General features: G+C 41.0%; 13 protein-coding genes across 17 annotated transcripts in view; 7 read left to right on the forward strand and 6 right to left on the reverse strand.

The window, feature by feature from the left end:
• Positions 1-5,973: 5,973 nt before the first annotated feature.
• On the reverse strand, positions 5,974-98,936 carry smyd3 (SET and MYND domain containing 3). The gene is made up of 12 exons (XM_069660966.1): positions 98,764-98,936; positions 75,734-75,797; positions 75,128-75,235; positions 74,666-74,723; positions 74,383-74,537; positions 28,357-28,424; positions 22,112-22,214; positions 21,354-21,464; positions 18,784-18,871; positions 16,930-17,104; positions 6,762-6,870; positions 5,974-6,688 (listed from the first exon to the last, which is right to left on the reverse strand). The coding sequence occupies exons 1-12, from the start codon at positions 98,922-98,924 to the stop codon at positions 6,572-6,574; spliced, it is 1,317 nt and encodes a 438-aa protein (XP_069517067.1). The 5' UTR covers positions 98,925-98,936; the 3' UTR covers positions 5,974-6,571.
• Positions 98,937-99,821: 885 nt separating this feature from the next.
• Positions 99,822-120,351, reverse strand: cnsta (consortin, connexin sorting protein a). Its single transcript, XM_069664690.1, has 13 exons — positions 120,265-120,351; positions 117,162-117,246; positions 116,487-116,864; positions 114,839-115,443; positions 112,044-112,074; positions 110,809-110,895; positions 110,298-110,379; positions 109,363-109,384; positions 109,004-109,070; positions 106,613-107,136; positions 105,906-106,064; positions 103,037-103,190; positions 99,822-102,892 (listed from the first exon to the last, which is right to left on the reverse strand). Exons 2-13 carry the CDS (start codon positions 117,172-117,174, stop codon positions 102,684-102,686), a joined length of 2,331 nt encoding a protein of 776 aa, XP_069520791.1. The 5' UTR covers positions 117,175-117,246; positions 120,265-120,351; the 3' UTR covers positions 99,822-102,683.
• A 674-nt stretch (positions 120,352-121,025) lies between these two features.
• On the reverse strand, positions 121,026-125,798 carry tfb2m (transcription factor B2, mitochondrial). Its single transcript, XM_069659603.1, has 10 exons — positions 125,660-125,798; positions 124,728-125,103; positions 123,988-124,171; positions 123,732-123,823; positions 123,421-123,574; positions 123,137-123,285; positions 122,908-122,997; positions 122,675-122,734; positions 122,441-122,589; positions 121,026-122,281 (listed from the first exon to the last, which is right to left on the reverse strand). Exons 2-10 carry the CDS (start codon positions 125,013-125,015, stop codon positions 122,092-122,094), a joined length of 1,356 nt encoding a protein of 451 aa, XP_069515704.1. The 5' UTR covers positions 125,016-125,103; positions 125,660-125,798; the 3' UTR covers positions 121,026-122,091.
• A 295-nt stretch (positions 125,799-126,093) lies between these two features.
• Positions 126,094-134,476, forward strand: LOC138593326 (saccharopine dehydrogenase-like oxidoreductase). The gene is made up of 12 exons (XM_069664300.1): positions 126,094-126,378; positions 127,935-128,047; positions 128,857-128,937; positions 129,181-129,310; positions 129,468-129,517; positions 129,783-129,913; positions 130,645-130,762; positions 131,637-131,756; positions 131,913-131,969; positions 132,114-132,225; positions 132,558-132,639; positions 132,951-134,476. Exons 1-12 carry the CDS (start codon positions 126,180-126,182, stop codon positions 133,039-133,041), a joined length of 1,284 nt encoding a protein of 427 aa, XP_069520401.1. The 5' UTR covers positions 126,094-126,179; the 3' UTR covers positions 133,042-134,476.
• Positions 134,477-157,576: 23,100 nt separating this feature from the next.
• Positions 157,577-167,926, reverse strand: gcfc2 (GC-rich sequence DNA-binding factor 2). 2 transcript variants are annotated; one of them, XM_069663779.1, is made up of 18 exons: positions 167,581-167,926; positions 166,903-167,004; positions 166,269-166,472; positions 165,374-165,619; positions 164,679-164,779; positions 164,352-164,503; positions 164,042-164,225; positions 162,695-162,818; positions 162,524-162,575; positions 162,279-162,376; positions 161,843-162,042; positions 161,608-161,752; positions 161,269-161,390; positions 160,977-161,053; positions 160,095-160,161; positions 159,864-160,010; positions 159,612-159,748; positions 157,577-157,844 (listed from the first exon to the last, which is right to left on the reverse strand). In XM_069663779.1, exons 1-18 carry the CDS (start codon positions 167,900-167,902, stop codon positions 157,724-157,726), a joined length of 2,601 nt encoding a protein of 866 aa, XP_069519880.1. In that variant the 5' UTR covers positions 167,903-167,926; the 3' UTR covers positions 157,577-157,723. The 2 variants fall into 2 exon arrangements, with proteins under 2 accessions (XP_069519880.1, XP_069519872.1); XM_069663771.1 differs by having other exon boundaries at positions 165,374-165,622.
• Positions 167,927-168,514: 588 nt separating this feature from the next.
• Positions 168,515-206,514, forward strand: itsn2b (intersectin 2b). The gene is made up of 40 exons (XM_069663317.1): positions 168,515-168,729; positions 176,823-176,896; positions 177,698-177,790; positions 178,018-178,081; positions 178,203-178,375; positions 178,491-178,742; positions 179,297-179,402; positions 179,560-179,693; positions 180,569-180,632; positions 181,131-181,268; positions 181,426-181,514; positions 182,155-182,417; positions 182,512-182,661; positions 182,816-182,956; positions 183,082-183,169; positions 183,285-183,424; positions 184,696-184,877; positions 185,005-185,819; positions 185,960-186,081; positions 186,201-186,476; positions 186,580-186,776; positions 188,641-188,696; positions 188,862-189,028; positions 189,170-189,200; positions 189,340-189,461; positions 191,168-191,264; positions 191,377-191,571; positions 194,838-194,959; positions 195,190-195,296; positions 195,380-195,563; positions 201,476-201,574; positions 201,728-201,811; positions 201,940-202,023; positions 202,128-202,190; positions 202,574-202,723; positions 202,831-202,949; positions 203,039-203,121; positions 203,203-203,286; positions 204,084-204,257; positions 204,452-206,514. The coding sequence occupies exons 2-40, from the start codon at positions 176,890-176,892 to the stop codon at positions 204,598-204,600; spliced, it is 5,664 nt and encodes a 1,887-aa protein (XP_069519418.1). The 5' UTR covers positions 168,515-168,729; positions 176,823-176,889; the 3' UTR covers positions 204,601-206,514.
• A 10,910-nt stretch (positions 206,515-217,424) lies between these two features.
• On the forward strand, positions 217,425-226,740 carry eva1a (eva-1 homolog A (C. elegans)). Of its 3 annotated transcripts, none has more exons than XM_069663672.1 (4): positions 217,425-217,483; positions 223,467-223,640; positions 225,221-225,577; positions 226,122-226,740. In XM_069663672.1, the coding sequence occupies exons 2-4, from the start codon at positions 223,538-223,540 to the stop codon at positions 226,232-226,234; spliced, it is 573 nt and encodes a 190-aa protein (XP_069519773.1). In that variant the 5' UTR covers positions 217,425-217,483; positions 223,467-223,537; the 3' UTR covers positions 226,235-226,740. The 3 variants fall into 3 exon arrangements, with proteins under 3 accessions (XP_069519773.1, XP_069519788.1, XP_069519781.1); XM_069663687.1 differs by lacking the exon at positions 217,425-217,483 and having other exon boundaries at positions 223,563-223,640; positions 225,221-225,352; positions 225,455-225,577; XM_069663680.1 differs by lacking the exon at positions 217,425-217,483 and having other exon boundaries at positions 223,563-223,640; positions 225,221-225,337; positions 225,428-225,577.
• Positions 226,741-231,450: 4,710 nt separating this feature from the next.
• On the forward strand, positions 231,451-239,784 carry xkr5b (XK related 5b). Its single transcript, XM_069663371.1, has 13 exons — positions 231,451-231,559; positions 233,007-233,096; positions 233,188-233,293; positions 234,466-234,632; positions 235,090-235,223; positions 235,378-235,456; positions 235,671-235,840; positions 236,091-236,202; positions 236,680-236,847; positions 236,979-237,169; positions 237,348-237,440; positions 237,576-237,759; positions 238,631-239,784. The coding sequence occupies exons 1-13, from the start codon at positions 231,451-231,453 to the stop codon at positions 239,323-239,325; spliced, it is 2,298 nt and encodes a 765-aa protein (XP_069519472.1). The 3' UTR covers positions 239,326-239,784.
• A 5,316-nt stretch (positions 239,785-245,100) lies between these two features.
• ctsba (cathepsin Ba) lies at positions 245,101-252,511 on the forward strand. 2 transcript variants are annotated; one of them, XM_069659116.1, is made up of 11 exons: positions 245,101-245,293; positions 248,112-248,238; positions 248,339-248,424; positions 248,669-248,783; positions 249,685-249,800; positions 250,036-250,121; positions 250,205-250,351; positions 250,509-250,625; positions 250,812-250,940; positions 251,440-251,521; positions 251,804-252,511. In XM_069659116.1, exons 2-10 carry the CDS (start codon positions 248,116-248,118, stop codon positions 251,511-251,513), a joined length of 993 nt encoding a protein of 330 aa, XP_069515217.1. In that variant the 5' UTR covers positions 245,101-245,293; positions 248,112-248,115; the 3' UTR covers positions 251,514-251,521; positions 251,804-252,511. The 2 variants fall into 2 exon arrangements, with proteins under 2 accessions (XP_069515217.1, XP_069515209.1); XM_069659108.1 differs by having other exon boundaries at positions 248,115-248,238.
• A 775-nt stretch (positions 252,512-253,286) lies between these two features.
• On the forward strand, positions 253,287-262,513 carry adpgk2 (ADP-dependent glucokinase 2). The gene is made up of 7 exons (XM_069658592.1): positions 253,287-253,508; positions 255,621-255,780; positions 258,381-258,571; positions 258,674-258,770; positions 258,913-259,049; positions 259,266-259,402; positions 259,804-262,513. Exons 1-7 carry the CDS (start codon positions 253,313-253,315, stop codon positions 260,353-260,355), a joined length of 1,470 nt encoding a protein of 489 aa, XP_069514693.1. The 5' UTR covers positions 253,287-253,312; the 3' UTR covers positions 260,356-262,513.
• Positions 262,514-263,597: 1,084 nt separating this feature from the next.
• On the reverse strand, positions 263,598-265,991 carry efcab2 (EF-hand calcium binding domain 2). Its single transcript, XM_069657971.1, has 7 exons — positions 265,957-265,991; positions 265,656-265,740; positions 265,480-265,552; positions 264,949-265,025; positions 264,333-264,375; positions 264,152-264,218; positions 263,598-264,039 (listed from the first exon to the last, which is right to left on the reverse strand). Exons 1-7 carry the CDS (start codon positions 265,979-265,981, stop codon positions 263,921-263,923), a joined length of 489 nt encoding a protein of 162 aa, XP_069514072.1. The 5' UTR covers positions 265,982-265,991; the 3' UTR covers positions 263,598-263,920.
• A 502-nt stretch (positions 265,992-266,493) lies between these two features.
• On the reverse strand, positions 266,494-271,259 carry cgref1 (cell growth regulator with EF-hand domain 1). The gene is made up of 7 exons (XM_069657969.1): positions 271,153-271,259; positions 270,370-270,460; positions 269,942-270,016; positions 269,249-269,322; positions 268,897-269,021; positions 268,686-268,787; positions 266,494-267,686 (listed from the first exon to the last, which is right to left on the reverse strand). The coding sequence occupies exons 1-7, from the start codon at positions 271,160-271,162 to the stop codon at positions 267,456-267,458; spliced, it is 708 nt and encodes a 235-aa protein (XP_069514070.1). The 5' UTR covers positions 271,163-271,259; the 3' UTR covers positions 266,494-267,455.
• A 12,325-nt stretch (positions 271,260-283,584) lies between these two features.
• Positions 283,585-288,358, forward strand: part of kcnk2a (potassium channel, subfamily K, member 2a) — an 11,214-nt gene continuing 6,440 nt past the window's right edge. Inside the window, exons 1-6 of the mRNA XM_069660142.1 lie at positions 283,585-283,605; positions 284,155-284,344; positions 285,818-285,999; positions 286,140-286,252; positions 287,355-287,445; positions 287,950-288,067. Of these exons, the coding sequence (XP_069516243.1) occupies positions 283,585-283,605; positions 284,155-284,344; positions 285,818-285,999; positions 286,140-286,252; positions 287,355-287,445; positions 287,950-288,067 (715 nt within the window). The remainder of the gene's footprint in view (positions 283,606-284,154; positions 284,345-285,817; positions 286,000-286,139; positions 286,253-287,354; positions 287,446-287,949; positions 288,068-288,358) is intronic.

The following is a 288,358-nucleotide window of genomic DNA, read 5'->3' on the forward strand; positions in this document are numbered from 1 at the left end:
TATGAATCAATTTCACCTGCTGTTGTGCAAATGGAACATACAACAGGTGGAAATGAGAGGCAATTAGCAAGACAACCCCTATAAAGGAATGGTTCTGCAGGTGGTGTCCTCATACTTTCTGGCTGATTTTTGTTTACTTTTGCATTTAGCCAGTGCTCTCACCACTAGAGGTAGCATGAGGTGGTGTCTGCAACCCAGTGAAGTTGCTCAGGTAGTGCAACTCATCCAGGATGGCACATCAATGCACGCTGTGGCAAGAAGGTTTGCTGTGTCTGCCAGCACAGTGTCAAGAGCATGGAGATGATACCAGGAGACAGGCCAGTACACAAGGAGACGTGGAAGGGCCGAAGGAGGACAACAACCCAGCAGCAGGACCGCTATCTGCTCCTTTGTGCAAGGAGGAACAGGAGGAGCACTGCCAGAGCCCTACAAAATGACCTCCAGCAGGCCACTAATGTGCATGTTTCTGCTCAAACTGTCAGAAACAGACTCCATGAGGGTGGAGTGGGGCCGAAGTCCACAAGTGGGGTCTGTGCTCACAGCCCAGCATCGTGCAGCCCGATTGGCATTTGCCAGAGAACACCAGGATTGGCAGATTCGCACTTGGTGCCCTGTGCTTTTCCTGGTTGAGAGCAGGTTCTCACTGAGCACATGTGACAGACGTGACAGTCTGGAGACGCCATGGAGAACGTTCTGCTGCCTGCAACATCCTTCAACATGACCGGTTTGGCGGTGGGTCAGTGATGGTCTGGGGAGGCATATCCTTGGAGGGCCACACAGATCTCCATGTGCTAGCCAGAGGTACCCTGACTGCCATTAGGTACCAGGATGAGATCCTCAGACCCATTGTCAGACCATATGCTGGTGCAGTGGGCCCTGGGTTCCTTCTGATGCATGACAATGCTTGGCCTCATGTGGCTGGAGTGTGTCAGCAGTTCCTGCATGACGAGGGCATTGATGCTATGGACTGGCCTGCCCGTTTCCCAGACCTGAATCCAATCGAGCACCTCTGGGACAGCATGTCTCGTTCCATCCACCGACGCCACGTCGCACCACAGACTGTCCAGGAGTTGACTGATGCCCTGATCCAGGTCTGGGAGGAGATCCCTCAGGAGAACATCCGTCGTCTCATCAGGAGCATGCCCAGACGTTGTAGGGAGTGCATACAGGCACGTGGAGGCCTCACAAACTACTGAGCCTCATTTTGAATTGTCTTGAGGAATTTCCACAGAAGTTGGATCAGCCTGTGATCTGATTTTTCCACTTTTATTTTGAGTATGATTCTGAATCCAGACCTCCATGGGTTAATGATTTTGATTTCCATTGATCATTCTTATGTTATTTTGTTCTCAACGCATTCCACTATGTCATGAATAAAGATTGTCAACTGGAATATTTCATTCATCGAGATCTAGGATGTGTTGTTTACGTGGTCCCTTTATTTTTTTGAGCAGTGTACTTCAACATTGTAAAGCTTGAAGCCAGAGGAAAGGCCTCATTGTCAGCTAAATAACTCAACATATCATATTCTTATTTACTATTGAATTAAAGTAGCTTTAATAAATGAGAAATTTAGATGAGCATTTGGATGAATAATTGATTGTTGCAAGGATCAGGATATAGGATATACGTATATATGTGCCGTTTCAAAGTCAAGGACTTTTTACATGATGTGCCCCAAGGAAAAGTAAGAGAATTTAAAATTATGGGCCTGTTTTGTACTAGTTAGCACTTGCTATTGTGAGTGTGCGTGTGAGAGAGCGAGTATGTTGCTCTTCTAGCCTGTAGGCAGCTTTCTAGGTGACACATTGTCCTGTTGAGCCTGCTTTGATCACCCTTGCGCAGCAGGGAACAGGAAGGAAGGAGAGGTAGAGAATTGATTCGAGCAGAGAGGAGAATAAAGGGAGCAAAAGTGCTGAGGAGGTGCAGGAGGAATAAGATGATGGAGGTAAGGGAGAACAAAATAAAGGTACGAGTGGATTCAGGTAATAAAAAAGGAGAGCGTTTTAATGGGTCATTTTTGACAAATAATATGTAATCATCTCTCACTAAATGGGCTATCTGCTGAAATCATTTACCTCAGGCTAAAGAGAGAGTTTAAAGGGATAGCTCAGATTTTTTAAAGTGGGGTTGTAAAATGAACTTATCGGTAGCACTCATCATGATGGTCAGCATGGCTGCTGTTCGGAAAAACCTGCAGTGGTACCCACATGAGAGCTAAAGATTTGTAGCAGTGTGGTCTGTTAGGTCGGAAAAATTTTAAAAATGTACCCCCTTGAGCACTGTGTTAACACATCTGTAATTATGCCCACAAAGCCTACAGAATGAAGTGACCTGTTGAACAATGAGATGGGGTTTAAGCCAGGTTACTCAGATGGATCATACTAAAGAGCACAAATATTCATAAATGTTCTTAGGCCTCCGTTTAGAGTGTGAGAAACTGCTGAATGAGATTCACCAAGATAAGTTCAAGGTTGCGAGGTGAAAAACAAACTCCATATAAGGAGTTCCTGTATCTCCCAGAAAGTTACAGATAAGGCCGCATCCCTGCAGCACCCTAAGAGTGGGAGGCAGAGTAGGTGAGAGCAGGGAGGATCTTTATTACAGGGTGTTGACCCCGCTGATTGGGTAGCTGTGGACATGGACTTGTTCCTCCACCAACGACGAGGGAGCGGAAGTCTAAACCGTTGCCTCCATCAGTTTTAACCAATGATTGAAGCTTAGTTGCTAAGGTTAATTTGCATCACATGCATCACACATAGAGTATATAAATTACAAATGTATTAGGAAAGGTTATCCTTTTTTGGGCGGCTGAGTTCAGCTAACTGCTTGCAGACTGCAGTGAGCCAAACAGAAGAGGTCCTTGAGCATTAAAAGTAACACATTAAAAGTGCTGGCTCTTCCAAACAGGGGCTGCTGACCTCAATCTACTGTAGCAAATACACTCTAAATTCATAAGTATAGAGCACTTCTTTGAATTCAAACTATACCTTTAACTATCTTTAATAATTTACTCTAATTTCTGTGCTAGTTTTCTTAGTTGTTTCATGAGATTTGTAGCTAACTTGATAATTGTTCTGAACTCTTAACCTTTCAAAAACAGCCATTTGTAATCAGGTTCCCCTTTAACTTGTGCTGCTGGTGTCTTCTCATGTGCAACTTTAACTACAGCTCATGTGATTATAGTTCATGGCAGAATTACATTTAGTTTTTGTTCCTCATCTAACTACATTATATTTATAATCATGACCTTTGAATAGTTAAAAAAAAAAAGGTAGGATAAAACTCTTCATCTCACCATTGTAGTTGTGCATTACATTACTAATATTATTGACCTTGTCAATACCTTGAGCTTGCATGAACGGAGCCTGGGTCTGTTGTAGTTGGCAACGCTGCTTAGGTTGTGGTGACCACTAAGGGTCATGTGATATGTTTATTATGAGTATTGGAATGAGGGCACAAGGGGAGGTTCTGGTTTCTGTTTGAACTACGCTTGTAGTCCGAGTAATACTGACCAATCATGTATCAGCAGGCTGCAGCGTATGCAGGAAAAACAGTCTGTGCGGAGAGCAAAAGCAGGCGGAACGTAATCTGCTGTAATGACATCCCGGCTCCTATCAGCAGCTATCTGACCAGGATTTAGCTTCTTATTAATCTCTATAAACAGACATCTGCATGCTAACAGCTAAAAATCTGTTCTAGATCTAAAATTCAACTTGAGATAAATTCCCTGACGCTGTGTCACGAAAGCCGTTCAGCGCTGAGATTTCCCGACTTCCTCGAATGCATCAGAAATGATCGATCCGACCTCCATTCAACAAACGAGCATTTTAAAAGTAGTTTTCTTCTCCTCCTGAGGACAGACCTGACAAAGCTTCATTTGTACTTTTTACAAATCTGCATCATGATGTTGAAATTTCAGCAAAGGCAAGAACCGTTAATTGAAGTTAATCACAAGAAAACCTTTTTCTGTAATGCAAGTCTGTAAGTCATGACTGCTTGACTGGAAGTCATTTATCGCTAACCGCCGGCTACACGCCCGGCATGTTCACGGTTGTCCCCAGAGGCTATATCGTCGTCAGACTATAGCCGATGGGATCCGAGATTGGGGTTACCTCCTACCCTAAACTTAACCCCCAATCTTCCTTGCTTTCCTCTCTTCCCTCATGAAAATGAGGGAGTAGGGGGAGGTAGAGCGGGGGTGAGTGCTGGCCCCAGACCGGGCACCTCCGGCTCTGCCTTCCCCGTCTTCTCTCTAACACACCTCTCTCTACAAACTCTTCTCTCTTTATTTTCTCTTATGTGTTTAATTCAAACTAACATTTGTTATCAGCACTAAAACCAAAGAACAGGTGAGGCCAAAAGTTTTGCAAATATTAAGTTATTAACCTGAGTACTGGTTTATAAATGTAGATATATTTCTCAGTAAAAATGTAAACTTTAACCTGCATGTAAGGCTGGATGATGTACCAATGTATGGAAATCTATACGGCCTAAAGAGAAGTGCTTGATGGAATGACAGACCAATATGACACGTCAAAAGTGGCTATAGATCCCTAAAGGAGAAAAAAAAGCTATTTAAAGTTGAACAGCAGCTAGTAAAGTATAAACGTGTGCACGTAGCTGCGATAGAAGCATTAATATTCAGCTCAACAGTCCTTTGTGCTTTAAATCTGAAGAAGCCCCATCAATGTAGAAAGAAAGATGTAGGCGTAGTATGACAAGATCAGATGGGAGGTTAGCTTACAGATATAGCTCTGTGTCTCTCTCTCACTCTGAGGTGAGATTACTCATGAATGAATATATGGTAATATCCATCAACTCCTTATCACAGAACCCTGAAACTCAGGGAGATAAACGAGGAATGATACATGTGATAAAATCTACCGCCTGTGGCTGTTATTACACCTTGAACAGCAGAGTCTCTGTGTCTGAGTAACAAGCAGGTGACAGAAGAGAGGGAGGAAAAACAGGTGATTTTGACCCCAATCAAAGGCTTCATTTGTAATTTTATGAAGTGGTATATTCACAATTTGACATGCAGATTAAAAATACCTCACTGATATCACCCTGAACATGATTAGAAGTCGTAGATCTGGGTGTAATCACTTTAAATCCTGTTTTTAATGAGACCTGACAGTCAGTTTGGGAGAGAGAGAGAGGGAGAAGGAGAGAGAGACAGAGAGAGGGAGAGAGAGGGAGAGGAAGAGATGATGTCTGCGAGAGAGCAAAGCCAGCGTAAAGGTGAGGTGCTGGAGGGGGGAGACGCACAGAGAGAGGGGAGTGTCTCCCCGAAATGAGAGTGAAAATTGAAAATGTGGGAGTAAATGGCAGGAGGGGGAGTGAGTGAAGATGCTTTAAAAACCACTCAGTGTCCTTTTTGTGAGTGAATCAGGCTGCCTGCAGAGAAACGCAGCGAAGGAGAGAGAGAGAGGCGCCGACAAAAAGTGAAATTAATTTGAAAGCCTTTAGGAGGTGGGAGAGACAGAAAAGGGGGAGAGAGACAGTGAGTGAGACAGGGGGTTATAGCTAAGCAATAGTAAATCTAATTGGATGGCTGTTGAGAGAAAGAAATGAGAAAGGAGGAGAGAAAGAGACTCAGAGCCAATGAGGGGAGTAATGGAGGTAGGAACAGGAGTAATGTACAGCAGGACAGACTCTAACACAGACCATTCACTGCTGTCGTGACCGCTTCAATCGTCACATTAAATCTCCTTAAAATACAGTTCACCAAAGCCTGCTCTCTTTTCTTTACAAATATAAGGGAAAATAATAAAAATAACCAGATTTTGCTCAACAATTGTCAAAAAATGCTGTTTGATATGACAATTTTACTGTTGTATAAAGAGAGAATAATTATCTAACTTATCCAGGATGGATGAAGGATTTGGGGTACCTGACATGTCGGGTATTCCAGTACTGAGGGAGCAAGAAGTGTCACAAAAGCAAAACCTTTTATTCATGACCTTAAAGGAAACATGTTATCACTCTAATCCTTTCACACACACAGAGAGAGAGAGAGAGAGAGAGAGAGAGAGAGAGAGAAAAAAAAAAAAAATCCCTCAGAGGAAATGCTGTCATCAGTTTGCAAATGGTAGAATTTTGGGATTAACATGGCAAGCATGTGTGTGTGTGCGTGTGTATGAGAGAGAGAGAGAGAGAGAGAGAGAGAGAAAAACACGTCCCATCACACACACTCCGGGCTTAACTTGGAAGTCACACACTGACAGAGAAACACACAAAAACATGGATTAACATTGGAAGTGTGTGTGATGGATATGTGTGGAGGCAAACTGGATGTTTTGATAACCTGACTTTACTAAGAAAACAGACACACACACACACACACTACTCATCTAGATGGTATGTGCAGATTACACACAGGAGATAGAGGCCTCTCTCCCTCTTTGTCTTACACACACACACAGAGATACAAACACACACACGATGGAGCTCTTAATTTGTATGTCAACAGAGCAGACAGAGAAAGGGAGACAATGCTTTACAGACTGTGTATTAAAAAAAAACAGACAGTACTGATGTAAATTGATGAAGTAATCAAACGTGTGTCTCAGTGACTGCTGTGTGACTGTTGGTCCATCTCAGCGCGACATTCCTCCATCTTCATCAGCAGGTCTGAGGTCATGGTGTGATCGTCCCCGTGTGTGATCTTTATGATGTGATAGGCCTGGGGAAACAAAAATAAACATGAGTGTCTTTATGGTAGTGAGTTGTGTGTGTCAGTATTTCAGCCCTCACACCTGTTTGAACGTGTCCAACGCATCCTCAAGACGTTCCAGGTGATGCTGCAGCTTCCCCACTCTCATCAGCTGGACTCCGTGCACCGGGTGGGGATCAGGGAAGTAATGTCTTAGAGAGGAAGAAGAAGGGAGACATGAGTGAAATCATAAACTTTTGCTTGTTTAAGATTGACTTCATAACTTGCTTAGTTTGGTGCATAGTCTGTCCGTCACTACATTTAGTTTACACCACTTCTCTTCTCTTTTTTTCCAGCTCCTTGTTGAAGATCCGTCATAACTCACGGCTAAAAATGGCGAAACATCTCTTCTCTCCTCCACATTATTCCACCTGAATCTGAGGTTCAACATAAGTCCTCAAGCTCCTTCCTGAACCTCGGCATAAGATTTCCTGGGGAAGCTTAACGGTGTGATGCCGTGATTATTGGAGTGCACTCCTCTGCTCTCATTTGAGTAACATGGGAACCACCACAGGCTCTGTCCTTGAACTCCACACGACATGAAAATGAAGAGGAAAGACTCTGGACTGAAGTTGGCTTTACAGCTCTGATTTTTATTCCGTGCAGCCTACACCTGTGTGGGACAAGGTGATATATTTAAATGTGACTAGTCAGCCATGAAAAGCAAATAATGCACAACATGATGAAGTTCAAACTGAAAAAGAAGCACTCGACCCTTTGCTATTACTTCTCAGTTTGGTCTCAGAGGCAACAAGACGGATGATTTCATGGACAAGACTAATACAATTTTCCTTGCTTTCACTGTGTGTCTGCAGGTGTGGTGGAAGGGGGGATGCATTCATAAGTGGGAGTGGGTAAGTGAATAAAATGTCCTAAAATCGACAAGAAATTTAATTTATTATATAATTTTTTTTACACTTATTCTTAGTATTGTGCAAACTTGCATTATTCATGTCGCTATTTTTGTATTCTGAATGTACCTGCATGAACATGTGTGTTTGGCTACATGTGTGTGTTTTGCATGTTTGTGTTCGAGTTCCCACTTCCTTCATGGTTCCAGCCCTTTGATTCAAGTCATTTCTATTCCAGTTTCACTGCTTTAACAGACAAGCAGACGCGCTCAACCAACGCTGCACAGCTATTCCCATGATAACTGCACAAGACGAACACGTAGAGAGACAGTCACACATCTATATATGCTGGTACCATTTGCATGTGCTGTACTACTTGCACACACGTGCTCAGACAAGCACATACAAAGTGTATATGTGCAGTTGATATTTATACATGAAAATACTGGGTTTTTTTGAGCACACTGTCGCCTCAGAATAATTTAAAAAAACCAGAAAAAATGGAGTGTTGCCCGACATCTCAAGTTGTGATTATTTCTGAGCTATCTCAGGATCTGCCCTCCACTGGTTCATGTCCTACCTCTCAGGGAGATCTTTTAGAGTATCTTGGACAGGAAAAGTGTCCAAACCGCACGGCTTATCCAGAGGGGTGCCTCAGGGCTCAGTGCTCGGCCCCCTTCTCTTTTCAATATAAACCATCTCACTTTGTGCAATAATCTGCTCCCATGGTTTCTCATACCATTGCTATGCAGACGATACCCAGCTCTTACTGTCATTACCACCAGACGTATCTCGTCATGCCTTGCCGATATATATCTAAATGGATGAAAGAACGCCACCTACAGCTCAACCTATCCAAGACTGAGCTCCTTGTCATCCCAGCCAGTCCCTCCATGCAACCACAGATCAATATCCAGCTTGGACAAACGGAACTCATTCACACAAAGTCAGCCCGGAACCTGGGCGTCATGATGACAACCAGCTAACCTTTAAGGTTCACGTGGCCTCGATTGCTCGGTCATGTCGATTTGCCCTGTACAACATCAAGAAGATCAGACCCTACCTTTCAGAGCATGCAACACAACTGCTGGTACAGGCCCTCGTAATATTACGCATTGACTACTGCAACTCCCTACTGGCAGGCCTTCCTGCATGCACATTCAATTATCACATCATATATTATCACATTCGCCAGTGTGACTGGTCTTCAATCAACCCAAAACGGCACATGTCACTCCACTGTTCATATCCCTCCACTGGCTCCCAGTCGCTGCTCGCTTAAAATTCAAACCCTGTTGCTCACTTACAAAACACCTGCCTACCTGAACGCCCTCATCCAGGTCTACACTACGCTCTGCAAATGAAAGGCACCTGGTACTCCCATAACAACAGGGCCCTAAGTCGCTAACTAGACTCTTCTCCTCAGTCGTCCCCCGGTGGTGGAACGAGCTACCAAACTCCATTCGATCAGCAGAGGCCCTTTCACCTTTAAGAAGAAGCTAAAGAAACAGCTCTTTATGAACACCTCTGACCTTAATGATAAAGATGCTATTGATGATGACGACATTGAGGATGTTGAGTATGATAAAATAAATATATACTATATTTCTTACTTTCTATAAACCCTGTGCGTTGTGTACTGCACGTCGCTTTGGACAAATCAAATTGTAACATTCCTAATATCCAAGGTGACATAGACAGAGTTCTGATCAACCTGATCAATAATTTTGACAATAAAATCCCACTGTCTTCCTAGAACACACAGGGGGACACACACACACGCTAACAGTGGAACAAATCAGATCTATTTGTCTTTAATTCATTTTGCCACGTCTTCATCTGAAACACAAATAATGATTCGATAACTGAGTTTGTATCCATTTGTGTGCACACACGCATGCAAAAGAAGACACATGAATCCTTAGTGATACACACTGAAGCTTAATGACCTTTGTGCACACACAGCACATCTCATATAAATGTAAAAACATTCATGCCTCTAAAAACAGCCCACAAACACAAAGAGCTGGGTCTCTCTTGTTCTGTAAAGATGAGTAAACATCAGAGACTTTTAGAAGCAGCCTAAGCAGCAGTAAGTTCTCTAAACACTCATTTACCTGACATGCCATTTATCCTCTTTTCTCCTCCATCCCTCTCCTCTAAATCTCTCCTTCTTTTTTCCTATTTCACCTCTCCTTCACTCGCTCCTTCCTGTTTGTGTTTGTGCTGTTTGCTCTGCTAGCTGCAGGGATTAAAGTTTCTTCTCTCCTCTGCTGCACTCCATTGATTCCTCTCCTCCTCTCTTCCTCTGCGGCGCTCTGAAGTCTTCCCTCAATTTGCTGTTCCCTATCTGTGTGTTTTCATACACATTTTAATGTTTTTTATTTTATATAACTGCAGTAAGACGCCATTTAAATGCTCGCAAACAAAGCACACTGAGGCATTGCTGGCTCATTGTCTCTTTGTCGCTCTCTCACACTCACACTAACACAAAGAGCTGTGAGTAAACACAGACGCATGAACACACACACAAGGTTCATTCGAACCCAGTTCACCCTGCATAACCTTTGACGTGTATTCTACCTCTAAACAAAGGGATGTGATATGCCCTCATTTAATCACGAGAGCAGAAACTGCACTGAATCTGATATTTACAGAGCGTTGAACTTTCTACGCTTAAATTAACTCTTTGGTTCAAAAGGAAATCAAAGTTCATTAACTTGTAGTGACCACAGCCCGACTTATTCCAAACTCTTGATCCTCTCTGATAATTCTCCGGCAGTTTTCCTCACAAAGCTAATAGCCCATTTGTTCATGCCTTCAAGCGTAGCTGAACTGGCTAGCCTCCCAATTACAGAGGTGGTCTGCAATCCTGAATCATTAAACAGGAAGTTCAAAGACTAAACCAACAACATTAGTCCTCCATGAATAACAAGTTACAATATTGATTTAATTACCGAGCCAGTGATTCAAGCTGCCACGACATGCAAACACACTCATCAACACCAAACTCCAATTATATTTCCTCTTTGCATATAGAAGCACACAGCAATTAAAATCATTCCATTAGCCTGCTGTCTCATGAACGCAGCCCTGGTGTTTGTCCCAGCGAGAGTAAATTGAAGAGGAATACGGTCAGTGCGTGTGCAGCTAGTTAGAAAGCCATCGCTCCCGGCTACGAGTAAGAGACGGTGCAGGATGGAGAAATTAATAGTTGTGGAAAAGTGAAGCATTTCCAGGCAAACGCACTGGAACTAATGAGGCTCTTGTTTGGGAAAAAGATCCACAGCCGGCTGTTAGTGAGCGGGAGACGTGGATTATCGTACTAAGTAGAGGAACGAAGATAAGCTGGGAGTATTCTGCTTAATTGTATTGTGTTTCTGTCCAATGCAACAGTGATTTAAGCTCTGTATTTACACTGTTTGGCAAATTAAGCACAGCCATGCATCTGTTACGCAGACAGAGAACATTTAGATTAGCTTCAAATCACAGTTTAAATATTTAGATGACACTTCTGTCCAGAGAAATTCTATCAAATGAACTCCTGCTGAAATCCAGATTACATTGTTTACATTAGGAGAGAGGTAAAAATAGGCGACCAGACCACAGAAATCTACAACAGGAGCTCCTAACATTCATAGCATGTTAACATATGAGCAGCTCCTGCTCTTGACTCTTGAGGTTGTTTGCGAGGCTTCCTCCCTTCCTGCTCACACTGGTTTATTCGAGTGATTGAGTCGTAAATCTGCAGAGTTTTTCACAAGGAAAATGCAGATTTGAGTTCTGCAACTTAATGTTGTAGTCCAGACCACCTGAGCCCAGAGCAGAGCTTATCAAGACTTAGAGGGATTGGGAACAAGATAAGACCAAATCAGGGTGAAACCTAGACGGACTGCTGTCCCTGGCCTTGAGACTGTATAATAGTATGTGCAAGTCATGAGTCAATCGTTTGAAACGAATGACTCTTTTTACTGACTCAGGAGTCACAAGTCCTCATCTCCACTAACTCCTTCCCTGACTCACCCCTCCTACCCGCTACTAGCCACTGCAAACTGTGAATCTGAGGCGAGACCACTGTATAAGCCCCACCCTGTGAGAAAAACAACTCAGTACTCGCTTCCACAGTCCGGAGCTCGCTCCATTCCCTGAGCTGAAGGTCTGACTCGAGCTACTCACTCATTCACTTAGTACCCGCTCTCCCAAGATGGCAGGGCAGAAAAAGGATTCGCTTTATAATCATAAATTGACCAATTAGGTCCACTATCAGAAGGTCTAGAAAAGCTCTGATTAAATGTAATCACCATTAATGTTAGCGGAGTGCTAAACCGGAAGTCACACGATCGGGCGATGCAAGTCTCTCGTGCGCATGCTTTATTAGCGCTTGGGCCAATGGGGTTTAAAGTCTGTGTAACTGACTCAAGTGAATTGAAAACCTCAATCTCTTTAGTGAGTGACTCATACAAACTCGAGTTCGTAATAAGAGTCGAACCCCGCGTCTCTACTGTATCACTTCTCTTGGTGAAGCCAAGGGGTTAATAGACCACAAACAACCTGGCGAGGGACTTACTCCTGGACTGAGAGCATTTTGACACTTTAACATTCAATTATATGGTTATTAAATCCTTATGCACATTTGCACCGAACTGTTTGCACTGTAGTGTTTGCACTACTCTGCTTATCATGTTATAATTTGCTCTACCTCATTACAGCCACTGCTCAATGTTGCAGTGTATATTTGTATTTTTAATTGCATATGTCTCTTAATTTATGTGTCTTCATTTTCTTCTCTTGGGTTTAACATGGGGGGGCAGCAGGTGTAGTTATATGTGACAGATTTGCCATGCCATGTGTCTTTTAAGCTACTGGATGTAGCTTAACGTATCTTTCTATGTAGTCACAACCAAGATAGAAGTGTTGCCAGTCTGTGAATAAAATATGGAACATGAAAACATAGGCAGGCCTTAAATTGGTCTGAAACATCAATATTCCCCAAAAAACACCCGAAGAAAACCAATTTAAATTCCTCTGTAATTTGTTGATATCCTGATACTTGTTTCTATGAGACAAGACCAAGTAAAGTCGACGCCAAGACAAGACTGAGACTGCCAAAAAGTGGTCTTTTTTTAGATTATTATTTTGGCCATTTTGCCATTATTGATAGGACAGCTGAAGAGAGATGGGAAATATGGGGGGAAGAGAGAGAGGAATAACAGGCAGCAAAGGGCCGAGGACGGCAGTCAAACCTGTGGCCGCTGCGTCGACGACTATAGCCTCTGTATGTGGGGCACCTGCTAAATAGATGGCCCCCAAAAAGTGGTCTTGAGGCAGCTCTCTAACAGTGAGCGATCTCGAGTACGACAACACAACTGCAACCAGACTCCGGATTTCACACTACAAACACTGTTTGTCAGTTTGTGGTTGTCAAAGCAGTGCCTTCTTTTCCTCGACTCTTCTGCTCCTAGTTCGCTCACTGATCTGCCCAAACACTTTCTTCTTCAGCAGAGATGGTGTTTGTTTTAAAACATTTTGCGTTTCATTTGCTGCCACAAACAAATCAATGAAGTCTGACACGTGGGAGCACTCGACGAGGCCACTGCTGATTTGTCTCTAAAAACTGCTGAATGTTTGTGCAAAAGGGTGCATCTAAAGACAGAAGTCCTTGCTCGTTTATTCAGAGTAAATTAATTAAGCTGTGAAAAAGTTTTAAAGCTAAATATAAAAAAACCCCATCTTTGTTTGTTTTGTTACAGACAGAAATAAGGGTAAAAAGCAGCACAAAGACAAAAAGCATCCAGAGAGATACATGAAAATAGCTGTTTTTTTTCACGGTTAGAGAACACTTGTTGAAAGGCAGACACCTCTGTGAGGATGTTTTCAGGGATACATGGATGTGCGTGCGTTCACATATTCATGAATGTGTGTCTGTGGCAGTAAAACATGTGCGGCATGGAGACGTTCAATAAAGCTGCCGTGCGCAGCCTGCAGCCGAGGTGCATTATTCGCACACGGGCGCTGGGAGAAACCCCCGCTTTGCATCCCAAACGGAAGAGATAAATCGAAAGAAGACGAGCAGAGAGAGAGAGAGAGAGAGAGAGAGGGAGGAAGAAGAAAGGAATGGAGAATGAGGGGAAGGAGAGGAGAAAGAGAATGAGAGCTCCTGCAGCTATCTTTCTGCTCTGCCATCTGAAGAGCCCAGAGGAAGATAGGAGATGAATATGGAAGATCCTCCTCCCACTCTCTCTTTCATTCCTCTACTTTCATCCTCGTCTCCCCTCTTTGCACCTTCTTCTTCTTTTTTGTCCATTTTCTTTATTTTATACCTCGTTTAATTCTGTTTCTCTACTTTACACCGCTGCCACTCTCTGCAGCACTCCTCTGGCCTTCTCCCATTGTTCCCCTGCCATCCTGGCCTCACCCCTCTCTCCGCTCTCTCTCCCCTCAACCCCCGCAATCATCCCTCACACGGTTCCTCCTCTGCTTCCTTGAGACACACTTATTATTTTCAGCTGACACCCATCTCTCCATCCCCATCCCTCTCTTTCTGCTGCTCTGTGTCTGCTTATTTATTGATAGGCTGCATTACTGGTTCTCTCCTGTGGATATGATGTTCTCTGTGTGTGTGTGTGAGAGAGAAAAAGAGAGAGTATGGGCAAGTCTCTAGAGCTCTGCCCTTCACACAAGATCGATTAGTCTTACACGCACACATACACACACACAAAAGTGAACAGGAAAAAGTTGAGTTTGAGAGACTCTGCAGAAACAAAGGTAAGTATGTGTGAGGGCTGGAGATCCTCGTCCTGATTTAAAATGTTGATGTCATTTACTGTGCGCTGATATGTGCATAAAACTGAAACTTTTAAACTATTTAGAAGTCAAAATAATTGACCCCTTTATTAGCAGAGTTTATTTCTATCTACTAATTATACTGTTTGTGCTCTTGTGGTTTCTACTCCTGTTCCTGTCATGAGTTTCTAGTTTAGTGCTGGTTTTGGTTTTGTCTTGTATTTCGGTGTTCAGTTATTATTTCTTGTTTTACCTTGTCACTTTGTCTATTGTCATGAGTTCTCATCGTTTAGTTTTGCATTTAGTTTATTCTGTGTTCTTGTCAGTATTTAGTCTTGTTTAGTTAAGTATTTCACTTGTGTCTCTTTGGTTCAATCATGTCCTGTTTTACTTTGTCACCTTGTCTCTCGTGTTGGTCCACTTCCTGCCTTTGTGTTTCCCGCTTGTTTGATTATGTGCCCTGCCTTGATTGTTTTCACCTGCCCCTTGATTGCCTCACCTGTGTCTGATTAGCCTCACCTCCTAAGTTTATTTAATCTCTGTGCTCCCTTGTCTCTGTGCTGGTTCATTGTCTTTGTCTGTGAAAACCCTAGGTATGTCTTCCTGTGTTTGCCTCTGTATCATTTTGGATTTTGGATTACCCGGTTCCTTGTGTTTTCGCCTGTTTTTGTTGGATCTTCAGTTGGATTTTTGTTTTATTAAATCATTTAAGTCTGCATCTGCATCCTCACCTTTTTGGGAACAACAAACTGTGACAGTTCCTACACATTTTCCTGTCATCTTTTTTATTGTACTTCTTTACTAAATAAAACATACTTTACTCTTTGATTTTCATTTATATATATTTTTTACATATTTTTGGGGCTTTTATTGATAGGACAGCTGAACAGAGACAAGAAATATTGAGACAAGAGAGTGGGGGATGACATGCAGCAAATGGCCGAGGGTGGGGGTTGAATCTGGGTTGGCTGTGTCAGGGACTGTAGCCTGGGCCGTGCACACACATTTTAGGAGGCAGGGGCTCAAGCAAAAAATCATTTGGGAGGGGGTAGGGTGGGGAATGTGTAGTACTTCCCAACTAATAAGGATTATTTTTCGTGAATACTTCTTTACATTTCCGTCTGTATACCCTTGGGTCCTATCTATGCACGTGCCTGACTGTAGCCTCTGCATATGGGGTTCCCGCTCTACCAACTGAGCTAAACCAGTGCTTTTTTTCTGTATAACTAGTTACTGGATGTCCTAACTCCAACTAATTTAAGGCAAAAACATATCTTGTTTCATGTGATATCTTGCAAGCTTAGATATCACACTGCCTTTAAAGGTTTGAAGACATTAAAAAAAAACATAATTAAAGATAAAGTCTTTTAAATACCAATCTACAACCTTCATCATTGTGTCCTCTTAGCAGGGAGGGGCTGGGGGCTATTAAGTTGTTGGAGCAGAGGTCAAATAGCTCGGCAGTGAAGGACTATCTTGAATGTTAATTTAATTGTATTAATTTTGCTGTGCTCATCAGTATGCATGTGTGCCAAGAGTTAAATTAAATCATGTCAGAGAAATGCTACATCATGATGTTTGTTAAACTGACCCTCTGCTTACATCAGAGGTTGTACATTCCACTGAGGGGAAGCTGAGGAGGTTTGTGCTGGAGGTTGCAGCCATCTTTATTTTAATGTTCACCCTGCCTGTCAACCACCTTCTCTAACATCCCTGACTGAACTTCAACACTTTGTAGTGTCACTCACTGTTTCCATTATGTCTTTTAAGACCTGCAGAGTTATAGCTGCTGGAGTCTCCTGTATATTCAGTGCATTTTTAAGCCACAGCTGTGTTGCCAAAGTTGTTAATTTGCTTTTTTGCTTATATTTGATGAGTTTTCCTTGCGTGCTTGTGTTTTGCACAGTTCCCTGTAAGTTCTACAGTTGCAATGCACTGAGCTCTCAAACACTGCTGAATAGAAAGATGAACCCAGATATTTCTTTCAGACTTTTCCTCTCTGTCATGTAACTTTTTAAACAAACACGAGCTGTATTTCCGCTCCACAGGCATAAGGGAAGAAATCTCCTTGTCTCAGGTCAAAAAGTGAAATCCAGTGCAGAGAGAGGCTTCCTCCGAGCTCACTCTCAGAAAAAAGTTATCTCTCCTGATCACTTTGATATACCAAGTTTCCCATTGCATCCTACCCTCGCTATGCCCTGCTGTGTCTCTGCAGGTAATCTGTGTGAGACTCTCCAGCTCGCTCACAGAGCTTTAAAAAACGATGGATTCTCGTCCAAAATAACAAAATATACTGTTTATAAGCGTGTTGACGATGATAAAGGCTTCAGCATTGAGTAGCAGCCAAAATCTCTGAAGTAATAACTTTGAAGTGAAAATCCACATTGGCAAAGAAAGTTAAGCAAGTCTGCTTTAAGTAAGGAAGCTGCACTTTCGATGCACTCAGGAGGAGTTAGTGTCCTTTCCCTCACATCGCTGTCCAAACCAGAAGCAGGGAGGAGAGAGTCGCTATGTCTGAGGGGGATCCACAGGAAGTGTTTAAATCTAAACTTTTAATGTTGTCTTAAACACACGCACCTGTATGCTGGAAGTGTTCTCTCCCCGTATCTCAGAGCCTCCTCCCAGAGTCCCAGCTGAATAGAGGCGTCTAAAGCCATGTCTGTCATCCTGAGCTTATACAGATTTTCATCAGGCACGTCACCTCCAGCTGTCGATAAGACATGACTGCAGCTCTCGAGGACTGCTTCCCAATCTGGAGGTTCACTTAAGGAAAAGACTGGATGACAAAACAAATGTGCAGATACACATCTCCACATGTCAAGTCAAGTCCTCATGTCGAAAACTTTGTATGAATTTGTTGATAAAGTTTTGTAGAAAGACTTTAAAGCATTAAACTTTGAGGATTATGTTTTGAGTACATATATTTAATGTCTGTCACTTTCCCTTCATTTTGTCAACTTTCAGATTTATTTACATGAGCGTACAGCACACATTTTCACTGCACCTCATTTAATTTGAGTCTTTTTTACTTAATAAATCAGGTCTTATGTCTCAACTGCCATCTGATGTCTGAGCCTCTGAGTGGAGACACTTCTAGACACTTTCACACATGCACTCCTAGTGCTTTCCTGAAACTTTCAGGACTGTCTGCCCTTTCACACATGTTCCTCACAGCGGTAGATTTTCCCTGTCGGACGAGGAGGGGGCAGGAGGGACGGCGGGGCAAGTATGTATGCTGACTGATTCTATCATGTTTCTTTTTTTATCCATCAAAAAGATTGGCATCTATCGATAACCTTACTGGACACTCTCCCCTTGCGCTCTGTAAGGGGTAAGACGGGGGCAAAAATTCGGCCATTTGCGTTCACACATGCAGCCCACCCGGTGATGTCAGGAAATGTTCAGGAGTGCAGTGCATGTGTGAAACACTGTGGAGAGCGATTTCCTTAAAGGGGTCTGCAGTGTCTGTCCAACAGACCTTTCACACTGAACCACTTATGATTTGTGTGTTTGCATCCTAATGTATTGATTCACTGGTTCTACTTTGGCTGTAACTTGATTTATACATACAGTACCACTTCACTAAAACCACCTCCCTGATGCTGGTGACTCATGCATCGGTGTGTTTAGGTTGCTGCGTTCAATCAGGCAGTTAAACTTTCTACAAGGATAAAAGTATGTCGGCCATCAAGACCTGAGTATCTGAGATGTGAAACATTTCTTACAGTCTCAACAGTCTTTATGAAATGTCGGCAGTGGAGAGACCCTGACTTATTCAACAATCACTGCACAATACAGCACCTGATGGATAAAGCTCAGTGTTCAGCGGCTCTTACGGCCAGTTCAGATCAATGATTCGCAACGAGACTGGATGCAGCTGCCAAAAGAATCCCCCGACATCTGATCGTAGACGTTCTAAAACTGGGCTGTTCACATCAATGCAACGCAGCTGACCGTCTCCATAGCAACGACACACTGACATACCCCACTACTTCTGCGTTAATACTATAACATTAGTATTAGGCAGGTTACAGAATTAACTAGCTGGATTTCTGTTATCGTTAGAAAAAAAAATGGATGACAATGACATGCTCGCAATGTTAGCTGTAACTTTGATTAATAAAGTTGAAGACAGAGAGTTTGGAAAGAGACAATCTGGAGCCGTCTTTGGCTACTGCAGCGGCAGAGACAGGGTGCCTACGCCAACTTATGCCGTTTCCTGATTGGCTGAAGTGAAAGAGCTACATTATTCAGTTTTAAAACTGCATTTGGAGCATTGACAAGTCAAATCTTCTGCAACTCCATGCAACGGCTTCAGATGCTCTGCAGCTAATCAGTTCACACCGCTGCAATTTTCTCTGCAACATTCCAAAACTGTTTTGTCGCGTTGTGAATCATTGACCTGAACTGGGCTTTAGAGGAAAAGGATACTCGATGCTCCTTTCAGTCCTTCTAGTTTGGGGAGAGACTCCTTCAGCAGGCGCCATGTTGGTTCTTCTCCTGACAGCATGAGTCCGTCCTGGAGAAGAGAGGAGACAGACCTGAACCTCAACATCCACATTGCATCCATACATACTACACACACACACAGGGCCATATATATGCATCAAAACAGAAAAGAGTAAGTCTATTTTAACTCTACTATGAATAATAGAGTGTTTAAAGTCTCCTCCCAGCTGACTGACATAACAAAAACACAGGCTCATACTCAGACACAGAGAAACAACAAATATATCATCTCCTGGGTTTGATGTCAACAGTCATCTGTCTCCATGACAACTTTGGGTCACAACCCAGCAGCCTGCCATCATCAACTGAAGATTAAAGTGACAGAGAGGAAACGACAGAAAGAGTATGTGTGCGTGTGCGTGTGTGTGTGTGTGTGTGTGTTCAGAACAAAGGTGGGCTGAATAAAATGAAGCCGTTGTCCCGAAGAAACAAGTGAGTGCTCTCTCTTACCTTATCGCAAACAGACATACACACACACACGCTCGAGTGCTGCTGTGATGTGTTTGAGTGAGACCAAAGTGTCACATGAAGCATACGAAGAACAAAGCTAGAGGCAGAAGTGAAGGCTGCGAGAAAACAGGAGACAAGAGAGGGAGAGGCTTACAGTAAGGGGGGGGGGGATTAAGATGGATGGAAAAGAAAAGTGCAGCTGAAAGACAAGATAATATTTCTCATTTTTCACTCGGTGGTCAGAGACGGAGACGAGAGAGAGAGAGGGAGGTGTGAAGAGGTGGAGCGTGACAGAGTGACGGAGAGGAAGAGGAGGACAACAGGAGATAAGACGGAGTGAAGAGGAGGAAAGAGGAGGAGGAGAGGACAGGAAAGGGAACGCTGTGACACGTTACGCACAGATGCACTGTCTGAGCCAACAGCAGCACGGAACGGAAGAAGTGTGTGTGAGAGAGACAGGGAGAGACAGAGGGAGTGCATGCACGTGTGTCCAAACGTCTGGTCCTTTTACACGGTGGAAGTTTACACGAGTTAGAATAGTAAATAAATATTAGAGTTATGTTTAGATTAGGGAAGAACTTTGTACAGACAGACGTACATGAGTGTTTGTGTGTGTAACTTCAGAGTGGCCTTAAAAGTGAAAGGATTTGATTTTCTTTTTATTATTTACGCTGATTTAATTAATACTGTTGCCACTGGAATGTAAAAAACAATGTGGAAAAACATAATCATGGTTTCTAACAGCACCTTCAAGTGGCTTTTGTCTAACAGTCATAAATCCAAAGACTCTTTATTTACTATCATAAAGGATGAAAAAAGCAGCAAATCCTCACATTTAAGAACTTTGACCACTTTTATTAGCTACTAAACTGTGTTACCTCTTTAGGTTATCAATGAAGTTCCTGTCTGTGCTATAAGTGGTGCTAACTGAAATTTACCAAGTCATGCTTGTACTTCTGGTAAGATATCTTTGTACACTGTTCAGGAGACAGTGAAAACAATATCTCAAGGCAGTTTAAAGTGTACATGAAAGTGAATATCAGAGCAGGAAGAAGAGCGAAAGGTCACTTTTTATACCCAAAGACAAACAAAAAACATGTTTGATACTGTAATATAATTTAGAGAGTTGTCTCTGTGGCTGTCTCTTTCTATTACTTTCATATGACAACAAATAATGGCACAACCTCTTTATGTAACAATCTCGAATATTTACATTTTCATGCTCTTGAGTGCCTCCCACTGGCTATAGTTGGTAATTACAAGAGGACTCTTCCCAATTTAACCAGACGTCTACGTCTGGCTCCCTTTGTCACGGTTTAACTCTTGATGTTCCTCGCTTTTCTTTTTAGATTGTTTGCTTCATCTGAGCGTCGAGTTTGTTTCTTTTTCTTTGGATTTTCACTTCTTTTTGAAGTTGTATCTGTAGTTATCAATCTTTTCTTTGTTTGTTCAGCCATAGTAGATTACTGTTTACTCGCAACACTTGCAGAGACTGGAAAAGCAGCCGCTTAGCTCCGCCTACCCTCTCTGGCAGACCAACCACTGCTGGCTGATGGAAAACGCGTCACTATCTGGGCAACGCTTGTGATTTTTTCTGCAAATGTAGCCACAGACACCCAGTCTGTAATAAACATATATACTGCAAGTGCAAAGGCTTTCATCAGTGGGCCATAAGCTCAATCACCATTGTCTTACCTCATTCGGTGATAGATAGAGACTTAACAGACATTTATTTACATGAAAAAGTTTGAGATTATTACTTTAAGTCGAGTTCAGTACTGTTCTCTACTAGTGTTCGTAATTTGTCTCTGACACAACATTCAGCCACCGCAAGACTGATGTACAGACAAACATCAGCCACTGCCATCAGTAAATGTCTTCAACCGATACATTGGTGCATCCCTTGCTTTTATTAAATACATCTTATATGGATTATTGTGTGGATTGAATTTAATCATGACATTAAGTAGTTTGTATGATCATGTTTTGAAACCCTGGACAATCCACAGTGACTGTGATGATGTGTCTTGTGTGTGTCTTACTTTGTCTTTAGAGTCGCAGCGCTGGCAGTGGCAGGTGAAATGGTACTGCTCCTCCAGCTGTCTCTGTCGATCTTCAGTCAACAACAACGTCTCGATGTAACTTATAGTTAGCTGAAAACACAGACAAGTTTAGTTTGACATTCAAATAGATGTTTGGATTTTAGTTTGCTTTATTAGTTTGATTTATATGCTAAACTACAAATTCTGGTTAAATGCTTTTCAGTGAAGGAAGAGAAATCATTTGAAATTACAATTTTGCACATTCTGAGTATGGTGAAAAAATAAGCAGAATGTGTGTATATTTTCTGTGTGTGTAAATCTTCCAGATGGCGTTGTTGCATCTCATTACATATTGTCAGGAGAGACGGTGAAGTATGGAAAATGAGCGAATAAGCTGCCAAGTCAGAAGGTGTCATCCTTCATGTGTCGCGGTGATGATTCACTTGGCTACAAAATATAATGACGACTTTAATAACATTTAGTTTATTGTGCCTCCATTAACATTTATTACTTACACAATAAAATCCAGATATTATGTCTAATGTGGTTATTCGTTTCACATAATGTAATGCTCAAACAGCCTCAGGCCTTGGCTCCTCCATCAATAACAAACAGCGAGTAAAAGACCTTTAATAAATATCGTTCATGAAGAACATGCACATAAAAGCAGAGGCAACAACACAGTCGATAAACCCACACTGGTATTCCATTCTGTTAATGTTGTGAAGAAGCACTGAGGGTATTTCTCCTGCTCATACCTCCTCTTCAGGGCTGATATCCCGGACAGCTCTGAGCCGCAGTCTTGTTCCCTCAAACACCATCACGCAGTTTGGCCTACAGTCGTGGTTTAGCAGAGATAAGCTGGGAGAGAGCAAACAGGATGATGAGGAGCAGGTGGAGAGAGGAGGAGGAGGTAGAAGATAAAGAGAGGAGAGGAGGGGAGATGAATGAGAGTAGAGAGAGAGAAATGGAGATGAGGGAAGAGGGAGAAATTTATCTGTGATTCAATGTTTAACTTTCAAACCCTCTCTCGCAAATCTGATGTGTGCGCATGTGGATGCTAGTATGTGTGTAAGTCTACCTAAACGATGCCGACTAGCAGCTCTTCTTCTTCAACAAAAAAATAAGAGTTGCCCCTAGAAGTCTGTGACTTGAAATCATCCATCGAGGCCTGTGAATTGACTCAATTTAGACTTTGGAATATCTGCACTTTTGTCTTTATGCTGTATCATTGTACACAGAGCAGCACAAGAGCAACAGCATGGCAGGCTGTAAAACTGTTTATACACAGAGTCTCAAAATGACACTTTATCGTTAAACGTCCACAAGGTTTTTACTAGAAGCAGAATTATCCACAGAGGTCTCCTAATCCCAAAACAAATGGATCATAAAACGGGTAAAAATATTAAATGAAGCTGTTTGAAAAATCAGTGTCTCTCCACAGCTCTTTCAGCATAGGCTGTCAGGAGGAGCTACTGCTAGCTTGTTTACGGTTGCTCAGCTTCTTTTAGCTTAGGATTCTGTCATTGTTCAGCACTTTCAAGGTTTCTACCAGTAACTGAATGGCCTGACCTGGTAATTAAAACTGGGAAAAACAGGAAATAAAGCAGTTTCACATTAAAAATATGTGTTTCTCTGAAGTTCTTCAGTGTAGCTTTAGCTTTAGGGGCTACAAGCGGCGCTGTCGCTAACGTTAGCTAACTAGCTGAAGAAACATCTGATGGAATAATAAGTGACGTGACGTAAAACACTTAGAAAGCAGTCGGCTGGAAATATGTTGACATCAGCAGACAATTATGGAAAACTCTGACAAACGTGCATCTTATAGGGAAACATGAGACTTATTTACACAGAAGCTTAATGTGGAGCTAAAATTTAAAAAGTATAGGCGTCATATTGAAGAGCCAAATCTGATTCCAGTGACAAAATAATGAGTCAGTCAAATAAATACATCAGCACGTCTCATGTTTTAAAGTGTTATTTTCTCTATCATAAAACATCTGCGGCCACATGTGAAGACGACAGAGAGCAGATAAAGAAGTCTCGTCTTGCTGAGCCACAAACTGACACACGTCAAACTGTTTCCCAAATGACTCAGATTCATGCTGACTGAAATGGAGATTTGTGCCAACATAAACCCTGGTGAAAAAAGTAAATGTAGACTGACACATCTCCCTCAGGACGAACATCCATCTATCAGCCGGATTACTGTGACAGCAGTGGGAACCAAAGGAGCTGTTAGGAAGTTAATTTTCATCTGCTACATGACTTTGCATATTCTGAATCATGCATGTATAAATTAAGACTGAGAGCTCAAATTAAAAAAAAATCACTGTGACAGAAAGTAACACACACGGAAACACAGATATTCCCTGCACAGTGTGACTGAATGAGAGTCTGCGTCTGTCATAACAAATGTCACTCTCTCAAAGACACACAAAAATAAAACAGGAAACAGACGGGTACTCCACTTCTGTCACAACAAAGAGTTTTGACTAATCTCCACAAATTTATAATACACACACACACACACACTGCGTGAATGTGTCAGCATCAAAAAACCTGACACTAAATATGAATATTTATTTTTACTTGAAGGGATTTACACCTAAGATTCATATTAGCAGTATTACCTTCTTGGGTTTTACTTTACTAAAATATCTGTCTTTGCGATGTGTTTCAACGATCATAGGGACATAAGACAAATGTTGGGACAGGATTTATCTCTATTAACTTACTTGCTCCTCTTCATCCCCTATGGGACATAAGGTTTCAATGAGCTCTCTCCATTGCACTCGATGCTTGGCAGCATGTTGGGCCTCTCCCCATGATATTTTTCCTAGCTCCTGTGTCACATTTCTGTGCCAGGTGGATTTGGGCCATCCAGGTTTTCTTTTGCCTGGGGGTGTTCATCTTAAGGCAACTCTCGGGATCCGGTCCTGCTCAATTCTCAGCACATGGCCTAGCCATCTCAGCCATTAGCAGTGTTACCTTCTTGGGTTTTACTTATATAATGATGAAGCAGCTTTATAAAATATCTGTCTTTGGGATGTGTTTCAACGATCATAGGGGCATAACACAAATGTTGGGACAGGATTTATCTCTATTTACGGATTCTACATAAAAATGTAGGCTCTGGACCAGATTTTAGTACGGGGAGTGTGTTTTAGTTTCTGTTTACAGCACTTTGTAGTCCGGGTAGTATTGACTGAGTAGTATCGCTTATCAGCAGGCTTTGGTGTGTGCAGGAAAAAGAGTCCAAAAGGGGCAGGACGCAATACACCGTGATGACATCCAGAGAGAGAGACAGAGATTGCACCAGAAGACATAGCCCCCATAACTTGACATTATTTCTGTTTTTAACATCATGTATTTAAGACCGACGTGAGACTTATGACTATGTTTTTTTCTTAAAGAAAATCAAGCAGGAACCGCAGTAAGAAGCCTTGCAAGTGACTTGATCTGTCAAACAACTGCCCAGGAAAAACATCAAAATAAAAGCATTGTGTACAAACGAGGGGAGTCGCTTCACAGAAATGCTAGATCAGGCTTTTAATTTGAAAATCATAACAGAAGCGTTAACATACTTCATATTTCATACCTGTAACATATTTTATAATAGTGCTAATATGATGTCAGTACGACTCTCTACATATCATATTCAGAGACTTCTCTGGCTGAAGAACGCGAGCAGCCGGCAGTAAAAATAGGTGATTCTTGGCGCTACAGCAGGGTGTGAGGGGCAGGATGACGGCTCTCACCTGTTCGACACGCGATCGACAAGCAGTCTAAGTATACATCATATCTCAACTCCAGCTCCATCCTCACTTCTCAAGTTGGTAGAGATTATACACCTGCTAATGCAACAGCACCACAAACCACAGCCTGAAAATGATGACACAGTTGAATCAACACCTCTATGAAATAATTTCAACATAAACAGATAAGAACATCCATGAAGGTGAGACTATTCAAAGACTGTTGTATTAGACAGCATTTGTGTTAGCTCAGTGAACCCTTACAAACAGGCAGGTTGAAAGACTGAAAAACTAGAGGCATCCTTTACTGAATGGTGCCACATTTCAAAGGTGGTTTAACTAGATGATAAAGCCTGTACCTCGTGTTCATCTTTCTCGACACTGTAATTGTTGTTTAAAAATGTTTCAGATCTCTGCAACCTGTAAAATGACTGCACACATGGCTGGACACAGAGACTGAAGAGGTTTGTCTGTTTTTATGATGCCCTCCATTACTGCTGCTCTCATTTTATATTCAAGGAGCAAAACAATGCATGACGGAGATAAAGACTGTGTTAGTGTGTGTGTATGTTAGTGTGTGTTTGTGTGTTGAGCGTGTGTAAAACCATCAGTAACCCTCTGGCTTTGTTCTACAGTGCACAAGTTGCGGGTTGAATATCAACTAGAAATGAAGCCCTCTGAACGATGCTTTTATCTGCTGAGAGGAGCTCATTAGCATACTAATTAGATTAATTAACTAAACACATCACACATTAACAGTGTCAGCTCAGGCTGAAACTAACTGTTGCTGCACATAGCAGGACAGAGAGCAACATATCACAAGGGTGTGAGAGTAGAGACAGTGCAGGACCATTAGTTTATATACTCAGAGAAAGGGTAAAATATTTGTAACTGTCAGCTGCTTCTCTCTCTGTTAACAGTGTGTGTGTGTGTGTGTGTGTGCGTGCGCGTGTGTGTGTGTGTTAGGTGTTTGCTGTGCAGGGATGGTTCACATACATACATATTTGATTCATGTGTGCAATCAAGAGTTGAATACATCTGATACTGAAGTGGTTTTGCTGTCTATCTCGATCACATCTGCTTTGACTCAGTGAAGTAAAACAAGATAACCTTTCTTGACCTAACAGAAGATTAACTTAACTTGAAATTAAGTATGTGCTATCATGGTCCAAGGTCCACCCATTTTCTTTACTGCTAATCCTGTTCAGGGTCGCGTGGGGCTGGAGCCGATCCCATTGGACACATAGAAACAGACAACCTTCTACACTCACACCCACAAGCAATTTAGAGTCCCCAATGAACCTAACGAGCATGTCTTTGGACTGTGGGAGGAAGGCGGAGTAACCCAGAGGGAACCCACACATGCACGGGGAGAACATGCAAACTCCACACAGAAAGGCCCACATTGTCAGAACCGGGATTTGAACTAGGAACATTCTAGCTGTGAGGTGACAGCGCTTACACTGCACCACCGTGCAGCCTGTGAAGATTAGACAGCATACATTTGTTATGGAAATCCTGTAAAAATGCATTTTAAAAATGGGAGAAATGGACCGACTTTGTTGCAGAGGAACAGGATGCTACCTTTTGTGACTCTTTTTGGACAATAGTGGACTTTTGACATGATATACAGTATATATATTTTTCTCAAGCAAAGGTGACCCCCAAAGTTTTTTTCTCTTTGTTTGTCTATTGTATTTTATTTTATTTATTTATTTTGCCTTTCTTGATAGAAAAGTAAAGAGCAACAGGAAATATGGGTTAGAGAAAGTGGGGATGATATGCATCAAAGGGCTGCGAGTTGGAGTCGATCCTGCGACTGATGCAACGAGGACCCTGCCTCTATAAATGCCCGCTTGACCGACCAAACCAGCGCCCCTGTTTGTCTATTCATTCTGTCTTTATATACATATAAAAATGAACTGAATTAAAAGTATAAAAAAAGAACCTCTATTTAAACCAGATACCTTGGTGCTGAAACCAATAAAACTCATTAAAGTTGATATGTATTAAATCTCCTCCACAGCTTGTTCAAGCGGTTTGTAACTTATCTGTCAGGTCTTTTGTCATAACATCATCTCTTTATGACACACAAGAGGGTTGTGGCAGCAGCTCCATATGGGTTTCATTACTCTGAGTTAATACGAAGTTTAACATTTGGATAGAGTACAACATGTGAACAAAGGTCTGAACAGTCAATCCAGCTTTAAATCATTTTGTTCCTGAGAGCCCAGAGGACGGGATTTAATATCATATCATCTATAGGCCAATTAGCAAAGGCTGAGAGAGACGGAGACAGACAGCGAGGAAGAAGAGCTCAGCAGAGACACAGAGAGAATCAGAGTCAGCAAACGAGAGCAGAAACATGAACACAGAGCAATGGGGTGAACAGAGGTGTAGCCTCAACAGAGTAATCCCCTCTCTTCGGCAAACCCTGCGGTTGCTAGGCAACCCAAAATATGAATAGGCAAGGGAGCATCCTGTGAACATCATTTATGGATGAGTTACGACATGAATCGTACACACACACTGAGACACACACACATGCGGTTTGGCTGAGCTTTGGTAAAGCCACTGTGACCATCTGACATCTCTACAGCAGCCAGATAAACTGGCTGAGATACCTGCAGTGTGTGTGTGAGTGTGTGTGCGTGTGAGTGTGTGCGTGCTTGTGTAGCAACTCTAACAACATGTTCAACGACAGGCCAAATCCCACCCTATTCACCCCGGACTCAATGCCAGGATTACAGCGCATACCGCCGCGCTCTGTGTGTGTGTGTGTGTGTGTGTGTGTGTGTGTGTGTGTGTGCGTGTGTTTCACTCCCACATACCAGACCGGAATCACAAATCAGTTGGAGTCGAACCCCGTATTTCTCCACACTTTTTCGCCTCTCTCTTTTCCCCCAGCTCTTTCCCCAAACAGTGTTATAAAATTCTGTCAACATTCATTTTCAAGTTTTCGCTTCACAACAACAAATTCTCTTATTCTCTTCCTCCCTTCTTCCTCATACTTCAAAGAGCTGTCAGGAAACGTAACGAGGGGGGTGAGGAGGGGTTTTGAAAGTGTGCGGGGAAAAGATGGGTGGGGCTGGTTGGTGGTTCGGCAGGTAACTCAAAAGCTACATTTAAATTTTGTGGCATTTTTATTGTTCAAGTGAAATTATGAGCTTAATTGAATTTAATGATGCTTTCAGGATGTGTGTGCTTGACATATTGGCCTTTGTGTGTGCGTGTGTGTTTCTTACCTCGGATACAGCCCAACTCCAATCTCCTGCAGCTCTCCGTCACTGATGGTGAAACAATTACATGTCACCTAAAGGAGAGAAAGAGGATAAAAGAGTGGAGACAGGAGAGAGGGAGTATTTGTTAAATTGCTTCAGGGAACCAAAAACACTTTCATCGTATGTTCTGAACATTTCTACATATCTGCTGCACCTGCTAAACCCCTCCTAAACCCCTCCTGGCACCGCCACTGAAACATGACATGCAAGGTTTTTGCTTTTAGATTGAGGGGATTTGATTGTGTAAAATTACCACCTGCTTGTTTTTGAGGACGGAGAATTCTGTCTTTAAAAGGAAAATAAAAGCTTTTTGATATAACAGACATGTCTGTAATGTTTTTCATCAGCTGAGAGCAAAATGTTATATCAGTGATCATGTAGATTGATTTTAAATAGAGAAAGAGAAGTGTTTTTTTGTTTGCCTAAGGCCTGTGAAAATGAAAGAATTTGAGAGTAAAGACATGTGGAGGAACATAACACTTACAAAACAGCCAGTAATAACTTTTAAATGGGGCTGATAGCGAAGTAATTTTCCACCTTAAACATGATTGATGTATGAAAGCTGAATGACAGGAGGAAAAGAATTGCAGAGGAGAGAGGAGAAGATGAAATCAGACAGACTTTTTCTCTTTGGTAAAGCTAAACACTAAAAATATCACCCTAATGGCATAAAAAAAAAACCTGATAGAGAAATGGAGGCACCATTTAAATGCGCCACTGCGGACTGTTAAGCTAAGGGTTGTTAAGATAAGCCAGTGAAAGGTATAAACATTATATTAACGTTATGATAATGCTCATAAATTGTCTGTGGGCAACATTAAAGGCTGTCTACAAACTGCTAATGTAACAAAGACTGTTCACCAAACTGGTGACATCACCACCAGCCTCAGCTGTATGTTAGATGCTAATTAGAAAATGTTTGCATGCTGAAATGCTTTGTTAAGAAGGTAGACATTAGACATGCTAAAGAACATTAGCACGATCACTGTGAGCGTGTTAGCTTAGTTTTTTCATGCTAACATGCTGTATATGGAGGGTAAACATTTTCCCTGCTAAACATCATAAGCATTATCACTGTAACCATGTTAGCTTAATGTTTGCATACTACATGCTATGTTAAGAAGGTAAGCATTATAACTGCTAAAGAACATTAGCATGGTCACTGTGAGCGTGTTAGCTTAGTGATTTTCTGCTAACATACTATATATAGAAGGTAAATATTATACCTGCTAAACAACATTAGCATGATCACTTTAACCATGTTAGCCCAGTGATTGTATGCTAACATGCTATGTTAAGAAGGTGAACATTATACCTGCTAAACATCAGCATGTTAACGTTATCACTGTGCACATGCTAGCCTACTATGATTAGCATTTAGCACCACTGTCCTTACAGTACATAAACCTTAACAGAGCAGCTGACGGTTAAAGACTCTTAGACCTGTCATTCTTGGCCTCTATAAACCTTTCCATGTAAAATTACAGGATATTGAATAACGATTATACTTTCAGGAGTATTTTATTTGAAACAAATTGCTTACATATATCTGAATCCTTAAACCATGTTAAACACACACAACGAAAGCCCGCCACATGCTTGTTTAGAAAATTAAACCAAATCACACAATCAGATTTAATCTCATTATACTAATATAATCAAGAGTGAGACAATAATCTTTCCTCCTGAATCTACAAGGCACGAATAACACTCAAATTAGTCTCATCAGAAATCTAAATATTTGATGTGCTTCAACAGTTGTGCGTACAAACCTCCCACAATGCACCAGGGTGGTCTGCGGGATTCAAAGGACACATTTCAGGAACCAGTTAATGAGAGACGCAGACTTCCAGGAGACAGAGGAGAGATTTCAAACGAGGGACAGAGAAGGTTTGTTTCTTTCAACTAACAGAGCTCAGGCAGAGAGGGTTTGAATAATGTTGTTTAAAGGAGAGAGAGGATGAAGGGACGACAGGAATAAACAGTGAAACATAAAAAAAAAGTTAACAAAGAAGCGAAAGTAAAAAAAAGAATAGAAAAAAAGTCTTTGAAGTGTCCATTACGGAGCTCGTGCTGGGAAACAACGCGATTTGTGGTGTGTTTGTATGCATGCCCCGGCCCACGCTGAGCCGAACAAATAATTGTACCTCTGCTTACATTAGTATTCAGACTGTCAGATGAAGATGCAGACAGAGACAGCAGATAGGGAGGGTGAGATTTAAATGATGCTGCTTACAGATGCTGCCGTCCTGCTGATTTTCACTCCAGAATCAGAACTCTGCAAAATGATTCGATTTGAATCTGCAGTGTTATTAAACACCATGAGAGTGAGGCCTCATGGGAAATGAGGGTTTTTACTTAACTTTTTCATTATAAAGCAGACAGGAGGAAACGTGATTAGATAGAAAAACACTGAGACACACACACACACACACACACACACACACACACACATGCACGCACACACGCACAAAGAAGTGTATATGCACAATCTTTTACACAAGGCTTCCTTACACACACACACACACACACACACACACACACACACACACACACACACACACACACACACACACACACACACACACACACACACACACACACACACTTCATTGTTATTCAGCTGCTCTCACAGACATCCATCATCTCTGCCATAAAGCATACATTAAAAAGGGGAGACAGATCCATCTTACAATGCAGCAATATGTTGTATAATAATTACAGCACATCAAGATAGAATAACAATTAAGTGCTTTTATGTTCTTTAATGAAGTAGCTGTCACGCAGCAGTGACAGATGGATGGTTAAGATGAGTGCAAGCCCAACATTTCTTTTTTTTTTTTACAGATTTAGCCCAAATAATTACTTAATAAGTAAAGCTGATTACTTTTCTGTCATCAGAGATTGAATTCATTATTGATCCATTAAGAAGATGTTTTAATTAAAAAAACAAAAACAATGAAACATTTATTTAATTAGCTGCTTCTTTGTCTTGTGTGTGAGTAAACTTATTATCTTTGGGTTGTGGGTTGTTGGTCACACTAAAGTAGCGCTTTGATTCACCTTGGGTTAAAGGAAATTGTAAGGGGCATTTATTACTATATTCTAGATTTTATTAGACTAAACGATCAATGGAGACAAATAACTGATGATCAAAGTAACTGTAGGTTATATTGCTACATAAAATGACATTTGATTAAAATATACGATTAATAAAGTTGTAATATCTATCACTCATTTATCATATTACGGGGCGGCTGTCGCTCAGTGGTAGAGTCGGTCGTCTCTCAATTCGATCTCAGTTCGATCCTGCTACAGTCACATGTCGAAGTGTCCTTGGGCAAGACACTGAACCCCAAATTCCGCCCAGTGGCAAAGCTATCAGGAATGAATGCATAGATCCTGATTGGAGATTGGTACTTAGGCCTTTGCCATCAGTGTGTGAATGGGTGCATGTGACATGTATTGTCGCAAGACTAGAAAAGCGCTATATATGTCTAGAGCATTTACCATTTACATCACTGTAGCCACTGTATTCTTGGATTTATGTTGTGTTGCATGTATGTGCAATGCCATTCCCAATATGCCAAATAAAGACACACACAGCTACTACAGCTGCAACAGATGGTTAGGTTATGATCCTAATCAATCACTTGGTTGATGAAGTAAAAAGAGAAATGAAGAAAAATTACTATCCCAATTCCAAAGAGTCGAAGCTGACTCCTTGAAATACTTGTTTTTCCAACCAATACTGTGAAACCCAAAAATATCCAATTTATAAATGAGAGAAAAGCAGCAAACTCTCATCTCTTGTCATCTGATCAAATCTGATCCATTCAGAGGCTGCTGTCACGGCTTCATCTGTTGGCTCCACCATTCAGAGACACTGCAGTCTGCAAGCTGCAGTCAACACATTCTCACTGAGCACATCAACTAAGCAAAGACAACTGTAACTGTTATTGTTTATTACTTTTATTTTCCCTCATCATACGCTCCTCTCCTGTATAAAGGGTTTTTGACTCCCCTGTGGTTTTCTCTTATTAGGACCAGGCGGTGTTGGATGGTGACAGCGGGGATGAAGGTGCGGCCGTGCAGAGAGGAACGAAAGGATGGTTTTGAGAAGAAGGAGGGGGGTGATGAAGTGCAGAGTAAACTTAAACAAACAGTGGTAGGGCGCTCAGCTGGGTATAGATCTCTCTCTGACACACGCAGACACACACGCATATAAACTCTCTCCCTCTCTCAGGGGAAGGGAATCAATCTAGCTGAACATCCACATCTGCAGGGCCGGCTGCTGGACGCCATTTGCATCCCAAATACAAACAAACACATACACATGTATATATGCAGGTCTCCCTGCTTTACACAAGAGCACAAGAATCTCATGAATGACTTCCTGTATAATACTTCCTGGCTCCCACAGCTTCTACTCCCTGATTCCCTGCCTCTTTCCCGTATATAGAAATAATCAATCTTGTCGCTGATGGTCTGGTTTGTTTTTGTGGGTCATACAGAGTAATGAGTTTTTTATAACCAGAGAAAAACTCTTCACAGGAGCTTTAAATAGAAGTGTTAAATCATTATCTATCACCATAAGAGTTAACAGAATGGTGATGTAGCCTATGGCCCACTAATTAAAGCCCTTGCATTTGCTGAAACATCATAGTAACACTGAGCAAGCGGCGCACAGTTAGTGACTCATATTTCATCACCAAGCAGTGGTTAGTCTGCCAGAGGGTAAGCAGAGCTAATCAACAAACACGCCCTCCAACTCACTTGAATGTCAAGCTGCATTTAGATTTTTTTTTATATATAATCTATGACAGCTTTGCAAATTTCCGAAGAACAAACAAAATATAGAAGATGTGACCAACAACTGTCTGAGGTCACACAAGGAACACTGTTTGGATTTCTGCAAAATGAGGTCCAGAGGGGTCTAAAAGCACTGCTGACATGTGATTGTCATAGGTGCTGCCAAAGAGCAGCAAGTGGAAATACTTTAAACTTCTCTCTTATCCAAACAGAGACTACTTACCTGCTTGTTAACAACTGACATTGAATTAGGTTTAAGTGTGACCAACATGATTCAATTCAATCGAATAAGACAACAAATCCAATAATTGTGCTCTGGGAAATAATTTTTTGTGTTGGTGAAAAATTAGACAATTTTCAGGGAAAATATGGGTAGACCAATAGAAAATGAGAACAATCTTTGGTTGCAGCCTTTATAGATATTACAAAATGCGAACCCTACACCTACCTGAGCTGTATGTAATCTGTTACATCTATGCTTCAGAGAAATGAAATAACCTGCTGTCTGCTGTAGAGATGACGTGCATTCACTGAGAAACAGCAGATAATTATATCGTCCATCAGTAACCGTGGGGACGGCTGTTTTTTTCTCATTGTGAGAGATAATAAGAGCTTCCTACAGTTTACCTGTTTATTCATAATATCCCCATTAATAAAGAGAGCCCTCCACAGCTGTGAGTGAGAGTTCATGTGAGGGGACGCTCTGCTGGAGCGGCAGAGGGGACTGAGTTTGTCCGCAAGAGAGAAGACGACAGTCTCTCCATCCTGAGAGAATACATTTATTCCACAAAAATGAAATCAAAGAAGCTTTACGGCAAATAAACCAGCAGAAAGTCCTAACAGCGGGTTCTCCATGTGGATTACAGGCCTGATACGATTCACCTGCTGCCTCATCCACTGTGGAGAATTACACGATTACTGCAGCAACAAAAGACAGCAAAGCCCGCTTTCAGTCTGGGAGGCTTTTCTTCAACATGTCCGTCCACACAGCCGTTCATTTGTTTGCTCATTTATTCTCCTGCCTGTCACACACAATATTCCTGCTGATTGGATTTGGAGGAAACTTGTAGAAATGATGAATGTGAGATAGGAAACAGCGGCAGAGACAGGCGCAGAGTGAAGGGTGTGGTGAGCAGCCTGTGATGTGGAAAATGGAAAATAAGATCAAAAACAGCCCGACTCCAAAATGTCATCCTCTGAGGGGAACGCAACACAAAAAACTGCACTTTTTAATGCTGATGATACATTTTGGACTTCATACTGTCAGTTCTGAACGCAATGCAAGAAAGGATCAGGAAAATAAACAGATATAAATAATTAAATTCAAAACTCCAATATTACTACATAGATTAAATATTTAAAAACAAATAAAGAATTAAATAGTCAATGTGAGGTTGTTTGTGTGCTAGTTTATCTCTTTTTTTCTGCACTTTAAACTTGCAATTTACTGAAATTTACTGCATGAATTATGAACTTAACTCTAAAAGTCTGATTTAAAACTCTGAGAAAACTGCGAGTTTGTCTTGGCACAAGAAATGCCTTTTTTTCTGGCTAAAAGAATAAAGTCAATTTTGTTATGTAACTGCTCACTCCATAACTTCAACATGAACCCCACAAAGCCAATCTAACTCAAAATATTCAAACTTTTGTCTGTTTGGACAGAAAAATGTGTTTAATCTGTCAGTCTGAACATTATGAGGCCTGTAAAGGAGGGAGGAGGTCAGATGGCTCAATAAGCCTTAGATATTCACTTTTAATACTAACCATTGTCTTTACCTAAACCTGACCAAACGTTAACCATAGCTGTCACATCATTAAACACATGTATTTGTACACAATGACTTGAAACTCTAAGAGGCCCAGAGAAATGATGTTGTCCTGCTAATAATGGCGTCAGATGAGAAAAGGTTTTTGATCGTCTCATGTAATGTTGCACATTTGTAGCTCTTCTGTGTTTTTGTTTAATTTTATTATTATTATGATTGTTATTATTATGGTATTATTTTGTGAAGCACTTTGTGACTTTGCCCTTTGCAAGGTGCTATACCAAACTTACTTCCGACAGACCGACTGACGGACCGACCTACCTACTTACAATGGACAGATGCAAAAAACTTCAGCAAGAATGTAGTGAGCTCTACTAGTCCGTCAGTCACTTTTCTTTATCGTCCCATCACCACATCCTGAAGTGCTGCAGACTTCATAAAGAAACTGTCACTCTCACTTATTCTCTGGGTGTGAGTCTTTGTCACTCACAATGAAAACTTGGAAATGGTGGATATGGGAAGGATCTCAGAAATGCCCCCTGCATTAGATTTATTTCTGAGATGAAATGAGGATGTGATCAAATCAAAAACCAAAGTGGTCCATCCATCACCGCTGAGAGACTGGAAGAGGAAACACTGAGACGGTTGAACTAACCTGTGTGCTCACAGTAAACCCTGCTGCACAGGACGGCACTGTGGTATCTGTGCTGACATTAAATATTCAGGGAGGGAGGGGCGGATCAAAATGAATCCAGTGACACTTTAGAAACACATATACGGGTGGCACATCTCTAAGTGGAAGGATGGGAGTTTGGGACTGCGGGGAGCGGGAGGTCCTGTCATCTCGTATCAGAGGCTCTGGATTGGTTTGCTTTGTCTTGTCATGGTGGTTCAAAAAACTTGTGACTGGATGGTTTATGTCTTTAATGTTGCTGGAATTGGTTCAATTACTGTCAATCTGGGAGAAACTACAAAGGCCATCAGACACAATCAAAGGCCGCTTGTGCATTTGTGTGCGCCATGTGCGCACTGAGCTTTGATAAAGTATTTATGACCTAATCATGGTCTTTCATCTCTCTATAGACAGGCACACAAACATAGAAATATTGTGGAACATATGAATCATATCCTCACACATGTACACTGTAGCATACACACACACACACACACACACACACACACACACACACACCAAACAGCCTTTGTAGCTTCAATATTCATCATTTTTTCTCTCTATTGCTAAATGGGCCATATTTCAGTAATGTCACATGATCACATTTGATCCTAAAAACGCTGTAAACTGTATTTTTTATATCTACAAAAGAACACATGATGACTTGGATGTGAAGGGAGTGGACTGTAGTGTTGAACACACACAGAATTATCATTTCCCTCAGCTCAGAGAATTTTAGCACCTGCCAGCTCATTGTTTTGGTTTTCCGGCCCCTTAACTTTGATCAGAGCACTACGTTTTTTTAACTGTAGCAGGCAGCTGTTATCATTATAAAAGTTTTAGAAACACAGTGTACACAACCTGTCCTAAATCAAGCAATAGATGGACAGAGTTAGCAGCATAGCCGAGCAGTCAGCAGATAAAGTGCCAGATATTTCCCTAAGGAGTTGGGGGAGACCAAAACTGAGCTAAAAGAAGAGTGAATATTGGACCTACACTCATAAAGCATCATAGCAAGAAACACAACTTCATATGAATGCAAATATTGCTGCACTTTTGTTGGATGTGTAAATTTGTTTGTCATATCAATATTAAACGGAACGATTGTGTCTTCTGCAGGTCCAAGTGGCGGGAAAAGAAATGACTGCAGGAATAAAGGATATATTGATTAGATTTCCCAAAGATCTTAGTGTCTGTCTTTAATTCTTAATAGAATAGTTTGAAGCAATGTATGCATATAGGTATGTGTATATGTATAAGGGCCAGAACACAGTGAGGACTACAGAAATATTTAATCTACATGCAGAGTCACTTCATAGTGAAAATGAATGTCTGTTAAAAAACTTTGTTCACCCATAAACTAAATCAATAACTAGTAGGAACTCCTGAGCTGCTCGTGGCATGAAACACCAAACATCCCGCTATGTAAATACATTGAAGCTATGTCTTCAGAACACTCTCTGTTTATATACCTACACTCATTACACCTGTAATATAAATAAACCTCTCCTAAATGTGGTCAGCAGCGACTCCTGACCTGTTGGTGTTGTGAAGCAGCAGTGTGGATGGGTGTGTCTCTGAACCTGCTGCTGGACACACTGAGTTCAGTGTTAGTTACCCTCTCCACCTTTACCTGAACAGAGGCTGACTCACTGCAGTGCAGACTCCAGGTGACAGAGGTTGTGTCCTGATGGAACGAGCCCTCAGGAACAGTCTGCTTACTGTCCCGTGTGCACCAGCTGCGACAGAGAGCAGCGTGTGTGTGTGTGTGTGTGTGTGTGCGTGTGTTGAAAGGCTTTAGGATGTGAGAGCTCCCGTCTCCACAACAGTATTTTATAGCCTGAGGTCTGAGTTTGAACCACAGCACCATTTGAAGGACACGCTCCAACTAAATCAGGGTCAAACAGCTGACAGAGCAGTCTACCTTATTAATGTGCCACACCAGTGACCTGCGCTACACCTGTGACTACATGCAGGCATCAATTATAGACTATGTGTATGGTTTATTTTTATCCTCTATTTTTACAAGCACACACACACACACACACACACACACACTGACACACCCGAGAGTCTGTCTCTGCTCAAACAACTGTGAAACAGCCAAACAGCTCAGGAGGGGAGAGGAGGGAGAGTGTGAGAGAAAGACAGGATGAGTAAAGAATAGGTGGAGGAGAGGCAGAGATAAGACGGGACAGACAGGTGGAGGGACTCAGTTAAGAAGCAGCCGGGGGTTTATGAGATAAAGGGATGGAGGGAGGTGGGACAGGGGAAAAGACAGAGGAGTGAAGAGGAGGAGGCTCGAGCAGAAATGTGCTCAAACTCGTTACTGAAGTTGCTGAGCGTGAACGAGAGCAGGCAGGCTGAATTAGAGAGGTGCATCCTGGGAAAACATCGAGCAGAATATTGAGTGGAAGGGCACAGAAGCTCAAACAGCCAATAGACAACAACTTTGAGAAGTGATACACAGCAGCAAAGAGGGTTTAAACCCGACTCTTTTAGAAATACATCAGAGTTTGGAAAATGATGATGGTCAACAAGCCCAATAAGTGACGGTAGCAGACTGATCCCTTGAAGGCTCCATTGTTAGTCTTATTACTTCTGTTTGTCCATCACATACTATATAAGTCAGTACTCAGCACAATGCATTGAATTACTAGGACTCCACAGCAAATAATATAACAGCTAAAATCCCTTCTTAGACGTCGTATGTCAACACTAACAAACTGTAAACACTGCCACAGCTGGCTACACCAGATGTGCTGACAAGTTGACTGTCGCTATATCATCGTCAGACTATAGCTGATGGGTTCCGAAACGGTCTATAGTAAGTCTATAGTAATATACACCAATTAGCCATAACATTATGACCACCTGCCTAATATTGTGTAGGTCCCCCTTTTGCCGCCAAAACAGCCCTGACCCGTCGAGGCATGGACTCCACTGGACCTCTGAAGGTGTGCTGAGGTATCTGGCACCAAGACGTTAGCAGCAGATCCTTTAAGGCCTGTAAGTTGCGAGGTGGGGCCTCCATGGATCGGACTTGTTTGTCCAGCACATCCCACAGATGCTCGATTGGATTGAGATCTGAGGAATTTGGAGGCCAATTCAACACCTTGAACTCGTTGTCGTGTTCCTCAAACCATTCCTGAACCATGTCTGCAGTGTGGCAGGGAGCTTTATCCTACTGAAAGAGGCCACTGCCATGAGGGAAAACTGTTTCCATAAAGGGGTGTACTTGGTCTGCAACAATGTTTAGGTAGGTGGTACGTGTCAAAGTAATATCCACATGAATGGCAGGACTCAAGGTTTCCCAGCAGAACATTGCCCAAAGCATCACACTGCCTCCGCTGGCTTGCCTTCTTCCCATAATGCATCCTGGTGCCATCCCTTCCCCAGACAAGCAACGTACACGCACCCAGCTATCCACATGATGTACAAGAAAACTTGATACGTCAGACCAGGCTGCCTTCTTCCATTGCTCTGTGGACAGGGGTCAGCACGGGCACCCTGACCGGTCTGCGGATACGCAGCCCCATACACAACAAACTGTGATGCTCTGTGTTCTGTCACCTTTCTATCAGAACCAGCATTAACTTTTTCAGCTGTTTGAGCTACAGTAGCTCTTCTGTTGAATCGGACCACACAGGCCAGCCTTCACCCCCAAATGGTACAAATGGCACCATATTCAGCTCTGCATAAACAGCTCTATTGAATCTACATATGTTGTCAAGTCCGAAGCCTACCAGCCGACACACACACAGATGTGTGCACAGTTAGAAAATGAAGAGGGGAGAACACTACTTCACTACTTGTGACAAGTAAATTCAGCTTTCATAAAGGCTATTCAGTCTACGCTACACATGGTGATAAGCATGTATACACCTGTGTGTGCTGGAATGGTAGGTTATGGAATGGTACTTAACACAATCATAAAGACTCACACAAACAGTGCACTGCCTATGTGTGCACACAATGACAAGCAAATATTATGTGGTGCCTGCACACAGATTTCATTTCACATCTTCATACACATACACACACACACACACCCACACACACACACACACACACACAAGCATTGCCCCAGGCGGTGTGTAATCGAACACGAGATTGCCTCTCGCTCTCTAATGACTCATTCCCAGGCTGATACCTCATCATCTCTGAGAGAATAAGAAAAGAAAGTCGACATGTGTTTTTGTCAACTTGACACTTTTTCAGCTGATGAGCTACTAAGCTGCTGCACCCATGTGTTCATAAACACAGACACCCACACACACACTAATGCACAATGTATTCCACCCACACACACACTGTACATCCAGACCACAAGCCTGCATATATAGAGGCAGATTTATGGAACATACTGTATATCACCCGTAAAACATTACAGCTAGTGGACACACTATACATGTGTGTGTGTGTGTGTGTGTGTGCTTGCAAATTCCTACCAGCCTCTAAAAAAGTAACACTAATCTGGTGCTGCCACTTTTATTCCCTCGGCTGTTTTCAGACTGTTTCTCCTGCTACTCATCAGGAAGTCTCTTGTAAACACATTCATGCAGTAACTTAGCTTCAGCAAAGGTCGACCGTTGAATATCAACTAACGCAGCTCTTGATCAGGGAGTGGGAAAGGTTAAAACTCAACACTGATTTTCAACACAACACGCATGCTAAACAGGCTCACACACAAGCAGAGATAGATCTGTTTATACAGTGAATCAGTAGCTAGTTTCCGTTTCCAATACAAACCAGTTGTCTCACTGCTGGTGCTCTGCATTGCAACAAGAAAGAAATGAGAAGGACAAAAAATCAAGACAGTTGCATGAAAAGTGGAAAAAGAAGAAAACCTGAAGAGGAAAAGTTTAGTCACACAGACGGTCTGTGGGCAGGTTAAATCAGCAGAATGGGGCTGTGTGAAGATAAAAGGAGCAGGTTATTGTTTTCAGAGCAGGATTTTTTGCAGGAAATGGTTTTTTACTGCTTCACTGCTCTGCTGTGGTCGGAATCAAAGGGAGTTTCACGGCGGAAAGCGATTCTTTTTCCACTCTAAAGGCAGCACTCAGCTAGGAATGGCTTTTTTTTTCATCATGCATTTACTTCAGCAACAACCCTTTATCTACAACCATGAGTGAACATAAAGGATGTAACAAGCTACTCAATATACAGGAATGTCATCAGTCCCACCATTTGAATGTTGTGCTGGATGGGCCATACCATCTTCATGGACAGGTCATGAGCGTTAAGTTCTGGATTATGAGTAGTGACAATTTTGATTCACAAATTCACCTATTTATCACCTTTAAAAAAATTCATTGTCACAGTTCAGCCTCTCATTTTGGTTTTGCATTATGCCAAAATTAAATGTAAGCCCCTGCCTGGCTCCAATAATCTATTAAAATGCACCAATCAGCAGAGACAGAGGGGGTATTTATTTTGTCACTTTAATTACAGTGGAGGTAATTTTGGAACATTTATCCTGCAGGTGACAAATATGACATCATTGTGGGTGGGACAAGAGATGAAACAGAGAGTTTAGGTTTTTCAGGACGAAAGGAAATAATGCTGCATGATGTGATGCTAGAAACAAACCATAATTAATATCTCTACATGCTGGGGAAAAGTCATACGGCTAAATAAACACAAAGGCAGACAAAGAGGGACGGAAAGCAAGAAGAATATGATAATAGATAATAGAACATGAACAGCATGTCGTACAGGATACCGTGCTACTGCAGCTGAAATAGACACACCTCAGACATCGAGGCTTTACTTAGAAAGCTGCTGTTTTTATTATGATTGGAAAATCCTGAAGTCACTTGGTGCTCCATGAGACATGGGTGTCTATTTTCTGGTTCACACCATTCAATTTTCCTCGAAAAGACCATCAGACTTCCTTTGAGAACTTCCTTATAAACACACAAGATGGAATAGAGACTGGAGGACAAAACAGAAGAGTTCTTACATTGTCTTCATCTAAAACATCCACTTGGAAGAAAGCTCCATTTACATTAAGATTCATCTTTTTCCTCCAAGACCCAAGAGTCATTGGAAAAACATTGAGCACTGTGATTATGACCATCCATGTTAATGATGATGGTTTGTTTTGGGGGGTCTGTCGGTGTTGATGCTAGTATATGTAGCGTACATTATCGCTGTTACTGTTGGATGTGTGATTGACATGTGCGGCCTCAGGAGACTCTGACACTCATGAGAGAGATATCACCGCGTTCTGGGGTTTTGCCATCGGCTGTGTGCAGTACAGAGAAAGCCCCGAGGCAGACAAACAGCGAGTTTGGACACATTTTTAAGGGCAAACATGTTAACGCTGATGGTTGCCAAGTAACAAGGGAAACCCCTCCACCCTCCTCCTCCTCTGTTTTCAGCACCGCGTATCCTCTCGGGATCGCAGGGCGCTTCAGCTACTGCTGATGTCATCCAAATTCATTTACAACTCCAGGCCATTTTTTTTACTTCCATCATTTTGTAACAACGTGGTAAACTTTAAGCCAAAGTCTGTTGTTTACTGCAAATGATCACTACTGATGAGTTTATGCTTTTGTTGGAGTCTGCTCTTTAACTGTATCGCTACACAGTAAAATACAGCTGGGTGTTTGTGTATGTACGGAAAATAACAACATGCACCATGTAAATATGTTGGCTTTGTTCTGAACAGATCTTATTTGCATTGTCGGGCAGGAGAGACGCTTCTACATTACAATATACATGTTTGTGTTTTTTACCACACACATAAAATCGGGGATAACACATACAATATGCATTTTTCTAACATGCAGTGTGGAATTTATAACGCATCCTCCCTCTCTCCTTTTACATAATGATGTTATTTTGCTTTCTATGGTTTGAATTCTGCTGGAGCAGCTTTTCTGCCTTCATAAAGGAAGAACAAATCTGATTCCAAAGGTCTAATGATGATTCAGATATGCCGCATTGACCTAAAGGCAAGTGATTGTGAATGTATTAGAGCTAAGCACGCTAATGTGTGTTTAGATGTTGGCTTTTTATGTTATTAGTCTATTAATATTAATTACCATTAATTATTTAATTATCATCAAAATGTATTATTATCGTTAAACATATATTTTTAAGGTCTTGATGTGTGGACTAACTGTAGATATGTCAATCAATAAATCATATTTATATTGTAATTCTGTAAAAGACAAATAAATCTTATATAATAAAAATGTAATTTTTAACAATTATTTCTTTAAATCACCAAATGAAAGTCATGAATCTTTCAAACAACTCATCTCCATTAGCACTCTTGATACCTCAGTATCATTAGAGGCACACGCACCCCGATGAATGTCCTTACACACACACACACACACACACACACACACACACACACACATAAACTGCTTTCATTGGGTTTATGTTCTCTCTCTCACTCACTCACACACACACACACACACACACAAAATCCCTGAGGTTGTAAAACTACAATTATATCCCACTCCAGGATGACTGTCAGGTTATAGGTCAAAGGCTTCATCCAATTATCTGTGTACCTCTGAGTGTGTGTGTGTGTGTGTGTGTGTGTGTGTTTGGGAATGTCTTAATGCTTGCACTTACAATGACACCAACATGCATGTGTGTTCCTGCATGTTTTGAGTGGACCAGGTTGTAATGATGATAATGTTTTTTTTATGGCACACATAATGTTTAATCAATAGTCGTCCTAATGATGACCCCAGAGCCATTACAGCTGTGTTTAAGAGAGAGAGAGAGAGAGAGAGAGAGAGAGCATGCCACTCAAGCTTTGGGTAAATGCCTGTTGTTTCTCCAGTGTTATGATGATGATGACTTCTCAGAGTAAGTGTTATGGGATTTGTAGTTTCCTGATTGTAGGCACAGATGACTATAAAGCATCCTCTACCTATAAATGACTAAATAAGGATTTATGTCTCATGCATTCATGCCCGTGCTGAACTGGTGCCTCAGCAATTCTTGGGTTCAGCTGGTCGTTTTAATCCTTGTGTTTTATCTGAAAATATCTCCAACCTGGCATCAAATTCTTGTTCAAACAGCACTGAAGCTGGATCAATTTGTTGTCAACACAGCAATGTCCCCTTCTGCGCCAGAGGGTGAAGACATCAATGAAAACTACCACACACCAAGTTATGGTCTGTCTGGTGTTGTGCTGTATTATTCCATGACAACCTGCTGTGGTTCTCAGGTTTTCATTTACAACAGAAGACAAAAAGCAAAGGCTACAGCTGGAGATATGATTTTTACCAAAGAATATGCTGGAAGGACTGAGAGAATTGAGTTCAAATGTTTACACAGTGTATGCTCCTGGGAGAGACCACAACGACCTGCTGGTTCATGTAGTCCTCTGAAGGGTTCTTCATCATCATGTAACCACGCGTTAAGTTTAGTTTTACTACTAAGAGAGGGGGTGTTTTAATCTTACCATAAGAAGTTGGCTTTGAAGATACAATGACCTCTCAAACATAGATCAATAATTCCTAATAAACAGTTTTCAATAGCAAAATGACTGTACAAATAAGACATGAGTTTTGTTGACTTGACTGATTGAGCCGCAACCAACAAGAAACAGTTTCTATGTCTTATGTTACCTCTGTCGTCTAGTGCTCATTGTATTTGTACGTACTCAAATGTTCTGCCCTTCTGCACTCACACATCCATCTGTGTCCTTCACAGAGCAGAGCCTACTAATTTAACTGGTGTCATTAGCATAAAGATATGCAATCAGGAATTAGCATAATAGTGAAAAGTGGGAATATGAATGTGCGAATCCTAAAGAAAGGACGAATGAATCTAAAGAGTATCATTGAGACCAGTACAATCCTGCTTTAGCTGTAACATTTTAAAAATAAAGTTGACTTAAGTTCAATAAATAGAATCTCAACATCCAGTGAAACTATTTCCATATCTCTTACTGCTTGTGTGTGTGTGTGTGTGTGTGCGTGTGCTACATACTGTTCTCCTCTGTGACCTTGTACTCTTGTGTAGGCAGTTTGTTTGCCCTTGTGGCACCGTTCCATGCACTGTTCACATAGAGAGTGCGTCTATGTGTGCTGCTGCATATGGATATGTATGTGTGTGTGTGTGTGTGTGTATGCAACATGTGTAAAGGTGTAATGTAATCTGCTTTCGATTTTAATCCCATGTTTGTTTCTTATGGTGATAAAGTAGTGCCTGGGGCTATATGTGTGTGTATGTGTGTGTGTGTGTGTGTGCGCGTGAGTGTACAAAATAGTGATAAAGTAGAGCCTGGGACAATGGAAATTACCCTCATCCATCTCCCACAGTGCACATGCACACACAGACACACACTGACACAACAGAGTGAGGAGAAGAGGCGACACTGATCTGATGGCAGATTCCGGGTGTGTTCAAAACCCTCTAAAACAACATGTACAGCAGACTTTGTGAGTTGAACAAACATTTAAAAACACGCGTCACACAAGCTCTGGTTTTAAACTAATGCAGAGAAACCTTCTGTAAATGTCAAAGCCTGTGATTTTAATCTAATTAAGACAGAACACACAAATCAATAACTTGATCTATATAATTACAGATGGTGTGGGAACAGATACAAGGTCAGTGAGGAAAACAAAGCAGGAAGATGCAGCTTTGGAGAGAAACTAGGCCAAGGGGTATTAGAAATTTATTGGATTGTTCAAGCACATTCATCTCATAATTACAGCATTTATGAGCATCTTGTGTTCTGCTTGTTCTACATGCAGAGGGAACAAGCGCAGAGATAACTGCAGGTAATAAGGCCAAGGGTTTTATACTGAAAGGGCAGCTGTTTAGACGTAGAAGAAATTGGTTTGTGTTTTATGAATCATTTTGAAAAAAGGTCATTTTGTCCTTTTTGAAAATAAATCTGCAGGGCTGCAGGGCTGCAGATAACAATAATTTATACCATAATCCATATTGTTAATCACTTGGGCTTCGAATAGTCCAACAAAAGGGAAAAAAAGGCACATCCAGAGTTCCCAGGAAGGTTCAGAGGTAACATCCTACATTGACGACAGACTGTAATTACCAGTTAATTAACTAATAATTACAGCTCTAGTAAAGAGTTTCTGTTTACCTAAATCTTTAAAGGGGGGGGTATTATGCTAATTCCAAGCGTCACATTTCACTCGGTGATACCTGTGGAGTAGCTTAGCATAATTTACAGTTAAACTCACACTGATGCTCTGTGCAGGCCCTCATACAGCCTCTGCCTGAAACCACTCAGTCAGCTCTGTCCCTTTAAGAAACCCCGCCCCTACGAGTCCTCCATCTTCTGATTGGCGCGCTGAGGCAGCACTTGGTGACGTCACTAAGTGCAGCGTGTAGAAAAAACTGTGTGAAACCTGGCGTTCACAGCATCCTGCAGACTGAGCTCAGGAGCCTGGGGATTACTCCAACATACTTTTACCTACACCCACGTTGAGTCTGGACATCCAACATTGTAACATTATATACATGTCTTAAAATGAGAAACAGCATATAACCACCTCTATTAAAAAAAAATCCCCTTAAAACACGTCTGTGAGTGATTATTGTGACCGCCTTCCTGCTTTGTGTTTCCCCTTCTGTGTGTCCTCTGTATTGCAGGTGCCTTGTAGGCAGGGTTTCAGAGCGCCTGGGAACACCTGTCAAGTCTCCCCAGGTACATTTAAGACCTGGCTTTACAGCGCATGGCTCTCTTCCTCTCACTTTCCATGCTCCCGGCATGTTTTTGTTTGATTAGGTCTATAAACTGTGTATCTCCTGTTTCTGTCATGGCTAAAGAGTTGGGTCACGAGATAATAAAAATAGATATAATGGTCGCTACTGAGGAGACAAAAGAGGGTATGTAGATTAGGACTAAATTGTTATTATCTGGTGAACTATTCCTTTAATAGCTCAACTTTTCATATCACAGTTTGATACAAATACTTTCAGTCCAACAATATAATCCACATTTTAAACCTCTCAGAGGACCCCCAGGCCTGTTTGTTTGTTTTTGTCAACAAAATAGGGCCTTTATTATTGTGTAACTAAGGAACTCAGCACCAGTTCATTATTCATTCATTGTGTGTGTGCTGGCTGTAGAAACACTGTGCATTTATAATTCATAGCATTCAATGATTCATTTATTTACACTGAACAAATACAACAAATAGAGCTAACCTCTTACTGATTGTTACCCTGGGAGAGAGGGAGAGTCATGTCAGCACACAGCACACACACACCCACACACACACACACACACACACACGCACACAAACACTTGAAGTAGTTAATTAGTGAAGCTCCATGGATGATATTTTTGTCTCAGGAACAAACCAGGAGCCTCGGGGGCCGAGCAGAGAGTCGGGGAAGACAGAGAATATTTCAAAAAGAAAGATGAGGAGAGAGAAGGAGAGAGGAAGGACGGATGATGACAGAGAGAGGAGGGAAAATAGATGCAAACATAGATGAGCAGAGAAGAAACAAGACGTAAGGGTTTGTAAAGAGGAAAAACATTATGAAAAAGAAAGACGAAGAGAAGAAGATGACAGAGGCGGGAAAAGATAAGCGGTAAGAGTTTTTCAGTTTGAAGTGAAGTTTCACTGGATCTCTTTAGTCGATGAGTTGAACAAGGATACCATCTCCTATCTAAGGTTTGGCAGTTTTAATAAATATTGTGTGAGTGCCAGTAAATATACGAGTAAATAACTCACTAATTAAAGCTTAAAACTTGCAGAATTATGACTGCGATGACAGTCAGGTGTTGAGAGGAGTTCAGAAGAGTTTGGTTTTCCTCTCTCTTTGAAAGCTGGCATCTTGTAGTTCCAGGAGGGTAAAGCCGCTTTTCTATTCTGCTGTTAACAGAGAACAAAACTTTGAGGATTATACAGTTCATAGCCAGGCTCCGAGCTTTTTGTGAGAGTTTTCATGATTTAGTAGTTAAAAACATCACATCACACACCCACAGAGACCACAGGCAGGTCAGTCAACACATTCATCTCCTCTTTCCTTCTCTTCCGTCTTCTCTCCTATAACTGCCCCTTCAAGCCCCTCATTATTAGTAGCTGTCTGTGTTTGTCTTTGTGTGTGTGTTAGTGTATTGCTGTTTATTCAGTGACATATCCAAAACTTTATACTTCACTTCATTATAAATGAAACAAAAAAAGAAAAGATGCAAGAGGTACCAGACGCTATTATACATTTTTATACATTTTTTTCAAGGCACTTTTATATGTGATTTGGTCGTTGGTAATTACAGCAGTGCAACATCACAACCTCGAGTGTGATATTGCTTTTATACAAAAGCAAACAGCAAATAGAGTAAACAGTAACAAACTACAACAGATAACTTTTTGTTTTTTTCAACTTAACTGAAACTGGACTTTTGTTGCCGAGCAACCCAAACATTCTCCTGCACTCTGTCTCTACAGGTCACCACAGATCAGCTGTTTTCTATCATGTACATTTATCTGTTTGTTTTAATTTATCATCAACCAGTGAAATAAGAGTCTGCTGTGTGATTCAGAGGAACCAGCTTGATTAATGTAGACATACACAGTCTGCTGTAATGTTAATTAACAGTATTCAGAACACGTGGCTGAGGCGGAGTGATACACACAGTTAAAAGTCCCAGTGATGCTGTTCTCTACATCAGCACTCATGCAATGCCTCTTATCAGATTACTTGGTCTGAACTAACTGTTGTATAATAGTGTGTATCAATTTGATTAACCCCAAACAAATAAACTTTAAATTTACTTGTTGGTTTACGTTTCTTAATGTGTGCTTACTAGTGCTAATGTGTGTGAGTTTTTTTTTCAGTGAGGGGTTTGAAATGTTCCAGTTCACCACATATAATCCATCAATGATTTGGACTTCTCTTTGAGCCTGCAGTGCTGAGCTGCCAGACTAAGAACAAACTATGATGAAGGATCACACAGACGTGCCATTGCCACTGCACAAGAAGCTCTAATGACTCCAGGTTGGCACCACGGTTCATTAATAAGACAGAAACAGAAACAACACTGCTGGAAGTGTTACTCGAGTGTATCCAACCTACCGAACACACCATGAGGAACAAAGACAACGGCCTTTTTGTGCTGCACTGTGGTTTAATGTTTCATGAGTCTATCACTGAATATAGTCAGCCACAGAGAGGTGACCATCGAAAGAGATGAAGGAGAGACGGAAAAAGACAGAGAGACAAGAGCGAGGAACAGAGAGTGAGGGCTTGAAAGGGGAAAAGGAGAATCAAAGAATGAACACACACACACACACACACACACACACACACACACACACACACACACACATAGATCTTGGGGTTGATGTCAACAACAGCAGGTGACTGTCTGGAGGCGAGCTTCTACTAGCAGTTTCAAACTGTATGATGGATACATGACACACACACGCGCACACACACACACACTGCTGCAGGGAGGGATGGGACTACACCTTTGACTTGCTGTGGTCAGACAAATAACCCTTCAGTCTGAGCATCACAGAGAGGCAGCTTCCATCCTCTTCCAGAAAATAAGGCTATACATCTCTCTACCTCTACCTCTCTCTCTCTATTTCCATCTGCCTCCTGTCACAACGTAATGAAACTACCTGCCAGTTGCTGGAAGCTTTTGCCCAGAGTAAAGTGTGCTCACCTGATTAGTCAAGGTGTTCATACGTGTAATCAATCACAAATTAAAGATGATCCAATCAGCCCTGCTTGCTCTGCTATGTGTTGATTTCGGGGTAAAGCAAACAGCAAAGACATCGTAGAAATATCAAAACATAGAAAGACTGTCAGCATAGGATCAACCTGTGTGTGTGTGTGTGTGTGTGTGTGTTGTGCAGTGTACTAGAAGAGCATTTTTTTCTGCTCAGTGGAGCTCACACACACCAGCTGTACATGACATCGACTGAGGGAGATGTCCATGGCACCTTGGGAAAGTGTGTGTGTGTGTGTGTGTGTGTGTCTGGTTGCTTTACAATCTAAATTGAGAGCATTTAAAAACTTTGGAAAATGACAGTCGATACGGAGAGTCTGGGGATGGAGGTGAGCGAGAGGGAGAGAGAGAGAGAGAGAGAGAGAGAGAGAGAGAGCGATGGAAAGAACTATGGGATGAAAAATGAAGAGAAAAGATGTCAATGTCCTTTTGGAGCATACTTCTACATAAAAACCGCCTCTTTGACTCACCGCAGCGTTTGTGTCTGTGTGTATGTGTGAGCGTGTGTGTCTCCGTGTTTCTAAGTTATTGATTCATAGATCCCCTTAAGGAAGAGGATATTAATGGTGACCTCTGCAGAAAAGGAGGCTGGGAAAGAGAAAAAAAGTGCCATGAAAATGAAAGGATGAAGGGGTATGTATGGAGAATCAGATGCAGCTTGATAAATGATGAGAAGTTTAGACCAGGGCTGCACGATGAATCGTTTAACCATCGCAATTGTGATGTGCGCATGTGTGATTGCGAGGCAAATCGAATGCAACACGTCAAGGTGCTATTTATTGTTGCTCGGTGCAAAAGGAGTGCTCACCATTTTCTTGTTTCCCATGACTAAACTACAGCAAAAGTCCGTCTGACTTCACATTAGTGCAGCTTTTGATCAGAGCACAGAGTGAACTGACGCTGAGCTGCAGAGTCTGTGTGTCACCTGCCTGTAAACTGTAAACATGCACGCGACGCTGCTGCCGTCACACATCATGTCGATAGGATGATCCAGGCAGGCTTTTAGTGATGCATGGCGGCTTTTCAGCGTGTCTGTTATCAGCGGCACATCGTCCCAGTGCTAATTAACGCTGTGGCCACATAAACAGCTGGTAACGGAGCAGACGTGCCGCGGAGTGTTTACTTTAGTGGCTACGCCTGCAGTGCACACACGGCAAGGAAGTAGGATACGATGAGCTTCGTTCTCCAAAAGCAACCGTCACCGGGCTGATCGCGCTGATTTAATGTACATTTGAACCTTGTTAGAAACGGAAGATGACACACTGTGTAAGTAACACAACTGCAGCTCACAAGTCTGTTTGTATTTATTTTATAAAGAAACGTGTCGCTCCACCTGAACTCTTTCTACTTTTACGGGTGTCAAAGTCTGAACCAAGAGTGGTAAAGGTGGAAGAGGGGTGTCATTTGTTGGAGGAAAATAGACTTTAAAGTCCAAAATAATAAAAGTATGATCGTTAATTGTATGGACATAAAAAACACACTGCATTTATCTGGGATAATTTCCTGTATTTTTTTATATAGCATTAACATCACAGAACAATGACTTTTCACAATGTCACTTTTTTCCAATGTGGTGCAGCCGAGTTTACACAAACACAGGTACAAACACCTCATAGTAGATATAATTTAAATATGATGCGATTAGTTAATAGCTGCAACCCTCCACAACTTCAAAACATCCACATTCAAACACAAAATGTGTTCACTTTACTCAGTGAAAAGAGACATTAATTACAGACCATGCTGACAGAAACAGAAATAATGCAACGCACAAAACTAGACAACAAGGACTGGTGGGAAGACATAATGAGAGCCTTTATATCTACATGTGATGCATTTCTGGTTCCGTTTCCAGCTTCACTATTACGGTACACACAGAGGACTGAGATAAATATGCAGTGAGGGGAAGTAGGCGGAGAGAAAGAATCTCTCACATATGGTCTTTACATACTGGCACCATTATTGAATACTAAGTGGAAAAACGTAACAGCCAATATCCAAATCATCTATAAGCGACAGGGTTAAAGAAACTGTGCCTCCTGCAGCATATGAGATGTTAACAGAGCCTGAGAGAAACCTATATAAAGCAGGAAAGTGGAGAGGAGGATGTAAAATAATAAAAGAAAAGGGGGTATAGAGCTATGGGAGATACAACTGCAAATTATTTGAACTTTAAAAACGACATTTTGCTCCCTTGCTTTCTTTCCTCCTTCCTAACTCTACTCTTCTACCTCATTCCTCCTTCCCTTCCTCCTCTCTTGTTCTTTCACTCTCTCCTCCCATCCCCCCTGTCCTACGCTTTCTATCAGCTCATCGCCCATTCCTTCAGAGAGGTGTAGGCCTACAGAAAGAACCATCTGATGGTACAACCAGGCATGATGAAAGGATGAGGGAGTAAAGAGGAGGCGGGGGATGGAGGGGTGGAGGCAGAGAAAAGGGTGTGGTGAGCAGAGATGTGGAATAAGAGATCAAACACCTTTAATCTCTGAAATGTCAGCTAAGTGGGGGGAGAAACCCACCCACAGACACACGGGGGGGGAGAGCTTTTATATATTGATGATTAGATTTTATACATCGAGTCAGGAACAGGTTTCAATGAAGTCCAGACGTTTCAATAACACACCTCAAACAGGAAAGAGGCCAGAAAGGAGATTTTGATGATTGAAAGTGATTGAAATCTTGCTTCACAAGGTTTTTAGCAGGAGCTGATCATAAGCAGAGGTGTCCTGTTCTCCAAAACAAATGGAACTAGTGATTAAAACCTGCACAAAAACTCAAAAAAGAAGTGTCTTGTTAAAAATCTGAGTTTGGGGAGCTCAGAAGGGCCTGCAGGCTAAGCTGCTGCTAGCTTGTTTGAAGGTGCTTAACTAGTTTTTAGATAAAGATTCCTTGATGGTTCATAGTTAACAAGGATTTTAGCAGGAGCCGATCTAAGCTCAGAGGTCTCCTCTTCTCCAAATCTAACAGAACCACTACAACAGATAAAAACACTGAAAAATCGAGTTCCATGTTGGAAACAGATTCTCTCCAATGCTCTTTAACATGGATTAGTGCCTGTGTCCACTAACAGCTTTTTTTTGCCCTGGCAGTGGCTATTTTCATTACAAAACCTATGTAGTTCAGCGTTTTCAGCGTAAAACACCCGGTCATCAGTTGTTTTTTGTCTCAGTTGAAAATAGTTCAACTTTTGAAACACTGCTACATACGTCAATTTCACTTCTCCCTCACCGACCAATCAAAAATCAAGAATGGGCAGGACTTCAGATGTCGGAGGAGAGGCAGCTAATTCCAGGACACGATTTCTTTCCTTTGTTTTAATGTTTTCTTTGTAAATAGTCTTTGAATAAAAGTAAACATTAAGCATACAGAACAAATTAAAACAGACTTAACAAGTGAGCGGAAGTGCGGCTAGAAAACTTTCGTAACCTAGCAATAGTAAGCGCCGCTGAGAAGCGCTCTGAAATTGAGGTGGTGGGCTCTGCCAGTGCGAAAAGCGTCGTTAGTGGACACAGGCCCTGAGGGTGCTGCGAGCCAAGCTGCTGCTGTCTTTAGGACTAAAATTCTTCATTCTGTTCAAATTATGTGGTTTAAAACATCGGTGATAGGACTTCAAACAACAAGTTTGCAGGAAATGTTTTAATCGTTTCGTTTGCAGGAAATGTTTTAATCGTTTAAGTCAGCGTCTTCCAGTTAAAACATGAGACTCCTGTAGGCTGACACAGGAGGAGTGTGAAGGGACGCTGAACTGGGAAAAAGGATCTAATAGTGGAAGCTTAGTATTCTACAGACAACGTGACCCTAACCCTCAAAATTGTGAGTGGGGTACAGCTCAAATCTTACCGTACAAATCTCGGACACTGATTTGCTATAATTTGGGGAGATTTAATGCATCTCACCACTTCACTGTAATATGTTCTAAGCAGGAGTCACCCTGCTTGTTTGCCCCACTGCTAAAGCTAAAAGTTGGATGATGCAAGTTCAGACCAATAAGTTGGCCCCTTTTTTCTGATTGGCCCACGGGGGAGTGTATCATTTATCAGGGTTTTCTTGTCATCCCATCCTTGTGTCCCTCACCTTTAAAACTAGGAGATGTCCTTGACTTACAAGGACAATACTGCACTCTGCATGTGTGTGCGTGTGTGTTCTGTGTGAAGGAGCATGTTGTATGAAAAACAGACCGGTGCGTCAATATGAGCCTGATGGTCATTATGAGACATCTCTGCCGTCTGCTGAAACTGGATTACAGGTAGCTTAAAGCAAATTACATTTACACGACTGATGAACACAACTGAACGCTCACAACAAGCAATGTAATACAACTGATGCACACACACACACACACACACACACACACACACACACACAAAGCTTGCCTGTAGGGCTGTCCATTCATCAATCTATCACCTCCTTTAATCACAAAGTAAAGACTTGTGCTTCAGTGCACTTCACAAGTTCTCATTATTAGACAATACTGGAAGTGACAAGTGTTTTTCACTGACACTACATTATAAAGATCGGTCACTAACTGTAATTTCATTTTACCAAAGACGGTATTAGGGCACTTGTTTTCCCTACATGTTCCCCCTCCCAACATATCAAATGCAGCAGCTTGGTCTGTGGCCCTTAGCTTCAAAATATGACTATCTAGGTACCACTCGAGCATCAGTTTGGCACAAAGCAGGCTGCATGGTTAGGTTCACAATAATAAAGATGCAACTAGATTTGACTTATGATAAAAAAGTACTGTTTGTTTGCTCATATTACTTCACCAACAAGGTAGCTAACTTGATAGTGACAACAGACATGTTTTATGTGTTTATGTCTTTATACATGCCATTACATTGCCATTACTGTTCCCTCTTCTCTACGATAGCAACCTTATTCCCTTTGATTAGAAAAACCTTAAACACATGAAGCATGGCCTGTTATTACAGACCAACAGGTTTAAAAGTCATAACAAATATCAGTCCCTCCAGGAAGTCACGATGTCCCTGTCAACCAATCCCAATGCATTTTTCTCGACTTTTCAATTCAGCTAAATCACAGCAACTTTTCTACAAATTTGACCAACCATCCTATTTCTCCTCCATGCATCGTCATGTACATCACCAAACTCACTTCTTTGATATTCAAAATACTGCAATGTTGTTTAAACATGGGAGGGTATCTTTTACTGTTTCTTTAACACTTCCACTTATATATGTAAATGTGCATTTAGATGTGTGTAAATGTATATCTATGTACATTAGTATATATGTGTATGCTTATGTATATGAATTTTTTGCATTGTTTTATTTTATAATTATTGAATCATTGATATCGTTGATATTGATATATCAGATACAGTGTTTCTAACTTTCCACCAACTAAGTCTTTATTACAAATGTGAGTCACGGCTGATCTCAAACAGTGTTTGTACAGTGAGAAAGTAATCTCCCTGCCTCTTATCAATGCTTTGATAATAGTGTAGCACCTGAAATAATGGGTAGAAGGGCGTGAAGGTAATACATGTGTAGAATGCCCCTTGCAGAAATGAGCATTTCATGGCTATTAACTTGAGTGTCATTCAGTTTTTACACATTTTATTTGTCCTGACACGGAAATTGACCAGAAGTGATGTCAGAAGACAGCTGGCTCAGTAAATATATGGCTTTATTGTAACGTTTGTCCAGGTCACTCACAGTTCATGTATAATGTGTTAAATAGAAAAAAAGGCTCAAGACATTGCAGCTTGCATTGCAACTTTTTATAAAAGCTGGCACGAAATCAGGGATTTTAGTCTAACAATCACAAAAAATCCTGGAATATGTACTATAGGCACGCAGGGATCTGTTTATACTACACTATGTGCCAGCATCAATGCCAATATTGAAAGCCTGGTTAGTGTTGTGGACACGGGCCAAGTACAAAATTGACATCGGCTGGCCCTCTGCAGACTCAGGGCCAAACAACTGCAGAAAGTATGGAATATATAAGAGATCGAGGAAACAAGCAACTGCAGCAGGCTGAGCCAGTCCCCCTCTCTCTCACACACACACACACACACACACACACACACACACACACACACACACACACACACACACACACACACACACACACACACACACACACACACACACACACACACACACACACACACACACACACTTTTCCACATTCCTTTAAGGAAAGAGGAACCATATTATTTTATTTATTATTAAAATGACTTCACAAAATACATTTTCATTCCAATAAACCTGAAGTTGTTTATTAAAGCATTTCATATGGGATTCACACACACACACACACACACACACTCACACACACACTCACACACACACACACATAGACACACACACACACACACACACACACGGCAGACTCAAGGGCTTCGCTGTAGGAGTCAATTAAAGGAGCTCCCCATTGTAATTACACTATGTTAGATATAGTGGCCCACTGGGATGTGAGCGTTTGTGTGTTGGCCCCTCCTCCTCCTGTCATCTCCCCCTCCCTCCCTGTTACTCCTCATCTCTACCTGGGGCTGTGTGCAGGAGGGGCTCATTAAAACCTAAAGCCTCCTTTGGTCTCTCTAACTAAGAGGTGAAATACACAGATCTTTGTTTTGCTGGGATCCTTTTAAGTGTGCTGGAACATTAAATTAATGAACGCAGAACAGAAGAAAACAAATCAGTGAAGTAGACTCGTTTTAGTGGACCGAGCACACACGGGAGTTCATCTGATAATTAATTCTGTTTACCATTTGTGGTCTGAAACAGGAAGAAGGAAAAAGCAGTTCAAACCCTCCATCTGTCCCGTTCTCCATGTGTCTCTTCTGTTCCCCTTTTATATCCTGATTCTCTTGGGTCAGAAAATCTGCTGACGTGACTGAACCTGCTCAGCCAGATTCAATCAATAAAAACACTATCTCACAGCAACACATACAGTAACACACGTTCAGAGAAATACACACTTTATGATTAAGCTTTGTACCAGTGAAGACATTGTAATTGCTATAGTTAAAGGGCTGTAGTGGCAGGTGCCCTCAACGCTCTTCTTGAACAGTTTTGATGTTAACACTGCATGGCAAAGCTCGCAATTATTTAATAAGTAACCAACACTGGCTTAGAACTGCACTGTGACATGTTTACGGTCTTGAACCATCTTATGCTGGAGATATACTCGCTTTTTAACCTCGCGTTCGCGTACACAACCGGCTGCGTCATGAACTTAATTGTTCACGCACTTCTCTATGCACTACATGTGTTACTGGAGGAGACCTCTAGAGGGCACACCAGACAACTCAGGCTGTTGTAAACAACTGACATGGAGACTCTCGAGGAGGTTACTTTTGTGTGTTCAGTGTACAGAACACACTGTCGTCACCATCCCCGCTCTGTTTCTCAAACATGTTCCTCCCTGCATGGACGTAACGGTTCCCCCCTAAATGGGACTTATCTGTTGCAGCTGTTTTGACAGGCATGTTTGCTGCTGTGCAGTGGCGATGACAAATCGTACAAATGTGGATATTGCAGACTTATCAGCTTGTCGTCAGTACTTTCTGCCATTGTTGACCCTGACAGATCCCCTCTGCCTCTACACTGCCCCTACTATTCATGTGCGTACAGTTACTGAGGACGTGCACAACACTATTTCACTAGCTCACGCTCATTTAGCACTGCATTTATAGCTTTTAGATCAAATAAGCTCATGAATGTTTATTTTCACTGGAGGCTTATTGTGTTATAACAAATGTGTTCTAATGTACTGGTTTGTAATAGTTGACATTCTTCTTGTTTCTGACAGGAAAAAATTTTCTGCTCCATTTATTCATTAATTATTCGTTCAATACAATTATATACTAATTATAGTGTGTACTAAAGACTTCAGCACAACCTGAAATAAAGAGTGATGATTAACAGTCACTCTATATCACCATGGTAACACTAGCCAACAGCCAATGGGAGATGAGCCAAGTAGAGATGTGTGGATGTAAGTGTGTGCGTGTGCGTGTGTGTGTTTGGAGACCACATGATTGACCTTCATCTTGTGAGTTCTGTGCAATGTGGAAGCAAACAAACGCACACACTTACACACTCCTCATACTGTAAAGTCATATACAGAGGTTACAATACGTAACAGTCAAAATGACTCAAAGCTGCATCAGAAAAAACATGAAAAATGCTCAGAATAAAAATGTTTTATGGTTCTCTATCCATCAGACTTCCATGAGAGCTAAAACATGACACTATTAATATAAAATAACTAAGCACTGCTCATATTTTAAGCTAACTGTATCCGGCTCATTATTTCACCAATATAATTAATGATTATATTCAAGTCAGTTATACTCAACAACTACAGCTCCCATGAGTCTGTGACACAAGTGAGCTGTGGAAACCTCATGAGAGCCAGGAGCTCCTGAACAATGAAACATAATTACATCTCTGCTGAAACAAGTTCAAAAATAGTTTGAAATCTGCTACCAGGTACAGTGATAGGAACTCATTAGTGTAGGATTTTAATAAAATATAACATCTTTAACTTTTTATTAGAGAGGAGAGGAGAGGAGAGGAGAGGAGAGGAGAGAGGAGAGGAGAGAGGTGGGGAGAGGAGAGGGGTGGGGAGGTGAGGAGATAGTGAGGATAGTGAACAATGAGGATGACAAATTGTCTGACAATACAGAAAACAGCTAACATGCACAGATTTCACTGTGAGTCTGCAGAGCCAAGGATTTCAATTATTATATATAAAGAATCTAAATATGAACTATGAAATTCCTGTAGAAATAGCACTCTGTGTCTGTAGGCTACATATGACGCTGCAGTCAGCGGCTGGTTAGCTTAGCATAAAGACCGGAAACAGGGGGAAACCTTTAGCCGTAACATCCACCTTCAAGTTCATTTGTTTACATGTCATCAGGATGCAATAATTTCTACAGTGTTGTTGTCACTGAGTCCCTGCTCTCTACCAAGAGACAGTCAAGCACACAGATGTGAAGTAAATGACATAAAGCGTTACAGTTACCTTTTGAGGTGCTTCCTATTTTGTAATTTTCCTATCGACAGTCATGATGCTAACCAGGCTAACTGGCAGTAGCTTTGTATTTAATGCACAGACATGAGAGAGGTTATCTTTTTCTCATTTCACTCTCTTTACAGCATATTTTCCAAAAATATCAAAAATGTTAGCAAAATATACTTTTGGTACGTTTTGTTTTGAATGGGACAAAGTAAACACCAGAGGTCACACAATACAGCTTGTATGTAGTCAGTAATAGTTTTGTGTTAAAAGCTTCCCAATAGACGAAAGGGAGCCTTAGAGGAAAGCACCAACAGAGCATGAAGTGAGGATCACCTTAAGCCCATATCCAACTCACTTCTCCTCGTCCTTGGAGGAAATAAAATCGACCATTGTCTGATAAAAACTCTCTACGAGTGCACATTCATCTCATTATTATGTGGCAAAGCTCATAATCAACATACATAAAGTTAAGGGAGGAAAAACTTCCAATCTTTCTGTCACTTTGACATTTATGTGTAAAACTTATTTGAATCTGTTGGAGGTCGAGGAGTTTTCTAATGACGTGAGCATCTTTAAATCATCCACTACTGCCAATTAGCTGAGACTCTTGACAAGGAAGAGGAGGAGGATACCTGCATGATGGATCTGACGTGAGGAATGATCTCACCATCTGTGAGGCAGAGACAGTAAACTGATTATCCCAGCAACAGAGATGAGGATATACAACCTGCACCAACATCTGTAATGAACTTTCACTGAGTACAACTCATCCACCTTGAACTTTTTTGACTCGGGACAGTTTACACAAGCACAAACATCTCTGTGACGTAAGGGGGACACACACACAAGCAGAAGGGATAGTGGGTGGGTGCTAACACCCTATGTAAGACCTGCATCCTCTGCTCAGAGGATAAATATCAGAGCTCCAGCACTAGTCTTGGATCTTTCCTTTTGACACTCTCTTTCTTCTTCTCTCTCTTGAGCTATCAGGCAGAAGTCAAGGGAATGCCTACCAGAACAGAAAACTAGTAAGGGGTTCCTTCACCGGAAATCATTTTAGCACGGAAATACTTATAGCACCTCTTTGAAGGAAAGGCTGCGTTAGCGGAAATTATGTAGGCACACGTGCTGAAATCTTTGAATAAAGAAAATTAACTGATTAACTTCTCTTCATTTCTCTGAGTGGTAAATAAACTCTTTAACGACTGATACTCTCCCTGGTGAGCATATGACCCTCCCAGCATTCTCCCTTAACAGTTGAGGTTGTTTATGAGTGACAGTGAAGCTGCACACAATAAAGAGGCAGGACCTGAGATATCTGGTTAAAATAAATATTACACATCAGGCCCAGGTGGGTAGCGCCCCAGTGACTCTCTCTCAGAATCAATAGTTATAAAATGTACTGATAAAAAGAGAAAAGGTCACTTAGCAAGTGTTATTTGCTCTCTTTTTGTCAGCGGCCCCTCACTTTTAAGTTATTACATGTTTTGCTTTATAAAAGCATCACTTTAAAAATGTAGTTGTCCCTATTGTTAAATTAAGTTTCGTTTGTATATGTGTGACATTGATCATTCTCTCCATTGACCAGAACTTAAGGTGGTAGACTGTATGTTACAAATGTATAGTCACTCTTCTTCTGTTAGAGTGACGTTTGCTTCCCTCCCATTTTCCTAGAAAAATAAAATATAGACTTTAACAAATATAATCTAATATAACTTATCACTTATGGGCCTCTATACATGTGTGTTGGTGAGTGTGTGTGCAGACCCTTGTGAGGCCCTTCCCTCTGCATCTATTCTGTTGTTTTGCTTTGCACAGGACGTTTTCAGGAGGGGCGCTGTTGTGGTTCCCGTAGAGGTGAGTGTGGGAGTGGTTCGGATAAGCAACTGGGCCCCATTCAGACTGGCCAACATGGCGAAAGAGAGATGCAGAGTTCTTTCTGTTTGACAGGTAGGTGCCTCAAACCGGGTAGGACAAGCTAATCGGCGGATAGCATGCTAGCGCAAAGGTAACTGGATGTTGTCAGTGTTAGCTCGGCAGGGTGGGCATGTTCTCGGACAAGAGAGAGAGAGTGAGCATCTGGTGACGAAGAGCCCAGGAGGAGGGGCCCAGTTTGAATGTGTTGTTGACAAAATGCAAGGAAAAATCCTAGTTATTATACCTTTAAGCTGTAAATATCAGTAGAAATCAGTAGAAATGTTGTTTATCAGGAGATTCTGGAGGCTCCATGCCTTGACTAGCTGAGATTAACTACATGATGCGACACCTTTCCAGATCCATTTTTAAACTAACAACTCAACAGCTGTGCATGTTTCTCCAGTTTAAGATTTTCACATCCTTTGAACCAGATATTAAAGGGACTGTTAATTAATTTCAGCGTATTCATTAAAATTAGACAAATACTTCCACATCTGTTTAATAGAACAGGTGCATAGGAGAGGAAAAAATCCACCAAAAATGCAATTAAACTCCCGCACGCTGTCTAACTTGCAGGAAATACACTTATTTTCATCAGGTAAAAAAAGCCTGAGACCGTAGACAGTATGCAGGAGTTTACTTGCAGTTTTTAAGAAACTAAAAACTATAAATAAACTGTGGAATAGATGATTTAGATGAGTGAGTAAAGTTTTGAATATTATCTTAAAAACCAACCGTCCTAACAGTCATTGTTTGTCGACATTTTGCAAAGACTCAAACAGTTACTCAGTAATTGGACCCAAATGATTACTTTGGCACGACTTTCAACAGCAGCTCTCATCTTTGTATTCGTCCCTGTGTACAGGAAGCAGGCAAATACAACAATAAACAGACTGAAGTGCGTGTGCATCCACATGCACACAGTCCTATTTGTGTTCCTGATGAGCTGCTGATGTTAAACAAGAGGAAGCTCAGCATGAAAGCCCATTAAAAAAAAAGGCTACAGAATGCATCTGCGCTCTCGTGTGTGCAGCCACTGCAGGACAATGATTCACTGTACATAAAACACAAGCAGACGCGCGTTTACTGCTGGTCTCTGACTCTAAAAATAATCCTCCTCATTATGAGCTGCAGCAAATGGCCTTTTGTGGTGTCCAAGTTTTGTATGCTCATTCACACTTACACAAAGATGGCAAAAACACAAATGTCACAGGCACACAGAGGTAAGTTGAAAGTCAGCGAGGTGTGTCTCACTGTCCCTGAGCAGAGCTGACGGTTTGATGCTCGGCTGTGGAGAAGAAGATGAGAGACGGATGAGAGGGAGGACGAGCGAATGAACCCGGAGGAAGCTCATTTATATTCAGGATGGAAATCAAAGGATTGATGGTTAAGCATTCTTCAGCTGGATACTTTCCAGCTTAAAAGTCTTTGATTCACAAGAACGCATTCATGGAAGTTTTACGTAACTCGTTAACGACCCGCAGGGAACGACAGGAGGAGAGGAGAGAGGAAGGGAGGGCGGATGAGTGCGTACTTGAACCTGTGATGACACCTTTTACTCTTTGAGGCGATGACACTGACAGCCACAGCTAACACTGAAACTTTACATTTCCAGCACGTTTAATGAGCGAAAAACACTGATTTATAATCAGCTGCTTTTGTGTTCAGCACCTCTGACGCTGATTCCTGTAGTGTGATCTCTTTCCCTCATTCAGGAATGACATAATTGCCATTCTCATTTGTAGGAGATGATAGAACTTGATATCTCAGATTGAGCTAATATGAACAGATACCTTAAGCTATTAAGTGTCTGCTAAGCACAGTAATTGCTAACTTTGCTCCTACATAGCATGCAAACACACTGATAAAAACACTATTATTATTGTATATGTATACTGTATATGACATATTCAGGCCCATCTTTTCAGTTTAAAGATGCAACTTATATCTTCATGTATTAGAAACAAATAAAGTTTCCTTACTTGCTTTATGGCACATAAACAGGAAATGGCACCGTCCTTTCAGAAGTTTGCTACTGACCCTGCTATTAGCATAAACAGCAAGAGCATCATTACATAAGAATGAAACATAAGAGACCAAATGCTATCACTAAACAAAAGTGCCACCTGCAAACTACAAGCTATAAAAACCTGGGAACATAAAGCATTTTATCAAACCAGTGAGAGTCAGTCTAGATATCGTGAGCTCAAAAATTCCCTGGATGACCTTCTCACTAAACGGCTACAAAGGGAGCTATAAGCTAAGGCCAGATGTCATTCACAAGATCCAGTTGAAAATTGACCGTTGTGCCTGGGAACCATCCAGCTCACCTGTCAACAATATTTTGTGTTGTACAGAGGACGACACTTACTGAGTTACTGAGCACAAAACGGTCAAATGGACAGATGCCAAAAAAAGGGTTTCTGAGATGATTCACTTAGAGCTGTGCAGATTTGACACGTGTTTCGGGTTAAGAACAGACTACAGAAAGATCCTAGTTTGAATAAAACAATATATTTATGCCCTAATAAGGATAAACGCTCAGTGAAGAAACCCCTGCCCTTGTTCCCTTATCCCAATATTTATAATTAACCTAACCTACCACTGCAACACAAGCAGCATTACCAACAGCAGACCGAGGCTCCGTTCATGCAAGCTCCAGGTATGCACTACTACCTACCCTACCACATGGCTTCTACTGGCCCCCACATTGCAGTTATACATAAGACAAAATAAGAGATAGAAGGATAGAGAGAGGTGTGTTGGAAAGAAGACGGGGAAGGCAGAGCCAGGGTGAGGTGCCCTGTCTGGAGCTAGCACTCACTCCCGCCGGGTTACGCTGTACCTCCCCCTACTACCCCATTTTCACGGGGGAAGAGAGGAGAGAAGAGAGAGCAAACTTGTAATACTAGTAATCATTGTATCATATAAGCATACAGGAAACAATCAAGTGGCTGTCTCCGGTGTGCCAAAAACTGCACTTCCTCTAAGGTCCACTGTCAACTAGCTCATTCGCCAGCAAATAAATGAGAAACGGGCACAGAAGGTTTGGCTCTGACAAGTTGTTTGCTGACCCTCACTCCTCCTCCAGTGCCCCCCTCCTCATCCAAATATGCTCACTTCTGGCTTCAGAAAACCAACATAGCTGCAGCCAGTATGCCAAACACGAGCCTTCAAAAACGGCAGTGGACAAACCATTTGGTGACATAACGGTGGTTACATCCTTTATTTATACAGTGTATGTAGAAAATAAGCAATCTCGTGTGCATATAAAGGAACAGCGGCATCAGATGCATCCAGTTATAGGGTCCATTACAAGAAAATAAAAGACATCTGCGAGCCGAGCCTCCCTCATTTACAGTAACAGTGGTATAAGGGTGGATAGATAGTGGGTATAATATAACAAATCTACAGAATGAAAAAACATTAGGACCCGATAATTTAGCAAACACAAGAACATAAGCTGTGAAAAAGAACAAATAAGAGCTGCTATCAGTGGCAGGCCGGCCATCTGGAGTACCTGCACTTTTCCCAGAGGGCCGTTCAACTGTTAGAAAAGATTAGAAAATGTCCCGGGCTGTTTGATTTCACATTAGTCTAGCCAGCCGGCTCCAGACAGGTGTGTGTGTGTGTTTGTGTGTGTGTGTGTGTAGCAGAGATATAAATGCATTAAATCTCATGAGCCCATCTCTGCACCTCGTCTCCAGATTTACTGTTCGCCTGCTGGAAATACTACAATTACAGTTCAGCACGCTGTATAAGAAACGAGATAATGGAATCTGTTTATTAGAATATGTACAAATCCATAACCACAGCTTCATTTTAAATGTTCTCATGCTGATAAATGTCTGTTAATGTTTGCATCTCTGTCCCTGTATGTGTCCCAGCAGTGATCAGCTGGTTCTATATCACATGGACTGTTTAATGCCTTTATATCTGGATTTGGGCTTTATTAAGATTTAAGATAAAATAATTAAATCATTCACCATGTTCTTTATTATTTATGTGTGCTGTGTGTGAGGACTGATAACAGGAGCATGACAACAGGAGCTGATAACCTAAAGGGTGGCGTAATGATAAACTGCTAATGTGGCAGGTGAATCTCTGCTGACATCAGACACAGGATTATTGTAAATGCTGAAACATTCCACACTGGAGATCCATGTATTGCTGTGACTTTTTGGGGCAGAAATTATATTAATGTAGCTCAATATCTTTATTGAACAGCATTGAAAAACCTCAATACTCCCTCGAGGAGCTACGCTCGGCTGTTGTCTGCGCATGTGTGATACCCGACTGTAAGGTGAAATAAATGTTCAGTGTCCGTGTTAGTTGTTCAAAAGAATCAATATATTCTTTGCCTATAGCATTGTTGTTTACACGCGGGTAGCTTATAAAACGTAGATTTTAAAGCCTCACTATGATTGTTTTGCTTTTCTCTGTAATATAGAAGTTTTAACAATGTTATTTATAACTTTGTTTTTCAGCTCTGGAACCCTCAAAAATATAAATTTAGACATATAAATAAATGTCATAAACTCGCAATGATTAGTCTTCTTTAGTCTGGGGCAGCCCTACAATTAAAATAGTGTCCTGTTTCATAAGTGAAGGCAGAAGTCACCGTCTGTATCTAATATATGGTCATAGTAGATCTATGATAATCCTACTATTGCTACAGGAGCCATGTTTAACCTGTTATTGCAAAGCAGAGCAGTTTCAGAGCCTTGTTAAGGGTCCAGCAAAGGTTCATGATCCCAGGTGTGACTACATGTGCTGACCATTTAACCCCAACAGTGATCCCAGGTCATAGTAGCACTGTGAAGACGGGATTTGTGGGAATTGGGGGGGATTAGTGAGATAAATCTCACTTTCTGGACTATCCCACTGGAGGACATTCAGGAAATTAGACAAACACCAACACTCTGGTTTGTTATCAGCCTCCGTCCCTGTTTGCATCCCTGTGAAGCACCAAAGAGCAGTAATTACTGTACTGTTGGAGCGACAGCGGGGAGAGAGAGAGCGCGAGGGAGGATAAAGGAGACGGGAGAGATAGTGGCTGTCGCAGCTGGAGCCAAAAGCTGTTCATTAAGCCGACCCCACCCCCAACTTTCACACATACACACGCAATGTAACACGCATTAGAACATACTAACACACATGTATGCATGCCTATCTCCTGCAACATACTGCTGCTCAAATCACTTTGCAGAATTAAATGCAACATCCAGATTTGTATTTCAAGATTATGCTAATTTTCAGCACAATCTCTTCTTGATTTCCCTGTGCTTACCCGCCTCACTTTTATTACCTCTTTCCCTCCCTTCCCTCCACGCCTCCTCTTTCCTCCCTCCTCATTTTATCACTCTCTCTATCAACATCTCTCGGTCTTGTCTCTTTACCCTCCTGTCATTCATCCTCAACCATTTCCATCTCTTTCAACACCTTCCTCACCCACTCCTTTCCTTTCCTCCAGTTATCTCCTACCCTTCTTTCCTCTTCCCTTCCTCCTCCTCTCCTCGTCCTCCCGTGAGCCCACACGCATGCGGCCAATCTAAGTCAATTAAACAAATGGTTTTTATTCTCTCGTTCTATTATACTGTCTGTGACTGCATTCATGATGGACTTAAAGTCATTACACTAAGCTGCGTATATGTGTGTGTATGTGTGTGTGCGCGCGTGTATTTCACAAAGCTTAAGCTAATTAGGAAGCGCCCATGGCTCTGCCAGCTACTATGGCAGACCGGGGAAATGTGGGAGAGATAAGGCTCAACATACAAAAACACACACAAAAGGATTATTGTAATGGCTTCACACACACCACACACATGGAACATGCTACTGCAGCACGCCAAAACACGCATCGATTTTTGTCGTTTGTTCTCTCTGTAATCTTTCAAACATGTGAAACGTTGCTCCGTAGTTTCCTCCCGCCCTCTTTCCTCGACCTCTTCCTTCATACGTTAGCTTGTTTATTCTGAAAAAAAGTCAGATATATTTCTATATTTTCTCCCACGTAAAAGTTTGGAGTGTGATAACTTTTCCATTTGTTAAGGTACGCTGCTAGCTTGACGGCTTCTGCATCCCATTTAGCTGCTCAACAGATGGTCAATAAATATCAAGCAAAGCCACGAGAATAAATTACTCCTACACACAAACAAGGAGTTACACTCCAACTTCAACAACACACATCTGCACACAAGTTATATTACGACAAACCTGACACACACACACAAAATTATAACAAGCAAAAAATGAGGCACACACTCATCTCTGCTCGTGTAATTGAAGCCGAAACAGTTTTCAGCAGGGTGTAAGTTATTGGCTTCATACTCACACATGACATTAGGTAGGTGTGTGTGGTGTGTGTGTGTGCAGACTGTGATAAATCTTCTCCATACATAGGTAATAAACAATACAACACTCCTCTCCACAGAGAGCCGCCGTGCTACCAGTATGGACAGATTAGTGTGTGTGTCTGTGTATGTTTCCCAAGAGGCCCAGTTACAGCCTCATACACACACAGAGCCATAAATACACCTACTACAACCCCTTTATCAGGCAGACTATGTTCTCCTGTCCCCATCCTTCATCCACTTCTTTTTCTTCATTCTTCCTCTCTCACTTTTTTTAATTGAATCCCACATTTCTCCAAGCTTTCCGACTGTACACCTTCAGCTTTTATTCATCCACTAACGCTCTATGTCTTTTTATGTTAGCTTTATAGGACTCTCTCTCTTCTCTTAGCATGTCCTGATGCATATCCAGTCATTACTTCCACATTCATCCCCATATTTCACTCTCCAGGTTAATTGTCTGCCTGCAAAAGACCCGAAAAAATGAATGGATTTTGGTTAGTGTGCAGAGAACTATTCGTACTCCTGAATGAGGAGCCAGTAATCTGCATTCTTCCCGCCTTACTTATCAGGAATGTAAGAAAAACACAACAGTTTGCTTCCAAGAAGACAAGCTTCCATTGATAAACGTTTGTACAGGACAACTTTGGGAACAAATTCAGGCTCTGAAAAACACAAAGACCACCTTTTATCTGAGATAAGACTCAACTATTGTGCAGATTCATGGAGGGAGTGAAAACATTTCATTATTGTAAACTTGGTGAAGGCACACACAGATAGCTCTGAAACAATCACAACGAGCACCTTGTTCTGCATGTAGAGTGGATGATGTTGTGTAGCTCTTGCGGTCGGTTGCTGCGGAGCAAATCATTTCTTATCGTGTCAGCTTGTAGAGGAAACCATCCACTCGATTCTGTGCACCGAGTATGCAAAAGTGTTCAGGAGCTTTGTACAGTACAGATTGTATGGATTGTATGAAGGTAGTAATTTGCATTACATCAGACAGGCCACATACAGTAGATCTAGATTTAAACGGACCTGGTCTGGGAAAGAGGTCAGTAGGTCAGAGTATTTTAACCCTTATCCCATTAAGTATTGTCAACACCATATTATAATGCCATAAGTATCTCCCCTGGGTCAGAGCCAATGTGCACCCTGACAGGATGGTCCCTTTCCTTCCATAAAGCTGTCAGAGAGGTTCCTCCCACAGCGACAGCTTGTGAAGGTCGATGGGTGCTTGTAGTGTGCCGTACTCTGCTCTCAGCAGGAAGGAAATGCAAAATTGCTCCAGCCTCCACAGTTCAACCCATGAGATGGGAGCTTCTATCAAGTGTTAATTTTTTTGTTACGAACATGTTCACAAAAAATGTTTGTCAAGAACCTTTTTCAATGACGAAGACGAGACGTTGACGATAAAAATAGCTCGTTGATAATAAAAACTCTGACAACACATCTGTTTAGTTTTCATTAACGAGACGAGACAGGACTAAAATGTGAGTGGCGGGCTGTCGCACATTTCAAATCCATGATATTTTGCTGTGCGTCTAATCCGTCTGTCAAAATACAAGCAAGTTATTCTTGAGAGAAAACCTTTTGACTAAAAGTAATGACTAAAATGTTTTCAGTTGTCATGAACTAAAACTAGACTAAAACTATAAAGAGACTAAATCCAAGATTAAATCAAGCATAGCTGCCAAAATGAGCTGCTCCATCTGTCCAGACACCTTGAGTTTTGAATAGGATAGATTTAGCTCCTCTCCTTTCTTCCTCAATGCAGCAAACTTCATCTGGGATCATTGTTGATTTCTCTCTAAGTTGGACTTTGACCACTGCTGGAAATGCGAAGGTACTCGGTCTTGTCCTCTGATGCAAGAGTTTACAGTGATGTCTTCTGTCTTGATAAACTTTCACAGTCCACTTCCACCCAGATCTTTTCTTATGCCAGCTTCCCCGACCCGTGGATCTCTGCTGTAGGAGTGCAGAGATGCAGACTCTCCCTGACATACAAAGAATGAATTTTATGAAACGCTATATCACCATTCTGTATTTAATGCTTCAAAGCTTGAGACTTTTTTTATGGTGTTTCAAAAGGTCCTATGATTCAAGAGTTTAAAATTGGACTGCTGGCATTGGCCTTTCACAAAGCCGGGCCTGTGAGGTGTCCTTCAAGTGCTATATATAACTCTCATCTAAAGGCTGCAGTAAAAGAGCCGGGGCCTCAGAGCTAACCAGAAGAAGAAATGTCAGGGAAGTAGAAAAGTGAGTCAGGCAGCAGAGGGTGAATGAACGAGGCTGAGAGAGAGAAGAAACAGAGGGGCAGGTTTGGAGCAGATTGAGGTGTGTGTGAGTGAGTGTGTAAGAGTGTGTTTAATGTGGTAACATGTCTGCCATGTAAATTTAATTTTTGACTTTATACTATTAACAAACACTTTGATTCACTTTACTTACTTGTAGTTGTGCTTTGGGTCTAGATTCACACACACTCACAGACTTGTAGTGCGCACACACACAGATACATAAGGACAAAAACACATGGCCTTATGTAAGGAAAGACCCATAGTCAAACAAGGAAAACAAATATGTACTGTTTAAAGGTACAATTATGTAATTGTACACAAAAACATGCTAGCTTTGGCACACACACAAACACACACACACACACACACACACACACACACGGTCCAGAGAAGGGAAGCTGCTTGAGGGAAGCAATAAAATGTGCCTTGGCTGGATCTCATCTGTCACTGCTTATTGCACCGCAGCAGTCTGACCACCACACACACACACATACAATTATAGTCCAAAGCAACAGACAATGGACCTGAACCCTACTGCAGTCTATCTGCATCACATAGCTGCACAGTGCTGCACACACATACAAACACACTCTCTGTCTCTCTCTCTCACACACACACCCTCCCTGCTGCTTCTCTTGGGTATATTAAGAGCAGTAATGATGCTGCTGTATGACTTCATTGTGTGTGTCATTGTGCATGCATATATGTGTTTGTGCAACAGTATTAGAGCAGCTATTAGCATAAAGAATAGCTTTATAGCACAAAACACTCCCCCACTGTAACGAACTAGACTCTCTGTACACACACACACACACACCTACAGTCACAGTAATGAGGTATTTTGTTATTTTGCTAAGCACACTGGTACACAATGATAAACTCCTCATTTGTTATATACTTGAGCCATTAAAACAGAGCATAAGGGGAGGAGGAGAGAGGAAAGAGGAGAGGGGGGCTGCATCATGAGTAGAGGCAAATAATGAGAGAGGAGAGAGAGGGAAGGACAGACAGACGGAGGGACAGACAGAGAGAGGAGATACATGGAGAGTTAAAGCAGACCAGAGAGAAACAGACACAGAGAAGACAGCAGAGAGGATGGAGACAGAGAAAGTGAAATGAAGGACTTCCCCACTTCTTTACACTGACTATACAGGATGCTGTCGCATGCAATCACAGTGCCCCCTATTGGCAGCCTGTAAAACACCACTCTGTCTCACAGGTTGAACTTCTCTTTTTGTTGAGCTGTAATTCTGTTTTGGCTGTGTAAACTGATAAGTAGGGGTGGAGTGATTTAAGTTTTGCATGGGTGGACTTCCACAGCCATGAGTGGCAGTTTAAAGACAAACCCTTTTAACCCTTTCCAATAAGTTTCTGCTCAATGAAGAAACCGGATGTTATTTAAGTCAAACAAGTAAACGGTCCAGATCTGAATTTAAGTGAATGTGTTTTTACGGGTGGATGAGGGCACCCGTATGATGTTACCTCATCCTTTTGGTAGATGGTAGCTCAGTCTGTAAGGAGTTGGATTGGAAACCGGAGGATGGCCGGTTAAAGTCCCGTTATGGAACAAGCAAGGGATTGGGGCTGGAAGCTGGAGAGGTGCCAGTTCATTTCCTGGGCACTGTTGAGGTGCCTTTGAGCAAGGCACTGAATCTCCATTAATGCATGCCTATGTGTGTGTAGCATGTTTGTACTAACATGTATAATTTAAAGAAGTGAGTAGTGCCTCTGATAAAGTGCTGATGTTAACCAGTGTTCACGAAGATAGTCTGAAATGAAAGCAACTCCTTCAGAACAAAAGGCTTAAATTATAAACACACACCCACCATACATGTAGAGGGCTTCAGTGAAATATAAGACTGTAATGGGTAACTTAGTAGATTTGTGGTTCTTAGTCAAGGTGTTCCAGCAGTCACATATTAAATGCTTCCACAAGCCAACTTATCCATGCTGTGACAGCCTCAGAGTTGGCCTTTCCACCTGGTGTGTCCTTCCTCTTTGCTTGCTGTGTTTTCCTTGTTTCAGGTAGTTGTAGGAGGAGCTGAGACCTTGTCATGGATGCAGTACACCTGAGCAGGTTGGGCTCAGGAGAGGCTATGAAGCAGACCTGCAAGATCGTCTCTTCCCTGGCCTGCAGACTGACTTCAGCACACACTTACCACCACTCACACAGACACTGCATACACACTGACTTGCTGACAAACGTATCACAATCTTAAGATTTATCTTTTTTCTTCATTAAAATCTTTTTATTTTGTGTGGTCTCCCTCTTTTGAGCCAGGTTGTACCTCGGCTAAAGCACAGCTAAATTCAGGCCCTCTGATTGTTAGAGCATTAACACAACATTAGATGGATGTGGCAAACATTGTCAAGAATAGGTACCCTAATACCATAACAAAAGAACAAACGTGGTGTGACCAGCGACAAAGAAGGAATCATCCAACACCTGACAGAGTGTGAGTGAGTGTTTTTGCTCTCCACCTTGTTTTTCCATAGCCTGTGAAGTATTATGGGGATACATCGGAGCATCTACACATCAGCTACACATAATGTAACTCCTCAGCATCCAAACCGTTCCTTCTCTATGCTCACACCAATAGAAATCTACAACATGAACCATTTAGATTAAATAGTAGACGGAGTGAAAGAGTGAGACGGGAAATGAAGGCGAGACAGTGACCTTTGGTGTGCCGCTGGTTTCCTCATGATTCCTATGAATCACCACGTCGCCCAGTCCCTCACACACGAGCGAAGAGACGCGGCGAGTCCAGCAGCAGTATATCACTGAAGTTATTCTAGCAGCAGCAGCTTTACAGCTTCAGTAATAGGATTATATGGTGTCTCGCCTCAGTGTGAAAACAGCACAATGTCTGTGTGAGGAGGAAGGATTTGCTCTACTGACCATAATAAGTTATGTGTTGTATGTGTGGGGTTGTTTTCACTTAAGAATGAGTGTGCTAGAGGCTACACATGAACACACACACATCAAAGGAAACATGTGAAGATGGTTTAACTCATATATACTTAAAGATCTCCCATCTTCTGTTCTCACACAGCGACAGCTAAACCACAGCAGACACGCTGTCACTCAGCTGCTCAATGATTTACATCACATTCCCTCCGCTCTTGTTTTAAAGGTATCACCCTGTTACTATTCGTGTTAACTGACAAGCTCATTCACAGCAAGCTGCTCGCACATAGCTGCAAACTTATGCCTCCAATTTGTGTTTACATTTCATGTCCTAACGCACTTCCTGCTCTCTTTGAAGCTCTCTCTCTCTCTCTCTGTTCCCCTCTCGTTTTTCTCTCACGCACTCTTCCTTCCTTTCTTCTTCACTTTAATCCACTCAGTGTTGTTCGCTCTCTTTATCTCCCTCACTTTGCAGCAGAATTCCCTTCGGAGTCTTGATCCTCATTCAATCAGCAGTTTTCCCAGCTTCACAATCCAATCCCACGCCCGCACACGCACACACACGCACACAAGCAGGAAAACAAGCATATCCATATCTCATCAAAGATATTACACTCTCTCTCTCGCTTACTTTCTAAATCCACATATTCCTTAATGTATTTATGCAAAGGCGTGTGTGTGTTTGTGAAATTAAATTCTATACTACATGTTCTGCATAGATTCTGCTGTCACATTAAAGAAAGGAAACAGCAGCACTCAGAGTCTTCAGCCACACCAGCTGTGAGGCTGTAATGATCGCTGTGAACCAGATGGTTCGTTTCAAAGTTGGTGCTTTATATTTGTTAGTCGTGTGGAAGTAAATGTAAAAACACTACATGCTGACATGGCAAACCTTATTTCCGTATGTTAAGCCCAAAATGTTTCCTGAGAATATTGTTATTTTACATAAACCAAAGTCTGGGGGATCATCGTGGTTAGAATTTCACTTTATGCTGTAAGAAAATCTAATTAGAACAAATACATTTCAACCTCATTGTGGCTTTAGAGGACAGGTCACCAAATTGAATAGGTGTCATCCAATGACTCTGTATAAAGATGGACGACGCGTCTCCATCTGCTCTCATTGTACGGAATTGAAGCCAAAATACCCTCAAGGCGGGCGCTGAGAGTTGCCAGAGTTATGCAGTAGAGATCAGCGGGCGGAGCCGCTGAAGCCACTTCCGCTAACCAAAACACACACTTAACTTACTGAAAAAACCCCCAGCAAAGATCCTGCACATTGTCGTATTTAACATCAGAACAGCTTCTCATGTTGGTCTGAGGCAGACGTTCACAGATATGTAAACTTTAGTGACTGTAGTGATTTTTTTTGGTTACGTTTTCTCTCGCCGCTCCTCCTCTACTCTGCTAATCCGGAACAGACTTGTCAACAGAGCTGTTTGAGAAACATTTATTTGGCGTGTATTTTGATTTTATAGTTTGACTCATGTCCCACCTGTTACCATGGAGGAGGCGGGCTTTATGACCTATACTGCAGCCAGTCAGCAGGGGGTGATGGAGAGGTTTTGGCTTCACTTTTAGGGAGCTGTCAAGTCGTCCATCTTGTTATACAGTCTGTGGTTTCATCCACGTCCTCTGGCAACACTGGATTTCTTTGCCAAATCTCATACTGATGCATCCAGTATATACTGAGGTATTTTAGTTTGGATGCTGTCCCTTGAACCGCCTCATTAGTGAGGGCAAAAACACATCTCAGCATTTTATGTGTTTAGTGTTAAAAATCATCTTGGAAAAACAAAACTAAACCTTGCCCTCAGGGTCAAATGCACGATTGCTTTGGATAATGGTAAATCACTGATGAAATAAGTAGATGATTTTGTGTTCTGAGGGTAGAAAGTCCATGTTGCGTCGTTATGGGTGAGTATTGCTCATTTGAGACTTTCATGTTTGTTTTATGGAAACACTCTTAGGTCATTAGCATAGCTGCTTCCAATTAATACCCAGACATTATCATAACATCATTGTAATGGGTCAAACAAAATACGCACGCACACACTTCTTGGAATTGAAACACCTCAGAGCCATGAAGCTAAAGAGGAGTCACACACGCTAACAGATAACAGAGGTAGAGCACCATCCAGACAAACACATCACATTCAATTCTAGTGAAGGCAGCTGGTGTGTTTTAAGAGAATTAGACCTGAGGTTGTTCTGGGAATACACACACACACACACACACACACACACAGAACCACATGAGGACCTAATCACAGGTGCTGGGAAGATCTGAGACATATGTTGGGGTCCATCCAAACGCAGCAGGGGATGCTAAAAGCAATAAACAGTTGCTTTTGTCTGTCTTTTTCTGCATGGGGAAGCTTGTTTGAGCGTGTGTGTGTGTGTGTGTGTGTGTGTGTGTGTGTGTGTGTGTGTGTGTGTGTGTGTGTGTGTGTGTGTGTGTGTGTGTGCATGAGTGTGCCAAGGTGCTAATGTGGATCTATACTATATACTAAAGCAAACATGCATATGTTTATGATGTCATGAAAGTAATTTGCGCACCTTTGCAATAAGGCTGAGGGGTTCTTGGCAGGAGGTGGGCAGTGCTGATGTCATTTCCTGTGCCAGGTGAGGTGCCTCCTGCAGCAGGTAGAGCTCTAACATGGACGCCAGCTGAGACAGACCTTGTTTCTTCTGCTCGGACATGGAGCTCAGGTCTGTAAGAAATGAGAGGGTTTACCTGAAAGGTTTTCATAATGTCTCGAGTTTAAGCTTTGACACTTTGAGACAGAAAATCACCAAAGTATATTAAACACACGCACACGCACACGCAGCAGAAACTTACGTGATTCATGCTCCTCCAAAGGGTAGAGCTCCTCACTTCTGCTCTTAGATGGATTTACCTGGAAGAAAAAGAAAGGGGGGTATTAGCATGTTATCAAAGTGCAGCAGAGTTATATTTCCCCACTGTTATGCTTTATTTGTGGCACTCCTTGAAGTATACTGTTGCTGTTGTTGGATTTAGTCCTTGAAAAATCGCTCAGGCACTAAGAAAAGCAGTTTGTTTTGTTGCTTGATGACGGTAGATTTTTTTAAACAATGCTTTTATTTTCAAGAGCAGCTGAGGTGCTTTTAATCTTTTAGTGAACGTAAACACACTGACATCCCAAAAAGTGTTGGTTTTAAAGGGTTTCTAAAGACAGCAGCAACGCACAGCGCTTCACAACTGACAAAAGAAGAGGTACAAATAGTCATGTTTCTTTCTGCTCTATTTTGGCTGTCTAACAGACAAACTTCAGAAACATACCAGGGCAAAGATGATCCTCGCAGCCAGGCGGACTGAGTCAGTTGGAGCTCTCGGTAGGAGGCTTCGCAGACATTTGCACTCTCTCTTATGGCCAGACCATGCTTGTTTCTGGAGGAGAAAGGCGTATTAACACATTGACAGACACACAAACAAAAGCCCTTTTTACATTGCGGTTCGTAATGAAGCTCTGCCACCACGCCGCCTTTGTCATATTACATTGGACCAAGCCGCGCTGGTGTAAAGCGCCCCAGTGAGTGTTTTTACACGGCGTTCTGGCTTTGCAGAAGCAAAACGTTTGCATGCTTCACATAGGCCCTGTTCACATTTGGTATTATCCATATGTCCTGGGTGATTCGATCACAAGTGGACAGCCCTAACCCTAACCCTAGACCATACACACACTAAGGCGCTGTTCCGCCCTGCCAGCTCCGCCATTTCCACTAGTAAATGCCAGCTCAGAGGTGGAACAACTTTACCACACCATTCCACCTCTTTGCGTTTTACATAGAAGACGAGGTGCAACAGAGGAGTAATAGTCCCGCCTTGAACTGGCAGTATAAACAGGGCTATACATAAACCCACACAAACCCACACAGTATGTGGTACCTGACAGGTGACGTTGCAGTAGCGGGCCATCTTGCACTGGGAACACCTCAACAAGGTCTCACATCTAGACAGAAGGAGAGAAAAAGATTAGTCAATTCTACAACAATTTAACCTGACCTTCTGCAAAGTAAAATCTGTCATCCTGCGTTACAGAAAACAAAATGATTCAAAGGCTGATTCACTTTTATCAAAGAGCTCTCAAGGCCGGAGGTGGAGAAATATTACAGCTCATGAAGTGATGAGTCAGCGAGCTGGAGTTGGACCAGTACTGTAGTTTTTTCTAAACATGCCGTCAGACATCATTTCTCTTACATCATGTTAGTGTGTGAATAAAAGTAAGCTGCTAAGTCGTCAAACATACTCTGCACATATCCTCAAGTATGCTTCATGTTCCGGCCATTTTCTTGACCTTTACACACACAACAACATTGCTGCATCCTTTCCTGTCAGCTTTATTAAGCCGTGTGCATCCACTATCTGGTTTTATCAGCCGACCCATCGTCTTCGAGATCGTCTAAGAGCTTTACATTTAGTCCACTCTCCTCACTGTCACATCCTGTTACTATCACAGCACTCGCATGTGTCTGAGCGCCTGTGTGTGTCCACTCTATGTGTTTACGCCCATCTTTGTGTGTACATGTTGTCGTGCATGCTTGGTCTGCTGTGTTTCTTGGAGTGACACTGCTGTCTTTTCCAGTTTGCCTGTCAGTGTGATAACAAGCCAGAGCACAGCAGAGTCAGTCTGCTTCACGCTGCCAATTACAGCCGGTAGAGAGGGCATGAGCATCACAACACACACACACAAGGCAGGATGTGAATCACAGGAACTCTGTCAGAGTGTGATTGTGTTTGTGCATTGGCTAATATGATCATTACAGGTTATAGACATAGATACAGTGCTCACAAAATATAATCTTTCAATATAAATCATCGAGTGATTGTCAAATCTTTATTTGGGTTTGTTAACTAAAAACAGAAGTGCACACAATAATGAAATAATGGCACAAATAAATGATAGCAAAGAGCAAACATTAGTTATGCATAAACACATGCGAACAAACTTCATAGAGAGATTGTATTCTTGTATTCCTTGATATTTGTATGTCAGCCTTTATTTGTGATGACAGATTCGGTCCTCCCGGGCATGGATGTTACCAGTCTTGGACATCTGTCAACAGATGTTCTGCCAGCTTCACAGATGTTTCTCTTCAGCTGTTGCTGGAGGGACTTTGTTGCTCTACCTTCCACTTTGCACTGCCATGGGTCATCACACAGAGCCACCCAGCTTGCATTGCAACAGGCCCCTTTTGCTTGTCCCTATCAGTCAGCCCACAGGGCAAAGGCAACATGCAATGTATGCCAACACACACTAGCAATGTGTTGGCGTTCGCAAGAGCTGTCCCTTGTCATTGATTCTGTTTGTGATTTTCATGGACAGGATCTCAAGGCGCAGTGGGGGGGGGAGGACAGTGTCCAGATTGGGGACCTCAGAGTTTCATCTCTGCTTTTTGCAGATGATGTGGTTCTGCCGGCTTCATCAAAATGTGACCTCCAGCAGGCACCGGAGAGGTTTGCAGCTGAGTGTGAAGCGGTCAAGGTGAGAGTCAGCACTTTAAAGTCTAAAGGCCATGGTTTTCTGATGGAAAACAGTGAATTGCTCCCTCTGGGTGGGGAGTGAGTTGCTGCCTCAAGCAAGGTAGTTCAGGTATCTCATGGTCTTGTTCACAAGTGAGAGTAAATTATATTCGATTGCAGCAGCAATGTGGTGGTTGTACCGAACCATCTTAGAAACGAGGGAGCTGAGCAGGAAGAAGAAATCTTTCAATTTTCCAATTGATCTACCTTCCAAACCTCACCTATGGTCATGAGCTTTTGGTAATGACCAGAAAAAATGAGATACCATAAACAAGCAGCCGAAATGAGTTTACGCCAAAGGGTGGCTGGGCTCAGCCTTAGAGATAAAGAGTTCAGCCATCCACAGAGAACTCAGAGTTGAGCCGCAGCCTCTTTGCATCGATAGGAGCCAGCTGAGTTGGTTCGAGCATCTGATTAAGATACCTTCTCCCCACCTTCCTCAGGAGGTTTCTGAGAACGTCTCACTGGGAGTAACCCCAAGGTAGAGCCAGAACATGCTGCAGGGATTAGAAATCATGCGGCCTGGGAAAGCCTCGGGATCCTCCAGGAAGAAGATGGAAAAACATTGTTTGGGCCAGGGATGTTTGGGATCACTTGCTTAACCTTCTGCCAGTGTGACCCAGCCCCAGAAGACAATCCACTTTAAAATACCTGAAAGGTGTTATGCTGGATTCAAGCCAGGGCCTTGGCCAAGTTATAGTTTCCACTGTACCCGTCTCTCTGGTTTGATTTTTGCAGTGTATTTGGGATTACTGTCATAATGGAAAACTCCTCTCCTGCCAAGCTTCTGGAGACGGGGAGTCTTTTTTCATTACATGTTTGGGCATACAAACATTAATTCATGGTGTCATCTGTATATTACCTGCCTTAGACCTTTTCCACTAGTGCAGCCCCATATCAGCACACTTCCACCTTCATATTTGGCACTATGCTACCCAAAGATGCTGGACCCTTCTGATTTCAATCTATTTTGGTTAATCTGAGCAAAGAATGAGCTGCCAATATCCCAACGGCTTCTTGTCATGTTTATTAAGGTTTAATTTTCCATTTCCTGCCACTTAGTGAGCAATAATCTTATTTTTGGACGCACTCAGTATAAAACTGATTTCATGTTATGTCATTCTCACAGTTTGAGTCCAATTTCCACAGATAATTCTTGTGCTATCTGTTTCTTTACATGCAAGGTGGTGAAAATAGCATTTGGCAGTTTGCTTAGTAGCCTGCTGACGCTCTTTCACCTCTTTCATCTTTATTAAATGTCACAATCTGTTTTAGCCAAATCCTCACCACGAGCAGCCATGTTGTTTTAAACACAGCCTCTAAAGCAAAGTGAAAAAACTTTCTAATATGATGTATTATATATTGAATGAATATTTTAATACTAGTCAGCCCTGTGATTGACTGGTGACCGGTACAGGGTGTACCCCACCTCTCGCTCAATGACAGATGGGATAGGCTCCAGTCCCCTGCAACCCTTTACAGGACAAGCAGTATAGACAATGGATGGATGGATTTTTATACTACACTAAGAAGACAGTTAGGAGGTTGACAAGTAGCAAAGGTCTCTAGCTGAGACCAAACCAGGGATGCTGCCATCACATGGTCTCCACTGGTGAAAAATACATGATGGGGATGCTTCATACAGCAGGTTTTTAATGAGGAACATCTGCCAGATACTCAGTCTCAAAACTCTGATTTCATTTTTATTAGACATCCTGATATTAGCTGCGTCTCAATGCAGGGGCTGCATCCTTCAAAGGACATATTTGAAGGCTGATTGGGTCACAGCAGTAGTGCGTCGAAGGTTGTCTCATGTCAAAGGCTCCTGACAAATGCGTCCTCCTTTTCCCGGGCCACTAAGGATCCATCAGGTGTATGACTTCATGACCCAACGCATCCTGAGATTCATTGCACGCCAATTCAAACGAGATGGCGGACTGAGAAATACACGTTAAAATGTAAACGTTTTTGGTTTCAAATCATTCGAACAGCTAACGATACAAATGTTAAAAATAACCTTGAAATAAATTATCTTTAAAATAATAAGTAAAGTTACGTGATGTTAGTTATGATAGCTAGTTAACCCTCTAGCTAGGTGACAGGAGCCGCATTTGCAGGCTCAAGGGTAAGGGCGGGAACAGCTGGTGACGCAAACAGGAAATCCTGTGGTCTACACAGGCTACGAATGGTTCATCCTCTGTAGGCCGCGTCCTTCAAAGGATGTAACCCCTGAAGTAAGACACTAGCGTTTATGCTATTAACACAAGTCTCTGCAATGTTGGTGCACTTGCATTACTTGAATGACTAATACCTTGCATTCAATTTTTCAGTGCATTAGTGTGTGTTAGGATTTCTTTGCATTGCTAGTGTCATTTCACAATAAAAGAACCAGAGGAGTCAGGGTTAGCAGAGGAGCTCAAGGCTTGTTTGGCACCAACTGTGTGACTCTGGGCTTCATCTAATGATGAGAGAGAGAAAATGATAGAATATTGCTAATTAAATCTGACAATGGATGGTATTATGAGCTTATACACACAAAATGAGGTAATGGAGAACTAAGTTATGATGGATGAAAAATACATGAGCCTGGGGCTTATCAAACTGTATGTGGGACATTGATTAGATTGGACATATGAATGCTGTAGATTACATTATAATAACCTTGAAGGCAAAAAGCAGACATGTTATATTAGTGTAAGTCTGCCAGAAGGCTGTTGCCTGTTAACATTAGCCACAGGAGTTAGGCTGAGTATTTCCTATGTCCATTTTTCAACGCCTGACCAGACTGGACTGTTGTTTCCAGCTGGACGTCCCTGCACACTCCTCTTCGCTGTTCTCCTCACCGTCTTAGACTGTAATTTGCAGCTTTCCTCTCAGTCCTCCTCTTTTCTCACCCACCCTCTTGTTATGCCCCTGTGTTTTATTTGCGATGACCTTTCCCGCCTTAAACCCAACGGTACATTAATAGTCTCGCTCTGGGACAGGGGGTCACGAAAACACAGCTATTCTTGTCATGCTGAGACGTTACAGAAACAAGGAAGCCACCCACAGTTTGAGAAACACATGCCTTCACTATGAGACACAAAGTATTAACAGCTGATAGGAGCAGACACAGCCCTGCGCAGCTTCAACAGATGAATGGAGAACATAACTCAGACACTAAGAGTTGGGTCACATCACATGTTGCCAGAAGCAGGAAGTCCATCCATCTTCCATAAACCCAGACAGGAAGGCTGAATGCTTTAGGGTTGCTTAAATCTGTGGGAAAAGTTACCCCTCAGAAGGCAATCACATGAGGGACCTTCAAATATATCATGTAGCTTCAGCTCTCCATTATACTGCTATGATGCTAAACTGATAAACATGTCAGTGGGATCCATGCTGAGGGAGCGGTTGTAAGTAATGCAAGAAAGGAAAGACAGATTGAAACAACAACTTATTGATAAGTTGGCAGTACTATAGAAATATAAGATAATAAGAAAGAGAAAATAGTCGGAGTTCCCAGAAAATGTACAATATAAAGATATACTGTATGTATATTAAAGTTATTAAAGATAGATGGATACACTGACTCACTGAGAAGAGAGAGACACACAGGATGTGAGACAGACAGACACTCTGATGAAATACCCGTCTAATACTGTTTCGTTACTCACCACATTAACGCACAGTTGCACCTCAGCAACTGTTGTTATGGTGACCGCCTCCAGGCTGATAAGATCTCAGCATTTACAATATATCCACTCAAGCACTCTCTCACTCACACACTGCATATAAGCGCGTCACTGTATAGATACCGCTCGCATGATGCAGGTATTCATGCAGGACTGTGGGTCTGTATCTGGAGTGAACATAATTGAATTTCCTCTCTGTAAGGGTCGCATGGCACTCATGAAAAACAAATATTTCTGCTCTGTGATTGCTGCAACTGAGAGGAAAGGACAAAATAAACAATCATCCCACCAGGGTTTTGTGGGCCTTGTCTGCGACTCTTGCAGCCTAAAATGTTTTCGCAGCAGCTTTAGAAAAACGTTCCAAGGCAAGTTGCAATGATTTGAGGATTTAGTTTTGTATAGTACATCACATATTAGGGGTGGGACAAAATCTAAATACAGCAATATATTGTCGTCCTGAATCGTGCAATATCGTTAGCCCGGCACCAAATATTAATATTTTATTTTACAAATATACGCTATGCTCTAAACAGATTTCCCTGCCTCACCACATCCCCACTTCATGACTTCATGATGGTGGCGCTTATGACATGAATGAGGGTAACGTGAACTGAAATTAATTTAGCCGACAAAGAAGTTGACAGCAGGATAAAAAAAGATAATGTTGGACAGCGGGGAAAACAAGTTAAAGGAGAAGTTAGGTGTTTTTACACCTGGGCCCTATTTGTACAAATTTGTGTGTCGTAATGACTCACAGGAACAAAAAGTTTTGGAATCGGTCCAGTAGGTAGCTTCCGCCGTGTTCACGGTAGAGACTGGGGCAACTGCGCCCGATCAAAGTATGTCCACTAATAGTCTTTGTTTTTACCACTGTGACGGCCCCTGCATAGTGTTAGTCTATTGTATTAATGCATGTGTTTCTTTGCAGAGGAGCTGGTCGAACAGCTGCCGCTATATGGAGCACCTGGGCCATTGCTCCACGAGTATAAATACAGCAGCTTCCGGCGGGCTCTCTCTCTCTCTCTCTCTCTCTCTCTCTCTCTCTCTCTCTCTCTCTCTCTCTCTCTCTCTCTCGCTCGCTCTCTGGACTCAACGCCAGCACCATTATTAGTTTGGTTCTTTGTGTTAGTGCACTATTCAAACATCTCACCACACCATACTCACACACCCACATGTACACTACTGATAATACAGATTTCACAGATCTCATAGTATTTGTAAACTCCTTAGTTAACTTACGTTCTTGTTGTAATAAATTAATTCATTTACTTTTGGCAACTCGTGTCTCTCCAAGTTGTTTGTCATGGCCTTACGGACAGGGTTATGACACCAACGACAGGGTCAGATTGTTACTCCAGGTGTCCGATAACATTACAGAAATGATCCCTACTCCCTACTCTTAGTGTCTTGATTTATGCTCTCCATTCATCTATTGAAGACACAGTAGTAGTAGTAGTAGTAGATTAGGTGGCTAATGAAGGAGAGGTGATCACACCGTAGCCGTATTTAGAACGGATCAGCTGTCTGCTCCACAGCAAAAAAAGTACATCTCTAGCGTGCAGCATTCCAGAGTTACTAAAGAAACAGCACAAGCCTACCCTCCCATGTTTCTACAACATTGCCGACCAACCAAGATCAATATTTTGGATATCAAAAAGGTAACTTTCGTGACATACATCAGGTGATTGATCAAATTTGGAGGGACTGAAATGTGTCACACTAATATTGTTTTTTGGCAAAATCTCTAAAACTTGCAATGTGATTTTTTTGGCCGTCTGAAAAGCCTAACTGCTCTACAACAACATGCACTATAAAACACATCATTACAGTAAGATCTAGTTCGGTGGTTCAGCTTCCTGTTGGTCCTTTGGGATTATCTGGCTGAGGAAGAAACTCCCACACACACACATTCTGGACATTTCACACATGATTCATTCATGATTCAAACACACAGAGACGACTCTGCTCTGGCCTCTTTGCTATAATCACAAGAGTTCATAGCATATTCGAAGCTACATACAGTACGTACAGTAAGACACACACTGATATAACGTGGTCCAAATATAGATACGGATGATCACAACAGAGCAGGAGGCGGAGGAGACGGCAGGAAACAAGCAACCGAAATCACATTAACGTCCCTCGTCACTTCATGAGTCGACAGCAGAATAATACTTGTTGTATAAGAGATTATGAGTCCTCCTGTTAAGACAATTAGTCTCACAGTCAGTCTTGTTATTTTATTATTCTCTCTCTCTCCTTCCCTCCCCATCTTTCCCCTGACCTTTTTACTCTCCCTCTCCTCCCGCTGTGTCTCTGTTAGATGCTGTGTGCAGTGATGGTCTTCTGCATGGCAGGTCCACGGTGGGACTGCAGGCACAGTAGAAAAACTCATGAATAAAATTAGATGTTTCATTAGAAACATGCAGAAGACTGAATTATCTGACTCTCTCTCTCTGTGTGTGAAGCCCCTCCTCTTCATCTCAATGTCAGACTCTCTTTCTAGTTGATATTTTTTCTCTTCATCCCTCCTTTACACGATCAGTGGGTCATTCTCTCTTTCTAGCCTGCAGTCCATTATTCTTGTTTCCTCCACTACACTATGGAAAGGATAGTAACATTGTATATAAATCACATGATCACCAAACAGTTACAGTAGGGCTGCACCCAATATGACGATTGACGACAGATTGAGTTATGTCTGACCGAAAAACATTGAACATTATTAGCATTAGGGATGCACGATATTATCGGCACTTTATCGGCCGATATTGGCTTCAAAATATCGGATATCGGCCAACACGCCGAAGAAGACCTGCGCGGCGCAGCGTGATGACCTCACGTGTGTCTACCTGCAGCATGAGAGAGTTAGAAGCCAAAATGTCCGTGGTGGGGACGTTTTTCAAAGTGTTCGAAATAGATAGCAAAACTGCCATTTGCAATGACTGCTCAGCTTCGGTGATGCGAGGAGGAGCCAAGGCAAAGTCTTTCAACACTACAAACTTGATTAACCATCTCAAGACCCGTCACCCCGACCGTTGTAACAAATGTGATAAGAGTATCACCATTATACTGTACGCTAGTTCCAATACAGAAGAGAGTTGATCTCTGCAATTAGGTGTGCTGGAAAAAAAATATCAGTATCGGTATCGGTAATCGACTAAATGAGTTGTAAAAAATATCGGCATATCGGATATCAGCAAAAAATCGAATATCGTGCATCCCTAATTAGCATAATCATATCATTTTTGCTCGATGTATCTGTTTCATGTAGTTAGATTACTGTATCCCATCCAAAACTTATAACTTTGAATACAGAGCTGGGTCAGTTTACATTTAGTTTCTATGAAATGCTAGCACTATATACACTGATAGATACTGATGTTCAAAACACAACTTTTCCCCTTGTTTTCTTTCTCGAAACAGCAGCAAAACTTTGGAGGGGTTTTGCAAATGAGTCAAATCTTAAGATGTGCAAAATGTCAAACAAGCCGTCATCATCAAATCCTGAAAAGTAGATTTATTGTGAAAGATTAAAGTCTGTGCAGGTACAGGCGATGTGACAGAAACGAGCGGAGAGAGGAAAAGCAGGAAGGAATGCAAAACAAGAAAAACATGCAGAATAAAGGACATAAAAACAGACGGCGGAGGAAGTGACTGAAACACTCTGGTTTTCCACATTGATATGCAGGAGCAGAGATGTTCCACTCACATGTTTGTGTATGCGGTCAATTTTGTTAAGTCTATGCTATCGGACGCCTAATTAGGCCTACCTCAGCATGTCTCTGTTGGTGTGTGTGTGTGTAGCATGGTAATTAATTTCCCATGAGTATTTGCTGCTGTGCTGCAGCCATGAGAGGTTTGGTTCTGTTCATGTATGTGTGTGTTTGTATGTGTCAATAATTACTGGGGTCCTCCTTTCCGGGCTGTCCGGTCGTGCCTGAGCGGATTTTCTCATTTCCAGGCTGAGTGGCCGACACAGCGTGGTACGACTCACTCCCTCATGACAGGTAATGGTGTGCGAGGATATGAATGTATGTAGAGTCAACCACTGAGAAATATTAACATACATCAAATGAAGCATTCCTGATGCGTTCAGAGAGGTTCACGAAAACGAGAAAATAGAACTACACTTCTTGTTTCTGCAGCCTGTGACGTTTGTGGATCGTGAAGACGACATGAAACAGGTCCTTCTTAAAACTGCTCTACAGACGAGCTCTTCCTCACCCAGCACAAACCTCTCCAGCACTGCTTCTGCTGCTGTATCACAGACTGAATGTGAGAGGATGTAAGCATGAGTATTCAGCTAATGAGCCACACTTCCTGAAGGGACACTAGAGCCATCTAGTGTTGCTTCCACGCTAAAGAGTAAAACCTGCACAGAACTAATCCACTCAGTACTCTGCAGACCGCAGCCCGGCCACAGCAACACGTCAACACGTGTAGAGGGGTGACTGGCATGTAAAGCACTGCTGACTGTGTGTGTGTGCGTGTGTGTGTGTTTGTGTGAGAGAGTGAGAGAGAGAGAGAAAGGGAGAGAGAGAGACGCCAGCTGTGCTGCATCCTCCAGCCCTTGCTGAGTTCTTAATGGTTGTTCAGAGGATGATTCATTGACACCTGAGGCGACTCACATGGGACGAGTCTCCTTATGGTTTTATTATCATGATGATGGGAACATGCGCACACTCACACACAGTATAGCCTGCAGGGAACATCTACCCTTGGAAACAGAAGATTTTTATTTTTATTTTGTACTGTCTTGAGCTCTTTCAGCGAGCATCGCTCTCTGGTGTACTTCGCTCATTAAGGGTCTTTATATGGCAGCTATTGTTTTTTTAAAGAAAGTAATGTTAGTATGTACAGTTTAAGTTTTTTCAGTTTAAGATCTCATCCATCCATTTCAGGTCACGGTGGCAGGAGGCTAAGCAAGTTAGCCCAGACGTCCCTCTCACCAGCAACATTATACAGCTCGTCCTGAGGCGTTCCCAGGCCAGGTTGGATATATAATCCCTCCAGCTGGCTCTGGGTCTACCCTGGGGTCTCCTCCCAGTTGGACGTGCCCGGAAAACCACACAATGATGCGCCCAGGAGCCATCCTAATCAGATGCCCAAACAACCTCAACTGGCTCTTTTCAATGTGGAGGAGTAGTGGCTATACTCTGAGCTCCCTCAGGATGTGTGAGGTCCTTACCCTATCTCTGAGACTGAGCCCAGACACCCTGCGGAGGAAACTCATGTTCGGCAGCTTGTACCTTATTCTTAAGGTCACTACCAAAAGGTGAGGGTGTCCCGACCGAAGGCGAGGGTTGGAACGTTCGCCTTACAGGTCAGCTCCTTCTTCACCCTGACGGTCCAGTACAACGCCCGCAATCATTTGCTGTAATAAATATTGAGACTGCAATACTGTCTCATATTAGTGCAATAACAAGTGACTAAACAGATCGACCGATGGATAGTGCAATATTAAGCCCCTTGAGAGCCTCTTCCCACTTCAATTCAATCAAACACACAGAAGTCCCACCCCCTCCAATGCAAAGTGATAAGATAGGCCTATCGGCTGTCAATAAAAACCGGTAATGCTTCTGGCAAGTTTCTCAACGTCCGAACATAAGCAATCACAGCAATGTTGCAGCAACCTCCATCCACAGGTCAACATACAAACATACTATCTCCACGGGGAGAGGGAAAGTAAGTTTTTAGTCATGAATGTGAAGGACAAGTGCGTGTGCCTCGTGTGGTACCAACGTTTCAGTCGACAACACGATCAACATGGGGCGCCAGCGATTACAGCGATGTAATGCAAGTAGTTCTCCAATGAAAAAAGGTTGGAGACCCTTGTCCCAAATGATTCCAACAATTGGGTTATAACGATACAGTGATATGGATATGGGTATATGCAGGGAAAAAAAGTTTCAGTGGGCTTTAACAAAGTCATGTCATGAGATAAAGAAGCACGGCGGCAGGCGCTACGTGGCTCCAATCAGAGCTGAGGGAATGTCCTGAATGAACTTCAGGATTGGCATCACATCCAAGAGTTAGATGAAAACATGACCAGATTGGTCATGGACAACAACAATTAGTCTTTTACGGAATAACTGAATTGGAGGAAACAAATCATATGTTTGTGATTTTATCTTAAAGGTCATTCAGAAAACTGATTCCAGCTACATGGGGCTTAAATGATGTTTTAATATGTTTCAGATTTATGGCTTTAGGTTTGAGAGAGACGTGAACATTTACAACTGATGCACTTAATGATGTGGATCCACAGGGAGTCAGAAAATCTCCTGGGAACAAACACACAGACAGACACTCACAGGAATAATACACTGACCGTCATTAATAATGATGCACTAAATCTAACCACACCTGAACATTTAATGTAAATCCTCGTAAGGATGTAAAATGTCCTGAGGAGACTCGCGGCCCTCATGCAGATGTTTCGCTTGATGATTACCAGGCATTACACACATGAGGAGGCGTGTTCCCAGTTTACAGCAAATCACTTGGTTTGCAAAAGATCCAGCTGTGTGTGTGCGTGTTTGTTTTTCCAACACCAAGATGTTCTGAGACACCTGGGTATCTGTAAGCAGCAGGAGGCAGGGAAATCTGAAGGGACATGGAGAACAGAAAGGAGGAGGAGAAGGAGGGTAGAGAAACAGATGCAAGGGAAAAAAATAATCTAAATCAGAATGAGGCAGGGAGAAAGAGCCGAGCCAGGAGGGACCAAAAACATGCGTCTTAGCGCTGAGGAGTTAGTAGAGAAGAAGCTTGACGGAAAACAGGGATGAGGAGGAGAGGCACGGAGGAAGACATTGATGTCAGGAGCAGCAGATGGGAGGATAAATCGAGAGGAGGGAAGAAGTGAAAGGAGGAGGAGGAGTGCTGACTTGCCTTTTGAACTACTCCCCTCCTCTCATCTGCTCCTGCTCCTCTTTCTGTTGGCTCGGCTAACTGCATCCAAAGTAGCAATCTGCATGCTTCATATAACACTGCTTTCACACACTCTTATCAATGTGCGTGTGTAAGCGAGAAAAGGGAGGAAAGAGGGCGTCCGCATTAGCACGAGATGAAATGTGTGAGACGGGCTGGGTGTTTCGCAGCACGTAACAGATGCATACAGTTTGTGCTTCAAGACAGAGAAAGAAAATGTGACAGTGAGAATAACTGTCGATCCTCTCACTTCACTTTTGATTAATGAATTAACTATTTAGAGCAGTTATCATCAAGCACTACATATGGCCTAGCCCTGCTCTTTTTGTAAAGTCTCTTGAGATGACTTTGGTTATGATTTGGCACTATAAAATTTGATCAACTGTACTCCTATGCCTGGTAAGCTTATGATACACGCCTCATATTGGATAAAGGGTTGTGGTTGGGCCGACCACAGACAGGTCAGATGGAAATCTGCATGAATGGAACGGGTACCAAATGCATCTAGTAGATAAAACAGGAGGTTGCAGATTTGTCTGATTCCCAGGCTACTTTACAGGTGTGTTCACAAAAGACCTTTAGATACAGATGTAGATTCAAAACAAGTCGGTCGGGCGGTGTGAATAGAGGCAAAGACAAGCTCATGTAATTTGACAATGAAGGGCAGTTATATGTCCGCTACTCTTTCACAATGAAAGTCCGTTTGTTTGATCTGAATCAAAGACCAAATTGTTACAATGTTGCATTTTGCCTCAAGTTTGTTGTTTGTTCACACAGCAGCTTTTTACCAGCAGACCAAAAGTTTTCATGTGCGATCCATGTGGGAAAACTCGCTGGCTCCGTCCACCAGACAGTTAAGAACTGAAGAAGCCTTTCGGATGAGAGGTGAAACGGCTTCAAGGACTTCAACTGAGCTTAGAAAAACTCCCTGAGGCGAACAAAGAGAGAGAACAAGACGAGAGAGAGAGAATCTGGGACTTCAATGTTTTGTTGTCTGAGTTTTTCTACTTTTAACACTGACATTGTTCCACAGTTCGATCTCCTTTAGTTTTTCACTGAACAGTCTGTCAGCACATATTTCTATTCGAGCCCTCACCTCGTAGCTCCCCCACGTTTGTCCTCTACACTCACCTCGCTGCCTGGCTGTCTCTGCAAGTGTCAACATCTGTTAACAACCCACAATGCAGTTTTTTTGTTTCTTATATCAGGTCCTATTTTTATTTTAAGCCTGATTACGTTGTCACCTGAATCAAACCGGACCGTGGTTTATTTGGGAACAGACCGAGTCCCACCTTTTGTGGCGGACCACGGTACGCTGGTTTGGTCCGCACCAGAGTTCGAATGCGTGTTCTCACCTGTCCAAACGAACCAGACTTTTGGAATCAAGTCCAAAAGTCAGAGCCAAAGCCGTCAGGTCTGAAAGCACACCAAGACTCTGCACGTGATTAAACATAAAGTCAAAATTCTCTTGACATCCTGTCTGAACCCTCCCTACAACATGTAGTGCTCAACCACTTTTATCCATCACAACATTATAGTTGGACAAAATGACGATGGCATAATGTCAGCCAGCATCTAACCCCTGTTCCAAAACGTTCAACATCACAGGTGATGCATTTTCTGCTTGTGTCATGGTTTTTAAGATTAGCGTCTTCTACATTTGTCCTGTTTTTAATTGGTTGTTTTGTTCACACGAGTTTGAACGCAGATTAAATTAGAACAAAACTCTTCAGTCAAACACTTTCCAAAGTTTGTTTGAATAATAAAGGCCCTTTGGATATTAGTTTATATAACTTCAAGTAGCAAATATTGCGCTATAAATAAGACAAAAGTTTGAGATGCTTTGTTTTTGTTGTTTGCACTGTTCTGCAGTGTGTGTGTGTGTGTTTGTGTGTGTGAGTGTGTGTGTGTGTGTGTGTGTGTGTGTGTTTGTGTGTTCCTGTGTGTGTTTGTGTGGTCCAAAGAGACAGTGAGTGAGAGATTGGTGTCAAATATAAAGACTTCATCTGACAGAGATAATGTTGTCCCCCCCCCCCCCCCCCCCCCACACACACACACCCCCACACCCCCCCACACACACACACACACACACACAACCTGACAGCAGAGAGAAACACATCTAAGTTGTTCTTTGGTCTGTCAAAATCTGAGAAAACACCATCAAAGCTCTGTGTGTGTGTGTGTGTGTGTGTGTGTGTGTGTGTGTGTGTGTGTGTGTGTGTGTGTGTTTGATGTGTTATCTGTCCAACAGAGACCGAGTGTCGCCGTCTTCTACCTCCATCTTTCTCTGGAACTTCCTCTCCTTGCTGTCACAGTTTGAAGGCAGATCTTCAGCTGTCACTGTGAGCTTCAGTCTCTCAGCTTGTTTGCAAACATTTCCAGCACAAACCATTTGTAAACAAGTTTATCAGTGCCTTTCATCAGAGTTATAAAAACAAACAACATGCTTTGACTGTAGTTCAACCAAACCGCCTCATTGTGTTGCAGTGATGTAACTTGAAAATTAAACAGATTCGATGGAGAATGACACGAGCATGTTTCAGTTCTAAATGAAGCCCGAACCTCAAAGACTCAATAAAGCTTCTAATTATGTTTGCATGGGAAATCATTAGGGGACACCTCACTGACCACACATCCTGCCGGGGGACACAACAAACTTTACAACTTCAAATTAAAACGTCTGTCATGTGAGATCATCACACAGGGGAGCATTCACAATATTGACCAGGCAGCCATTTTCCTCTGACATCACAGCCAGGGTGGGAAGCTCAAATGCTGTTATAATGTTGAACTGTTGTGCTCCTGGTTGCAAAAAGAGACTATAAAAATATGGATGACACGTCTCCACCACCTCTCATTGTACTTATTTGAAGCCAAAATACCCCCAAGACGGGGACTGCCATCTTGCGCTGGTGTTGTTATTTAGAGCCAGAGACTGCGAAGTAGAGATCAGCTGGTGATGACGCGGTAACGATGCTACTTCTGTTAACCACACACTTAACTTACCGGGAAAAAAAAAGATCCCTCACACCGGCGCATTTAACAGCAGAAAAGCTTCTTGTGTTAGTCTGAAGCAGAGGTTCACAGGTATGTCAACTTCAATGACTAGTGTAATTTTAGTTACGTCTCCTCTCGCCGTGCCTCCTCTACTCTGCTAATCCGGGACAGATTTATCAACAGAGCTGTCAATCATGGCGTTACACCCTCTTTTTATAGCATCAAATAACTAATCTCAGAAAAATGAAAACTTGGACATAAACCAGCATGATAAGAACTAACTATAATGACAGAAACCATGTTTGACAAATTACCTATGTCCCATCCGTTGAGGAGGCATGGAGGAGGCGGGCTTTATGACCTATACTGTAGCCAGTCAGCAGGGGGCGATAGAGAAGTTTTGGCTTTACTGTTACTGTGCATTCACACCGAATGCGAAGAGACGTGAATCTGCGGGAGATTCTATACAAAGTCAAAGCATTGACGCGAGTAGACGCAAATTCTTGTTGGGCGGCGCGAATGACTGCGATGCAAATTCGTGCAAGTTGAAAAGATTTTACTTCCTTGGCGAAATCGCGTCACGTGGTGTAGCGAAAGCCTATCAACATCGAGATTCTCCTGACGCCGGTGTTAACCATGGAGATAAGCCCAGCTTCCTCTCCTCCATTCCAGAAGCGTAGGGCGAATATTCGCCTGTTATTGAAACACGAATTTTAACGTGAGGCGAATATTCGCTTCGCGTTCGGTGTGAACGCACAGTTAAGGAGCTGTCGTGTTCATCTTTTATACAGTCTATGGTTGCAATTTGCAAATCATATAAACATAGAAAGTGATATTGTTTATCATTTCATCACTTCCAGATTGGTCATTACAATAACAAAAGCTTGGAAAGTAAGCCTGTCTTCTGTATGAGAATGTTAGCAGTGATGTTAGCCAGGAAGTGGATTAATGCTAATGTTAGCTGTTGTCAAACCGTAGATAATGGGTAAACAAATATTAATTCAATTAATTTCTATATTACATTTCATAAAAGAGGTCAAGAAGAAAAACAAACAAACAAAACAAAAACACAAAAAACTAATTATAATAAAAATGTGTAAAATTTGAAAACAGGTACATAATAACCTTTCACTAATCCATACTACATAAAGTAGCAGACACAGGCTGTTAATAAACACCAAACACCCTGCAGGGATACGTGTCAGAGACTGATACACAAGGTTTGGTAATTAATTAGCAGACATTATATATGCATGTTACTACAGCATTACGTTGTGACATTTAAAATGGCATAGAATTGTTCTGACTTTAAAAAGGATGGATCATTTTCTGTCTTTGTTCCTCTGTTATCTCAGCGCAGCCCGTCTCTGCTCTCTGTGAGTCAGAGACCTCTGATGGTTGTTTGTGTGTTGACCTCTGGCAAAATGAACCCTGCTGTGTGTGTGTGTGTGTGTGTGTGTGTGTGTGTGTGCACTCCCTCAGCATTTATCACTCATTACTTACATTCAGCCTTAAAGGCATGTAATTAACTCCAACTTTGAAGCCCCCCCACCTGCTTATTTCATTCAAACAAACACACACACATTGTGTACATCTCTCCGTTGTTTTTGCGATGAGATGCAGGCACACAAATAAATGCACACTCACAAACACATTCCTCAATACTCAGTCATGCTGTGAGACTAATTGTGTTTTAGTGAAAAACAAGAACTCCTCACATCTCTGAGTCCAATCTCTGCCCAGGGCTGTGTGTGTGTGTGTGTGTGTGTGTGTGTGTGTGCGCGCATGTGTGCATGTGTGCATGTTCTGTGTTCCATGTTCTACGATTGCTGTGACACCGACAAATCTCTCTCTGATATCAAATCAATAAAAGACGTGAAACAGACGCTCAGGTTGATGAGTGTCGGCCACAAGCCAAGCAGATGTATCCATGACACTTGCTCAATATCTAAAAAACATGATCAGACTCTGCACACAGATTCCACACACACGCACGCATGCACAGACACACACCGAACACACATAAACCCTCTGGCACATGAAAAATAATGGAATTCAGTGGAGGCACAAACATCCTAATTTAATATTGATTTCTGTTGTTCTAACTCCATCTCCCTGTGAGAGGATGAACATGTTTGTTTTTTGAGGTATTGAACACATGTCAGGTTATAGTGTTGAGCACAAAGCATGCAGTCTTAAAAATATGTGTGTGTTGGTGTGGGGACAAAAAACAGACTTTCATTAACCCCGGTTGATTGGAGACTGTCAGTGTTTGAGGTTAAAGGTCCTCCGATGGCGACACCAGCATCGTGAAACGCTTCTGAAACAGCTTTAAGTGTAGTATTGACGAGTACACCAGTCTATAGAGGGATCCAAGTTATTAGCCTTGAAAAAATTCACCCTGTTTCACCAGCAATCAATTTTTCTTCACCTCTCCGTAACAGTAGACTACACATCAAGTACTGTTTGCCAACCCTGTTTAAGTTAAAGCTGCCACTTGAAACTGTAATAGAGCAGCAAAGGAGATCTGATTTATAAGGTCATTTATCAGATAACAGTGAGGTGTTAGCAGACAACCTAGAGTTAGTCAGACAGCAAAATGTCAATAATTCAGCTACATGTTAGACTGGAAAATCCCACCAGATACACACAATGTGGACAGTATGCAAGGCAACAGTTTTGAGGGGTAGTCATTATTATTATTTAAGTAGTAGTTTAGGCCTACAGCTGTTACTAATAAATATACTGTATGTATATTTTGGTCCATCAAACTAGAAACTGAGTGTATTTGGTATCAGACACGAGTTCAGGTATGGTAGGAAATGATGTCATCAGAACATCTGTGGTTAGGACTAGATTTAAGCGAGTTATGGTTAAAGGTTAAGTTAGTTTCAAGGAAAAGGCTATGTAAAAAGTAGTGACGTGTTATGAATTTCAAATACTAATTAATTCATAAAAAAAATCAAGAAGTTCATGCGACTATTATCTCATCTTAAAAACATATTTTTTCCATTGTTTTCCCCAGCGCCTGGTTGTGATGCAGTGCTACCACCAGACAGTGGCGGTCGCACTAGGGATGGGGACGAATACTCGAGTACTTGTTATTGACGTCATTATTTGAATAACGTCACACTACTCGTGCACCTGTGCATATGTTGTTTTCGACTTCCATGTCTGGAAGTACTTTGACAAAAAAGACGACGATAACGTGCTGTGCAAGATATGTAGTGTCAAACTTGTATATCCTAGAAATAATAGTTTGATGTTTAAACACACGCGCTTAAAGCACGAGGAGAAGCCAGCGGAGACAGACAACAGGCAGTCTCGCATCACATCATTTCCTAGCCCTGTTAGCACACGCCGTTGAGACAATACCAGAGCGGAGAAGATCAGCCTGCTAATAACAAACATGGTGACTGGAGATATGCTCCTATTAAGTGTTGTGGAAGGAGAAGGCTTATGTGAGCTGATGCCGTTTGTTGAGCCGTTGTACGAGCCACCATCACGCCGGACAACAGCTACGAGAGTGGAAAACGTGAGTTACGTGTGAAGCAACACAGAACAGAAGTCCATACAGTCCGCTACCGCTGTGACATTTGACAACAGAATGTTACAACAACGTTAATTAAAGGGCCTGTTGAGGTTGTTCAATAAATGCTTCTGAACTTGCACTTGCTTTCCATTGTTGGCTATTTATTTACATGAATGTAAAAGTGTTAGTAAATGTTCTCTTACGGGCATATAGCCTACTATTTCCATGGCGGGAGGTCTGTGTCCGACATATGATTTTTTTAACGGTAAGAAAACGTAAATAATTTGCGAGTACTCGTTTACTCGTTCATAAGGGAATTAGATTACTCGAATATTAAAATGACTGGAAATGCCCATCCCTATGTAGCACATCAGAAAACCGTTTGCTAACCACCATTAATACAAAAGAAGAAGAAAGGATTAGTGCCAGATGCCAGTAAAACGGGTGTAGCGCTGTGAGATTCAGAACCGGGGGGTGATCTTCGAATAATAGTCATTTAACATGTAGATATGTGGACAATAACATCACAGCTGGCTTTTTCTCTTTTTAAATAGAATTAAACTTTTAATATCATACATACAGTCTAAAAACATGTAAACCCAGGAACAGTCTGCATGATCTCGTTGCCTCACACTCCAGTTCTAACTGCCTGACAGTCTGTGAGGGGATCAGCTGGAGGAATAAATTCAGATTACATAAAATAAACAATACTGCCCTGCTGTTACTTCATGTAGCAGCAATTCTCCACATTTACATCCCTGCAGGGTGTTTGTTAGCTGTTCTTTAGCCAGACTAAGCGACTTAGCTGACGGTCCAGTAATTGAGAGAGGAAACACACACACACACACAGTCACAGACACAGCAGCCATTACTGCATAGCAACAGTCTATTGCTGTCGTCCACAGAGCAGCTGGGATGAAGCATCTTTCTAGGGATATTTGGACAGTTGAGGATAAATAATTAAACTTCATTATCAGTGGATAAAGTGGATGTTCCTCAGAGCTCCATGAACACATCACTGAGTGTGGATGGTTGCTGTTTAATAACTACACACTGTGCCGGGGTAGCAGAGGCATGCTGTTACACCACTGAGACAGTGATACAGTAGGAATGAGTGATGCAGGGATCATATTATAGCTGGAGAGGACAGTATTTACATCTCTGTATACTGTGCTGTGTGCCAAGTCACAGAGGTGTTGTGCTTGTTTGTTATTTACCCAGCACACAACCTGCTCCAACATATTGTATATGAACAATTCTCCAATAACACCTGTGCATACACATACAGCAAATAAAGTCAGTATGAGCTATCCCCAGGACACACACACAGAAGGCCAAAGCTTTTCACATTCATATCCTGAATTCACATTTGCTTATGAATGCCACAGCCAAGTTCAGTATTTGAAAACATCACTGGACGGTGTAGCCAGTGGTTAGCCATACAGGACTTTGGGCCAAGACTTCCTTTCTTGCACTGTGTCCATTTAGCCACTTAAGAAGCAAGGCTGGAGTTGGAGTTGAGATACAATGTCTAAGAACAGATTGTAAGCTGAACTTGCATGCAGATATCCGTTTTTAGAGATTAACTAAAGGCTAAATCGTCATGAGATGACCACCGATGGGGTGGCATTACTCTGCCAATTTTGCTCTTTTTATTCGTCCCACAATGGGGAAATTTACAAGAGAAAAAGCTCATCTGTGAGCAGGGAGCTACTGCAACAGCACGCCACTCGTGCGGCGCCGGAACCAGATGAATCTATCAAAGGCCAACATTATATTTTTCACGAGCTCATTCTAACTGATCAAATGTCAAAAAAAGGAAGTAAGTAATAGGGATGGTTCATTAATTTCAAATATTTGAATAGTCATTCATTTATTTAAAAAAAATAAAAATGAATGCAAATATTATCTCATCTTCTGAATACATTCTTTCCATTGTTTTTTCCAGCGCCTGGTTGTGATGCGGTGCTACCACCAGAGGGTGTCTGTAGCGCATCCGAAAGCTGTTCGCTAACCGCCATTAAATAACAAGGCAGGTGTTGCGCTGTGAGATTCAGAAGCGGATAAACATGCAGAGACTTTTGCAGCCATCAGAGAGTTCTGTGTGGACCTCCTTCGAAAAATTTAACAAAAATAAGGTCAAGTGCAAACTTTGAAAGGTAAAACTAGCACATGGTGAGTCTACAACAACTATGCAAGGCACGACCGATTCTCACTGTAAGAGAAATGATCACTTGAAATGCCCATCCCAAGTAATCAAGTGTGATAAAATAAAAATGAAAAAAAAAAGAAGAAATATCACAAGCTGTAACAGGCTGTTTGGTATGCATGTGCATACATGAGTTATACAGTGCACATTCACACACACTTTTAACAGCTTTCTCTCTTTTTCAAATCATATCTGACTCTCTCTCTGCTTTTATATTGTCAATCCATTTTTCAGTGTCCTCACTCTCGCTCATCTCATCAAACATCCATCATCTTAAGTTCCTTTCATGTCTCTGAAAGCACAGATCAGAGGGCGTCTATCTGCTGAACAGTCCCAGTGCTTTAAAGCCCTGAGCCCTGAGTCCAAATGAAAACATATCAAGACTGATTATCTGATATTCATACCAAAAGGAACCTGATGGAGCAAACCTCTGAAGTGCACCTCATCGGATATTTCTATCTATTTTATCATTTCTTAGTACCTTACTCAACACACACCGAGATGTAAGAGCAGGAGTAAAGACTAAGAGCAGACATTAAAGAGAGTACAGTTGCTGCTGAGCCGACCACGCTCTCATGGTCTGAAAATAAAAACTAGACATGAGCTACATCTCTATGAATTCTCCCATGGGTTATCTGCATTAACTACTCTCATTAATCATCTTCCATTTGCTACTGAGGCTCGTGTACGTACTGTTTATAGCTCACAGTATTTTACCCTTCGTTCACCTTGCAGTGCCTGCACCAGGAATCAGCTCATATCTGTCATACTGTGGCTTGTATATCTCATCAGTCTGAGCCTTCCCAGTCTCATTAAATCCACATACATGTGTTAAGCTTGATGAAGTGGGTTTGGCTACAGTGGAGAAAGCAGCAGCAGTGCGAACGTTAAGCACCCAGCTGGACAAATATGACACGCAAATGAGATGAAACAGAGGACAAATCATCAAATCAGGGCAGATGAAGGATACGCTGAATATCTGCCACATTCAGGACATCTTCAGACAGGTGACACATTAAAGACACCTGAATAATGATGGAAGAACATAACGATGCAGATGCTTTCACACAGGTGCTCCACATGGTACAATTTAGCAATTAACATCCCATCATGCTCAGTGGTATGTTTATAAATGTTGATCAGGCGCAGTTCATTCTGAATTTGCATCAATATGACAAGAGGAAAAGATCAAAGTGACTTTGAAAGAAGGGTCATTGTTGGTGTACCATGACAGGAACTCCGGTCACAGAGGTTAAAACTATCTACAGTTAACTTATATTGATGGGAGAGAAATCAGTAAATTTTGGTTATCAATGACTAGACATAGAAAGACAAATCAAGGTAGCATGATGAATAGTATGGCAAACCCTCTTATAGCAGACAATATTACATCTTCACACAGCACAGATCACCCAGCCATGGCTTAAACCAGCTGAAAGGCCTCAGGGCTAAAGTGTGCTTCTGAGACCCCATTAACCCCGTGCTCATCCCCCTGTCTTAATGTTGTGTAGTGTACTGTCAAATATAACATGGCCTGAGGTTTCCTGTGTGGTAATCTGATACACAAATTGATTCTGGAACATACACCCTAAGTAGTCCTACATTGTTGCAGAGGAAAAATATTTAGTGTTTGTTAATTAGGAGTGCATATTACACATAATCTGAATCCAGGACGGAGCCATGGCGCCATCTAGTGCCCAGCTGAGGAACCAGCTGAAGTTGCATCTACCAATGTGCATTTAAAGTAGCTAGCGTTTAAGAGCCATAAGCAGCATGCAAACACAAACGCGAGCACACACATACGCATCAACAGTTTATGCCGTTTAATATGCAGACTCTATTCAAAGGTTTTAGCACACAAATAATTACGGCAGAGAAGCGAAAGCAAAAATGTCAAACGACGTGACCGTTTAATTTACTTTATAGCTGCTCACGGTGCTGACAACACACAACCTACCCTTTCTGTAGTTTAAACAGACTATTAAACTAACAGGCAGCTTTTTCTTTTTCAAAGTAGGATGCTAGTACCTCGTAGGACAGCCTGTCTCACCTTGTAAAGCAGTGGTGGCAGACATCTCTGGCTTGCCTGTTGGACACACAGCACGCCAGCGGCTCGGCGGAGTACACCAGCTCTCCTCTCCGGATCCCGGCCGTTGCCCGCACACCATTACCTTTTCCCGGGCTGACAAAACGCTCGAGCTTCGGTGCCATAGTTGATTTTCCCTCCACGTGAACTGAGCAGTGTTTACATCCGTGATAGACGCACGGTGCGTCATGGCGTCACCATCACGTACACACCCTTGACATCCATATATGGACTCATCCTATCAGTAATTAGTCCTGTCTTCTATGAGAAAAAATGGTCTATGAATAATATGAAGATTAATATTAAAGATTAAAACGCATTAACAAGATGACGTGAAAAGAATATTGTTTAAACAATATGTTTTTTAACGTTCTAACAAGCTCTTTGTTTACCTTTATTTTATGCTAATTTTATGTTATAACATCATAGTATTTAGTACCTTTAGTATCATAGTACCATGTTATTAAGTGAAATGTTTCATATCAAAACGTGTTATATTTTGTTGTTTGGTGCTTTTTCTGATGATCTGCAGGATCATCATAGATATAGATATATTTTCATACATAGTATCTATGGTACTGATCATGTAGTGACAGACTACAACATAGTTCATTGCAAAATGTGACACAGCTGGAGTACAGAAATTCCACCTTTGTGGAGAGCTATTAAAGTTATAAAGTTATTTTTCACTTATGATTTGGTGTTTTTTAACAACAAAAAACATTATTATTATTAGTAGTATTATGCTGAGATCTTTCCATTTTCATAGAGAATAACTCAAAGTTATTTCCGTCATAATTTTAGCTAACCTTTATAAAAGGACCTACATCGACAATTTTGTACCACTAGTCCCTAGAACGTGTTTTCTGCAATTTTGATTCAAAACCAAAATTGGACGAAAGGAGAACGCATGCTGAAAAACTAGTAAGTGTGTTGTGGCTGTGTAGTTTTGAGGGAGAAGTGTTTCAGAAGAGACAGAATGGAGGCTCACAAAAAACTCTTTTCAATTATTTTAACAGGAGACATAACAGGGAAGAGGTGTTTTTACCAACAACAAAAATAAAAAACCTTATCTTATCACAATCTGTAATAACAAAGTGAAAGATTTCACCAAAACAATTCATAAAATGCCTTTCATCAGCTTGATAACAGTGGTGCACAGTACTAATACACACACACATATAATTCATTCATGTGTAATGTTCGGTTAGTAAGCAACTGGGTAATGCAAATGAAAATGTACCATTGTCTTAGAGATGGAAACAACTTAAATCTTTAGTGAAGAAGACAATGAGAGACGCAGCACAAAGTGGCTGATTTCACATCCTCTTCAGTAACTGATACAGGGGGAAACGAATGAAACAACAAATAATTTTTCTAACAATGGCAATATAAGAGATGAATAATCTCATGTATGATGGCAATCATAAAGCAAAGAAAAACAAAAATCAAAAGCAGAAGATGCATCTTTTATTCTTTACCACCTATACTAGACACCTGTCATGTTATAAATAATTAAAATTATCCAGAAGATTAAATAAATGGATTTCTGAGTGATTATCATCTGAACCAGCCAGACGACATGTGCAAATAAAACAAGGATCAATCTGCATCGGGAAAAACCTCATATCTCAAACAGATTTTCAGGTTTCTGTGAGTCATACGACACGAGAGTAAGAGAATACGGTTTAATCTGTTATAAATGCATAGGTAAGACACTTGACTCCCTCCTTTTGATGGAGTTTTATTTCTTTCCTTTCTGACAATTAAGACCTTTGTGAGATGTGTGGTTTTTCCAGGGCATTTTTTATGAATCCACTGAAACACCAAATGAAAGAAAATAATTAACAGGACACCAAACATTGCAATATGTCAAAATAAACATGAAAAGCATGAACGACAAGGCGTAAAAGTGACCCCATTAAGACATTTAACATTTGCTTTAAAAAGATTAGACATAAGAGTTAAAGCACTGGTGTGAGAATAAAGGCTCGTCTCAGACAAAGAGGAAACCTTTTTGCAGAACAACCCGTTTCCTGTCTCATAAGAGTCCAGTTCCTTCTTCCTTTATCAAACCAGGACTCAAATTTCTGCATTCATTAGACATGTTACAAACATGCAAATGTTAACTGGATGAGTCTTTAATAAGACCAAGCGGTGGCAAAAATAATTCTGAGCTGAAAATAAAAGAAAACATTGAGAATCCCACATTGTGGATGATGATGATGATGATGCCAAGAATCCCTCAGACCAGCAAACACACGCAGGCAGGTAGAGCTGACACAGTGCTTCAGATGATGCCATACATCAAGGCCTGTACTGTTGAAGTACACTGAAGAGTTATGTTTTCAATCTCATTAGTGCAATTCTCTTTATCTGATTAGATTTTTGTTACTGATGTCAGTCAGATCCATACCCAACCAGAGCGGCTTAACAATTGAGTATTTTTTGTTTAAGTTAACTAATGTTTGCTTGCTTTTATTTTTTCATCGAAACTTAAAACAGTTTTTATAAATTTGGGTTAATTTTGTTTCTGATTAAATCATGTAAAGCCTGCGTTAAGCCTACGACCAGCACATTAATGTCTGTAGAAATATTGCAATATGTTAAAAAAACACAAAAAAACTTGTACCTGTCTTATGTGCAACATTAAACATTCTTCTGAGAGCAGCTATATACAGAGGTGCACTGTGTTCCTGTACATGTTGCATATGCTACACAAAGCTTCATCTGGCTGATTGAAACCCATAAACGCAAAGTTTGGACTGTTCGTCTCCAGTGGCAGCCGTCTAAGCTCACTGCAAATCCAACGTTTGCAGTTATACATAAAAGGAGCAGCAACATGTCAAATGTGTCTGGGGAGGAAAGTACACAGAGAGTACAGCAGTACTGCTCACTGTAAATACAATGCATGACTTAGGTTAATTCCCCCCCATGGGACATATCTGACGTGTCTGTCGTCCATTAGCTCAGTGTTGATAAATACCAAAATATCCCTTTTAATCTTTTTTTTTCCTGACAGTATAAAAATGCCCCACAGATAAAAACAAAGCAATGTTTAACATGAAAGTCCAAACATTCATTCAAAGGTTGATTAAGACATAAGATTTCATTCAAAGTAGACCACAGAATGGGTTGTTCATTTAAAATTTCATCTGTGATTTTAAAAAGTCAACATTAAAAGCAACACTCGAGGTTGCAGCAGGTTGTAAAATGCCCTTTGGGCCACTTCCCATTTGTGCAGTATGTGTGTGGAGAGATCAGCCCCTGTTAACAAACTATACATTATATATTCTTTTCTTACATCTCACAGGGTTGCAGCTGTTATTACCTTCTTATTATTCCTTACTCAGTGAGTTGAGTCTTAGAATCCAGTGTGAGTCAGTGAAAGTTTGTATCCAGCCATGGTTGTTTATCTACCAGTGACTGAAGTGTCATTGGCTGACGGTGAACGCGTGTGCAGAGCAGCTCTCCTCTGGTTCAATAGGACACTTTTGTCACGTTTAGAGTTCGAGGATTAATAAATTATTTAATCTGAACTGGGCTGAGAGGGGTAAAGGTCAGTTCTTTGTCGTCTTTTATACAGTCTCCTCTCTCCAGTTATCCTCCTCCTCTCTCTGTTCTGCTTTCCCTTTCAAAACTTGTAAAGGAGCATCTCACCTTCTTTCAGTCTGACCCTGGGATTGTATTCAAACTTAAAAAAATGCAGGAGTTTAGCTGGGCAGCAACATAGCCACTTGCTCCACATAGCGTCAGGGACTGTAGCGGCTGCCTGGCAACATTACCTTGGAAAGGATTGTCCCAGGAAGTAGCAGGAAGAGCTGGAACTGACAGTGACAAACAGTAAGGCCCGAGGCTCCACATTGTTGGTGCACCGTTTGCTGCTACGACCCGGGGGTAAACCAGTGTTGGATGTGAGCTATCCCGCGCTGTAACTGGCCCATGTAGAAGTCTGCATTTCTGGAGAAGTCCTGACAGACTGAGGAATGAGCATCGCCCAGAGCACAGTAAAGGGCAGTGCCACCCACACTGATCACTACAGTTACCATACAAAGCAGGAAGAGGAGCAGGCAGGAGTCCCCACCGCCAACATCTGCAGAAGAGAGAGACAGTGTTGGAGGAAGGTCACGCAGCGGTAGATTAATAATAAAGACCAAAGAAGATTGTAGGATTTACCTGCTTTTAACAAATACAGAAACTACATATGAAGCTCTAAATGATAAACACACAAACGCACCATGCTCATAGCCGTCATCAGGGACTTTGAAGCGGACACGTCTTTTTGCAGGAGATTTGTCAAGTGGAGGCTCTGGGCGAGCAGGCACGCTCGTGTTGTCCAAATAAGCCTTCCTCTTCTTCAATATGGAGACCAGGCCAGAGGCAGGAGACAGCTGAGGAGCACAGAAGCACATAAATAAACATGATTTATTTTTAAACCAAATCTAGTTCATTTTGGATCAATTCATCTTCATACACTGACACTGAGAAGATCGTGCATGGGGAACAATTTGTCTTTACAAATGATGCACTTCAACAGCCATATCCACCACCAGGTGTCAGCACTATCAGCTGTATTCACCTGTAAAGCAGCCTTTCAATGCTCCTCCCTACAGACTTAGTCAGCCTACAGTTCATTTATAGTGAATTTATGCACACTGGATCTTAAACAAACTTATCTGGCTCTTTGGTCAAGAGCTGAAGTACTGAAGGCCAAGCAGAGTACCTGTCACCAACACTTCTGCTCATCATTGCGTCACATAGTCATAATGTTATCATCGATGTAATCACCTCACAGATCTTATGCAACGATTCCTTTATTCCTGCCGGTTTTATCAAGAGGTACGTCATCTTGCAGTGTTTGATTTATAATTAAATTGTTTACAGCTGCCTGAGCTGAATTACAAATGGGAAAGTAAACAGACAAATGACTGAGCAAAGACGAGCACTAGCTTCCATAGAGGAGAGTAAATCTAGTAGTTTACAATCCTTTAAATAGGAGGCAGATTATAATGTGAGAAAATAAACAAAAACAAACTTGTTCTTCTTAAATCTGCCCCAATGGACAAGAAGACGGATATCAATATTCTAATATTGAAATGCTCATCAAGTCTGTGTTAAATTGAACACTACAGACTGCTGGACAAGATTTCACTTACACATCTTAAGTAGACTACAAAGAGTAAAGCAGCCACTGCTTAAACAATATCTCCTCTCTACATCCTGTTTTAGATCAAATCCAGGCCATTGTGCCTCAGTTCTCTCCGTCTCTGCTCGGTGCACCCAGTATCTCTCTGCAGCTACTTGTCCTCCATTTCTGCCGCCCTTTTCTTCTCTTTCACAGAGAACAAACTAGTAAATTAAGTCAGGAACCACCACTTCAGCTTAAATACCGGAAAGATCCATCCATTCACATATATTTATATCAGAATTATAATCCAGTATTACGGTAAAATGCTGAATAGAGCATGACTCATCGATGACATTTAGAGTTCTCCAACCTGTTCCCTTCAAATCTCACTCTCTCTGTATGGGGTTCAAAGTCAACGTGGCTTCTGTATCTGCAAAACAAGTCTATTGTCTGGGGATGTCTGTAATGGCTGGGTTATACCATTAGAGCAGCTTAGCAGGGCACCGTGCTGTCCATTATACAATGGCTTAGAAGGGCTGGCAGACAGACTGTAGCCTGAAGATGGTCGATAAATCGCCAATCTGAAGTAGACATTTATTATATGTGGCTTTTATTTTACTAGTGTGTTTTTGTTGAGTCATTACGGTAAATTCTTTGGGTGAATCGAAGAAAAAACTGTAAAACATTGTGGCAGGTTATATGCAGATCCGTACAAATATGCCTGATGCAAAGTTAGGGCCAAACTTTTACCTGAACAGCACGTGTTTGCATCTCAGAACCTCGTTTTTCATGATAACGGGTTAGAGCAGCAGCACAGCCCGTGTGCAAAGTGCTGCTCAGGTGTGGCTGCGGTGACACATCATGTAAGGGTTTGGCATCTCGCCTATTTTCTCAACGTGCCACGCGAGGTTCTCAGAAAAGAGACTACAGAATATATCAAAGAAATTTAAAAATATATCTTCCTTACATTCGTGTCTAATTTCTGTCTAATTTAAAAACGATTTTTTTTCATGAAATAAAATATAACATTTGTAAATTGATGGCCATTTTTAAAGGCAAACTCAATGTACAGAGATAGGGCAGGCAGAGGCAGGTAGATATCAGTAGTGCAGCTGACATGCTGTCTGCGTTGACATCACAGGTGTGGGAGCAGCAGCAGTTCAGCAATGTAGCATCTGCACACAGGTGGAGGTAGACAGTGCGGCCCTCGCATTAATGAAATATAGCGTTTTTTTTCCAGCAGGAAAGCTTTTGCTGGGCACGGGGGGGTGTTGGGATACTCTGCTGCTGGCAGTTCCCCTGTCAGGTCCTAGCAGCCACCAGAACTGCAACTACAGCTCTGGCAGGTTGTGGCATGTCACGGTAGCTACTGGAAGTTCCCCTGGCACGTCCTGGCAGATACCGGATGTGCCACTGCAAGCTACCGCTAACACAATTGAGCTTGCCCTCTCGCCAATATCTTGTATCCGCTTTCATATGATAGCGTTCATCATGTCACTTTTTTGGTGTAGCCTATTAGTTCTTCTATCTATCTGTTTGACTTTGTGTTTTTCACTATAAGCATAAACCAGTGGATGCTCTTTACCATGGCTCAATCTGACAGATGTAGAGCTAGGAGGATGAGTGCATCGACAAATCTTAGGATTTAGGATCGAAAATGTATGCACACATTTATGTCTACAGATTGACGAGGCCAGAACGAGCATCTCCTCCATTTTTCAAGTTAACATGGTGACAAGTCCTGTCACATTGTCACACACAACACCAACACCAGCACCTTTTTGAAAAGTATTGACATTTTTAACTCGATGCCACGCTAAAAGGTTGCTAAAAAACAAACACTGGGTTGAGTGTTTAACCTCTAGGCGGCCATTTGTTGCTCTATACCCTCGGTCTCCTCATTGGGAACAATTAAAAAATACGCCACATGGGCAGAACCCTTAACTTATTCAGAGAATAGCAATGAAAATGTACACACCTCCTCTACTGTGATGAGTTTCGCCATGTCGTCCAGCACGGCAGCTTCTCTGATGATGTCAGCTTGCTCGACATCATAGTCCTCCTCTTCCTCTTCTTCCTCCATGTCCTCCTCGCCCTGCTCCTGCTGCTTCATATCCCATTGAGGCAGACCGTCCTCCTGGTCAAGGTAGGTTGCAGTGATAATAGAACACAGTTATGACTATCATATCGGCATACAGTTATGGAGACAGTAATCTGTTTTGTTGCTCTGCACTCGAATGGACTGCTATAACACAATCAAGCTTGAGGCCAATAAAACATCTGATAGGAAGTGGAAGTTAAAGTTGCCAGTGATGGCTGGTAGGTACATGGGAAAAAATCATCTGGAATAGAGGAAGTGACACGTTTTATATTTACAGTAAAAACTACAAGATAAAAAAAAGGAACTGAGTAGTTAGCATGACTTTAAAAACCTAGGGCAACTCGAACCTTATCAACACAATCAAACAATCAAAACAACCATGATACTGATCCCGCTACTGGTGACACGATTTAACTGATGAGTATTTTCAGGAAGTACAGTGTGAACTTCTGCCAAAGCTAACAAACCAGAAACACACAGATGAAGTAAATTACAGACGTTTATAAACTATTGATAGTATCTCTCATTTTTACTTTGATTTGTTTTTATTATATTAAGTAAAAATATATTCAAAGCTATTATACCTGGGTGTCCTCGTGTAGCTTCTCGTCAGCCAGGGCTTCCTGATGCAGATGTTGCACCTCCGCCTCTGCCCCACTAACCAGAGTCTCTACTGGGAGAGCTCGCGCTTTATCCCGTTTCTCCTCCTCTTCTTCCTCTCCCTCATCTTCCATCTCCAAAGCTTCAGCTGCCTCCTCCACGTCACTCTCCTCTTCTTCCCTTTTTGCCTCCTTTTCCTGTGCTAGACCTAAATCTCCTCCCTGCTGCTCTGCGGGCTTGGACTGATCCATTTCTCCAGTCGGAGAGGGGTGCAGCTCATTTCCTATGACTGGAATGGTGCATTCTTCCCCTCCTTCCGCCTCTCTTCCATCTCTGTCGCTGCTGTCCCGCCCCTGTAATTCCCTGTCCGGGTCTTCCCTGTCCTTTTCTGACATCTCAGGGGAATTGAACCCATCAGCCAAATTAATGGAGGGTATGACTGGACAGCTGCTCTGAGAATGGGAGGAGTCTTCTGCTCTCTGCTCCATCCCTCCGTCACTCTGATGGGCTGGATGAGGAAAGAGACAGTATAGGAGGACAGTGGGGGAGGAGTGAGGTAGAAGGAGGGTTAGATAGTAGGAGGAAAAAAACAGAGATAGGTTTAGCAGAAAAAAAGGCATGGTAAATAAAAACAGCTGTTTGGACTTTACTGAAAATGAAGCCCAATGTCCATTCTGGTTTATGCTACAAGAATCATCATACATGTATCCCTTACTACTAAAAGGGAGAGCTGCTCTCAAACACAAACCCAAGATCCTCAACAAAGAGACATAAAACCTTGTAAAATATATCTTTACAACACAGAACACGGTTTATAGCTAATATTCACAGTGTGCCTAGCACCGGAAGTTGCTTGCATCAGATTTCCCACACTTGTGTATGCAGCAGTAAAAGATTTTCTGAAACAACCATCAGAAGATGCACCAAGTTGTCCTTTTTCAAAATGATTCTACATTATTTTCAATGTGCTACATCGACATTTTTATTGTGTCAACACAAACAGTAGACAGGAAGTCTGAAAAAGCTACAGGTGTAAAAACCTGTTTATGGCTTGTCTATAGTCCACAGAAGCCAGAACAAACAAGTCGCGTCTGACAAGCACAGAAACTATAAGTAAACTCATATGATGACATTTCATGTGATAAACACAGGATGTACAGAAGCGATTAAAAGCAGTTTGAGTGCTGTTGAGTGCATAGACCTTTGAGTATGGGAGAGCAGCCCATTGTAAAAAAAAATCCTCATCCTTGCAGTCTATTACATACACCACTGTGTGTATTTTCTATCTCTTCTCTTCTATTGGCTTCATTACTTGAGTCAATACTAAAAGTAAAAGTGAAAGGTTCTCAGTCAAATTATTACTTGAGTTAAAGTACTGGAGTACTTGCTTTTAAAAATACTGATATATACAAACTTTTTTTTTTAATCTAAAAACGTATTTTCACAATGCACGAGGGCAGTCAAGAATACATGGGTGAATCGTCACTAAATGACCTGTCTGATCTGAGTGATGTTTGCTCTACAGTCAACCATGGAGACGTGCGAGGTACAGGTACGGCAACACCACTTAGAGAAACCACACGCAAAACTACATGAACACAGTTTATTGTCTTTCTGATTTTAGAAAAGAAAAGAAAATTCATCAGCAGAGAACATTCATAGAAATGTAGTGGAGTCAAAAGCACAATGTAGTGGAGTAAAAGTAATAAGTTTCCACAAAAAATAAAACTCAAGTTAAGTGCAGATACTCAAAAAATTTACTTAAGTACAATATTTACTTTGTTACTGTCCACCTGCTCAAAAGTAACGTAGACCAAAGCTACAGAGAGCATGTATTTCACACTAAAGTCTGCTTCTACTCCCCTATGGCTTATCAGTAAGCCAAAGACCAAACCTGAGGCCTTTTGCAACACACGATTAATTGAAGCTACAGTAGAGCTATTCAATGCACCTGGACCTCGTGTCTATTCAATAAAACTCACTAAGCTCAAACAAAAATGTCCACTGATTAAAATCCTCATAATTTAAATAAGACACCTGTGATTTTTGCATTGCTTAGCCATATTTCAAAACATCACAACCCAATTATATAAGAAGGTGAGTCTAAAAGTTCCATGTTTACTAAGGACTCAGTAACTTTTACCAACACAACTGAATCAGGTGAAGTGGCCAGTCCAAGAAAAATAAAGCAAGAACCCTTCAAGAAACAACTGTTTAATTTCTTTAAATGTGTTTATGGTGTCAAATCTTCTACGTTGGCTGGTGTTTATAAAAATAGTGATTGTTGTCAATAGTCTGAAAGAGCCAAAACCAGCCAACAGCAGCACTCACACACACTGACATGAGCACACTCTTTAAGTCACACACTCACTCACCTGAGGTACATGGAGGCAGTGCACCACCGTCTTCAAGTGTAGGCCTTAATAATTCCTGAGATGCACACTGTGAACACACACGAACACACACACACACACACACACACACACACACACACACGAACACACACACACACACGCACACACACCCACCCACATATATATAAATAAATGTATGCAGTGATGCACTTTAAAACACTACACAGTAACAAGTTGGTTAAACAGGATTATTTGTGGGTACATGCATACTACATTTAACAAAGGTGTTCACAATGGACACTTTGTACTCTCCTTATCTTACAGTACAAGTAAACACTTTCTCTCTCTGTTACACACATAGCAAATGATGAATGTCTTACCACAGCATCTCTGGCACTTGGTCTATGAACAGGAGAGAGAGAGACAGAGTGAGATGGGAGAGTAGTGAAGGTCTGTTCTTGGTTTTAGTAAATGAAGATGTGAAAGATGGGTGACCCTTCTTTACTCTCCCAATCTAATATTAGCCCTAGCACATTTCCCTGGCTATTACAACCTGTGTGTGTGTGTGTGTGTGTGTGTGTGTGTGTGTGTGTGTGTGTGTGTGTGTGTGTGTGTGTGTGTGTGTGTGTGTGTGTTAAGCAAAGTGAAACCCAAGCAGTGTGAGAGCTCAAATGTCTGAAAGTGCAGCAGCAGCAGCAAAGGGCCATATGTTTAAACTCTTAGCACAGTTTTCATGACACACACAGATATATCAGCTCACAGTCACACACACTTCACCCATAGGGGAGCATAGAGCATGTGCAGGTGTGTATGGTGTGAAAGGGTGTGTGCGCCTGGCAGGTGTAGTATATTAAGGACTCTTATTAAATATTGAAACATGCAAAAGTGGGCTTCACCTGACTGATTTGTTACACTTGCATGTGCGCACTCAACCACAGACGCAATTTACACACACACACACATACAAACGAAGCATAATACATTTGCAGTCGAATGATTATTCAATTGCTTGGAATATTGGAATATACTGCAAGTAACCAAACCAAACAATGTAATTAAATAAACTGATTAAACACTTAGGTGTTCGTTTCAGGGACTTAAATTTCTTACTGCAACATTTTTAAGGTCGAACTAAATCAGGCAACTATTGCATCTTGTTGTTTTGAAGCCTTCATGAGACAACAAAAGCAGAAAAATATCCTATTCATCTAAGCACATTTCAGACAAATCTTGTGGTTTAGGTGATAATTAATAAATACAAAACAAAGAATAAATGTTTATGAACAGACACACACAAATTTGTATGCAGACTTACCGACTGTGCGTCTGGCAGATGTGTTTTAGGGTGTCCAGATGTTGGGTTGCCAGGTTGGAGGACGGCCTTCTACACTGACTCTCTATGAGAGACACAGAGAGTTTTATTATACGATCACTGAAAATACATCATACATACAAATCATTGGGATCCCATAGACAAGCCACTGACACTAGTGCTTTACAGCTGTGCATGTCAGGACATACAATGACAAAAATGACATTCAGTATTATAACAAGAGACCCCCAAGGGCCCTGATCACAAAGAACAGGTTTTGCATGTTGCAAAACCCAACATGGTGCACAGCAACTTCTAAAAACAATTTGCAAAAGTTGTTTTTGCAAGGCACGACCGAATCATCTGTTGCTTAGCGTAACAGTGATTTGCATGCAAATCTCACTGATCCTGGATGTAATACTCTTTATCTGTTGCTTTTTTTAGAGACCCAATCAAAGTTAGTATCCAGATAAGGAAATACTACATATTTGATGCATGTGTGTGCATGTATTACCCCACTGTTCTTGTAGTGCATTCAGGTTGTCCAGAACTCTCTGGTGATACAGTCTCTCTAGTTGGATGCACCATAACGCCCGCTGGTCTGAACATCACAGGTTAAGAAACACACAAACATGATGCATAAAAGGAAAAACAGAGAAGAGTTAGACTCTAAAGCCTTCTTTGTTTTCTGCTTATGAACTGTTATAGCTGAGAGGTACAGAGAGATAATAAAGCTAGACTGAAAAAAGGAAGAGACAGAGAGAGGAGAAGAGGAGGAAGCCGAGGCCAACAGAGCGCTCCGGGACGTACTCTCATGTTTATGGATATGAGCAGCCAAAACAGAATCCTTCTTTGACATGCTTCTATGCTTTCTCTCTCCTTCTCTCTAACTAACCTTCTATACATGCATGACAGAGCTAAGCTAGCTTTCTCTGCTCTTTGACCCTTCACCCTCCTACTGAGTCTTTCTTTTTTGATTAAATAAAAGTCAAAATGTCGTTTTCTTCGTCATGTCATGCAGCCCGTCCCTTCCTCATTTACCGTTTTATAGTGTTCTTTCATTACCAAGCGGTAGGTTGTTTGTTAGGGCTGAAGGTCCATATAACTAGACATCATTAATCGTAATTACACCAAGTAGCTTTTGATTAGTAACCTAAGCTAAAAAGTTTAGCTGGTTAGCATAATTTTCTTTCATTAAAAGGCATCGTCATACCTGTAAACGCTGCATTTCTTCTTCATCTGGCAGGTGCATCGTTTTTAAAACATACTGTTCTCTCCTGTTATGTAAGATTTTAGTGTTAATCTTACAATGTATTTTCCCTCTGTGTATTTGCCTTCTTTCCCTCTGTCTCTCTAACTCATTAGCCTCTGGGTGTTCCGTATACGCTAACGTAGCTTCTAGTGCTATGTGTCTTACCTGGAGTAATTCCCCCGCTTCATGTTCTTTCTATCTTTTCTGCATCTGTCTGTTCCATGTTGTCTTTTCTACTCCTCTCCTGTCAATTCTATCTCTTGATCTCCTTTCAATCACACCGTCTGTAAAGTCAATGAGGCAGCGAGTAATCCACTGAAACAAGTCACTCCAAATCCTTAGGCTCCGAGTACAATGTGTTAAAAAATACTAGTTAAAACCACAGATTAGGAAGTGAGAGCACTAAAAAAAAAAACACAGGTAAGTGCACAGAAGATAAGCTGTCCCCCACCACCCAACCCCAGTAAGCACCCACAGCAACATAGTGATAAGGATACAGTCTTCCTGAAGGACGAAGGCCTCAGCAATCTGCAGACAGAGAGAGAAAGTACAAGTTTTAATTAAGTGCATGCTTTTAACATAGTTATTTAATGCTTTTATCACGTAAGTTTTGTCACAGAAGCTTTCAAGAACGGTGGCTCTACAGGGGTTACAAACAAGACTGAAATTACTCATGTACTGTGGTTCCTGAACATGACACAAGATCAGAAAAAAGTTCTGCTAAGAAATCAGGAAGAAAATACACCAATATAAAACATAGAAACACTTCACACAGGCCTGTCACTGTGCTGCTACTGCTGCAATGACTTCTATAATCATTAACCATGACAGAGAAAAATACAATCTGTTACAAAATAGTAAAACAGTAAAGCGAGACCGTTGCATTACAGAGATAGACTGAAAGTGAGAGTGAAAAGCAAAGGCAGTAAAACGAGAGACACTCTACCTCTCTTCAGCAAGTGTCGCTTTCATGCAGCTCAGCTGATCACAGAACAAGAGGAGTGTGTGTGTGTGTGAGGCACAGAAAGAGAGAGAGGGAGAGAGAGAGAGAGAAAGGGGGAAGACTGATAGACGAAGGGAGAGAAAGGAAGAGGAGGGCACAAAAGGCTCTCGCATTTCTAATCAAGATAGGGGCGGTGACGACTGAATGACCTCTAAAGGTAACTGTGCAGACTTGGCTCGGATAAGATTGGAAAGTGTACATTTGTTTCAGATAAATACTACAAAATACACTTATTTCCACAAAATGTTCAGTACAATTCAAGATTCAGGGTGTGTTAAAAAAAATATAGGTTATGTTTTTTTGGACTTTAGACCCTAAAGTGATCCCAATAAAGTTTGAACCATTTGTCCATTCTTTGGATTTCCTCTGCAGCTTTGTCTGTTGGTCCTCCAACAATTCATGTTTATGCTAATGGTGCTAGCTTCAAAAGATTTAGTCATTCAATACCCTGCTTCCCCCTCCTCCACTCTCCTTCTTAAAACCAGCGTGCAGTTTATCTTAATAACATACTTATTACTTATCTTAATCCTACTTGGAAAAGCAGCTAGCACCGTACATGTTAAGTTACTGTATGACTCATGGATGTATAAAGACACATCTTAAATGTTCAAAGAGGTCTTTATCTAAAACAGTAACAGTCACATTGAATTCATTTTTTAACCTTTGGAATACAATCAGCTATTTATATATTCACTGCTGTCATTGTAGAGATTGTGGACATGCCAACGCAGTCCAATAGGACTCAAACAGTTAAGTCTCAGTTTTTTCTGCTATATTCAGGTCATCTAGATGACCCATCTTCTTTTAAATTAAGGCTTTTTAATTCTGTTAGTCCTGTCACGTCCCGAGCAGAGCATGTGCAAATATGTTATATAGATATCAGTATTGGATGTACTTGAACTAAAGCTTAAAATGCAGGGCCAGGTATAGGGGAGTAAACCAGTGTATTTACAGATTAAATAATTTAGTTGCCATGAAATAAATCTTGTTTCAAAGGAATTTGATGATTCTTCACATGTAGAAAACAGCAGCCTGCACAGGCTGTGCTACTGAAGAATGAAACGCTAGTGAGAGCGTCAAAGATCAAAGCAGTTCAATGTTAAAAATGAGTGTTTCTACAATGTTCTTTGTCAGACACAGCACACCTGGAGGTGCTGTGAGCTGAGCCAGCGCTAACATTATCTCAGCTTGACTTGGAGCTCCACTGCTTCCTTTAAGGTTATGATTGCTTCAGTGTTCATCGTTAACAATATTAATAATAATAACAACATTTAAAAGGGAACCAAATTATCTGCAGAGGTTAAAAAAACAAAACAAAAAACAAACAATGAGCAGGGTATTTTCATGTCAGTGTCTCTCTGAATCTTTGGCAGTTGCAAGCGAGAGACGTGCCAAAAAAAAGTCTATTTAATATGAATAGTCAATTAATGCTAGATTTATTTATGTTCTCTTTCAGTTACGACTGCAAAACTAGACAATAAAAGAAAGATCTTTGACATTCATTCTCTGTGTGTACTCGGGTTAGGGTACACACCTAACCCTAACCCTAACCCCGAACAGGTTATGTTCTGGATCTTAATAAAGCAGTGTTTCGTTGTCATGCTGTTTGCTTCAAGGTATAAGATTTGTCCCACACACCGCAAACACAACAGTAGTAAATTAGGACCTTGTCTTTGATATGTTTGGGGGTTTTTTTATGTTATTTATATGTTATATATTATTAAAATTATTATCTCCAGTATTGTACATTTGTGAAAGAGCACAAGTGAGTAAAATACATATGAATATGAACTTACTACCATCTCCTCTCTCCCTCTCTCTCAAACACACCTGTTGCCCTTGAAGTTAGCATAGCTCAGGTGTGCATGGTGGAAACATTAGTAAATCAAACTGACAGAAATATTCACACACCCCATAACAGACATGCCCAGGCATGCAGGCCTGTGTGTGAGAGAGAAACAAGCAGAGAAAGATTGGGAGTGCATGTGATTTTATGGATTATGAGCGTTCTTGTGTGCGTGTCTGTGTTAGTGCGCATAGACACTAAAGACGCCCATGCCTCAGGGTGAAAGTGCCATCCCGATTATGTGGTTGAGTGGATAACAGTGATTTAATAGCTTGTGTGAGGGCAACAGCTTGGACTAAAAAGACAGAAAGACAGCAAGAAAAACTCAAAGAAACCATTAAAGAGAAGTGTGTCTGTTTAAATGAGCACCTGACAGAGTTGGTGGTGGTGATGCACAGCTCACAGTACGTGACGCACATGCTACAGTAAGACAGACAGGTTACCTGGTGCAGGTACTGTGGAAGATGAGGTTCGTCTCCTCTTTGTGCAAGCTCCTCCAGAGTCTCCAGCAGAGCAGGGCTTGGGATAGGCCCTGTGGCGCAGGTAGGGACTGAGAAACAAGCGAGCACTGGAGTGGAAGTAATTATGTGTTCCCAGTTTAAAGTTAAAGGTCCTGCGGTAGATTCTCCTGTGGTAGAAGAGGATTCTGTACCAGCAGTCGTAGTCCCTGTAGTGAAGGTAATGGGTCCTGTTGTTGCACTCATAGAGGTGGAAGCAACGGAAGCAGTGGGCCCACGGTTGAAGAAGGGCACTGTGGATGAGGTAAGATGTTCTGAAGTGGCGTTAGGACTTTTTTTGTCTGAGGTTAATGTTAGTGTAGTAGAATCTATAGGCCCTGTGGTGCTGATGGGTACCACTGTGATGGTCCCTATATCAGAGGCAACTGATTCAGTGTCGGAGTTGTGAGAGTCCACTTTGACATCATTCTGGCTCAGTTCCACTTGATTGATGGGAGATGTAGTGTCTGGACTGACCACTGGGATGACAGGGGATGTAGGCTCTGGACTGGTCCCAGGGCTGAAGGGATATGGAGTCTCCAACAGACTGCCTGAAGTAGAAAGGAAGGAAGAGAGAGGAGGGAAAGAGAGTGAATGAATATGGCACAGAGGATGTGCTGAAACAAGACTCCTGAGAGCACAGGTGTATAACAGAGTGGTAGACTTTAACACTGTCCCTAATGTCTGTAATGCACTTGTATTTATAGAATAGAACTTGTTGAAGCACAAGAATACGACTTTATAAAGCAAACTAATCCATAGAAACACACATAGTTTGCTTTAGATTTCAGAACAGGGTTTGATAGCTATAAGCTATTGGGGTCTTTGGGGAGAATAGAGCTCTAAAAAATTATTATCACACCAAATCCAATGTTCCTTTTTTATCCATAGAAGAAAGTTCATATTTGTGCAGTTGCAGACATGTAAACATGGAAGCTCTAAAATGTTGTTGTTTGACAAACACTGTTGAAGATAACCATGTATGACAAACCAGAAAAGCTATGTGGGGGGGTTAACAGATCTGTACTCTACTCCTTTTGTTCTCTTCTAGTCCAGCCTCTTCATCTCATTTCCTTTTATTTCTCTCTCTCCTTCAACAAAAGCCTCCTTACATCATATTTGTCCTATTTCACACCCACTACTCTCGTGATCAGAATGACATCATCACCCCCAGTCATCTTGACCTTAATCCAAAGTGCTGACCACTTCAAAACACAGACCAGGCTTTATAACAATGAGTGAGCCAGATCCTGATCACGGTGTCGGCATTACCTCACTTCTTGAACTGTCACAGATTGCCTGTGAAAGCGAATCACAAATCAGAGCGAGAGCTGATCTTAAAATTGAGTTGTAAGCTTAACTAGTTATGTATAATTAATTAAATATGTAATAAAAACACATTTCACCTGAATGGTCTTTTTACTATATTGTTATAAAAAATACATTTCTATTAGCATCTTGTGCAGCCCTAAATTAAAAGCAAATGTTCGACTGTCACATTTATGCTTGTCTGTTGTTTGTAGCTTTAAAGTTGTTGTTTTTTTTCACCTAAAATGGCCTAACAGGTCCATGTGTATGTGTGGAAGTTACCTACCAGTTTCAGAAAAGGAAGAATCAGTCATGGGAGTGCCTGGAGACTGGCAGCGAATAAGACAGTTTGATCCCTCTGACTCCTCCTCGTCCTCTTCTTCCTTCATCACCTCATCCATGTCTTCTTCCTCATCCTCCTCTTTCCTCCTTCCTGTGTATCCCTCCTTTCCACTGTTGCTGAGAGAGGCTTCTTGAATGAGCCTGCCCCCTCCTCCATCTTCATTTTGTGAAGGAGAGAGACTCTGAGCGTGTGCGAGCGTGTTTGTCTCGTTGAGGTTGCGAGTTTGGGCAGTGAGAGCTTCAGGGTTAGGTAGATTATCACAGAGGTCAACCCCGCCCACCTGAATGTGGGACATTACTCTGCCCTCCCTCTCAAACTGACCTGGAGAGAAAATAAAGGATTTGTGAAATCAAAATAAAATTAATGTAATAAGACACCAGAAAAGGGATTTCCTCTACAGAATGAATGTCATTCATTTAACTATGACTGCATATTTATAAGTGAGCTGAAACCTTAGACAAAGCAACAACAGCAGAAAAAACCCAGCCTTCTTCAACGCTTTTACTTCATGTTATATTCACTGTAAACCAAATCTAATCAGTATTTATGGTGTTTTGCTTTACTTAAATATGTTGGGCTTATATTTTGTGTAATGCTTAGTGAAAACTAATCACTCACCACCATGATCCATCGGGCACAACCCTCTTAACGTTTGACCTTTCAGCCTGAAGGTCAGTGCTGCCTGTTAGACGAGCCTCCAAGCCTGCAGAGATAAGGAGACATAAGACAGGCCAATGTAACAGAAAGTACAAGAAGGCAGATAAAGGCAGACTCCAGTCACTGGCAGTGAGAGTGGGAAAGGGAGAACTCGTATAGCACCATTCCCGAGTTGTCAAACAAACCCTTAGGCTTAACAAGGCTCATTTAAAAAGAAGCAGTACTTACAAAACTCCGTACATTCTGTTCAGCAGATAAAAATGATGTACATGGTGATTAGAAAACATGGTTATTTAAGAACACTTCATGACAACGAACCTGACAACATTTAACATAGAAAAACAACAAAATTGTAACTTGGTGAAAGTCCGACCCCTGACAAAAACTCTTTCCAACCAAACACTGACTGCACACTGTGTCTGAAGAGGATTATATTTGTTTAAATAGGTTTCACTCCCAATCAATAGAAAAATGATTTCCTGACACCTTTCTGTACATAACAACCAGTCAGCACCTACTTACCCACAACAATACAGATCAAAGAGAATTTTTATGTTAAGTATCAGGTTGGGGGTTTAAAATTTTACAATCTCAAGATTTAGATAAGAACTCTTGCAAAACCTCTTAGAAGAATCTGAGATATGCAAGTACAGAACGCCAGATTGAGAGAGAGCGACAATAAGGCATTTACAAGTTTGCTGTGATGCTGTTAACTCACTGTGAAAGGATTTATGAGCACGGCAGGAACAGTGAGAAGTTACCATGTGAACCAAGAGTACATAAGATGGGCAAGTGGAAAGCCAATGAATCATTGATCTTCATTTTCTACTGCAATATAGTGTCAGCATGAAGAGCCAACTACAACCTCCAAAATGCTACTGAGAGAATTCAACAGTCCCCAGATAGTGGAAAGTATTCATAGTTTCTCAGACAGGGCCTCTGCACCACATAGCAGTAGATTGTGCAGGTGTACAAACTGGTAAATAAACGAAACAGCACACAATCAGTATTGTGAAATTGCATGCTTTTGAATTTACTCATGTTTACAGCTGACTCAGAAACACATTAAACACAAACACTGACAGATACGAAAACTTTGGTCATTCAAATGGTCTCTGGACTTAACCTAACTGGACTATCCTATGTAAAAACATGCATGCTTTCAAATCTGTGAGACAGCAATCATAAAGGTCACTGAGTGTAAAGCTTGAGTGGAATCAAAGGTAGGTGACCATCCAGAACTCAGTCAGTATCACCAACTTTCAAAACATGGTACAGTTATTCAATTGGGGGCAAATGAAATAACCTAAAAAGAGGATCATACAACTGTCTCTAAGTATGTCACACGAATGCACACAATACTCCTCTTCAATCATTACACTGACTTTACTGTACTTTGCGGCAAAAGTCATTTCAAAATACAAAACCGTTTTACAAATCTTTGTGTCCTTATTCTCCAAAGCCTCCACAAACAGACATATCCAGGCTAATAAAAGCCTGTCTCAAAGGAATGAGGCTGTCCTGGTTTCCTGTAACTCTAAGCTAATTGTTCTTCCTGTAACACTGTATTTACCTGTGTAAGACATGTTTGACACCAGTCCAAACATGTGGAAAGAACAAAAAATATATGGGTATGGGTAGCTTTGGATATAAGTCCATAAAAGAAAATCTGTACTAATAACTAGTAACTTTAAAGAGAAGCGAGGACCTACTGAATGACACAATCATCTTTCCTTTATTTTGCAAAGGCTCTTTATATTTAAACAACAGAGTACACCTGGATATGTGCCATATCCCAATGGGAAGCTGGATCCGCTTCTTACATACTCACATGGCTGTCTAATGTCTAATTACTCCTACCTCTTAATGTTCCCTTGGAGATTAAACAACCCCATGACAAACAACTGTGACATTAAAGCTTATGCAACAACGACCTCAACATTACACACACAGGTGTCATTGTAGCTGTCATATGTCTCTCCTATGCTTTGTGGATGTTTGTATCTACAGTGTCTTTTAATGTCCCTCTCCCACAGAGCCATCCATCCTCTCCTCTTTTTGTCTGAGCCCTACTCCCCAAGGGACCATGAATAATACAAGGCAGAAGAAGGGACAAACGGAGAGGGAATTCAGCCAAAAGGACAAACACAAAGGTGGCAGAAACTGACCCTGTCCTGTGAAAGGACAACAGGAGAGCTAACTTACAGGAACATACCTACAAAAACCAACTGGCTGGTTGTGTTTACCTATCGACGCTCTATAATTTAACTGAACTCACTAAAAAAAATCCAGAAAGTGCCAAATGAGGTGTGACATATTTTAACAATTTCAACCTGGTCATCCAAAGAGATGGGGCATTACTGTTAGCGAGCCATTAGTAATTAAGACAGCGAGTTTCAAACGTTAGCCATGGCTAGTTTAACTGTCACTTAACTACTAACAAAGTTCAAGATTTACTTACGTTAGCAGTTCACATTACCTAACCAATGATAGATAAGTTGACCCTGAGCCAAAATACAGGGGAATGTAAGGCAGTGACAGAAAATACACATGAGCTGACAGCAGCCAGTGACTCATTTCTTCCTTTTATAACTGACAATGATTCTGTAACGTTAGGTAAAGTCTCAGCAGCTAAGTGGCTAATTCACCTAGCTAGTTTGAATTAAAAGGCATGCATAACTGACCAGTGTAAACACCCAAAAGGAGATTAGCTTTGTCGGTTTGGTTACGTTTTAAGCACAGTATTGATTTAACGTCTGCGCTTCTTAGCAGGTTCTTACTGCTTCATCTCATTAGTACAAAACGACTGTAAGAGCTAACGTCTAGTAAACTGGCTAGCTAGCTATTAGCAAGACCCAACACGACTAATTAGTGAGCGTTAACGAGTATTCATGCTGCTGTTGCTAGCTAACGTGAGCTAGCCGAGTGTAGTAAACATCTGGCCGCCACACCACGGAGAAGGCTTTAAAAATAAACCCCGTCATTTTCCATACCAAAAGAGTATACTTTTCAAATGAATAGGCCTTCACAACCTCTGCGACAAAATAGTTCAAGCGGTACTTACGGCTGTAGCAGTTGTATGAATTGTAAAGGCTCGGGCATCAGACACTCAGCTGGAGATGTTGTTGTGATGACTGTAGGTGTTACCGACTGACAGGGGTCGTCGCTATCGCTGTCATCGGGCCTAGTAACTGTCCGCTGCTGGAGAAGCTGTGAGCTGTCGCCATCTACTGCTTAAACACTGTCAGTGCGTTGAAAAAAACCTCTTCTTATTTTTTCCTCTTCTTCTTGTTTTGTTGGCGGTTGACAAACAACTTTATGGTGCATTACCGCCACCAATTGAAATGGAGTATGGAGTACCTATTACCGCTTTTAAAAAATAAAATAAAATAAATATATATATATTCTCTCTTTGAAATTAGTTCTTTTTTATATACTGTAACATAAATATCTAACATTTATCACCAGAATTCCTGTAAAATATCATATAAATCCAATCTCATTTTAATTTCCTTCAGTCTCATTGCCTATAACCTTCCCTCAGCCTGATACTTTTGACAGCACATAATAGCATGCCCTTCTGTCTCCTCTTGTTCACAGAAATTACAAAAACCTCAGCATTACTGCAAACAATATAATCAGCTTCTTCTCCCACCTGACATATTTTATTTTTATGTAGGTGGCAAAACCAGCTGTTAACAGTAGTTAGAGGAAAGCAGTTGGGGTGACATTGCACCGTGTGGGCTGATCACATCAACCTTTGAATCTGAGACTCATACAATCCGACCTAACAAAATCTCTTTACAGTAAATTATTTATTCAGAATCTATATTTTTGTGCAGGTGTATTAATGCTTTGCATGTTTGACATGAGACAAATACTTAAAGCTTTCAGGACATGAAACGGAACACTGTCAAAAGATAAGGAAAAGAAATAAGCATACGACCAACAAATCAGCATTATCTCAATCTATGCAACACAGGGACAAAAACTAGTAGATTTAGTGTAACCTTGACACCCAGACTCATCCGCATAAGAGCACTGTTGGTGTGAGCACTCTCTAAAATAGAGCTGAAATCAATCTCCACATGGCAATTCTCTGATTTAATCATTTGTTGAAAAATTATATTAGACACACAGCTTACACACTCACAATAAATATACAAAAATACACAAGACTTGAGGCTATGCAGTGAAAAACTTCCTTCAGCACTGCTACTTCTAGAAATAATTCAATACATGATACATGCAATGTTGTCTTTTGCTGCTGTTACAGTATACTCAATCAGGAAAAACTGCAGTTGCATCATTTCAGCAGAGTATAAGCACATTTCTTCATTATGATAAAGAATGAAAGCTGACTCTGATAATAGCATTTGAATGACTTGGTGAATCCATAAAGCTTTTTCAGCTGCTGACATTTTCATTTAAATTATTTAACTGGATCATTCATAACCCTTTAGATTGCAGAAAAGCATTTTTTTTTCTCTCACTTACAATCAAACACATCAAGTGAGGGCACTTACAGAACCGTTTCTGGAACAGTTTTTTGTCTAATGTTTCAACCCATGTGAGCCGAAGTTCAGGACAGGACAGAGGGTCATTTAAGGTCATTCCTCCATATTCCGTTTTTTACCTCATTTCAGAAGCGTTAATGTCACATGACAAAAGTATTTATGCAGTTAAAAGTTATTCTGAATTAACATTTTATGTAATACTATATTTTGGGTTTCTGTATGTATGTTTCTATGTATCCTCTGTGTCCCCATTCCATTACATAACACATTACATTTTTATCATTTATATTAAATTATCAGTATTCAATACATGTTTTTGTTTACTTTTTATTTCATTTCTAAAAAACTATACAAATGACCTGTATGTTTATATTTTAGCCCCAGCCCTCCCTCTGTGTGTTCTCCAGAATCTCTTCATAGAGCCAGCTCTGTGTGAACTCCTGACTCTTGTCCATCAGCTGGAACAGTTGAAGATACTCCTCTGGATATACGTGGCCGGTTAGTATGTCCTCCGGCATGCCTATTTCTGATAACAGCTTACTCCCACTATCTGGAGACCAGAGACTAGAAAAAAAAACACAGAAGAGGGAGATTGAGCAAGAGGAAAATAAGGTTTGAGTACATGTTGACTGGAATGACATATATTACTATTACAGTACTGATGCACTTGGTGTGAATGTTAGCCTTCCACTAAGAGCAGTTCTTCGATGCAACATTGCTTACTTGAGTCTGTCAATGAGCTTGACTTTCCTCTTCGCCAGACACTGTTTGATCATCATCAGCAGAGTTGAAGCATTAGAGGGAGTGAGGCCTGCAGAGAACAGATCCGCCCGTGGACGCAGGCGCACCAGGCAAAGGTGGTCATTGGGAAGCTGAGCGAAGAAAGATAAGGTCAGGTTAAAAGGAAAATACCAATCCACTTTACATTGCTGTCATTGAGTATGCTCTTTTCCTCACCATGCCTTTAGAGCTAGGTATACTCTGTTTTGAAGACATCACAAATGACTCCCAGGGCTCCTGCACAGGCAGAGAGGAGGAGGTTGACAAAAAGAAGTCTATTTCTATCATATTTATCATCATTATGTTGATATTCTTGACATTGGCTTCATTAAAAAAAAACATCACTGGTTTAAGTTTATTTTTAACTTCAACAACCAAAATGTTCTTTGACACCCTCCCTCATTCTGTACCTTGTGCAGTAGTTCAATATCACAGGCCATCTGCCAGAGGACACTGAAGGCTCTGTAGTGCATCATTTCGCCTGGACGTGAAACCAGTTTCTGGCGGAGAAATAATCAGATTATGGATTCATTGAAATGACCTCCTACAGCATCAACTAGTGACTATATTGTCAGCATGTAAAAGGCAATTTTCAGGACACATCTCTATATCAGTTAAAACTAAGTCTTGTTGTATTACCAGGTATTCCTTCTCGCTTATGAAAAGGTTGAGCTCTACTCGTCCGTATCTGTAGACTGACAACCGTTCAAACAAAGCGTAAACCATCTTCAGGAGGAAGCCACGCTCATTACGCTGTGGCAGGATGCCCACCACCTTAACTGGGACGTCTGAGGAGACACAACCATCAACAAACTTTAGAGAACAGTGTGAAACTCTGTACATTGTATAGTGGTAGATATGAAATGTATCATAACAGTTTTAAGTTGGCTGCTTTGTCTGTTAGTGTGAGCAGTTTTTCTCACCATCAGTCCAGCTGGTTTCTGATATTCCCAGGTCAGTGAACAGTTTGTTGGTGAACATGGCCGGGGGTTTAACAGGTCCACTGCCAATGGGGTCTAGTTTAAAGTAGTCACAGTGAACCACTTCCAGCTGACCATCGAGACGACCTTCCAGCTCCTAAAACATGAAAAAATAAAACCATCCGTAAGGGGGGGAAAAGATTAACTGAAGAGCATTTGATAATTAAAATGAGTAAGGTTAGGACTAAGAATAAGTTCATATCCACATAAGGATGCAAAAAGGGTTGATTGGTGCTTGGAGATGATTTTGTTACCTGTAGATCTTTTAAGAAGGACTTATCCCCTTCAAGAGCCACAACTCTCTGAGCTCCAGCATTCATCAGTGACTTAGTCAAGACCCCAGGACCTGAAAAAGACACAAACATACAAAGTCGATCATATGACTAGAATAATACATGGTGTCTAATCACATTAAAGTTACATACCAAATGAACATGCAGAACAAAAATTCATATATCAATGAGGTGGACTCTGATTTTCTCTGACTTAAAACTTTTTACAAATAAGTACCTGGGTTACAGTCAAATATGACAGTTTTAGGATCATCAGGTTCAAGATGCTCTGCCACCAGTTGAGCCAGGTCAGGGTCCACGATGAAGCGTCTGATTGTTTTGCAGGTCTGAGCACGGCGTACATTCTCCTCCACCTCCCCAAGGTCGAGGAAGTCATACCTGCACAGAGGACGGCATTGGCCCTGGGGAAAGACATAAATGTAATAGAGAGTGAAAAGAGTCTACAACATACATGAACAACTCACAAAACAAGTTTTAATCTATGTGTGCACCTCCTCCACACAAAAACTAGTTCAAGTCGCATTTATATTACAAAAATGTGTAAAAATTCAAACTTTAATGGCCCCTTAACTGGCAGCTGGAGAAAATAACAGATTACAGCAAACTAAAATAAAGCATGAATAAGGATGTAACAAAGACATTTCAACTAGTGTAAAGGGAAAAAAAAGTATAATAAGTCAGGGTATCAGACCACATTGATGAAAACAAAGCTGATAATAGGACAGATCTTTTATCTCTCAAGAAGCCTGTAAGCCCTTGCAGATCCCATAGGAGGTGCTGAAGGGCTGAGGGGAAGCATGTTTTGGCCATTTGATTTCCCCTTATTGTCCATAATCTTACACCCACTTAATAAGTGCAGAAGCACAGACATTCAATAATCTGTAGCAAAAAGTTGATGTTTATTAAATCTTTGCCTAACTGCAGTTAAATCAAGCAAAGCCAAAGACAAGCGCCTACCTGTATAGCCACAGCAGACAGGTTCCTGTGAGTGAGAGCTGAGGAGGGGGATGTCTTCTCTGCACGAGGCAGTTGGGAGCTTGGACCAAGTGTGGGCCTACCAGGACCTGAAGAAAGAGAGTCCAGGCTGTAGGCCCGTCTGTGAAGTACAGAAGCCCCAGGGACACAGCGGCCATTGGGACCCGCAGGCGCCAACACTGCCTTGTGCAAACAGGATCTAGTTCTGATGGTCCGGCAGCAACCAGAGTGCATCAGCAGCTCAACTACTTTACAAATCTGATAGGACATGGTGGACCAGTCGACCTGAAATTACAGAGGAAGAAGGGAGGAGGGAGGAGGGGGAAGGGATGGGGGGACCTCTTCGAGAGGTCACTACCTACAGAGAAAAAAAGATGAAAAGGGACAAGGGATGATACGAAAAACGAGAGGTTTAGTATACATTAAATACATATAAACACGAGCTATTACTAAGTGACACTTGGGTAACTTGCTAGAGTCCAACTCTCGGATTAAAAACAGTTCATGTAGCACACTTGCTGGTTAACTGTCGTATTTCAAAGGTCAATATATTGGACATAATCAAGGACCAGCTTTAAGTGTCCCATGTTATTAAGTTAGTAGTAATCTCTTTAGCATGTACCAAAGGTACCAACGTACAATATGTTCTCCTTGCACGTGGAGAGAAACTTTGACGTCTTAACCCTGTTGGCCTCACTAGAGAGGTATTTATCGTCCTTGACCATGTACGTTGGTTTCACCAGCTGACAAAAAGGCAACAAGAACATTACATCCAATCTGTGACGTGAGTACGTTGAACAGTTCGATTAAATACAGAATATCAAATGTGTTAGCCGTCTGGCTAGCCGTATGCTAACGTCACTTACAACTAAAATGCATTTAACATTTTTTCTCCGGGAGAAACACAGACATACCTTATTGCAGAATATCCTATATATCCAAATGTAATGGCATCAGGGCTTTAAACGTGGCTCTCGTCCATCCGCTTGGTTGTAAAACTCCATGACATTGAGCCCTCGGTGTCCCGACCACCCGGAGGTTGTTTTCGCAACTCTCGTGGTGTTACAGGCAGGCGCATCTGAATGTCGTCATTGACACGCGATTAGTACGAGGACCAATCAGAAATTCGAGGAAGTTGTCATGCTAATATACGAGCGCTATAAAAATGCAAGGAATTTGATAAAGTAAAACACCTTTATTAATAAGTATGTATGTAACTCGCTAAAAAACCCACATTATAAGGCACTCGTTTTAATTGTTAAGGTTTAAAATAACGCCGCATTTGTAAATATCTGTTAGCATATTAGCATATGTTGCTACGGAAGTAGACAACGAAGCACTGTCAAAACTGCACGCAGTCCTGGCTTATCCCTCTCAGTCTGTCAGAGAGGTGAAGGTGTGGCTGTAAGCTCATCCAGTCTGTTTGCTATCACTATGGCTCGTGTTGAAACTTCCTCCAACAGGCCATACCACCTAGTAATCTTTGGAGCCTCTGGGTTCACGGGACAGTTTGTGGTGGAGGAGGTGGCCCGGACTGTGTCCGAGGGTCCGAAAGGGAACCTGAAATGGGCCGTGGCAGGCAGGAGCAAGCAGAAGCTGGAAAAAGTTCTGGAGCAGGCCGCCGGAGTCCTCAGTATGTATCTGAGCAATCGCATTAGTTTTGCGTGTTTAAGCAGAATGTTTCTGGAACAGTTATAGCTTCCTAGTTCATTTTCTCAACTGAGGTAATGTCATGAGCAAAAATATTGTAGTTGGTGAGCTGTGCTTTTAACCTTATTTACCAAGAATGCATTATCTCATGCATAGGGAAACTGCTTAAAACTGGTTCAGTATGACAAGTCTTCTCAAGTATGACTTTGACCCTTAACTCTGAATGAGCTCCAAAGAAAAGGACAGGTCGCAACAAAGAAATAACTATTTAAATTAAGGTCCTTTTATTAGTATTGTTATTCATAATCACTAAGTAGTCCTTTCAAGTATGAAAGGACTGATAACTAAAACTATATGTATATACTTGGATGTTTATTACTATTGTTAACCAACCGGCAATACAATTATTAAATTAACTTAAATTCATTGTATTTAAATAGATACAGTAGGTGCAGTAGCAGGTGCAGTAGCAAGTCTCTCTTTGCCTTGCTGAAGCCTTAACTGAAACTGTAGGAAGCAAACGGCCGACATTTCTATTTTTAATGACTATACTTTACATCTATATAACATACCACCAAACAAACCATCAAATCAAATTCCTTGTATGTGTAATGATTAAAAATCAATGGATATTTCTAGCGTATATGCTGATCATTAGCCTGGTGTAAACTGCAATTATTGTATTCATGGTTCCTTCAAAAACAGAAATAAGTGTTGGAAGTACTGCCTTTTTCAACTATAAATGTATTTTGGGGCAGAAAATGGCCAAAACTGTCCTTGCAAATGACCAAGAGTCAGTGGTGACTGCTTTACCTGTCAAAGATGTTCAAATTTCAGTCCCAAAAAATAAAGAAACACAGAAAGATTATTATTATTGTTTTTAAATAATTAGAAGTTTTATCTAACAAACTTTCTGCATTTTGCTAAATGTTTATTTAATCATTTCAACTTGAAATTCACCTGAATGCAGTTAATATGGATTGGTGACAGATCCTTACTGAATATATTTGCAATGCCAGAAATTATCCAGGTTGATTTGTATCCATGCAACACTTCAAACATGGAAAAACCAGCCCATCAGTTGATCAAAGCCAGGGAGCTATTCTGCTGTCATGAGAGTAATGGGAGTTTCCACAGGATTAGAAAGTTATTCTTTGGTCCCCTCCACTCTGGCTTTACCATCAGGGAGTGAACAACAGCTGACGGAACATACCTGCCCACTGTGCAGCCCCCATCCATGACAGCTGGAAGTTAGTCATCCAGTGTCATGCAGTTATCAAACAGGAGTCTGTCTTTTCTACCCCACAAACATACATTATTTTTTCTTGTAGCTTATTGGATTTTTTGTAGTGTAATTTTTTTGCCACCTTTATTTATAGTGTACCTTTTTACACAAGTATACAAGGGAAACATGAATATTTTAAGTGTGTGAATGTTAAAGACTCCTGTCAAAGAGGAATATTGGAAAAATGTGAAAATTTGGATCAGAAATATCCCATAACACCTACCCTGTGCGTGCGTGTGTGTGTGTCTGTGCAGGTAAGCCAGAGCTGAGGACAGAGGTGGACATCATCGTGGCAGATGTAGGAGAACCAGACTCCCTGGCAGCCATGTGCAAACAGGCTGTGATTGTTCTCAACTGTGTGGGGCCTGTAAGTCGACTATTTAACAGGAATATGTGTGCTTTCTTTTTTTATTTTAGTCTTCTAAAATAAACATTAACAACATTAACACAGAGCAACAGTCACATGACACAAAATAGTTTTTCCCACATCATCTCACAACATTGGCATGTTTGCTTCTTCCTCTTGCAATAGTGTAGCTTATCTTTCTGTCCCTTTCTCCCTCTGTCTTTCTCTTCTCACACACAGAGCTGTCTTTATGTACGCAGTGAACACTACTGACTTATTGCACACAATAACTCTTATTGTGTTGAAGTCCAAATGGAAAGTAGGTTTCCACCACTGCTGTGCATCTGGCTTCTGGCATCAGGTTCTTGTTTCAAGCCAAATTCTTCCTCAGCAGAAACCAGTACATTTTAACACAGCCACACATCACCAGCTTGCTTAAAACTGAGGCAGGCAGCTGAAGCCAAAAGTAGATGGACCAATAGAAGCATAAACGCAATAAAGCTGATCTAACCAGGGTTAGAAAGAGTAGATAGTATTCTGTTAACCAAATGCCATACGTAGTCTTTTAAGGAATTGTTATAGAGGAAAAATGTATAAACAAATAAAGATTACCTTTTAAAGGCTACAGATGGACAGCCAACTCATAAGAATCATATGACGTTATGTTAAAATGTCAAACACATGACATCATAATGAACAAGTTTAACAGGATTTGCTCAGAGAGTTGGATTCTGCAAACAATTGTTTGTTTACTCTCTCCTAACCAACATGGACACAAGTCGAAACATTGCATGTATTAATTTGTGTTTGCTGGTTCTCTGTGTGTACAGTACAGGTTCTACGGTGAGCCGGTGGTCAAAGCCTGCGTGGAGAATGGAGCCCACCATATTGACATCTGCGGAGAGCCTCAGGTATGTCCACAGCGCTGCATTTATTCACTACAGTGTGTGCATACTGCAGGTCACTCCATCATGTCCACCATAAGAGTAGTAGTTGATTTTTTGATTTTTTCTCTTTCCTTTGAAAAAGCTAAAAACTATAAATATACATAAACATTATAGAACAATTATTCATTGTTTTACAGGAACCCTAAAAAATGGTTATGTATGCGTTGCTATTTATGCTCTATTGTGTTTCTTTCTGGCTGTGTGCAGTTTCTGGAGGGCATGCAGTTGAACTACAACAGCCAGGCAGCTGACAAAGGTGTGTACATCATTGGCAGCTGTGGATTCGACTCCATACCTGCAGACATGGGAGTCATCTACACCAGGGACCAGTTCAAGGGTACGCACATGTAACCACACTTCATAATCAAACATGAGCATTAAAAACCAAACTGCCTCTGACGCTGACGTGAAGTTAAACATTCACTTTCTATCTGTCCGTGTTTATGATGTATTCATTTTCATATCAGCCTTTGTGCGTTTGCGTTAATCCACAGGTACTCTGACTGCAGTGGAGAGCTTTCTAACCGTCAGCTCAGGACCTGATGTATGTAACTACATTACCCACAAGCCCATGTAGTACATCTGCTTGTTCTTGATCCTTTTATCATCCAACTTTATTCTCATTTTTCACATTTCTTGACACACTTTTTATTTTTATTACACGTTTTCCCCCTTATCTCAAATGTGTCTTGTTTTTCTTTTCTTCTTGTTTACATTCTCCTTCTTCATTCAGCCCATTCTCTCCATCACTTCCTCCGTATTTACTCCCTTTGTATGTGTATGTGTGTGTCTCTGTAATCGTCCATCAGGGTGGATGTATCCATGACGGCACGTGGCAGTCCGCCATCTACGGGTTTGCCGATGGCCACAAGCTCCAGAGTCTCAGGAGGAAGTTCAATCACAAACCTCTCCCTACTCTCGGCTCCAAGCTTAAACGCAGGTACACAGAGAAGTTATGCCTTTTAGCTTCACTCAAGATATCGCACCTGTAACACTTACACAACCAGTTTGTTCAACTCTTTGTTCAACCTTGATATGCAGGCTAATCACACATTTGTATAAAACACCTGGAGACAGTAATTCATTCCTGGTGACCATTTTTATCTTACACACACTGAGCATTGTACAGGTGAGTGGGTGTATGCAGCCAAAGAAGTAATTGTTACCATAAAATGGCAAAAGAATGTCTTGTAAAAAGATGTTTTGATGGCAAATCCAAAGAAAAACAAAACTGTGGCTCCAGCTCTGACAAAGTTTGTCTTTCGTTTCTGAAGCTATTCGGAATATATATATCATATATATCAATCCCATGTTCTAATGTTCTAAATGCAACAGTATCACATGGTTGTCACTAAGTATTATATAGTTTATGAATATTTGCGGGTAGGTTGCAAGAATATGTTTTATTAGGATGTATTAAATTGTGTCCATAAATATTCCTACATACACACAGAGCACGACATTTGATTGTTGAAAAACAAACTTGTCAGCGCCCTCTGGTGGACAAAGAAAGTAGGGTTTCTAAATGACCAACATATCTTTGGTATTGTGGCTAGTGCCACAATATATGTGTGATGATATAGTAACAGTCAATGAGAATTGTAATTTGATTGTCTGTTGATTTTCTCAGCATGTATTTTTGTATGTGTGTGTGTGTGTGTTCATTTGTAGGGGAAACTTGTTCTTCAGTAATGAGATCCAGCAGTACACGGTGCCCTTCATGGGCTCTGATCCCTCCGTGGTGAAGAGAAGTCAGCGCTTCCTGGTGGAGGAACATCAAGCCACACCGGTCAGTCAGTGTTTTACTTTTCTATGTTTTCTTTTTCTTTTTGTTTATCTTGTGTTTTTGTTTGTGTCATTTTATCTCTAAATATTCACTTGTAAGATTAGTTTTCTTGTAGGTTAGTTTTCTTTTCTAAGTAGGGACGCACCGATGCGTCGGCTGAACATCGGAATCGGCTAATATCAGCTGTGTTGACAGACATGCACCGATGTTTTTATTATTTAACTGCTTTAATTGTGCAGTAATTTTAATTGTTACATAAAAGTATTTATGTTTTCAGAAAGGTTTTTGTTAGGCTATGTAAGCACTGAAAAATGTTTGTACTATGACCAGGTGATTCTAAAACAGACTAAAGAGGCTTTTCAGGCTGTTCTTTGAAAAAAGATTTTTATGTGTAAGAAGTTTAAATAAAAAGATGTATTGGGAATTTGAAATGATTTTTTTTTAATTAAGGTTAATTTTGGCCCCTTAAACAGATGAGGGCATTCATAATTACAAAAATTACAGTTATTGAAGAACACATCGGTATCGGCCCTGATTTTCTCAATCAGTGCATCCCAAGTAGAAAGCATCATGGAGACCAAAGTGTGTCTAATGTCTGAGAATCACATGTGATCAATATTGATTTTTTGGAAAAGCTATTTCTAATTATTTTAAAGTTCCAAGTGCCAACAATTAATACATCATCTTTTTAAATCACATGGCTCTTAATGGTCTAAATTTCAGTCAATAAAATCATCCCAACCAATGCCACTGTCTGCCAAAATTCTGAGTGCAGGAACATTGTTAATTTGGCACCAACATAAACTCAGCATGTTCTGATATTACTGACCTGGTTCTGTTTAAAGAGAAATAAATGATCTGTGTCTGTTAACTTCAGGTTCAGTATGGAGCGTATGCAGGAATTGGAGGCATTGGGAACATTTTCAAGCTGATGTTTGCTGGCATGATGTTCTGGTTCTTAGTCAAGTTCAGTTTTGGACGCAACCTGCTCATTAAGGTAAACAAAAACAATATAATAACAATACACATCGTACAATACACAAGTCACAGATTAATATAACTTAATATTCTACTTTTAGTCAGATTGCCGTCAGATTGTGTGCTGAGAAGTGTTTTTTACTGATGTCTGTGTTGTTTATGCCCAACTTCTCAGCACCCAGAGTTCTTCTCCTTTGGACTCTTCTCCACGGCTGGACCGAGCAGGAAGCAGGTAAAGAGCTGACAGAACAGAAGATATGAGCTTTATGCTCTTGGTTCTTTGATATGCAAACAACACCATTTAGATCAGGGAGTAAAATGTGCTCAGAAGAAGCAGCTCTGTTTTCTGATATGTGCGTGTCCATGTGTGTTTCAGATGGAGGCCTCATCATTCCAGTTTGCCCTCTATGGAGAGGGCTACAAAGAGGGAGAGGACCCCTCCCAGGGGAAACCTAACAGCAGGATCCGCACACTGGTTCAGGGACCAGGTAACTGGATATTAAAAACCCTTCATATAGCAAATAGAGAAAATAATATATTAGTTTTTTCCTTACAAAACAGTAGGGCTTGTTTTATCTGATATAATTTATGTGCCTTTGGCGAATATGGTTTTCTGAAACCCTCCATGAATGCGGGAGCAAAACATGAAAAGAGAGCTGTAGAGTAAGGTCAACATTAACCATGCTAGCTGTGTTAAATGGTTGCTTCTTTCTCTTCAGTCAAGGTTGGGTAATGTAGCAAAAATAGCCCAGTTCCACAGTCTGACCTGTTCAGCACACGTGTCTCATGGTTATTTATTTGTGTCTCTGTTATTATTTAGAGTGTGGATACGTGGCCACGCCCATTGCCATGGTGCAGGCTGCTCTAACCATCCTCAATGAAGCCACGGCTTTGCCCAAGACGTGAGTAATCAAACCCCAAATCTACTGACTGATCAAGGAAGTGACTTTAAACACAAATACAGGAACTTTTTAGTGTGATTGATATTTAATTGTGAACAAGTTGGCAGTTAAGTGTGTTTGTTTTAATAAAAAGAGAGAAAGAAGACAACATAATACTGTGTAAGAAGGAAGAAAGAACCTACCAGGAAACATTTTTGATAATCATGGATTCACTAGACTTGTGGTTTAATATACATAAAATCCACTATTGTCATTTGATAACAATCCTAATGAATGTATTTATTAAGTACATTCTTGTTTTTCATTTCCAGGGGAGGAGTGTACACTCCAGGAGCTGCTTTTGCAAAAACCACACTGATCGACCGTCTCAACAAACATGGCATCCAGTTCTCTGTCATCTAAAGTTTGTCCCCCTCCCTGACGCATTACTCAGTTTTCCTCAGCACTTACTAACACGCAGAATAACAACTGGCAAGTTTCTAAATGAAGAAGAGAGCTAATTCATCTCCAGAGTCTTCACTACAGTTGGAGTGCACTTTCATATTAAGTTCTAGCAGTTTTTTAGGGTTATTTTCGCATTCATCTTTTTCATTTGTTGAGAAACTTGCCCGTCTCCCTTTGGCTTATTTGCGGTGTTAACTCTCTGCTTGTAGGACAAAAAGCACAAGCAGCCAAGTGAAATAACAGTCGAGTGTAGATGGCTTTAACATGGCCCTCTACTAACATAATTCTCATTAATAAAGCAGAATTTTGGCCAGGGTTTGGTCACTTCTTTCAACATGGGCATTAAATATGCATTAAAATTATTCTGTAATTCATCTTTGTGACTTATTTGCTAGGAAATAAAGGAAATAAATAAAGGTTAATAAAGCAGGTGATAAAAAGAAAACAATCAGATGAGACTTTTCTTATAAGAGCGATATGAACGTGAAATATTGTGGACAGAATTTAAATTCTGATCTACCCGTGTGGACATGACTTTGCATCATCTTTGCATATCGTCTGGACAAAAATAGACTCCTCATTAGCTGCCACCCCTTCATGATGCAAGCTGTTTGGTATTTAGCTACACAGGATTAGATAGTTGTACCTAAAGCACACGTATTCTTGATTAACTGTGTTATTAAATAGCAATGGTATTAAAGGCCAATAGCTTCATAGTATTAAATGTTATGATTCTGGACCATATTTTATGTGTCAGGATTGAGGATTGGTGAAGTAAGTTGAAGTAAGTGTGACATTGCAAACTTAGAAACAGTCCAAAGAAAGAGGAACAAACAGACCTTCAGTAAGTGTTTAAGAAAAGTAAACCATCTTTAAAGTGTTGTCCTTGTGACAAACAGTAGCTTTATATGCATTTGGACATTAATCACGAGGCTCTAACATGGTAGCTGTACATGTGTTCTGGTAGAAACTTGCTGTGTGTGTGTGTGTGTGTCCATGTTAGCCTGTCTTGACCTGTTAGTCATTGATCCTGAATACTTTGTTAATAGTCAGACTATCATTTAAATGTTTTCTTTTTGTAGCTGAATATTTCAACAACTCTTCAAACGTTCTTTCAGCCGTGGCAGAAAGTGCATAATGGTGATTTTGCACGGCATGAGTCACTGCATGAAACTGTATGCTCCTCTCTGCCATTCTGTTAAAAAGTGTTTTTTTTTCCTTTTAATTCTGAAGATATTGTCTCTCCTTTGGACTGGAATAGTTTCCTATATAAGTTGTTGATCTCAGTCTGGACTTGTTTGAGCATCATGTGCACGTGACCAGCCACATGTGGGGTTTTGTTTTGCCGTGCTTTGCTTTGTATGGACCTAATAAATGAAGCCATCTCTGCTAATAGAGACAATTCTTGTGTCTATCTCACACAGCTTTATAAAACAGTGTAATGTGCATTTGTCAAGTGGATGGTATCAAAATCAATGTTTTGCATTTACAAAGACATATACAAATAAAGTAGTTACTTACATCCATCATATACTTTAGAGCAAGTGTGTGCTATGTAAACCACAGTTAATAAAAACTTAGAGTCATTTCATGTGTCAGTGATGGGTAAAAAAAAAATGTTTTTAGCTTCATGTTTTATCATAAATGTAGTTTCCCTCTGTGGGAAAAAGTTGAGACATTTTTTACAGCGGGACAATATAAAATCTAGTGAGGAGACTTTCAGTGTTCTTCACCATGATATTCTAAGGTAAAGTTACAATGTCGTTGGCAACCACAACTTTCTGGTTGAACTCTGACCTTTGGTGCATACCATGCTCCCATCTCTTCTTTCATGTCTTTGCTCTTCTGACAACTCTCTAATCAAAATGCCCTTAATAGGGGCACTGGTTTAGCTCAGTTGGGAGAGCAGGCACCCCGTGTACAGAGGCCACAGTCCTCGACACACTGATCACAGGTACGATTCTCAGTCTGTCAATCATTTGATGCATGTCATCCCCCACTCTCTGCTCCCCACATTTCCTGCCTCTCTTCAGCTGTCCTGTATATAAAGGCGAAAGCCCCCAAAAATGCCCTAAATATCTGGAACCACAAAGTCTGAAATAAAAATGAATGTAGTAATAATTGCAATACACTGTAAATATAAAACACTGAGGTAAAAGTGCTGTTTGAAATGATTTAATCAAAGTATAGTCTTCACTGATTGCTCACTTTTATTTTGAAAATATGAAATTAAAATATGATTAAATAAATGGGGTTAGTTATAAAATGACTAACGAGTCATGAGTGGCTGCAGAGTTCAAGTATTATTTTTAAGTGTGTCACGCCTCTTGCATTTTTTTCCGTTTACACAAAACGTTCCACCTAAACAGTCCTTAGTCAAATCAGGGTATTTGCATGTTTAAGCATTTGTTTTGCTTTAAGTTCAGATTGTGTCACGTGTTCAGTAAGACAGAAAGGCACAAGCTGTGCTTCCATATAAAATGAGACAATTCAAGATTTTTCACTGCAAAGATGAGAAGCTATTCCAGCTGCTTACATCTGTGATCATTGTGGATATTCTGCACCAACCTGAGGACGCCAAGAGAAAATGAACACCACGCAGGTGAATGGCTCTGTCAACACATGTTGGGGTCCACTGTCGGATGACCGAGACATCAGACAGTCCATTAACACCATCTTCATGCTCAGTAACTTTGTGGTAGGCCTTCCAGCAAATGCATGGGTGGTTTGGCTCATTTGTCATGGCACCAGAGAGATGCCGGTTTCAGAAATGTACATCCTAAGCCTGGCTGGTGTTGAGATACTTTACTGTTTGTTACTTCCAGCTCAGCTGTACTGTTTGTACAGCTTTGAACATATGACAGCCAGCTCAGGCGTGCCCATCACGTTGTGGGTACAATGGAATGTCTTGTGGGTCGGCCGGCTCACGTTCCAGGTCTTTACCTGTGTGGACCGATACCTTGCAGTGGTTCACCCATTGATCTTCCTCAGGTGAATGTTTTAACTTATGTTCCTCAGTTGTACCTGGGACAATAATTCATATTTCCTGATCCACACTGTGCTATGTTTCCTTTCGCAGGTTAAAGCCCCTGAGGTACCGCATGGCGAAGTGCGCTCTGGCCTGGTGCTCCTTCATTGTGATCGGTTGGTTTGCCACAGCAGTAAACGCATTTGGAATTACCTGTTTTTATTGCATTATGTGCCTGCTTTTGTTCTGTACGCTGTCAGTGCTGTTTTCTCTGAAGCGGCCCGGGCCAGGAGACAGCGAGCAGAGGAGGAGAGTTGACGAGATGAAGAGAAAGGCCTTCAACATTATTTTGGTTCATCTGGCTTGTTTTTCGGTGAACTATCTACCAGCATTCATATATCAATTATTGATTACAGGAATTAAGATTTCAGAGATTGTGAGAGATCTCATTTCATGTCTGGCAGTGGTCTGTGGGCAAGTCCCGCTCTTACTTTACCTGCACAGGGTTGGGAAGCTGAGCTGTGCTAAGAGAGCACGATCTGAGGGCTGAAATAACTTTTAGACTTATAGTGGATGTACAGTTAAGCTTGAAATCCCCTGACTGCATAATGCTACAAGAAGTACTTTGCTAGGATTCAACGCCCCAAAGAAGAGTTACCTCTTTGGGGCTAAAAGCAGTAAACACAGTCCGCAGTCCATGGAACTGGAAATGTTTCTTAGCGGCCGTTATGCACGCGCATGCTAACCCAAAACAAACACATACACAGGTGTCCCCTGTGATAATTTGCCTTCCAAATGGTTAGCCAAATTAGTCATCATTTGTCAGTGTATGGTCAGAGTTATAGCATGTAAAAGACATTATTCAAAATAAACACCCCTATGTGTAATTTGTGTATGTAACAGAATATTAATCTGTAGTCAGCTCACAGTGTACATTTAAAGGGGACATATTTTAGCTCTGCAATCATTTTTTTATTATTCTAATGTGTTTTGAATCATGTTGGTGAAGTTTGTTTCGTTTTTAAAATTGTATACAAAAGTTTGATTTTGATGTACTGTTACACAAATATATGTAATCTTATCTATCTCCATTCTAGACAGTGATTATATCTGTGATATTCTCTATTTTGTCTCCACAAACGGCACCTTTTAAGTGACTGAGCAATATAAGTAATATTAAGTCATATAAGTTGATTTTAGTAAGAAACTGGCTCACAGTGCGTTTTCTTCAATAAATGTGACCCAAAATATCTGACCTTGGTTTCAACGGTGACAGCTGCTTTAACCTTTGACTTTAAATCTTTAAAAAGGAGCTGTTTTAATAACGTAAGATTTTAGGTATTAGTTGGTAACTTAAATAACCTTCAAAATGACAGGAAGTAGAATCTAAATAAAGGTCAAGATATATTAACAAAAAGCAAATATTTATTCTTAAAAAACACTACTTTCTCCTGTAAATAATGTACAGTAAACTGTTCACAGTTAAAAAAAACACTCCACTGTCAACCTGTAAGATATCTTTGACAAATACAGTGTACTATCATATCTGTTTGAGCAGCCTTCCCTTTTACAACATCTGCAGTTCATAGGTCGTCTTATGCACCAGCCTGTGGAAGGCGACCATATCTTCATAGTGGTACTTATTTGCTATAGCTGTGATGGACTCATTACACCTGATTTTCTTCAACAAGTGCAGCACTTCCAGCACAGCAGACCTACAGAGGACAGAAACACACAAGGCTGCATTAGAGGATTACAGTTTTGTTATTGTTATAATACGTATTTATTTATTTAATGTTTATTTGTATAAGTATGAAGCAAGTGAACCGATGCCACACACTACAGCATTTATAGCCTTGGCTAATTTGTAATGCCCATCCCTAGAGGGGCCTTTAAAAGACATAGAATCAACGAGAAAAGCACAAGAGATAGCAAAAAAATGTCTTGTAAAAAGATGTTTTGATGGCAAATCCAAAGAAAAACAAAACTGTGGCTCCAGCTCTGACAAAGTTTGTCTTTCGTTTCCGAAGGGTCTCTTTTAGATTGGAAGCAATCTATTATTAATACAATATTTGCATCATCAGTCCCATATGTTCTAAATGCAACAATATCACATGGTTGTCACTAAGTATTATATAGTATATGAATATTTGAGGGTAGGTTGCAGGAATATGTTTTATTAGGATGTATTAAATTGTGTCCATAAATATTCCTACATACACACAGAGCACGACATTTGATTGTTGAAAAACCAACTTGTCAGCGCCCTCTGGTGGACAAAGCAAGTAGGGTTTCTAAATGACCACCATATCTTTGGTATTGTGGCTAGTGCCACGATATATGTGTGATGATATAGTAACAGTCAATGAGAATTGTAATTTGATTGTCTGTTGATTTTCTCAGCATGTATTTTTGTACGTGTGTGTGTGTGTTCATTTGTAGGGGAAACTTGTTCTTCAGTAATGAGATCCAGCAGTACACGGTGCCCTTCATGGGCTCTGATCCCTCCGTGGGGAAGAGAAGTCAGTGCTATCTGGTGGAGGAACATCAAGCCACACCGGTCAGTCAGTGTTTTACTTTTCTATGTTTTATTTTTCTGCCCTTCTTTCTTTACATCTTGTGTTTTTGTTTGTGTCATTTTATCTCTAAATATTCACTTGTAAGATTAGTTTTCTTGTAGTAAGTAGGGACGCACCGATGCGTCGGCTGAACATCGGAATCGGCCGATATCGGCTGTGTTGACAGACATGCACCGATGTTTTTATTATTTAACTGCTTTAATTGTGCAGTAATTTTAATTGTAACGGAAAAGTATTTATGTTTTCAGAAAGATTTTTGTTAGGCTATGTAAGCACTGAAAAATGTTTGTACTATGACCAGGTGATTCTAAAACAGACTAAAGAGGCTTTTCAGGCTGTTATTCTTTGAAAAAAGATTTTTATGTGTAAGAAGTTTAAATAAGAAGATGTTTGGGAATTTGAAATGATTAAACTCATACTCAAACTCATAAACTCAGCATGTTCTGATATTACTGACCTGGTTCTGTTCAAAGAGAATTGAATGATCTGTGTCTGTTAACTTCAGGTTCAGTACGGAGCGTATGCAGGAATTGGAGGCATTGGGAACATTTTCAAGCTGATGTTTGCTGGCATGATGTTCTGGTTCTTAGTCAAGTTCAGTTTTGGACGCAACCTGCTCATTAAGGTAAACAAAAACAATATAATAACAATACACATGATACAATACACAAGTCACAGATGAATATAACTGAATATTCTACTTTTAGTCAGATTGCCGACACTGTGTGATAGAGAAAATAATATATTAGTTTTTTCCTTACAAAACAGTAGGGCTTGTTTTATCTGATATAATTTATGTGCCTTTGGCGAATATGGTTTTCTGAAACCCTCCATGAATGCGGGAGCAAAACATGAAAAGAGAGCTGTAGAGTAAGGTCAACATTAACCATGCTAGCTGTGTTAAATGGTTGCTTCTTTCTCTTCAGTCAAGGTTGGGTAATGTAGCAAAAATAGCCCAGTTCCACAGTCTGACCTGTTCAGCACACGTGTCTCATGGTTATTTATTTGTGTCTCTGTTATTATTTAGAGTGTGGATACGTGGCCACGCCCATTGCCATGGTGCAGGCTGCTCTAACCATCCTCAATGAAGCCACGGCTTTGCCCAAGACGTGAGTAATCAAACCCCAAATCTACTGACTGATCAAGGAAGTGACTTTAAACACAAATACAGGAACTTTTTAGTGTGATTGATATTTAATTGTGAACAAGTTGGCAGTTAAGTGTGTTTGTTTTAATAAAAAGAGAGAAAGAAGACAACATAATACTGTGTAAGAAGGAAGAAAGAACCTACCAGGAAACAGTTTTGATAATCATGGATTGACTAGACTTGTGGTTTAATATACATAAAATCCACTATTGTCATTTGATAACAATCCTAATGAATGTATTTATTAAGTACATTCTTGTTTTTCATTTCCAGGGGAGGAGTGTACACTCCAGGAGCTGCTTTTGCAAAAACCACACTGATCGACCGTCTCAACAAACATGGCATCCAGTTCTCTGTCATCTAAAGTTTGTCCCCCTCCCTGACGCATTACTCAGTTTTCCTCAGCACTTACTAACACGCAGAATAACAACTGGCAAGTTTCTAAATGAAGAAGAGAGCTAATTCATCTCCAGAGTCTTCACTACAGTTGGAGTGCACTTTCATATTAAGTTCTAGCAGTTTTTTAGGGTTATTTTCACATTCATCTTTTTCATTTGTTGAGAAACTTGCCCGTCTCCCTTTGGCTTATTTGCGGTGTTAACTCTCTGCTTGTAGGACAAAAAGCACAAGCAGCCAAGTGAAATAACAGTCGAGTGTAGATGGCTTTCACATGGCTCTCTACTAACATAATTCTCATTAATAAAGCAGAATTTTGGCCAGGGTTTGGTCACTTCTTTCAACATGGGCATTAAATGTGCATTAAAATTATTCTGTAATTCATCTTTGTGACTTATTTGCTAGGAAATAAAGGAAATAAATAAAGGTTAATAAAGCAGGTGATAAAAAGAAAACAATCAGATGAGACTTTTCTTATAAGAGCGATATGAACGTGAAATATTGTGGACAGAATTTAAATTCTGATCTACCCGTGTGGACATGACTTTGCATCATCTTTGCATATCGTCTGGACAAAAATAGACTCCTCATTAGCTGCCACACCTTCATGATGCAAGCTGTTTGGTATTTAGCTACACAGGATTAGATAGTTGTACCTAAAGCACACGTATTCTTGATTAACTGTGTTATTAAATAGCAACGGTATTAAAGGCCAATAGCTTCATAGTATTACATGTTATGATTCTGGACCATATTTTATGTGTCAGGATTGAGGATTGGTGAAGTAAGTTGAAGTAAGTGTGACATTGCAAACTTAGAAACAGTCCAAAGAAAGAGGAACAAACAGACCTTCAGTAAGTGTTTAAGAAAAGTAAACCATCTTTAAAGTGTTGTCCTTGTGACAAACAGTAGCTTTATATGCATTTGGACATTAATCACGAGGCTCTAACATGGTAGCTGTACATGTGTTCTGGTAGAAACTTGCTGTGTGTGTGTGTGTGTGTGTCCATGTTAGCCTGTCTTGACCTGTTAGTCATTGATCCTGAATACTTTGTTAATAGTCAGACTATCATTTAAATGTTTTCTTTTTGTAGCTGAATATTTCAACAAATCTTCAAACGTTCTTTCAGCCGTGGCAGAAAGTGCATAATGGTGATTTTGCACGGCATGAGTCCCTGCATGAAACTGTATGCTCCTCTCTGCCGTTCTGTTAAAAAGTGTTTTTTTTTCCTTTTAATTCTGAAGATATTGTCTCTCCTTTGGACTGGAATAGTTTCCTATATAAGTTGTTGATCTCAGTCTGGACTTGTTTGAGCATCATGTGCACGTGACCAGCCACATGTGGGGTTTTGTTTTGCCGTGCTTTGCTTTGTATGGACCTAATAAATGAAGCCATCTCTGCTAATAGAGACAATTCTTGTGTCTTTCTCACACAGCTTTATGAAACAGTGTAATGTGCATTTGTCAAGTGGATGGTATCAAAATCAATGTTTTGCATTTACAAAGACATATACAAATAAAGTAGTTACTTACATCCATCATATACTTTAGAGCAAGTGTGTGCTATGTAAATCACAGTTAATAAAAACTTAGAGTCATTTCATGTGTCAGTGATGGGTAAAAAAAAAATGTTTTTAGCTTCATGTTTTATCATAAATGTAGTTTCCCTCTGTGGGAAAAAGTTGAGACATTTTTTACAGCGGGACAATATAAAATCTAGTGAGGAGACTTTCAGTGTTCTTCACCATGATATTCTAAGGTAAAGTTACAATGTCGTTGGCAACCACAACTTTCTGGTTGAACTCTGACCTTTGGTGCATACCATGCTCCCATCTCTTCTTTCTTGTCTTTGCTCTTCTGACAACTCTCTAATCAAAATGCCCTTAATAGGGGCACTGGTTTAGCTCAGTTGGGAGAGCAGGCACCCCGTGTACAGAGGCTACAGTCCTCGACACACTGATCACAGGTACGATTCTCAGTCTGTCAATCATTTGATGCATGTCATCCCCCGCTCTCTGTTTTTCCTGTCTGTCTTCAGCTGTCCTGTATATAAAGGCGAAAGCCCCCAAAAATGCCCTAAATATCTGGAACCACAAAGTCTGAAATAAAAATGAATGTAGTAATCAAAGTATAGTCTTCACTGATTGCTCACTTTTATTTTGAAAATATGAAATTAAAATATGATTAAATAAATGGGGTTAGTTATAAAATGACTAACGAGTCATGAGTGGCTGCAGAGTTCAAGTATTATTTTTAAGTGTGTCACGCCTCTTGCATTTTTTTCCGTTTACACAAAACGTTCCACCTAAACAGTCCTTAGTCAAATCAGGGTATTTGCATGTTTAAGCATTTGTTTTGCTTTAAGTTCAGATTGTGTCACGTGTTCAGTAAGACAGAAAGGCACAAGCTGTGCTTCCATATAAAATGAGACAATTCAAGATTTTTCACTGCAAAGATGAGAAGCTATTCCAGCTGCTTACATCTGTGATCATTGTGGATATTCTGCACCAACCTGAGGACGCCAAGAGAAAATGAACACCACGCAGGTGAATGGCTCTGTCAACACATGTTGGGGTCCACTGTCGGATGACCGAGACATGAAACAGTCCATTAACTCCATCTTCCTGCTCAGTAACTTTGTGGTAGGCCTTCCAGCAAATGCATGGGTGGTTTGGCTCATTTGTCGTGGCACCAGAGAGATGCCGGTTTCAGAAATGTACATCCTAAGCCTGGCTGGTGTTGAGATACTTTACTGTTTGTTACTTCCAGCTCAGCTGTACTGTTTGTACAGCTTTGAACATATGACAGCCAGCTCAGGCGTGCCCATCACGTTGTGGGTACAATGGATTGTCTTGTGGGTCGGCCGGCCAACGTTCCAGGTCTTTACCTGTGTGGACCGATATCTTGCAGTGGTTCACCCATTGATCTTCCTCAGGTGAATGTTTTAACTTATGTTCCTCAGTTGTACCTGGGACAATAATTCATATTTCCTGATCCACACTGTGCTATGTTTCCTTTCGCAGGTTAAAGCCCCTGAGGTACCGCATGGCACAGTGCGCTCTGGCATGGTGCTCCTTCATTGTTGTCGGGTGGTTGGCCGCAACAGTAAAAGAATTAGCAATTACCTGTTTTTTTTGCATTATGTTCCTGCTTTTGTTCTGTACGCTGTCAGTGCTGTTTTCTCTGAAGCGGCCCGGGCCAGGAGACAGCGAGCAGAGGAGGAGAGTTGACGAGATGAAGAGAAAGGCCTTCAACATTATTTTGGTTCATCTGGCTTGTTTTTCGGTGAACTATCTACCAGCATTCATATATCAATTATTGATTACAGGAATTAAGATTTCAGAGATTGTACAAGATCTCATTTCATGTCTGGCAGTGGTCTGTGGGCAAGTCCCGCCCTTACTTTACCTGCACAGGGTTGGGAAGCTGAGCTGTGCTAAGAGAGCACGATCTGAGGGCTGAAATAACTTTTAGACTTATAGTGGATGTACAGTTAAGCTTGAAATCCCCTGACTGCATAATGCTACAAGAAGTACTTTGCTAGGATTCAACGCCCCAAAGAAGAGTTACCTCTTTGGGGCTAAAAGCAGTAAACACAGTCCGCAGTCCATGGAACTGGAAATGTTTCTTAGCGGCCGTTATGCACGCGCATGCTAACCCAAAACAAACACATACACAGGTGTCCCCTGTGATAATTTGCCTTCCAAATGGTTAGCCAAATTAGTCATCATTTGTCAGTGTATGGTCAGAGTTATAGCATGTAAAAGACATTATTCAAAATAAACACCCCTATGTGTAATTTGTGTATGTAACAGAATATTAATCTGTAGTCAGCTCACAGTGTACATTTAAAGGGGACATATTTTAGCTCTGCAATCATTTTTTTATTATTCTAATGTGTTTTGAATCATGTTGGTGAAGTTTGTTTCGTTTTTAAAATTGTATACAAAAGTTTGATTTTGATGTACTGTTACACAAATATATGTAATCTTATCTATCTCCATTCTAGACAGTGATTATATCTGTGATATTCTCTATTTTGTCTCCACAAACGGCACCTTTTAAGTGACTGAGCAATATAAGTAATATTAAGTCATATAAGTTGATTTTAGTAAGAAACTGGCTCACAGTGCGTTTTCTTCAATAAATGTGACCCAAAATATCTGACCTTGGTTTCAACGGTGACAGCTGCTTTAACCTTTGACTTTAAATCTTTAAAAAGGAGCTGTTTTAATAACGTAAGATTTTAGGTATTAGTTGGTAACTTAAATAACCTTCAAAATGACAGGAAGTAGAATCTAAATAAAGGTCAAGATATATTAACAAAAAGCAAATATTTATTCTTAAAAAACACTACTTTCTCCTGTAAATAATGTACAGTAAACTGTTCACAGTTAAAAAAAACACTCCACTGTCAACCTGTAAGATATCTTTGACAAATACAGTGTACTATCATATCTGTTTGAGCAGCCTTCCCTTTTACAACATCTGCAGTTCATAGGTCGTCTTATGCACCAGCCTGTGGAAGGCGACCATATCTTCATAGTGGTACTTATTTGCTATAGCTGTGATGGACTCATTACACCTGATTTTCTTCAACAAGTGCAGCACTTCCAGCACAGCAGACCTACAGAGGACAGAAACACACAAGGCTGCATTAGAGGATTACAGTTTTGTTATTGTTATAATACGTATTTATTTATTTAATGTTTATTTGTATAAGTATGAAGCAAGTGAACCGATGCCACACACTACAGCATTTATAGCCTTGGCTAATTTGTAATGCCCATCCCTAGAGGGGCCTTTAAAAGACATAGAATCAACGAGAAAAGCACAAGAGATAGCAAAAAAATGTCTTGTAAAAAGATGTTTTGATGGCAAATCCAAAGAAAAACAAAACTGTGGCTCCAGCTCTGACAAAGTTTGTCTTTCGTTTCCGAAGGGTCTCTTTTAGATTGGAAGCAATCTATTATTAATACAATATTTGCATCATCAGTCCCATATGTTCTAAATGCAACAATATCACATGGTTGTCACTAAGTATTATATAGTATATGAATATTTGAGGGTAGGTTGCAGGAATATGTTTTATTAGGATGTATTAAATTGTGTCCATAAATATTCCTACATACACACAGAGCACGACATTTGATTGTTGAAAAACCAACTTGTCAGCGCCCTCTGGTGGACAAAGCAAGTAGGGTTTCTAAATGACCAACATATCTTTGGTATTGTGGCTAGTGCCACGATATATGTGTGATGATATAGTAACAGTCAATGAGAATTGTAATTTGATTGTCTATAACTGAATATTCTACTTTTAGTCAGATTGCCGACACTGTGTGATAGAGAAAATAATATATTAGTTTTTTCCTTACAAAACAGTAGGGCTTGTTTTAGCTGATATAATTTATGTGCCTTTGGCGAATATGGTTTTCTGAAACCCTCCATGAATGCGGGAGCAAAACATGAAAAGAGAGCTGTAGAGTAAGGTCAACATTAACCATGCTAGCTGTGTTAAATGGTTGCTTCTTTCTCTTCAGTCAAGGTTGAGTAATGTAGCAAAAATAGCCCAGTTCCACAGTCTGACCTGTTCAGCACACGTGTCTCATGGTTATTTATTTGTGTCTCTGTTATTATTTAGAGTGTGGATACGTGGCCACGCCCATTGCCATGGTGCAGGCTGCTCTAACCATCCTCAATGAAGCCACGGCTTTGCCCAAGACGTGAGTAATCAAACCCCAAATCTACTGACTGATCAAGGAAGTGACTTTAAACACAAATACAGGAACTTTTTAGTGTGATTGATATTTAATTGTGAACAAGTTGGCAGTTAAGTGTGTTTGTTTTAATAAAAAGAGAGAAAGAAGACAACATAATACTGTGTAAGAAGGAAGAAAGAACCTACCAGGAAACAGTTTTGATAATCATGGATTGACTAGACTTGTGGTTTAATATACATAAAATCCACTATTGTCATTTGATAACAATCCTAATGAATGTATTTATTAAGTACATTCTTGTTTTTCATTTCCAGGGGAGGAGTGTACACTCCAGGAGCTGCTTTTGCAAAAACCACACTGATCGACCGTCTCAACAAACACGGCATCCAGTTCTCTGTCATCTAAAGTTTGTCCCCCTCCCTGACGCATTACTCAGTTTTTCTCAGCACTTACTAACACGCAGAATAACAACTGGCAAGTTTCTAAATGAAGAAGAGAGCTAATTCATCTCTAGAGTCTTCACTACAGTTGGAGTGCACTTTCATATTAAGTTCTAGCAGTTTTTTAGGGTTATTTTCGCATTCATCTTTTTCATTTGTTCAGAAACTTGCCCGTCTCCCTTTGGCTTATTATCACATGGCTCTCTACTAACATAATTCTCATTAATAAAGCAGAATTTTGGCCAGGGTTTGGTCACTTCTTTCAACATGGGCATTAAATGTGCATTAAAATTATTCTGTAATTCATCTTTGTGACTTATTTGCTAGGAAATAAAGGAAATAAATAAAGGTTAATAAAGCAGGTGATAAAAAGAAAACAATCAGATGAGACTTTTCTTATAAGAGCGATATGAACGTGAAATATTGTGGACAGAATTTAAATTCTGATCTACCCGTGTAGACATGACTTTGCATCATCTTTGCATATCGTCAGGACAAAAATAGACTCCTCATTAGCTGCCACACCTTCATGATGCAAGCTGTTTGGTATTTAGCTACACAGGATTAGATAGTTGTACCTAAAGCACACGTATTCTTGATTAACTGTGTTATTAAATAGCAATGGTATTAAAGGCCAATAGCTTCATAGTATTACATGTTATGATTCTGGACCATATTTTATGTGTCAGGATTGAGGATTGATGAAGTAAGTTGAAGTAAGTGTGACATTGCAAACTTAGAAACAGTCCAAAGAAAGAGGAACAAACGGACCTTCAGTAAGTGTTTAAGAAAAGTAAACCATCTTTAAAGTGTTGTCCTTGTGACAAACAGTAGCTTTATATGCATTTGGACATTAATCACGAGGCTCTAACATGGTAGCTGTACATGTGTTCTGGTAGAAACTTGCTGTGTGTGTGTGTGTGTGTCCATGTTAGCCTGTCTTGACCTGTTAGTCATTGATCCTGAATACTTTGTTAATAGTCAGACTATCATTTAAATGTTTTCTTTTTGTAGCTGAATATTTCAACAAATCTTCAAACGTTCTTTCAGCCGTGGCAGAAAGTGCATAATGGTGATTTTGCACGGCATGAGTCCCTGCATGAAACTGTATGCTCCTCTCTGCCGTTCTGTTAAAAAGTGTTTTTTTTTCCTTTTAATTCTGAAGATATTGTCTCTCCTTTGGACTGGAATAGTTTCCTATATAAGTTGTTGATCTCAGTCTGGACTTGTTTGAGCATCATGTGCACGTGACCAGCCACATGTGGGGTTTTGTTTTGCCGTGCTTTGCTTTGTATGGACCTAATAAATGAAGCCATCTCTGCTAATAGAGACAATTCTTGTGTCTTTCTCACACAGCTTTATGAAACAGTGTAATGTGCATTTGTCAAGTGGATGGTATCAAAATCAATGTTTTGCATTTACAAAGACATATACAAATAAAGTAGTTACTTACATCCATCATATACTTTAGAGCAAGTGTGTGCTATGTAAACCACAGTTAATAAAAACTTAGAGTCATTTCATGTGTCAGTGATGGGTAAAAAAAAAATGTTTTTAGCTTCATGTTTTATCATAAATGTAGTTTCCCTCTGTGGAAAAAAGTTGAGACATTTTGAACAGCGGGACAATATAAAATCTAGTGAGGAGACTTTCAGTGTGCTTCACCATGATATTCTAAGGTAAAGTTACAATGTCGTTGGCAACCACAACTTTCTGGTTGAACTCTGACCTTTGGTGCATACCATGCTCCCATCTCTTCTTTCTTGTCTTTGCTTTTCTGACAACTCTCTAATCAAAATGCCCTTAATAGGGGCACTGGTTTAGCTCAGTTGGGAGAGCAGGCACCCCGTGTACAGAGGCTACAGTCCTCGACACACTGATCACAGGTACGATTCTCAGTCTGTCAATCATTTGATGCATGTCATCCCCCGCTCTCTGTTTTTCCTGTCTGTCTTCAGCTGTCCTGTATATAAAGGCGAAAGCCCCCAAAAATGCCCTAAATATCTGGAACCACAAAGTCTGAAATAAAAATGAATGTAGTAATCAAAGTATAGTCTTCACTGATTGCTCACTTTTATTTTGAAAATATGAAATTAAAATATGATTAAATAAATGGGGTTAGTTATAAAATGACTAACGAGTCATGAGTGGCTGCAGAGTTCAAGTATTATTTTTAAGTGTGTCACGCCTCTTGCATTTTTTTCCGTTTACACAAAACGTTCCACCTAAACAGTCCTTAGTCAAATCAGGGTATTTGCATGTTTAAGCATTTGTTTTGCTTTGATTCAGATTGTGTCACGTGTTCAGTAAGACAGAAAGGCACAAGCTGTGCTTCCATATAAAATGAGACAATTCAAGATTTTTCACTGCAAAGATGAGAAGCTATTCCAGCTGCTTACATCTGTGATCATTGTGGATATTCTGCACCAACCTGAGGACGCCAAGAGAAAATGAACACCACGCAGGTGAATGGCTCTGTCAACACATGTTGGGGTCCACTGTCGGATGACCGAGACATCAGACAGTCCATTAACACCATCTTCATGCTCAGTAACTTTGTGGTAGGCCTTCCAGCAAATGCATGGGTGGTTTGGCTCATTTGTCGTGGCACCAGAGAGATGCCGGTTTCAGAAATGTACATCCTAAGCCTGGCTGGTGTTGAGATACTTTACTGTTTGTTACTTCCAGCTCAGCTGTACTGTTTGTACAGCTTTGAACATATGACAGCCAGCTCAGGCGTGCCCATCACGTTGTGGGTACAATGGAATGTCTTGTGGGTCGGCCGGCTCACGTTCCAGGTCTTTACCTGTGTGGACCGATACCTTGCAGTGGTTCACCCATTGATCTTCCTCAGGTGAATGTTTTAACCTATGTTCCTCAGTTGTACCTGGGACAATAATTCATATTTCCTGATCCACACTGTGCTATGTTTCCTTTCGCAGGTTAAAGCCCCTGAGGTACCGCATGGCGAAGTGCGCTCTGGCCTGGTGCTCCTTCATTGTGATCGGTTGGTTTGCCACAGCAGTAAACGCATTTGGAATTACCTGTTTTTATTGCATTATGTGCCTGCTTTTGTTCTGTACGCTGTCAGTGCTGTTTTCTCTGAAGCGGCCCGGGCCAGGAGACAGCGAGCAGAGGAGGAGAGTTGACGAGATGAAGAGAAAGGCCTTCAACATTATTTTGGTTCATCTGGCTTGTTTTTCGGTGAACTATCTACCAGCATTCATATATCAATTATTGATTACAGGAATTAAGATTTCAGAGATTGTGAGAGATCTCATTTCATGTCTGGCAGTGGTCTGTGGGCAAGTCCCGCTCTTACTTTACCTGCACAGGGTTGGGAAGCTGAGCTGTGCTAAGAGAGCACGATCTGAGGGCTGAAATAACTTTTAGACTTATAGTGGATGTACAGTTAAGCTTGAAATCCCCTGACTGCATAATGCTACAAGAAGTACTTTGCTAGGATTCAACGCCCCAAAGAAGAGTTACCTCTTTGGGGCTAAAAGCAGTAAACACAGTCCGCAGTCCATGGAACTGGAAATGTTTCTTAGTGGTCGTTATGCACGTGCATGCTAACCCAAAACAAACACATACACAGGTGTCCCCTGTGATAATTTGCCTTCCAAATGGTTAGCCAAATTAGTCATCATTTGTCAGTGTATGGTCAGAGTTATAGCATGTAAAAGACATTATTCAAAATAAACACCCCTATGTGTAATTTGTGTATGTAACAGAATATTAATCTGTAGTCAGCTCACAGTGTACATTTAAAGGGGACATATTTTAGCTCTGCAATCATTTTTTTATTATTCTAATGTGTTTTGAATCATGTTGGTGAAGTTTGTTTCGTTTTTAAAATTGTATACAAAAGTTTGATTTTGATGTACTGTTACACAAATATACGTAATCTTATCTATCTCCATTCTAGACAGTGATTATATCTGTGATATTCTCTATTTTGTCTCCACAAACGGCACCTTTTAAGTGACTGAGCAATATAAGTAATATTAAGTCATATAAGTTGATTTTAGTAAGAAACTGGCTCACAATGCGTTTTCTTCAATAAATGTGACTCAAAATATCTGACCTTGGTTTCAACGGTGACAGCTGCTTTAACCTTTGACTTTAAATCTTTAAAAAGGAGCTGTTTTAATAACGTAAGATTTTAGGTATTAGTTGGTAACTTAAATAACCTTCAAAATGACAGGAAGTAGAATCTAAATAAAGGTCAAGATATATTAACAAAAAGCAAATATTTATTCTTAAAAAACACTACTTTCTCCTGTAAATAATGTACAGTAAACTGTTCACAGTTAAAAAAAACACTCCACTGTCAACCTGTAAGATATCTTTGACAAATACAGTGTACTATCATATCTGTTTGAGCAGCCTTCCCTTTTACAACATCTGCAGTTCATAGGTCGTCTTATGCACCAGCCTGTGGAAGGCGACCATATCTTCATAGTGGTACTTATTTGCTATAGCTGTGATGGACTCATTACACCTGATTTTCTTCAACAAGTGCAGCACTTCCAGCACAGCAGACCTACAGAGGACAGAAACACACAAGGCTGCATTAGAGGATTACAGTTTTGTTATTGTTATAATACGTATTTATTTATTTAATGTTTATTTGTATAAGTATGAAGCAAGTGAACCGATGCCACACACTACAGCATTTATAGCCTTGGCTAATTTGTAATGCCCATCCCTAGAGGGGCCTTTAAAAGACATAGAATCAACGAGAAAAGCACAAGAGATAGCAAAAAAATGTCTTGTAAAAAGATGTTTTGATGGCAAATCCAAAGAAAAACAAAACTGTGGCTCCAGCTCTGACAAAGTTTGTCTTTCGTTTCCGAAGGGTCTCTTTTAGATTGGAAGCAATCTATTATTAATACAATATTTGCATCATCAGTCCCATATGTTCTAAATGCAACAATATCACATGGTTGTCACTAAGTATTATATAGTATATGAATATTTGAGGGTAGGTTGCAGGAATATGTTTTATTAGGATGTATTAAATTGTGTCCATAAATATTCCTACATACACACAGAGCACGACATTTGATTGTTGAAAAACCAACTTGTCAGCGCCCTCTGGTGGACAAAGCAAGTAGGGTTTCTAAATGACCACCATATCTTTGGTATTGTGGCTAGTGCCACGATATATGTGTGATGATATAGTAACAGTCAATGAGAATTGTAATTTGATTGTCTGTTGATTTTCTCAGCATGTATTTTTGTACGTGTGTGTGTGTGTTCATTTGTAGGGGAAACTTGTTCTTCAGTAATGAGATCCAGCAGTACACGGTGCCCTTCATGGGCTCTGATCCCTCCGTGGGGAAGAGAAGTCAGTGCTATCTGGTGGAGGAACATCAAGCCACACCGGTCAGTCAGTGTTTTACTTTTCTATGTTTTATTTTTCTGCCCTTCTTTCTTTACATCTTGTGTTTTTGTTTGTGTCATTTTATCTCTAAATATTCACTTGTAAGATTAGTTTTCTTGTAGTAAGTAGGGACGCACCGATGCGTCGGCTGAACATCGGAATCGGCCGATATCGGCTGTGTTGACAGACATGCACCGATGTTTTTATTATTTAACTGCTTTAATTGTGCAGTAATTTTAATTGTAACGGAAAAGTATTTATGTTTTCAGAAAGGTTTTTGTTAGGCTATGTAAGCACTGAAAAATGTTTGTACTATGACCAGGTGATTCTAAAACAGACTAAAGAGGCTTTTCAGGCTGTTATTCTTTGAAAAAAGATTTTTATGTGTAAGAAGTTTAAATAAGAAGATGTTTGGGAATTTGAAATGATTAAACTCATACTCAAACTCATAAACTCAGCATGTTCTGATATTACTGACCTGGTTCTGTTCAAAGAGAATTAAATGATCTGTGTCTGTTAACTTCAGGTTCAGTACGGAGCGTATGCAGGAATTGGAGGCATTGGGAACATTTTCAAGCTGATGTTTGCTGGCATGATGTTCTGGTTCTTAGTCAAGTTCAGTTTTGGACGCAACCTGCTCATTAAGGTAAACAAAAACAATATAATAACAATACACATGATACAATACACAAGTCACAGATGAATATAACTGAATATTCTACTTTTAGTCAGATTGCCGACACTGTGTGATAGAGAAAATAATATATTCGTTTTTTCCTTACAAAACAGTAGGGCTTGTTTTAGCTGATATAATTTATGTGCCTTTGGCGAATATGGTTTTCTGAAACCCTCCATGAATGCGGGAGCAAAACATGAAAAGAGAGCTGTAGAGTAAGGTCAACATTAACCATGCTAGCTGTGTTAAATGGTTGCTTCTTTCTCTTCAGTCAAGGTTGGGTAATGTAGCAAAAATAGCCCAGTTCCACAGTCTGACCTGTTCAGCACACGTGTCTCATGGTTATTTATTTGTGTCTCTGTTATTATTTAGAGTGTGGATACGTGGCCACGCCCATTGCCATGGTGCAGGCTGCTCTAACCATCCTCAATGAAGCCACGGCTTTGCCCAAGACGTGAGTAATCAAACCCCAAATCTACTGACTGATCAAGGAAGTGACTTTAAACACAAATACAGGAACTTTTTAGTGTGATTGATATTTAATTGTGAACAAGTTGGCAGTTAAGTGTGTTTGTTTTAATAAAAAGAGAGAAAGAAGACAACATAATACTGTGTAAGAAGGAAGAAAGAACCTACCAGGAAACATTTTTGATAATCATGGATTCACTAGACTTGTGGTTTAATATACATAAAATCCACTATTGTCATTTGATAACAATCCTAATGAATGTATTTATTAAGTACATTCTTGTTTTTCATTTCCAGGGGAGGAGTGTACACTCCAGGAGCTGCTTTTGCAAAAACCACACTGATCGACCGTCTCAACAAACACGGCATCCAGTTCTCTGTCATCTAAAGTTTGTCCCCCTCCCTGACGCATTACTCAGTTTTCCTCAGCACTTACTAACACGCAGAATAACAACTGGCAAGTTTCTAAATGAAGAAGAGAGCTAATTCATCTCTAGAGTCTTCACTACAGTTGGAGTGCACTTTCATATTAAGTTCTAGCAGTTTTTTAGGGTTATTTTCGCATTCGTCTTTTTCATTTGTTCAGAAACTTGCCCGTCTCCCTTTGGCTTATTATCACATGGCTCTCTACTAACATAATTCTCATTAATAAAGCAGAATTTTGGCCAGGGTTTGGTCACTTCTTTCAACATGGGCATTAAATATGCATTAAAATGATTCTTTAATTCATCTTTGTGACTTATTTGCTAGGAAATAAAGGAAATAAATAAAGGTTAATAAAGCAGGTGATAAAAAGAAAACAATCAGATGAGACTTTTCTTATAAGAGCGATATGAACGTGAAATATTGTGGACAGAATTTAAATTCTGATCTACCCGTGTGGACATGACTTTGCATCATCTTTGCATATCGTCAGGACAAAAATAGACTCCTCATTAGCTGCCACCCCTTCATGATGCAGGCTGTTTGGTATTTAGCTACACAGGATTAGATAGTTGTACCTAAAGCACACGTATTCTTGATTAACTGTGTTATTAAATAGCAACGGTATTAAAGGCCAATAGCTTCATAGTATTAAATGTTATGATTCTGGACCATATTTTATGTGTCAGGATTGAGGATTGGTGAAGTAAGTTGAAGTAAGTGTGACATTGCAAACTTAGAAACAGTCCAAAGAAAGAGGAACAAACAGACCTTCAGTAAGTGTTTAAGAAAAGTAAACCATCTTTAAAGTGTTGTCCTTGTGACAAACAGTAGCTTTATATGCATTTGGACATTAATCACGAGGCTCTAACATGGTAGCTGTACATGTGTTCTGGTAGAAACTTGCTGTGTGTGTGTGTGTGTGTGTCCATGTTAGCCTGTCTTGACCTGTTAGTCATTGATCCTGAATACTTTGTTAATAGTCAGACTATCATTTAAACGTTTTCTTTTTGTAGCTGAATATTTCAACAACTCTTCAAACGTTCTTTCAGCCGTGGCAGAAAGTGCATAATGGTGATTTTGCACGGCATGAGTCCCTGCATGAAACTGTATGCTCCTCTCTGCCGTTCTGTTAAAAAGTGTTTTTTTTTCCTTTTAATTCTGAAGATATTGTCTCTCCTTTGGACTGGAATAGTTTCCTATATAAGTTGTTGATCTCAGTCTGGACTTGTTTGAGCATCATGTGCACGTGACCAGCCACATGTGGGGTTTTGTTTTGCCGTGCTTTGCTTTGTATGGACCTAATAAATGAAGCCATCTCTGCTAATAGAGACAATTCTTGTGTCTATCTCACACAGCTTTATAAAACAGTGTAATGTGCATTTGTCAAGTGGATGGTATCAAAATCAATGTTTTGCATTTACAAAGACATATACAAATAAAGTAGTTACTTACATCCATCATATACTTTAGAGCAAGTGTGTGCTATGTAAATCACAGTTAATAAAAACTTAGAGTCATTTCATGTGTCAGTGATGGGTAAAAAAAAAATGTTTTTAGCTTCATGTTTTATCATAAATGTAGTTTCCCTCTGTGGAAAAAAGTTGAGACATTTTGAACAGCGGGACAATATAAAATCTAGTGAGGAGACTTTCAGTGTGCTTCACCATGATATTCTAAGGTAAAGTTACAATGTCGTTGGCAACCACAACTTTCTGGTTGAACTCTGACCTTTGGTGCATACCATGCTCCCATCTCTTCTTTCATGTCTTTGCTCTTCTGACAACTCTCTAATCAAAATGCCCTTAATAGGGGCACTGGTTTAGCTCAGTTGGGAGAGCAGGCACCCCATGTACAGAGGCTACAGTCCTCGACACACTGATCACAGGTACGATTCTCAGTCTGTCAATCATTTGATGCATGTCATCCCCCGCTCTCTGTTTTTCCTGTCTCTCTTCAGCTGTCCTGTATATAAAGGCGAAAGCCCCCAAAAATGCCCTAAATATCTGGAACCACAAAGTCTGAAATAAAAATGAATGTAGTAATCAAAGTATAGTCTTCACTGATTGCTCACTTTTATTTTGAAAATATGAAATTAAAATATGATTAAATAAATGGGGTTAGTTATAAAATGACTAACGAGTCATGAGTGGCTGCAGAGTTCAAGTATTATTTTTAAGTGTGTCACGCCTCTTGCATTTTTTTCCGTTTACACAAAACGTTCCACCTAAACAGTCCTTAGTCAAATCAGGGTATTTGCATGTTTAAGCATTTGTTTTGCTTTAAGTTCAGATTGTGTCACGTGTTCAGTAAGACAGAAAGGCACAAGCTGTGCTTCCATATAAAATGAGACAATTCAAGATTTTTCACTGCAAAGATGAGAAGCTATTCCAGCTGCTTACATCTGTGATCATTGTGGATATTCTGCACCAACCTGAGGAAGCCAAGAGAAAATGAACACCACGCAGGTGAATGGCTCTGTCAACACATGTTGGGGTCCACTGTCGGATGACCGAGACATGAAACAGTCCATTAACACCATCTTCCTGCTCAGTAACTTTGTGGTAGGCCTTCCAGCAAATGCATGGGTGGTTTGGCTCATTTGTCGTGGCACCAGAGAGATGCCGGTTTCAGAAATGTACATCCTAAGCCTGGCTGGTGTTGAGATACTTTACTGTTTGTTACTTCCAGCTCAGCTGTACTGTTTGTACAGCTTTGAACATATGACAGCCAGCTCAGGCGTGCCCATCACGTTGTGGGTACAATGGAATGTCTTGTGGGTCGGCCGGCTCACGTTCCAGGTCTTTACCTGTGTGGACCGATATCTTGCAGTGGTTCACCCATTGATCTTCCTCAGGTGAATGTTTTAACTTATGTTCCTCAGTTGTACCTGGGACAATAATTCATATTTCCTGATCCACACTGTGCTATGTTTCCTTTCGCAGGTTAAAGCCCCTGAGGTACCGCATGGCACAGTGCGCTCTGGCATGGTGCTCCTTCATTGTTGTCGGGTGGTTGGCCGCAACAGTAAAAGAATTAGCAATTACCTGTTTTTATTGCATTATGTGCCTGCTTTTGTTCTGTACGCTGTCAGTGCTGTTTTCTCTGAAGCGGCCCGGGCCAGGAGACAGCGAGCAGAGGAGGAGAGTTGACGAGATGAAGAGAAAGGCCTTCAACATTATTTTGGTTCATCTGGCTTGTTTTTCGGTGAACTATCTACCAGCATTCATATATCAATTATTGATTACAGGAATTAAGATTTCAGAGATTGTACAAGATCTCATTTCATGTCTGGCAGTGGTCTGTGGGCAAGTCCCGCCCTTACTTTACCTGCACAGGGTTGGGAAGCTGAGCTGTGCTAAGAGAGCACGATCTGAGGGCTGAAATAACTTTTAGACTTATAGTGGATGTACAGTTAAGCTTGAAATCCCCTGACTGCATAATGCTACAAGAAGTACTTTGCTAGGATTCAACGCCCCAAAGAAGAGTTACCTCTTTGGGGCTAAAAGCAGTAAACACAGTCCGCAGTCCATGGAACTGGAAATGTTTCTTAGCGGCCGTTATGCACGCGCATGCTAACCCAAAACAAACACATACACAGGTGTCCCCTGTGATAATTTGCCTTCCAAATGGTTAGCCAAATTAGTCATCATTTGTCAGTGTATGGTCAGAGTTATAGCATGTAAAAGACATTATTCAAAATAAACACCCCTATGTGTAATTTGTGTATGTAACAGAATATTAATCTGTAGTCAGCTCACAGTGTACATTTAAAGGGGACATATTTTAGCTCTGCAATCATTTTTTTATTATTCTAATGTGTTTTGAATCATGTTGAAGTTTGTTTCGTTTTTAAAATTGTATACAAAAGTTTGATTTTGATGTAATGTTATATTTACACAAATATATGTAATCTTATCTATCTCCATTCTAGACAGTTTTTATATCTGTGATATTCTCTATTTTGTCTCCACAAACGGCACCTTTTAAGTGACTGAGCAATATAAGTAATATTAAGTCATATAAGTTGATTTTAGTAAGAAACTGGCTCACAGTGCGTTTTCTTCAATAAATGTGACCCAAAATATCTGACCTTGGTTTCAACGGTGACAGCTGCTTTAACCTTTGACTTTAAATCTTTAAAAAGGAGCCGTTTTAATAACGTAAGATTTTAGGTATTAGTTGGTAACTTAAATAACCTTCAGAATGACAGGAAGTAGAATCTAAATAAAGGTCAAGATATATTAACAAAAAGCAAATATTTATTCTTAAAAAACACTACTTTCTCCTGTAAATAATGTACAGTAAACTGTTCACAGTTAAAAAAACACTCCACTGTCAACCTGTAAGATATCTTTGACAAATACAGTGTACTATCATATCTGTTTGATCAGCCTTCCCTGTTACAACATCCGCAGTTCATAGGTCGTCTTATTGCACCAGCCTGTGGAAGGCGACCATATCTTCATAGTGGTACTTATTTGCTATAGCTGTGATGGACTCATTACACCTGATTTTCTTCAACAAGTGCAGCACTTCCAGCACAGCAGACCTACAGAGGACAGAAACACACAAGGCTGCATTAGAGGATTACAGTTTTGTTATTGTTATAATACGTATTTATTTATTTAATGTTTATTTGTAGAAGTATGAAGCAAGTGAACCGATGCCACACACTACAGCATTTATAGCCTTGGCTAATTTGTAATGCCCATCCCTAGAGGGGCCTTTAAAAGACATAGAATCAACGAGATGAGTGACTACATGAGTGAGCCCTCTTCAAAAACTGTTTCAATTTGAGTTTAAAATGCTCCCAGTCAGGGTCCAGTTTGAGCTCTACAGGTAAGGTAAGGCATGATTTAATGTATCGAATGCATGCCTGATCAGCTGCTCCAGATTTAAAAATTGGGATCACTCCCAATGGACAGATTAATAAGATGAGTAAGAGGCTTCACTGGGATGCTTTAGTGTATTTTTTGAAAGGTGTCAGGTGAAAAGGGTGTTTTGCGTGACTGTTAGAAAGTTTACCTATTATTGCAAGAACTTCAATCTCATTTGTTTGTTGCAAGAGATTAATTGATTCCCAACTCTAAAGTCACATATTGAAGTCTGTTTGCTTTGTGGTTTTATTATACTATTTATTTGCTTCCACATTGCAGAACAATTTCCTCTGGCTTCTGTGATTGCTGAGATGTAATATTCAGCTTTTGCAGTTCTTTATTCTTTAGTAACACAATTTCTTAGACCTATATATACAGACATATCATTTGAGCGGCTTTTCATTGTAGTTCTCAAGAGCCTGATCCCTTTGTTTCATGGGTTTTAGAATCGAGTCATTATCCCAAGGTGAAGAATGTTTCCTATTTGAGTTCTTATGCTTTTTTAGATACTTGCCAACAATCCCTTCAACAGCATTCATTAGTTCATAGTTCAACAGTTATGTACATCATCCTCAATAAATATTTTGCTCCACTGTGTTTCATTTAGTTCACTTTGCAATAATATCAATATATGGGCTTTAGATTGGCTGTGAGTTGGAAACACGTATAAGTCAGCTTCCTTGGCGCTAATATCATGTTGTGATCAGACATACCGGTCAAGAAATTATATGACTTAAATATGCGTTCTTTCCTACTGGAGAAAATCAAACCAATTTGTGACCTAGTAGACTTTGTAATCCGTGTAGGACCTTTAATAATCTGATTAAAATCAAACTTTGTCATTAAAGGTTTAAGTGTTTGATTCTCTTACTTTTACCCGACCAGTCAATACTGAAATCCCTAAACACTAAAACTTCTTATTTATGAGAAACTGTAAAGCCAGTTTCATACTTGTCTCTCTTTCTGTGTGTTCAGCCATCTATAACTTTAACTAAATAACCACTATTAGCTTCACAGGAACAAGGAATGAGATACAGAAGAAGACTCAACTTCAACTTGTGAAGGATAAAGTGCTGTGTTATTCGAATTGCGGAAAATATTTTAAGTGATATATATATTTTTTATATCTCAGTTTCATTCTCTTTGGCAGCACCTATGGCGATAAAAGGTAACTGCAGTCTCTGGCAGACCAACCACTGCTGGGTGATGGAAAACGCGTCACTAACTGGGCGCCGCTTGTGATTTTTTCTGTGAAAGTCGCCACAGACACCCAGTCTGTAATACTGCAAATGCAAAGGCTTTCATCAGTGGGCCATAGGCTCAATCACCATTGTGTTACCTCATTCAGCGATATACTATATTCTGGAACATGAATTCAGAAAATATCTCTTGCAGCACCATTTTTTTAAAAGGAAAGATGTGGGGTGTTTTTTTCTCACCTAGTTTTTGCATCACCTGGAGGCTGCTGTTTGCAAATGGTATGAACTGTCTGAACAAGGTAGTTTCGGAAATTCTGGAGCTGAGGTATACAGACACTCCCTCCTGTGCATAAGGAGGACGGAATACTGTCATTTATCTGTAGAGAGAGAGAAAGAAGGGTGGATTTAGCAGGACAATGTGACGGACTGAAAACAGACAACCAGACTATTATCAGGACCAAGTGCACTTCCACTTGCTATACATTTTCACACCTCGTTGCACGCAGGTATAGCCATGTTGTTCAGTGTATGGCTGTTCAGGGTGATCATCAGGTATCTGTTCAGCAGTTTGTCCAACATCAGTTCCTTCAATACAGACTCGGGAAGCAGCAGATCCCATTTTCCCATGCTATCTAGAAGCTAATATAAACACAAAAACAGATTAAAAAACAGCAGCAAGGAAACATGGAACTCCCGTCTTGGAAATGTTTTAGAGAGCAGTACTTTTACAGCCGTCCAGAACTGTTGATTCCTGAACTGACGATGAGGAGACGACTCGTCTTCCAGGAGCCTGGATAGAAAAGCAAACAGCAGGAAAAGGATGAACAGACCAAAGAACATCATGAAGCAATTTGAAAGTATTGTGATACATATAAACTTCAAGGTAATTAAATCATACATTTATCCCATAGTTGAGCAGAGACTTAAAGAATTTAAAGGTGCCATATCTTTAAAATGGATGTTCTCATACTGTGCGTGGGTTTCACATTTTGGGTGTTTATTGTTCACAGCAAAAAAGTGAAAACTGCATAATTCCGGGTTTTTCCAGAATGACATTTTTAAAAAGATAACCTCTGAAATGGGCCGTTCAGAACAGCTGCAGGTTTCTACATAGAACCTTGCTTTCGCTGAAATCGACCAATCGTCATTCACCTCAGGCTGCCCCTTTGCACCAGCTTGTAGTCAAGCCGTTGTCAAGATCGTACCTATAAGGCCGAATAACCGATCCTAGAGCAGCCATGTTTTCTACACATGGGGGAGGGGCTACCCAGTTACTCCAAATACTGTCAGCCAATCATGGCTAAGGTCTGACCTTTGAATGGCAAAACGGCTCGTTCGTTTAAGGAGGAAGGAGAGGCTCCGAAAATAATTAAGTTATATATACAATTTTAAAAACCAAACAAACTTTACTAACGTGATTCAAAAACACATTAGAATAATAAAATAATTGATTGCATAGCTAAAATATGTCCCCTTTAAATGTACACTGTAAGCTGACTCATAAAAAGAAGAGGATATAAGAGCACAAAGCTAGGATGACACAGAGGTGGCATCATACTTGCTTTCACTGGGTTACTTTTCAAAAAGCCACAAAAAGAAACTGACTTTTTGGGATAGATAGGGATGAAGACGTCTTCATCCACACAGCTCCTCAGCCTGCTGATCACAGCCTCTATGAACGCCTGCATGGGACATAAATATACATATTGTTAACACAAGTATGTTCATATACTGTCTATTTTATGTTAACAATGTTTTTCATATTAAATCTACATTAGGCTCTAAAATTCTTAGGGCCCATTGTTTGAGTTTAATTTCTAAATGTTAAATAGTGTCTAAAACAGCAAAGTAAAATTAGTGTTGGCAACTATAAATAAAGTCAAACTGTTGGCTTTACCTTCACAGTTTTGCTTTGCTCTCCTTTAAAGGTAGAATATTCGTCGTTCATTCTGTGACAAACATCAGACAGACAAACTGACTGACGGCGGGACATGGGATCCCACACCAGCTCCGCATATGCTGAACAAAGACAGAGCAAAGAAAACTGTATTGTTTCTGTAATCTAATACATGTGATCTAAAACAGACTGTGGCAGAAAGTGTGTGGAGGGACAATAGAAATCACTCACATTACAAAAAAATATGACTCGTATTCTAAGTTGTGGATAGGAACAAGGGTGTGAACGAGAGTGGGGAAAGTCACAGCGCATGCTTTCGTGACTGTGTGTGTGCGTTACCTGTAAGTTTGGGTACGACAGTCTTTTCTATGACACTCGATAGTGTTTGTCTGTCTGCATGCTCCGGCTCCTCGTGGCCATGACCGTGACAAAAAGTCTCAACTGCTGTGAACCATTGGAGGATTTCAAATTCCCCACTCTCCTCCTTCAACAGACAAACATTACAAGTCAACTGTTATGTCACATTTTCATTCTGTACATATGAGCTTGTCTCCGTGTTTGTGTCCACACGTACCTTTAGTGGGTTAAACTCCATCAGCTGGAGTCTGATGATTGGGCTCAACAGCTTGGGCAGACAGAGAGAGATGTAGGCGTTGTTGTACGAGTCAGAGTAAGATCCTCTCCATTCTTCAAAGCGGGACAGAATCTTCTTAACATCGCGAAACTCATCCTGGACGTCAGAAAACACTGCCTGGGACCTCAACATGATATCAGCTGGAGAGGGAGCAGAGAATAGAGGATGGAGAGTCAGACAAAGGTAGCCCAAGGAATATAAATTTGAATATAAAAACTGAAGGAGTAAGAGGAAAACAAAGAGAGAAAAGAGAAAACTACATCAAGAACATTACTTATTTATACACTGCAGCCTGAAAGAACAGTTACTGTACACTCAAAATAAAGTCTGGTCTACAGGTTGTAGCTTTCAGTCGAACATATATCCTCCCCCTTACTTGTCTTCTTCTGCAGTATCTCCTCCTCTTCTGCTGAAGGCCGTGTGTCTTCAGGTATATTCAAATGTTCTTCAGCTTTACCATCAGAATCTATGTCACTGCAAGATGACAAATATTATACAAATAACCGTGTAAGAGCAGAGTGGAGAACCATGAATTTATATTGAATATATATAAAAGCAAGAAACCTAAAACACAAACTAGTGTTTATGTGTTACCTTAACAGATTTTGTCATTACACTCACCCATAGGTTTTTGCTCCATTTGCTGAGCCTCCACTGTGCTCCTCTGCGCTGTCTAAAATAAGTGGGATTTAGAATTGTGATAATGTAAGTGCTCTACCCAAAAACCACTGACACATACTGTATGGATACAGTTTATCACAAACACACATAGAAACAAATAGAGTTACTCACAGCTGAGCTGCTGCAGGCGGTCAGCATGCTCCTTGATCCTCTGCCGTCTCTTTGCCAACAGCGCCTCCGTCTGGTCAGACAGCAGAGCGTGCAACTCCAGTTCCAGTGAGTTGATCTCAACAACCTGTCAACAGTCAGAAAGTTATTGTTGAATATTTTCAGGGGAATCAGAATTACTGCAGCTTCCAGCTGTTCCTATAGTTTCAAAACAGCTCCATGCTGGTTGCTGCTGTTAAACAAACTGTGATTATGATATAGAGCTTGAAATGGAGAGAGATCAAATATGTGTTTAACCATTCTTACCATCTCTTTATCCATAAATAACATGAATATATCAAGGATCAAGGCAGTTAAAGTGATAAGACCATGGCAACCATTCCATTAAATATGGCAGCAAAACCAACCAGCCTGTCGCCCAATTCTAAAGACCGAGGTTTACTTTTGGGCCCTGCAAAATTCTCTCGCAAACACTCCTTAATTAGATACATTGTCATGCTCTTGTAAATATTTGCTTTTATATAACAATAGACCAGAGGTGGCAAAAGTACACACAGATACTTAAGTAGAAGTACAGATACTTTAGACCTTTGTAAAAGTAAAAAAGTAAAAAAAAATATAAAAAGTAAGGTAAAAATAAAAGTAAAAAAAGTACTGATTCAACTCCTTTACTCAAGTAAAAGTAAGAAAGTAAAGGCTCTGAAATGTACTTAAGTACAAAAGTAAAAAGTATTCCTCTGAAGGACATTTACCGTCCATTTCTGTGCAAAGCTAATTAACCTCACAATAATAATAAGAATAATGATAAGAATAATGCAAAGACGATTAAACTTAAATATTCTAGCTTAAAATAAAATAAAACTACATACTGCCAATAATGAACATTAACTTTGTTCTAGAGTTGTAACAACACCAGAATTTTGAACTTCAGCAATACACCATACCTCTTTTGATAAGTGGGCAAAACGGAAAAAGTCCTCGGCACTCTCATTTTCTTTGTTTATTATCACTGGACACTGTCTGGTTTTGCTGCAAGCCAAATTTCAGACAGAATAATAAAGACTGAACTCAAATGAGCACCTGGATAATAACCTGGATAAAGTAACGAGCCTGTTTTGAGAATGTAGGGAGTCGAAAGTACAGATTTTTGTGTTCAAATATCGGGAGTAAAAGTAAAAAGTTGTCAGAAAAATAAGTACTCAAGTAAAGTACAGATTTTTAAGTACTCAAGTAAAGTACAGATACCTGAAAAATCTACTTAAGTACAGTAACGAAGTACAGTGTACTTTGTTACTTCCCACCTCTGCAATAGACACTGAATATTAATTCACTGGTTAACTAGTTTCTGACCTTCTCTTGTAAACACTCCACCAGGTTGTGAACATAGAGGTTCATGGATCTGTAAAACTTGAGCTGACTCTCCGAGGAGTGTTCTTCCAGAGTCTCCACGGAGGTTTTGGCGCTGTCAACATCTCCCTCCATCTTCCTCAGCTCCGCCTGCCGTGCTCTGTGCACCTCCTTCAGGTCATCTAGTCTAGAAAGAGGAGTAGTGTGAGTGAGCAAAACACAGATGTGTATATGTTTGCCTTAACACATGTACCTTAGGAATATAAAACAATTATTTGATGATGTGATGCACATTAAATCAAATAAAACCTACTTTCTATTGATCCTCTTCTTGACCATTGAGATACTAATGTTAGGGAGGGTCTTTGGGATTCTGACCCCTGCTGGTCTCTTCTTTAGTCTTGGAATGTCTTGCCTGCTGCTATGGCTGCTGCTGTAGCTGCTGGACTCACTGCCAGATGGACTCTGAGGAAAAGAAAGAAGGAGGATAAAGGAAGACCATTTGCCATTTTTCTAATTTAACACCAAACAGGACATGACATCGATACAAAACGAATGAGACACAAAAAAAGAGTCACACTAGATAGAGAAAGGAAAATTTGGTAAAAAGTGTAAGAACGCTGAATCAGTGTTTTTGTACCTGTCCTCCGGGCCGTCTCTTGACACCCTTCTCAATTTGTGTCTCCTCCCAAAGTTCCTGCTCCTCAGCATCGCTCCCTGAAAGACTGCTATCACTTCCTCCTAGATAACACAAACATACAAAATTTGACATTATGTTTTGTGATATTCAATTCTAAAAAATCTATATTGTTTTCTACATCATAGTTTACATGCAAAGGTTGTATTTGTTGACAAAAAGTAGTGATGCTGGATGTGACAGGGGCTGCGATAAATGCAGACGCAGTTCCCACTGTTATGATCGCCTTAAAAAGCAAGCCAATTTTAACATTTGGTGAAGTGTTCTTTATACTATGACAGTTATCTTAAAAGTAGTTTGAGCTTTTAAAGCTTTAAAGCTATGAAGGCATGATTCACATGATTCTGAAAAAACAGTGTCACACTGCTACTTTTCAAAGATGATATGAGTGGATACAGATTGCCAACTGATCTATTTATACATCCACAAGCACGATACAATAAAGGGTACTTTCACATCCTCTTCAACTGACTCTTCTATAAATTTGCCTCTGTCCTTCTTATGTCCTACACCTTTCCTTCTCTCCCTTTCCTCTTCTGTTTTCCTTCCTCTCTCTCTGTTCAACTTTGCCTCTGCCCTACCTGGCATTTCCCTCTTTCTCCCCTCCCCATCCCATCCCATCTCCCTCCCTCTCATACCAAGTTTCTCAGTAATCCTCTCCCTGATGCTCTTCAACCGTGGGGCAAACTCAATTCTTCTCTCATGATCATCTGGTTCATCATCATCATCCTCGACTCTGTCATCTTCATCATCCCTGCTGTAGTGATCCGGAGTGCTACCAGCAGAGCTGTGGCCGTCTCTACCCAGGGAAATGAACTCTTTCTGGGCTCGTTTAGCTTGACGTTGCCTCCTGGCTGCCATGATCTCTTTAGCATTAGGGACAACTACTGTGAAGACAAATACACAGATGCATAAATAACAGTATACACAGTGAACATGTGACACAGACAAACACACAGCAAGCAGGACATCCCACACTGCTTATTACAATCAATAACAGACAAAAGGAAGTAGCGACAGAAAGTTGACTGCTAATTATTTCATTTCGACCAATTGAAATGATTTGACATTTGGCATGCCTTGCTTGCCTCTCTACCTGCCCGCACGCATTGGCAGAGATACCTCGTTTTCCACAAGGTAAAGCTAGCAAAGTAGTTGCACAAGTATTTTGGCGGGGAGCGACATCGTCCCCCGCCAAAACACTTGGTGGAGGAAGATAAACTTTTAAATATCTAGCTTATTCTTATGGGTTTGTCCAAAGGTCCCTCCACCAGCTTTTATTCTTATCCCATCCAATCCCACCATTGTAGTATTCTACACGTTTATTACACATACTGTATACAGTGACCTCGCCTTGTCATGCAGCACTAATGAGGAGGGTGCTGTAAGAACTTTTAGCCTGCATTCTAAATATACATTTCGTCCTCTCTGAAACTTTAAGCATGCTCACGCAATCACCTGTGGGTCCCTGAGTGTTTTTCTCTCTGACCCATACATACCCATACATAGAGCATACAACCAAAATACACATACCTGGTTTAGTAGCAGAGCGGCTGGAGTCTGAAGCTGAGCTAGCTGAGGGAGACATTGCACCATCTCCATCACTGTCTTTGTCACTATAATCGCCATCATCATCGTCATCATCGTCATCATCACTCTGGAGAGATTGTGGTGAAGCCACAGAATCTCTGTCGGAATCAAGCCCAGGTGAGCTAGATGGTGGGGCACGTCCTCGAGCTGGGGCCGGAGAGAGTAGACAGAAAGCACAAATATACTTTTTAAAAGTATGATGATACTGGCCAACATTATGAAATCTTATTTTAGATAACTACTGAAATAAGATGGAAATTTTAAGAACAAACTTTCTATTTTTTTGACCAGGAACCTTTTTAAGAACAAAATGTCTCTGCTGACATACTAATACCCTTCAATCAATCCATACATATATATTTGTCGAATTATACTAAAACCACTGTGTTACTAGGATATAGGTATATATAACCCTAATTTATTTAAAAGTAAATATTAATAAATACTAAAATATAAAATATATTAGAAACATCTCTTAGTATAACCCATAACACATTCAACAGCAACACACTACAACCTCCAAGCAAACATCTATTTATATTAAAACAATCTAATATGATCCTGTCGGGTCACCTACCTGTGCTGCTGGTGGTTTGGGCAGGTGAAGCCTCCTTCCTCCTTACTTGGAACAGCACGGCTTTGTCTGAGGACTTCTTCAATTTAAATGACGGCTCCTCAGCTTCAGTAAATAAACAGAAATACATGAGCAAAAAAGAAATATCCCGCACCCCCAATAAACAAACTGTGCAGTGTTTATAAACTGTTATCAAAAGCAGCCCAAATATATCATCTTCGTTATACTCCTATGCTTGAATAAGACACGTTTTTGTGAGTCAGTAACACAGCTTTTAGCAGGAATATGCATCTTGTGAGCACAACACATACTAATTTTCAACTTGTTACATTTTCACCCACTTACATAGCTTAGCAGAACTCATCTACATTTTCTTCACTGTTGCATATTGGCTAAATTTTTTTGCAATTGGGTAGTTACCACCACAATTGCAGAGGTGGTGGAAACAATGCAACTGACGAGAAAAATCCTACAATTCTGATCAAATATATTCTGTCGATATACCTAACGCTACATTATTTTGAGGCATGTTAAACACTATAAATACTCGCTCTGTTAGGTTCTTATGTCATCCGTTGCTCCAACGTCCCTTGACACACCAACTGACGTCGTGTTTACGTCTGACTGAGGTCGAACTTTGAAAATGTTAACTTTAACATACAATTTTTTAAACATTTTTACCTTCTTTGTCGTCAACGAAACTGAGCACTGCGTCTGTTTTCTTTTTAATCTCATGTTTGTCTTTTTTCCTGTCTTCTTTTACTTCTGTCACCTCCAACGTCTCCCCGTCTTCTCCGTCACTGCTGTCCGACTTGGGAGGCGTCGCTTCCCGCTTGGAGCTGCAAGAGATGCCGCGGCCTTGAGTCGGTTTGGACGGCTTATTTACCAAAGCTGCTGCTTTTTCATTATCTCCTCCATCTCCGGTGGTCTTTTGCTCTTCCTCTTCGTCACTCGAGTTAGCTTTTCTCTGCCGAAAGTTCCTCCGAGGCTTTTTATTAAACATATTTGCTACATTCACATGGAGGTACGACTGATTGACAAAACGTAGGTAAACTGTGGTGGTAGACGTCAGAAAGCATTCAAAGACGTCGTAAAATGTAACGCAAAATTGTCGCAAAGCACTATGGGCTATGTAGTGAGTATGTAAAGGCTGAGCAAAGTGTAAAGAAACATTGGAAAACTTTGGATTTATTTTATATTGTTCTGGTTTTAAAATAAAATATATAAACATTTTACATTTTCCCATTTAAAACAATGATGTAGATCCCACGTTTTTCTTCCTTCGTCCTCCTTTTCTTTTACACCTAGTTTTTCTAAGTAGGAGTCATATTAGGGAGAATTCAATAATGTATGCCTGTTTGCCCTGGAGACAATTTGTGCTAAAATGTCAACAAGAATAAGGTGAATTGAGGGACGTTTGAAAACTCAGTAAGTAACTGAAGTAGAATTACTTATATTACCCTCCTCTTTATCTCTCTACCATCAATTGTTCTCCTCTTCCATCTGTTCAACTTTTATTCCTCCTGTCCCTCTCTCTCTCTCTCCTCCCACTCTGTGCGCGTTAACAGCGCCCCGCAGCAGCCACACAGCCTCCTCCGCTCACTCGTCGTCAGCCATGTTGTTGGTGTGACACACTGAGTTATCAGCAACAGGTTCTCTGAGCAATACCGCTGCTAAACCTTCATGTTAACTCTTCTCCACCAAATACAGCTCTCTTTGGATACAAAACCTTCACAGTGTGTCCGGTAAATCGTCCAGGAGTGGTGGATGATAACTTCAGGCCCCGCAGAAGCTCGGAAGTTTGATGTTTTTGTGGCCGTGGTGAGAGAGGTACGTAGGCGAAACTGCTTATCTAAGCATGAGTATGAGTTTGATATGTTTTAGTAATGTTTCTAAAGATGGCTTTTAGGTTTCTCATGAGCTTTTGCATTATGTATTATTTCAGATGTTAATGTGTGTTTCGCCTGTTTTGTCTTATTCGGGGATATAAAAGAAATATCTATCTTTGAACGGGGTGATGCTTCTGAGGCTGGGATGGGAGTTGGGTTAGCTAGTTAAGTTATGATTCTATGAAATGCTAGGTGTGACCTATACCTTTACAGTGAGTATTTATTTGTTCTTCTATATGGTGAGCCTAAAGGTGGAATGTAGGCTGTAAAGGCAGATTTGCAGGAAACCCTCCTAAATTCCTCCCTCAGTTCAAACTAGTTCTGCAGGTTGCAGGCAGGTCTCAGACCTGCTGGTGACAAGTGATCAGGGAATGTTACTGTATCAGTTTATACTGATACACAAAGAGAGGTTGAGTTTAGTGTGAAAATGTGAATGAAGAAAGGCGATGGTTCAGAGGTTGCTTAGTTATGTCTTTTATTTTGAAATGTTGGCCTATTTTGGGATGTCCCATAGAGGGTCTGGACTTCTTGACACAGAAAAATGCAGATTTATTAGCAGCCATCAGTTTGATATGCCTGCATTTACAGAGAGAGATGAGGATAAATGACATAATTTTATACATGTATATATATATATAATATAATTTTAATAAAGAAAAAATAATAATATTTAAGTTATGCATAAAACTGCTTTTGTCATTTCTCACTGAGAAGGTTAATGCTTAAAAAACTTTCCCGGTAACTGCAGTAGCACACAAATAATACGTCATCAACAATATCAAATGTAAAATTGAATTCAATTGTAATGCAAATGTATGGTTAAGCAGTCACTGCCCAACCCTAATATGCCTGAGGCCCAAAAGTGTTTTCAGTATTCATGTGGCTGTGCATGGAGCAATCATACAGTATTTCCATGGGTGGGACATGCAGACAAAATGGGTGTTTCATTAGACTGGGCAGGGTGATAATTCTGTTTGAAGGCTCTGACGTGAGATTCATGTTGAAGAGTCTTGCCACTGGAAGAGGAGTATCATGCTGTTCTGTTCAGATTCAGGCTAGCAAAGTAATAATGTTACCCAGTGGTAGTACTATGCTTATATTTGCATGCACGTACAGGGATTGAAGGCTCTGCACGTTGTTTTGTATGCAGGTTGCCTTTCACTGCCAGTGATGTAGCTTGCTAGTAACAGCTTTTGTTGCCTGTTTGTAATTTTAATACAGAGTGTGACATATGGTGCTCCTAACAGAGTCATGTAATTAAAACCTCCATAATCGCAAACATCCCGTTAACATCTTCCGAGGCAAGACTATGTCCTGTCAGCTGCTGTGTGTCTGAGCGTCACCTTAGACCTCTCAGTGGACTGAAATGTCAGGGTTACTGTTTACATTAGTATCTCAGTGTTAACATTATTATTATAGCTTTCATCAGCTGAATTACCAGTTTTACTTCCGTGTTACTCAAATTAATCACTACTGTTAGAATTGTGACCACAGAACTTGGAGCAACATTGGCAATTAGTGAGCACCTTTGAACAGGCCCAGCATTGGGTTGGTAGTGAATTCATTCAGCAGGTGAAACCCTACTCTTTAATATTTTCTTTATTAAAGCTACATGAAAATATAAAAGATTAAACTCATGTACATATACAGATATATACGTATAATATCAGAAATATACTGTTGGGTGTTATGGCAAGTGGGAAGTGGGCACCCCCCTCATTGGGCCAGCTGGAGACTACACTCTATGATTAGAGATACTTGGAAAGACAGAAATCATAGTGACAGGGAAGAAAGAGAGGAAGTGATAAAGGACATAGATGGCAATTAAAGTAGCATTGGTACATTTAAGTTCATATAGAAACAGAGACAGAGAGGGAGGAGGGAGAGAGGGATGGCACCGAAAGAGAGTTGTGGATGGAGTTGATGTCATTGGTGTGAGGTCAGTGAGCGAGGCAGCTGAAAATCAATCATTTTGTAGAACAACAGGCCGTGCTGGTTTCAGTACAGAGGAGTGATGGAGGGGGACGGGTCAGGGTCACAGCACTAGTATGGTATAGATTTAGAGACATACAAAGAAAGACAGCGGACAGTCAGGGAATGAAGAAGTGGAGGGATTAAGAGAAGAAAAAAGTTTAATAGACAACATCAGTGACTCCTTTCTTCCGTCTCATCCTTCTCTCTCTGGTTCCTCATTGTGTGCTTTATTTCCTCCTGTCAATATAAAAGAGTCTGCAGGGTGCAGTACAGAAAGAGCACTCTGAACAGACACACAGATGCACTCAGAGGGAGAGACAGAGAGAAAGACATGCGTGGTTCAAAGCTGCTGCTGAAGCAGCTAAGGTCAGGGACAAACGGGCTATTTATCCAGCAGTCTTCAGTGTTGTATATACTAACGGAGAGACAGAACCGTCCCGGGGTTTCAGCAGGAAGCAAAGCAGACCTGAAGCAGGTGAGGTCAGACCAACAGAAGTAAAAAGATAGACCACACTCTGAGGAAGGGGTGTGGTTTCGGTTACCAACACGCTCAAATCAGACTTTCAAGTGGTTAAAGTTGACCTTGAAAATGTTTTTCTATCAAGAAATGTTTAGTGATCCATTTACCTATGCTAGTTTTATAGCCGTACCATCGTGTATGCTAACTCACTGACGAGGCTCATTGATGCACTTAAAGGCAACATCATCATCATTAACGGTATTAATTACACCTGCGCTTTGCCTGCTAATTCCTGTAATGGCCAATTTATGTGATTGATTCATCTTGTCGGACTCCACTACAGGCAAAAGGCTATATATTATCCTGTCATGGAAGCTAATGTGTAGACTTTAAATTATGCTGCTGAGATCTGCGGTGACTCACTCTGCTTGCCAGCTTAGTGACCAGAGAGCTGGTGGAACAAGAATGAGTTCACAAAGGTTCATGTCTGTACATGTAAACCGGAGTTGTGTTTATTTCCCTCTTTTGAACAGTACACTGTGAGCTACCTATCCATACAACTTATCCTGAAGCTAGTTGCAAGTCTTTTGGCCTGTGCACCTTGACCCATTTACACCTCATAAAAGCACGTGATGTCTGTCTAGATAAAGGCATCAGATCCACAACCTGTTGCATTGCCTCTCAGTTCTGTCTGTACTGTGATTCTCTACAAAGATGACCTGTCCGAGGTGAAGGGAGCAACGCCTTGGACAGGCGTCATTCAGCCTTAAAACAATTTTTGCAGGTGAAGACTTGCTAGCTGCTGCCGTCATGTAGCTTTTTGCTGGTCTTCCTCATAGTTCTAATGAAACAACTAACAGAGTGCTATTTGATTCTGCATATTTCCGTTTAAAGCAGGAGGGACTTTGATTGTTGTAAGAGTAGCCAATTACATTGAATGGGAGATCATTCAAACACTCTGACGACCCATAACTGCATAACTGGACAGAATTAGTATATGTATAAGAGTGCAGTACCAATTATTAACATTTATTTATTATGTTTTCCAGAAGATAATTAAGTAAAATCCGAGCAAGACTTGTCCCATCTGTAAACATGGAGGAGGCGGGCTTTATGACCTATACTGCAGCCAGTAGGCAGGGGGCGCCCAAAATGTTTTGGTTTCACTTTTAGGGAGCTGTCATGTCGTCCATCTTTTTATACAGTCTTTGCTTCATACCAGTCAGTACTGTTTTTTCTTTATCCAGAGAGGGTATAAATTGGGCCTTAGGTTAAGTTTGAGGCCTCTTTACACTAACCAACCTGTTTAATGTCTGGTTGTCTCAAAGTAGTTACCATTAAGGAAATTGAGTTGCTGAACATTGAGGAATCATTTAGTATCTCTGGAGTGCTCAGTGATGATCATATATTATTATATTACTGTTGACACAGCTGGTAGTCAGTCAATACCCTTTGCACTTACATGTTCCAACACCTCTGCATGACTGTGGTCGAGCTGTTTCACGAACTAAAGGTTGGGACCCAACATGAGTCAATAGTCTATTTATGTGTTCAACCATTACATCAGTAATGTGACTACTTTATTCGTGTGGGCACCAGGATGGGCCTGCACATTCTCAGCATCGGGGCAGACCTTGAAATGTTGGATAACACAGCCGCATATTAGCCTAAGATCGTCCAAAAACCTTATCAATCAATCTTTATTTCAATGATCTGAGAAAGAATGACCTTGTGCTGACAAGAACTACAACACCCTAAAACACTGCACATTGCCATCCCTATACTGTAATATAAATGGAGCGCCGCATAAAATCTTGCTCATGGGCACTTCAGCATACCCAGGCTTGAACACAGGCCTTGTATCCAGTGTCCAGACTATGCACTGTGTTTTGAAAGGTTATGAAAATTGCCCAGCCCATTTGACAATCATGCAAACCTGTAAAAAATACACACTTTGTGTTGTCTGTAGATGTATTTGCTGTAACTTCCTCTCTTTGGTGACGACTATCGCACCCAAATCAAAACAGCCAAGTGTCTGTTAGTTTCCAGCCTTGTTATTCGTAGTTTTTAATATCACAGCTGAAGTATAAAGTGAGGCTTGTTTTAAGGGGAGCCGGAGCTCAAGAAGGATTTGCATGCGGTTTGCAAACCTGAGTCTACCACTGTGCCAGCTGAGTCGTTCACTCGGTCAGTTGGACACGCCGCCGTCCAGCCAGGAAAAGTCACACTCCTCTGTCACCGTGGAAACATTAAACCTCAAGTCAAGCGACCACTGCTATCTTTCATTTATTCATTATAACTCCAACAGTGTAGCATTACCAAAGGTTACACTGCATGACTACAGCCTGTAGAGCCGACACTGAATGGCTGATTTTGGTGGCTTATGTCAGCTTACTTGTCATGTTGAAAAGGTGTAAGGACTGTAGGTGGTTTGTCTAGCAAATCGTATTGCTGCTCTTTGGTTTCTAAAGTGATGGATCATTGCTGAAAATGTGGGTTTGTCTGTATAACGAATGAAATAACTTGCATGTACTATTGCCGCCTCTTCGTTAGGACTGCTGCAAACATGACGTCTACTGAATGTGTTCTTTATGGGAAAAGTCTCCATATAAAAAACAAGGGAAGAATGAAGGCAAAACCTGAGAGCTTTAGGATGATAAAGGAGGCTGAAGGTTGGAGAGGAGGACTTGAAGCAGAATTAGAGAGTAAGAGCGACAGATGGCAAGCAGTAGATTAGCCCTCCCTCACTGTGAGAGCATCGATCTGACCGCACTCCCAGAAACGACACACTCTCACTCTCATTCTTTCTTTATCTCACTCATGTTCTTTCATATCAGCACACAAGCCAGCAATCAGTAGTTTTGCCTCCGGAAATCACTCGTCAATCTGTAACTCTAGCTCGGCTCCTGTTCAAACCACAGCTCTGACGTATTTTTCAGGGACATCAAAGTCGTCACTCCGCCAAAATCCACGATCACTTCCTGAATTCGGACGAGGGAAATGCTTGTGTGTCCGTGGGTTACCGGGAAGGAAGTGTCGAGCTAAAAGATTGGAATTTCTCTCCTCCTTTTCCTCCTACGACTTCATCATGTGAGTCTGACTCACTGATGGGGGAGAGATAGTCATGCAGGAAGCAGGTGTGCAACGCACCAGTAATAAAGTGAATATGAAAGTTACAGCACCAACATGATATTTAGACGATTCACAACGTCACAGATAAGAAGCATGAAGCATAAACTCAGCTTAGTTTTTCACTTAATTTAGTCTTATAGTATGGGTGTTCTGATTTATCCTGCACTGTGACCTCCTGAAGCAAAAGTTCACGCTGTCCATCCTGCAGCGAAAACTGTTGAATATCCAAACAAGGCAGTTTAGTGTTGGCTGTATTTCAACAGGCGCGACGCTGCTGCAGTCAGGCCTATAAATATGCTGGCAAACCCAGCATGGTAACTGGTCTTTTGTCAACATAGCTCATATATATGGTACAGTCAGTCGACATGCAGATTAGAAATGTATTTTACAAAACCTTGTTGCAGAAAATGGGGGTAAAAAAATCTTTATTTGACAAAAAATAACGATATATAATCAGCAAAGTACCAACTAGCTAACTGGCTCTACGATCTGACCACACTGCTAGACATGACTTTATGAGAAATCTTTTTTGTATTAAAGTAATAAAAGTTAACTGTGAACATGGAGAAACATGGAGACACAGGTGCCTCCACCCCGGCAAAAAATGCACTAAATGTAAGTGAAAAGCTTACAAACCTTGTCGAAGCTACAGCAGCTCCATTTCATGCATGTGCATGACTCGACAAGAATGTGTTCAAAGCCTGATGTAACAGACATTTTGAAAGGCATGGTCATATGCGACAGGAAGGAAGGTTAGAAATCATTGTGACTGTGTAGATGTTTGTATGAAAATGTCACTCGGGCTGTCAAAGTACCTGCAAAGACACAATGCTTTCACATATTACAGAATGTAACATCCCTGGGTGGTAAAGTTTGGTCAAACAGGGTTTGACAGCAGGTTACGACTCAGGGCTGCAAGAATCTCTTTTTACTACCAAGTGATATGAACATGTTAAACAGAACATATTGCATACTGCACAAGACAGCAAACAAGAAAAACTTGTCTTGTATACATGTACCCATGCATTCAAAACAATTGGCCAATAAGAGAGCCCCAGCTAACCTCAGCTGCCCTCAATATCATCAGTGGAAAGACAGGAAGTGCCTAGCTAATGTGCACACTTCAATATCTATCTATTTACTGCAGGTCGTATCATTATAGCAATATTGGGTATTGATCTCTCAATTTGATTTGATTCAGATTCACAAGGTTCCGATATCGATTTCCGATTCAACTTCCGATTCAACATCGATTTGGTTCAAGGTATTTCAGTTACAATATTAATGCACCTCTAACCTGGTGCTTATCAACATTTTTAATGTTTACAATAAGAATTGACCCTAAAGAAGTTACATCATGTACTTTTTACTTAACATGACAAACACACAGCAGTCAACACAATATTAACAATTTCAAGAATTAGACAGCTTCTGAACTTTTTGTCCAGTTTCAGATTTTAAGTCTGAACATCTGGCTCATGGTTTTGATTAAACAAACAAGGGGTTCAACTTGCGCGAGATTTGAGAACAAAACCACATGAGACTAAGAGTTATGGGGAAAGGCATACTGTACAACAATGTGCCGAAAATACACTCGCAGCCAAAGCTGACGCTAACAGAGTGTAACATAAGCATCAGTGCAAAACTAACTTACATATTCATGGACGCACACACACAATGAAAATAGTTCGTCGGCGATCACTGATGTCTTCGTAGGTGCAGTAAACAAGTCCGTGCATGTCTCCCTCACTGCCGTGTTTCCAGGGGGGATGCGCTGAGTCGTGCTGCGTTCAGGGGCGCTCCGAAATGTGAGTGATCAGACGAGTTCTTACACATATTTTTAAAGATCGATCTCTGCATTTATTAATTGGTCATCCAAATGAGAATCGATTCCAGTCGGGAAAATTGTATTTTTAAACCCAGCCCTATTTAACAATGTGATCGCTCATCGACATTTTCCTTGCAACAAGCAAGCCTTAAAGCAGCATCTGTAGCTGCAAACCATCAGAGTTGGTTCAGTAGCACAAGGAGCTGATGTGTGTTAGTAACACCAGCACACAGCAGGTCTTTGAGCAGTCACTGACACAAACTTTGTTAGCTGCCCTCAGAGCCTAAATGTGCTCCAACATGGTAATGAACAGAGGTTTATATTTCTCTGGACAGTGAGTGTCTTATTATAAATTTTTATCAGTGTAGCTTGTGTAGTATTAGAGTCTGGCCACTACAGAGTCAGTGTGCATAGTATTGGAACACGTCCCGGTAGTTTAAAAGCTTTGGGATGTGGCCAGAGAGCTCCTGACTGAAGAGAACAGGAGGAGCCCTGTTTGACTCTGCTGACTGACCAGAATCTCTCTCTCTCTGGCTCTCTCTCTCTCTCCCTCTCTCTCTCCTCTCAGGGACACCAGCGTCCTGTCTTAGCTGCAGCACTGACAACATGATTAACTGGGCTGTGTTTGTGTGTTTTGCAGATGGCTGCGAGCAGTAGCTGAGGACGCTGCCGGGAGTTCCCCCTCTCTGTCTCTGCCACCTGCAAACATGAATGGTAAGACCACTGCAGTGTGTGTGTGTGTGAGGGTGTGTTAAGGGTGGAGGAGGACCACAAGTGTGTGTGAGTGTGTTTTTAAGGCTTTGCAGAGGCCATCACAGAGCCAGTAATAATTCTTTGATGCGTTGGTAGCTGCGTGTGCATGTGTTTGAATTGACACTTTGTCAGCGATCAGCTTACTTTTTTCTGCTCTGTAGTCTTTTGTACACGTCTTTACAGGACTTAAGTTACAGGAACTGTTACTGTGGCTGCTAAAGGACCGTGGAGTAAATGCTGATGTGTAGCCAGCTCAAGGTGGTTAAATACAAGAGAAAGTGTAACACTGTCATCCTGTTTGAACAAAGTGACACAGAATCTGTGGCAACACTGCACTTCATTATCACTTTGTCAATATCGCTGCGTTCCCAACTCCTGACTGCCAATAAGGCTGGCCTTGGTAGACTCTCTGTTCTCATGTCTGTGTGTGTGTTTGTGTGTGCGCACCTGTCTTCCCTCCTGTTTATCTTCAAGTCATAAAGCTGTTTCTTACGTTTTTGGACTCATGCAAAAGTGTTTGTTTGTTTGCGTCGCTCAGATTTAGGTGCGACCTGTGTGTCATTTCCACCTGTGTGATTTATTTGAACAGTGGAGGTAAACAACCATGGGTTGTTAAAAACAGGTTTTCCTAGCAGAAATCCTTCATATCAGATACATGTAGTGATAATGAGATAACACTGCCGAGAACCGGGATAGTCATTGTATGATAATGTCATATTTCTAAAGCTGTTCTTTTCTGCCTCTGTGACTTTGTCTCTCTAGGTGGCCCAAGCACGTGGGCGATCTCTCCAGAGGAGAGGGACAAACATGATCAGAAGTTTGACACCCTCTCCCCCTCAATAGGCTACGTCTCAGGTACACACACATACGCATACAGCATACTCATCTTGATTTTTTTAGACACATCCTCTAGCCAGTAGCTGTATAAACCAGAATGATTTCTCCATACCACTATGAATGACAGATATGGTGATAAGGCAAATAAACAAGCACACCCTACAGACGCATATTTTTCAGTTTTCTGTGTAGAAGAATCTCAATAATCTTATGTTGTTGTGTTTCTTCTCTGTCTGTTTTTGTAGGGGAGCAGGCGAGGAAGTTTTTCCTCCAGTCAGGGCTTCCTGCTTCAGTTTTGGCTGAGATATGGTGAGAAACACACACACATTCACTCTCACGGATTTTGAAGCGATGTTTTCCCTGGCAGTGTTCGCTGAACTCTGTGCTGTAGTAGTAAACACTCTCTGATCTCTCTCTGTGTGTCTCTCAGGGCTTTGGCTGACATGAATAAAGATGGGAGGATGGACAGGTTGGAGTTTTCCATCGCGATGAAGCTGATCAAGCTAAAACTTCAGGGTACATCGCTTCCATTAGCACTTCCAATCATCATGAAGCAGCCTCCAGTGCGTGTCCCCACCCTCAATAACCCCGCCTCAGCTTATGGTACAGTATTATTACTATACCCCTTATAAGGGTGTTAATGTTAATGTTAATGTTAATGTGTCCTTTGCATTTTACAGCCCTGTGGTCTAACTTGTGTTCATTTCCTGTGTTCTAGGTATGGGTAGCATGACCATGATGCCAGGGTCAAACCTCACCCTATTGGCCCCTCTCTCCATGTCAACCCCTGGACTCTCACCTTTGACCCCAATGACAGGCCTCACGCCTTTGGTTCCTACAGCAACAGGCCTGAGCCCTCTAATAGCCTCCGCTCCCAACAGGCCCATGATGCCCACCATGGGAAGCGCCACCCTGCCAAACGGCACCATGGGAATTCTCCATCCAATGGCAGCTGGAGGTTTGGCCACTGGTACGGACGACCTTCACTCCTAACTATCTCTGTTTACCTTCTTTTTGTGCTTCTGTTACTGCTTTAAAAAAGGGTCATGATCATGGCCTCCTGTATGATTTTATACATATATCATCTATTTTTTGGTTGTCACTTTAAGATGCTTATTTTCTGTTTGTTTGAGTTGTTTTGATATTTAAGTTTGTGCAGCAATGCCCTGCCCTGAGAACAAATGTTGTTTATGTTAGCCGCAGAGTGCAGATGAAAGGTTTCAAGATTTTAAGGGGAAAAAGGAGAAAAAATGAATAAATCTGACTCTGCAAACCAGGCCAGGGTTCTGCAGCGTCAGGTCTCTGTCTCATCTCCATACATATAGCTTCCCTGTCCTTGACAAGGTTACAGCCGTGCCTGAATGATGATATATTCCTGACCCACTCAAAGGCTTCCCTCCTCCACCTGAAAAAAAAGCTTTTATGTTGGTGGAAAGCATCAAGTTTTAAGTATTTTGGTTGGTTGCTACAACAGAATGTCATATAGGTCTAATAGATATATGTGTGTGTGTATTGTGTCTACAGGCCTACCTTACTCTGCATCCGCCTACACTTCTCCGCTGGCACTCTCCTCTGCTGCTCCTGCTGGTCTGAACAAGGCCTCCTCACTGCTGGACTTGGGACCTAGCAGGTAACACAAACAAAAACAACGCACACACAGACATTTGAAGCACTAAGACGTTTCCTTTTCTTGCACAGTCAGATCCTCATTTATCATGTCAGTGTCTTTGAAGTGAAATAACACACTGCAGGTTAGTGCGTTCAGCTGGTATGTTTGTGTCTTTCAGCTCCGCCTCCTCGTCCCCCTCTATGATGTCGCCCATGGCTGTTCCCAGCGACTGGGCTGTGCCACACGCCTCCAGACTCAAATACAGACAGCAGTTCAACAGCCTGGATAAACAGATGACTGGATACCTCACTGGTACGATGTGTGTGTGTGTGTGTGTGTGTGTGTGTGTGTGTGTGTGTCGGTGTGTGTATGATCAGTGTGGAGGTCATACAAAACCGAATCATGCCTGGAATGCAGGCGTGGAAGTTCATGAACAACACTTACAGATGATTTCATAACGGTTGCCTCCCTCCTTCTTTCTATGGGTGTCAGGCCTTTGGTAACTCTGAGGAAGTGGAGGCTGTGGGTGTGTTCACAGGGACAGTTTCTCAACACACACACACACACACACACACACACACACACACACACACACACACACACACACACACACACACACACTCTCCAAGTATGCATTTGTCCTTTCGTTCTGTTTCTGCAGGCCTTGTTGGACCTGTTCTGAAATAGCCATGAAGCCGTCAAACAACACTTACACTCATACACACACGCTTACTTCAGCCTGACTTGCAGTTCATTTCCTCACAATGTGACTTTGGGCATTATGTGCGGTCTATTACATTAACTAACAATAACTAACTAGTTGTACATTATAGCATACCACTCCATACACAGTAGATATTGTAAACAGGGGCTGTGCGGTATATGGAACAATTAAATTAAATACGACAGACACCTCTTGTATGTAGGTGATCAAAAGAGGTTTAAAATATTCTAAATGTCTATTTCAACATTAGACACCTTTACACCTTTATCAAAAACATCAAGAAAACCTGGAGTCAGCCTTGAAACGAGCTGTATACATACACAAGACTACCCGCTTTGATCACCCGGCATCAGCACACACTGTACCGGCGCTTACACACACACCCATGACCTTTTCCTCTCTTCACCACGCCCATAAATCTGTGCTGTACAGGTGTTCTGACATTTATCACTCTTGCCGCCAGGTCAGCAGGTGAGAGGCGCCATGGCGACCACGATGCTGACTCAGACACAGCTGGCGTCCATCTGGTGAGAATATCTGCGTGTGTGTGTTCGAACATGTCCTCTGAGTGTTACAGTGTCGGAGAGCTCCACATAATAGCATGATGGTTGAAAATCGACGAACTGGCCCTTTAAGTCGGGTTTGGCAGCCAGAAGAAAGACACTTTATTCCTCCACTGTAGCTGCTGTCAAGGAAATATTTGTTAGGAAATCGAGGCTGTTTTAGTATCCATGACTGATAAATGCAAATGGCTCTTATGGGACAACTTTAGTGTCATATAGCCCCTATAACTGGACATGTTCTCGGAGATTAAAATCCGTACATTGGTAACACATTAAGTCACTAACCTTAACCAGCAAGTTTAATCGTCTAAGATAACTATGATTCGCACATCATTGATTGTCATTTTGAACACCTCGGTTCTGTGAAGGTGTCCTTGTCGTCTCAAGGTGCTTTCATTCTAATGCCATCAGAGGCAGTAGTAATATAGTGGAATTCACCTCCAATGTGTAACCCTCCCACAGGAATTTAGCTGATGTGGATAAGGACGGCAAGCTTAGGGGCGAGGAGTTTATTCTGGCGATGCATCTGGTGGACGCGGCAAAGACCGGACAACCACTGCCGCTGACTCTGCCGACCGAGCTGGTACCACCCTCACGAAGGTCTGTGCAGACTTCTGACTCCGTTTTATAAAGACATTACAAATACACAGAACAATAGATACATGTTACATTCATTTATTCATATTATATCGAGGTTAATTTTGTACTTGACAAGTTTTTGATTTTGTACTTGACAAGTTTCTGATCTGTATTTCAGGTCTGCAGTGAATGGATCCAGCCCTTCTCCGTATGCTTCTCTGAAGGATGACTTTGAGGTCGAGCCTCCACAGAAAGCCAAACCAAACTGTGAGTACTCACACTGCCAACCCTGAACACAGAGAGTAGCCTGCTTTAACTGCTGCATTATAACAGTCTTATTCTCTATATTATCATTTATAACACATTTTTTATACCAGACCAAAACATTACCTAGAAACCAAAAATCACTTACAATCAACAGCTATGCAGCACAGCTGTGCTGTCAAACTCACTCTTTGTATTTGCACACACGATAAGTCAGATTATAACAGCATAAACATTAACTTATTGTCATGGCAAACAGAGAGGCCACTTGCAGAAGCTTTAGCTAACGTGCAAAACAAGTGCAGCCAAGTGAGTCTAAGAGTTGTAGGGCAGCACACTTTGGTGTTGGGTTTGTACGCACTATCATCTTACACACAGTCACAAGGCAAGCTGCAGCAGCTAGAATTAAAGGTTATATCAAGTGTTTTTAAATGTTAGGATTACTGAATGCTATTTTAAAGTCCCCTAAACACCAATTACAGTCCCATAATCTTGTCAGTCCTTATCTTCACATTGTTAGTTTAACTGGAACAACAAGTTTGTTTTAGATTTCAACATGTTTCTGTTTTTAAATGTACTTCATCATTCATCCAAGACAGTTTCAAAGTTAATTTAATCTAAGCTTGTCTTTGTCTTTCTTCAGATTCTTTCGAGGATAAATTCAAAGCTAACCTGGAGCGAGGGAACGCCGAACTGGAGAAAAGACGACTGGCTCTGCTGGAGGCGGAGAGGAGAGAGCAGGAGCGCCGCGCCCAGAAGGAGAGAGAGGAGCGAGAGAGGAGAGAGAAGGAGGTTTGGGAGGCCGAGGAGAGGAGGAGGAAAGAGGAGGAGAGAAGGCTGGAGCGACAGAGGGAGCTGGAGAGGCAGAGGGAAGAGGAGCGACTGAGAGAGATAGAGAGAAAAGAGGTGAGGGGAGCAGCTCTTTGAATGACTGCAGATTCTGTGTGTAGAAGTTTGTTGAAAAGTCGTTTCTGTACACTTCTTTGTTGTTACATTTCAGGCAGCACAGCGGGAGCTGGAGCGACAGAGGAAGGAGGAGTGGGAGAGGAGGAGGAGGGGAGAGCTTCAGATAAAGCGCGAGCAGGAGCAGGATGATATCATCAGATTGAAAGCTAAGAAAAGGAGTCTGGAGATGGAGCTGGAGGCTGTGGTGAGTGGCAAAGAGAGCTATGTATGAAGACATAGTTTAGTCCTGCAGCATCAGCCTGTGTTTGTCCAGCTGTCCGTCACTCTTCATGCACTACTGAGCAGAGTTTGTAAAGTTTCTGTCATCCTCTCACTCCCTCCATGTGTCTCTACCTCAGGGTAACAAGCATCGACAGATCTCCGACCGGCTGCGTGACTTTCAGAACAAGAAGAAGCTTCATAAGACGGAGCTGGATCTGACCAATCAAAGGATAGAGACGCGTCAGCAGGACATCAACAACCTGCAGAAACAGCTCGAGGTGCGTGCTGAAATACAATATGTGCAAACAGGACACACAAAGAGAGAGAGAGTTTGCATCGACGTTTTCACAGATATTTTCCTCAAATAATTTCTTGTTGCTTTTGATGCCTTCCCCCTCTTCAGGAGTTCCAGAAGAAGTTGTCCCAGCTGACTCCGGAGCAGAAGAGGCTGACAGAGAAACTGAGAAACATGTCTGTGAATAACATGCCTGGTCAGTGTTGATGGATGAATTTCACATTTCAGGAATACGTGAAATTTATTACTAATTTTTCATAGCAACATGTTTTCCCGGGAATGATCCTAGCTTGTGTTCGATGTGTCTGTAGTGGCGACCATGTCCACACTAAAGGGCGGTGTTACAGAGAAGAAAGGGTCGTGTGTGAAACTGAGACAACAGCTTGAAGCTCTGGAGAAAGAAACTGCTGCCAAACTGGCCGAGATGGACAAGTACAACAAAGACATGCAGGTAAGAATTAAATACATAAATAACATGAACATGACAGCAGTTAAACAGCACTTCACATAAAGTTGAGCCTGAGCCTTATCCAGTATTATGAAGGTACATGTGCACAGGTTTCCTTTAAACAACTTTGTCTTTAATTGTAGCGACTAGTTTTTCTTGTTTTGCTGACATGATTCGGTTTCACAAAAAGGAAACTCGTACTTCCATTCGTGTCCGTTCTCTGCTTGAGCTTTGCCTGATTGATGCATGTGGCCTTTAGTAGCACTGCCACTGTTTAAATACAGAACACTGGAGCAACATCCACACAGCCTCTCTGACAACTCTGCTGGACTGTGCATGATGTTTTTAATCATTTGCTGGGTCTAGTTAAGGTTTGATCAAGTTGAGCAGATATCTCAACCTTTCTCTTGGCCGACACTGTGACATGCCACAGCAGGCAGGTAACAGTTAACATGAACGATGGCTCTGTTTGATAATGTGCCAGTAAGCAACCAAACTAATCACAGCTTTATATCTTGTTTTTATAGTACGTGTAACAGAACACACGTGTGGCTTTGTGTCTTTTGATTTAATAATAATGAGCGGAAACAAATCTTGTTTTTTATTTAACAATTGTTTGGAATGTGAAAAACCTTTTCCCCAAACATAACATACTTACTGCGGCCGCTTGGCCCCTAACACCTTTTTTCTCTCCTCCTCCTTCAATCATTCCTTTCATCCTTTTGTTGCCTTTAACCTCTTCTCCCCCTGTTCTCTTCTCTTCCTCTCATTTGGAAATGATCGTTCCTATGTGTCCCCATAATCTACACCTTTCCTTCTTTATTCCTCCCCCCTCTCTCTTTTCCCTCTCATCCATCTCTTACCCCTTGTCCCCAGACTTTACAGTATGTGGGTGCTGAGGACTCTATGCTTCAGGCTGTCTTCTGTCTGCTGGCCTGCCTCCGTAACCTCTTCTACCTACTAAAGGTTTTCGCTTTAGGTCTCTTTGTTGTTTCGTCTTTTAATCTCTTTTCGTCTATTGTTAATTACTCCTCTCACATTTCTCTATCGTGTGTCTGTGCTGTTCAAGATTCTTAAGATTATTGCTCTTTTTTCTTTCCTCTGTCTGTCTCTCCTGCCTCTCAGCCCCTGCTATAAATTGCTCAATGCTTAAGCACCTAATAATGCTAATGTGTGTCTGCACGGTCCTTTATCAGCCCATCAAGGCAGCTCATTTTCTCAATTCAGTGTCATATCATTCTCTAGTGAACATTTGTTTTAATTGTGTGCATCAGGAACTTAGAGAGAGCCAGAGACAACAGCAGGCGGCGCTGGAGAAACTACGGAGCATCAAAGAGGACAAAAGACGTGAGCTGATTCAAAGGAAGGAGCAAGAAGAGGATAAAAGGAAGAAGGAAGAGGAGAGGAAACGACAGGAGGAGGAGAGGAAGCGGAGGGAGGAGGAGGAGGCTCAGAGGTATTTTTCTTTCACACTAGTTTATTTTAGATTTCAAAGCAAAATTAGTTTTTTCAATTTCTAAAATTTTAATTCATGAAAGAAAACAAACTTTAAAATAACATCAATGTTTGCCTCTCACTCAAAGGCGTGTTAAGATAGAAAAAGAGCGCCAGTGGCAGGAGAAGTTAAAAAGGGATGAAGAGGAGCGTCTGAGGAGGCTTCAGGAGGAGAGAGAGGCCAAACAGAGGGAGGAGGAGGAGAGGGAGAAACAGGCTCTCATCCAGGCCGCCAAGGAGCAGGCTGAACGAGAGCTCAGAGCAAAGGAGGAGGCAGAGAAGAGAAGAAGGGAGCTGGAGGAGAGGAAGAAAAGAGAAGAGGAGGAGCGACGGAGGCAAGCAGAGAGACAGAGGCAGGAGGAGGAGAGGAGAAAGCTGGAGGAGGAGAGGAGGCTGCTAGAGGAAGAGAGGAGAAAGCTGGAGGAAGAGAGGAAGAAAGAGGAGAAGAGACGGAAAGAAGAGGAGGAGCGACGCAAGAGGGAAGAAGAAAGGAAGAGGTTGGAGGAGGAGCGGAGAGAGGAGGAGCGCAGAAGAGAGAGGGAGGAGGAGGACAGGAGGAGACACAGGGCAGCTGAGGCCGCCATCCGGGATGGAGAGGAGAGGAGAAAGCGAGAAGAGGAGGAGAGAAAGAGGAGAGAGGAGGAGGATAGGAAGAAGAGGGAAGAAGACAGGAGGAGGCTTCAGCAGCAGCAGCAGGAGGAGGAGAGGAGGAAGCGCGAGGAGGAAAGGAAGAGGGCAGATGAGGAGAGGAAGAGAAAGGAGGATGAAGAGGAGAAGAGGAAAGCAGAGGAGGACAGAAAGAGGAGGGAGGAGGCACCTCGTCAGCAGCAGCCGGGTGGAGTCGGGAAGATCGATATTCAGGAGAAACTGACGTCTCTGCTGAGAGGGCTGGAGGAGAGGAAAGGTAACACACACACACACACACACACACACACACACACACACACACACACACACACACACACACACACACACACACACACCTGTCTGTACTTTAGTGTGTATCTTAACCTTCACATTATGATCCCTGGTGTGCTCCGTTAGGGGGACAACCCAGAGCAACTCATCACAGGAAGTCAGCAGCTCTCACCTCCTTCAAAGCACTCTACCCATTCACTGCACGAAACAACGAAGAGCTCACCTTCAACGCCGACGAAGTCATCGAGGTAAGATTGATGATCGTGTCTCAATACAGCTTGACAAAAAAATTTAACTTTTCCTTTGGCTTTATTCTCCTCGTCTTTCTCACTCTTTTCCTTTTGTTCCTCTCGTCTCCTCCTCTCAGGTCGACGAGACGACCGAGCGGGAGGAGGGTTGGCTGTATGGCAGCAGACAGGGGAAGATGGGCTGGTTCCCTGAGAGCTACGTAGAGAGAGTGGCCCCATCAGGTGCGGCTAATAATACCGCTGCTGCTTCTTCTGCTGTTGCCGCTGCGGCTCCTAAAATGCAGCTCCAGTCACAGCTGTCCAACGCTCTTGAGGCTGCAAAGGTAGCAGGGACAAAGTCTGCATTCACACCGACGCACTCTCCCAACCCTGCACCCACTGAGACACAAGGACAGGTGAGCAGCGGAAGACCTTTCATGAAGCAGCTCCTTTTACAGCAACACCACAGTGGACATAGACAAATGCTCACTGTACTGTCTCTCTCTCTGTCTCTAACAGCAGGTGGTGGGTAACGTGTTGGCCCAGGCGCTGTGTTCGTGGACAGCAAAGACGGACAACCACCTGAACTTCAATAAGGACGATGTCATTCAGGTGTTGGAGCAGCAGGAGAACTGGTGGCTTGGAGAGCTGAACGGTGAACGGGGCTGGTTCCCTAAGACGTACGTGACACTGCTGGGAGAAGAAGACAGCTCAGAGTAAGTCTCATGCACTCATTATTATTTGATTAAACTCTTTCGGGGACAGTGGCTTTATCTAGTGAACATATCAGTATTTTCTTGGAGCCCTTTCTGTGGACCTCACTCGTAATATCAAAGTAAAACAAGCCGTGTGTTTCTCTATAATTATGTCCCCAGCTTTACTGTTATTTAAACCTCATGCAGGTGTGTCTGCAACAGCTGAGAGGTACTTATTGTGGTTTGTCCCACTGATTTGACCGACAATTTGTTTAAAGAAGGACCTTCTCAGAGTCAAAATTCAGTCCAGACTTATCACACATCTCCAGCTCCATACCAGCACCTGAAGATGCTAGTTGGACAGTAAGCATTGACCAGCACACGGAAGAGGTCTTTGTCTGAACGTCCACTATCATGATATCGGCAGGCTAAAAGGAAGCCCTACGGTATTCTCTGTCGCCCCAGAAGTTAAATCCTCTTCAAACTATAACGATCAAATCCCAGATTGTCTTAGCTCTTTAAGTTTTTAAAGATTATAAGTTTTCGTCAGTTATGCATGCACTTTCTCAATGCCTTCACTAACCTGGAGACTGTATACCATGGAGCATTGATTGCTCCCTGTATGTTTGGGTCGGCTGGCCTGCATTGTCCACCCATAGACTAAATCACTGTCATGTCCTTATTTATAAGCCAATTCTTAACTTGCTTCCCCCTTACTTATACAATCGTATTAATCTAAAAATTGCTAGCAGCTACAATCTTCGCTCTGTGACCCCTCCACAAGACTTATATTTGCTGTCTGTCCCCAAAGTGTGTCTTGAAATGGGGAACACGGGTTCTGGGGAGTTTTCTGCAGGAGGATTTGGGAGCTGATCTCTTTAAATCTTTTTAAAAGTAGATTGAAGGCGTTGGAGGAAGATGCATCAGGTTGTACAGTAGATGCTTTGACTAATGATGTAATGTGTTGTATGCCTGAAACTTTGTAAATATGCTGCTGCCTGTCTTGGCCAGGACACTCTTGTTAAATAGATTTTTAATCTACATGAGGCTTTTCCTGGTTAAATACAATTCAAATGGATAAAATGAATTAATGTGGCGTGACTTTGACTGAAGAGGGGCCCACAGTGTCAGATTTAAAAAACCCTTGACGCATAGCACATATAAAATCAACTACACCCTCACAAGTTTGCTACAGTCCCAGTGTAACTGTCACTGTCACTGTGTGACATCATGCACACATCAACACCGCAGCCTGAAGCACATGTCTGTGCACTTTCATACCAACATGTTGGCTGTTGGGATGTTTTTTGATCTCAGTGTGAATCTTTGAAAACATGCATCAGTCACATGCTTGTGTGTGTGTGTGAGTGTGCGTGTGTGTGTGTGTGTGAGTGTGCGTGTGTCAGTGAGTCTGAAGGTGTGGTCACTGTTCCAGTATGTGAGGTATTTAGGCTGCAGAAATGACCTCATATCTCCTCTATTATTAGGAACCTGCTGTGTCAATTATACATCACACCGCAACTTAGAGTTATATACACAGTGTGCTTCTCTTTGGCATCGTATCACACATGTTGTTGTGAAGAGGAAACTGAACCTGAAAGATTCTTGAATAACCAGTCAATCAAGTGCACGTTCCATCACCTCTGATCAGGAGGTTTGGCTGAAGACCAAACGTAATGAGACCACAGGAACACTTGAGCTTTTGCTTTGTGTTAAAATGAGACAGTATAGGTGTTTCTGGCCCTTTGAATCATATGACTCCTGGTATTCTTTGCAACTTTAACTCATAGATCCGTGTGCAGACCCAGACCATGCTGCAGGGACTGATGGATGGACTTGTGGAGTACATGAATAAGTGTCTAATGTTGTCGTTCTGTGTTTGCAGCATGAAGAGCTCCCCTCCGGATGCCTCTGACTCTGCAGACAGCCTGCAGCTTGAAGGTGCAGTAAAATATTCTTATTAGATAATATTTCATGATTCATTTTTCAGGTGGTTTAAGGGACAGAAACTGCATTTACCTTTTCATATTTTGATTTATGTTTCATGTCTGTAGTGCCTTATCCTCGGTGCTTTCATTTATGTTCTTATATTCTTTTCTTTTCCAGAATACGTGGCGTTGTACACCTACGAGTCTCCGGAGCCGGGTGACCTCACGTTCAGAGAGGGAGATGTGATCCTGGTGAGCAAGAGAGAGGGAGAGTGGTGGAACGGCTCGATAGGCGACCGCACAGGCCTCTTCCCCAGCAACTACGTCAAACCTAAAGAGACAGATGTAAGACCCCTCATCACATAATAAACAGTCCATTACTGAATAACACTAGTTGTGTAGCGCTCCTGTCATTTTCTTTACTCCCTATATATTTATTCAGCACTTTTAAATGTTTATAATGGTGTTATAATTGTTTTGTTTCAGACATCAAGCTTGTCTGGAAAGAAGAAGCCAGGTAAGAGCAGCATCTTGTCCTTTTTTATCTCCCTTACTATCACATGGAAACTTCTAAGCTTAAGCCAAAAGACATTACAGTCCTGATTTTGAAACTTTCTACTATTTGAAGATTTAATTTGTGTCTCTTGTGTGCACAGAGATCGCCCAGGTGCTTCGGGCCCACACCTCCACCAGCCCTGAACAACTGAATCTGGAAAACGGGCAGCTCATCCTCATCCTCAGCAAGAACGCCTCTGGGTGGTGGCTGGGAGAACTGCAGGTCAGGAAATACTGTACATGAGGTTTTAACACAGGGTCTGTGATGAAGCTCAACTGCACTCTGTGTTTCCTGTTAGCAGCTGTGTAGGCCTGCATCCAGCAATTCTTCATAATCTGTTAACGTGCCGATTACTACAATTACTTAGTGATTATTTTTATTTACTTCTTTGATTGATACTTGTGCCCTTATGATAAGGATAAGCGCTCAGTGAAGAAACCCTTCCCCTTGTGCCCTCATCCCAATACTTACCACATGACCATTAGTGGTCACCGCAACCCAAGCAGCATTTCCAACATCAACAGACCCAGGTTCCGTTTCATAAGAGCTCCAGGTATTGGCAGCGCAGAGTACTACCTACCCTGCCACTTGGCTTCTACTGGCCTCCACAACCCAAACTTGTGGTTAGATGGGCAGCGAGAGCCAGCACATCAACAGGGTTATCAAGTGGGCACCTTCACGGGTGTTTCGTCAAGTTAAAGGCCATAAGGTCAACCAAGAAAAAGTGTCTAGAAAGTGACAACCTGGGCACTACTTTTTTAATGTGTTTTTGTATAGACAACACCCTTATGGACTTCATGTTAAAAGTTCTACACAAAATATCCTGCAGTTTTTTGGCAAAATACATAAAACATTTTTTTAAATATTATTCTAGTTTTGCTTGTAACTTTATTCATATTCATGTTAGCAACACAACAATTCTCCCAAACTGACATGTATACATGTTCCTAAACATCTGAGACAAGCATTGGTGCATTAGTATACTCAGTGTATACAAGTGTCAATTTAGACCATGAAATATGGCAAATTTGTAGAAAATGCGCTCTAACTTCAGTGATTAGCACCATACAAAAAACATACACATGGTAAATTTTGTTAAACACTGATGTTTAATACATCAATATTTTCAGTATCCGCTGTGTAATCAGAGGAAGAAAAAAATATTCACAATTTAGTCCAAGATGGCTGCAATAAATGAGACGGATGTCCAACCCCTCTTAATTTTGAACAAAAATGAACAATTCTACAATAGATGCATTACAGTTAAAAATCAGCCCAAAACAACTTATTTATTAAACAAACAACAGTAAGAGTGTGACACCTCGGGGAGGCTCAACATTTAGCTCCGGCATCCCAGAACCACTCCCCCTCCATTGCTAGCTCTCACCGCCCATCAGAACCTCATGCTATCAAATCCTCATGTAAACATGCAACTATTCCTGGTGCCAACGTTATATATGAAAAAGAACAGTATATAATAAAGGATTACTATTACATTTGTTTTGGCCCCCAACTGACATTATTTCTCCTAGTCCAAATCCACTGACTTGTTCGTCTGACATCTCCTTTACTGCCTTTCACAGACTCTGTCCACGCACTCCCACTTCTCCCTGTAATGAGATAGTTGATCGTGCTATGAGCCCTCTACATCCCACTTCTACCGGACAAACTCATAACCTTCCATCCTCGCTGTTCAGCTTCTGCTGCCAAATCTGCATATTTAAGCTTCTTACTGTCATTTCTTACTATTATTAACAACAAAGACAAATAGGAAGTAAATCCTTCTCAAATTAGTTAATCAATTACTCTAATAAACGTCACTAGTCATCTGGGAAAGAAAGGTCCTACCCTCTGGTATTTTATGGGTTTGGTGTTCATTGTTTGTTGGCACACCTACTTACCTGTATGTTTGTTATTTCTGATTGTAGGCCCGTGGTAAAAAGCGTCAGAAGGGCTGGTTTCCTGCCTCTCATGTCAAAGTACTGGGATCCAACAGCGGCAAGTCCACACCAGCTCCCCAAGCAGGTAACACACACACCTACTTCTACACATCAGTTAAAGGGTAACAAAGTACAGTACATTTCAAAAGTGATAGTATCAATAAAAGTAATATGACCTCTGTCCTCTCCTGCCTCAGTCTGTCAGGTGATTGCCATATATGACTACAAGGCCGCCAACGGGGACGAGATGAGCTTCTCCAAAGGTCAGCTGATCAACGTCTTGGACAAGAACAACCCTGATTGGTGGAAAGGAGAGATCAACGGGACCACCGGTCTCTTCCCCATTAACTACGTGAAGCTGACCACAGCAGACTGCGACCCCAGCCAGCAGTGTAAGTAATCACCTCTAACGTCTTATAAAGGAGGGAGATGTGCCTGTTTTTAACACGTAGATGTCTTTTCACTGTAACTAAAACTTCAACCCCCATCAGCCATCGCTCTTATTTTTCCATCCACCATCTTTCCATCTGTATATCCTGTCTTCTCACTGACTCCTGCCCCCTTTCCCTTGTTTTCTCCTCCCTCTCTCCCCGGTCTGTATTTCTCCTTCCTTCCCCTGGCCTCTGTGTCTTTCTCCTTCTAGGGTGGTAGAAACTCCTCCTCCTCCTCCTCCTCCTGTTCTTCCTCTCCTCCTCCTGACTTCAGAGAGACCCACTATTACACACTGCTCTGAAGGGGCGGAGTGACTGGACTCACTTTCTACTAACTTCTTCCACTGAGCCACAGTTTGTGTCTGTGTGTGACGGTGCAACATGCTCTGTGTGGCCTGAGAATGAATCAGGACTGGAAACAGCTTTCTTATGACTCACTACTGATACCATCAACTGTGAAAGCCTCGGTGCCTTAGGCAGTTTTCTCTCGTTGTTTTGACCATGAACTGATGAAGCTTAACCATCTAAATTTATCAGAAAATACATCTAGCAGAGCAATAGTGGGTCTCTCTGTGGCTCGTCCCTCTTTTCCCCCTTTATTTATACATCATCCTCTTTACCTTCACATCTTCTCGCCCTCTTTTTCCTTCTTCTAACACTTCTATTCCTACTCTCCAATTGTGAGAGTTCAGCTCACACAGAGCCCACTACTTGTCTCTTTCATAGATACGCTCTATTTAGATGCCCACTGAGCATTTTTCCGCTGAAAAGCCGTTCAAAACTGGTTCAAAAGGGAAATATTTTTCACCGACTATTTGAAGACGTTGATTAAATGTTTATGTTCAGACCACATTTAACCAGGAAACCTGCTTCTGTCACAAGATCCATCACACATATTAACGGCAATTTTCAAGTCACATAGCAGCTAAAATGGTTGTATGAGAGAGCAGTGCATCACCGTGTCATGGCCGGCTCAAAACAGATGACAAATAACAGGATCAGTAAAATCAGTCAATTAGTGGTGCTCAGACAGCGAAAAAATTATTGCACACATGGGTGGAGTTGGATTCGATCTCACTAGACCTGCATTCAAGGCCAGTGTTCATCACCGTTGGCAACCAAAGTCTTCTAGAATATGTCTTTTCATCAGGTATTAATGACCTACGTCAGCATCCAGGGGTCGTTCTGCCCTCGTAGTCAGAGCTGCACAGCCGGAGTACCCGGGCATGCGCAGTCTTCCTTTTTTCTTCTTCTGTGGGAAACGTTTAAAACTGCTCCCTTTACGATGTCTCTGAACCTTCTTGTTGAACATCACACAGTCCATAAAGCGCTGCGTTTATGAATTTTGTATGAAAAATAAAATGCGTTGAAATTAGGTCTTTGTGTAGACTGGATTACACCAACCGCTGCAAAATGATTTTGGAGAAATGCCGCTACATTCATCACTTTCGTTGGCCTTTCATTGCTAAAATGAACAAATTATCCAAATGTGTTTCTGACACGTTGATGTCGTAGCCGTATTTTGGCCGGTTGAAGCCGGTTGTCACTCTCTCTTAGTTGCTTGTGCTTTATAGAAATCTACTTAGCTCCTAGACCGTGGATTTTTTGAGCAAGATGGACGGTCTATGTTCCTGCCCAGCTTAAAAAGATGCTTAAACCAAAGCACAAAGACATTAAACACTTTAAATTGATGTAAGAAACATGTTTAGGTCTAACATGCTTTCACTTTATGCCCTCTATAACCATTTTGCAGTGATTTTAGGCCGTTAAGAAGCTTCTCTTTGACTCAATTTGACCCAAAATGGTACAAGCAGAAATGTTCAGTCGTGTCCTCTACATTTAAAAGCCATATTTGGGTCAGCTGTCATCACTAACAGAAGTCGCCTTGACGTGAGATGAAGTGACCATATGGCACAGAGTTTCAAAGCCTTCCACAGACGTAAGCATTGCCCTCCAGGGTTAATGTTGCAAACTGCTGCTGCACCTTATTTTTAACTGAATGCTGTTTTTTCTGCTGCTCTGAATGTTTTTTTTTTATGCAGGGAGTGAATGCATGTTTGCTCAAAGTGATAAACATTGAAAAAATAACCATGATTGTGAGGATAGTGGACACATTTCCATCACAAACAAATCTATGCAAGCTTCACAAGAGATACTGTGGTTTCTGTGCTCGTTCAGATAGACACTGAAACACGCTCAAAGTGTTCACTCCTCATATTCTGGAAAAAGAAAAGCTTTATTAAATCCAGAGGTGACATGGCTCCGCTCACCACAAACCTTTGATTTGCTGCAGTTAGTTTGGTGAGCAACACTGACAAGGACCTGCATCAACACAGGCTGTTTGCACTACTGATTCAATACAATATATACAGTATATATATAGAGAGAGAGCATCTGGTGCAAGAAGGTGTAACTATTTTTGAAGATGTGTCTAATATATTTTCTGATTCTGAAGTAAAAAATAAAGACGAGTTTGAGAAGAAGTAAAGTGTCTACAGGGTTTGTTTGTGTGTGTTTATATAGTGAACACAATACACAAGATTAAGCTGGATATACATGTGAACAAGCTTTTTAACTGTTTCTAGTAAAGCAGTTTCAGAATTTCCCCAATTTATTGAGCTTACTGCAGAGGCAGAAGACATCGAAACCTAAAAAAAAAACGTTTTTTTCTACTCTCGACATACGTCAGAGGATCAGAAGTGAAAAAAAGCAAAGAATCTTCCTTCCTGTTTTGGTACAAACAGATTTAGTCCAGGAGAAGTTTAAGTCTCATACCAGCAAGGAGAAGATAACGACACAGAAGGAGAAAGAGACAAACAAGGCAGCAGAGACGGAGTGCGATCAGACTAAAGAGGACAAACGACAAACTACTTAGAAAAGTATAGCGATGACTTTACAGAGCAGATTCCACTTTCTCAGACTTTGGGACGAGACAGACGATGAGTTAGAGGAAAGAGAGAGGTCAGTGAGGGAGCAACAGTCAGCCCATTGTGATGGTTCAATACTGGCCAATGGACATCCTGCATCAGGTAAGTGTGTGTGTGTCTTTATACAGACTAAAGTCTTTATTTGTTACCTTTACATCCCACTTCTTCTTTTTTCATCCCTCCTTCCTGAAAGCTTCAGTAATGTGCACCATGCTTGTTATTGTCCAAACATTCAGCAGGAGGCAGTAGATGCCTGGTTTTTATGTGCATTACAACTTGTGTGTTCCTCCTGTCCTGCAGGGTGTGCGGACCTGAACAGCCTGGATTCTATGAGCCCGCAGGAGAAGAAGAGGCAGGGTTACATCCACGAGCTGTTACAGACTGAGGAGAGATATGTGGAGGACTTACAGATAGTGCTGGAGGTAATGGATACACGTCCTGCTGTGTAACTCCAGTATTAGTAGATCTGTAATTTTTCTTACAGTCTTATATGTTTGTCACTGTGTGTGTGTGTGTGTGTGTGTGTGTGTGTGTGTGTGTGTGTGTGTGTGTGTGTGTGTGTGTGTGTGTGTGTGTGTGTGTGTGTGTGTGTGTGTGTGTGTGTGTGTGTGTGTGTGTGTGTGTGTGTGTGTGTGTGTGTGTGTGTGTGTAGGTGTTCCATAAGCCCATGTCAGAGTCGGGCCGGGTGAAGGACTCAGAGATGTCCATGATCTTTGTCAACTGGAAAGAGCTGCTGACCTGCAACACCAAACTCCTCAAGTAAATACCACATATGTAGAGTAAATGACATAATATCGTGTCTGCGTGTATTCTGTCCTTTAACGTACATTTGTGTGGTGCAGGGCGCTGCGTGTGCGTAAGAAGGTGGGAGGGGAGAACATGCCCGTGCAGATGGTGGGAGACATCCTGGCGGCGGAGCTGTCCCACATGCAGCCGTACATCCGCTTCTGTTCCTGTCAGATCAACGGGGCCACACTGCTGCAGACTCGCATCGACAACGAGCCCGACTTTAAGAACTTCCTCAAGGTAGGAAGGAGAGGAGAGAGGGAGGAATGAGGGAGGGAGGACATTAAGTAGGTAGAAAACACAGAGGGGACAGAAGAAGAGCGAGGATGTGGTGATGGACAGGAAGAGGTAGATACACTGAACAAAAATATAAACGCAACACTTTTGTTTTTGCTCTAAGACTTTTTCTACGTACACAAAAGGCCTATTTCTCTCAAATATTGTTCACAAATTTGTCTAAATCTGTGTTAGTGAGCACTTCTCCTTTGCCGAGAAAATCCAACCACCTCACAGGTGTGGCATATCAAGATGCTGATTAGACAGCATGATTATTGCACAGGTGTGCCTTAGGCTGGCCACAATAAAAGGCCACTCTAAAATGTGCAGTTTTATCACACCACAGCCACAGATGTCGCAAGTTTTGAGGGAGCGTGCAATTGGCATGCTGACTGCAGGAATGTCCACCAGTGTCCCTTCACCTCCAAGATTGTCTGAGACCAGCCACCCAGACAGCTCCTGCAACAATTGGTTTGCATAACCAAAGAATGTCTGCACAAACTGTCATGACATTGGAGAGAACACTCTGTTGTCTAGTTTCCTCAAACCCAACCACATGGAGCGACCAGCTTCCTTGGACAGAGTATGCATACAACACTCTTTTGAATGCATCTACTGGTCTGTCTCCTTTTGAATGCCAGTATGGGTATCAGCCACCGCTGTTCCCAGAACAGGAAAGAGATGTCGCAGTGCCTTCAGCTGCCCACTTCATACAGCGGTGTTGCACTACGTGGAGGCGGGTAAGGGGGTCACTGCAGCGCTCCGTAGCTCAGCAGAAACGATATGCTGATCAGCGTCGGCGCCCAGTGCCCCCTTATCGTATTGGTCAGAGGGTATGGCTCTCGACTAGGGACCTCCCCCTCCGGGTGGAGTCCCGAAAGTTAGCGCCTCGCTTTATTGGTCCTTCCAAGATCATTCAGAGAATTAACCCTGTCACAGTTCGTCTGCTGCCCCCCAGGTCCATGAGGAGCCACCCCACGTTCCATGTGTCCCGACTGAAACCAGTCTGCACCAGCCCGCTGGCCCCAGTAGAGAGGCCTCTGCCTCCTCCCAGGCTAGTTGGGGGCCCCCCAGCCTACACGGTTCGACGCATCTTAAAAAGTCGTCGTGTAGGACGTGGGGTGCAGTATCTTATTGACTGGGAGGAATATGGCCCAGAGGAGCGGGGTTGGGTCCCAGCTAGGGACATTTTGGACCCAGAGCTAATCCGGTAATTCCAGCGTTGCGGTCCCAGCGGTTCTGCTGGAATGTCAGGTGCCGTTCCTTAGGTGGGGGGCCCTGTGAGGGGCACTCACTTTGGCCAGTCATTTAGCTTGGCAGAGGGATCATTAAAGAGCAGAGTCAGGTGTGTGTGTGTGTGTGTGTGTGTGTGTGTGTGTGTGTGTGTGTGTGTGTGTGTGTGTGTGTGTGTGCCTGATTGCTCTTGATTGAGAGCAGGTGGTGGGAGCTTATATATACCCTTTGAGTCCAGCACCCAGTGCTGACTCATTGTCTCACCTCCAGAGATAGTGAGAGCATCTCTCTGTGTCTTCCTGTGTTTTCAGTGTGCTTGTAGAAATCAAAACAGCTAACTTTGTTGGGCTCATTATCTCAAAAGCCTTTTCTGTTCTCCCTTCAAATCCCTTGGCCCATTTTTGTTTCACTAAGTTTTTTCCAGGGTCTCCCTGAGAGTTTACTTTTGGTTCAGCTGCTTGGCAGTGATGGTTTAGTTTGCCATACCCTGACTTTGATTTTGGTTAAAGGAGCCTGCTTTTTGCTCAATATTATTTGTCCTTTTCCACTCCCTTTCAATCGCTTGCGATTTTCAGTGGCTATTCCTTCGGGATAGCTTTTAGAACCCCTTCCCAGTCCGCAATTGTGTCCCACTCCCCCAACCCTGACACCAGGGCTGATTTAAAACCATAGACGGCTTGTTTGAGCCATTTCCAACCAATGAACATGAATCATGAAAACAATGAAATGCCGTTTTTATAAATTTGGTAAGAACTGTCAATATTAACACCAGCATTGATGTTTCATCACAGTACAGCAATATAATTTAGATTACAGCTCAAAAACATGTTTAAGTGTGCAGTTACTCTTACAGAATATCAGGGTCTAAACAGCCCACAGGTCCTGGGTCAGGTTAAACCAGTATTGCATCTGTGTTATACTGACACCCTGGGTCAAAGGTCAAAGTTTAATCAAGTTATTTTTAAAGGAACTTACAAAAAAGCATGAGGACACGGTGAGCATAACAATGAATTTAGAGACAGTGGTTTATTTACTTAAGAAGGTCTAATAGTGTAAACAGGTTGAAAAGGTAACACGTTCTAAACAAGGAGCTCAGGTAAGTTCATCACTTTATAATGCACCTGAGAGACGCTGGTGAGGGATTCAATTTACATGTGACTTTAACACAACTTTACATTCTCAACAACAGATGAACAACATAAGATAAATTTGTGTTTGTTTATTTAATTTTTTTTATTTAATTTTTTAATTTTATGCTTATTATTATTTTGAGCACGTCAGCACTAGCCAACGCTCTCTATGACATTGAGGCAGGTGAGGAGTTCTGTCTCTGAAGGTCTGTCTGCTGGGACCTCATGGAGCTGTCCTTCTCCTCCCACTGCTTCTCCTTCTTCTGCAGACATCTCCTGAGGCTTTCTGTGGTCTTAAGGAGGGCTGACTTTTCCTTATTCCACTTGATGACTTGTTTCTTCAGCCCTTTCTCAGCCGCCTTCAGAGCAGAGGTGAGCTTTTTGTTTTTATGTCTCTGATAAGTTATTTTAGTGAGACAGGAGGCTCTTGTTTTGTCCATCTCCTCCTGGTGGTGGCTTCTCTCCTGCTGCTGCTGAGTCTCCAGCAGATCCTTTGCCTCTTTGAGTGCAGATAGGTTCTTCACATATGCCCTGTATTTCATCTGCTGAACTTGATGGGAAAGCTGGGATTTCTCCACAGCCTTTTTAGCATTCCCTCTTAGTTGTAGGAGTGCTTCCTCCATCTCGCTCAGTTCCTTCTTCAGCTTCTGAGCTTCAGCCCGCTCAAAGTGAAGATCACTCTTCAGTTTTTCTTCCTTTGAGCGAGCCTCCACCCCTGCTGTTTCCTTCATTATCTCCATCTCCTTCTGAAGGGCCTCACTCTCTTTCTTCATTTTCTCTAGCTGCACTTTGAGGTCTTCTTTCTCATAGTAGTCCATCTCCAGATCAATGGTGGCTTTCCTGAGGCTCGCCCTGACCTTCTTCAGCTCCGATTTGAGCCTGTCGTCTTCTCTCGGAGCAGAGAGCACCTTCTTCAGCTGCACCTGGAGGTCTTGTTTCTCATAGTGCCCCGTCTCCAGATCAATGGTGGCTTTCCTGAGGCTCGCCCTGACCTTCTTCAGCTCCGATTTGAGCCTGTCCTCTTCCTTAGGAGCAGAGAGCACCTTCTCCAGCTGCCCTTGGAGGTCTTGGTTTTTATAAAACTCCATCTCCAGATCTATGCTGGTTTTCCTCAGCCTGGCCCTGACCTTCTGTAGCTCAGATAGGAGAGGTTGCTCTTCCCTCTGAGCAGAGCGTTTGGGCTGAACCTGCAGCTGGCCTTTCAGGCTCGATATCTCTCTTTGCAGCTCCTCTCTCTCACAGATCCACTGCTTGTTCTCCTGCTTCTCTTGGAGCTGATCGAGGAGATTGGCCAGGGTGTCCTCTTCGATCTCTAAGAGGACTCTACCCTGGGTTTTGCTCTCAGTGACCCTGGCCTCGTTGTCCTTTAGCTCGCTCCTCGCTAGAGCTTCGAGGGAGCTGAGGTAGAAGTTGAATGAAGGTTCTACTTCTAAGTAGTTGGTCTCCATTTTAGGTGTTTTGGTGTTTGGTGTCTTTTGCTTGACTTGTGTGTACTTTGACGGTGTGGTTCTTCCAATGTCTCAGTGAACTCTGAACCAAAACTCTGAGCCTTTATAGTCTCTGTATCATGACATCATGGATTCTGTCCTTTGAGCTGTGATCTACATGTTCTCTGATCTACATTCTGATTCTGTTCCATTCTGTCATGTGGCTGTTGCTATGGATACCACTTTGTTATTTTTTATCTTAATTTGATGAATTCTATCGTAACAGGTCATTTTAACATCAGATGCACACCTGATTTTGTGTTCAGCTGTTTGAACAGAAAACAGGACATACACAAACTTCTTCTTCAACCAAAAATACTGAATAATAAACGGCCGTACATAATCATACCCCAGGATTATAGTCCGGATTAAAAACAAACGTTTTAAAACATCTACAAAAGTGTTTATTCTGACACCAATATGCCCTATTTTTGTCAAATATATTTTCAAATAAATTATAGCACAACCTGTATTCCTGTAGCTTGTAAATAAAACAAGGAACACATATCTGACCCTATTCATCGTGGCCAACAACTTTTATAACATGTGGCCACTGGGTGGCGCTACAGGTCTCCTGGTCAATCTGCCGCATAAACTGCTGTTCCTGCTGCAGTATGGTCTCTGCTCCTTAGTTACAGGAATGTATCCATGCACCTACACAATGTGTGAAGTTAAAATGAAACATTTTAAAGATATAAAGTTCAGTGAACTATGTTGAAGTTTTATGAACTCAGCTTAACTTCAAAGCTGCAGTAAAACAAAGGTTGTATCAGGACATCTGCTGGCTAAGTGGCCATATTTAGTGTCTTTATTTGTTCTATTAGTGTTGAATTGTATTCATTGAGCAAAGGCCTACAATTTTGATGATGATCACACAAGGGTGTTAAAAAAATCTGCCTACCCTGTTGCTCGCTTACAAAACGGCAACAAAAACGTCTCCTGCCTACCTTAACACCCTCATCCAGGTCTACACTCCGTCCCGCCCACTACGCTCTGCCAATAAAAGGCGCCTTCGATGGAGTCTGGCATTTTGGAGAGGTGTTCTCTTCATGGATGAATCCCGGTTTTCACTGTACAGGGCAGATGGCAGACAGCGTGTATGCCATCGTGTGGGTGAGCGGTTTGCTGATGTCAACGTTGTGAATCGAGTGGCCCATGGTGGCGGTGGGGTTATGGTATGGGCAGGCATATGTTATGGACAACGAACACAGGTGCATTTTATTGATGGCATTTTAAATGCACAGAGATACCGAGACGAGATCCTGAGGCCCATTGTTGTGTCATTCATCCACGACCATCACCTCATGTTGCAGCATGATAATGCACAGCCCCATGTTGCAAGGATCTGTACACAATTCCTGGAAGCTGAAAACATTCCAGTTCTTGCATGGCCAGCATACTCACCGGGCATGTCACCCATTGAGCATGTTTGGGATGCTCTGGATCGGCGTATACGACAGCGTGTTCCAGTTCCTTCCAATATCAAGCAGCTTCGCACAGCCATTGAAGAGGAGTGGACCAACATCCCACAGGCCACAATCAACAACCTGAAAAACTTTCTTTTCTGACCCCCCCAGACCCCCCCATTATAGTAAAACTGCACATTTTAGAGTGGCCTTTTATTGTGGCCAGCCTAAGGCACACCTGCCACCTGCAATAATCATGCTATCTAATCAGCATCTTGATATGCCACACCTGTGAGGTGGATGGATTATCTCGGCAAAGGAGAAGTGCTCACTAACACTGATTTAGACAAATTTGTGAACAATATTTGAGAGAAATAGGCCTTTTGTGTACATAGAAAAAGTCTTAGATCTTTGAGTTCAGCTCATGAAAAATGGGAGCAAAAACAAAAGTGTTGCGTTTATATTTTTGTTCAGTGTAGGTATTAGGTGTGACTTGTTGTGTTTAAATTGACTCAAAATCTTTCTCATGAAGTGTTAAAGAAACCACATCCTCTGTGGTCACATATGTGAAGGTATAAAAAAGTTTATTAATGTGTTTATTGTCTTTTTATTCCCATCAGAAAATTGCCACAGACTACAGGTGTAAAGGCATGCCGCTGTCCAGCTTCCTGCTGAAGCCCATGCAGAGGATCACACGCTACCCACTGCACATCAAAAACGTGGGTTGTCATGTTTACTATGTGTCTGTGTTTGAACTCCTCATTATGCGGTTTTAATAGTGACCTTAGTGTGTGTAACTGAGGAAAAAGAATGTCTTACATTTGTGGTTGTAATTAACTAGTCGGTGAATATACTTGTGTGTGTGTGTTTAGATCCTGGAGTCCACAGCAGAGGGCCATGCTGACAGAGGTCCTCTGAAAGAGGCTCTGGAGAGGGCAGAAGAACTCTGTCAACAGGTCTGTTTCTTCACTGATTCTTTCATTTATGAGCCTTACTTACTATGAGTAATGTTTTCTCGATTATGTGTAGAAAAAAATATTTAGATGTGAATGCTGTTTGTGTACTGAATCGTTGTGTTGATCAGGTGAACGAGGGCGTGAGAGAGAAGGAGAATTCTGACAGGCTGGAATGGATTCAGAGCCATGTACAGTGTGACGGTGCTGCAGAGGTAATGAGCTCGCTAATATTTTAGCTTGATTATCTTTAGGGTTAGTAAGACGAGTTTTACCTAATGCTAAAAAAGATGCTCCTAACGTTCCCCTCTTTCAACAGAACATGGTGTTTAACTCTCTCACAAACTGTCTGGGCCCCAGGAAGCTGCTCCACAGCGGGAAAGTAAGTAAAACTGCAGCGTGTCCGAGTCAGTGAACTGATCTGCTGGGTCTTCATATTCTGGGAAAAAGAAAATGTTTCATTTCACTCTATAAATATTTAAAAATCTAAGGACTAAGATCTAAAAACCAGACACACTGGAGAGCACGGGGAGGTGAAATGTGAAAACATTAGCGGGTCAGATCCGGCGATGTCGTGGTGACGTTACAAGCCTCAGACCACAGAGTGAAACCTCCACTGTGGAGATCAGCGGTTTACCTCAGGAGAAGCTCAGGCAGTGATGAAATATATTGTTATACTCACAAAAAATGTCATTCAAAGCAGAGATGAAAAGGTTTATAAGGTAAAGTAAATTTTTGTAATCCTTGTGAATCGCTTCTTTTCAGATGTTTAAGGTAAAGAGTAACAAGGAGCTCTGGGCTTTCCTCTTCAACGACCTCCTGCTTCTGACTCATGCGGCTAAACAGTTCACCTCATCTGGGCCTGATAAACTGTTCAGCAACAAGAACAACGCACAGCTCAAGATGTACAAGCCTGTAAGTTTGAAAGTCTTCTTCCGAGGCAGCAAGACAAAATTAGCATGAAATCTCTTTACTTAGCTTTGATATTGTGTTTGACCATGTATGATTTATTTTCCCTGCAGCCGGTGCTGCTAAATGAAGTCCTTGTAAAGCTGCCGGATCCCTCCAGCGATGAGCCCGTCTTCCACATCTCACACATCGATAGAGTCTACATACTCAGGACCGACAACATCAATGAAAGGTAGTATCACACACAGACACACAGACATATACACAGACAGATGAGGTGTGTTTGGTGGCCTGAATGATCGATGTGTCTGTGTGTTTCAGGACAGCGTGGGTTCAGAAGATCAAAGCCGCGTCTGAAGAATTCATCGAGACGGAAAAGAAAAAAAGGGAAAAGGCATATCAAGGTTTGTCTTCATGTCGCACACTTAGACTGATGGTAGCTAGTGCAGTGATCTGTGTATTGATCCATCTGTGTGCGTTTGCAGCTCGGTCTGTGAAGGCGAGTGGGATCGGAAGACTCCTCGTGACCATCTTGGAGGCCACTGAGCTCAAGGCGGCCAAACCTAATGGTGAGCAGGGATACACTCGGATGTTCAGTGGACCGAGAACACACAATGAACTTTACTTTAATGTAGTGTAATAATGCAGCTTTTGATCCCTGGTGCAGGCCACATGCACTGCTGCATGGACACCTAATGAAGCCAAGATAATTACATTATGTTGCTCTACTGTCCTTTGTTAGGGCCTGTGTCCACTAACAGCAATTTTTTTGCACTGGCAGCTCCCATCAGGCAAGCGGCGCCAAACCTTGTGGGGTGTTGGTCTGATTGAAAAGACTCCTCAATTCACCCCAATAAGTGACAAACGAGGCTGGGCAGAAGCAAGTGTAGGCAAATTGGTTGTGTGCAGTGTGTCTGGACCATAAGTCTGTTTCAAATCGCTCTGTATTCTTAATATTTGCTTTTATTCGAGGAAATTTAATAAAGAAAACGTAAACAAATGGAAAAGAATCATGTCCTGGCATTAGCAGCAGCTCTAGAAATTGTACCCTCAAAAAAATGATGAAATGATTAGCTTCTCCTTCGCCATTGTTGTTGACAAAGTCGACATCGCAAGTCCCACCCATTCTTGATTTTGATTGGTTGGTGAGTGAGAAGTGACGTTTATGTGAGAGCAGGGAGCAAAAACAGCCAATGGCGTTTTTGCGCTGAGAATGCTGAGCGCTGAAAACGCTGAACTGCATGGGTTTTGTATAGAAAATAGGGGCTGCCAAACCAAAAAAACGCTGTTAGTGGACACAGGCCCTTAATCAGTTCAATTACAGGAACTTATATTTATGTCCCCCTGTCTCCATGTCTTCCTGCAGGGAAGAGTAACCCGTACTGTGAGGTGACCATGGGAGCTCAGATCTTCACCTCTCGGACCCTCAACGACACCCTGAACCCCAAGTGGAACTTCAACTGTCAGTTTCACATCAAAGACCTCTACCAAGACGTCCTCTGCATCACCATCTTTGAAAGGGACCAGTTTTCACCTGACGGTCAGTTACCTGCCTTCTCTCCTTTTTCATGCCCCCTCTGCCCCTTGCACCTTCATTCAACTCCCACTGATTTCTCTGTACAGCTGCAAAAATGATGTGTGGCTGCTTAAAATCATCTCCGGTTTTTATTCCAAGCTCTTTTATCACCTAAAAAATAGATAAAAATGTCATCTTTGTTTCTTCTCTTGTTTCAGTGTTTCTGGGTCGCACAGAGGTTCCTGTGGCCACCATAAAGAAGGAGTTGGAGAATAAGGGACCTGTGACACGTCGTCTTCTGCTGCACGAGGTTCCCACAGGAGAGGTGTGGGTCCGCCTCGACCTGCAGCTCTTTGGCAACAAATAAGACGAACAGAAATAAGGATATTTTCCTCCTGTAGAGAAACCAAATAAGAAAAGCTGCTTTTTCTCACCTTAACAAACTCAGATGGTTCCCCCCACACGCCTGATACGGACTTACATCGACCCCCCTGAACTGTTATTCACATCAAGCCTTAACATAAATATTAACCAGCACTAATAATACCTCTTCTGAGTCTTCCAATAGGGATAAGAGCATGGGTGACATCATCCAAACCCACCAATAGGAGCCAGATCTTGCTGTCATCATGTCTGACCGTCAGAGGGAGGGAGAGCTGGACCAAGAACAATTAAGCAAATCATCATGATACTATTATAAAGCAATAAAATCAGAGATGTAACGGTTATTTTCTCTGCTCTCACAGATCTGTATCACAGTTACAACTTGTAAGCATTTAGGGATTGAGACACACCCAGCCAGCTCTGGTCAGATAAAGTGCATCTCTCGAGATGTTTGTGTATGTTTGGGATTTATTTTTCTCCTTCAGAGAGGAGTTTGTGCCTGATGGCTTTCAGGCTGTCTGATCTGCAACATGTCATCATCTCACAGAACAGCAGACGGCAGATGATAGACGGCAACAGGGACTCTGTTGGACAGGAAGTAGCTCTGCTCTGGAGTCGGTTTACTACTGTAGATATAGCATCTCAGGATATGTTGTTCTGGGTTGAGTCTGTGTGACTGTTACAATGTTGTGCGTGTGTGTGATTGCATGATAAACAAACTTAACATTTAGTTGAGAGGAAATCAGCTAAGGGCTCTCTATGCTGCAACTTTTGGAGTTAACTTCTGGCGTTAAAGGAAGTCTTCTCTTTAGTCTTTTAGAATCTATAAATGATTAATATTCTTTGACATGTTGGTGGTCTTGATGGTGGTTTTATGAAAGATTTATATGCTCCTTTTCTTTGTTACAAAATCAGCCAAGGCCAAGTAGTTTAAAGGCAAACTAACGTAGGGGAAAATAGCGACACAGGTATGAAAAGCTGCGTTGATGAACGTTTGAACTCTCCAGCTCTCTCAGCTGTTTCTGCCTTCTTGAAGTGTAGGGGAAGTCAATATTTAGCGGCAACACAGATGGGCAGTTTGTCAGCAGTAATAATCAGTATTTGCTCACTTGTATTTTTGTTCTAAACACTTTCACTCTGCCAGAGAGATTCCTCCGTGTCATTCTCCAGTCCTTGCCTCACTGACAGCAATACTGTCCATCTCTGTTGCCTCAAGAAGCTACCCTTTTGCTACTACAAGAATATAGTGTAAAAGCTTTTAATTTATGTTGTTGGTTTTTGGTGTCTTCTGGCTTCTCTCTCCTCCTTTGCATCTTTTCCCCCCCTTAACTCTGAACATTAACACAAAGTATTTATTTCTTAATTTATGCGTGTGAGACTATCCACGGGTTTGGAGCGGCTTTGACTGCTGTGTCGTCTTGGATAATATCCACTGGCTTTGTTTTTGTGTGACGTCAAATATTGAAGGGGGTCTATACTGTATTGAAAGGCAATAATTACATCTTAAATAACTGTCTGTTGAGCGGTTAAGTTTTACTGTAAAGGAGGTCATGTGTACTTTCTGTGCTCTTGTATTCTTTTAATTTGTCTCCTTAATCAACAAAAGTCCTGTTTTAACTTCAATGTTTCTTTTTTTTGAATGTGTGGAAATGTGCAAATAGACTGGACTACCTTTTATGTCTGTGTAGGGGTGTTAAAGTTTGTCTTATCATTGTTTTACTTATTATTTTTCCGCAGCCGTCTGCATTTCCTGCTGCTGTGCTCACTGAGTTTATGGCCTCTTTAACCCAGATTTTCTGTCTGATCAGCCTCGAGTCTGTAACCTGCTGTTTGTACTCACTTTGGCCTCCACGTGGCACTCTCTGAATCAGGGTTTCTTAAGTCAAATTAAAGACATTAAAAGTGAACAAACTGTGAATTTATTGTCTGAAAATGACATTTTACTCTGTCAACTTTCAGTGTGAAATCTGCAGCAGTGTATTGGTGCTGAATAGTCCCTGAACTTCTGCTTCAGACAGCTCATGTGGATTTAATGCCACAGCTGATAATCTGAAAAGCACCACTGACATACAGATCATTTCTTTTCAGACATTTTCATGTGTAATTTATGTATGTGGCATGAATGCACAGTGAACATTATGCAATCTTTTTTAAAAGTTTGCCTCCAAAAAGAAGAAATGTTGTGTATGAAAGCTGAAATAGTGTTGTGAGGACTTATTTCACTACTTTAAAAGTCTGCTTTAATCCGGTAAACTGAATATTTGACCACATTAACATTATTTAGTAAAAGTAGTCAAATATAAATATAATGAATATATTATAAATCATTTTATATTTGAAGGATTTTCTGTTATTTTTCTCTGATTTCTGTTCATGTCACAGAGTCAGTGCAGTCAGTGTGGGGTTGTCAGTGCGCACCAATAGACCTCATTAAGTCCTTCTTCACCCTCCACTGGCTGCGGGTCCACAGGAGTTATGTAACATCACTGAGTGGCTGTGCGACGGCCTGACAGCAACACACACACAGCCGTGTAACCGAGTCAACAAAGTCAGCTGAACTCAACCCTCTGTAACACAGAGAGCCACTGTGCTGCCACTGTGCTCCTAATGGACTAATGCTGGAGGACTGTGCTCATATAAACACTGCTAAATCCTTCTCTTACACTTCAGCAAGGCAAAGGTTTCATTGCTGCAGAAGAAAAAATGAGCTTTTACATGATTTAAAATCATGGCTCCAAATTTAATCTGCAATGATACTTTAATACTTTACCAGTATTTTAAAACTAAGATATATATTCTGGGAGTTCATTAAAGGTTACATGACTGCAAGAAACACACAAAAAAGCAAATGTTTGACAGTTTACGGGTTAAATAAGTGCTAGACAGGCAAAGTTTAATTGAGTTGAATTAAGGGGGTTTTGTGTTTGTGTGTTGCATTGATTTAATTTGTTCTCTTAAGTGGAAAGCTTCAAAAGAGCATCAGTACAGAGATGAAACTGGGCAGAAGCCTATAAAATGTTAAATACCACTGTCACCATGTCTGAGTGTCTGCAAGCCTGAGTTATCTGCATGTCCTCAGTGCGAAGGTCACGTGTGTGTGTGTGTGTGTGTGTGTGTGTGTGTGTGTGTGTGTTTACTGAACACTGTATGTATATGTGCAGACGGTGTCAGTGTGCACTCTGTGGTTCTTTCCCCCACGAGACATTTTATAAAATATGTTTGGAGAGCAAGAAACAAACTCATGTTGAGCATTTGACATGTAAAATTGTCGGTTTTGAGAAGAACAGTCAGCACAATGGAGATGTCGACTGATTAGCTGGTCGTTGTCTCAGTGATTTTAAAGCTACTATGGCCAATATTTTTATATAAACAATGAACAACTTGACCAGTTCTATTTGAAAGAGGTCACTATTAAAAAGCCAGTGAACATAGCCAACGTGACATCACTGCTGTTTTTTTAAGGGACCAGAAGTGACTTTATTTAGACAACAGACTGGATACACTGTACTATGTCTGCCAATTATAAGGTAGCCAAGCCCTGAAGCATAACCTGCTTTCTCTATTTGATTCTATACAGGACCATAATTTGCTCAATGAACGTCATGCTGTATTGAAGAAGGCTTGAAACTAGAGATGGAGATCCTGAACTTCCCAGGAGAGTGTTTACTGAGGTAATAAGTGGGAAGTGGGGTCATTTTCTCATTGACTTTCATACAATTGGACCTCTCCTCTCCTGCTGCTGGTCATTAGGAAGAATGCAGGTTAAAGGTAGATCAGACAGTGGATAAAGTTGGAAATTTGGGAAGAGAGAGTGGGGATGACATGGAGCAAAAGCCGAGCCGGGGCCGCTGCGTCAAGGACTGAGCATCTGTGCATGAGGCGCGTGCATTAACCACTGAGCTAAACCTGCGTGGATTCACTTTGAAAACCAAAAGCTACGTCTACTTCTGTTATACAGTCTAGTTTACAGTCTAAGGGTAGCTTTGAGGGTCAAACCATCAGAGGATTTGCATTGCTGTTCTCCACAGCCTTATTGAGCTTTTTGGCATCTTTCAGCTCATTATTTTGTTTAGTTTTGGCAAAGCATAAATAGATCTATTAAATCTGCTGCACACTTTTTTGCAAACACTAAACACCTGACAAATAAAGTTAGCAACATTAACAGTGTTATATTTCTTGCACTGAGCAAGAGGTGCAGAAATAGATGCATGATGTATGTCACACCTTAAACAAAAACCAAATATATTTTGTGCTTTACTGCACAAAGAGTTTCATTTTGCAATATTTTATTCATGTGATTTTCTTATAGCTCCCATGTCAAAATAAATCATGACTTGTTATCATCGTCCCATGGGGTTTAAATATGTAAATACATGTACAGTAAGTATAGAGGCAGACAGAGGACAGAAACAGCTAAATATAGGGTGAGGCAAGGTGTAGAGTAGGCCTAGATAGTAAGTGAGATAAAGTATAAAAGAAAAGTGCAGTAAGGCAGAAGAAGAGAGCAGTTTGGAGGCAGATGGAGAGAAAGCAGAGACTGAAAGGAATAAACACATGTGCAGACAGAGAGAGAGAGTAAGGAGAGAGAGAGTGACATGTGCAGGGAGGATGAGTCTGAGAGGCCCTCAGTTGCACTCGACTCAGTCATGGGAATGATTCGATTATCACCACATGAACAGCTGTCTTATGTAACACACACACACACACACACACACACACACACACACACACACACACACACACAAAGGGAACTCAAAAATAATGAGGGGTCTGTGTTCGGTCTAAAAACCTACGCTGAGTGAAGGTGGCCTGTAGCATCAGAGAGACAGACAGTAGAAGAGAGAGAGAGTCTGTATGAAAGGTCGGCCGGGTCACCTCCGATTGTAAAATAAACATATAGCTCCCAGGTCGCTTCATTTAGCAGCTGGAAGGTTTTTTTTTCAGGGTATAAAAAAATAAAATAGCTCTCATTAGCATTAAACTATAATATAAGCAGCGCTGGGGGACGTAACCACATCCTTCATTTAGAGGTGCACTGTGGGAAATTCCTGTAAACAAACAAACATCAAAATTACATCAAATATTCATCTGGGTTCTTTATAATATTCATATCAAGCTTTGTTCTTGAACCTGTTGTGTCCATCACCAAAACACATAACTAAAATGTGTTTCATGCATGCACTGCCTCTGTGGAACATCGCTTCTTTGCACATTTTGACCTCAGACTGTTGATCAATGAAAGAGAATGAAACCTGCAGCACCCGCGGGGATCCCCTTAAAAAAAAGATCTGTAGTGCTACTAGTGTTCAAAACCTCCACAGGACACCTTTAATTTTTTAAGGAGCAATGCTGCATGGTGAAAATACTCCTCCATGTCAAGTCCGCCGTTCAATAAGCTACACAAGTAAAAAAAATATTAAGGTACTGTGTATCACAAGTATCATAACTTAAGAAATGATTGTGCAGCTAAAAGGTCTCTGTCAGTGTAACAAAGTCATCATTTTATATTCTTATATTTTTCATCATTTAATATGTTATATCAGCTCATCATACTTTTTGTATATAAAAAACTTATCTGGACAGAAACCAGTAAACTGTCAACTTAATCAGGGAAGTTTAATTCTATATTACATTGAACTGTAGAAGACCATAAATATAACCAAATGATGTACATTAAGTATAGAGCATAAGGACTCTGTATAAATAATGTATGCTGCCATGGACCTGTTTGACTCTTACTACTACAACTTTTAATATCAGTTGACAATTTTATTGTCACTATTATAATTGTTAATGTTAAAGCTCCTGTGAGGAACTTTTGATTTGTGTTGATTTTGGTCGACCCCTGTGGACAAAGTGGGACCTCTTATCTCTTTGTTGACAAAATATCTCATCCTACTTTCTTTAACATTCAAACGTATCATTTGCTATGAACCTTTGCTGTGTGAAATATAGAAAAAAGGCTGATATGGCTTTAAGTTAACCGCCTCATCTGACACCTACTCCCCGGGCAGCAGTTTCAGGCATTAAAAATAACTATATAGAAATAATCAATCTTGTTGCTGATGGTCTTGTTTGCTTTTGTAGCTCATATAGAAGCATCAGTATTAAGTTCAGTCCATTTCATAACCAGCTAAAAACTCCTCACAGGAGATTTAATCTTAAAGCTGCTCAACTCCAACTGCTATAATCAGTATTATCAGTCTTCCACCATATATAATCATCATTATAGTACTATCAGGCTGCCCTAATGAGTCTGTCAGAACTCTTCAGCTGGTACAAAATGCTGCAGCACGTGTGCTGACAAGAACTAAGAAGAGAGATCACATCTCTCCTGTATGTAAAATCTAGAATAGAATTTAAAATCCTTCTTCTTACTTACAAAGCTCTTAAAGGTCAGGCACCATCATATCTTAAAGAGCTCATAGTGCCATATTACCCCTCTAGAACATTGCGCTCCCAGGATGCATGCCTGCTTGTGGTACCTAAAGTCTCTAAGAGTAGTGTGGGAGGTAGAGCCTTCAATTACCAGGCCCCCCTCCTCTGGAACAATCTACCAGTCAAGGTCCGGGAGGCAGACACCTGCACTTTTAAGAGTAGACTTAAAACTTTCCTCTTTGATAAAGCTTATAGTTAGGGCTGGCTCAGGCTTGGAGCAGCCCATAGTTATGCTGCTATAGGTTTAGACTGCCGGGGGGATCTGACACACTGAGCTCCTCGATCTCTCTGTGTCTGTCTGTCTCTCTCTCTCTCTTTGTGTGTCTCTGTCTCTCTCTCTCTAAAATTCATGCCTCTTATTAACTATTAACTATGTGTCTTCTTGTCCCATTAACATTACTAACCATATTTTGAGCTCCCTTGTCTCGTAGGTTCCTGGGGATCGTTGCTGCAGACCACCTGCTGCTGTGGACCTGCTCGACTGCAACAACTATTAATATCAGTCTTCCCCATAGTATCATTATTTTTGTAGCTAATGCTAATAGTAGACCTGTTGACTTCAACGGTTACAATAACTATCATCAGCCTTTATCATTACTATGCAGTTCTTTCTAATTTATTATTATCAACCTTTCATCAGACTATGCTGTTCTTGCTCATCTTGGCATCATAACCATAAGTATGTATTATCTGTTGTTGTTGTTGTTGTAACAAGAATATATGTTGTTGTTGCTCTCTTTGCCTGTCTCTATCCTGCATCTCCCTCTATCAAACTCTTCGGCCCATCCAGTCAAGGCAGATGGCTGTTCAACATGAGTCTGGTTCTGCTCGAGGTTTCTGGCTGTTCAATGGAAGTTTTTCTGCTACTGTCCTGAATGTTGCTAAGTGCTGCTCATGGTAATTCATGTTAGTTCTCTTTAAACAATATAAAAAAGAGTATGCTCTAGACCTGCTCTTTCTGTTAAGTGTCTTAAGGTAACTTTGGTTATGAGTTGGTGCTAGATTGATTGATATGTAGCCAGATTGCACCTTAGTTTTTTCATCTGTACCATGGACCTCCATTAAAACTATTAAAACAACATTATCCCCACTGCTGAACTGACTGACATGTTCCTCCTCCCACATACATTGTCCTACTACAATGAACAGTCACTGTAGCATCAAATTGATCCATAGCTGAAAACAGTCAAATAGTGAGTCTTTTTTATAAAGTTGAATTATATGTGTGACCCCCTTTTTTAAACCTGGAGTTGTTGTCAGCACAAACAACATCACTCTCCTTAAGTTCTATTTTTGGTCTCCACCGACTCCTGAGGGAAATATCCGTCTCTCTCTGATAAATGTTGCTCTGTGTTCACCAGCTCGTCGCTAACTCGTCTGTCTGTTTCGCAGCCATTTGCTGCTGAACAGAGTGACTTTGGGGCTTTTACGTTTCAAACAGCTGCCTCCTACAACTGTAAAGTCACAGAGAGTAGTGACAATGAACCAAACAGTAAAGCAGGGCAGGAAAAACAATGAGGTGAAACTCAAAATAACACTAAGCTAAGGGGAGCTGCAGTTTCATTACTGAGTGACATTTTTGTCACACAGTTTTCACACTGATATTTGATATATTGTCGAATCATTTGTGTTGTCCCTTTAAAGATTTGTGTCTTGAAATGAAATGAAAATGAAATATTGTGGTTTCTTTCATGCAAACCACTGGACTAGAATAAACACATTTACATATATTTCACCACTGAAATTGTGGGTTGAACAAGGAAAATACAAGAAGCCGAAAATGTGGGTATATTTCTAGTTTTGTCTGACTATTTGTAGCTGAAGTGCATGTTTAAATCTATCAGTAAATATTAAATAGTTTCATCCATAATGAAGCTGACCCTGTTTTATTTTAGACTGCAGGTTCACCCATCATGGGCATAAATAATGAAATGAAATACCAGTGGAGCAAAAACTGTACTGTTGTGCAGGCCAAGCATTTCTAACCAGCATCTGAAACTCACAACTCCTGTCCCCTGCTATTACTGATGGGAATGACAACACAACTCCTCGCACAGTGTTAATATTTCATCGCACTGAGCAAGAGGTGCAGAAATGGATGCGTTAGGGATGGTAAGCTGTGCACGACTCTGTGTGTATGTATGTACATGGTATGGATAGATATGTTTGTTTTTGTTCATCAATAAAGATTACAATGAGGTTGAATGTGAAGGATGGTCTTTTGAGGAAATCACATTTGTAATAATTAATACTCTGACTTTTTTACTTTACGAGTTACTTGTTTTTATAATCCTTACTTTCAACTACATTACAATCTTCTTAAAGACGCAGGCGACGAATGGAAACATCGGCCTTACTTTCCAGACTGAACTTTGTCAACAACTACAGGACGGGTGCTATGAAGACATTAATGGTTCCCAGATGATGAATGATGACTTTTTTGATCCATATACATTTCCACTATAGTGTCACTATAAGGTTGAATTTTTAGTTTTAAGTGAAAAATCTCAAAAGTAGACGTTCTACGAGCATTTTTCCTTCCTGATACCAAATCTGATAGGCCTACATGAACTTGAGTATTGTCTGAAACCGAGTACCCCTCTGATACTAGTGCAATAATAAATATACATTGGAATTATTTTTATTTACTACTTTATATACTACTATGTATGAAAGTCATATGATTGCTGTCATTGATAGCATGACGTGACTCATGAGACTGAAGGAATCCTTACTTTAACAAGACTAGGTCAATGTGCGCTTTTGTGGGCAGTGTGTTACAAGGACTGTCCTTATGAAGCCGATGACAACATGTTTGAAAGCAGGTGCACGCTGCGGACGTAGGTGAGGATAGCGGACGAGCAGTGGAGGAGCAGCCCCACCTACTCCCCGAACAAAGTATCCCGAGCCGTATAGACAGAGAGTCATGTAAGTGGAGGTCCAATATGCTCCATGATCCGCTATTGCAATGTCGCAACTCTCTCTCTCTACAGCTCTGAAAGTACCGTCACTCAGTCAGTCAGTCAGTCACATACAGACCCATGTGTAGGGCTGACCCCGGCAGTCAGCCAAAAACAAGCTGAGCGCTTATAAACAAGCTTAGTTAACATTATTCAACAATGTGGCTAGCCTCTCCTAACTTCCTGTGTTCTTAAAAGTGTCGGAGAAACCCGGCTTTATTTTGTGCTTTAGTGGTTTAAGTTGTCTTAAAGTTAAATTAACAAAAATACAGCCATATAAAGCCATGTGATTGGAAAGCACTGCTGACATTTTTCTAGCTTTGGCTAATCTTTCACTCTCTGCTAGCAGTGCATGTTTTTCTATGCCACTTTAAAACAGTACTTGCTACTGGCTGCAATAATACAATTTATCACTGTGTCGAAGAAGAAGAAGAAGAACAAAAACAAGTTCATTTTAGGGGGGCTAAAAAATGAGGGTGTCAGATCTGTTGTATTGGAACTGTTATACATGCTGATACCTAATAAGTCATTGCCGTTTCAGAGGCTTTTCTGGTACAGTTATCTGAACAACTCTAATCTCTACAACTATTAGACTTATTGCCCTAGATTTGCCACTAACATTAAACCCCCTCTCTGATGAATTGTAGTAACTTCCTGAGCCCTTAACTATTTCTCTAAAATGCAATCAGGCTCAATCATACTTTATTTAATTAGTAAATGTTAGCATGTTTAACTAGGACAGTGGAAATGGACAATAGCTTTTCAGAAAGACCTACAATGTGATGGAGAGAGGAAAGAGAAGAGCAAGAGGAGTGAGGTTGGTTGGAGTGAGTAGGATAAAGAAAAGACTAAAGAGAAAGCGGAAACATATTAAAGTAAAACCTACTATGAGCTAATGATCTGGAACCATGTTTCCACGCCGTTTGTTCTCCGCCTGTCTTCTGCTCTGGACAAAACATAGAGCTTTACAACCATGAAGGGTTTACTTTAATGTCTTGTAATGTTCTCTCTCCAGTAATTATGCAGTCAGGGGAGAGAAGTGGGCTAAAATGTGCTGAGATTTCAGATAGACGGAAGCACACCCTGTGTAACAATTCTTTTGAGCGATATTTAATACTGTATTAGTTCATTAGACCGACCGCCGACCACTCTAACAACCATACTGTGATTTGTGCAAAGGTTTATATTGATATAAGAGGCAGAAGGGAGACCACTAAGACCGCTTATGTCCACCACTTGAGTGCAGACTGAATATCTCAACATCTGTTAGATGGATTGGCACAAAGTTTTATCTTGACATTCATGGTCCCCTGAGGATAAATGCTACTAAAATCAGGCTTGCATTGGTTGGCATCAACCAATAGCTAGCTTACATTACTGTTAGCTTAGATTTTAGGCCTTAACTTTCCTATCATGTTACAATGTTACAATTTCATTTAGCAGATGCTTTCATCCCAAGTGACGTACATCTGAGAGTTAGCACACCACAAGCAAGGATCTAGAGGAGGAGGGAACAACTTGTGTAAGTGCTAATCTTGTTAGCTAGAAAGTTGTCTTAGCTAATAGCTGTTGTCTAACAGTAGCTATGTCAAATATGTTTTTTTTTACTTGTAACTTGGCCCCATGTCCCTCCAAAAATTAACTATCCATTGTCATAGCAATTGCTGATCAATTGTAAAGCGGTATAATTGTTCATCGAAGTTTATTTGTTTCTCTACGGTAACAAGATTTGCAAACCTTGGCGCTGTAAGAACATTTTAGCGTCCTACCCTAAGCGGGACATCAGAGGAAAATGCCCGCCCTGTGAATATGATAAATGAGTCAATGATTTCGGGTGCCGCCTACCAGTGTTAGCATTTAGCTCAAACCTCCATTGTGTTTAAGTAAAGGTGCCAGCAGGGCTGTAGGCTCTTAAATTTGTTCATCTACAGCACAGGAATCAGAATTTTGTTGCCTAGATTTTCTAGTGTTGTGTTGCGGGGCTAAAAGCAGTTATAAATAGTCTACCTACGAACAAAGTTTGATTTGTTTAAGTTTTAAGGACACCTTTGCAAGGTTTTTAACATACCTGTTGTGAGCTTTTGCCCTAGATACCTCTGTCAGAACCAGACCAGACGCAGGAGGTTTTCAGGCTTTTCCTGTTGCATAATCAGCGCAAAAATAACCTGCCTAGATGGCAGGTAAGCTGATAAATATTTTATAAATGCTATCAGATATAAAGTGAAGTTTAGAAATTGTTGAGTTAGCTCTCAAACACCATTCCCAAACTTCCATCAAAGTCAGTGAAGCACACACGCACACCCAGGCTCACACACATGCAAACACGCTTCCAAGAAACAAACAGCAGCAGTAGACTCGCTATCATCAGTCTGAGTGACAGCATACCATAAGAAGGTGAATTCCCCGACATGGCTTAATGAAATCCCCAGTCTCATAACACAATACTCCGTCTATCCAGCTCAGATTCATTGACATTCATTGTCCCCTCTGCCTGCTCATCCACACATGTAAATACACAGCACAGCTTCACTAGTGTCTGGTGATTTCATTCCTATTTCTTTCTGTGTATTAAAAATAATAAACCTATTATGTCGCTCTTTAATTTGATTTGTTATAAATGTACACAGAGGTTAGATTAGACGTTACAAGTTTTTTTTAGCATTACATGTTAAATGTATTTCCACATGTGAATAGTACACTCAGTTTGTTTTTCTGTCACTGTCCCTCCCTCTCTCCTTTATTCTCCTCTCTCTCCTCCCACTGTAGAAAGAAAGAGAGAAAAACCAGGAAGGCAAAGGCGTTTACAACTATGTGCGTGTGTGTGACTGAGTGTGTGCTCTTGTTAGAGTGTGTGTGACTAAGAGAGGGAGACACAGAGGCAGAGAGAGAGAAGGGGATGCAGACGTTCAGAGGAGAGAGAAGAGGGGGATTTGGCCGACCTGTCCGGGTCTTTCATGTCACATCTCTGCCCTGAGGAACACCTGACCTCTGTCTGTCTGTGTGGAAAATAACCTGGGAAAATGGAATATAACAGAAAACTCCTCTCTGTGAAACAGTCGGAGCAACACCTTTGCTGCTGCTCCTGCACGACAGAAAGAAGGGGGACTGAAGGGAAGAATGAATGAAACATTTCATTTTTACCTACTTGAGAAAGTGAAGAGGAGGGAGAGGCTTGTATACGTGGGCCTCGCTGACAACTGGAGGAGGACCCAGAAGATTTACACATATAATTATACAGTTTTATTTGAGGGAAAGGCAAAGAGCAGGGAGGAGATAATAGGAGAGGAGATGAGAGCAAAAGGGGAGGAGAGAGTAGAGAGCAGGGAGTGAAGGAGGACAGAGCGGCGAAAGGAGAGGACCAGAGCAGAGAGGAGGAGAAGGGAAGAAGAGGAGGCAAGACAGGAGGAGAGGGGAGGAGAGAGGAGAGGAGGAAAACCACTCCAGATGGGATCCCAGCGTTAATGAAATGTAAGTGTAAACAGTGTGTTTGCATGAGGTCAGAATTGCACTTGATGCTGCTGCTGATGTGATAGTTGTTGTTGATGATGATGTGGAGTGTAGTTACTTAATCCTCCTCAACACGTTACTTTCTTATCTTCTGTCTTTTCTTATTCTCTCAGTCTGCTCTTTCATTTCGTCTCATTCTGTGTACATGCTGTGTCTCCATCTCTACTCGCTCTCCTCAGGTCATGTTAGATAGTAACGGTGCAACAGCAACTGAAAGGCCAGTGTCACGTTGCATTAGCTTTACACGCACGCTGAGGGAAAATACGCTCAGAGTGTGATGAGTGCGTGTGGACCATGTCTGCAAAGAGAATCTCCTGTGTATCTCCTCTGTTTGTGTGTTGTTATACAGCATGAGCTAAGCTGAGATAGGCAAGGGAACCATATTGTCCTCTTAACCTCACCTCAGAAAAACAAGGAGCTACTGTGCCTCACAGCAATTTGGTCAGACAGCAGACAAGTAGGAAGAGTGAGAGGAAGATTCGTATCTATAAGACAGAGGGATGGGAAAGTAATTTGCACTCACTGTTAGCATGTTGGATCAAGATGTGTAGCAAAAGTTGGCTTGAGCCACATGAGCTCCGTGAATGTGAAGTTATTCTTCTTTTCCAGCCGTCTGAATGGCCCTGATGAATCCAGTGCTTCGTGTAGTTCAAAACATAGTTAAAAGAATAATTTGACATTTTGGAAAATCTGCTTATTTGGTTTCTTGCCAAGAGTAAAATGAGAGGACTAATGCCACGGTTATACCTGTTACTTAAATGAAGTTACACTCAGCAGCTTAGTTAGCATAGCATAGCATAAAGACTTGGAACTAGCCTGGCTCTGACTTAAGGTAAAATATCCACCTAGTAAACATTATGCAGTCTTACACAAAGAGCCCACAAGCTACAACATCTTCAACAATTAGCGTTGTCTTTTTGAGTTGAAAATTAGCAATTAGCTTCATATGAACATTATGAAATTCATGAATAGTTTATTTCAGGTATTTTGTATTTGACTACATTAGTTTTAGCTAGGTGTTGCTAATCCACTAGCAACTCATAGGAAGTTATAGTCAGGATGATTTATTGGCCCGGACCAGTTGCTTGGTTTGCAGCAGAGAGACTACAACATATAACGCTGCCTGCTAAGCTAGCACATGACCTCTGTGAAAAACACACAGAATTGTCTTTTATACATGCTAGTTCTTGTAGAAAAATTAAACAAGAAATATGCGTATATATTACTGTGCTTTATTAGGGTTGTCTGTTTTCTGTCTTTTTGCTATGCTAAGATAAGTTAAGCTTAAATGTTAGCTTAAACGTTAGCCTAGTGAACAGACACCAAAGAGATACTCATTTTGTTATCTAGATAGATAGATAGATGGATAGATGGTGTGACTGTCTGTAATGAGCTGGCTGCAGGCCAAATGTCTCATATTAATGTCCTAACACGACTGTGATGTTCAGCCATCTGATAGTAAATTATGACAGGAGTCTCCACTACATTTACCTGACCTGACACTGATCTCTGATTTATTCTTATCATGTGAGAACACATGATAAGAATGATGAATATTGTATAGATGAAATCACCTCATGAGACAAAAGGAAAAGAGCAGCTATTTAAAAAAATGAAAGCAATAATCATGAAAAGCTATTAATAGGCCTATACTAAACTATGAATTATCTGAGACGACATGCTGACATGCTTTTTGCTGAAACCAACAGTAACCCAAATTGTCAACCCAAAAAAAGGCAGAAAGCGAGAGAGCAGGAGGAGAAGGGCAGCCCCGTCCTGCAGGATTCACACACAACAGCACAAAGCGACCCTGACAGTCGGTGGATTCAGAATAGCTTGGAGGTTGGGTTATGTTTGCTCGTGTTATGTTGCACTGAAGTGTCACACAGCTTGTTGTCGCGGTGTTTCCTCTTGCACTCTCACTGTTGATGCATCGCTCTAACGATTGCTTTGTTAGTTTTTGTAACATAATTTGCAGCCCGAGGTGTGTTTTTACGCTAATGAGCATGTGAGGAGGAGACAAAAATGCATTTTACTGGGTGCCCAATTTCAGGAAGTGCAGAGCTGTTTGTCAGTGTGATCGCAGTTTGAACAGGTCAGGAGTGATGCACTTTCTGTGACAGAGTTTTTACAGCAGGAAATGTCCTCAACAATTAGGCCAGTTTGATCGCCTCTAAAAGCATCATCCATTTTTTATCTGTCCAAGGTAAAACTTTAAACTTTTAAGCCTTGTCCTCACTACTTCACTGCGTCGTGCAGGTTTTTTCTTCTTCATACTTCTGCACAGTTTTAGCCCTGAGGCATAAAGATGTTTTCAAGATTGTGTGTTCATGGTACAGTTGTTCACAGTTGTTTGTTGTGAATTCTGGTCTGTCTTTATGAGGTAATTAGGCCTGTTTTCAATCATTAATAAAGGGTGTAATGGGGGGAAAGCTCATAAACAGCCAGTGTGAACACATTTGCGTGTTATTGAGACGTGTTTAAAGTTGTCAGCTGGGAAATCACAACACATTCAGGAAATTAAAAACGTGTGAAAAGAAAAAATCAGGGCCCTGATTACCCTGCTCCACTCTGCCTGTACTTTCATTACAGGATTAGCATCATGCTACAGAGCTTAATTTTATTTTGAAGGGGAGATTTTAGAGATTGGGACGTGAATATTATGAAACATTACAGAGGAGAGTCGGCAATACAAGTGCTGCCAAGGGCCTTCACCAAATCTCTGTGTAATCATTGAGCCTTGCTTTGAGCACAGATTTATAATATCACTCATGTGCGCAGATATGGCTCAACTCAAGTGTTACGAATCTGGAGATATAATAATTGGACACAGATTGTAGTTTATATGTGACAGTGTTGAAGGTTTGCAGGATTTGAGTGTCAGTGAGTGTCACTATCCACTGCAGGAGGAGGGAGACATCAACAGCTGGATGAGCTGATGCAGACAGGTTTATTCCTGGAGCAGAATAACTCAGTCCAAACATATCCACATGAACACAGCATTAGATACACTGTATGTCCTAATAAACATGCAGAGCCTCAGTGCTCTGAGTCACCTGATATCACTCCACATAGTGCAGGAAAAGCTGAGATCAAAGCGCATCAAACAATCTATAGTTCATGTCAGTTTCAGACCTTTTCGACACTGTTTGCCTACATTACAGAGCAAATACACATTTTTAACCCTCCCAAAACCTAAAAAGTATTGAACAAGTAAAAAGAATATCTAACAAACATGCAACCCAAGCATTCATGCAATATTCCTTAATTTTTTTATAACATATAATTTTATATAATGTTTTACATAAAATACCCCTCTCTATTTTGTATGTGATATGTCTTTATGTCTGGTGTAATTTTGGACTGTCTTTCACTTATGTTTTGTGTGAACTGAATGAAGCTGGATGAAGCAATATGTGTCAAGGCCAAATTTACCCTCTGGGACAAAAACGTATAACTTATCTTGACTTCATGTCGCATTGTTCATCTAGGTTTATCGTTTGTAAAGGTCCTGGACCGATAGTTTAGGCCGTTTATTATACTGAGTTATAGGATAACAAAAACTCCTTTAAACATGATGTACTTTTTGTAACTTTTTATGTACTTGTTTTTAACCTTTGTTATATACTTTTTTTTTTTTGCTATTGTTTGACTTTTAGTTTTACCTTTTTAGATGATGTACGTCTTTTTTACTTGTTTTTTTTTACCTGATGTACTTCATTAACCTTTTTTTACGTGATGTACTTCTTTGACCTTTTTTTACATTAGGCTATGTATTTTTTTTTTTATCTTTCATACTTTTTTAAAATGTATTTTTACCTTTCTTACATGATGTACTTTTTTAACATAATGTAAAGGGGGTAAAAAAAAAAGTGTGAGGTGTAAAAAAAAAAGTACATAATGTACTTTATAAACTTTTTCGACCTTTTTTTTTTTTTTTTACATAAGGTACTGTTTTCACTTTTTTTTAACCCCCTTTTACATGATGTTTTTTTTTTTTTTACTTTTTTACATCCTTTTTTAAAAAGTTTTTTTACATGATGTTTTTTTTTTGCACACTCACTCAGGCAGGTGTTCCATAAGATAAAAACATGATCACATGTCTTCCATTAAAGTCTCCTAGAGGAGCCCTTAGCTAACCAGATCAGGTTAGATAAAAGTAAAGAATAAAAGCAGACACAGTGGAGTCTCCTCTCGTTCTCTTTATTCTTTATTTGGATCCTCATTAGCCTGCACAGAATGGTCTCTAGTCTTCCTGGGGTCCACACAAAAACATTAACATAAAACACTTTAAAATCAAACCGTGTTGATAAAACATGAATAGATGCAACAAACCAAATTAAACCTGAGAACGGAGTGAAAATGGCTCCACACAGAAACATCAGTGGCCTGTAAACAAAGCAAAACAATATGATGTGGGGAGCATATTCCAAGCAGACATTGCTCTATAGAAAACAGTTCTCATCATACAATTTGTTCTGCTCATCTTGATTCTCTCCAAACCCTCCCTTTCTTTCAGAGGAGGAAGGAGCCTCCTGGATCCTCTCCAGGGATTCCCTTTTGTTAAGATCTCTCTCCCTAGCATCAGACAGTCTGGACCTGTCTGATTAAATAATTAAAGATACAGACATTTAGTATCAAAGCCATAAATAAGCTACTCATCCCGAGTGTGTGTGGGGGACTTCCAGCTGTCTGTGTGTGGGGCTACATGTCGAGACACAATACTGTATAGAACTATTTTTCTCCATCTCTACTCTACATTTAACTTCACTGCTACAAATGATGCGGTATGTGGCCCCAGCTGATACTGAAACAAGAACATAACACGTCCAGACCCCGAGGCAAGAACAGGACAATAGGGCTAAAAATATCTATGTTCATAATTTAATGGTGACTTTACAAATAGATTTTCTTAAACTGAATAATAATAGACACACGCTCTCTCTTGATTAAATATGTAAGAGCACTTATCTTCATCAGATTAAATGCAAAGTATCTTTTCTTTTTTAATCCACAAGAGGAATTTACATTTACTCAGCATCAAGACACCAGCTTGTCTGTGACAGCAAATCCTGAATATATCTGTGTGTGTGTGTGTGTGTGTGTGTGTGTGTGTGTGTCCATCAGCAAGGTCAGCTTCATCTTGATCTAAGTGAATCTATTTACCACCCACAAAGAACAAGAGTTGGCTGATGGCTGTTTGTTGCCCCCTAGTGGCTTCTGATAAAAACACAGCTGTTTACAGTCTGTAGGACTGTGTTTTACTTGTATCATGTGATGAAGCGATAAGGTAATACTGAATATTAATGTTGTTATTAAGCTAGCAAAGAAAATGTTTTCCGTTCACCTTCTGTGTCAGACTTAACTGCTCCTTTTGCAGTCTTGATTGTTACAGAAACTTGGTTCACTTGGTGTCATTTTCCTCTGCGTAGGCGGTGTTTTTTTTTCTTCTGCAAAAACAGTTTCATACATAAAGTATGTGTCTATGGATGTGAATACTAAATTACTATTTGCATGTTCTTTAATCTGGATATTGGCATGTGAGCTAGTTGTTTGTCTAAGGTATGCATGCCTTTTCTTATAAACCCTGCAGGCCAACAGTTCAGGAATGTTTATAGTGAGTGGGAGGTGAGAAGTGATGTGTAGATGAAGTGTTAAACTTTATAAAGTACTCTATAATTAACTTATTTTGTCTCCATATAAAACGTGTGTCAGCTATCAATAAAGACCAAAGCTTGGTTATGCATTCTTAGAAGAGTGTATTTCCGAAAGCACACTTCATTATTGCAACATGAGTCTAGAAACGTTAACAGTGAGCAAGACTGGTTCCCATATGACTCTGACTGAGAGTCCAAAATCCAAAATCAAATCATTCTCAATCATTTTTCCTCTCTCTCCCTCTCCCCCATCTCCTCTTCTTTCACCCCTAAAACCTGTAATCCAGGGGGAGTCATGAGGTATGACCCTTGCTGACATCTGCAGGACAACAAAATAAGCTGAACTCACGGTGAAATCATGAGCACTCCAACGACAGGAAGCCCAAATATGGAGGTGGAGGTGGGCTCCCAGCAGATGGCAATGATCAGCAACATACTGGCAGCTTACACCTTCATAGCAGGTAGGTACAATCGTAAAAATGTTCCATCTGTGACTGTATGGGATCACGTTGAAGTCGTCATTATATTAAGAGTTATTTCTAAGCTGATGCCACTATTAGAAATGCCCACTATATTGCTTAAGTGCCTGGCCTACTTTCCAATCTGAAATCGGCAAGGTAATGTACCAAACCAAGACCACAATTTATTAGCCGCTAAAAAAAATCAACTTATTCCTTTAGTTTTTTTAACACAGTAGTAGCCCACACAGCAATTGTAAATAATATGGCTTCCACTCACATTTACTGTTTTATGAAAGCAAAGACAAACTGGTTTCAGGTTTTATATTATCAAGTGACTATGGTACAACAACAGTGCAGTGTTAGCTGACAGTGTAATGCAAGTCAAAGCAAAGCTAGCTAAATGTTAGTGATCAGTTTTCCAAACCATTTTTGAGACTGTATTTTTTAAAGCTTGTTACCATGTCAGAATTCCTTCAGTGTACTGCGCAAGGACATATAACAATGATAGCAATCACATAACATTCATACAGCTTTAAGCTGTATAGTAGAGCAGGAACCATTTTCTGTCAGCAAGGAAAATCAAGAGATAGAACTGTGACTAGTGGAGCCAACCGTAGACGTATGGTTATCTGGGACGAATGCGCCCGCAAGTCCTTTTTATCACCATTAGGTGCTGCTAAAGAGAATGAAACTGAGAATTTAGAGATTATGTATTTAACGCACTGCTCTCGGAGGGTTACTTGAAATTAGTCAATATTCAATTCTAGGTGTCGGAATGAGGAAAAAAATGTATCATGACATCTGTGATAATACTCTTTTGTGTGCCAAACACACCAGAGTGTTGTTCACAGGAGAATTGTTCTGCTCTGAGGACCCATGGATTTTAACAAGGACCCATTTGGGGCCTTGGCCAGCACTTTGTGTACCAGGTCTTCCAAGGACTCGCGTTGATCCCTGTTAAATACAGTTTAACCAATGCTTACTTGAATCATTTTTGTTATGATAATAATTCATAATTATAATTGGTAATGATATGAATTTAAATCCAATGATGTTATAAACAAGCAGGTAGCAGAGTAGCTACAGGAAAATTTGCTTCTGGTGCCATGGTGGTACAGTGATGAACGCTGTTTCCTCGAGGCAAGGTTACTGGTTCGAACCCAGTTTGGCTCCCTATACGTGCATGGCTTCTCCCTGGGTAGTCTTCCTCCCACAGTCTAAAGCTCATTAGATTTATTGGTGACTGTAACACTGCTGTAGATGTGAATGTGAGTGAGTTGTTGTCTGACTCCATTTCCATATGTGGCCTGAGTGATCAGATCTGAATGCGTCCTCAATCCATCCTGGGTGTGTTCACACCTGTACTGTAGGCTGTCCACTTGTGATCTGATCACGGAAATCACATGTTAATACCCAATGTGAACAGGGTCTATGGGTGTACCCTGTCTCTCAGCCTGGCTCCAGTCCCTCCTCAGCCTTAGTTAGGATAGCACATTGTTAAATAGCACAATGCTATTTAACAATGTAAGATTTTAATCTATAGAAAACTTCTCATTATTTCCTTAATCTCCTCCACTCAGACCAGCCCGAGAGGACAGCTCTGGTGTTTCTGGGCGGTGTGTGTGTCGGCCTTCTCGTCACGCTCTGCGCCATCGTCTTCCAGATTCACTGTCGAGCTGATTGTCACTATGGGAACAGTAAACACGCTCACCGTCGCCACAGGCACAGGCATCATCACCGCCGTCATCACAACTGTCCGCACCATCAGCCCATTGAAAGTAACCCAGACAGCATGGCGGTGGTGACCGCTGGAGGGGCGGGGCCAACTGGGGACAGCGAATCAGAGGACTGGGATGAGACCTCTGACTTGTCGGCACGGAGACGGAGACGCTTTGAGAGAGCTCTGCTGCATGCGACCATGTTTACATCTGCCGAGGGTAGCTCTCTCTCACACACATTGTATAAAGGCCTATTACAAATATGAAGACCCTGATCCATATAAGCAGCTGATAAAATCTAGTTACTTCAAATATCAACATTTGGTCACCAAAAGCTATAAAAGTAAGATGTGATAAGATGAACTGTTTATCAACTACTGAAATGTATTAGAATATTATATCTCTACAAGCACCACCTTTAAATCTATCAGTACTTTTTTATTTATGTACCACCTAATGTTTTTGAAACGATGACATGGACTCATTGGGACATGCTGTTTTAAAGAATAGGCATGTGGACAAATTGATGCCAAAGTCAGAGGCATCAACATGTACATCTTATTATCTTTCAGTACACATTTATACACACTCCCTCACAGACCGTTATCTGTCTGAGCTCTACTGTCACACATACACGGCCATTCTTTAAAATAGAAAGCGTCCTTCATTAGTGATGTCATCTTTGATGGTGATGTGAATGGACAGTGCATGGGCATGATTTAACTGTCTTTGTTTGTATGTGTGTGTACGTGTGCTTTGACAGAGCTGGACCGGGCCCAGCGGCTAGAGGAGCGTGAGAGGATTCTCCGAGAGATCTGGATGAACGGACAGCCAGACATCAGCACAGTCACTCAGAGCCTCAACAGATATTACTGACAGATAAACAAACAGGGTGATAGTCAGGGGGACATGAAGAGGAATACAGTACAGAGGTGAACAAATTATACAAAAAAAACACCAGCTTGTGCTTTGTGCACTGCTCCAGGTCAGGCCTCCAACACAGGAGGATACTGAAGAGTTACTGAGAACAGGACCTACAGAGCACAGACTGCAACAATTCTGGCGTGAAGAAGCTGCTGGTGAGAAACTGAACAAGGATTTTCTAACTTTAAAACTGGTGCTTTTGAGAAACATGGAGCTAGCACAGAAGAGAAACAAAATGAATTCTGGAGCATTTCTGCAACTCTTCACAAGTGAATCAATCAGAGGAGAAATCACACAGAACAATGAAAGACATTAGCCCTGTGCTAAGATGGATTTACACATATTGGTGCTTTTACTGCTGTAAAACAGCATCCTCAGATACAGTGAATGCACACCTTGTGGAGGAACACAGAATGGCTGTGTTTATTGATCAAATATGGATGCTACAACTTGACAGATCTGGTGTTGTTGCACATTAGGACAGCTAATCATGCTGCCTTGGTTTGCTTGGCTCATCTGGTGATGAGCTTAATGAATAAATCAATTTGTTTCTGTACATATAATTGAGTAAAGTCCTTCATTAAAATGAAATATGGTGACTCACATTTCTTCTCCTGTGTCTTTGGGAATATTGTACATGATGTTTATCATCCGCTGTGAGGATTTGTTGGGTAAAGAAAGCCCAAGTACAGCCCACAGTAGTCAAGGCAGCCTGGCAGGGGAGTTACAAACAGCATGAGTCAACAAGTTTGTTATTACTTTCACACTGGAATAACCTTTGGAAGTACTGTCTATATAATAGTATATAGCCAAATGAAGCTTCAGCCCTCAGCTCTGACTCAGTAACCCTGCAGGAAGCACAAAACATCACTTGGGAAGGTTCTGAGGATTTCCAGCAACAGCAGCTACAATAGTGACCCACAGTAAGTAACACTTACCAGTAATGTAAAGCATTGGCACAATCAAAGGGATGGCCTTTTGGTTTGCCCGTTATATCAATAGGGTGGTTTCTGGGAGAAAGCGAGCATTGTTTCTACTGTTATGGCCAAGAGGCTGTGTGAACTGTAGAACTTGTAATATGTCTGAATGGTCGATTATTGGAGTCAGACTCCTCCTGGTGTCCATACGGTGCTTCTTCTCCCCACAGCAGCCCTCGGCTTTTAGGAACACACCTCATTATTTACATATGAAATGAAAAAACAAGAACGTTTCCAATCAAATAATTAAGATTTGAATAAAAATACCAAAGTTAATATCGAGTGGATTAGTAATCCTGTAGGCATAATATTTACACGAATTTCTTTAATTAAATGATAATCAATGATAATCAAATAGCTCCCGGGTTGCAGCTTCCGTGTGTTTTCCAAACAGACAGCTGGAGTGCGCTTGAGGCTCCCGCTTCTGTACCAGACAGCTAAAGTACAGTTGCAGCTTCTGTGTGTTGTCCAGACACACAGCTAAAGTACAGTTGCAGCTCCTGTGTGTTTTCCAGAAACACAGCTAAAGTGCAGTTGCAGCTCCCGTGTGATTTCAAGGCACACACCTAAAGTGCAGTTGCAGCCCCCGTGTGTTTTCCAGAAACACAGCTAAAGTGCAGTTGCAGCTCCCGTGTGTTTTCCAGAAACACACCTAAAGTGCAGTTGAGGCTCCCCCTTGTGTACCAGACAGCTGAAGTGCAGTTGCAGCTCCCAAACAGACTGTCTGTCAGCACACACATCCTCACGCCGTGTGTGTGCTGCAGGTGTTGCCGCCGACATTATACAGCTGCTGCTGTCACAAAGCTTGTTTACAGTTTACGGGCAGGTGACACAGACTCTGCAGCTCAGCAACTAATGTCATATCAGACGGACTTTTGTTGTAGATTTGTGATGGAAAACAGGAAATGACGAGTATTCCTTTTGTAGCAGCTCTACTTGTTTCAGTTAATTTGCCTCATAATCGCATGTCCTGTGATGTGACTATTGCACATGCACTCTTTAGAATTGAAGTGTAAACATTTTTTCAGTTCATTATGCAGCTGCAGCGGGAGAAATTGGACAATGGCGGGCCGCCTCAGTCTAGGTAAATAAGCGTGTAACTAACATGGTGAAGTAAAAATGCAGATAAATAAAGTTATTCTTTTAATTAAAGTGGGTGATCACATTGTGTCACAGCTGCAGATACCTTGAACTTCAGCTCCTCTAAATAATGAACGAATAAATCTGATTTCGACCATCCTAGCCTCAAACTGTTCTACATGTCATTACCTGCCAGGCCTTTACAAGGAAGTGATGATTTAAAGCACACATTTTTGAAACTCTCTTTCACTTTATGTTTTCCTTTGTCTGGCCTCTGGACCTTTGTTGTGCCTACAGCTTATCATATGTAGCACCATTTTTTTTATCTGCCATGGACATTGCCCCCAAAAATGTCACGTTTCTTTTCAGACTTCTTATTCTTCATACCTTTGATCTTATAGTCATATGCAGTAGGCTTTCTGGATACTATTTTGGCTCTCTATGTTCAAAGCTGTTGCAGTTTGATCCACTTACGTCTGGGTTTTTGCTAAAAATGTTGGTTTGGTCTCCAAGTTGAATAACCTTTGTCATTGCATTGTACAGCCATTTTATAGACATAAGATCTTGCCCACATCCAACAACTTCATTGTCACATACTGTTTACAGTGTATTCTTTTCTATAATTGAAATCATTGATTGTCAGTTCCATTGCATTTATCACAATTAGACTGTTTGCAAAGGACGTTTTAAACCAAATGATACAGTATGTTGAGTCAGTATGTCCATTACATGCTACATCTTGCTACCTTCACTTTTTTTAAGCGGGAAAAATTGTAAATGTTTACTTTTTACAATCAATCATTTATAAATTTGACACTTATTGTAGGCAAATTATAACATTTTCATGTTCAGTCTAATATAAATGACAACTTACATCAAATAATTAAAATTGTTTTCACAGTAACCACTACTTAGACATTAATTCATTAGAACTAATAATATATAACATATATATACATATATATATACCTACGTGTGACAGTAAAATGGTCATGCAGAATTTTGTAACAAAGTTTCATATTTTGAAGGTTTAGGATCTAAATACTTTATCAACAACTGAAAACATGGCTTCTATAAGCTTATTTAGTAAAAACCACCACAGCGATGTACGGAGAGTATCAGCAGACTCTTCTTCATCATCACTTGGTGAATGTTGCCACCTAGTGGAACTTACCTGCTATTGTCATTGCTGTCATGTGTCCCACTTCTTCCTTCCTGGCCATGAAAAAAGCAAAAGATTCAGGATTCGCATTCAAATTGTTTATGGACTGTATTAAGGTTGCACTCATGTAGAAAGGGCTGACAGCAGCCCAGCTGCAGCGCTGCAGGTAACACGCACTCAGTGAAAACCCAGAGGGACGAGTTAGAGCTGCAATAAAGCCGTTAATGCACTGCTCAGGTGGCAGTGTAAAGCAGCCCTTAACGGCCCATGCCCTTGGTTCACACCATGTTATTTGTTATACATTTGAAAACCTTCTCAGCCTATTTGGCAGGCTCTGCACACTCATTGGTGTGTTAATGTTGACAATAGCATAAAGTTTGGGAATCATCTACATGAAAAATAGGGGGACCATCACACGCTTTACCCGAATTTGAGGCCCTGTCCTAAAGAGGACCCTAGGGTCAAAATGAAATAACGTTGTGATCTGAAAAGTACAAACACACACACACACACACACACACACATACAGTCATACATTCTCTGTCTTACTTGAATTCACATGTCTGGAGATGGTGTCATGGTCGGCCCAGGACCAATGACAAAGAATGGGAGGTTAACAGGAGTTTCTTCAAAACAATAATTAATTTATTTTAACTTAACACAAAAAATGATCAAATTAACCAACATTATGAGGTGTGGGAGTCAGTAAGTCAGTGGTGCTAGTGTGTGTGCATGAGTGAGGTTACGCGGTGTGGGGTGTTGTGGAAACATGAAATGTTTTGGGAAGGATTGGGAACGCCGGGCCCAGGTGTTCCCAATCGTGATGACACGACCACACCCACTGGCATCTGAAACACAAACTACAAAGGGCCAACAAGCAACCACAAGGTGGGGTCGTCACAATGGTGAAAGTCGGCACACCATATTTTCTGTGAATTGTGATGCTGATGTTTCACATTTCCAAGCACAATCATTACAGTAATGCTGAAGTTACAAAAAAACTTTGTAGCATAGACATCATTTCCATCATTCAGTTACCCGCCTGAAATGATTTTACTTAAGGAGCCCAAAGCTGCAAACAGATGGCCAGCAGAGGACACCGCACTGGTTGCAAGAAGAAATCAGATTGCATGAAACATTATGAGAAAATGATCCAACTTCTCAGTTGTTGTTTTTTTAATCTCAGTTTACATTTTCCTGAAGACTTTAATGTGTCAATCACTTTGTAATTCTTCTTTACAGCATGATGTGCATTGTGGAAACTATTGTCCCATAATATATCAAAATATAAGTTAAAACCATAGACTGTATAAACCAAAAGGCAGGGTACGCTTAGAAGTGGCTACCTGTGATTGACCAACTGCTACCACAGTGACCTGTCAACCAGGATGGAGTGGTACCACATCCATCCATCCATCCATCCTCTTGTCCATATATGGTCACTTCTGGCTCCAGAAAACCAAGATGGCAATGGTCAGAATGCTGAACTCCAGGCCACAAACCAGTGGAATAGCTGATGTCTTGATTAATTAAACCTACAAATTAGTTATCATGGCACCACAATTGCACATTTTGTAATCAATAGCGTGATTATCAGCTGTTGCCGTTATTATCGCTTTCCAGTTAGAAGTGTTGACTTTAAAGTCAAATTAATTGAATGAAGTCATATTTCTGGCTTATTCTGTCTCACTTTCTCACACGTAATAAATAACACCGACGTATAAAGCTCTGAGCGTCCTGCTACCTCTCAGGTGCTGGTCTGTGTAGGCTACAGTGCTATCGCTTTAACAGGACGGGCGGGGTTGTCGGGACGGGGACACGGAGGAGAGAGAGAGAGAGTCTGCCGCAGCTGGACCCACTCCCGTCCGCCCGGGACCAGGACAAACCCGGCCTACAGACTAACACTCTGTTATTACTGTCTGTCCGAGAGTTTAGGTCTTGAATTCGCCATGAGAGACTACTCACCGACTCCGAGCAACGGGGGCGCGTGCATGCCGTGCTGCCAAGTTTGCGTCTTTGCCTTTACCGCATTTCTCATCGTTGCGGAGAGGACGGCACGTGAGTCCTACCTGGGACACTCTCACGCACACACACTAACACAAGCCAGACAGTCATACATTAAAACCGTTGGGTAAATAACAATATATTCGTTGATAATGATGTGATGGTATGTCCCTGTTGGCATCCCTTTTCTGTGAAATGTTACTTTATTTTCGTGTGCGTGCATGTGTGCGCGTGCCTTTTTGGCTACAGTGTCTGGATGTACAGTGTGTGAGGGCTACAGCGGCTGCAGGAGAGATACTCGCATATTTAAGATGAGTCAGAGGGTTTTTCGATGTCACATTGTTCCATGTTAACACCTGCAATAATCCAACATACAAAGTTGGTCATTTATTTCCACTTGAACGGCTGTCTGCTGTTGTGCTGTCATGAATAATAGAGCCAGGCCAGAGTCTGCAGTCAGCACTGCTGCGTCTCTTTCCTATTTTTACTCTCTGCATGTTACGAAATCTGGACTGCAGCAAAACTGCAGACTCATGCAGGAGTTTATCAGCTATTAAACTTCATTATTTCAGCGTCTCTGTAAGGGTTTCTCATCTTAAAAACAAAGCGGAGCCATGTTGTCATATTAGAGCGCGCTCTTTTTTGGAGGTGCATGAATGGACGAGGGGATGGGCGTACCCCGGGATGGGGGCCTAGTCTGCCCCAACAGCCCGCCCGTTTAGCAGCTCTAACGGTTCAGATTACAGAGATGGAGGGAGGGGAGGCAAAGCTGCAGAGCCTCAGACTGTGACGTGGAGAGTGTGAGTGAAAACTATTAGAGGAGAGGAGGCATCAGCAGCCTTGTTGTCAATAAAACCAGGATGCTGGGATAAAGAGCAGAGCAGAGGTCATATGAAAATGTGTGGACACTCACAAAATATATGACTTTGGCCATCAGCCACTGTACGCTACTACTGATGTAAACACTACAACATATGCTGTGTTAGAGAAAATCATGTCAGTCTCTCTTACCTAGACAAGATAACCATCATTCAGTTACATTGTACGCGTGACATTTTTGGTGCCTTTAACTCCATGAACATATGATGGTGTCTGCAGGTGATGTTGCCAAAATAAGCTTCATGTTACCAAGTGGTGAACAAAGTCTCTCAGTCTCAAGTACAAAAGTCATTGTACGTTGTACATTTCAAATGAAGAATTTACATTTCAGAATATTTCCCTCTAAAAAGTAGTGGAATAGACAAACAAAGACGCATTGAATTTCATTTCTTAAGTTAAGTCAAACCCTCTCAAATTAAGTTCTGTAGTTAAATAAAGTAACATTTCCACTCTGGAGTAACCTGACAATGTTTGTATTTATGACTCTGGCTTTTTTACTGGTGTTTTTTAGCATCACAAACAAGCTCACCTACACTTATGACATAACAGACCCATAATACTTTTTGTTTCTAAATGTTTGTGTGTGTTTATATACCCATGTCTGCCTTTCCTATTCCCTCAGTGATCTACTGCTTTGTGTACTATCTGTGGGTGGGTCACAACTACTGCTATGCCCATCTTTCAGGCTTTACTGCACTGTTCCTGCTGCCAGGTACGATACAATCAATACAAACAACAAAATAGATAAATAGATAGATTGATGAGCAGATTAATATCCATGTTTATCATTCTTTGTTTCTCAGGTTGGGGTCCTCAGTGGCTCAGTTATCTATGGTACCTGTCAGATGGACGCATCCGCAGGAAGTCTCTAACCTGGACACACATACTGCACCTTGGCATCTTTAAAAGGTGAGACAACATTATGTGTGTGTGATAGAGATATGAAAAGATTATTATGGCATCATGGCCATTTTCCTCCGATGTCACACTGAGGATGGGGAGCTCAAAAGCTGTTATAATGTTGTACTGCTCTGTTCCAGGTTGTTAATGGTATAAACATGGAAAACCTGAGAAATTAATATAATTTTACTGCTCCCTAATTGTTCAGCCACTGAAAAGACAAAGAATAGTGAAAATCTGGAGGGATATTGGGCCATATTTCAAGTCATAACAACATTTAATAACCTCTGTTAGCTACCGTTAGCTAATGTAAGCTGCAGCTACTTTCTAGCTAATACTATAGTTTGCTAGACATTGTTTTAATGCATTATTATTATTTTAAAGTACTGAATGATATGAAAAGAAACAGGTAAGTTGTTTGCTAGGAAGTTGTTGAATGCTTACACAACTGTTTGATAGTCATATATGACACAATAAGAAAAGTATAAATTCCTAGGTTATGTTTGCTAGCAAGAAGTTAAATGCTAACACAATTATTTGATAGTCCTATATGACACAAAAGAAAAGTATACATTTCTTTGTTATGGTAGAAACAATATATGACACAATAAGGGAAGTATAAATTCCAAGGTCAAGATATTGTTTGCTAGCAATAAGTTAAATGCTAACATAGCTGTTTGATAGTCTCACATAATAACACAATAAGAAAAGTAAAAATTCCTTTGTTATGGTAATGTTTGCTAGCAAGAAGTTAAATGCTATTCACTGTTGTCTGAAGGTATCAAATATGGTGTTTTATGAAAAAATATGGCCCAATGTCCCTCTGGATTTTCAATATTTTCTTTTCATTGAAATGAAATACTGAAATGATTTGAAACGATTTGTTGAAAACAGCCATACGACACTCTAACTTCTGCATTATGGAGCTTCGCACCATGATGTCTGACCACCGTGAGGTCAGAGACAACAGAGCTTAATGTCTGCCATGTGAATATGGTCAATAATGATATGATCAATAATGCCCAAACCATCAGGAATGGTTGTACTTGAGTGCTGGTTGAATTAGGAGAACAACAACAACAAGTCTGGCAAAGTGAATATCTGTTAATGTTTAATGATGATGGTCATGATAATGTTTATAATCTCTTCCTCTTTATTATCTCCATCTCCGGCCCTCACAGGCTGTGGGAGTGTATGCGTCTGCCAGATGAGGATCTGTACGGTGAGATCATGCAGCAGGCTGATGTGTCGGCCTTACGCTTGTTTGAGGCCTTGGTTGTCACCCTTCCTCAGACCCTGCTGCAAACCTATGTACTCATCTGTACTGACATAGGCATCAAGTCTCCAGGTAGGGAGAGACCCATTGTACACCATTACAGCTGCCCTACTAAAAAAGTTGACAAACTTAACGACTAGCTGCCAAACAGAGTGACAGATACAGTTTTACCCTCAGGAGTTGGTAGAGACCAAAACCGAGCTGAAAGACAGTGATCATTGAACTCTCATTTGTCAGGTTGCCAGAAACATGAATCAAATTAATGAAAGTGTTGCTCTGTGTCGGCTAAATATTATCAACACTTTGCTTTGGGTTTTCAGTGATGGCTTTATCACATGATAATATGGCAGATGTTTTGTTTTCAGCTTGTTCTGCTGCGCCCAAGCGGCCAAAACAAAACAATGCATGCAGCCAGTTTATCTCCCATGTAGTCAAAGTGTGCATCTACCTTGTGTTTATTCAAGATAATGTGTGTAGAATTTCAGTGTATCAATGTGTTGACACTCATTTTCTGCTCTCTCCTCTCCAGCCTCAGTGTGTTTCGTGGTGTGTTTGTTATCTCTCGCCTGGGCCCTGGTCCTCTACGCCAGAGCCTGTTCACTCATCAGACCAGGACACCTGCAGATGACCCCTGCGGCCATCCTCTGTCGACTGCTGTGGAGGGTGAGCATGTTTCAACAATCTTACAATTGACGATATGTACAACTGCACTCCTTATAATTTCAGGAGCAGGATTTTTATAACTCTCTCTTTGATACGTCATGAGTGTGTGTCTTTGCTGTAGTTTGTGTGACGGTTATACTTTCTCTGTCTGCAGGTCGGTATGTTGGGATCTCGATTTGCTGTTCTAATGCTCTTCACACGTATCTTCAAACAATGGATCCTGGGAGTCATGGGTAAGTCCTCAAGACAAGTCTTTATTTCAAAGCTCACAAATCAATCTGAGAAACAATTGAATATTTTGGGTGAGTTTTGGTTTAGACTCTCACACTCTCACACTGACATAGTAAACCTCCTTTGCTGTTTACAGTAAACAACATTGTCTGAGTTTGTGTGTTTATAAAGATTTTAAAGGTTGTATTTAATTGGTTGTGTGTCTTTGCATATCAGGTGTGCACTGGCTCGGTGCCACTTTCTGGATGGTGTCTCAGCAGACTGACATCATACGCTCTACTAGTCGATGGAGACTCTTCAACCTGGTTCTGGGAGCTGTTCACATCTTCCTTTTCCTCAACGTGAAGTACGGTCAATCCAGATACCGCATGGCTGGCTTCTACCTGGTATGTGCTTGTGATCAGTTCATGCTTTTGAGGCAGAAGTTTTAACACACAAAATCTAAGTCACCATGTGCTAACAATGCACACATGTAACACTGTAATGTGCCTTGGATTGAAGTGTCAACCAAATGGCCAATCTGATATAACTATAATGCTAACTGTTGAATCAATGTAATTAATAAGAAATAGTTGAACAGTTGAAACAGCCACTAAACCACCAAACTTAAACAATCTTGTGCTCCTTCCTCTTCAGGCCATGTTCTTAGAGAACGCTTTCCTTCTTCTGGCCTCCTCCTGGTTGTTCACCATGGTGTCCTGGGACACTGTTGGGATCCCTGCTGCCGTGTTCTGCAGCTTCCTCATTGGTGAGTCTCACAACCTCACACTGCATAACAATCAACAGTCATGTTAGCGTGCTATTATTGCTGACATGTTCAATATCCTCATTTAGCATGCTAGCAATTGCTTAGATCACTAAACACAAAATACAGTGGAGACTGATGGAAATGCCGTTAGTTATGCAGGTATTTGGTGACAAACTAAATTATTGGACCAATAAAAATGCTCACCCGATGATGCTCAGAGGAAAGCAGGGGATCACCCAAGTCTGTAGGATTAATCCTTTGTTGAACATGAATGTCTGTATGAAAATTCGCGGTATGGTTGCATTGTTAAAAAGTACCAGTGAATGTGCAGATGCAATCATATTCTCTCTTCAGACTTGTAGAAACACTTGCACAACTCCATTTCAGATCCTTATTTAGCTGTCTCTCTGTCTCTCTCTCTGTCTGTCTCTCTCTCTCTCTCTCTCTCTCTCTCTGTCTCTCTCTCTCCCACTCCAGGTCTGATAGCGTTGGTGCTGTACTATCGTTTCCTCCATCCTAAGTCCTTTGAGATTTTCCAGAGTATTCGCCACAGGGGAATAGGTGGAGCCTGCATGGAGCGTGGATCTACACTGTCATTGGAGGAGAAAGTCACACCCTCTTTCAATCGCCATGCTACACTGTCAGGTTTGTTAAATATCTATCTATCTATCTATCTATCTATCTATCTATTGATCTATCTATCTATCTATCTATCTATCTATTGATCTATCTCTCTGTCTGTCTGTCTTAATGACTATGATTGTTCATCTAATCAGGGGGCGGGACTCTCATGGATCTCCCTATCCAATGGGAGGGCTGGAAACATCACCACTGGCTGCTGATTCGCTTGGCCCTGAAGACAGGAAATGTAGCTAACATCTGGTCCGCGTACGGTGAGGGGGGACTGGCCGGACTAATGGGTCTGTCTGAAGAGGTCCACTCACCTGATGAAATTCTTGTCCCTCGGGTTTGTTGTGTTCGTGTCATTCAAAATATTTAAATTAAACTTCCTGCAACTTGATTTTTCAAAATGTATACTTCATTAAATGTCTGCTTGCTTAAACCTTTCCACTCTAGCATGCAGCCAAGGTGTGATGTCCACATAAAAGGGTTTCTAATAGTTATTTTTGCTGTTTATTTGTCAGATGCCACTTGTTACACAGCCAATTCCTCAGATTTCACAACCAGCTCCTCAACCTGCTCCACCACCGGTGACTCAGGCGCCACCGGCTCCACAGGCAAGAACTTCAGTCAATTTATCCTCAATTAACTGATTATCAAAAGTGACAATACAGTACATGTGTTAACATATCTTAAAGCCAGTAGTTCCTACTGTCTGCAGTCTGAGGCTCAGCTGTCTGTCTTGTCCACAGGTGAGGGAGGTGGTCCAGCCCCCACAGCCAGTCCCCAGCACTGTAGTAGCCAGACCAGTGAGAAAAGCTCCTCCCACAACAATCCAAGACATGAGGAGGTTTCCAGAGATCATCCCGTTCCAGGAGGTGATTCCTGAAGAAGTCACTGAAGACGAGTCCAGCGCTCCACTGTCAGAGGGAAAAGGTCTGATAAACCTAAACGCTGCAATAACACCTGGGCATAAAACACTGCTAAGTAGATTACCTTCAAACAATGAAAAACCTTTCAATGATTCTTAAACTGAATGCAGGTGTAAGTCACTTTTGCAATGGCTTCACTTTTCAGACAAAGGTTCCCACTTCTTTTATACAGTCTGTGGTTAACAAACCCAGCAGTTAGAGAGCAATATAATTCATTTGAAGCTGGGTTTCTTCCAACCTGACAACTGCAAGCCCAATATTCAATCTTTTGGCTATTTGTTTTCCCCTCCTGTGAAAATGTTCTGCTTTTTGGCACCTATTTTTGGGTGCTGGGCAGGTAGCCAACAGTTGTTTACTTAAAGCTTAAAACAGTTAACGGCTGTGGCAGCGAATGAGAGCCTAAACAGTAAAGTTGCTCCGGAAACCAAAACATCGATCTGAAAGAAGTGTGACTGTCTGTGGAGCTCAAGGGACTTGCATGGTCAGGTGATGTGCAATTTCACATTGGTCATGTGAATGTTCATCTAAAAATATTGATTATAGACGCTTTATGTTTGGTATTTTGAAGCGTATGATTTGATGTTACAAGAAGCTGTTCCTGCAGTAGCACATATACAGTTATACACTTACCTTGCAGAATCAAAGGTGATTTTTTTCTGGTCACTGAGTTTACGCAAACACATACACAGACATGTAAATGTTAATTCTTTAGACTGGCATAGATGTTTATTAATCTTAGCTTTAGGAAGTAGGCCTATAGGTCTGTTAAAAGCATTGAAACAGACTTTGTGTCCTAATCTTTAAATTTTAATGTAAATTCTGTGATGTGTACTGTGAAAACACACTTTTAATTCATTGTGATTTCATTTCTTAAGGTGACGAGGAGTTTCAGAGTGCTGCTTACGGCTCACCAACACTTTCATCTCCATGTCAGCCAGGAAGCCTCCGTCACATCGACAGCAACCCTGCGACCCTAACCGAAGCCTCGTCCTCCGTATGTTCTCTGGACATCAAAACTCCCGGCTGGTCACCTGAGCGACGATCCCCTCTTCTGATTGGTTCACCAGAGAAGAAGCCATCCATCCCCGGAGAGTCCAGCACCACCACTCTGTACTTCAGCGCGGATGCACAGTCTCCCTCCAGTGGCAGCTATCTCGGCTGGGGCTCCGAGCTGTCACCCATCTCCGCCTACAGAAGTCCCTACCGCATCAGGGAGGCTCGTTTCATCACCTCCACCCCACGACTGGAGCCTCGAGCTGGGGCTGAAAGTCCAGGCGGCGCCCCTGTGGTCATCATCCCAGCCACTCCTGGTACAACTCCAGGCCCGACTCCAGGAGGTACGCCTGGTAATTCCACATCTGCAGCTTCAACGCCGGCTGCTTCTACACCTGTGGCTTCTGCATCTTCCGCTTCTACACCTGCAGGCTCCACTCCAGGCGCTTTGACTCCTGGTGGTACGACTCCTGGAGCTACGACGCCCAGTACTCCCATCGTTCCACTCACTCCAGTCATCGCCCACGCTCGGAAACAGATAGTGCAGTTTGTGGACAGTAGAGAGAGGATGGTGTAAGGAGGATGGAGGTAGAGGTGAAGGGAACAACTGGGTGGGAAAACATGTCTTTTTAAGTTCATCAGCTTGGTGGTGGGGAGTTAGGGGGCTTCTCTGCTCAGTTTATATAAATCTGTCATTAAAGACACAGTGTAAATTAGTATCTATGTTTTCTTTGACAAGCAGATACAAGAGTTAAATTTGCAAAGAAAAGGCGATGCATGGGTAGCACAATAGCAAAACACCACTGCTGGGACAGTTCTTTATAGTGGCATCTCTACTGTAGGTTTTAGTGGACATATTTAGCAGTGTTTATGGGTGGGAAGCCAGTGAGGGTCCTTGTTGCCGCACTAGCAGCTTGGTTGGAGTGCCTGAACCCTCTCACATGGTGCTTTGAAGCTCCTGTTTGCAGGTTAAATGGAACTTTCTCGTATTTCAGACAAGGAACGTGGCTGTGTGCTTCTTACCAGGGTAGTGAGCGGTGACAAACAGCAGTATGCAAAGGGGTGGCCATTACAAAACAGGTGTGGGGGTGGGGGGTAAAGTTTTTCAGCCAACATTTAATGAAATAAATATCACTAAACACTGCAGACTTTAATTTACAGAAGAATAGATCTGGGTTACTTTAAGGAGATTCATACAACTCAACAGGTGCTAATGCATTCGGGGCATTACTTTTTTTCATGTTACAAACAATTTGTTATAATTAGAAACCTACAACAGAGAACCTTAAATCTCAGATATTATAATAATCATTATAACGATGACATTTTTAATTCCCAAAGCAGAACCAGTCATGAGAATAAAAGTAAAGTTATCTGGATTTCAAGATCAAGATTTTTAAAATAAAACAGGTAATGAAAGTAATTACAATAACCATATCAGAAGCTCCTCTAACGCCCCTCACCTTTGCCTCTCTCTATTTAAATTGGTGAGATCAATCTGATACAATTGGACTAAAAATCTGTTATGAATTCATAAATAATACCTTCAAAGTCATTGATGTTATGCTGGCAAACGCTTTAGATGGGCAGCCACTCATTCATCTGATCAGTCAGGTTCTCATGTGTGTACAGTGCTACAGGACATGGTCAGTGTTTACACACATTACTGACACAGAAACAAAACTCCTATTTACAGTCTGTAGTCCAATCTTTTCAACGATGTGTCTGTCTTTATTTTCATGAAACTAAAAGCAAGCAACAAGAAGCAAAGGTTTGAAGGAAAAACACATTTATTAACTTTCCTTTGCTAATAGTAACTGCAATAATTTCACTCAGTCAGCACTTTAGCGCAGAAACGGTACAGCTAGCGATTATTTTTAGCCAGTGAGTGGCTGTAGCATGGTATTCTGCAGACAATATAATAAGTACAACGTGAATTATTGAACGGAAATTTAGCTATATAGAATTTTAAATGAGCTGATGCCTCGATGATTACATACATTTTTTTAAAAATGTGTTTATTGCTTTGTTTTGTCTGTTTTTGTGAGTACATCTCATTTCAAAATATGTTTTAATGACTTTGTGATGACTTGTTTATGAACTGCAGAAATTGTTTAAATCTCTTAATAGATACAAAAAGTTCCCCATGAACACAAAATATCTTAATTTAAATTTTTATCAAGGTTCGTCCTTTAAAAACATAAAGGGGAGGCGATAAAACTGGCACAGTTAGTGATAAACATCCAGTATAAACACCGACAATTTCTGCAGGTCCTAAATAATGTAAGTGTTGTCACTAAAGAGATGATTTAACTTTTATGAACATCTCTGACAATCACATTTTGTTTCTTTTTTATATTGATTAAAGAGGGGAAGTGTGTGAATGATAAGATGGAATATGATGTGTGATGTGTGATAACAATCTGCAGTAGCAGCAGTGGTCAGGTTCGTTAAGCTAGCTCGATATCAACGGGAGTCTTTCTGACTGAGCTCGTGACCCGTGTTCCTGTGGTCTCACAGTGCTCTCAGTTAGAGATTTATAACTCAGATAACTACGTAGGCGCCCACTTATGTTTCATTTGGCGTTTGCTATACTTATTATTAGCATTTAGCATCATTTTCAAGTGCTAGCAACCATTTACCCACATTGGTTATATTTAAGAGCACACAGTGAGCAAGCAGTAATCAAAGATCACTATGATATACCATTGATGTACTTTTGGTACTTGTGCAAAATGTGTGATTGCAGCTAGCTGCTTTTTTAAATTGGCAATATTTCCCCTTCTGTAAAGGAAAATCTGTTCCATCCATTCAGAGGTTTGTTAGATATATAAGACAGGAACGCTCAGATGAAGACAAGTCATCGCAGTAAACAAAAGGCTTAAAATTTACTGTCAAATTATTTGAGAGTGAACATGTAACACTACTGGAATAAATAGGAATGCTTTACAAACCTTAAGAGCTTGGACGCCCCGTTATTTTAAGTGGTAAGGGTGTACATAGGTTTATATATTTTTTTAAATGCCAACACTAAGACGCATTATGCAAGCTAATGACAACATTCAAACTGACTGGGAAGTTTCCTAAATTTCCTAAGCTCCTAATGACGGTGGTATTCTGCTGTTCGGCCAACTACTCACAAACATGTATCGACCTTTCACCTTTCCATGAAGTGAACCTCCTACCTGAACATTATTGTGACAAAACTGATTCTATTATATCTTATTATCAAAGTGAAACAATGTAACAGCTCACTGGATGACTGAAAACACAGCACGTCTTTGTTTTACAGTTTGAAACATTTCTGATAATGCAGCTACTATAAGGAGTAACTGGGCGGAGCTTAAATAACAAATATCGCACAAAGGGAAATTATGGAAATAATGTGCTGCTATGAGTTTCAAGTTTGATCAATGCCATTATTGTGTTATGTTATGAATATAGTTTATTTCAATGTGTAAAAACTGGTTGTATTCATAGACTGTTTTCTTTCTTTTTTAAACTTCATTTTGTTAAAAAGATATAAGAACTAGCTATAAAGTAATGTCTATTATGTCTGTAACAGGCAGTTAAATGGTTGCTCTGCTCATGTTTGGGGATACAACATGAGCAGCACTTTGAGAATATACACTTCAATTTACCGCTGTATCAAACTATTATCCATTTTTGCAGCCTGCTGTTAGCTATATGAGTCACTGCATGTAACTCACTCATACTGGCATCCAAACAATTGTATCTATTCCTGTAGAGAGATAAAACACTAACTGTAACCCCACACACACACACACACACACATTACCGTAGTTAACACACATGCTAGAATGTGTGTGTAAGAAGCAGCAATAAGCAAAAGGAAATGTATCTTAGTGCACTGAATAAAAATATCCACGCTCACGCTTTAGACTGCTGCGATGCCTTGGCTGGATCATCATGAATCAGCGCTTTGCCTTGTACAGAGACAGCTTCTGTGTGTGTGTGCTGCTTGATATCAGAGTAATGCTTTGCTTTGTGTACCTGATGTGTGTGAAAACCTTTGCTTGTGTTTTAACTTGAGTCATTTTGTATTTTTTACATTTTCTTCTTTTATATTCGGTCACATTTTGTGTTATGACCTGTGTGGACAGCCACGGTGCTTCAGTGTTTCAGGGTTTCGTGCTGAAGTTTCACATCTGTAGTTTTCATTAACAGATTTGAATCAGTTTGCTGATTGAGTGTAACGTCACTGAGTCACTGGGTGGCGTCTGTGTATCAACGTGCATCACCTCATCTCTGCCAGGATCTCCACAGAGCTGCTGTGGTCGCTGGTAGTGAGTCATTAACTGTGCTATTGATGTGACAAATAAAGTCATTAATCATGAACAAACTCTGAGTGCTGTTGTATTTTACTGACTGTCTTTGATAGTTAATTATACAGTTAGTAAACATTGTAAACTTTAATTTGGGTCAATGTACAATGGCAGCTCGAGTGCTATGCTGCAATGAGCTTACAATATGGTTAACATGCTCACAGGGCCGAAACAGGTGAACAGGGCCTCTCTGCCAGAGAGGGCCTCGATTCACTTGTTACCCCTGAAAGTGAATAGTATACAGCAGGTTAACAAATACACCCATAATAAATGGTAGAAGACAAAGCTAATGGCAATAAGATGCTGGGCATTTGAAAAACTATATGTGCAATCGTTACATGCATATATAATTGATGTGATTGTGGTTAGTTTGCATAGTGGAATAAGAAGGTATTTTGGTCACTCACACTTTAAAATGAGGATCTGCTTCAGTGAAACTTGTTTGGTAAGGATTCATTTTGGTGTGCTGTGCTCACAGTATTTTTTCCATCTCATCACTTTGAAAGTCAGATGACAGACTGATTAAAGGAAGAGAAAGCAGCCAGACTATCAACATGTTGTCAGTGGTCAGTGATCCACAGCACGATACAGCAAGAAGGCCAGTCTACACCATCAGTAATCACATGATACATACACACATTACTGTCTACGCTTGTTTAAAAAGGTCCTCAGCATTATGTTTTATGTCAAAAAAACACAAAAAAAAACAAAAACTGAAATCTCAGACAAGATCCTTGGCCATGTTTATTTGGAGACTAGTGGGGGTTGACTCACTTTTGGAGCCAGCCTCAAGTGGTCTCTGCTTTCGTTTTTCAGCTCTAGCGATTGCTGCTTTCGGTAGAGAGCAGTAAATTTGAAGATTTCTCAAATAGGCTAAATATATTTTGGGTGACTATTGTGATGGATTTCCATTACAGGGGGCAGATCCAGGGGCCCAAGGCCCCCTACACTTGTGCTTCTGTTTGAAAAGACCCTTAACCTTTCACTTTGGTGTTGAGGGTAAGAACCCAAATGCAGATAAGGATGAGAGCTGCAGTTCAATGGTTTATTGTGTGAATTTGAATAGGCAAACTGGCAACTTACACTTTTCTAATCTTTGCGACCACTAAAAGCTGCTTTTACACTACATGTCACATTCACACACACACAAACACACATTCACACATTGATGGCAAAGACCTAAGTACCAATCTCCAATCAGAACTATGCCCATTCATACCTGATGGCTATGCCACCAGGAGCAATTTGGAGTTCAGTGTCTTGCCCAAGGACACTTCGACATGTGACTGTAGCAGTCGGGAATCGAACCCCCAACCTTCTGATTGAGAGACGGCCAATTGCCACTGAGCCACAGCCGCCCCCCCCCTTAAACAAACAGACAGACAGACATCAAGCAGACAGGTTCTGGTTCCATGATCAGGTGTTTAAATAAAAAAAATTAAGGCAAAAGAGCCACAAAGCACCAAGAATAAACTAGAAAACCAAAAAGGAAATGGTCAGGTATATATGTATTGACGCTGATGAGGGAAATGAGCATAGCTGAGCAGGTGGTTGGGGAAGGTCAGGTAACCGCAGGGTCGAAAAGAAGGTGAGACAGATGAGCAGATGGGGAGAGGAGAAGAGGTCTGATAATGAGGGCATCTGGTGGAGGGATGGAGAATAGCAGGAACAGGAGTAAATGACAGTCAAGGACTGAAATAAAATGTACTGACCTTGTTTTTTCAAATATATTTTCAACAAAACATTTATATCGATAAATCGATACAATTTACATTGTATCTGACAGTTGTGGATAAAGTGGTTACGGATAACAAATTGTGAGTTTCAGCACCACCGAGCGGTCAGATTGAAGTAGTGCGGATCTTCTTTTTCCCGTTGCGCTATATAGTATAGACTATTAGTGTGTTATTGGTTTTATTTAGATTCAGATAACTATATGTCTTTGACTGAACATCTCTGATATCTGAAAACTATACACCCACACACCTGAGTGAAAAGGGAAGAGTCGGGGTGACTGTTGATCACATGAGCTGCGTTCATGTGACCGGTTCACGTGGTTCCATGAAAGGAATATATGACAGTGGCGGACCATTTCATAATCAGACACTTTTGTTTACCACTGACGGACGCTTTGAGAGGGGGAACCTGGAGCTGAACACTTACTCAAGTTAACACCAAAAGCTGATACACGTGCTACAGGTAACTGATTTATTTTTGTGGTTTTGTTCTCAACGGCTTTTTGAGCTTATCAGCCGTTAATTTTGTTTACTCTGAGTTAGCAGTTAAGCTAGCTAAGTGTGTTACACTTAACATGCACGAACTAGTTTGGCACAGAACTAATGTGGTTGTTGATTAATATTTTTTATTACGTCTGTTTTGTTATTGTTCCATTGAAATTATTTGTTGTCATAGCCTAATTGAAGGTGGTTGTTTTTGACCGCATGTCCCAGTAGAGATTTCTGACTTTCGAACTGTGAAGTCTGAGCACAGCATTTTTTCGACCTCCGACTAGAAAAATTGCTTTGAATGCCGAGTTCCTACTTGAACTCGGAGCAGATTCATCTACCCCGACTTCACCATCGGAGGTCGTACATTTCTACTGGGGAGTTCTCGAGCTCCCAGTTGTCTGGAACGCAGCATAAGGTTTATGGGCGGAGGTGATAAGAACAGTTTGAAACCAGGTGTTGCTGATTATCCAAACACACTGTATCTTATGAGTTAATCATTAAGAAACCGACAGGAGATAAATGTGGCGTAGTGGACAGCATCTCATTGAAAGAGAGAAACTAAACTTAAACCCTGAAGTTAATATTAACTTGAAATTTAATCCTTAACCGCCACGCACACAACCAAGCTGTTGTGTAAATCAGGGCCAGTAATGAGGAAATTAGTTTTATCTGTTGAAATGTTTTGCTTACGTACTGGGCCTACTGTGCTAGGGCAATTCTGGTCTTAAAGTTCGTGTGGGAAAGGAAGGAAGGTAGATTTGATAACGGATATTAAGAACCTGTTTTCGACTAACATACTTGTAGGTAACTCTGCATTCCTTGAGGGTCTTGTTCTGGAAGCAAAGAGAAATTGTCCAAGTCTTTCTTTTCAAGGTCATTGGTTCTACTTAGAAAGAAGATGGTGAAGAACTTGGGTGTCTTTTCTCAGTAGTTTAAGTACTGACTGGCCGTTTTCTGTCATCTCAAACCTCCCACTGAGGGGGAAAAACATCACAGCCTCTTCGCCTTTAGATGCGCTTTGATAATGTGGTGGTTGGTGAGCATCAGAAATAACCTGTCATCAAGCTGTGAGCGGGGCTGTTTTTATTGCCGATATTCAAGACTACGGCAAAATACAGACCACGGGCTTTCACTGTGACTCAGCAAGTCAACTCGTGTACGATAAGTGTGTGGAAAGCTATTGACATGAGACAGATTTCTTAAGGGGAGAGAGGTCAGCAGTTTTTACGTTTCACTTCCTAAAATCGCATCAAAATTATTGTTTCTGCATTTATTTTTTTTTACCACAACTGAAATAAAAACTGAAAAAATATTTCTGTTTGCACGACAAACAAATTATCATTTGGACAACAGCTGTAGGGCCCACTTAGGTCTCTCCTGTAAACATAACCTATTGGATAAAAGTACACTTCTTATTTCCAGCCAAGGAAGTGCTGAGTTTCCTTTCCAAACATTAGTCCTATTCAGGGCATGCTATAACGATTGCTTGCTGTATTTAAAAAAGGTGAGCACTTAAAAGGCCCCGGTTACATATTGAATTAAGAGACACTTCACTATCATTTTGGTGAACAGATGTCATACTGAAAAGGAAATGTTTTCAATTCTGTCTTCCTCATGAAGTTTCCCTGACCTCAGTCCTGTGATATCAAACCAGTTTCACTGGGAATCATGCTTTCTCTGCCTCTGAGAGAGGCCCGATGTCTGTTTCAGTTTCTATTCTGCTTTTTTTGTCAAAGAAACAGGATATGCCTGAACAGGTTTGCTGATTTTACACACGCATAACAAGATCACTGGTCATGATCATGACAGAGGAGTCTGATTGGCAGTGTGCCAGTGTAATCACTGAGGATTGATAATATACAATTGTCAGGCAACAGACTGATTCAGTTATTTGTGCTTTTCTAATCCTTCATGGGACACTTGGTACCAATGTATATAAACTTTTTTTAGGAGATTATGAAGCTGCATGTTGGTTGATGCTGCCATAAGAAAGAACAGTGTCTGCACAGATATTGATTTTCCTTGACTCAGCATCCTCCTTATCATACGCACACAACTCTAATGGCTCCTGTAACTGATCTCAACTCAATTACTGATAATATGGCCTCTTGCATAGGATATGAGAGTGAGCTAGCTTGGATCTTCAGGGTGAAGTAGGAGCTGAAACCCAGTTTGATTACAGTTAAGAAAAAAAGACTCTTGTAGGTACATTTAAAGCTCAGGCTCAGCAAGTATTTGAAATCACTGGACTGCTTATTGTACATGTGTGCCTCTTGATACAAGTTCCCTGGTGAGCATGACTGGACATAAGAGGTTTTGTTCTACTTTCTGTGTACGCTCTGTATACATGTTCCACTTCTAGATGTAACTCGTGTGACGTTGTCTAGTCTTGTGTGAAATTTTTATCAGCCTAGTTTCAAGAGTCTCTGTAAGTATGAAATAACTTGTATGCATGTTCAGTCACTTGGTCTGGTCAGATAGCTTCTATGCAAGACATTATCCATTAAGCCTTTATCTCTGAAGGTTAAAAGAAAATAAAAATGCAATAATTTAGTTTGCCTGGGATTGAATCGGGGTCAGTTTTTTATTAGTTTAATGGGTTGCGTAATATTTGCGACATTTAGTGGTTTGTAGTGTTTTTGAGTAATGATTTAGCTTGCGTTCCCTTGTGTATTTGTTTTTGCACTGTAAATAAATGTGAATCTTCTTCTATAAAATGACCATAGCTTGGATAGAAGTTTTGATCTGAGTAACAAATTTGTCCCCTTTTTTTATCTGTGTGTTTCAAGCAGAATGTGGCGCACAGCCTTCCTCCTATTGGCTGCCAGCTTGTCTGTGAGCCTGGCCAGACCCCACCTCAAACCACTGTCCAGTGAGATGGTCAACTACATCAATAAATTCAACACTACCTGGAAGGTGATTTTTGTCTAACCTTGGATTTTTGTTTGTTTGTTTGTTTGTTTTTGGTCAGTGTTGTTAGCAGTTCTATTTAACTTAATGTCTCTCCTCTCTGCAGGCTGGTCACAACTTCCATAATGTTGACTACAGTTATGTCCAGAGACTCTGCGGTACAATGTTGAAGGGACCTAAACTTCCAGTCATGTGAGCATTAATGCTGCTTTATATGGTGTATTCTCCTAATTATACATGTGTACATGCACGTACAGAAGGGCTGTTTCTTTTTTACCTGCACTTAATTGTTAATACTTGAAATAATACAAAATAAATGAAAAAATAATACTTAAAACTTAATTATTAGAAAATAGAATAAGACAGTCTGCTCACATTGTAGTTGTAAGTAAGCACACAGTTATACTAGACTTGATAACTCTGTTTTGCTCTGCAGGGTTCAGTATGTTGGAGACGTGAAGCTGCCTACACAGTTTGATTCCAGAGAACAGTGGCCAAACTGTCCCACCCTGAAGGAGGTCAGAGACCAGGGCTCCTGTGGATCCTGCTGGGTGAGACAAAACTCACTGCTCAAAACATGTGGCCATATTCATTTGAAGGGTTGAAGATTTATACTTATGAAGAAGGAACAGATTGTGACAGGAGTGATTATAATTGTGAATTTTGATTGTGGTTGTTTTGCAATTTGAAATTCACAAACCTGACTTCAGAAAAGAAAAAACTCTCCCCAAACCTTATTTCTGTGCCTAAAGCGGGGTACACGCTACAAGATAATCGGGCTGATTTTGGGCCCGATTCCCCCCTTCCAAAAATCGTAAGCAAAGTCCCAATTTTTTGATGGTTCTGAAGATGGTCTTGCCAGGTGTTCCTGTGGTGTGAGGTCTGTTAAGAGTGATTTTACTTCCCATGATCTGCTCGGAACGCCGTCGGGGCCGTACTGTGTTCACATGTTCAATATTTACGATCCGTTATCCTGTTGTGTGGGGGGAACCCCGATGACAGCCGAGTGTGCAGCTTGTGGATTGTTAGCCAGTGGGGAAGCAAGCTGACTGAAGGAGGAAGCACAACAACTGCAGCCATGGTGACAAAAGCAAACAGGGAGCATGTACAGCCTATATTTATGTCGTCACCACCACTTAATCCACAGTTTGTTCTTTTTTCTTCCTGAATTTTCAGTAAAAAGTCCAAAAACTGTCATCGCCGATTCTTCCTGCCCATCGTCCGCAATGTTTTTTTACTCTTAAGTTTCATTTGACTGTGAATCGAGTCTGTTAGTGTGTGGTGTGCTGTTTTGGTGTAATCGTTGCTCTCCGCACACTATAGGAGCCAAACTGTCAAATCTATGATTATATATTGTCATTGTCATATATTGTCATTTTCAACATCTGTTAAGAATTTAAAAATGTCTTGGTGTGGGCCAGGCATAATATGTGTGTGTTCTTGTGCTTACAGGCGTTTGGTGCTGCAGAGGCCATCTCTGACCGTGTGTGTATCCACAGTAATGCCAAGGTCAGTGTGGAGATCTCCTCGGAGGATCTGCTGACCTGCTGTGACAGCTGTGGCATGGGGTAAGAGGCGGACATGTGTGAAAAGTTTCAGTTTCCAAGTTTGATTAATTGCTGAGTGTACGTGGACAAAAATCCAGAGCTTAGTAATAAAATAAATTCTAAATTTTATTTACTGGGAAGAATGACAAAATTTACTCTGCAAGTTTGTCTGTGAATGATCTTATATGATGATGGAAGTCTTACAATTCTAGACTTTAGTGCATAGAAATGTTGCTAACGTTTGGTTCCTTTCCAGATGTAACGGTGGCTACCCTTCAGCTGCCTGGGACTTCTGGACTAAAGCGGGACTGGTCTCTGGAGGACTCTATGACTCACACATTGGTATGTTTTGTTTGTGTTGTGAGATTTTTATCGTGGCATGCGTGTGCTGTGTTAACACTCCTGACCCATTTTTGTGTCTGCAGGTTGTCGCCCCTACACCATCGCCCCCTGCGAGCACCATGTGAACGGCAGCAGACCGTCTTGCACTGGAGAGGGTGGAGACACACCACAGTGCCTCCTTAAGTGTGAAGATGGATACTCCCCCAGCTACAGAGAGGACAAGCACTATGGTAAGAGGCAGAAAAAAAGGCTGTATTTAGAACTGTCATCATTCATCTTTTATGTGCCACGTGCACATTTTTTTTTATGTCCTAAATGAGCCTAACTGTAATTTTGGTGAACATGATGAGTGTACACACTGAGATCCTAACTCAAAATGTGTTTTAGGTAAAACGGCTTACACTGTGCTGTCAGAAGAGGAGCAGATTCAGACTGAGATATACAAGAACGGCCCAGTAGAGGGAGCCTTTACTGTCTATGAAGACTTTGTGCTGTACAAATCCGGTAAGAACGCATGGAGTGCAAACACGCCTCACTGAACCCTTATACACTCAACCTTTGAGCACAGGGCTAATGCTGTTTTTGTCTTTTGTTCAGTGTTCTGTAAAATGTTGTTTGACGTTCGAACACACTTGTACTGAAACTCTTGCACCCCTCCCCTCTGTGTTCTTTGTTTTTTCTTGTCCTTAGGTGTGTATCAGCATGTGTCTGGATCTGCTGTGGGCGGCCACGCCATCAAGATCCTGGGCTGGGGGGTGGAGGATGATGTTCCCTACTGGCTCTGTGCCAACTCCTGGAACACTGACTGGGGTGATAATGGTGAGCAGACGCACACGTTTTATAACTTAACGACAATCCAAAAAGCCGTAGTCACTCTTGATAAATAACAGCGGGCATAATATTAGCATGTATGAAGGGAATATTGGAAACACTATATTGCAGTTTAATACTGTGACCACTAAGAAATTGATTTAACAGCATGGTCATTTGCGCCTGCAAACATTACAAACTTCTAAATTCATCTTCTGGCTCACAAGATTTCTTTCCATCCTTTCAAGTACTTGGTGCTAAATGAAGTCCTTTGGGCTTTGCACCTCGTACAACATGAACATAAAGCATACAGGTTTCTACTGTTTTTCAGAATGAGTTCCTTTTGAAAAACTTTCCTGCAGCAGGTTAAACAAGTTAAAACTCCTTGAGCTATATCTACTTAGCAGCTGTTCTGAATATAGGACACTATTTCACAGACCACATGTTTCAATTGGTGTTGGGGCAAATCTTTTTTTGGTCAGTTTGACTGATCTGTTTTTCTCTTCAGGGTTCTTTAAATTCCTGCGTGGATCTGATCACTGTGGCATTGAGTCTGAGGTTGTGGCAGGGATACCCAAGTAAATACAAAGGTAAGGCATCAAAACGCAAAGAAAATAAGGTACAGGGCTTAAACATTACACCTGTTTACTGTGTCTGTAAAGTTCAAATCTCTTGCAGACTCTCTTAAGTAAAGCCATAAACCAGACTGGAATGTATGGCTTTGTATATTTGCACAAGCCCCACAGATCTAAATAGACTGTTGACCTCGTACCACAGCAGTAGCTCCCATTTAAAGTCTTAGTGAATTCATCAAAGTTTTTAAGAGTGTGGATGTGGCTTAAGGTTTGTCTTGTTTTTTTTTTCTTTTTCAGATTTTGAGCTTGAACATCTATCACATGATCACCAGAGGGCGACACACTCTGCTTGCCTGCCCTGGATCTCAGACTGTGTTCAACTCCTTTTAGTCCCTGTAGTAAAAGCCCAATGATCAACTTGCACACGTATACACAGCATGTGGTTTTCTTTAGTGAAAAAAACTCAAGAGCAAACTTGACTTGACTTGAGACTGACAGCAACTATGTGTCTGAGACAAATCACTATCCCTGAATTGAAGGTGTTTCTTTTGTGAATGAACTGTTGAGAGTCTTTAAGCAAGGTCAGTCAAAAAGTTGCACAGGTGGACATGAGTTATTTAGACGTGTGCAGTTAATTTTATCTCTGATAACTTGAAGCAGTCTTTTTTTCTAAACTTAAAGTTATCACTTGTATTTTTTTCTGCACTGGTGGAATAACTGGCCATCTTGAAGCAAAACTAGATTTAAAAATTTACCAGACTCTGCCTAATGCAGCAGAGGAGGTTAGTAGCTTTGTTAATTTGTATCCAGCATTATGTGTCCTTGCCACAAACGCCACTCTGTAATGTTTTGATGTAATCATTGTAATTGGTGCCTAGTAGTGCTTTTAAACTTAGCATTTTTTATATGGTTGAAGGTGAATGTTTTTATTGTCTGCCTGTATTGATCACCAATATTGGTACATTGCTGTTATCATCTGACTTAAATAAATAAATAAAACAATAATTGATTCCGAATATGGTGTTGTTACTGTTAAACATGCATGCTGGTATCTAACATCATTTGACTAATTAAATGATTGATTGGGTTAACACTCAAAATGTGAGTCAAGATGTGATGAGTCAAAACTATTGATAGTATTATTATGTATTGTGGTAGGAATTAATAGCATTGCGGTAGGTTTGTGCTGCAAATTTTATTCAAAATTGGAAAATAAAACGACTTGAGTTGAAGTCAATGTAGTAAAAATATTTGACTACATTTGTTTATTCAAATTGAGTTATTACATTTTTGTGGGCAATAGTATAACGTATTAAACTAACAAACATTATTTCTCATTTCTGGCTGTGCTGCACTGGTAAAAAGAAGCTATTCTAGTTAAAATGTTTCAAAATATCAGAGCGTTTTTTAGGTTTGTTACTTCCGCCTTGCTGTCAGTGAAAACAAACACTCCCCCTTCGAAGTAAAATAAAAGGGGTTCGTTTCGTACACCGGTGTCTACCTGTCATCCGTGGAAAGCGGTGTTCCGGTTTGAAATTTGAAAAAATCGCCAAAGAAACCCTTACAAAAATGTATAGAATTAAGTGTTTACTGGGACTAAAATACGTCTGTTATGGCGTTGTTTTGAATCAATGACTAAAATTAAGGATTCTGATCTGCATTCGTCTATGTAACGCTCATCCGGGACACTCCGGTTCACAAAACACGCACACCAGTCAGCGCATTGCTCTTAACTGGTCTGACGGGCGGAAAGAGCTTGTTCATTACAGGCATTGTGAGCCCCTGTAGCTAGCAAGTGACCGAACGATGGAAAGGGAAGGCAGGGGTTCGTGGATAAAATATGGGCCTGTTGTGTCACTGTTTGTGGTTCTTTTAGCCGTGTGGTTCCGGTCACCGGAGGATGCAGTGCTGGACGACCGGCTGGACACCGTGCTGTCCTCTCTGCTCCGGGCTGAACGCAAAGTCGGGATGAGCAACGTCGCGAGACCGAGAGTGGCAGTCGGTGAGTGCGAGAGGATGTATGAGATGCTAACGTGAGCTAGCCTTACCTAATTTCACGAGTTTATGGGGTTTCTAAATTAATAATCGATAATGTATCAAAATTAATGTTATCCATAAAAGCTGTCATTGACGTTAGTTAGCTTCTGTAAATGAAAGGAAAAGGAAAAATAAATTACTTTAAAACAAAATACAAGTTAATATCAAACCCTTCTGCTGAAATTAGCTATTGTTGATGTTGCGACGTTAGCCCTAAACAAAATATAGTATGTCATAAATAAACATAGATATAACAGGGAAATAATGTGAACTTACAATTATGTTAGCTTCACTATTCTTTTTTATTTCAGGAAGTGCACACATATCAGGAGCAATTACCTGACCTAATGAAGACAAGGACACATAAGCTGAGCTATTGTTGTATGATGCAGACAAACACAGTTAGATTGGTGTAGGGTATTGGAGTGAGGTTTAAGAGGAGGACTATGAATGATCTGTTAAGTAACCAGACCTAGAACAGTTTGTTCTGAGCAGAGACCCTCTATAAACCAACACGACCCCACAGAGACGCATGATCCTCATTCCTGACTGTCATATCTGGGCAGTGCTTGAGAAGCTACTTTGAATGCATAGCTTTACATGCAACTACTTCACTCTGGAAAGGCTGGACTACAGCAAAGCTACCCAGGGGAGAAATCTAGTTTGCTTAACTAAAGTTTCCTAAAAAATGTAGTTCAAACTACTTTGTAAAAAAAAAGATCAAATTGAGAATGTGAAATGACAACAAAATATACCAAAAAGTTGCATGCCAGCAAAAAAAGGTCATTGTTAAAAGCACCCACTTTTTCAAAGGTCATACATAATCAAAAATTGCCCGACTATTCATGGGAAGGTGCAAACAAGGTCCACTTTGGTTTTGTATAAAATGTCCATCAGTCGGACACTTGCCTTACAGAAACTATAGGCAAGGTTGGAGCACTGCGCCATGCATGATTAATCAGGTAGCCAGATAACTTAAAAATAGCATGCACTTTTTTTTCTGAAAAATTGTAGTATTTTCTCTTATGGTTTTTCATAGCAGTTTCATTAGTTAAGTACACAGAATGTGGGGAAACTATATGAATCACTGTGCAAAGGTAAAGTTAGTTGAAGCACCAGCACGCTGCTGCAAATTGAAGTTTAACTTAACTGAAGTTTAGCTCACTTCTCCTCACTGTGTCTGTTGAGCTCTTTAGTTCAGCTCTGCTGTGTTTGAACTGATGATGAACAACGTACACGGTGATGCCAATATTTGTACCATGAATATGGGTAAACTTAAACCACTGTCTTGACTGTGACGATCTTATCCTAAATTCTTGAAATACTTTGAACCTTGGTACAAACACACAGCAAGAGTGATCACCATATCTGTCCAACCTTTACTCGGCTCAATAACAGGCTCAGCCATGCAGTCAGTCCTGTTACTTAGTAATTACTCACAATGAGATACAATAACATCACATGTCAACCTAGTCATACAATGTGACGGATAGTCTAATCTTTATGTAGTGTTAAATATATCATCTTTCTTTTCTTTTATTCACTTTAAATTGTAAGAAGAATATCGGAACCAAGGTTTGAGCAGCTAAAAGAAACTGCCAGCACAGCAGCTTCAAGCCCAGCTCCTGTCAGACTTGGTTAAATATTCAAAACTAATTCAAATATGACATACTCTAACAAATAGTTTTGACTAGCAGGTTGCCCTAACAGGTAGGGTATTTGCTGATCAGCATGTTGGTCCCTGTTCAGACTCGTCAGACAAACTCTGTAGCTGAAAGCTATGCATTGGTGATGTTTGATCCAGCAGCTGATACTGTAACGGGTTATTTGACCTCTGTGGAGGACAAATGTCACAGCAGCTGCATGTATGCTCAGTTTACTAAAGCTTGCACACCCATGTAATATTTTGTCTTTGCTCTTTTTGTACTGATCAGTTTGACTCCAAAGTCTTATAGAAAATGATTTGTACACAAGTTTAGCCCTTTTGGCCATCTCTATATTGTCTTATATATCAATGCTTCTGCTTTCTGCTTCTTATTGTATATTTAATTCTTCCTGTCCTTTTACTCAACCACAGGTTTTGGAGGTTGTGTCGACCTCCTAGTGGATGGAGTATCGCTGCTTAATAAGATCGGCCTCCCTCCCACAGACCAGCCGCTTCATCATAACTACATAGAAAATGGCATGCAGCTGGCTCAGAGCTTTGCCTACTTCTTTGCACCAGGAGCTGCTGCAGAGTAAGTGTTGAGTTTGTGTTTATGTGTGCGATCAAAAGCAGGATACTAGAGAATTGCGATGAAAGTTCAGGTAATAAATCCTACATTTATATTCTGGTTAATTTAACTCATTGCAAATATTTGAATATTTCAGTCTTGTCTGTGCAGTGACTGGTTGGTTGAGTTTTTCTGTTTATATTCAAGGCATGGGAGTGTAGCTGCATAGGAAAGATGGGGAACATGAAGTAGTTACACAGTTTATAAGGTTTTAGACCAGCTGAGGACAAATTTAGAGTTGCTTTGTTGGTCCCCTCAGGCTACTGTACTCCTGACTCATCTGCGCTCCCTCACATGCTCTTTGACAAACACACTCATAATCCACCATGAATGTGTCGAGCTTTATTCTACCTTCATTCCTCTAGCAATCTTTTTTTACTTAGCTTTGTTTTGTCAGGGCTTTATGTGTTTTTTTTGTCATTGTTGCCGTTGATATTTAGCAGTTAGTTGCTCGTCAGCTTAAGTATCAGGTTATGTTATTGAACTCATCGCCCCCTTCTCTAATTCATTTGTTACTGCTCCTGTTCTATCTGTGGCGCCTGTGAACCCCTGTTCATTGTTTGGAACAAACACCTAAAGGCAACAGGCCTTCATGGACAGAAGGGGCAGGGGAGTGTGTGTTACTGAGGAAAGGAGATAAGGATTTAATTTAATCATCTCAGAAAGAGAAACTTTTTTGCAGATGAGAGTCAATCCTCTTGCCTCCTTCCTGCCTGATTTCATAGTGAATATGCTGTTGCTGTCTACCAGATTATGACCAAACTTTTGTTGGAAAAGTTTGACCATAATTTGGAAACCCTCAAGCAAAAGCAAGCCCAAGTGATATGAGCAAAGAACAGAAGAGATGACTTGGTGTGTCTGCCAAGTTCAGATCAAGGTTCAGGGAAAACAATGTGGGGTTCTTCTTCACTGTGCAGTTTGTAGTTACTTGTGTTTCTCTTTGGTCCCTGTTGCTTTTCTTGTGCCACGTTTATCAATATTCCCAAATAATTATACATCTGCAGCTTCAGGGAAGGACACAGAGTGAGACACAGATGATTTTGATGGGCTTGAAATAGCCCTAATCTTCAGGATGAATCAGAACCAGGGCCAAACACAAACATATTCTTGAGATAAGATTTAGGAAGATTTGTGAGAAAAAATTGAGAATGTTCTTAAGTGCAATCACTTTTCTTAAGAACAGTCTTATTTCGTGCAAACTTCTTTATTTTCTACTTACAAACTTCTTAGATGACATGAGCTGTGTGTGTATATTAGGCGTGTCATTATTGATTATAAACGACCAAAATGTTATTTCAATTTATTTAATTAAGCATTGGTGTCAACAATATATATCAAATTATAAAAATAATAATGATAATAATACAGGAAGATATTCAAACATTAGATACTGGCTATGGTTAAAGGCCATTTAAATGTTAACTGTCTCATTTGCTAGCTTAACTTTAGTATATATGAGATGTGCACCATAAACAGTGACGTGCCAACATTCTAAGTAAATGTTTAACTAAATGCCAGCTATTGTAAGTGAACCTAGTAAAACTGAAATTCAGTGAATTGATTGTCTAAAATCTGTTTAAATGAATGAATATAGAGGCTCACAATTTTAAGACGTATGTAGGGTCATCTCAAAGTTGTGAAGAAACTTAAGAAGAAATGTAAGAACTTTGCTTCCCAGAATCTCATGTTTCTTATGAAGAAACATAAGAAGGAAGTTAGGGGGAAAACATAAGAACTTTATTCAGGAATATCAATTTTCCGTAACTTTTTTCTTAATACTAAAGTTACGAAGAATGCTAAGAATGCTTTGTGAATCTGGCCCCAGGCTTATCTGATAAAATAGTATACATAATATAACTACAATGTTCTGTAAGTCCTTATCTGATTGCTACACTTGCAGTAGTGACACATGTTTCAGATTGTATCAGGTTGTCACTGTCTGATTGTTTTGTTGTGTAAAATCGTTGCAAAAAGGAGTCATCTGCCCGAATCTCTGTACAGCCCCACGTCATAAAACAATTTGCCTTATTTTGTCTTTTTAAATCAATTTACTAATTACACCCTGGCTGTCTAAACATCTTTCTGTTGTTTCCTCAAGTGTCATTAGCTCTTCAGTCTCCCATCCTCTCAACCAACACACCACATCTTATTTCTAAAACTTTGACTTATGTCCATTACTGTCTCCCTTTTTTATTTTGCCCTTTCCTCGTCCTTTTTTTCAACCTCATCCTTAATTTAACAACCAGCTCAGACATCCTCGTATTTTCAGCTTCCCATGAAGCATTATGAAATAAAACAAGTCTGTCGTGTTCCAATTCCAACAGTATCACTACTCATTTTTACTTCACGGTAAAGTCAATGGATTAAATTATCTTGAGATCACTGTTCCACAGCATTTCAGCTACATCACTTGACATTTGTGAGCAGACCAGTTTAACAAGGTAGATTTAGCTATAGAGCACGTTTCAAACAGAGTTGCAATTTAAACGGCTTGTCACATTACATGAAAGAAGCACAACACAGTTTTAGTATTGTGTCATCATTTTCTACTTTTTGTCTTGCAGGCGTTTCATGCTTAATGATACCCTGTTCGGTGAGCTGGTGGATGCGTCCCGTGACTTACCTGGAAACAGATGGTCAGTGGGCGGTAATGCACCGGTAATCGCTGGTCGCATGGCAACAGAGGGATGTGATGTGTTGCTCGGGGGAAGTTTCAGCCCTGATTTTACTGATGTCCTCTCTCAGCACATTACAGGTACACACAAGTTTGACCTTATTACCTTCTATACACTTTATATACTAAATATATATCTTATATTATATATATTATATACTAAACTTCTGTCTGTCTTTTCAGTGGCAGGTAACACTGTGGAAGAGCCGGACATTCATCTGATCCTGGAGTATCCCTCTGGAGCGAGCTGGGGGCCCTTTACCTCACGGAGAGCCAACAGGTACGTAAATCTTAACAGATCATGTAAGAGAAGTTTAGTGTATTTAAGCCAGAGACATATCTTTCCACCATGGAAACCTTAAGTAGTAAGTATAAGTCAAGGCTCTGTGGTATTTGAGGCTAACTGTGTTTCTGCTCTTTAGATATATTATCCACAGTGATGACCATAACCCGTACCTGGCCTCCATGGAGGAGTTTGCTGAGAAACTTGAAGACTTCGAACCAGATCTGCTGGTGGTGGGTGGGCTGCAGATGATGGATAACTTCCCCTTCCAGGCAGGTAAGACAAGACTGACAACCTTTTATTCTTCTCTGAATGGAACTGTCTGTTTGTACAGCAGTGTCATATCTGATCTGAGTGCCTTGATTTTGTCTTTGCATATACCTCCTCCTTCTTCTGTCCCTGGTGTTTTTTTGACTCCCTGTCGTCCGGCTATGTTTTTTTTTTTTTTAATTTCTCTTCTTCTCTTTCCACCTGTTTCCTTCACCATTCCAGGTGAGCGGGACGCGCTCTTCTCTCGCCTGGCCCACCTCCTGTCCTCCTCGTCTCCAAAGCTCGGGGTCCACTTTGAGATGGCCAGTTTTGTAGAAGAGAGTATAATGCAAGACCTGCTTCACTACGTCATCCCCCGTGTATGTATGACTGAGTAATTAAACAAGTCAAATATAAAATCACATGAGCGAGTACACAAACACAGTTTATCCAAGAACAATTAAAAGAGGGAGTCTGCTGAAAGGGACAAGATGTCTGACCAAAGGTGGAAGGTCATTTGAAACAGCATTTGCTTAGTTAAATCTGTTGAATATATTTGAAAACCAAACAGTCTGTGACTCAGCAGAAAATGTATTTTCCCTCCTATGTTTACAAGTTGATGTATCAAAGTATGCTAGTGTCTTGATAATGTATTAAAACTTGCCTGATTCCCTGTTTTTCTCACATGTAGTTCACAAAGGAGAGAAAATATTACATAAACTCCATAATGTTCTGGCCCATTCTATCAATAGATATCACTCATTCTGATTCCTCTTTCCAGGCGGACTCTTTAGGGATGAATGAACAGGAGCTTCCCAACCTGCTCAGTCTGCTTAAAGGCTCCACAATCACAGTGTTGTCAGACCCCAACCCTCGTGTCGCTACTGTCCTCGACCAGATGAGGGAGGTCTACCGCATTTTGAACCAGCGCTCCAAGGATGCCAGAGAAGAAACAAACAGTGGGGAGGCCAAGCCGCTGACCCGGCTCCACGTCCACACGCTGGCCTTCCAGGCCATGATTGTGACACGTGGCTCCCAGTGGAAGAACACCATGTCAGCCACCGCCAAAGCCTCTCTCACAGCTAACCGCCATGTCTGCGGCTCTAATGACATCGACCCCAGCAAGGCCAGGCTCATCATGGACGACTCCTTCTCAGTAAGCCGGCAGGAGGGCAGCCAGCGGATCCCTCTGCAGGAGAGCAGGCCGGTCAGCTGCTGGGACGAGGACGACTATGAGATCTGCGTAGCTCCAGTGCTGGTGTGCACTGAGGTTTACCAGACTGCAGGCGGAGGGGACAACATCTCAGCCGCAGGGCTGGTGCTGCAGATCTAAAGAAGGACACTGTATGGTCTATCTGTGTGAACTGATGTTAGCAAACGTGACTCTGAAAACTTGATCTACCTGTGATGCAAAGTAGCCGTCTGAAATGTATCAGGCTAATGCTGTCACCCGCTCAGCTCGTGGCCCAAGTGGACCATAAGGAAACTGATTATTATTCCGAGGAGTCAGATAATGGGTTACAGTGACTTTTAATCAGGTCAGACCCTCAGATGTTAAGGTTATGGCTCAGCTCTTTATATAATACTATATATTTACACTGTCGGTGCCTGTATGCAAACCTTTTTGTATCCAGTTTATTCAATTTGTTTTTCAAAGCCAAACACGGAGACACTGCGCTGCTCTGTCCCGCCTTGATTCAACATAACCTCTTTGCTGAGTCACTGTAGCCCATCATCTGACTCCCCTCCTCCTCCTCCTGTTCTCTCAAAGGCCTTACAGGACGTGTCCTTCAACAGGAAGAGATCATGAGGGATGAGATTTGCATAAAGACTACAGGATGCTGTCATAGGTTTACACAGGGTAGTCTGTGTTGTGGTTTCTGACTGGTGTATCAGGACAGAGCTCTGCTCTGGTTACAGGGCAAACTTCTTTGTACATGTGAGTAGCTGACAAAGCTGCACAACTTCTGCTGTACGATAAACTCTCTTTATTTTAACCTGTGACTCCACTATGCAGCAAACCAGAGTTGTTTAATTACTGAAATCTGTTTCTTGGGAGCGTTATCATTCAGTGTCGTCACCAACTTTAAACCAACCAGTAATCAGGACCTTGACGACCCTTGCCTTGCAGTAAACAGTTAAAGAGCTAGCTACCCTGCCTCTACCCTCCTTTTATCTCATTCTTAAAGGCAAAGAAAGCAGAAAGCTAGTGAGGTGATCACACCCGTTCTTCCTAATATATGTGAAATATGTACATTCTTGTTTGTTGTGGTTGTTTTAAGATGGTCATTCCTCTGCGTGTCAGTGGCTGTGCAATAATGCAACAACAACGTTATGAGACCACTGTTGGTAGCTGGATATGATGTCAAAACTCTACCTCTACCTCCATCCTTTTTTTCTCTTTCCCCTCCTTCCCTCTTTTCTCACAAATGTTACTTTGTCAGACTTTTCTATTACTGGTCATATGTTCTTCTTTGCCTCTCTTTGTGTCTATTTATTGCTCTATAAGGACCAAATCACAAATGTGGACTGCCGTTGATAACATGATGCAAAGCAGATGTTTCTAGCAGCCACTTATCACACAATACAGCTGCATGCAGTGGGAAACAATCTCATCTCTAGTTATAGATTTTTGATTGTACATTTGACTTGAAGCTATGGTGTTACTCACCATGAACCTGTGGCGTAGTGGACCACACAGAAAATGTCATATTTAAGGCTTTATCTTTCTTGCAGGATTAGGAGCAAGCTATCTTTTAGTTTCATACTAACGCTTTTGTCAAAGCCACTACTTTATGAATTTCTCTCTCCTAAGATAATATTATCTGATACTCTGCCTCTAACTGGCCAAACACTATTTTCAGGGTTGAAATCACTTTTAATTTATCGCTCGACTTAAGCCCTTCTACTTTCCTCATTACTTAATCAAACATTCCTTCACAGGCCCAGCTTCCGTGATTTTCCTTCATTCAGGCTGAAGTTAGTTTGACCACAAAATATTGACATACAAATCATGTTTTTCCCCCTTCTATCTGTATTAGTTGTGTAAAGCTGAATGTTAGAGCCCATTTCACTGAGGAACACATCAAGTACGATGTAAAGGGAACAGAAGAACCTAAGGTTTTCTCTCATATCACCACTGTACTGATTTAATGTTGGTGTTTAATGATGCTGAAGCTAAATGGGCCTTACTCTGTTTTGACTATTGTTTTTTGTAGTGAAAAGGGAAGGTTTAATACAGACTTTTTCTATGACTGTAGGCTTCTCCTGTATTTTCTGATGTCTTTGTCTGACTCTGTGATCTAACGGGTCATTGTTTTACTGTGAAATGAAGAACTTCAGCATGCATTCATGTTCGGAGAGAGAACTGCTTGCGTTTGCTACCATGCCATGTACCTATCTAAGCTATAGATAATTCATGTCATCCATGTTCCAAAGCTGTGTTTGACTGTTTCGTGCATGTTGATTGATGCAGAACCACATACGATAAAAGGCTATGCTGATGAAGCCATCACTGCTTTTTTTATTTACTCATACTCTGGGTCATTAAGAGGGGAGGGTCATGTCCATCATGGCTGCCTTTTTTAAGCTAACACTTTGGACAAGAAAATTATTTTTTTTCTTGATTTATTCAGGCGACTGAACCCAAACATTCTTTTGACGATTGCTTTTTTGCCACAACATCATAATTCACTTAAGATAAATGTTGCATCACTCCTTTTCTTCCAACTGCCAATATTGAGCACATATGTTTTTTAGTTCAGTTGATGTCACTTCATATAGGAAATATTTCTTTCTCAATAGAGATTTTTATCTAATTCTGATATCGACTGATACTTATATAAATACCTCATTTAAAACTGCTGCAGGTCTGTATTTGCAGCAGTAGAAACATCGCTGTTCCTACAATGAATTATTCTTAGACATTTGAATAAGACATGAGCCCACTGAGAACTCTTGCTTCACTTGCACAATAACACTCAAACAAAACTAAACTCTAAACTACACTAGAATTGAAGGAATAAACAGGTAAACAAGTTGTGGGTTATAAAAGGTGGGATCTAAAAGGGACTATAAATGGAACATATAGTCAAGCTCAGATGAGCCATATCAGCTGGGTTCTCTCCTCTCATATCTACAGTACACACAATTAAAAATCATCATCTTCCCTGTTAAACCGGTCCATAGCATTCCAGTTATTCTTAACCCACAGCTGCAGAGCTCGTAAGGAGTCGGTGCTATTTTAAGACCCAGCACTCTGCCTCAGCTGCTATTTTAAGAGCAGGTTCTGGGGTTGGGGCAGCAGCAGGCTCCCTTTATTAAATCCCTCCATCTTTTCTGTCTCGTGTACACAAGCACATTTCACTGCAGTCAGACTATCTCAAGCTGCTGAGCTTTTGTTTTTCATTTAAAAAGAAACCGAAGTCAGAAATTAAGATCCCCACACACAAGCAGTCTGAATGTACTTGATTCATTCCCAAGAGTAAAAAATAATGACCAAACTATGTTTTCTGATTAACTTGATTTATATAAAACTTAGATTGCATTACTCAAAATGATTAAATACATGCACAATTGAAGATCTCCAGAACATCTCTGCTTCTTCAAACATAAAAATTAGGATGGATGGATAAAATATTTCAATGCATGGGGTCAAAAAACTACTGTATGTTATACTAAAATAATGGACTTCTTAAGGACATGGTGGCCCTGAATTGATAAATTTTCCCAAATCCGTCTTAAATACTTTTGGGAAAGACTGAATCGGAAGCCAACTCGAGAAGCATAAGTCAGGATCAGGCTACGGTACCGGAACTACCAGCCCACCATAAAACACCAAAACCCAGAACACACACAGACTGTGTTAGTAATATTTCTCGGTGGCTGTGACGCACTGTCTACTTGACAGGTTCAAAGGTCATCTGGCAGATTAAGTCTCTGTAATAGATGAGGTTCTCTTCATTGTCTGCAAATGCTAACAGCATCTCGTCCATCTCCTTCTGATTGAAGGCCTCACCTGGTTTAAAGACGACCATTAAAAAAAACACACAACACAGCTGTGGTTAAAAAAACATTCACCACACAAACAAATCTTTGCTTTTCTCACAGAGTAGAAACTGGACCTTCACCTTCCTGTGTCAGGTACTTAGTCAGCTCCTCGGGCTCCAGGTATCCTCTCTTTTCTTTGTCTAGAACCTGGAAACATTGTGTTACTGCCTATGTCCTTAAATAAATAGCAGTCACAGCTAGTTACAGCTAGCTAACCGTCCTAAACTACAACACTACAGAGGAAACAGCAGCTTCTCTTACCTCAAAGGCCTGAAGCAGACGGTCCTCAGGGATGGGAGGGAACCTTTCACACACACAAATACAAGTCCATATGGCTATTTGTATCTGTAACCCATAGTTTGATATTATGGAATTAACCTATCCTCTGATATTAATTTGTAGCCCATTGTTTTATGTTAGCTAGATATATTTATGCCACAAGGAAGAATCTGTGTATTGCTGAGTATTCATTTAACCACGCAGCAGATCTAACAAGCTCTATCAATTTTAACCGAAGGTGTTGTGATTTATTTTAAAGGGTCTGAAAAGCATAAAAGCAGGAAATAATAACGATTAAATAATAGAGTAGTAGCATTTGTACACCAAACATCTGTTCTTTAAACACCGCAGTAACTACCTCACTACATTCACCAAATGACACCAGTGACAGGTCATTAGATTGCACCCTTAGACACATCTAGTAGAGACACAGACTATAAAATATAATTTGCTTCAACAAGCAGGTCATGGTGCAAATCGATGAAATAACCTTTTTCTCAGCCTCAAATTACAGCATGTTTATTTTTTAAGCTGCATACAGAATGTAAAACAACCTGACAGGCAAGAGTATACATTGTAGATAATAGAAATGTCTTACCTGTTCTCTAGCAGCACTTTAGTCATGGCGGGGAGGAACTTGTCCAAATGGACATATCCTGTTTGGTCCTCTTCCACCTGGTCGAACAGGAGAAGACTTCTGGTTTTAGATCTTTCATAACAAACTGAGAACTGCTTGACCAAATTTATGACAATATTGTCTTTCAATAAGTGGCTGCAATGTCAAGAACATCATTACATCTGCCAGGAATATGCTACATGCTAATTGTAATACTTAATTTACAACACAGCAAATTAAGTATTTAAAAAGTAAGTTGGCATTTTACATCTTACATCTTTAGGTATAGACCATATTAGAGTCAACCAATATGGCATTTTGAGACTGATACCAATTCCAATTTAAGAGGGGGGAAAAATGTGTAGATTGTGCAACAATTTTGTAACCATATGACTAAAGAAACGTTATCAGAAGGCTGCTTTCTTGAGCAAATTACATTATTATACATTGTCTACCTATTTACCTTGTTGTATTCATCAAAAATATAACAATAATTTTGCCAACATTTCTGACCTCAGCTATAAAGTCGTGTATGTCTGCCTGAGAGGGGAAGCAACCCAGGGAATAGATGATGGTGCCGATCTCCCTAGAAAACAAACATTATGTTAGATCAAAGCATTTAATGCAGGTTTTGAGTAAACTCGTTTTATATTACAGTGGGGGGCACCACCATCTCATTCTGAGCTCACCTGACATCCGCTGTGTTGTTCAACTCATAGTCAAACGCTTCAAAAGCTGCTGTGATCTTCTTGTGGACATCGGACACTACAGCCTCTGAAAGACAAAAGAAAAGAGCCAAGAGTGAGTTAGCTTAAACTGAAGCATTAACTCCGTCTTTCATCTACAGAATCATTATTTTGAAGGCAAAATTAATTTTAGATAAGCCAGACTACCCCTTTTATTTGTCCTCTGACCATGACAGCTATCCACTTTCAACTAGTGGATAGACGTAATATAACAAACTTAGCTGACTAGCTAACTCTTACGAACCTGCACTTTGCTTGTTCTCCGCCATGCTTGCCCGGTTGTTTAACTGTTGCCTAGCAACCAGATGGCCATGTCAAAAGTGTAGCTAGGATGATAGGAGGAATTGCAAACAATTGCCCATTGATGTATTATCAAGACAGTGCCAACGATATCTAATAAAGCAATGTACATAATACAGCAACTGTCTTGGTAAATACAAATTGACAGTAAATTAATGTGCAGAGCTTTACCAGACGCCTAGCACTATTTTTGTTAGATATGATACGATATGACAATATCAGATTTTATATTTTGATTTCATATTTACAAGTAAAACTCAGTGACTCCATGAGTAGAGGCCTGTCTGCTACTTTTATATCAGAACACCAGATTAAGTGCCTCAAAACTAATTTACAGAAGCCATCATTAAAGGGATCATAATAAACAGTGTTTGTATATGTTTGTGCCTGTTATACTTACTAATTTGAATTATTTTCTTTGAAAGTGTTGATTAGAAACAGGAGACAGAAAAAATAGGACAGCAATGAAATAATTGTTTTATTTTTTAAAGCTGTAAAAATGCAACAATTATTAAAAAGGCTGAACAAATTCCAACAAAAAGTAAAACCATAAATACCGTAAGCACATTTCAAGTTTGCAGATAGAGATGAGATTTAATATTTCATTAAATGTAATATTTCATCACAGCCTTCCAAACCTAAATTATAAAGAATGTTAGAGCCTGTAGTCTAAAGGCTGTCATACTTGTTACTGCTCTGTAGTTTTATGGATCCCAATCACTGACCGCATCTTTTTACAGTCTATGGTCCCGACTCATTCAGGCACATTAAAATAATCATCAAAAAATAGTGTTTATCTGATCGTACTGAAAAGAAGAAGAAAGCGAGATTTGACCAATACTGCATACCAAGGTGTGTTTTTTCTCTATAACGTGACATTATTTAGTAAAGGATTGCAGTCATAGTATAGACTGGGAAAATTCTCAGGGAAGACACAATTAATTTTCCAGGCACACCAGTTGCAGCTACTAAGTACAAATCCTAAACCCCGAGTGGTCAGACACATTAAGGCCAATCAGTGTGTACATGAAACATCTGTCACTACAAAGAACACCAATACACCAAAACGTGCCAATTTCTTCAGGTATGGCAGAAAGGGGTAAATAAATACATTTAAAACAAATATTCAGAAATTAAAAACAAGTCATAAAAGAATTCAAATTGGAAGATAGTGTTACTGATGATAACTTGAAGAAAAATATTCAAGTGATCATCTATTAAGGATGGCTTCTGATTTACTATTAAGGACAGTATTGCATTTTGAATTCAGGATTCCTCCATTAAAGATACTTGTAGAAACTTTTTACAGTAAGTTGACAGGAATATTTTCAACAGATTAATTTCTTCATCAACCATCTCAAGTCCTCTCAGCTGGGAGTCTTTTTTTTTTAACTCTTTCTACAGTCTTCTTCACTTAGGAGCAGCCTTTGTTTCTGTGTGCATTCACATCTCTGGTTGTCCCTGATGAACGGGGATATTGTGGTCTTCTGGGATTTGATGTTCATCTTCTTGCTTTGTTAGTTCCTCTTCCTCTGGCTCTACTTCATGTTGAGGGTGTTCTTCATGTTGCTCTGCTGCTGCCTCTGTGGTCTCCTCCTCCGTACCAGGATGTGACAGCTTCTCCTCCACGTTCCCCTCCTGCCTTTGCTGAGGTGCATTGTTGTTGCTGGAGTCCTGTAGTGGAGAGAGACAGGTTATGTTAGTGCAGTAAACTACAAATGAGGCTTAAAAACTGCTTAAAATTTTATAACAAAGCAATTAAATCTTTGTTACTTTCTCGCCCTTTTTTTTCATACATATAATTACAGTTTCAATTTTCTTTTTATAACTGATTCTCTTTCATCTTATTTATTTATTTTATATATTTATTTTGTACCCAACTGCCCTACATGGTGGTGGAATGGGGAGGGGAAACTTTGAGACTGGCTGGGAAAATAAGAGCCCTTTGTTTGACAGTTGATGAATGACATAGTATGTGTGAACATATAAGACATAAGAAGACAAGCTTCTACATTGTTGAAAAATAAAAGATCCATGTTTAGTATCATAGATGTATGTAGAGGCCAACAACAGTAATTTCAAAGCCAACCTAAAGCACAGAAAATTAGGAGTCGATCAAGAAAATGAACAAAAACTATAGACTACCTCTGTCTACATGTTATTTGGTGGTAAAACATCTAAATGAATCATATCATCATCTATTGCAGCAAAATTAAATACAAATCAGTTTTTGGTATAATAAAATACATCTACGTTTATCTAATGACAACAAGCTTTTGACAAAGCTTTTCATTTTTATAGAATGTGATCCAAACATTTAAATGTATATAAAGTTTGTACTTCTTTCCACTCCTTTTCGGATGTGTAAATCAAATTAACAAGTGTTTGACAAATAATATTATTTTCTTCCTTTGCATTATACTATTTATTGTTTGTAAATATTACTTATTTCTTATTTCTTTCTTATTTTTATGTTCATTTCTCTATTTACATGTTAGAAATAAATTTCAATTCAATTCAATATTTGTATTGTTTTATACATTTGAAAAAGTTAAAATGTGAAACTTGATTCAGGATAACTTTGACAAACTACTACTTAACAAGTCATTACATTACAAATTCTATTCTATTCTATAAGTTGATATAACAACATGATGCGTATATGTACAGTACCTGTGTTTTAGGTAATGGATGAGACAGCAGCTCTAATGGGTTCAACAGGCCGTCCTGGTTTAGATCCTGAGTTTGGAGTAAAACATCTACCAAAGACTCCACCTGCACTCAGAAAACACCACACACACACACACACACACACACACACACAATTCAGATTAACAGGTCAATAAGACTTGGGTATGTAGAAGTAGTCACGAAAAGTGCTCACCAGCAAAGCAGCTTGTACTTCAGGTGTATGATGGATGTTAAATTCTGAAACTAGCTTCATCAACTCCAGCCCATCCAGGAGCCCATTCTTATCATAGTCATAGAGACTAAACAGGAAGAACACCTCTGACACAAAGCAGGAGAGGGCCGACATGTCAAATACCAAACATATTTCACTAACTCTTGTGCAGTGTGGAACTTTGGATTTTTGCACGGTTTAAGAAAAGATTCAACATGTCAACGTCCCAGAAAGTAACACAAGCATGTGAGACATTGTTCAGTATTTCAGTGATTTTCTGTATTTCATCTGCAGATCTTTGATATGTGTTACAACAGTAGGTTTAGAAGTTTACCTTGCTCCCATGTGGTGATATCAGGTCCTCCTTGGTCATCTGTCAGTTTTGCTTGAACAAAACTGTGTAGCAACCTGTAGCATACACAGCATCGAGAACTTTTTAATCAATCAATAAAACACTAGCAAAGAATTATCTGTGCGGGGTCAGATCTCAACAAGGTGTGTATATTTCCTCAAAAAAATGACTGTATACAACAAGAGGAGGTGCCATCAAATCAAAGAGACGTATGTTCAAAGGAAGGTTGTTCACATATTGTTTTCACTGATTTTCTCACAGATAAGTGTACATACATTAATCTTATCGACCAGTAGAATGAAGCTGCAGCCACACTGTCACCAAAACATACTCTATCACATGAAGTCCACAAAGTGTTCTCTCATTTGTTCCCTGCATAAATGAAACCAGTGTCTGGGCCATTATGTCAAAGTTCATACTACTGTACAGTAACATAGATGTGAGCTGAGATAGCAACGTTATGTATTCACTATATGTGTGATGAAAATCTTTATTTTCTTTACTGCAATAAAGGGAAAATGTGTCATAACTGCATCACAAAACAGTGTTGTTGCTCATGTAATCTTATCAGTGTATGGTGCAGGACAAATCATTAGCACAACACAGCAGGCAAAGTCCACAGACTTTAAATGAGTTGGATGTCTAACCACAATACTTTGTTGATGTGTCACTCACCTACGCTCCTCCACTCCAGAGCCAAAGGGATTAGCTAGCCCTCCTGATGAGGGGTAGGTGACTACTGATTCCTCCCTAAGAGGTTAACAAATACAATTGAAAAAATATAGTTATTTTCATTATTTCCAATCAAACAAGGATAAATGCATAATAATGAATGACTTAAACCTAATTTATTTTATTTTCTACAACAGAGGTGAAAGAAAGTTTCTTTTGCTGGCAATTATACCTTACAGTACCCTCCTTAGAGGCATACTGCTTCAAATATCTAGCGTTACACAGTATGTAATCCTTGCCGCTCTGACATTGGTGTTATGTTTACTGTGCAAATGATCCTATGACAACAAAAAACGACCTAGCTTAGTATGCAAAAAAGTCTTGCATCATATTTACTTGAAGAACAAAAAAGATTCAGGAGGTGTGGTTACCCTTGTGTCCCAGGAAACCCTGGGGCAGCCAGGCACTGGTGTATGAGCAGGATCAGGAACAACCTGCCCAGGGTAGACTCCCCAAACACACCTACAAGCACACATCACATCTGACCTAAATTCGCTGATAGGCTGCCAACAGGATTTTATCTGCTCAAAAGTCATACATTTACGAACAAAAAATATGAAAAGAAAAAAGGCTTTTGCATCTCAAAATTGGCATCTGTAAAAATTATGATCGGCTTTTATCTTTTAATCGTTGGAAATTAATAAAATACTACAAAAGCAAAACCAACCAGCTGTGATCACTGAATATGTCCACGTGTCTCAGTGTTATGTGGAGATGTTTCATTTGTTAATAAAATGTTGTTTTGACATGTGTAAGGTACATTATCCTTATTATATTGCATACAATAAGTAACTAGCTTTACTGCTACCTTCCTCGTTTTAAGCAGCAGCTAAGCTAACACATAGCCTGACACCAACAACTAACTACTGCATTAACAAAGCCCGCATACGCATTGATTGTAAAAATTGAGTATTTATGATAAACGCATGTTGTCTTCCTGCTTTAAAATGAATAGACTGCATTATAACAAAAATAAATCAAAATATGGCTAGTTTTAGCTTACAACTGTAGCCTCGTTTACGGACTCCGGAAGACGAAACATATTAAATATTTATTTGAACAGAAGTAACATGCACAGTGAAATCTTCATTGAGGTGTATATCACAGCTGGATAAACACAGGCTGAGTTCTCCACATCTGTTTCCAGAGCCTACCTGTCTGCATAGTTGATGTGTGGACAGTACGAAGCTTTAATTTTTTTGGTTTGGATTTACAGGTTCATATCTGGAGAACACCACCGCCCCGCACCGCCCTGCTCGCGCCTCTCGGTCTGCACTGCGCAACGGCGGCGGCACGCGCGCTCCCTGGCTGCCACGGAGACCGATGTGTTTTGGTCAATGACAGGGTCCACGTGGAAGAACAGATCCGCTTTGGTTTTCAGTGAGCATGCGCGGGCTATGGGGCGTGGATAGTGCCAGCTACAGCCTAATAACTGTGCAGAGAATCGTGCCGATCGCTTAGGGAGGCCGTGACCAATGACGTTAGAGAACAAGCGTGACACAAAAGTAACAAATAACAAAATTACTGGTACGTCGCCGATATGACGTCATGACGTAACATGTAATACAATAGAAGTAATAGAATTTTTCAACACCTGTGACATGTACGTTAGACAGCTGAGATCACCTCTGTCTTAGTTCACTGAGATCATCCCAGACACAATCCAACCCCCAGCCCACCAACCTGTCTTTGAGCTCCTCTCTCTTGTAGGCAGCCTCACATTTTATTGGCCATAAGGGGTTAAAAGTAGGCTAACGTAAGGTAAAGTCCACAATGAAAAGTTTTACACATACTGTACTTTTTCAGACAATGACTCCCTGCTTACATAAAAATATACACCCATACAACCAGTCTCCTTTCCTCATATTATTGTTTCTTAGCATGTGGCTTTGTGGCCTTTACTCTGTCAAAAACACTTCAGTCATTGCATTTAGGTAAGATGTTTTTTCTTTGTTTTGTCTTTATGACTTTCTTTGTTTTATCTGATGTTTTGTTGCCTTTATTATTGATGCTGATAGACAACATTTCCTTTAGAAATCTTTAAATAATTAGATAAAATGAAAAGTGAAATAAAACCTGAACTTGGCTGCAGAAAGCATTCATTAGTATTAAAAAGTTACAACAATACAATGTAGTTGATAAATATAGTGGCTAATAGGTCTGCATTAAGACGGTCTTTAATGCACTCCTGGTATTTGACCACAAGATGTCCTAGTAACTCTTGAATTGATTCAGAAGGTATAGAGGTATTATTCACATCTGTATAATGTTAGACTTAATTAAATTAGGCAAATAATGTCGTAATTATATCATAACTGTAGCTGCAAAAATGTCATTACATGGCATGTCTGTAACCCATTATGGGTCTGGCAAAACTCAAACTTCGTCTTTTAGTCGTTTCCTGTCAGTGTCTATGTATTAGTAGTATTTCATTAACTCACCATGTAATTCACAGGAAAATCAAAATTAAATGAGTATACATCTCTACAAAGTCTTCCTATTATTGGGTGACACAGGTCAACGTGACCTGTTCAGTATGTCCTAACTGTGCAGTGTAATCACAGTGCTACTCTTCCACTGGCTGCCCGGGGTGTGTAGTTTCCTGTGAATTATAAAACACTGATGAATGTTCGTTTGACATGGCAGGTTTCAGTTCTTTATATTGGTCCCATAGGGGAAGTTTTTCTTGAACACACCCGTGCTGCTGTCATCAAACACTGAAACAGCAGAAAATAAGAGGTTCTTATTTAAGATTATAGGAAGAGAAACATTTTATCATCTCTGGACCTGGGTTTTGCCAGACACAAGTACATTTTCTGTTGTCACATTTTTCCAACTGAAGTCCATCTTAACTGGAGGGATTTGTTTCATGGGATTTTATGTATGATAGTGATAATAACGCCAGGGTCATACACATAAAGCACCTGACAAAGGTCATCGCAGTGTGAAGAGTCTTTAATAGGCACAGGGATTATATATATAGGTAGTAAGATAGTTATTGAGTATGAGGTTCTTTGCGTTTAAGACAGAACTTTAGATAAAAATAAACACAAATTAATAACAAACACTAGATGGGTGGATTTGGAAGCAACTTGAAATGGAGTGATGGTTTCTTGAATGCCATTGTGGCCACATTTGTGTTTCAGAACAGTGTATGATTTAAAGTAACAGTCCCATACTCACTGTGCCTAGCACCACAAAGAAGTCATTACAAAGATTTAATTTTTAGTTCTGTTAAATTCATCAGAAAGGAAAAAGCTAAAAATTTAACATCCAAAAAGAAGGATTCCTCACTGTGATTGACAATGATTGATTTCACCTGAATACAATGCATTAAGTCAACATTTTCTTGTCTTTTAAGTCTCAAACCCACGGAGAACACAGCAACATTTTTAAGACACATAAACCTTTTTTTATACCATAGTGGTGTAGTGTCTTATGGCATCAGGTCCATGATGGATGTTTAATGTGCTGCACAACTCTTTGGCCTACAAACTCAATTTAACATGTACTTTATGTCAGTGAACTTGGAGTGTTCAGAGGCAAAGATTGGCTACATCTATCTATCTAAACGGTTGGATTTTTGCCCCCTTGTCTCTTTTTATGTTTACCATCTGCCTCTCCCTCATGCCTATCTCTCTCCTGTCCTCTGAAGTAACGCCAGACTTTACCCTCATATTGCTAAAAATAGAAAAACTCTACTGAGATGCCAACACAGCAGCATGGTGAGCACACACCACACACGCACACACACACACACACACATACACACATATACACAAACACACATACAGCACTCGGCCTGGACTAAAGTTTGCTGCCTCACTGCAGTTCTTCAGGATGGGATTGTACTGCAGGGTGAAAAGCAGTTGAGGGAGAGAAAATAGAGAGGGGTTAAAAAGAAAAAACAAAGTCTGAGAGAGATGGAAACAATGAGGAGGTTCATGGATGGAGGGATGAAAGATGAAATTCAGGTATTTTGGAGTGAGAATTGATTTCTTCACAACTGAATGCATTGAGTGTGTTTATGCGTTTGTACAGATGTGATTAAATGTGGTCTTAATTAACAGAATGATTGAACAATTAAGGTACTGCACACATACGCACTCTTTCCCACATCCACACCATGCAATCTGAGTTTAGAGTGACAGAAGGTCACTTTAAACAGCACACCATTGTCAATGAGTTGTTCCCTGATCTCATCATTTTGGGACATTTATTGATCCCTGAGGAGAGATCCATCGTCATGAGGCTCAGGCTTTGTGGTTGAAGGACAGTAGCTCTAATAACCAACCTCTATAACCAATGTAAATTGACTGCATTTATATAGCACCTTTCTGGTCTTCCCACCACTAAAAGCACTTTACATTATGCTACATGTTAACATTCACCAATTCACACATACATTCATACGCTGAAGACAGAAGCTGCTGTCTTATCAAATCCACAGTCTCACACAGAACCCAGTGGCACAGCCTTTGAAGTAATTAGGGGTTCAGTTCATTGCTCAAGGACACGTCAACATGCTGACTTGAGGCTCAAACGATCAAACAACTGATCTTACGATAAGTGGACAACTCGCTCTACCTCCTGAACCACAGGCGGTCCTGTCACATTACTGTTAGAGTGACTCACTACGTGTTTTAGCACTAAAGTAGCTCATTGTCTAACTGCTGGTTTTTACAAAAACATCCTACTGACACTCACTTACAGGAACGGAGATTACTGTAGTTCTTATCATGCTGTTTGGCCAGAACGTGATGTTATCGTTAACATGAGACCACTGCTGCTGCTGACTGTGTGTGTGTGTAGGTTGAGAAGAAACACCAGAGTACCAAGCACTATTAGGCTGACGGTCTTGTGGGATGATGCGGCTTCCAGTCACAGATGCTGGTTTGCTGTCGGATGCAGTGAGTCGATGATCACTTAGTTTGCTATGAAGCATAGCCTAATTTTGGGGGGGTTAGTCCTGCAATTTTAGCAGTTGATGAGCGAAATATTAGTCACTACATAACTGCACAAAGTAAAAGTAATAAACCTTTCAAATGATGAGGTAAATGTTATTACGTTATTAAATTTTATGTTGTTAAATGCTTCACACAGTTAGCTAAAAATATCAGATAAAGGGTTGAACTAGCTTGCAACGGTAAACGATCAACATACTTAAAGCTTATAGCCTACATAAATTGTTGTAATAGTAGGCTACAGTAATGGCTAAATATTTGAAATAGCTAGCCAAAGTTTAATATATTATTGTAATAGTTAGCTAAAAAATAAAATGGTTGCAATAGTTAGCTTAAGGTGATCATTTAAATTGTTCAGTTAGTTAGCTAAAAAAATAAATGAATAAACGGTTAGCTTAAGTGATAAGATTGTAATTATTAGCTAAACATAATGGGCAAACAGTTGCAATAGTAAGCTAAAAGCAATGCATAACCTGTGAAAGTAAGCCAAATGTAATGAATTAACATTAGGAATGGTTAATAGCTAAAACAATGTAAAAAGGTTAAAGTAGTTATTTAAAAATATTAATGAATGGTTGTAAAAGTTTGCTTAAGTAATAAACAATTGTTAGCTAAAAGTAATGACTAAATGGTTGAGTCAGCTAAAATGAAGAAATTGTTGTTGTTAGCTAAAGTCATAAACTGTTTAATAGAAGGCTAATTAATAAATTGTTGAAATATTTATCTAAAATGGTAGAAATATTACCAGTAGTAGTAAGCCAGTAAGTTATAAACTGTTGAAATTGTTCTAAAGCTAACAGTGCTAAATGTTTGCAATAGTTAGCCAAAAATGAATAACTGGTTGTAGCCTAATAGTTAGCTTTAGTAATGAATACTTTCTTGTAATATTTAGCTAAAATTGTAGTAGTTGTACCAATAGTAGTAATAGTAATGAATAAACTGTTGTTATACATATAGCTTAAAGTAATGGACAGATAGTTGTAATAGAGCTGTAAAAAAAACTAGGAGCAATGAATACATGGCAATAGTAAGTTAAGTGAATGAACAAATAAATGGTTGCAATAGTTCGCTAAGTAATAATCAAATAGTTAGGTAGCTAAAGTAATGGTTAAAATACTGTAGTTAGCTACTAGTAATGAATACAAGGTTGTAATATAGCTAAAAGTAATGCATAAATGGTTAGCTAGCTATGTAAAGTAAAACATGTTTGAAATAGTTGGCTTAAAGTTATGAATAAACAGTTTTAATAGTACATTTAGTACATGATAGTTGAACATCAATGAAGGATAGGCCTATGGGAAATTTTGTGACAGTGCTGTGGTACTAGACCAAAAAGCTACTGCAGGGATTAAGCGTGGGTATCACCGGGATGCAGCCTAAAAAAACTTCAACAGACATAATCTCTGAGTCTGATTTGAATGAGTAGACAAATGGAAAGTTCAAACATTGACAATGGCAAGAAGTGTGAAAGTGTTCAAGATGAACTTGGTTTACATCTCCTGGTCTTCTCTGAAGGAATTCAACCTGATTTGGTGTTTGATGATGAGTCAAATGCAGGAACATCCCACTCATCAAATATTTACAGCTGTAACTAAAATGCTCGCCTTTACGGGGTCTACAGGGAGTGATGGGTTGGGTTCATTGTCATGTTCAGTCTCTTATTTACTGAATTTTTCCCGAAAGGAAAAACGAAGAATTTCTTTTTCTACTTCTTTCTCGGGACATTTTTGCATGTCAGTAGTAGTAGAAGCACAGGCATAAATAATATAGGGAGTGATGGCAGAATTCCATTAAGACTCAGTTTAAGGGTCCTGGTGTCGTGCATGCTGTGGCTGACTTTCACACTGTCATGGCTTACTGGAGCACTTCAATTCACTTAACATAAATACTAGCATGTGCTTTACTTGCCATGCGGTGTAAAAGGACAAAAATCCCGAATCTCTGAGAATAATCAAAGTGTGGGTTTACCATGCGTGAGTCACCAGCCTCTACATTGGGCTAAATATACATACAGACTATGCGTATCTCTGTTTTCTATCCATCAACAAATCTTTGAGTGGGTCTGACTTCTGTTGCCTGAACCAGATGAAGGTGAATATTGTGTCTTTTTTTAACCACACTGCTCTATTTATAACTCACGTTTTTTCTCTTGTGGGGTCTACTTTAATCATCATCCCCGTCAGTGCAGATGGCAACGCTGCATTTTCTAACCCTCTTTCTCTTCCCCTCACCAGCCCTCATCCCTCTCCTCTCCTCCCTGCTCTCATCTCCTCATCCTGGACCTGCTCCTTTTCTACTATAACGCTCGCCTGCCCTTCTCTGTATTTGTCTCTCTCATCTCTTACCTTTAGTGAAGCAAGATCTGAGAGGGAAGAAATTGAGCAAGGGAGGGAAAGACGAGAGAAGAGTAGAGAAAAGGACGGAATATAAAAAGAGTCACAGAGGGAAGGAGGCGTGGCAATGTCACATTTTTTTCAGATATGGCCTATAGCCTTTCACTCGAGGAGATTCTGCGCCACAGAAACAGCAGCAGCTTTTAAAACCTTTTTAAGGGATCTCTTTCTGAAATGTGCCAAAATCACCTGCTGATTACTACAAATAGTACTATCCAACATCTGTTCCCAGCACCAAGTCACGCAACTGCACGGCTCTGTTTGTCTTTAGCATAACCCGAGTGCATTCACATGCATACTCCAACAGGCTGTACACAGACGGACACATACCCCCCCGCACACATATGGGTCCCATACTGAAGCCTCTCCTGCGTTCAGTTATGTAACGAGGATTAGGTTCCTCTATTTTGTGGCCCCAACAGTCAAAACTATGCCGGCTATTTTTAACCACGGTCCCCAACATAATATCAACAAACGCTCACTGAAATAATGGCAACATTAACGGTCACCGCTGCTCGTGGGGACACGTCCTCCTAACATTGATATTCACTGCATGGGCCTCTGTGACAACACCAACAGCCATTGTCACTTCATTGACACATTTTGAGGCCGTGACCCAAAGCTTTATACTGCTTGAACTCGTTTCAGCCTGGACCTACAGCTTGTTGCTTATTCATTTTAATCAGTCAATACCATGAAGACACTCATGATGCCTTAATCCAACGTGTGAAGTTGGATTTTAATGTGGGAAGTTGCAAACCTTAAAACCTGTGTGGCAAGGAGGAAACTCAATATTAGAAACTCAAATTTGAATTACAGAAAGGGGCCTATGAGCAGTTTTGTGTGACCTGCCACATACAGAAACACACACACACACACACAAAACTGCCCCTACTGTGAGTTTGTTTGAAATAGTTGCTGTCACATTCCACAAGCTAATTCCTCTGGGCTTCAGGTCATTACGGTAAACCAGAGGAAGCACAAATTCTGTTACAGTGGCTTCACACACAACACACATACGGTCCGAGTCAGACTCACACAGGGAGGATGTTTCTCTTTTGCACTGGTACTACATACTGTACTAGTGCTCACACACACAAAGACACACATGCACACAGCAGTTCCGCTTCATAGGCGTCTAATTGCAGGCTTGTGTCCTGCCAGGACATAATGTCCTGGGGACCCCAGGGTCATTTCTCCACAGGCATCTGAGGGGGCACCATACTGTCAGGACCAATCACCTGTAGAGCAACTCTGCTCTTATATACACCTACATTCACATGTTCATACACATATCTTTATACATGAACTGTCACACACACACACACACACGCACATGTAGACAAAGTCACATACAGATGCACTTATAAGGGATTTAGGAAGTGTGGAAAGCCTACATAACCTGTTGTGGTAATGTTGTCAGAGGTCACAAAGGTCAGGAGGGATCACACTTGTTTTGCACATCACAGTGAAGTTAAGGTATTCCTCTCTGTTTCCTGTTTGTGTGTATCTTCTTAGTTTCAGTCTCAGTACAACTTAAAGTTCTAAGTTAGTTTTGCTTTTTTAGTACCATTCACTATTTGACTCCATCACTTTCTCTCTCTCTTCTCCTTCCTTGCAACATTGTCACATTCACAAATATGAGAACTACAAATCGGATACCATATCCATCCATCCATTACCTATAACGCTTATTCTGTTTCGGGGTGCACGAGGGGTTGGAGCCGATCCCAGCTGTCACTGGGCGAGAGGTGGGGTACACCGTGGACTGATCCCCAGTCAATCACAGGGCTGACACACAGAGACAGACAACCTTTCCAATCACGCTCACACCTACGGGCAATTTCAGAGTCACCAATGAACCTAACGAGCGTGTCTTTGGACTGTGGGAGGAAGCTGGAGTACCTGGAGAGAACCCATGCATGCACGGGGAGAACATACAAACTCCACATAGAAAGGCCCACTATGTCCGAACTGGGATTTGAACTAGGAACCTTCTAGCTGTGAGGTGATAGCGCAAATGAATGCACCACCATGCAGCCCCAGACTCTGCTAAAGTCAACGTTTGCAATCCTGGGTGATGTACTTTAGACTAAGATAGATGTATGCATGAGACAACACTTTCTGATAGATATACAGTTGCACAGAATTTGGATTAGTTAGCTGTTTTTCTTCATTCATTCCATAATTAAACGTCTACACGATACCTCGAGTTTCACAAGCCCCAAAATTGTTAAAATAACAACTTCTGATAAAAATATACTTTTTCCAAGAAATCTTGTATTAAATCAGCAGAGCGGAGGCTGTTAGATGAGTCTTTGTTCAAACAAGGTTTCATTCCAGAGCAGGAGAATATTTGTATTTCTTTAATTCAGACAGACTGCAAAACACTGATAACGGATGATGGGAAAATAAGCTGAAATTAGAGTTCTATATTTGATCACGTCCGTGTAAATTGACTGTGACTAAGTATCGGCATTGATTATCATACATTAGACTGACATTAAGCAATCAAAGCCTAAATTAGCGGCTGCAACACGAGACGTGACTCACTGATGTGCAGACACACTGGCACTTAAAACACAACTGAAATAATATTTCTGTCAAGTATTAGTCATCAATATTGTTCCACTCAGAGGACCACCCTGTGTACAGCTGTATTTTCAATTAACCGATCTGAAGACTCATTGTCAATGAGACAATGTTCTCAAGCAGCAAACATTTTAGGCTGAAAAATTAAGACTGCAGTTCCTCAAAGGACCACTCGAGGGTGGCTCCGAAAGTGAGTCAATCTCTATAGAGGACCATGTTAAAATGGCCAACTTTAGAGCAGAAGCAGACATGTTTACAGTCTGGTACAAAATATAGTTTTGGTCTCCATAGATTATGACAACAATACTGGAGTTGAATTTCTATATAACTCGCTAACTTAAATTATATTAAGGCTCGAAGCTATGAATACTTAGTTTTGTAGTCACTTGCCAGGTGGATGCTGCTGGCTGTCTGCTCGGTGTCGCCTCAGCAAAGTGAAGTCACTGAACCTCTCAGCAGTGTTTGTAGTGTTGGTTCCTTTTGGCTAATTTTCATGGAACTATTGGACAGATGGTGATTTATTGTACTACTCTACTGTACATTTTTAGGGGGGGTGAATTCTTGTATTATTTTACATGGGAGTCAGAGCTGGCTTTTCAGCGCAACGAGGCCAGCTGGCTGTAATGATGAGAAAAGCAGTTGGTTTTACTACCCTGTTTGTTTCGTTCACCCGTCTGATAAAGCATGGATTCAGTCTGTGAAAAAGGCCAGTGAAGACAGCTCAGTTGAAAGATTTGTTGATAAAGATTTGTTCATGCATGTACTGAACTCATAGCACAGTTGGTGTATGACTGCAGGACTTCCTGAGTATCATTCAGACAGTAAAACAGACCACTGATCAGCAGATACAGACCTTTAGCACTAATGTACTTATAGTACTTATAGTATACTTATTAATATATTATTATATATTTCTTTTGCATGATAGCTACTGAAATAAACGAGAGCAAAACCATTTCTTCAGAAGAAACCAGCTGCATATCCAAAACCCATACAATAATCCAAAATAAACATAACGAGGGAAACTTAAACTTAAAAAAAAAATGTTATTTGCATTAACAGCAAACACACCTGTAGGAGGGTTGTTAAGTGGAACTGGATGTTGGTGAAACACATTTTATGGTTAAAATCATTTACAAAGGAAAGTTGGACCTCTGGCAGGAAGACGTTTTCTGGCCGGCAGACGCCAAACACAAACCCCAAGACGGACTGAGGTCACTTTAATACAGACGTGAGGAAGTTTTCTTGTCAGATTTGACTCCGACCACCTTGTTGGCTGACCCTGCCATAACCCCCACTCATGACTCTGTTGGTGGGTAATTAATGGCTGACATCCCTCTGACTTCCCAACCATGCCTTCATCATCCCCTGAGTCAGAGTCCTGGTCCGAACTGATGCTAACCTCCTGGCTAGTGAAACCTTAACTCCCAGAAGAGGCCTCCCTGCAGAGGGCCTGACAATTTCCCGGCCTGTGTTAACGCCAACGCTCTGCACACGCTGCTAATGGCTGTTAGCTGCACGGCTAACTTTTTCTGCAGCGATTGTTTCCTGGGTTTAATGGTTTTTGACCTCACATCAAATTTGTATTTGCATCACATATGCTGTTAAGCAAAGCAGCACTTTTCTGTGGTTGTAATGGTTTTGGATTATTCTGTGTGCTTTTGAATTTGCAGCCACTTTCCGCAGATGAAAATCTTTTGGGCCGTTATCATTCACCGTATCATTCAGTCTAGACTACATCGATCAACAGGAGCTGCACAAAGTTTGAGATTGTTATTCAGTTGTCTGGTCGATACTTCTATACTAAGAAGCAGGTGTGGACAAATTCAGACAGGTGAGGCGACACTGTGACTCTAATTAAGCTGTCTGTCTCTTATGCATACACACACACACACACACACACACACACACACACACACACACACAGTCAGGCAGTGCACACATAAGATTAAGCATGTCAAAGTACAGAGGATTTTGCACTAACAGAGGGAGCTAACACACACATGCACGAAAACAATGTATGCGTCTAGGTATGAAACTCACAGGTACACAGGAACACAAATAAGCATCACACACACATTCAGACACACACACACACACACATACGCACACAGACAGTATCTATCTTTAGCAGTATAAATAGGCGTGTAATTAATGTTTATATGTTGGAGTGATTAGGTGGAAACACTAACATTTAAACTGCTATTAAGTTCTCATCAGGGGCCGAGAGAGGGAAGAGGGAGACGAATGGAGAGAGTGGGCCGGAGGAAAGGAAAAGAAAGAGAGCAAAGTCAGTGGAGCATGACAGATAGATGATACCAGAGCCTATTTGTTATTTATTGTAAACTGTGTGTCGAGAGTTCTAAAAAAGAAAAGTTTGAGACAACCTGGCAGTTAAAAGATTAAGTTGCACCGCACCATGTAACTACAACATTTCCTGTTAGAGTTTTGGTAACAGGTAAGTGAATGGATGGATTACTGAGAGGGCCGACCAGGACTACACAAAACATTAATGTCTCTTATAGGGAAGTCAATCAAACGCCACCAAAGCAACCACAAAGAGAGGCAAAATGACCAAAAAGTGCTGCCTCACAGCTACAACGACATGCAACAAGAAAAGCAACTCAGTCGTCTGTTGATTGTGGTTGTTTTGTGTCACTTGCAGTCTGGGGTTTTGCTCCCATATATGAGGGACGATGGGGGCTTTAACTTCAATATGCACAGGGACCTGTTGTCTTCCATCAATGAGGGTAACCAGAATCTACAATCTACAATAAATGCTTTTGCATGGAGGGGGATGGCATTGTAAGTACTTAAACAAACACCTCCGTCTTATTCTGAACACCATGTATACTTGCTTTTCACTCCTGCCTCTGCACCTGCAGATTCTTAATTAGTCTGTGAATAACAGACTGTGACTCATCCATTTGATTGTTTCAATCACCACAACACTCAGCACTCTGTAATCTTTACATCAGTCAGTCTCCAGCTTTGGTTTTGATCAGAGAGTTCAGGCCAAACTGAAGTCTGATTCGTGCAGATTCTCAGACAGCTGCCACATGTCGGTGTGAGAACTTACTTTGGTACAACACGCTTCCACGTATCATCTCCATTTAAGTTTACATCACATGACAAGTCTATGTCTGCTTATTTGATCGCCTCGTTCGACCCTTTCACATTCAAACAAGTCTCAATCATAAGAGTTATGACTAAGCGACTGACTGATTAAATAATTGACTGTTTTTCTCCAATCAGGCTCATGCCTCTATTTATGTATTTATGCCTTAAGCCTCATATTCATGAGAATAGTTCTTCTTTTCTCTTCATGTGGAAGCATTTTTTGTCAACAGACCACAGCAAATGAGATGGTTGACTGCAGGGAATTAATAAGATTTGTGTTCACTTACTGAGTTTACAGCACCTTTACTTGTTGTCCAGTGTGCAGTATAAGCACACTGCTTTGTGGTTGTCATACTCAAGTCCTATCAAGCATGACGAGTCATTGCAACTGTTCAATCGTAACGTATGAGCGCTCCTAACCCATATCCGCATCAGACGTCTGCAGTATCAGTGGCTTTGTGCTTTCAGTCTTAGTTTTCCTCCACAAGGTCACAAGGTCAATCTTTGGGGTTGTGACATGATGCAGAATGACAGGAAGGTAAAACAAAAGAGAAAGTTTAGGTATACAGATGGACTCAGATTTAATTGGAAACACTTTGAAGAAAAAAGAACTCTAAACAAAACAACAAACAAGAGCAGGAGATGACAGTAAAATTACTCTTTGGTGAAGCTGCTCACATGTTGTGTAACATTTGCTACTTGTGACAAAGGTCCAGTGTATGCTGCCTTATTTTAAGGTTTCACAAGCAAAATCCACTGCATATGGCCGGTCTGATCTGTCACTGCAAGACTGAAATGACAGCAGGAACACCTGCCTGCATTAAACACAAAAACATTTAAAACTTTAAATAGATTAAATATAACTGTCCTCCTCTTCCGATTCCTCAAATTGATCCTGAATATCACAAGAACACTTCATTATTCTGATGATGGTCTTGTGCTGATAACATGATGGAGAAGAGGAAGGCTTTTGGCTAAGTAGTGCCTCCTTACTTCTAGTAAATATTCATGCAGTAAAATCCCTACAGTTTTAGATGGAGAGCCCTGAAACTCCGTGCAATACCTCCCTTGGCTCTGTGCACTCTAGTTCGGGAACCACCTCCCTGCGTGCTGCACCTCCACCCCTCCCCTCATTTCTCCTCCCCTCTCCTCCTCCTTCCTCTCGGTGTTATCCCACCGCTCCACCGGGGCGCTCAAAAGCGAGGGCGCAGCCGGTGCAGAGTGGATGCTGAAAGCTGAAAGTGACGGAGGAAGAGGACCAGAGAAAGCTCTGTGCAGTGACGAGCAGTGGATGCAATAAAACTACCGAAGGAAGTGCAGCATCAGAGTCCGAGCAGCGGTAAAAGTAGAGGAGAAACACGGAGCGCCTGTTCGTCCCCCCGCTTCAGCAGCGCAGGGAGGAGACACGCAGAGGAGGAAAGATTCCCCCAAACGCAGTGAGAGCGTCGGATGAGGAGAAGAGGAGAGCGGAGGGCATCGGATAGGCTACAAAAAGGAGTAAGTACTCACACATACACCCAGAAGTGAAACTTAATGTGGTGATGGGAAGTTTCAGAACACCTCTGCAATGTTTGAAAACCTGTGTTAAGCATGTCATCTCGAGCCCTTTTTTTTAATAAAACATTGAAGATAAATATTTCAGCAATGAAAGCATGTAGTCTGCATGCAGGTTGTTTCACTTCTTGTACTTAGAGAGACGGGAGAGATGGAGGCATGTGAGTGTTTATCTTTGACTCCTGCAGCTCTGCAGCCTGCACAGCTGCACTGCCTGCATGTTTGTTTTTATCATTAAATATTCATCCAGCTAAAATAATTCAACTTATCAGACGACCACAAATGTTTCCTAAAAAGAGGTTTAATGTGTTACATTCTCCTAGTTTATATTGTATTTTCCTCGTTATTAGCCTAGATATTAACCATCATATTATTCTTTATTTTTTAATACTGTCATAGTTTCTTACAGTATTTGGCCTTTACATTTTGAATCACATCAAGGTTATAGCTAGGCTATAATTCTGTCATTATTTCTGCTATTTGAGCACTTTTTTTTCTTTGTGATTTATGGATTGCTGAATTAGAGCATTATCTAAATATGATGGTATTAATGCAGTATATAAATATCTAATATTACATTGTCCAGCCATAAAACATACTCTCCTTACATCCATACATCTATACTTGTAGTAATGCATGTCTGATTTCACTTCAACAAGGTTTATTGGCAAGAATGTGTAAAACAATATTTCCAAACAAAGAAGTAAATAAAAGTCAGTCAAACTTAACATTAGAGCTAAAACTGAGAGCACTTAAGCTCCTGTGTTTACTCTGTTTTTATACCTACAGTAGTTTATAGTTATAGTTCTATATACCAGACCTTGTATAGTAAAGTTTCATGATTAAACTGGAATCACAGCAAACATGAAAGCAGCTCATTCACAAACTAGAAAGACTGCAGCAGCTCACATTGTTCATCCCCCTAAATTAAAGATGCACTCACGTGCCCCTCTTTCTGTCTCCTCCTGCTTTCAGCCTACCTTGTATTTTCCACTGTATCCTATAAAGCAAACACACGCGTAAAGCACACTCCAGGGTTGCAGGCATTAACAGGATAAAGGCCTGTGGACTAAATGCTCGTGCCTGATTCATGCTTTCACCAGTGTTTGGATTTAAAGGCCATTTAAAGTCCTTGTTGGTGATTTATTTATAAGAAGTTCTAAAATTAACAGCTAAGTGTGTTTGACCGGAGTAAGAGAGCACAGACGGGGAGGGGGGGAGGAAAGTGTGGGAGAAAAATCTAACTGCCATTTTCTCATGTATCCTGACAGTGGCAGCTCCAGACTTATTGGACCCTAAATCCGCCACTCACAACACCAAGCCCCGCCTCTCCTTCTCCACAAAGCCAATCACAATGACTCCCCGGGAGGAGAGCGAGGTGAGAGTCCAGATTATGATAAAAAGTTTATTATTATTCTATTATTTCACAAGTGTTGTAAAGATTTTCCCCTTTGGCATTACCAAAGGGTATTTCAAGCTGTTGGTATGTTGGTTGATTGACCAGTTGAAGTGTTGTAGGTGGTTGCCACAGTGATGAAATGGAAGACGGTGACAGCCATCTTTCTTTTGGTGGTTCTGTACCTGGTGATGGGAGCAGCTGTCTTCAGATTCCTGGAGCAGCCTCACGAGAGGTAGGCAGGTTATACATCCATCTGTCTGTCTGCCACCCACCCTTCTCTCAGTTCTCCATTCATCCATCTATCCATTTACTCATTACATATCTGTTATTGATATACCGTCTATTAGCTGTAAATTGCTGCTGCAGGTCAGTTCTGTAATTTGCTGTTCAGTTCAGTTACACTTTACCATTATTGAGAATGTTGTCTTCATATAAGTCAGTGATTCCCAGACTGTGGTATGTGTAACACTGCATCGCAAGCTTCTCCTGGTGATACACAAACTAACTTAACCCAACCGGTAATAATGAATCTTAATGGATAACTATACGTTGTGGAGTCCCCCAGGGTTCAATACTTGGACATCTGTAATTAATTCTCTTTGTGCTTTAGGTGAAGAAACCTTCCAAAATAATTTCTTACTACAACTTCATTCACAACATTCAGGCCCATTAATGAAAGCCCTTGCATTTGCAATGTAGTCTGGTGTCATAGACTTGGTCTTGAGTCCCCTTATCGGGAAAAATCCCATATGTATTCCATCACCCAACAGTAACACTTTAGAGAGTAGGCTGAAGCTCTGTACTTTTTTATCCTGCCTCAGCTTACTGGTGAGCAAACTGTTATGATAAATCAAACAAAGTAAACTTTAATGATGACAGATGATGAGCTTAAAAACAAGATTAAATCCAAAGAAAAGAAGATAGTGAATTTAAATGAGGACATGAATGAGATATAGTGGTTCCACTGTGGAGAAAAAAGAAATGTTAAACTCAACTAGACGACTGCAGTTAAGTGGCACTGCACACTTTTCTGAAATCTTTATTCTGCCTTCAGTTATAAAGCAGAGATAGAAGTAAAACTGCTCGTTTTGTAATCACTGAATGGCTTGGAGCCACAATGTGAAGAATCAACTTTAACACAGTTAAAACAGAATCATCATTCTTAGTTTTGCAGACTTTGCTGTGTAGTCATCAATCAGTGGCAATAACTGTTATCCCTCAACCCTGTTAAAATGAAGAATTTAACTTCAAGAGCGGACTGTTTTTGAGAAATATGAAGCCACAGTCATAAATATTTCTCATCCTCACTCACTGTCTTTCAATCCCTCTCATAGTGCCCAGCGTCTGGCCATCCTGACTCAGAAGCTGGAGTTCCTGTCCAGACACCCCTGTGTCAACCACAGCGAGCTGGAGGAGCTGGTTAAGGTGAGACTTACCTCACTTGAAACTTGTGCATGAACTGATACAGATGTGATTCAGTAGAGCTGCAGTGGTTTCAGCACCATGGACAGCTCCCCTTGGCATAAGTAAGAAATATTGGTTTGTTTTTGTTAGTCCAGCCCCGTTATCAATCCTTTTAATACTTTTAAACCCTAGTGGGGCTCTAACATTGACCTGCACTCATTAATGCATTCTCTTTGCCCTCCCTTTGACAGCTTAAGATTTTTGCACACAGTCATCTCAACTTTTATACTTTCATATTTAATTCATTAGACAGGCGAGCAAACACACACGTTTGCCTACAGCATTTCAAGAAAAATGAGACTCAAAAGCCCCTCCTTAAATGTTTTATGATAATATTATTACAGCAGAAACAAAGGAACAAAATATGTTTTTAACCAGAATTTGAATATCCAACGGTAACTCTTTTTGAACTGTTGGTCTGAAACTCAAAATTTGAACCCAAATCTCTCTCCGTCTCTCCTGCAGCAAGTTGTGTCTGCGATCCGTTCAGGAGTGAACCCTGCAGGGACACTGACCAATCACAGCAGCCTGTGGGACCTGAGCTCCGCCTTCTTCTTTGCTGGGACTGTCATCACAACCATCGGTAGGACACACACACACATACATACACACACAAACATACACACACACAACATCTCTGTTTATCAGATACACACGTAGTAGATTTTCTGTTGTGAACATTTTAACATAATTTAAACATTGAATCAACTAAGTGAATGTGTTTTGTATAAATGTACTCCTCTTGACAAAGCTGTTATGGTCCGTTGTGTAATGTCACATGACTTCCTGCTTTGAGAAATGAAGGGTTCACTCATTCGTTATCTGCTTCCTGGATATTTTCACACTGGTTCTTGGTGCTGTCCCCATGTGTGTG

The sequence above is a fragment of the Semicossyphus pulcher genome, unplaced genomic scaffold, assembly GCF_022749685.1.
Source record: "Semicossyphus pulcher isolate SPU_LCO1_2020_fin unplaced genomic scaffold, fSemPul1.0.p SCAF_1, whole genome shotgun sequence".
In the NCBI taxonomy this organism is placed as follows: domain Eukaryota; kingdom Metazoa; phylum Chordata; class Actinopteri; order Labriformes; family Labridae; genus Semicossyphus; species Semicossyphus pulcher.

Excerpts from the sequence above, each read along its gene's own strand:
- efcab2 (XM_069657971.1), bottom strand. The coding sequence starts at position 265,981 with ATGGCGGAGAACAAGCAAAGTGCAG. Across the intron at positions 264,376-264,948 it reads AAAGTGCTGCTAGAGAACAG|GTTCCCTCCCATCCCTGAGG; the intron begins GTAAGACATTTC and ends TGTGTGTGAAAG. Across the intron at positions 264,040-264,151 it reads TAAGTACCTGACACAGGAAG|GTGAGGCCTTCAATCAGAAG; the intron begins GTGAAGGTCCAG and ends TCTTTAAACCAG.
- adpgk2 (XM_069658592.1), top strand. The coding sequence starts at position 253,313 with ATGGAAAGGGAAGGCAGGGGTTCGTGGATAAAATATGGGCCTGTTGTG. Across the intron at positions 253,509-255,620 it reads GAGACCGAGAGTGGCAGTCG|GTTTTGGAGGTTGTGTCGAC; the intron begins GTGAGTGCGAGA and ends ACTCAACCACAG. Across the intron at positions 259,403-259,803 it reads TTCACTACGTCATCCCCCGT|GCGGACTCTTTAGGGATGAA; the intron begins GTATGTATGACT and ends TCCTCTTTCCAG.
- cgref1 (XM_069657969.1), bottom strand. Across the intron at positions 269,323-269,941 it reads TCTGGAGTGGAGGAGCGTAG|GTTGCTACACAGTTTTGTTC; the intron begins GTGAGTGACACA and ends TGTATGCTACAG. Across the intron at positions 269,022-269,248 it reads TATCACCACATGGGAGCAAG|AGGTGTTCTTCCTGTTTAGT; the intron begins GTAAACTTCTAA and ends GCTTTGTGTCAG.
- gcfc2 (XM_069663771.1), bottom strand. The coding sequence starts at position 167,902 with ATGTTTAATAAAAAGCCTCGGAGGAACTTTCGGCAGAGAAAAGCTAAC. Across the intron at positions 162,043-162,278 it reads GATACTGCAGAAGAAGACAA|CTGATATCATGTTGAGGTCC; the intron begins GTAAGGGGGAGG and ends CTCCCTCTCCAG. Across the intron at positions 159,749-159,863 it reads CTATACCTGCGTGCAACGAG|ATAAATGACAGTATTCCGTC; the intron begins GTGTGAAAATGT and ends CTCTCTCTACAG.
- tfb2m (XM_069659603.1), bottom strand. The coding sequence starts at position 125,015 with ATGTCCTATCAGATTTGTAAAGTAGTTGAGCTGCTGATGCACTCTGGT. Across the intron at positions 123,286-123,420 it reads AGAAACCAGCTGGACTGATG|ACGTCCCAGTTAAGGTGGTG; the intron begins GTGAGAAAAACT and ends GTGTCTCCTCAG. Across the intron at positions 122,590-122,674 it reads TACCTAGCTCTAAAGGCATG|CTTCCCAATGACCACCTTTG; the intron begins GTGAGGAAAAGA and ends TTCTTCGCTCAG.
- itsn2b (XM_069663317.1), top strand. Across the intron at positions 177,791-178,017 it reads CTCAATAGGCTACGTCTCAG|GGGAGCAGGCGAGGAAGTTT; the intron begins GTACACACACAT and ends CTGTTTTTGTAG. Across the intron at positions 185,820-185,959 it reads AGGGCTGGAGGAGAGGAAAG|GGGGACAACCCAGAGCAACT; the intron begins GTAACACACACA and ends GTGCTCCGTTAG.
- cnsta (XM_069664690.1), bottom strand. Across the intron at positions 110,896-112,043 it reads CTTCGTCCTTCAGGAAGACT|ACCAGCGGGCGTTATGGTGC; the intron begins GTATCCTTATCA and ends TGTGATGTTCAG. Across the intron at positions 102,893-103,036 it reads TGATGACGGCTATGAGCATG|ATGTTGGCGGTGGGGACTCC; the intron begins GTGCGTTTGTGT and ends TCTCTTCTGCAG.
- eva1a (XM_069663672.1), top strand. The coding sequence starts at position 223,538 with ATGAGCACTCCAACGACAGGAAGCCCAAATATGGAGGTGGAGGTGGGC. Across the intron at positions 223,641-225,220 it reads AGCTTACACCTTCATAGCAG|ACCAGCCCGAGAGGACAGCT; the intron begins GTAGGTACAATC and ends TCCTCCACTCAG. Across the intron at positions 225,578-226,121 it reads CATGTTTACATCTGCCGAGG|AGCTGGACCGGGCCCAGCGG; the intron begins GTAGCTCTCTCT and ends GTGCTTTGACAG.
- xkr5b (XM_069663371.1), top strand. The coding sequence starts at position 231,451 with ATGAGAGACTACTCACCGACTCCGAGCAACGGGGGCGCGTGCATGCCG. Across the intron at positions 231,560-233,006 it reads CGTTGCGGAGAGGACGGCAC|TGATCTACTGCTTTGTGTAC; the intron begins GTGAGTCCTACC and ends CTATTCCCTCAG. Across the intron at positions 237,760-238,630 it reads TCCACTGTCAGAGGGAAAAG|GTGACGAGGAGTTTCAGAGT; the intron begins GTCTGATAAACC and ends TCATTTCTTAAG.
- ctsba (XM_069659116.1), top strand. The coding sequence starts at position 248,116 with ATGTGGCGCACAGCCTTCCTCCTATTGGCTGCCAGCTTGTCTGTGAGC. Across the intron at positions 249,801-250,035 it reads TGTGACAGCTGTGGCATGGG|ATGTAACGGTGGCTACCCTT; the intron begins GTAAGAGGCGGA and ends GTTCCTTTCCAG. Across the intron at positions 250,626-250,811 it reads CTTTGTGCTGTACAAATCCG|GTGTGTATCAGCATGTGTCT; the intron begins GTAAGAACGCAT and ends TCTTGTCCTTAG.
- LOC138593326 (XM_069664300.1), top strand. The coding sequence starts at position 126,180 with ATGGCTCGTGTTGAAACTTCCTCCAACAGGCCATACCACCTAGTAATC. Across the intron at positions 130,763-131,636 it reads AGGAACATCAAGCCACACCG|GTTCAGTATGGAGCGTATGC; the intron begins GTCAGTCAGTGT and ends TGTTAACTTCAG. Across the intron at positions 132,640-132,950 it reads GCCACGGCTTTGCCCAAGAC|GGGAGGAGTGTACACTCCAG; the intron begins GTGAGTAATCAA and ends TTTCATTTCCAG.
- smyd3 (XM_069660966.1), bottom strand. The coding sequence starts at position 98,924 with ATGGCACCGAAGCTCGAGCGTTTTGTCAGCCCGGGAAAAGGTAATGGT. Across the intron at positions 75,236-75,733 it reads ACTGCAACGTCACCTGTCAG|AAACAAGCATGGTCTGGCCA; the intron begins GTACCACATACT and ends TTTCTCCTCCAG. Across the intron at positions 6,871-16,929 it reads AGAACACTTCCAGCATACAG|ACATTACTTCCCTGATCCCC; the intron begins GTGCGTGTGTTT and ends TTCCTCTCTAAG.